The sequence below is a fragment of the Ursus americanus genome, chromosome 29 (assembly GCF_024610735.1).
Source record: "Ursus americanus isolate L20-20 chromosome 29, mUrsAme1.1.p, whole genome shotgun sequence".
Classification (NCBI taxonomy): domain Eukaryota; kingdom Metazoa; phylum Chordata; class Mammalia; order Carnivora; family Ursidae; genus Ursus; species Ursus americanus.
The window spans coordinates 22,007,642-22,261,836 of record NC_142155.1 but is presented as its reverse complement, the minus strand read 5'-3'; the positions used below and the strand labels follow the sequence as shown (position 1 = coordinate 22,261,836).

General features: G+C 37.3%; 1 protein-coding gene across 2 annotated transcripts; it reads right to left on the bottom strand.

Annotated features, from left to right (window-relative positions):
- Window positions 1-26,638: 26,638 nt before the first annotated feature.
- Window positions 26,639-215,737, bottom strand: HMGCLL1 (3-hydroxy-3-methylglutaryl-CoA lyase like 1). Of its 2 annotated transcripts, XM_045802732.2 has the most exons (9): window positions 215,278-215,737; window positions 167,133-167,213; window positions 166,797-166,904; window positions 138,667-138,762; window positions 136,338-136,486; window positions 125,662-125,725; window positions 121,992-122,180; window positions 32,808-32,933; window positions 26,641-29,154 (listed from the first exon to the last, which is right to left on the bottom strand). In XM_045802732.2, the coding sequence occupies exons 1-9, from the start codon at window positions 215,383-215,385 to the stop codon at window positions 29,053-29,055; spliced, it is 1,023 nt and encodes a 340-aa protein (XP_045658688.1). In that variant the 5' UTR covers window positions 215,386-215,737; the 3' UTR covers window positions 26,641-29,052. The 2 variants fall into 2 exon arrangements, with proteins under 2 accessions (XP_087713123.1, XP_045658688.1); XM_087856997.1 differs by lacking the exon at window positions 32,808-32,933 and having other exon boundaries at window positions 26,639-29,154.
- Window positions 215,738-254,195: the final 38,458 nt, after the last annotated feature.

The window sequence follows — 254,195 nt, the reverse complement described above, 5'->3', positions numbered from 1 at the left end:
TGATGATTCTAACATCCAGCTTATGAGTTAGAATCATTGAATGAGAGCAAGGAGAAAGTAACATCAAGAGGTTAAGGATACAAGATCAGTTGGTTGGTGACCAACTGTGAATTCCTGAAGCCCAGTGCAAGGGTATGGAAGGGCAGGAAGGAATGAAAGATGGGATTCTACTAGGAAATGAGCAGAGTGAAGGAATAAGCATCAAATGGATGGTCTGGGCAGCTGGGACTTAAATAGCATGTGAGATGGTCCTGGGTTTGTCCTGGAAATCACTGAGCACAAAGAGAATGAAGAGCATGTGGTGATGTCATGCAAGCTTGACATTTTGTGGCCATCAGCAAAACTCAGGGTGGCTACTCTTACCCCGAGTGGGAGAGACTGTTAGATATAAAATCTTTTTTCCCAGTGTTGGGAAAATTATCAAAGAAGAGGAACAGGCAGTGTCCCAGCCCCTGAAAACTGTGACCTTGTATGGTTTGAATTATTATTCCTAGCACTAAGAATCTAGAAAACAGAAAGGGATAAACAGTGATCTGATTCTCTGCTGCCCTATGGTTGGATAAAATGAATTTGTTCACTTGAAAACAGGCAATTAAAAAACTATATACTTCACTAAGTGTTTCTAAAATCTGTGACTACAAGGGAAAACGTGTTCTTCTGATCTGGTGATAAGTACTTCTATACACCAGAAATGTTAAAGTTTTAGTTCAAATAGAAACTTATGTCTCATTTCCACACTCTTGTTGACACTAATGAAGTAACCCCTTCTTTTCCCACATACATGCTTGCCGCCCCCCCCCCCCCGCCCCGTCCGTCCATGTAACTCCCTACTGCTCCATCTATTACTTAAAATGCTAAATGGCTTCTCATAGCTTTTAGACTACAGAGTAAATTCCTTAACCTAGCCCTAGAGCAATAATTTCTACAACTTCGCAATGGAAAGCATAGTCCCCAGAGGAAGACTTCCTGGTGTGAAAACTCCTCATTCCATACCAATTTAACTCAGTGAGTTTAAGAAAGTTACTTAAACTCCCTCCATTGCTTATTAATTATTTAAGGAATCATAAGTAACTCTTTCATAAAGTCAGGATTGAATTATTTGATACATATAACTTAGAACAGTGTTGGCAGGTAGCAGGAGCTTAATAACTGTTAGCTATTACGAGTACTGGCATTCCCTATGTGATGACCCCCTACCTACCTCCCCCAACCTAACCTCCTAAGGGGCTTCCAACTCGTTTATACTCTGTGTTCCAGCCACAATGGTTTTGTTTTCATCCCTCAACACCCAGAAGGTCTTTCTTCCACTAGACCTTCATATTAGCTCTACCTTTCATCTTCCTCCCCTCTTCACCAAGGTAACTCACATGCAGCATGTAGAGTTTGGATAGCTGCTTCCTTGGGGAGGTTATCACTGGCCTCCCTGGCTAGCTTGGCAGACCCTTTGATAGTACGGTGTGCCTCTCACCTGAAGCAATTACCATATGTGATCACATATTTGTGTGATAATTTGATCAGTTCTCTCCCTTTCTGTGGCTTCCAGCTGCTTGAGGCCAGAGGCCAGTTTCTTTGCTCACCAGTACATCAGCAATGTCTTGTGCAGTTCCTGCTACTTACGTAAATGCATGGTTTTCGAATGGATAAGAAAAGGGGACGTTTAGAAATGGACAATTCCTAAAATTGAGTAAAATTCTTATGTAATAAAGGCTTTTGCTAAGAATCTTGATATCCTAAAAAACAAAAATAAGTGAACTATATCAAAAAGCTTCTGAAAGCAAAATGAAAGCATAAACAAAATAGATAAAATGGGAGAAAACATTTGCAAATCCTATCTGATAAGGGTTAATACTCAATGTATAAGGAATTCAACTCAATAGCAAAAAATAGATGAGCAAAGTGAATAGACATTTTTTCAGCTTTATAAAAATCGCCAACAGACACATGAAAAGATGCTCAGCATTACTATTATCAGGGAAAGGCAAATCAAAACTGCAATGGGATATCCCCTCATACCTGTTAGAATGACCATTAGCAAAAATAAGTTGTGGCAAGAGAGTGAAGAAAAGGGAACGCTTGTGCACTGGCAATAGACTGCTGTAGTCACTATTGAAAACAGTGTGGAGTTTCCTCCAAAAATTAAACTACCCTGTGATGCAGAAATCCCACTTCTGGGGATATATCCAAAGGAAATGAAATCAGGGTCTCCAAGACCTGTCTGTACTCACATGTTCATTGCAGCACAACACTGAGTTAGGGAACCAGTCTATGTGGGTGATTGCATAGTACACACCCATACGTATATACACACACAATGGAGTATTCAGCCATGAAAAGGAAGGAAATCCTGCCATTTGCAACAACACGGGTGGAACATGAGGGTGTGATGCTAAGTGAAATAAAGAAAGACTAACTCTGCATAATATTACTTATATGTGGAATCTGAAAAAGCGGATTTCCTAGAAAGAGTAGAATGATGGTCGCCAAAGACCGGAGTCTAGGGGGAAAATGGAGAGAGTTTGGGCAAAGAATAAAAACTTCCTTTTATGGGCTCCTGGGTGGCTCAGTCAGTTAAGCATCTGTCTTCAGCTCAGGTCATGATCCAGGGCCCTGGGATCTAGTCCTCCATTGGGCTCCCTGCTCCACGGGGAGCCTGCTTCTCCCTCTGTCTCTGCCTGCCTGTCTCTCCCTCTCTAATGAATAAAGAAAATCTTTTTTAAAAAATGACAAAATGAATGAGTTCTGGAGATACAATGTACAACATGGTGACTGTAGTCAGCATTGTATTTTTATTTTTAATTGAAACATAATTGACCTATAATTTCAGATGTACAACATAGTGATTCAACAATTATATATTGTAAAATGTTCACCAGAGGGCAAGGCCTGGGTGGTTCAGTCGGTTAAGCATCTGACTTTGGCTTAGGTCATTATCTCAGGGTCCTGAGATCGAGCTCCACATCAGGCTTCACCTCTACTTCTCCCCTCTCTTTGCCCTTCCCCCCACACCCTGCTCGTGCGCACGTGAGCGTACACTTGGTCTCTTTCTAATAAATACTTTAAAATATGCAAGAAAGCATAGTTACATTCTGCCACCATACAAAGTTATTACAATATGATTGACTTTATTCCCTATGCTGTACTTTTCATTTCTGCGCTCACTTTATATTTGAACGTTTGTGCCTTTTAACCCCTTCATCTATTTTCTTACCCCTACCCCCTTCGGGACCACTAATATTTTTCTTTGTATTTATGAGTCTGTTTCTTGTTTGTTAAATTGTTTTTTAGATTACATATAGAAGTGAAATCATATGGTATTTGTCTTGTTCTGGCTTATTTCACTTATTGTATACCCTCTAGGTCCATCTATGTTTTTAGAAATGGCAAGATTTCATTTTTTTATGATTAACACTCCTGTGTGTGTGTGTGTGTGTGTGTGTATACACCACATCTTCTTTATTCATCTGGACATGTGTAATGTTTCCATGTCTGAGTTACTGTAAATTTATATAGGAATAAACCTAGGAACACATATATTTAATTAGTGTCTTCATTTTCTTTGGGTAAATATCCAGAAGTGGAATTACTTGGTCATACGGTAGCTTTAGTTTTAATTTTTTTATTTAAAGATTTATTTGACAGACACAGCGAGAGAGGGAACACAAGCAGGGGGTAGCTGGAGAGGGAGAAGTAGGGAGCCCGATGCGGGGCTCCATCCCAGGACTCTGGGATCATGACCTGAGCCGAAGGCAGACGCCTAACGACTGAGCCACCCAGGCGCCCATCTATTTTTAATTTTTTGAGGAACCTCCATACAGTTTTACACTGTGGCTGCACCGAATTACCTTCACAGTGCCTGAGCGTTTCCTCTGCTCCATCCTCACCAACCTTCGTTATTTCTTGTCTTTTTAATACTAGTCATTCTGACTGGTATGAAATGATCATGTAGGTTTGATTTCTGTTTGCCATTAGTGATATCATATGGTGCCATTAGCATCTTTTCATGTGTCTGTTGGCCATCTGTGTGTTCTCTCTGGAAAAATGTCTCGTAAGCTCCTCTGCCTATTTTTTGTTTTGGGGGAGCAGAGTTGTGTAAGTTCTTCACACGTTATAGATAACAACCCCTTAGTGGGGATATCATTTGCAAATACCTTCTTCCATTCAATAGGTTGCCTTAAGGTTTTGTGGATGTTTCCCTTCACTGTCTAGAAGCTTTATAGTTTGATGTACTCCCAGTTGTTTGTTTTTGCTTTCGTTACCCTTGTCTGGGAAGATCTATCCAGAAAAATAATGCTAAGGCTGATGTCTAAAACATTACTGCCAATGTTTTCTTCTGGGACTTTCATGGTTTCGGTTCTTAAATTTAGGTCTTTAATCCATTTTGAGTTTATGGATGATGTAAGAAAGGGGTCCATTTTCATTCTTTGTCATATAACTGTCCAGTTTTCACAACACCATTTATTGAAAAGTCTCCCTTTTCTCCATTGTATATGCTAGCCTCCTTTCTTGAGATTAATTGATCTTATAAGGATGGGCTCTCTATTTCTGGGCTCTCTATTCTGTTCCACTGAACTGTGTGTCTATTTTTGGGCTGGTACCATACTGTGTTGATTACCACAGATTTAGCCTGAAATCAAGAACTGTTGCTATCTCCAGGGTTGTTCTTAACATTGCTTTGACTCTTCAGGGTTTTTCGTGGTTCCATACAAATTTTAGAATTAATCATTTTAGTTATGTAAAAAAAAATACTGGTATTTTCCTAGGGATTATGTTGACTCTATAAATTGTTGTGGGTAGTATGGACATTTTAACAATTTTCTTCCAGTCCATGAGCATGTTATCTTTCCATTTATTGATGTCGTCTTCAGTTTCTTTTATCAGTGTCTTAGTTTTCAGATGACAGATCTTTCACCTTTTTGGTTAAGTTATTCCTTGATATTTTATTTTTCATGTTATTTTAAATGGGATTAATTTCTTTTTCCAATAGTTTGTGTTTAGAAATGCAACAGACTTCTGTATATTGGCTGCTGTATCCTGTAATTTTACTGAACTTTCATTAGTTTTAATAGCTTCTCATAGTCTTTAGGGTTTTCTCTATATACTGCCATCTGCAAATAGTGAGTCTTATTTACCAATGCGGATGCAGTGAATTTCTGTGTTCAATTGCTGAGGCAGGACTTCTAGTATGATGTTGAATAAGATCCGTAAGAGTGGGCTTCCTTGTATTGTTTCTGATCTTAAAGGGAAAAATTTCAACTTTTCACCATTGAGTATATACCATAGCTGTGGACTTGGCATATATGGCTTTTATTATGTTGAAGTACGCTCCTTTATACTCTCGGAGTTTTTATCATGAATAGATGTCAGATTTTGTCAAATCCTTTCTCCACATCTATTGACATCTATTGAGATGTGGTTTTTCACTCATTTTGTTAACGTGGTGTATCATGATGATTGCTGGCGCTGATCTATCTTGCATTCACAGCATAAATCCCACTTGATCGTGGTGAATAATCCTTTCAATGTGTTATTGAATGTGCTTTGCTAATACTTTGTTGAAGATTTTTGTATCTATGTTAATCAGTGATATTGTAATTATGTGTGTGTGTGTGTGTGTGTGTGTGTGTCTGTGTCTTTATCTGGTTTTGGTTTGGTATTTGGTTAATGCTGGCCTTGTAAAATAGGAAACTTTCCTTCCTCGATTTTTTTTTTTTGGAATAGTTGGAGAAGGATAGATACTAACTCTTCTTTAAATGCTGAAAAATTCACCGGTGAAGCTGCCTGGTCCTGGACTTTTATTTTTATGGGAGTTTGGTGATTACTGCATCAATTTTGTGACTACTAATAGATCTGATTTTCTTCTGATCCGGTCTTGGAAGATTGTATGTTTCTGGGCATTTATTTCTTCTAGGTTGTCCAATTTCTTGGCATATAATTTTTTTTTGTAGTTTTTTATAATCCTTTGTATTTCTTTGGTGTCCGTTGTGACTTCTCCTTTTTCCTAATTTTGAGTATTCTTTCCTCTTTAAGTCTGGCTAAAGGTGTATCAGTGTCCTTCATGCTTTCAAAGAACCAGATCTTAGTTTCATTGATCTTTTCTAATATTTTTTTCGTCTCTTTTTCATCTCTTCTCTAGTCTTTATTTCCTTCCTTCTGACTTTGTGCCGTTTGTGTTCTTCTAGCTCCATTGGGTATAATGTTAGGTTGAATTCTTTCTTTTCTTTTCCTTTTCTTTTCCTTTTCTTTTCCTTTTCTTTTTCTTTTCTTTTTCTTTTCTTTTTCTTTTCTTTTTCTTTTCTTTTTCTTTTCTTTTCTTTTTCTTTTCTTTTTCTTTCTTTTTTCTTTTCTTTTTTCTTTTTTCTTTTTTTTCTTTTTTTTCTTTTCTTTTCTCTTTTCTTTTCTTTTCTTTTCTCTTTTCTTTTCTTTTCTTTTCTCTTTTCTTTTCTCTTTTCTTTTCTCTTTTCTTTTCTCTTTTCTTTTCTCTTTTCTTTTCCTTTCCTTTTCCTTTCTTCCCTCCCCTCCTTTCTGTAGGCCTGTATCATTACAACCTTACTCTTAGCAGTGCTTTTGCTATAGTAAAGATTTCTTAACTGTTCCCATCTTTGTCTGCTGGTATTTTTTTATTTCCTCTATGGTTTCTTCATTGACCCATGGTTGGTTAGAAACATATTGTTTAGCTTCCACATGTTTGTGGAGTTTTTGTTTGTTTTTCAGTTTTCTTATAATTGATGGCTAGTTTCATGCCATTGTGGTCAGAAAAGATGCTTGATGTGATAAGTTTAATCTTCCTATTGAGACTTGTTTTGTGACTTAACATGTAATCTATCTTGGAGAATGTTCTGTGTATATTTGAAAAGTGTGCCTTTTGTTTTTGGATGGAATGTTCTGTATATGTCCCGTCCATCTGATGTGTCATTCAAAGCTGCTACACTTCCAGTTTCTGTCTGGATGATCTATCCATCGATGTAAATGGGGTGTTAAAGCCCCTATTGTATTAATATCTCCCTAATTGTCAATATTTTCTTTACGTATTTAGGTGCTCCTAAGATATTTAAAATTGTTCCACACTTGGTTTGGATGGATCCTTTCATCATTATGCAATGCTCTTCTTTGGCTCTTGTTACAGTCTTTGTTTTAAAGTCTATTTTGTGTAATACGGGTATTACAAACCTGGCTTTTTTTTTTTTTTTCCCCATTTCCATTTGCATAGAATATTTTGTTTCCATCCCTTCAATTTCAGCCTATGTATGTCTTTAGGTCTGAAGGGGTTCTCTTGTAGGCAGCATATAGATGGTTCTTCTCTTTTCTTTCTTTCTTTCTTTTTTTTTTTTTTCCTAATTCTGTTCCATTCTGGCACCCCATGTTTTGTAATTGAGCATTTAAACCATTTACAATTAGTTATTGATCAGCATGTACTTACTGCCATTTTGTTGTTGTCTGGCGGCTTTTGTAGTTCTCTGTCATTTTTCCTTCTCTTGCTCTCTTGTGGTTGGATGGATTTCTTTAATGTTATGCTTGGATTCCTCTCTCCAGTTTTTGTAGATATATTATAGGCTTTTGGTTTGTGGTCACCGTAAATTTCATATATAATATCCTATGTATAGCAGTCTATATTAAGTTGATGGTCACTTAAAATTGAACACATTCCAAAAGCTCTACATTTTTACTCTCCTCTGGATTTTATGCATATGATGTCATATCTTACATCTGCTTAGTGTCTACCAATTTTTGTACATATAATTGATTTTACTATTTGTCTTTAAACCTTCATACCCACTTAATAAATGATCTACTGCCTGTACAGTATGCTTGTTTTTACCAGTGAAATTTTTTCTTTTCATAATTTTCTTAATTCAAATTATGGCCTTTTCTTTTCACCTAAGTTGTTCTTAAAATTTTTTAAAAGACCAGTTTAGTGGTGATGAACTCCTTTAACTTTCATTCAGGAAATTCTTTATCCCTTCGTATATTTTGAAGGATAACCTTGCCAAGTACAGTACTCCTGATTGTTTCTTTGTTTTGTTTTGTTTTTGTCTTTTTCCTTTCTAGCATTTTGAATATATTGTGTCACTTTCCTCTGGCCTGCAAAGTTTCTGCTGCAAAGCTACCCGATAGCCTTACGGGGTTTCCTCGTATGTAACTTTTCTTCTGTTGTTTTTTGTGTGAACTTTCTGTACCTGTGTGCTTTCTGTTCCTGATGTCTGTTTCTTTACCCAGGGCAGGGAATTTTTTCAGCTATTTCTTAAATGAGTTTTCTGTCCCTTTTGGTCTCTGTTCTTCTTCTGGGACTTCTATAAAACAAATGTTTGCATGCTTGATGTTGTCACAGAGGTCCCTGAAACTGTCCTGTTTTGTTGTTTTTTTCCTTTTTGTTGTTGCACTTGGGTGCTTTCTACTATCCTGTCTCCCATATCACTAATCCACTCTTCAATTTCTAATCTGCTGTTGTTCCCTCCAGTGTATCTTTTATTTAAATAGTGTATTCTTCAGCTTTGGTTCTTTTTCATATTTTTTTATCTCTGGGTTAAAGTTCTCACTGAGTTCATCCCTCTCTTCCCCCAAGATCAGTGAGCATCTTTAGGAGTATTACTTTAAACTCTATCAAGTGGATTGCTGGTCTCCATTTCATTTAGCTTTTTTCCTGGTGTATTGCTTTGTTCTTTTGTTGGATCATAGTCCTTCTCTCCTAATGTTGTTTGACTCTGTGTTAGTATGTATTAGGTAGTTAGGCTACATCTCCTTGTCTTGAAAGTAGTGGTCTTACATAGAAGGCATCATGTGGGGCCCAGTAATGCAGTCCCCTTTGGTCACCAGAGCCAGGTGCTCCAGTGATAGCCCCTTCACGGGCTGCATGCACCCTCTTGTGGTGAGGCTGTGACTGCTGTGGATGCTCTAGTATGTGGGGCAGGCCCTCAGCCTGGATGTCTGCAAAGACCAGCTGTGACTGCCGGTGGTGCATTGCTGAGCAGGCTTGCCTGGCTGCAGCCTTCGTGGGTGTGCTTGTCAGTGGGGCTAGCTCCCTATCCCTCCCCCACTGGGCAGGAATGGCCATGGGCTCGGTGATGGTACTGGTCCTAGTGGTTGCTGCCTGCCAAGTGCGGTGGGGCAGTAGTATCTCTAGGGCATGCTGGCCTCAACTGAGGTTACCTGCGGGTGTGGCAGGGTGAGAGCTGCTTTAGAGGGTCACTTTCTGGCATGTGAGTTGGGTAGAACAGGTCCTCAGAGGAACACCTGGGCTAGGCAAGTAATAATACTACCAACATAGATGGTGGTTGGAACTGGGTGTCATAAGTGTCAGGTTAGCTAGGTTAAAAGAGAGCAAGAAAAATAGTAACTGATAGCGTCTCAATTCCCAGAGAAAGCTCCTGAAGATCCCTGACCCTTTGGTATGCATCTTACAATTGTCAATCTTCATAGATACCTCAAGCCCTTTTTATTTTTTTATTTTTATTTTTTTAAGATTTTATTTATTTATTTGACAGAGATAGAGACAGCCAGCGAGAGAGGGAACACAAGCAGGGGGAATGGGAGAAGAAGCAGGCTCATAGCAGAGGAGCCTGATGTGGGGCTCGATCCCAGAACGCCGGGATCACGCCCTGAGCTGAAGGCAGACGCTTAACCGCTGTGCCACCCAGGCGCCGCCTCAAGCCCTTTTTAAACTGCTGTTTCCATGCTGGGTCTCAGGCCAAGTGATCTATGACATTACCCTTCAAGAACTTATTTTCCTGCAGCCTTCTGGCTTTCCTACAGCTAAGTCCCACTGATCTTTTTCAGAGCCATAGGTTGATGGTTTATCTTCCCAATGAAGGTCCTCACAGCTGCTATTGCCTGATTTAGGGCTTCATTGACTTGATTCTCAGGGAGGGCCTCAATGCCTGTGATATCGTGGTGTGGCAGTAACCCACAAGTGGGAAAGGTTTAGTGCTCTATTGTACCTCTTCTCCTCACATTGCTTGATGTGGCTTTGTGGTCTTTTCTTGATGCCTTTTAGCCATAAAAAGTCTGCTCTGCCTATCTTAGGTCATTTTTACAGTGAGTTAGATTTCATGTAGTTGTTTCTTCATCGTGTCCGTGGAGGTGAGCTCAAGGTCCTCCTACTCCATCATCTTCCTCTATCTGAAAGTCTCAACAATACCGCATGTTATTAAGTTCCTAGGAGTTAAATGTTTGCACTACAAAAAGAAAAAAAAGATGGTAATTATGTAAGATGATGCATAGCATAACATAATTAATCCTACAATGGGGATTTCTCAATAAGGAAATGTATCAAATCATATTGTATACCTTAAATGTATACAATGTTACATCTTGATAAGCTGGGGGGAAAAAGAATCTCAATTTCCAATCATATCCAAAAATAGATTCTAGGTGCTCAAGTCTGAATTATTTAGTAGGAAAGAAGATATAACTATTAAATAATTTCTCTATTTGTGTATAAATACTCAGAAAATCGGTAAAGATAACCAGATTTTGGTTATGGCTCCTCCATACATAAGGACTAAGCATTAAGGTATGGGAACATTATTAATCTGACTGCTTAATGTGAGGCACGTTTGGATAGGCAGCCTTCTTATTTGAAGGTTGCATCAGTTCTGGCTCCCTAGAAAGGGTCTTATCCTCCTTGCATTCCTCTGAGGAACAAAATGGCCTTCTCTCTCTCTGCATGTTGTTGTATTACGCAGTGCGTTTTGTTGGAATTAACTTCAAATCCCTCCTTCAGTCATGGCTTCCTTCCTGCTAGAGTTCCAGTGACATGCCGATATGGCAATATAATTAATGCATGCCTTTGCTGAGAGAAAAGCAGTAGAACTCTTACACTGGCATTTCTCCCAAACTTACATTGACGTTAACACTGTCATTTCTGCCCTGTTACCAAGCCCGTGGTGTGTTCCATTATGGATGGGGTGGGATGGTGACTGGGCGTGGGGGAAAGTAGCGGTTAAGAAGGGGTTAGGACAGAATGCGAAAGTTGAACCTCCCGCTTCTGCCTTTCTCTTCCCTTCATCTCTCCAGGGTTGAAAGTTGCCTATCAAATGTGGACTTTTCTTTCAGCCTGTTCTCCAGATTTCTTATGCTATAACTTTTAGTGCAGCCCTACCACTCAAATCTACCAGAACTGGATCATGCTATATACAGGAAAGTTAATAAAATTTAGAAAACACTCTCAACAAAGCCTGGTTTTCCATGCTGTTGTTTCTTCATGTGTTTGAAAAGGCTAGATTTTGAGCTCAAATTGAACAGTAATTTCTTTTGGTCTAATGCTGTACCCAAACTTAGGAGCAAGGAATACTGCTGCTTCATTAGTCGTAGAGCTGTAGAGAATCACAAGTCAAGGAAAATGATAGAAAATGTTTTGATGACTTAAGATTTTTCATTATGTTCCTAATACATTCAGTGGGTCAACTAAAAGCTAGAGTTAATAGAGGAAAGAGGAAATGAGGACAAGGGGAACTAGAAGAAAAGAGTAGACGAGAACAAGTGAGAAGAGAGAAAAGGGGCGGTGGGGGGAACTATGCTACTATTTCTTTCCATTTCTTATACTATTGTATCTCTACTGCAAGTAGAAAACGAGTGTTAGAGCAGAGAGTACCCCAAATTTAAAACTGTAAATCTTTTGTAGATTCATTCAGACTAGATTCAGATTAGGACTTTGGCTGTTGTAATTGCCTGTTTTTCAAGTAACTATAATCTCCACAGGTCGGAGAAGACAACTGAAAATCCTACAGTTTCCCCACACTGGATTTAATTTGCTAGTCAAATATATATAAATATATATGTAATTTTGTGTGTGTGTGTGTGTGTGTGAAGATCCATGGAGCATAGTTATTATTTCTGATCTAGAAGTAGTTTTGATGTAGCTTTGGAACCTTGGTGAGGTCTGGAGCCAAGGGCCAAGAAAGAATTCTTGAGACCGCTTTGGTGCAAAAGGTGATTTTATTAAAGCACAGGGACAGGACGCTGGGGGCAGAAAGAGCGGCTGCACTGGGGTGATGAGGGATGGCTGATTATATACTTGGGAGTTAGGGGAGGTTAAAAAAGGGAGGTATCCAAAAGGACTTTCATATGCTAAAGAAAACCCTCAGGATACTGGAGGCTATTATCAAGCTAAGGTTGTTTTTCCCTCTAGCAAAGCATGAACTTTAAGACAGTTGGAGGTTTCCTGGCGGAATGTCATACATATCCCGCCCAGTTGGGGGGGGGGGATTTGCAGGGTGTCAGCTTGTGCTTTGTCCTCAGCTTACCTTCTGTCCCTTCATCAGGTGGATCGCCCTTAGTAACTGATTTCTTGTTGTATAATGGACACTGAATCTAGTATCTAGATGTTTGCCTTTATGAAGTAGCTAAGAGAAAGTTGAGTTTAATTTGCATCTAACATTGACAAAAATCCCTGACTATACAGACTATTATAATTTCCAATGTCTATTTGTAGTTGTCTTCATTATTTATCTTATGTATAAGAATAGTAAGTGCATCACACAGAGCAGGCTGGGTTACAGGAAAGAGCAGTCCCAAAATGTCAGTGGATCACAGTAACAAAGGTTATTTCTTGCTCACACTGCAAGTTGATTACAGCGAAGTTCTGACTGCCCTGTTGCTTTCACTGGGCGGTCTAGGCTGATAAAGCCACTTCTCCCTATAATACTACCAGAGGGAAATTACAAATCATGACACAGTACATTTGGGGTCTTAAAACTTTGATCTAGGAATAAAACATGTCCTTTCTGCTCATTTTTCATTGGCCAAAGCAAATCCTAAGGCTGTCTGAATCAGTGAGACAGGGAAGTAGATTGTTGCTGCAGAGAAGCCCAGGAGATATTTGGGGATAACAAGACAAGTCCATCAAAAATAGGTAGCATTTAAGTAATTATTCTGAACTCTGCATTCTTTTAAGACTGACACATCTAATACGGATCAGAGTTCTATTGGGTATATACTATGTTTTTCTTATCTTTGAGCAATAATGAGTTTAGAGAGTAAGAAATTAGTTCAGGTTTACGAAGTTGATAGTGGGCGAAGATGGGATTGGAACTGGATTTTGTCTCCAAATGCAGTCTCTACTTAGGTTTGTAGCGCATGTGTTTTCCTAAGCTCTCTGGGATAAGGAGAGGGTTGAATACTTAAGCATAAGCTGATGAGAAGCTGAGTTATCCACGTTAGCACTCCAGTGGTAGGAAAATCCAGTTTGATGGTGGTGAGTTTTCCTCTACTCTTGTTGAAGGAACCAACAGCCAATAGGCCAAAGTAGCTGCAAATGAGCCAATGATTTTCTCTCATTGGTAATTCATTAACCTGCAGCCTGGCGCCACTTGTGTGTAGGTGTTGAGAAAACCAGTAAGATGAGGGGTCAACTAGGGTAATTGAAAAGGTCAAACCAGATTTGTGAAATAGAAAAATTACGTATGTGATAATAAATTACATGTATATGTGAAAACCAAAGAGGTGTTACCGTCAAACCTGTATATTGCCTTTGGATTTCTTTCGGGTGTCATCTATTTTATGTATGAAAATAGAATTTCAGTAAGCCATGGGCTTCTTAATCTAACCAATCACTGACCACAGTGCTTAAAACCATTTTGGGTTGTTGGAAAGGCAGCTTTAGTTTTCTGGAAGCCATTTCCCTTTACATACAAAATCGCTCTTGCTGCCCACTGTTACTCCAGTGTCATTTCATAAGGTACCGCTGAGTGTGTACTAAGGCAACGCAGAGAAGAAATACTGAAACTCAGTTATATCCCTGTGCTTGTGGTGAACCTGGATGTAAAAACAACTGCCCTCTTGGAGCTGAAAGTCCACCAATTTGCAAGGTATTTCTGTAATTAATATCAATCATTGGCAGCATTAAAGCATTTTGACAACATATCCCATTTGTAATCTTTACATATTGGCCTGATTTTGACAGAAAACTAACATGCAGATTAATTCCCTCCAACTTCAGTGTTAAGTTGTGGACTGAATGGTTGTATTTCTCCTGAAATTCATACGTTGAGATCCTACCCCCCCCCCAGCCCCCAGATGATGGTATTGGGAGGTGGGCCTTGAGAAGGTGACTTATGAGGCTGGAGCCCCCATCAAAGGGATTCGTGTCCTCCTCAGAGAGACCCAGAGAGTTCTCCAGCTTCCTTTTTCCCATGTGAGAATAACACAAGCAGTCAGCAGTTGGAACCTGAAAGAGGGATCTCACCAAGACCTAACCATCCTGGAACTCTGATCTCACTTTCAGCCTCCAAAACTGAGAAATAAATTTGCTTATGTGACACTTTATCACCCCAAACTAAGACCTACTATGATTTAACTTACACTACATAGAAGGTAGATTATTTGTTTGTCTTGATAATTACTTATGCCTAGACACTTCTATACCAGGGATTTAGAAATATATGTATCAGAATTAAAAACTTATGTATTTAAGCTTATTATTTTTGAAAGCTTCAAATTTCCTCATGAAGTTAAAATTACTTTTAATTAATTTTTGAATATTGCCATAAAATTTAAAATGTAGTTATAAGTAAACATAAGTGTTGGAAAGTATCTTTTGTTAATTAAAACTTTGATCTGTCATGAGAACTGAAAATTGTTACTAATAGACTTTTTTTTAAAGTCCTTGAAAATGGTACTATATATTTAACTTTACTGTAATAAAAGACATTTTCTGGTTTCCAGAATACATGATCATATATTCTCATCCTTGAATATCTTGAAGCACACTGCAAAGCTTAGCATAGAAGTAACAGGCCCTCAAACAGGTGGATAACATAATTTTCATTTTCCTAATGCATAACAGAATCTAAATTGCATTTTGCCTTCATTTGAAACCCAACCATTTGGTTATGGTAAACTGTCTTGATGGGAAGTTTATCTTAAGACTTATGTAATCTTTGCCTCTTGTGTATCATGATATTTGGGGAATATATTTTCTGGGGATAACATATGGTGGAACAATCTTTCAGGTTACCTGTTGTGACCCTGAGTTTGCATTATGTGGGGAAATATGCTTCCAATTAAAATCGTCCTATGGGGATGCTATACTTTATGAATTCAGGGTGAAGAATAGCTAAGGAGTCTGGTCTGTGTCTGACAGCTGGTGCAAAGCACCTTGAATCAATAAAACTTATTAATTCCATGCTAAGTACTTGCTATTGGTTCACATGGACATGATTCTACAAAGAACTGTAGATTTGAAAACCTCTAATATAGGTTATCGTTCAGAACAATGCCAATATTCCTGAAAAGGGCCTACATACTGACACAAATGACATCAAGGAAATACCTACACACCAGCCGTTTGTGGTCCGTGTTTTCAGTGCTCTGAGAGTTACAAAGAAGTTTATAGACATAATTATTTCCTTAAATGGTATTTCTAGAAAAAAAGACCTAGAACTTTAAGGCTATATAGACTAAGGTTTATAGAAATTCCTCTTAAAACACGAATTCACTTGCTGTTGAAAATGAGCCAACCATCCACAAATGATGTCCTAGGTTGCACCCTGTATAATGCTAAAACTATTAAACGTTCTGCAGAGTCAAGTAAAATTTAATTATAGGAGGATTTATTTTCCCTTACTGTTCTCCAGGCTTTCAGGTTGTTCCATATTCAGTTTTTTATCCAGCACAAAATTGGACAACACTAAGTCATGTTTATTCACTGTTCAGCCTTCATTATGCATCTCTAGTTTGTTGCTATATCCCATTGGTTTTCTGGAACATATTCTATTTTATTGTCTAATTCAGATCTGAGTATCCAAACCCAAAGGAATAATTTTCTCTTGATATCATACTACAGCCCCTCACCTTCAGTAAAAAAATCAACTTTATGGCCAATAATGGGGAAGGAGTTGACCATTCATTCCTTTTTCCCCATTACAAGAATCTCAAGGTCTTCAATTTTTTAAAGATCTAGTTCTTGTTCCTAATATTCCCTGATAGCCAGTCAATGAGATGAAGGAGCTATATCTCTTTTTCATATTTGCTTAGTCATAAGGATTTGGGTGGTGGTTGAGAACCATTTCTTGAAATGACATTACATGACAAAATTCTTAAGTAATTTAGTCATTTTAAAATTTTGGTCTTTTACTGAACAAATACAGAGGTGCAGAGTGATTGCTGTGTCTTAAGCACTGAGCACAGGGCTGTAGAAGAGCTCCGAGACTACAAACGTAATTCCCCAGCATCTGCCCAACTGAAACCCTTGTGTATTATTTATGAGAGTTGTTTACCAACTCGTGTTTGTATAGCCGTATTCTTCCATTTTCCCCCGTGCTTCTTTGAGTTTCCCAGATGCCTCGTGCCCCTTCCTTGCAAAGGATCTTTACCCTGGATGTTCCTTTCACATGAAATGGTCTTTTCTCTTTTATTTAGCACCTTAATTTTCTTAGACTTCACCTCACCAATCATGTCCTATGGATGGACACACTTGGCAAGGTCATACCTTCTAGACACAGGAAAAAATACGTTTCTTCTTTATAGCACTTACTACAAGTTTAATTGTCACTTGATGATTTTGGTTAGGTAGTTTTACAAGGAATATGGGAGGTTTTACTCATAGTTACATCTCTAGCACATCCTCCAACCTGGCTCCTATTTGGGCTGTTTGACAGTTGCTTTCTCAAGATCCAGTCTCACTTCTATACATAGAATTACGATTTTGTTTAGGGTAGCAATATGCTCAAATGAAATGCTTGAATTCCCTGACTTTTTTAAAGATTTTATTTATTTATTTGACAGAGACAGCCAGTGAGAGAGGGAACACAAGCAGGGGGTGTGGGAGAGGAAGAAGCAGGCTCCCAGAGGAGGAGCCTGATGTGGGGCTCGATCCCAGGACTCTGGGATCATGCCCTGAGCTGAAGGCAGACACTTAACGACTGAGCCACCCAGGTGCCCTGAATTCCCTGACTCTTTAACAACTGAGTTTAGTGATGACACATTTCTGGCTAATGACAATGGGAAGACTATAATTTTCCTGATAAAGAGACAGATGTAGCAAGAAGGCTATTGCCCTCACTTCTGACCTTGAATGTGAAGGTAGAGACTGGATCTATAGAAGCTATTTTGAGACCAGAGGAAACCAGCAAAAAGTTGAAAAATAACCTACTTTCATCATGGTGAAGCAGAAATACAGCATCGCAGTGTTGTGACCACTTATAGGACGGGCCTCCACCCAAAACTGGTTCAACTAACGAAAGTGAGGATGGTTCGGTTCTACATATACCGAGATGTGAGGAAGATGTATTCCTCACATAGTGAGTCTTTTAGAGAAGAGCAGAGAAGATATCCAAGCAGATATAAAAATGGCTTGTGCAAAGGAAGGGGATGATGGGACATAGATTTTATTGTGGCTAGGAGGTAGAGCCAAGATGGCGGTTCCTGCGCAGTCTGAACTTACTTGCTGGTGATGGCATGGCTTGAACTTCCTCAGCAGCACCAATGGAAAGAGCAACTGGGCTTTCCTTTGCACGTGTCCAGATGTGGCACAGCAGGGTAGGGAAGGGTGGGGGAGATTTAAAAGCTGTCAGTGGTTATACACCAAAAGGGAGTCAGACATTTTATTACCTAGGGCATTAGAACAGTAACTGCAGCCTCGTATCCCTGTGTTCTCGTCACTAGCAGGCAGTCACAATCCTAACTATATAACAGGTGCTGAAAAAACACTACGCATTTGTCTTTGGGGTGTAATTGAGCTATGACATATGCCAAGTATATAACAATGATTCAATGTCTTATGTAATAGAGTTATCACAATAAATCTAGTTAACATCTCTTACCATACATAATTACAAAAAAATTTTCCTTGTGATGAGGACTTTTAAGACTTACTCTTTCAGCAACTTTGAAATCTGCAGTACAGGATTAACTATAGTCACAAAGCTGTACTGCATCTCTGACTTACAACTAAAAATTTGTACCTTTTTGGCCCCTTTTACCTGTTTTGCTGCCTACCGACCCCGTCTACCCTGGTTTCTGGCAACCACCCATGTGTTCTCTGTATCTAAAAGCTGGTCTTTGTTTTTTAATTTTTTCAAGATTCCACGTATGAGATCCTATGATATGTCTTTCTCTTAGTTCATTTATCATAATGACCTCAAGGGCCATCCTTGTCACAAATGGCAAGATTTCATTCTGTTTTATGGCTGAATGATATTTTATCATATATATGTATATATATACATACATACATATATATATATATAGATATATAGATAGATAGATAGATAGATGCACGCACGTATGTGCAAGTGTGTTTCCATATGATATCCACATAACCACATCATCTTTATCCACTCATGTGTCAATGGACACTTAGGTTGTTTTCCTTTCTGGACTATTGTAAAGAATGTGATAAACATGGGGGTGCATGTATCTTTTCAAGGTAGTTTTTATTTCCTTCAGATAAATACTCAGAATTGTTTAATCATATGGTAGTTCTCTTTTTAATCTGTTGAGGAATCTCCATACTATTTACCATAGTGGCTATACCAGTTTACATTCCCACTGGTGATGCATAATGGTTCCCTTTTCTCCACATGCTCACCACTCTTGTCTTTTTTGATGATTGCCATTTTAACAGGTGAGAGTTGATACCTCCTTGTAGTTTGGATTCATACGTCCCTTATGCTTAGTGATGTTGAGCTTCTTTTCATCTACCTGCTGGCTATTTGTACATCTTTAGAAGAATATTTCAGTTAGTCACTAACATAATATAATAATATTATTATAATAAAAAAATATTTCAGATCGTCCCCTCTTTTAAAATTGGATTGTGTGGTTTTTTGCTATTGAGTTGTAGGAATTCTTGATGTATTTTGGATATTAACCCTCGTCAGATACATGATTTGGGAATATTATCTCATTCATTAAGTTGCTCTTTCATTTTGTTGATGATTTTCTTAGCTGTGCAGAAGCTTTCTAGGTTGAGGTAGTCCCACTTGTTTTTTAGTTGTCGTTGTTTCTTTGCTTTTGCAATAAAATCTAAAAAATGATCACCAAGACCAATGTCAAAGAATTTACTGCCTAGGTTTTGTTTTGTTTTGTTTTTTGTTTTTTTTGGAATCTTATGGTTTGCTCTTATATTCGGGATTTTAACCTATTTTGATTCTATTTCTGTGTATGGTATGAGAAAGTGGTCCAGTTTCATGCTTTTGCATGTAATTATCCAGATTTCCCCAACACCATTTATTGAACAGACTGCGTTTTCCCCTACTATATATTTTGGCCTCCTTTGCTGTATATTAATTGACCATAAAAATATGGGTTTATTTGGGGGCTTTCTATTCTGTTATAATGATTTAGGTGTCTGCGCCAGTACTATCCTGTTTTGATTATTACAGTTTTGTAGTATAATTAGCAATCTGGGATTGTGATACTTCTAGTTTTGTTCTTTCAAGATTGCTTTGACTATTCAGGATCTTTCGTGGTTCCTCAAGACTATAAATTATTGTAGTTCTGTGAAAAATGCCATTGGAACTAATGGGAATTTCATTGAATCTGTACATTACTTTGAGTAGTATGGACACTTTAAGATTATTCTTTCAATCCATGGTCAGAAACATCTTTCCATTTATTGGTCTTTAATTTTTCATCAGTGTCTTAAAGTTATCGTGGTTTAAGCCTTTTACCTTCTTGGCTAAATTTATTTCTAAGTATATTTTTAACTTAAATTTTATTAACATGTGGTATAATATTAGTTTCAGGAGTAGAATTTAGTGATTCATCACTTCAACATAATACCCAGTGCTCATCACAAGTATTCTTTTTTGATGCAATTTTAAGTGGAATTATTCTCAATTTTCTTCATATACCTTGTTATTAGTGTAAAGAAATGCAAAAGATTTTTATATATTGATCTTATATCCTACAACTTTACTGTATTTTTTATCCATTCCAACAGGTTGGGGTTTTTTGTTTTTTGTTTTTTTGGTAGAGGCTGTAGAATTTTCTATCTATATCATGTCATATGCAAATAGTAATAGTTTTACTTCTTCCTTTACAACTTAGATGCTTTTTCTTTTCCATGCCTAACTGCTCTTGCTAGGACTTCTAATATTATGTTGGATAAAAAGTGAGAGTGAAAATCCTTGTCTTGTTCCTGATCTTAGAGGAAAAGCTTTCAGCTTTTTCACGGTTTGAGTATGTTAGTCATGAGCTTAAGATATATGGCCGTTGTTAAGTTGGAATATGTTCCTTCTATACCCACTTTGTTGAGAGTTTTTTATTGCAAATGTATATGGAATTTTGTCAAATGTTTTTCCTACATTTATTGAGATAAGATTTTTAACCTTCATTTTGTTAATGTATCATGTTGATTGACTTGCAGATGAACCACCATCTTTGCATCCCTAAAATCCCACCTGATCATGGTGTGATCCTTTTAATGTATTGTTAAATTTGGTTTGCAATATTTATTAAGGATATTTGCACCTATGCTTATTTGGGATCTCGACATGTAATTTTTTGTGGTGTTCTCGTCTGATTTTGTAAAATGAGTTTGAAATTACCCCCTTTTCTACTTTCTTGGGAGAGTTTGAGGAGCATTAGTATTAATTTTTCTTCGAATGTTTGGTAGAATTCACCAGTGAAGCTGTCTGGTCCTGGACTTCCATTTGTTGGGAAGATTTTAGTTATTGCACAATCTCCCTATCAGTAATTAATCTATTCAGATTTCCTATTTACTCATGATTCAGTCTTATAAGTTGTATGTCTAGGGATTTAACCATATCTTCTATATCCTTCAATTTGTTGGCGTATGTTTACTTACAGTAGTCTCTGTCAAGTATTAGGTATTCTGTAGAACGAGAAGAAAGCAAAGCCTGCCTAGCTAGATAGCCCACCAGATAAATACTGGCAACTCATGTAACATTGAACATCAAATCTACCTGCTCACTTGTCCAACTGCCGAAAGAATAGGATAAATTGCTGATTTTCATGAAATTCTTGCCTTTAGGTAATACCTGACATGGAGACTGAGCCTATAGTGATACTCTTTGAACAGATGTACTCAGTAAAACGGTTTACTCAGTAAAAAATCTCATAGTAATTTCTTACTGAAACTATAGTTACAGGAAATGCAGAAAGTAATGAGTTCAGAATGCATAACTCAATGATGAAGCATAATAAGTAAAGCTTAAGACTTTGTCAATTTAAGATTACATGGTTCTGGGGTTTGATGGTGAGCCGTCTCTTCTGGGATCATGCCAAGCTCTTCCAGACAGTGCACCTTTTACATGAAACAGGATGCAGGGTGGTCTTTATAAGAGCCTGAGAGCTAGACAACACCTAATGGAGTTCCACTCCAAGGCACTTCCATAGAAAAGGATAGTGACGATGAAAATAGTTAACATTCACTGACCACTTACTAAGTACCCAGCACTTTGGCAAACACCTGTAAGTATTGCATGAAATCGGAGAGCTCTATAAGCGAGGACTATTCAAGTTTTACAGGTGAAGGGAACTGAGGTTTGAAGCTTCAAGTTATTAGGTAAACTGACCAAGGCGGTATGGCCCTTGAGTAATAGCTAGACGCTGCCAAAAAGGACTCAAGACTGATGGATACACAGTAAGTACATTACACCTTCTCTCTCCTTGGGCAAAGGAGTTTGGTGACAGTGTCTTCTTCCCTCAAGTGAGGCATTATTTCTAGTCTGTCTTTATAAGTATCCCAGATACTCCCTAGTACTCACTCTAATTTACTTTTATACTTCTAATATGCTGGAAGAATACCACATACAGAAAACTGGTGGAATTTACCTCAGCTCCAAGTCTCCTGGAGAAATTCTGATGATGCCCCTGTTCGCATGGTGCTTGCCTCTTGCAGAGCTGGGAAGCAGTCAAGGGGGGGAATGTGACAGGGGACATTGATACTTGTTTTGCATATTCTGCTTATCCCTTATAAGACTTTTTCACACTGGAGATGAGAAGTGATATGGCTGTTTAGATTGTAGGAGTTAATTTGAAAGGATGCTTTGCTGTGTGGATGTGGAACTTGTAATAAACGGACTCTGGCCCATTCCCCTCAATTATAAGGGTGGTAAACCACTGTTGTGGAAAGAAATTCACTCTAGAGCAGTGTTCTCCAACGTTAGGGTACCTGAGAATCCCCTAGACGGTGTGTAAAAACACAGGTTGCTGGGCCTCAACCCAGAGCTTCTGATTCAGTAGATCTGGCTTGGGGCCCAAGAATTAGCATTTCTGTTAAATTCTAATCACCTGCTAATGTGTTGGTACTATATTCCTTTCCCTCATGGCAGCAGTATAAACACATTAATGATCCGGAGTTTGTGTGCTGACCCTAAATGACCCAGGTTTTTTCTGAATAAATCTTCTAAGAGAAAAAGTAAGTTTTGTTGCTGATGCTGCTTGTCCTAGAACCACATTTTATTTATTTCTAAGATATATATTTTTTAGAGAAAGAGAGTGAGTCAAGTTGGGGGAGGGGCAGAGGGAGAGGGAGAAAAATCCTTAAGCAGATTCCCCACTGAGCATGGAGCAGGGTTCAATCTCAGGACCCTGAGATCCTGACCTGAGCCGAAGCCAACAGTCAGACATTCAACCAACCGAGCCACCCCGGCGCCACATTTTGGAGACCGCCACCCTAGAGGAGAGATTGCAACTCTGGCTTCACATGCAACTGCCTTGTATACGTTAAAAACAAAACAAACAAAAAATCTAGTGCTTGAAATTCTACTCCACAGCAGCTCAATCACAATCTCTGGAGGCGAAGTCCGGGCAGCCACCCACTCCCGCCCTCCCTCCACTGATGGATCAAACGGGCAGCCTGAGTGGAGACCACAGAGAGTAAATTTGTGTCAGCCACAGAGAATTGAGGGTTGTATCCGTGCTGAGACGGGCCTGTGAAATACCTGTAAACGAGAACTACTGAAGGAATACTGAATTAATGAGGCCTTGGTACCAACTCATTATGACACTTTTGCATCTCTTAATCACACAGATGACAGTGGGCATAACAGGCTTTTTCTCTCCTTGATGACCTGTTACAGTGGTCTTGTAAATAGGAAATGCTGTCCTGGGTCCTTGGATAGGAGAATAGATAGGTTCTAGAAAAGGTAGATGATGAAACTGAGCTGACTGGCCCAAATGGAATGGTCATTTATGTACTCATGAGACTGTGTGTGTGTGTTTATGATAAAGATAGATACAGGGATACAGAGAGACACAGAGAAAGATAAAGAGCACAAGTACATGAGCGCAAGAGATACACAGACACACACATACACAGCGATGGACAGACACAGAGACACAAAGACAGAGACACACACAGCGATGGACAGACACAGACACAAAGACACAGCGAGAGACAGACATGAAGACAGAGACGGAGAAACACGAAACAGGCAGACACAGAGTGAGAGACAGAGGCAGACACAGAGACAGGGACACAGAGCGAGAGACAGCGAGAGACACACAGAGACACGGAGATGGAGACACAGACACACAGACAAACAGAGCGAGAGACAGAGACACACAGAGCCAGAGCCAGAGACACATAGAGCCAGAGCCAGAGACACATAGAGCCAGAGCCAGAGACACACAGAGCCAGAGACAGAGACACACAGAGCCAGAGACAGAGGCAGACACACACAGAGCGAGAGGGACACAGACACACACAGAGCTAGAGAGACACAGACACAGCGAGAGAGACACACACAGAGACACACACAGAATGAGACACACAGAGAAAGACACACAGACAACCACACAGACACACAAGACAGAGGGACACACAAGACGGACACACAAGACAGAGACACGCACAGAGGGACACACACACATGCACAGAGAGGAACACACACAGATGCATGGACACACAGGGACACACACACAGAGGGGGACACGCACAGAGACACAGAGACACACAGAGATATACACAGACCCACAGAGAGAGAGAGAGACCCACACACACAGACCCACACACACAGAGACCCACACAGAGAGACACACACACAAAGAGAGTGAGAGACTCAAAGGGAGATGGAGAGAGAGAGACACACACACACACACACACGGAGACAAGGAGACACGGAGAGATACAGAGATACACAGAGGGATAGAGAAAGAGAGGGATACGCACACAGAGGAATATACAGAGAGGAACTATAAGCACTTCTTAAGGTAGCTAATGCCTTTCTTCCATCTCAGGAAGGTTTTTTTATATTCTCACTTTTGTATCAACCTTAATGGTTTAATTCCTGCTTATAAAATATTTGTTTCTCTGACAAATGAGTTTCTCTAACATTTCTTAGCCTTTTTGGTGTATATATGTTTCCATTCTTGAGTTTAGTCATTCAACATAGATTTTAAGGATTTTCAATAAGCTTTGCTGTCAAACTGTTATGAGACAAATCCTAAAGAATGACTAAGGACTCAGGAAAAAATTAAGAAATATATTTAAAAGACAGAGTTCAGGTAGAATGGTTTCCTTCCTTAAATCCCCAAATGTCTGATTTAAACTCATTTCTATTTTTCTTTTTCTTTCTCAGTAACATTTCCTAGATAGCTGCAGCGCCAGGCCTGAGCAACATATTCTGAGACTAAGGAAGTAAAATTAAAGAAGGTGTAGCAAAGCCCTCGTTCTCCCGGAACATATATTTTGTTGGGGAAAGAAAGACCATAAACAACTAAATATACAAAGGGTTAAAAATTCTATAGGAAAAGTTAAACAAGTTAATATGAGAGAAAGTAATTGAGGCCTTTCTATAGACTGGATTGTCCACAAAGACTTACTAAGGAGGTGATACCTATGCTGAACCTGAGTGACAGCCAAGAAGGAGCCAGGCTAAGAGCCAGGGAAAGCATTCCAGGCAGATGGGATAACCAAGGGACAGGACCTGAGGTGGGTCTGAATCTGGCTTGTTCGAGGAGCAGAGACCTTGGGCTACGGCATAATGCATGAGGGGTTAACTGGTACAGGTATTTTGAATACACAAAGCTTCAGACACCCGTTAGACACCCAAGAGAAAGTATTAGACAGGCAAGTGCTTCTCAAACTTTAATGAGCATATGAGTCCTGGGATGGAGCCCGAGAGACTGTATTTCTCACAAGGTCTCAAGCACTGACAGTCCTGCTGGCTGCAAAATACATCTTGACTGGTGGGGATGTAGGCAGATTTGTACTTCTGAGTATATCGTTAAACACAAAGGAGAGAAGGAGGAGACCAAAACATCAGAGGTAAAGGACATGGGACCAGAGAGGAGGTGGGACGAGCATAGAGTGGTCCCTAGAAACCAACAAGTGCTTCCAGGAGGTGGAATGTCAAACGAAGTGGTAAGGATAGCACGAGGACAGATACTTACATGTGAACTTGGCACGCAACAGCCCCTGGAAAACTTGGAGGGGGTAGGATAAATTCTAATACAACTCTGGTGGGTTTCAAACTTTACCATTCTTCCCCAGCCATCACTCCACCCCCAACTAATGCCCGAAGATCTCACTTCCTATCTGCATGAAAAAAAATTAGCAGGATCACCTACTTTCCCCTTAAAATGCATACCCCTCAACATTAAAACTTCTCCTGTTTCCATCCTTTGCTCCTGTCTCAGAGAAGCTAAACATGGTCTTTCCTTAGGGTTAACTCATCTGCCTCAATTCCCCCACCATGTCATCATAAAATGTGTTCCCACCAGGTTTTTTTTCTCCACCACTTCACAGATCTGTTCAAGGTCACCAGGGACCTTAGTTGGTCTATCCTGATGGGTTATTCCCCTCTCAAATGACCGTTTAAGGAAGGGGCATGTAATGATTTTCTCAATGAAACATGAGAAGTTTGGGATGGGGGTGGGAAAATATTCTTCATTGCTCAAAAAAAAAAAAAAAAAAAAAAAAAAAACCATTTAGAATAAAACCCTCCACAGCTGCTGAGCACTGAGTAGAATGTGAGGCTGGGAAGTGTACCGACCATCTTGTGACCCTGGGGAGCAGGAGCCTGATGGTGAGCCAATACCCTGAGACAAAAAAGAGGACAACACAGAGAAACTTTCACCTGGAACATAATTGAGCTACTGAATCCAGTGATGGTGGAAAAGCAGTAATCCTGAAACACTGAAGAGAATTTTTCTTGCTGAAGCCTATCAAGTTAAGGCTTTTTATTTGCAATTTAGAGCGGCCTAACCGGACTCCACCATAGCATGTGCCTTCCCTTTTGAGCTGCTTAAGGCAGACAATAGCTTCTCACCCCTCTCTCCTGCCCTTTCCTCCCACCTTTCTTCCTACCCCTTCCATTCGTGAACCTTTCCTCCCTGTGTCCCTCCCTTGCCCAATATCTTCCTCCCTTTTTCCCTGTCTCCAAAACTATTCTTCTAACTTCTGGGTCTACCCCACATGGTACAAAACTTATATCTTCTAGCCCACAAAAACAATTTGCAGATGGTTATTGGTATTCACAGCAATTCCTCACTTGCCTGTTACTTCAATTCAGATCTCGGGCTGGTGCCCAGGCTTTCATTTTATCTCTTCTTGACAGTTCTGATAGGGATGATATTCGTGGCTAACTTATTCAATGTTGTATAACTTGTCACTCTCATATCTGGAGTTGATCAGTTTGGAGGTATGGGATGCACATAGATCGAAATGAATGGCCATATAAGTGCAGCTAAGAAGGAAGTAAATGTTATAGTAATCAGAAAAACATAAAAGGGCATCCTGCATTTTCTCAACAGTTACCATTTATTTGCTTTGTGAATTTCATGAATCCAGAACTTAGAAAATTTGTAGTTTTCAGAGGACTACATCTCAGTTTTCATCTCTAATAGGTCATCAACATAAACATGTGATAAAATATGTTACATATTCTAAAACACAGGAAATTTTCCTTAAGGGCAGATGTCATAAAAGATTGTTTTGATAAGTATTTGAGTAAAGGTCAAAATTGCTTTGCCATTCTTAAGCCTCTCCCCAAGGTTAACTCTGGTATGGGTTTATGTGTGGATTGTTGGGGTAGGTCCTACAGTGACTCGAAGGTTTCCTGGTTAGTTGATACGTGGCTTTGGGGGGGGATTCTGCCTATGGACTTCAGGTAGTTTTATGTGCTTAAATGATTTTTTCCCCCCAAACCAGAAATGAAACTTGAATCTAGCAGAAAGGATTAGATGGCTTGGGTGGGGAAAGGATGACAGATAACTAAACCATGAACTTTCTTGTGGTGAGTGTGAATAGGAAACATCGAGGTAGTCTTGGAAATGAATCTGTAGACTGAGATGTGGCTAAGTGTGTGCTAAGCTGCACCCGGGGTTTCGGATTACTTGCTCTGCCTTCTGGAGAGTCCATGGTTTGTATTTCAAAACAGCAAATCCTGGCTGTTTCTATAAGCATTTTGCATCGACAGATCCTTTTCCAGATAGCTCAAAACTAAGAACCTCACAGTTGAATAAGAGAGGAAAACCTAGAAGATGGGGTACATATCCTGCTGTGCACACTAGGGCAGGTACCCCATTACTGCCCCACTGCACAGGGTTGTGTTCTTGAAGAGAGACCCACAGAGATATAACAGGTAGATCCTTAAAGAGCTGTCATTTTGTTTGCTCCCTGCACTGCCCCCCTGCCAACACGAACCCAGATGCAAAGACTTACTCAGTACTCAGGATAACAAGCTCCTGCTCCAATACCCATCACAACCTGATGAGTTAGCCTCTTTTGTGGGAATTTAGTGTGGTTTTGTCAATTACCAATATGCTTCCCTTGTGAGTCTTGTTATGAATATCTTTTAAGTTAACTGAGTTATAATCAGTACATCTCATATTTTCTTGAATTTCTTTTTATTTCAGTAGTTGTGATGAATATTTAAGAGAAAGTCCACAATGCTCACTTTGATATTTCAAGTTTAATTCAAATTTATTCAAAGATAAGATCACTAAGTATTACTGGAGAAGTCTACATAAATAATAGAACTGATGGTTCAGACCTGCATTTAATAATTCTGTCCCCTTATGATTTGCATAGGTTACAGAATGGTTTTTTCTTAACATAGTCTTCCTGCTCCTCTTCTCAACTTTGATATATTAATTTTTGTTATTTCTGGCAATGATTTCTATTCCAAGAGATAAAATTTCAGTCATTTCAACATTAAAAATAACCATAAAGTCAACCAAAAAATGTGATTTAATCAAAGTACCCTGAATCAATGGAAAACAGTTTTTTGTTTCTTTCCATGAATTAAAAACTGCCTTAATATTCTTAGGATCACAGTTGACCTTTGGCAATTTGGATGTGATCTGAAAATTACCAAAGTGGATTATAATTGAGATATATATATCTACATATATCCATCAGTCTATTCTTAGCATTGCAACTGAGACATTGAGATGAAAGTCGGACCTTATATTTTTGAATAGTTGAGTAACACCATCCTGGGTTTTTACTAAAACTGATGAAAGAGAAAATATGGTAAACTGGATGCATATAACAAACATGGGAGGTTGTAATGTTTCCAGGATATGGCATCTTGCCATTGACCACAGCCTCTTGGAACAAGATAAAGTCACTGAAATAGTTAACAGATGTTAGCCATACTAGAAATATAAAAGTTCTATTGCTAAAAATTATGTACGGTCAGATGGAGATTTGGCGCTTGGTCCATAATTTAACTGACTTGGCAAATGGAAAGTTGAGATCCAGAGGCATAATGCATAATATCACGGCCACACACTTTGCACACTCTGCAGGAGCTCATAAACTACTGACAATATGTATACTGTGCTAAGCCAGCTTGATTAAGTATTAACACAGTATTTGATACTTAGGGAAATCTGAAGTCAATTTTCACATCTACTAAATTAAAAAGTTATTTCTATAAGAGCAAAAGAGTAGACTTTTCTCTAAGTTCAAAAGCATGTCTACAAATCGTAGTATTTAGCTTCAGCTTCATTTTACCAATGATGGGTACTGCTTTCCACTGATTTGGTAATATATCCAGTAATAGTCTTTAAAATTCTATTTTTCCCCACTCTCGTCTATTCCTTCACATTTCAGAACAAGTTGACAGTAATGATTTTCAGATGAGTATCTGTAGCTCTAATGGATCTTCTCAGCCTTGAGTCACAAGTTAATTCAAATCAAGCATTGAGGGAGGCTTGTGCTACTTTAGAGTTTGTGGTTTTATTCACAGCTTTGCAAATAAAGTCCCCAGCTTCCATCACTTTGTAAAGATTCACACCCTGTTAAGGGAAAGAAGAGATACCAGGTGGATTAGGAAGAAAGAAGACAAAACAGATTTCATTTTATTAGTAGTTAATTAACAGTTTGAAATTACTAAACAAAATGTTACCCATTATTGACTTGAGGGTAACATTCGTCTTCTTCATGAATCACATAATCAGCATTTTAGATTTTTTTTATTAAAGCATATCTTGAATCTGACTCTTAAATGATATCATAGGCTAGCCATACCTAGATCAAAAAACAAACAAAAAACACCTCAATGTAATTCAGGGTGATATCTAAATTCAAGGAAGGACAATAACAACTAGAAAGAATCTACAAGATACCAGTGGAGGGCAGTTAAACTTAGAATGGTTTAGAGGAGTTCATAGATAAAGACTTAAGAAAAAAACCTTTTTACTATTAAAAACAAAAACTTGATACACCTATGAGAAATACAGGAAAAGTAAATGTATAATTTTGTTGGCATTTAGAAACACTATTGGTATGATATTGAAGGAAGTAGTTGTAGGTCAAATAAAATGAAGTAGTATTTAATACACATCTGGAACTTGTTTGCCTGGAAACCTGTACTATTTGAAAGCATAAACAGGATCAACAAAAGCTTAGGTAAATCCATGAATGACAGATAGGCAGGTGGGTATGAAGGCCAAGTTCAGGGCATGCTCCTCATCTCTGGGCTTGGTGTAGCAAAAGATCCCCATCAAGGTCTCCACCCAGCACCTCGGCTGTCACTAGAGGGGATAGAGCATTAGGTGGGTTACCCAGAGATTTGCCCTCAGGTAGCATTTCATAAACTCCTATGTCTTGCCTCAACATGGACTAGAAACGATGTGAACTTAAAATTGAACAGACTCAGACTTCCTGGCTCTTAAGTAGTTCTTAATATTTATGTTAGTCTGTCATTTCCTTAAAAGAGAAAATATAAATACAGGACCGTTTCATAGCAATGATCATAAGGAGATGATCATTTTAATACAGTCAATTCTCTCTAGAAACTTTGAGAGCAATGTTTCCTTTGTAGTTTTTCTCTTTTTGAGAAGTACCAAGAAAATTATTTTGTGAAATGATACTTATAAATGATTCTCGTTGCCTTTTTGCTATAAAGTTGTTCTTTTGGGTGCCAACATTTGGTTTGAGATTATTTGTCTTGTCCTGGAAATGACTTTAGGTAGACCATGTTAGGCACATTTTAGTTGACATTGTAAATGGAGCGCTACTTAAGTTTTACAAATAATTAGCCACATGTGTCTATCATTTTTAAATTACACCCAGCAAGGGATTATAGAAAGATCTTAGTCACCAGTGTTCTTTGCTTTCCAAGAATTTCATTGATAATAAGTATGCACTGGAATTTGCATTCTACCCAAACATTTCATTTTGGCCTTTCTCTATCATTTTACCTAACAAATATCATTATAAAATAACATTGCATTTATTATTGAATCATTTGTCAGGTGTTTAGATATGTCTTGTATACTAGGATATTCTCAGGGTTTTCGAGAATCTCGTGTAAAATAAAGTTTCTGTCCTCAGGCTGTTTAGCATCAAGCAGGCAATAGGGACCCCTATTGTGTGTGTGTGGGGGGTGTCTTGTATTATAATTAAAGTCACTGATAGAGATATGCCCAGGTGATAATGAGGGCGGAGGTTGGGGCACTCAACTTACTGAGGAAAAGAAAGTAGAGAGGAGTGTGTCAGGAAAGGGAATGAGGAAGGGTAAATTCTGACCTGAGTCTTACTTGGGGAGTATGAGTCACTGAGAAAGGGGACAGAGGAGGCATTTCGGGCAGAACAACAGTACAAAACATCTAAAAAAATGCCATGTCGTATGTTTAGAATGATGGGCAGAGATGACCTAAGAAGGCACGAATAGGCCATATTAGGTGAGAGAACACAACTCTGCTTTTCAGGAAATGAGAATCCACTGATGAGCGCTCAAGCAAAAACAAGGCATATGCATATTTGTATTTTGGATGAAATCCTCTGATGGTAGCATGGGAGATGAATTTAAGGGCTAGTCAGAAGTCTGCACAGCAGTGAGGAGGATGAATACCCAGGAAAGAGCTAAGGAATCGTGCTGACACAGCTATAGCAAGGGTATTAAAGAACCAACAACCAAAATAGCTTATAAGTCAAATTAGTGGCTCTTGGTAAGTGATTGGCATGGGAGCCATAATAACACTGGATTCTGCAGAGAATCTTGGCTTAGCCTGGGTAGCTCGTTGAATTGTAGCTCCTACCCAATGGAACAATTCTCTCCTTAAATTTTGAATTCTTAGGAATGAAGCCATGGCTTATTTGCATTTCAGTCCTCAAGTTCTAGAACATGACCTGACACATAATATGCATCAAAGCATCTGCTATATTTAATTCAGTCATCTAAATCTCCAAGAAAGAATCTCATTTGCCTCCATTTTTGTCATGGCCATACATTTCTGTCAGAAATGAATAAGCTACTGTAAATGAAATAAGTTACTCCTAACCAGGAAAGACAGGCAACAGATTTTGGTGTTTACCCCAAGTGATACCCATCTCCCAGTGAACGTTACTGAGCGTCTCTATGGAATGGGCATAGCTGCAGTAACTCCTCGCTGGCTGCAGGGGAAGCTAGACGCAGAAATAAGATCCTGATATGATCTCAGGGTAGGTTCAGAGGTAGAAGCACACAGGTTGGTGTGGAAGTCTTAACGTAAGGAACCCAACAACATGAGCCTGGGGGTTAGGCAAGGAGATGCTAGAAGACTTTCGGGGATGGTGGAAACTCCCTCTCCAGGTGAAATCGAGTATGGAGAGGACGGCCATCCAAGTATGTTGGAAGCAAGAGCCAGGATAGAGGTGACAAATAAAATGGTGTGGGAATGGGACTAACAGGCAAGTGGTACTGTAGGAGCTTTTATGTAAGTAAAGTGAAGAGAGAGAGAGAGGGAAAATTCCATGCCGTAATCCAGATGATGCTTTTACATCTCAGAAAACATTCTGAACTTCTAATCATTTGTGAACTTTTTTCTTTTATATTTTTGCCTCCCCCATGCCCCCCCCCAAGCCAAAATCTGCCTTACAGACTAATAAGTAATGTTAACGAGCATGTGGCAAGACAAGGTGCTAATTAAGGTGGATGCTATAGAGAATACGACTTTTCAGGAACTTTTTTAAAGAGACAGTGCTGTCCAGTGTCTCACATGCTAAGTAGTATTAAGCTCTCCTCTTTCCTGACCATTCAAATAGTGCCCTGGGCTTTTTTCCAGAAGCTTTAGTTGTCAGCTCAAGAAGAATCAAGATCTCTGTTTCCTCCTAGGAAAACACCCATCCAAAACAAAAGTGCAAAAACAACAATCCTAACGGCAAAGACACAGGCTCTCACTTACTGTGCGTGTAATCAAATCAGATGATAATGAAAAAGTACTTCAGAGGTCAGGAAGCACTATAAAAATGTGAAATGGTAGCATTATTGGTGTTGGAGCTACAGCAATAAGTTACTTTATAAGGCCCCCTAAGGAGTTTTTATTGTATTTTCCCACTGTGCATTTTAGCAAACAGCAAAAGTGTAGTAAAACTTTGACCTCAAAATTGCTTCCCAAATCTGAGACAACTTCCCATTTGTATCTGAAAGGCACACATGAATATTAAAATATGTTAAATGACTTACTGTGTTGAGCCCCAAGCCATTAAGCATATATATCAAATCCTCAGTGGCTACATTCCCAGAAGCACCTTTTGCATAAGGGCAGCCACCTAATCCAGATACTGCAGAGTCCACCACATTAATCCCCATCTGGAAAACAAACCAGAGCACTCAGGGCTTGTCTATTTATGGCACATAAATTGTTGAATTTCTATTTAACCTGTTCCAAAAAGCAGATAAGCAAAATCTAAACCTGTTATCCAAACATACTCACTCACCTGCTGCTAGAACAGTCCCCGGGGGTGCTGATTTCTTTTCTACCTAATCTTGTCTTTTAGGCTAACAAACTCGAATGATCTCAGGAAGTAGAATAATCTTAGATCAAAATTAAAATGGTGTTATTCATTGATAACCGCACGACTGTAGGGGGTAAAGTTTCAAGCAAGATGAATTCACTCCCTGGCTGTATAGATTCTCCAGTTCTCTAGTTCGATCCTAATACTATTATGTAAACATGAAATACTTCTAACACCCCAACTGCAAGTCAAGGTGCCTTAGAAGACAGGTGGTGGTGGTAGGGTCACTGTGTTTGAAATAGGAGTTTTGTGGGCTCAATTCACCCATTCAACTCACTTGATCTTTACTAAGCCGTTATTTTGTGTACCCAACCCTGCTGCTTTGGGAGAAGTGAAGAGCTATTTGGCAGGCAAGTCATCCACCACTAACAATAGCACCCTCTCACATTTACTGAGTCCTCAGTAAGTGCTGGATACTATTCCCAACATCTTATGAGTAGTAACTCATAATCTTCACAAAAACCACAAACCATGAGGTAGATATCCTTCTATCATCCCCAAATCACAAACGAAGAAACTCAAGTACAGCAGGATCACAGAATTTGCCCAAGGTCACCTCTGTCTCCAGAAAATTCACACTGGGATTTATGGTTTCTGGAAACATGCAGATTGTTACAGGTCATGTGTGTGGGGATATCAGAGGTAGAGGATAAGTGTGTGCTGGAGATGTCCCTGAAGACATGATTACAGTGGGGTCTGAAAGGAGCCCTGGAGATCAGAGCATTGGAGAAGACTGGAAAAGAGAGGCAGGCATGTCATACCTCTGGAAAAGGTGACAGTTGGGTAATCAGAAGCTACCAAGAGGTATAATCTGATTATTCAAATCCTGGGCATTGAGGGGGAAAAAAGTAGTATGACCTCTGCTAAATGAGAAGCACCTGAAAGCAGAGATCTTGGGCAGCCAGTTAGGTCAGCCATTTGCATTCACAGGATCAGAACCTTACATTGTGGCTACATCTCCAGAGTCAGTCTCAGGAGATCTGGACTCGGACTTAAGAATCTGAGCTTTTCACAAGATCACAGATGCTGCCCTTGCTGCTAATCTGGGGATCACACTTCCTTTTGTTTTTCTTTTTTGATAAACTTTTTATTTTAGAAGAGCTTCAGATCTTCAGAAAACTGGTGAGGAACAGAGCATTCCCATGTATTACCACCTAGTTTCCCATATTGTTACATTATCTTATGTGATCACAGTAAATCTGTCACAACTGGTGGACAAATATTGGTATGTTATTATTAAAGTCCATACATGATTCTGATTTCCTTATTTTTTTAAAGATTTTATTTATTTATTTGACAGACAGCCAGTGAGAGAGGGAACACAGGCAGGGGGAGTGGGAGAGGAAGAAGCAGGCTCCCAGCGGAGGAGTCTGATGTGGGGCTTGATTCCAGGACTCTGGGATCACGCCCTGAGCCAAAGGCAGATGCTTAACGACTGAGCCACCCAGGCGCCCCTGATTTCCTTATTTTGAACTTAATGTTCTTGTCTGTCCTTCAGTTTGGGTTTGTCCAATAAAAACATTGGCAGACTAGAATTCTGAAATATTTTGAGGAAGACCACAGAGGTGAAATGCCATTCTCAAAACACTGTATTAATCATCGTACACACTGTCAACAGGATTAATGACTGATATGTACCTTGATCACCTGGCTGAGGTAGTGTTTGTCAGGGTTCTGTAGTAAGGAAGCCCCCACTCCCCACTTTCCAGGCTGTACTCTTGGGAGAAAAGTCACTATGTGCAGCTCACACTTTGAGGTACAGAGTATCTACAGAAATCACTTGGAATCCTCCCATTTGGGAGATTTGTATATTCTCCTCTATTTATTCAAACATTGTTTTTTTATCAGTAGGGACTCAAGGCATTTTTCAGTTTGGTTTAGAATCCAATATTACTTTATATATTTTGTGGACCAGGTTGTTTGAGATTCGGTTTTTAGCAGCTCTTTGAGTTGGTTCCTGTGTCTCATTCTCACATCAAAGGGACTGTGCTGTTTGAACCATTCTTCCAGATTTCCTCTTGAGACTTAAGATACTTACACCAAGGTCTACCAGGTTTTTAAAAAAATTGTTTTTGGATGGTAGACCAAAACAGTTAACAGCGGTGATCACTGGATGGTGTGATTATAGGTAATTTATTTTAACTCTGTTTGTCTTTATTTTTCAATTCCTTCACAATGGATGTTAATTATATATAAAGTATTAAAAAAAATAAGGTTTCTGTAAACTCTCACCTGTAGTAGAATAACAGTATGTAAATGAGAATGAACATAAATGAATCCAAGATTCATTTTCTTGATTAACATCATTATTTTGCCACTAAGTGATCTTCCTAGGGTGTGAGACTGCAGGGTTAATCTGCATACAAAATGTTTAAATAAGACATGATCTGAGTGAGAGGTTACCTGGAAAATGGCCTTTCCCACTTTCCTAGAATGAGAAGAGCTGTAGACCTGGGGATTTTCTATCAGCTCCATTCCCAAGTTAATTGAATCAATTGTGTGCACCATGTGGCTTTAAAGCAAATTTGAAGAGTTTATTAAAGTATACATTACATGTGAAGGAGAACATTAAGCTATTAATGCCTTTTAAATTCTCTTTTTAAAAAATCACGGTACTACTTTAAAATCACTTTTTATGCAGTATCTCCTAAATTCTGATCTCTATTAAATGTGCAATTCTATTCCTTAGAAATAAATATTAATAGGTAATGTTACCCATATACTAAGCTATGATTTAATCTTTAAATAAGCTGATTTAGGAGTGCCTGAGTGGCTCAGTCGGTCAGGCATCTGACTGCTGGTTTCATTAGGTCACGATCTCAGGATTGTAGGATCCAGCAGGGAGTAGGGCTCCATGATCAGCAGGGAGTCTTCTTGAGATATTCTCTCTCCCCCTCCCTCTTTGTCCTCCATCCATCCCCCCTCACATGAGCTTGCTTGCAGGTACTTTCTCTCACTCTAAAATAAATAAATCTTTAAAAAATATACAAGCTCCTTTGAAACTTTGCAACTACGAAAATTTGATTTTACTATGTATGTTTTCTTTACATCTACTTCCCTATTCCACTGGAAATGATAGATACTATGCTGTAAACAAGTTCTTGACAAAATGAAAAGCATTTATTCTCTTCATTGATTCTTGATGGTAAATAGAGGGACAACTGTACTTATAGAATGTAGTGACATGTACTATGTTATTTAATATCATGTGTTTGAAGATAATAGATGCGATCTTAGATGATTTTATCATATAAGAGATCGTCTTCATTAAAAGATGATTTGTAGATACCCCTTTCCCATGTCTCCAAACACAAACCACTATTTTCAGGCTTTCACGTTCCCAGGGGTATGGGTGTGTGTGCACGTATGTGTGTGTTTCCGGGGTGTGTGTGTGTGTGCGCACGCGCACACATGCGTTCACACTCAAGCACAAGCAGGTTTTTCGCACCACAGGTTGAAAAACAAAGCATTTGTTTGTTTTGAAGGAAAGTACATCTTTAGATGAGAAACCACAAGGTGGCAATGTAGCTTCAAAATCCACCAAGTTAAAGTCCGGCATTTACAACCCCACTGTGTTCCAGCCTCCCAAAATGACAAACATGTAAATAAATCACTTTATATTATACAAATAACTGTTTTCTTTTCAAATGACAAAACTTTTACTAATGGTACAGAACACGAACTGTGGTTCAGTATATTTCTTTTTAGTCTTCCTTTGACTTGAACATGTTTATGAAGTACACTCTTTGTGCCAGGGACTTGGAATCCATACAAAATCCTGTAGTTCATAGGGTTTAGCATTAGAAATTAAAATTATGTATTTTGTCACCGAGCAGTAGCATACTATTATCAAACTAGAAACCATTTTCTTCAGAGCTAAGGGAACTAGTAATCCTCCTTAAACTAAAACCCAGAACTCAAAGGGTTGAGTTGTCCTTGGCTCCCACCTTCCTCCAAGTTCATGATTAAAGCAATTAATCCAGTGATCAGGAAATGATAAACTTGTTGAGTTTAGTTACACGTGTTCTGTCTGCCTGAGCTCTCCACTTATGTATAAGCTTGGACTTAGGGGCTGAGAAAGATGAATAAAATATTAGTAGCTGCTTTTTCTGGAAAATGGTAAATTGTAGATAAACCATGAGCACATCATTCTGTGCTAAAATCTTAGGTGAGCTCTGTGGAGTATTAATCTTGCATAGTGCTTAGATGCCCTGACCATGCTGATATGCTAACGAAAAGTACATCTTGACTTTTTCTTACTGCTGTAAGAATTTATTTCCCAAACAAAATGAGAAATCCTTAAGAGGAGTCCAATCATTTTACAAACTTACAATGTCCTGTATTTTCATGATTTCAAAATACTTAATGAAATCTCAAATTTTAGGTATTGAGGATACTAAAATCTTAAGGAACATATAAAATTTTGGTAAGTTTTGAAATGACGTCAACTTTCTTTACCCTCTAAGTTCAACTTTTTAAAAAAATCTGTAATGTTAGATTTAATTTAATGTAATTTTATTTTTTTTATTTTAATGTTTATTTATTATATTATGTTAGTCACCATACAGTACATCCCTGGTTTCTGATGTAAAGTTCGATGATTCATTAGTTGCGTATAACACCCAGTGCACTATGCAATACGTGCCCTCTTTACTACCCATCACCAGTCTATCCTATTCCCCCATCCCCCTCCCCTCTGAAGCCCTCAGTTTGTTTCTCATAGTCCATAGTCTCTCATGCTTCATTCCCCCTTCTGATTACTCCCCCTTTCTTTATCCCTTTCTTCCCCTACCGATCTTCCTAGTTCTTATGTTCCATAGATGAGAGAAATCTATGATAATTGTCTTTCTCTGCTTGACTTATTTCACTTTAGATTTAATTTTAAATGAGATATTCCAAATTAAATCTAACATTACAGATTTTTTAAAATGAGATATTTCAACAAAAACCATAAGATACCTGGGAATAAGCCTAACCAAAGAGGTAAAGGATCTATACTCTAGAAACTACAGAACATTTATGAAAGAATGAAGACACAAAAAGTGGAAAAACATTCCATGCACATGGATTGGAAACAATAAACATTGTTAAAATATCTATCCAGCCCAGAGCAATTCACACTTTCAATGCCATCCCTATTAAAATACCACTGGCATTTTTCAAGGAGCTGGAACAAAAAATCCTAAAATTTGTATGGAACCAGAAAAGATGCTGAATTACCAAAGGAATGATGAAAAAGAAAAGCAAAGCTGGGGGCATCACGTTACCTGACTTCAAGCTATATTACAAAGCTGTGATCACCAAGACAGCATGGTATTGGCACAAAAACAGACACATAGACCAATGGAACAGAACCCAGAAACTCCAGAAAGGACCCTCAACTCTTTGAACAACTAATCTTTGACAAATCAGGAAGAAAAATCCAATGGAAAAAATACAGTCTCTTCAACAGTGGTACTGGGAAAATTGGACAGCTACATATTACACCATACACAAAGATAAACTCTAAATGGATGAAAGACCTCGATGTGAGACAGGAATCCATCAAACTCCTAGAGGAGAACATAGGCAGTAACCTCTTCAACATCAGCCACAGCAACTTCTTTTAAGACACGTCTCCAAATGCAAGGGGAACAAAAGCAAAAATGAACTTGTGGGACTTCGTCAAGATAAAAAGCTTCTGCACAGCAAAGGAAACAGTCAACAAAACTAAGAGGCAACCCATGGAATAGGAAAAAATATTTGCAAATGACATTACAGATAAAGGGCAGATACCCAAGATCTATAAAGAACTTCTCAAACTCAACATTCAAAAAACAAATAACCCAGTCAAAAAATGGGCAGAAGATATAAACAGACACTTCCCCAAAGACATACAAATAGCTAACAGACACATGAAAAAATGCTCAACATCACTAGCCATCAGGGAAATACAAATCAAAACCATAATGAGATATCACTTTACACCATCTAGAATGTCAAAAATTAACAAAACAAGAAACAACAAATGTTGGAGAGGATGTGGAGAAAGGGGAACCCTCTTACACTGTTGGTGGGAATGTGAGCTGGTACGATCACTCTGGAAACAGTATGGAGGTTCCTCAAGATGTTAAAAATAGAGCTACTCTACGATCCAGCAATTGCACTACTAGGTATTTACCCCAAAGGTACAGATTTAGTGAAAAGAAGGGCCACATGCACCCCAATGTTCATAGCAGCAATGTCCACAATAGCCAATCTGTGGAAGGAGCTGAGATGCCCTTCAACAGATGACTGGATAAAGAAGATGTGGTCCATATATACAATGGAATATTACTCAGCCATCAGAAAGGACGAATACCTACCATTTGCATCGATATGGATGGAACGGGAGGGGATTATGCTATGTGAAGTAAGTCAAGCAGAGAAAGACAATTATCATATGGTTTCATTCATATGTGGAACATAAGCAATAGCACGGAAGACCATAGGGGAAGGGAGGAAAATCTGAAGGGGGAGAAATCAGAGAGGGAGATGAACTATGAGAGACTATGGACCCTAGGAAGCAAACTGAGGGTTTTCAGAGGGGGTGGAGAAAGGGGGTAACAGGGTGATGGGTATTAAGGAGAGCATGTGTTGTGATGAGCACTGGGTGTTAAATGTAAGTAATGAATCACTGAACACTACATCAAAAACTAATGATGTACTATAGAGTGGCTAACTGAACATTAAAAAGTAATAAAATTAAAGACATATTGTAAAAATTTTAAAAATATTTCTGATGGTGTAAGTTACTCAATTTTGGATATAAGTTACTCAGGGGAAAAGGCAAATGTTCATGTTAATAGATATTAAAAATGTACTCATTTTTCTAATAGTTGTCTCCTCAGCCATTCCTAAACTAGTATGCCCTCCAACAGAGGATTGCAATTAACCAAGCATAAAGTGCTACTTGTCTTCCAGTGATCAGGCCACATAAAACTAATGGAGCAAGGTGCTCTTGCCAGTAAGCCCAGATCTTGCTTTGAGCTACTTCTCAACCAGCACTCTAAACAGTTACCATATATTGAGTTATGATACCACCTGAGAAATAACACTATTTGCATTCATGTGTACTGGAAACGTAACGTATCATGTAAATCACAGATAATGAACAGTTAGCACACATGAATTAAGCCCTGTATTTTAATTAAGTGAAGTATCTCTCAAAATTGGTATGTAAATGCTGATAAGCATATATAGTGCTATTGGGGGATTGACTATGCTAATGGTGATTTGTTACTAACACTTTGATGTAACCTCCCTTAGTACACGAGATACATTATACTCTTACCTTCATTTAGTATATTTCAAATGGAGATAGAAATGGGACTGTGTACATAGAAGGGGGAGGAAAGGAAATGGATAAACAGATAACAAGGGAATTCTCAATTTCAGAGAAAATAATAAATGGTAGTGAACAATTATAGAATGCTAATTTTGTCACAGATTCTGTGCCTTATGCCTTAAATATGGTAAAGCCACACAAAGTTAGGGTGAAATGTGTAGTAACCCATGCCCATTTTACTGACAAGGAGACTGAGGCTCTATGAAGATAAGCACTATTTCCTGCTTCAGTGTAAGACAGGAAAAATGCAAATAGCTGTGCACTACTGTCCAATGTCAATTGTTAACGTTTCATAACACTGTCTGCCAGGCAAGCAACTAAACACTTTCCATGCATTGTTTCATTTAATCCACATAATAACACCAGGAGGCAAATTATGAATTAGGAAGAGAACACTGACAAATCAAAAGACTTCCTTTTCTTAAGATACTTTTTTCAACTTTCTGAAAAGTCTCTATACAACATAGCAAGAGGCTTTTGAGAAAGTAAATGATCATTATCTGAAGGATTTTTTCCTAGGAAGCTAGCCCAAGAAAATAGTCAGATATGTTCATTATAGATTCATGTTCAAGGATAGATATTCTTTGTAGCATAGTTTGTAATAGGAAAAAGGCCATAAGTTAAATGTCCAATAATAGGGAAATAATTAACAAATTGTATAAGATAGACGATTATGAAACCATTAAATATTTTCAATGAATATGTAATGGTGTAGAAAAATGATAAGAAACTGGAAGATTGGGGCGCTTGGGTGGCTCAGCAGGTTAAGTGTCTGCCTTCACTCAGGTCATGATCCCAGGGTCCTGGGATGGAGCCCTGCATTCTCTCACTCTCCCTCTGTGCTTTCCTTTTGTCTCTCTCTCTCTCTCTCAAATAAATAAAATCTTTAAAAAAAAAAAAAAAAAAGAAAAGGCAAAAGAAAAGAAACTGGAAGATAGGAGAGGATACCAACCATGCTTGGCATTATTCATTTGTGTTTCTAAGAATTTTTTTTATTCTCCCTAATATATACATACCACACATGTAATGTGTACTCTTGTTTCATCGTCATCCCCTTCTTCTGCCAGAACAATACCCCAAAACCGTACTGGCCTTCTTCAGGGTCTATTTTCTCATTTCTTGGTTTCAGTCCGAATTCTACAGGAATCATCTACTTCCGCCTGTTCTTGAGTAGCTATGGCTCCTATACTGTACTTCATCAGTTACCATCTATTCCCTCTAACCTATTGGCACAAAATAATTAAGCCAGTCCCCCCTCAAACTTGAATGAGCATGAGATTCCACTTACAGTGTCTGACTAGAGGGTATTACACTAAGTGAAATAAATGGGACAGAGAGAGACAAAAACCATATGATTTCACTTATATATGAAACCTAAAAGAAACCCCAAACAAAAGAACAAGCATTTATGATGTCTGAGGTGGCTCCTGAGCTTCTGCATTTCTAACACCTCCCAAATTATGCAGAAGCTGCTACTCCCCAGAGCATACCTGAGTGGAAAGAAACTCTGGTTCTTCTAGAAAAGAACTGGTTCCCAGGTGTCGGTATGGACCTGGTCCAGTCACCACAGTGGTGACATCTTGCCTTTCACAGTGTTGCTAAAAATGGGACCACCTGCGTATCAGAATTACCTAAAATCCTAGTTAAAAAGGCAGATTTCTGTTGTCTGCCTCCAAAACTGAACACTTTTTTTTCTAGTAAAGTCAAAGTATTTGCATTGTTTCATACTCCAAGATGACTTTTATTCATAGTAAAGTTTGAAAATGACCTTCTGATTTACCTGTTTATCGGTGGCAGATAGTGCTGGCTCTTCAGCAAAAATTTGTTTCTGCTCCTTCTGGGATTCAGAGGTGACATAACCAATTGCCCTTTAATTTAGGTGTGGTTATGTGACTGCAGGTTAGCCAATGAGGGGCAAGCAAAGTGACGCAGGCCATTTCTAGAATATTTTCAGAAATTCTGTCAATAGTCAAATGCAGATGACAATGAGGCCTTAGGGAATGGTGAGCCAAAAAATGGGAGGAGCCTGGGTCCATGAATTACCACGTGGAGGAGAGATACCCACCAATAAAAACATGTTCAGTGAGGAACAAACATCCATGTGTTTGAGCCGTTATTCATTTTGGATTATGCAGTTATATCAGCCAATTAGAACTAATATACCAACTGATGGTAGATTAAAATCTACCATTTTCCAGCTATTTTCTATTGCATCTGTCTTGTTTTTCCTCTTTCCTGTTTTTTAGTATTTTTTTTAATGATTCCATTTTCTCTTTTATTGACTTAATATGTCTACCTCTTTAAATTGTTTAGTAGTTACCCTATGGTTTACAGTATAAACTTTAATAAGTCTACCTTCAACTATCCATGCCACATGTAGGGGAAGAAAGACCTTACAGAAGTATATTCTCAATTCCACCCAACCACCCTGTGTGCTGTAGTTTCCCTACCTTTACTTTTAGATACCCATAATACATTTACATACTCATGAAATGTTGCTCTTCTTTTTGCTTTAGGGAATTACCTTTTAGAACAATTAAAATTTAAAAAATTATCTTGATGTACTCCACTTTTTCTCTGAAGAAACTTGACAGGAATAAGAATACCAGAGATTCAAATCCTAGTATTTAGTTGACACTCATCTTTTGGAGGTAGAAGAAGGAAGATGAGTTAGTGAAAGAGACAAGGAGTTCAGGAGGAAGTCCAATGTCACAAGCCAGAGTAGGAAGTTTCTCTAAATACTTTTTTTTTTTTTTTTGAGGGAGAGTGCGGGGAGGGAGAGAGGGAAAGGGAGAAATCGCTCAGTGTGGAGTCTGACGTGGGGCTAGATCTTATGACCCTGAAATCATGACCTGAGCCAAGATCAAGAGTCAGACACTTAACTGACTGAGCCATCCAGGTGACCCAAAGTTTTTCTAAATACTTATACCACAGTGATGAATACTTCACCTACTTAAGGAAAGTAAGGGCTGAGAAAAATCTGTATTTATGAATTTGACAAATTTTGAGATGGATGGTTTCAGCAGAGACTGGACAGGGAGAGCTGGCAATTGAAAAACAAATGGAGGACATACAGCCTAGTGCATAAAAAAATCAGTTTAGGGAGACTTGTATTTGAACCTGTTCTGCCACTTGTTAACTGTGTGATGTTGACGTTACTTCTCTGTCCCGACTGTAAGATGAATATAATAGTACTGAATCATGGGCTTGTTGAGGACTTAGTGGGATCTTCCATGGGAAGTGCTTATCCCATAGGCTGGCACATAACACTCAGCAAATGTTGGCTTTAACAAGTATATGTCAAGGGTATAGAGACCGAAGACATGTGGTGATAAAGAAGAAAATCAGGGCATAATTGGGGGTATATGAATGGAGAGATATGGAGTATTTGAGACCTGTAACTTGGAAGCCTTCAGGGACACAGGTAAGTAAATGGAAGTAAAGAATGATACCACACAGAGGAAAAAAAACCTTAGACAGTGTGGATGAGTTTGGGATTAGGGCAGAAACAGGGAACTGAGCTAGAAAATAGTAGAGAAAACTATCCTTTGAAGTAGGATGGGAGGAGAGGATGGACAGAGGTACAGAGAAATGTTAAAGGAACACAGACCCTGAAGTCTTCAGGGAAATAAATGATCAATACTCTCAGAAACACAGTAATTGAGTTAATCTGAGAGTTCAGAAACAAGTTATGTCATTCTAGCTCCCACTAGCTGCTCTGGGACCAGCCCTACCCTCTACTAACCACACTCTTGAAGGAAAGGGGACGGATCAATAAATAACACCATATAAACAATTTAAAAAATCATACATATACACATGGAAATGACTTTTTAATAAGAATATATAAATCCCAGATTTTTACAGCTAGATAATTTAGTCAATTTTCTTTATGATTGATTAACTGATTTAAAGGGAACTAAGCCCCAGAGATCCTAGTGGGGCTACCAAAAGTCACAAAGGTCATTATTCTAGATATGGATTTAGAACTTAGACCTTCATGTTTTAGGAATTTCACTAGTAGGAGGTAAATAACTTCCAGTTCCAAATTAATGTTAGTGGGAGGCCTTTGTAATAGTGCAAATATGCAACTAAATATTAAGTAAAAAAAAAAAAAAGTTACTGAGAGCACAGTGATGCCTGATGAGAATTAGGTGTTACAGTGTTATCAATACTCAAACCAAGGAGGGCTTGGGATAGTGGGAGGACCAAATTTGGTAGGAGGAGGGGAGTCAAAATAGCAGGTAATATATACAAACAATATGAGGGCCAGGGCATTCCTCTATCTCACTCCATTATAGGCTCAGCATGTGGCACAGCACTCAGAACATGAGTTATTATGCAAATATTTCTGAAAGAATTGAACAAATAATGTACTTAAAAGAACAATGAATGCAATATCAAGACCTGAGGGCAAGAATAACTACACATGGTAATAAATGAACTTGATACAATTCAATTGGAAACACAGAACTGCATAAGGAGGATAATAAGTGAAACAGTTCAGTGGATCTCTACTTTGTTTGCTCCCTAAACCTTCTTCTCTTTGTATTTCCTTCTCATAAAGATGGGTTCCTGGAACCCATTTGTTCAGTGACTCCTTATTAATCCTCAATGCGGTTGATGGACCTAACTTGGGTCAGTCACAGTCTTCTCCCCCAGAATTTAGAACAGAAACAAAGATAGAATCTACCTTTCTAAAAGGTGAGATGTATAGCATATGAGGTATGGACAAGCAACTTTTTCCATGAGCAATGGGACATAGAGAAATTGAGTCTGAAGTAAGAAGGAAAAGGAAGCATCGTTGAATTAGAAATGTCACCTGAATTCCAGACAGCTTCTCAATCTTTCTGAGGTCCAGCTTCATTTCCTCCCTTTGTTTTGAAATAGTGTTAGAGCTATGCCAAGTGCCTTAAATCACACAATAATCCTAGGAAGTAGGTACTATTATCATTCTCATTTTATAAATGAGAAAACTGAGCCACAGAACATTTAATATGATCATGCATCGTGCTACATATTTGGTAAGTGAAGTAAGCGGAGATGTAGGATCAGGTGGAAAAGCCTCCAAATCTCTGCTCTTGACCTGTGTGTATACTTCTCTAAGAGGTTTCCATGGGGCATCCCTTTATCCTCATAACAAAGTCTCCTTTTTGCTTAAGGTAGCTTGAGTTGCCTACTGTTACTTGGAAACAAAGAGTAGTAACTAACACATCATTAAGTTAATGACCTGGCAGGGAAGATATTCCTAAGTACAGAGAATGATAATGCAAAGTAGAGTGTGGTAGCTATTACGAGAATTACAAACAGAGCTCTTCAGAAACGCCAGTGAGACAGTTTCTATATTTTGTAGTGGAGCAAGGAAGGAGGGGCAGGGTGAAAAGGTCGATGAATAGTTTGGCTCTGCTTTGGGCCTTGAAGGATGTTGACAAGTGGGGGATGGAGAGGGAAAAGATACTCTACAGAGAGGAAACAGCTTGGGAAAAGGCACAGATGATGAACAGGCCAAGGATGTACTGAGAATATTTTAATGAGACTGTACTATAGGGGCTGTTGAGGTGTGGAAGGAATATAGCTCCAGATCATGATAGGCCCTGAATGCCTTTCTCTGGGGGATGAGCTTTATTCCCTAAGAAATAAAGAGCTACTTAAGGTTCATGAATAATCATGACATCATCAGCATTTGTTTTACTTAAATTTTGTTATCAGGGGAGCAATAATTGAGATGGATAGAAGGTTGAGAAATATGTAAGTAGAAGTACTTGTTAGAAAATTAGTGTAATGCATGAAGTCACTGGTGATGAGTATTTAAAATGAGGCATAAGGGGGAAAGATTTTTGCTAAGGAAGAAATTTGACATTTGTGAGGTAAAATAGTGTCTAAATGAATGAATAATAATGGAAGAAAGAGGTGTCATTGATAAAAGCAGTAATTTCTAGCTTAATAACTAAGATGATCCATTAACTGGAATGGGATATAGAATCAATTCTAGTGAAAGGTAGAAGTTGGTTTCTTGGAAATCATTACAGATATAAAAAGCTGGATATTTAACATGTCGTTTCTTAAATGACATCCCTGCTTGTTCAAAACTAGCTTTAATTATTTTTTTCTTAATCTTACATTGCATACCTATTTCTTCTTGCTCATTTACATCTGGGGTGATCCATGGCTTTGGTAATGTTCAAATTCATGATTAAGCATTATTATAACCCAAAGAACTGGCCTCCACTGGGCAGTGAAATAATTTAAAAAGATACAATGATGTGCTTCCTGGATTCCTGAGTTGAAGGCTCTTCCTCTCTGCTGAGTACCAGGGATGTGGTTGGAGGAATGGGTGATAGAAATTCCAGATAGGTTTAGGGGAGCCCTAGAATACAGGGGACTGGTCCTGCTTCCAAATGTGTATGCTGGAGGGAGTACAAGACTCAAAAGTTCCCATCCAGTCGGCTGATATGCCAGGGCAGCAAAGGTGAAGTGAGGAGCCTGGCAAGTGGGACCCAGTGCAGCCTCAAAGGCAATAGGGACTCAAACCTGGCACGGAAAGCATACAACAGTTTTGCATTTCCTTCACTAGAGTGGAGAGAGCCCAGGTGGGCATGAGGGGACTAGGATCATGACCAGGAAGGAGCAGAGTATGGGCCAATATCCATACATCATGGTTAGGGTACTATCACCAAGGTGAAGGCTGAACAGGCTGGAGAGAAGCATCAAGGAAGAGAAGGGAGGATAAGAATGCAATCAGACCAGGTAACCCCTGGCTAATGGTGGATGGATACTCAAACTCCCTTCAAACTTGGCAAGAGCATAAGAACAAGAGACAAAGAGGGGCAGGGGAAACTTGAGACATTGAGTTTTAAATGGAAATGACTAAGCTGAATAACATATGCATTCAGCCATTAATTAGGAGATATTTGGGGCATTTAAACTGAGGGTTCATTAAGCTGAACATTGTCATTTACACAGAAAGTTTAAAGGATTTCACAATATTACATCACTATATGAATATTAGCACTCAATCCTTATTGTTCATTTCAAATAGTTCAAGTTCAGTTTGATTTTTTCTTTCCTTTCTCCCTTTCCTTCCTCCTTTCTTTTCTCTATCTTTCTTTCTTTTTTGTTTTGTTTTGTTTTTTTTTTGTTTTTTAAGAGAGGTCGGGGAGAGGGGGAGAGAGAGAGAGAATCTTAAACACTGGGTGTGGAGCCCAACACAGGGCTTGATCTCACAACCCTGAGATCATGACCTAAGCCGAAATCAAGAGTTGGATGCTTAACCAACTGAGCCATTGCATTGCCTCCAATCTGATTTATAAATGACTTACCAGAAACCTTGCTTACTCTAAAGACACAATCAGTCAGAATATCTCACAAGATATTTATGGTAATAATGGTGTTAATTTTTCTAAGCAGTGAGTATAACTTGAAAAGAGAGAAAGCTGAGTATACATGAAATCAAAATAGATTTTCCTCCAGTTGAAGCCAGTTAACTCAAAGAAGGTAGGAAAATGAAAGTAAGTATAATTACACTTAAATGTACAGGAGGTGAAGCAGGTTTGGAGCAAACCAACATATCTGGAAAATATGATATAATCAGTGGTTGAGGCAATTGTGGGTATTTATCTTGGATAAGACTCAGAGGTGATAATAGTTGTAGTTACAGAGTTCAAGGTCATTATGTGGTCAAGAAAGTAGACATATTCTGTATGATTCCAGAGGAAAATTGACAGAGGCAGATTTTGCTTGATTATGAGAGATAACTCTGTAGCCATTCAATGCTGCCTAAACTTAAGTGGCTAGCACTCAAAAGAATGATATCTCTGCCACTGAAACTATTAAAAAACAATCTAAAGGTTGTACAAAGAATCCCTTCTACAGTGAGTGAAGCTATTGGCTTTAGCCCCTAGGAATTTTATCCAATCCTAAGTCTGCCTATAAATGCGTGTTTCACTTAGCTTGCTCAGTAACATCTAATTTTGTCATAAAGTTATAAGCATAGACAACATTAAAATACTAAGTGCTCCTGCTATTGTGACTTGAGGTAACACATTCCTATGGTAGGTCCATTCCTTGGCGTCTGAACACAACAGGTAAATTCTAAGCAAAGACTTCTTGGGAAGACCACATCTCCTAGATGGCAAACAACTGTGGAGTCCAGTGCTAATAGCCAAGAAAAAGACCTATAAAACATAGTTTAAGGAAAACTTGAAGATTCTCCTGAAGGGTGTCAAACCCACACATATTTGGTATTTGCGGCAAGGGTGCCAAATACCACTAGAATTACAAAAGCTTCCATATGACTTGTAACATATTTTTTAGGATTTGTTTTAACTTTAATACGTCCAAGCACCAAAAATTCAATGCCACCCTTAGTTAAAAGTGAGAATAGAGAAACAGATAGGAATTTTTAGATCTGAGTCCAAGTACTATTCCCTCACTTGGCTAGATAACATTCAGAGAGAAAGAAATCACCTGTGAAATATGTAGGAGAATACAATATTAACCATGGAAAAAACAGATTGATACGGCCAAATATCCGGTTTGGGCAAGAATAAGACTCCTCAACTTTCACAACAACAAGCAAGCTGCCACCTGCATCTGACTGCCAACGTGCATAGCCCTGTGATGGCCAAGAGCCTTGCTTGCTCTGAGAGGTCATTCCTATCTGTCCCTTTCTTTTTTTTTTTTTTTAAAGATTTTATTTATTTATTTGACAGAGATAGAAACAGCCAGCGAGAGAGGGAACACAAGCAGGGGGAGTGGGAGAGGAAGAAGCAGGCTCATAGCAGAGGAGCCCGATGCGGGGCTCGATCCCATAACGCCAGGATCACGCCCTGAGCGGAAGGCAGACGCTTAACCGCTGTGCCACCCAGGCGCCCCTGTCCCTTTTCTGTTCCTTAACACAGGGGGCTGCCTGTGCAGCCTGCATTCCCCCAATTTCCACATGAGCTAGATTTCAATTGGCTCAGCCAACAGAAGTATCTGTTGGAGGGAGAAACCAGAATATCCCGCCCCCCCCCCCTTTCTGTTTCAGGTGATATTTCTTAGCAGAGCCTGTTTCCTCAGTGGCTCTAAATGTTGATCATGGACAGGCCCACCACAGTTCCAACTTCCTCTTGGTGACTCTGGATGGTGCGTTCCTGTAACAATGTCTACTTTCTTTGTCCAGCCAAGGGGCCTCACTGATGTTGCAGTGGTGGTTTCTTCTGCTCATTTCAGGAATGCCTCCTTAAAATGAGATCACCGAGGGGCAAGCTATAAGGAGATACTCACTCTCAGGCCAGAGCAAGTACAGTAGTACCAGAGAATGAGTGCTCCCTCGATGGTGTGCCCTAGGCACCTGCTTACCCTGCCCTAACCCAGACCCTGTTCATTTCTGGGTTGCTTTGCTGCCTAATGTTTAGTTTTATGGTTCTCCTGTCACCTGTGCACAATTTCCTGTATTCAGTTGCTTGCATGGCTCCTGTTTTCCGTCTGAACCCTGAAAGATCCAAGCACCCCTTTCATGGAGTTCAGTCTGAATTTGTTCCTATCTAGGTCCCACCAAAGGCAAATTGAGAAAATATTAAAGGAAGACCTTTTTAGGCGTATACAGTCCTTCCTTTTCTAAGTACTTGAATTCTAGCCTTAAATCAGTCTGGTTTATCAGAAAGACATGTACCAGGATCTCATCAGCTCAGATTCCTGCCCAGATAGCTTTCCCGAATCCCATTTTAAGGTTATTTTCTTGCACGTATTGATAGTCATTATAAAACACTAAAAAATAAGTTGTGATACAGGATTTTTTTCACCCACATGGATATTAAAACCTCCTGCTGGAGATATCATTTATTAATTTTACTATATTGTGTCCTGTGGATGATTAGGTTGAACTAAGGGGGGGGGGAAGAGGGGAAATCTATTGGTTCACTTAAGTGAATTGTGAAAAGAGTCTGGAGCTAATCTCAGGAAGGATGGGAAACTTTTTCTTTCTGTCTCTTCCCCTCTCTTCCCTCCCTCTCTCATCACCCTCCCATCTTCCCCTCTCTCCTTCCCTCTGTCTTCACCCCCCATGCCCCATCATTTCTTTTCTGTGTTGACTTTATTTTTTCATGTCTGCTATGTCAAAGGTCACAGGATTTTATATAAGAAAAGTGAGTACTTTTTCATGAGCTCCAGCCAGGAAACTATTGGGAAAGGGATCTCTATTGAGCCACCTTGAGTCACATGTCCCTCTCCGGACCGGATATTGAAGCCAAAGATTTCTCGTACTAGGGCCATGAGTCCACCATCTCATACACTTAAGAGGGGTGTTGTGTGTATGGTGTATGTGTGTGTGGAGGGAAAGCGCTGCAATTTCTATGCCCCCATAAGAAGTACATGGTTGGACTTGTGGGGAACAGTTTCTTAGAAAAAGGAAGGTGTTATTTTCACAGATCAAACAAGGTCTGTTCACCAAATTCCTTTGATAGAAACCACTCAATATAGCCCATTTAAATTTCGGTACTATAAAAAGATAAGTGCTTAGCACTCATGTAACTCTTCATGTCTTTGTTTTTAGAAAAGTTAAAATATCATGTAATGCTTGGTAGGAGCAACTATTCACCCCACCAGTGCATAGACATTTGTTGAGTTCTGCATTCTTCTGGGTGCCAGGTATACAGTCGTGGAAAATAACATGCACAGAATTTGTGCTCTTACGGAGCCAACTTTCTGGTGGAGGAGAAAAACACTTAATATGGTTAAACGACAAGGTAAGAATAATGCAGGAAACAAGTGACAGGGACGAGATGCCAATTGACACCATTCTTCCAAGGAGCATTGCTTGACGAAGAAGTATTTGAGCTGAGACCCAGATGAAGTAGGAAACTGAACTTAAGTACTTATGTGAAATAATCTCGTCTAAGGCAAAATTAACAAAGTCAGGACAGATGCCTTGAAAAGGAATGATGCTTGGTATGTTGAGAGCAATGAAGAGACCACAGTGACTGCAGTGGCAGGAACCAGGGAGACTATGTTAGACAATAACATCAGATGTGTGGCAGGGCCAGATCTGTGGACAAGTATATTTTAATAAGGTCAGTATCATTAGTGTGGCAAACAGGAGTCTCAATCAGCATTTTTCAATGGTAGGAAGAGAATGGAAAATATCTTGGGGCATTGTACTTTTTTCCGTATCACGAAACACTTTGCTGTTTGATAGGCCACAGAGTTTTGGGTCAGGAAACCACAGTAGACTAGGGAGGATGTTACAGGCCAAAGCTCATGAAGCTATTAACAAATTAACTGAAGTCATGTTTATGCATTCCTGTCAAATATAACATGTTTACTTGAACAGAAGTCTTCTGTAATTGACTACAGGAGATTTAGTTTCTTACTAGACAATATAATATGAATTTCATAAATGACTATTAGTTGAACAAGTTCTGATTTCACAGGGAGACCTCGTCTTTTGTCAAAATTACTATGAAATGATAGCTCTCATGAACATATTCAGCTTTATGTAAGCTAAAGAATCAATCAACATTTACCAAGTATACACTTAGAAAAGTCTTAGCATACCAGTATATTTAAGATATAGTCCTTGATAGAAAAAACTTATAATCTACTGGAAAAGCTATGATGTCTATGTGAATACATAGAAGGAAGACTGTAAGAAATACAAACTCAGGTCAATTAGGAAAACATTATAAGAGTTCAAGAGGAAGGAAGTTATTTCAGGCCAGGTTAATCAGGGCAGGTTGCATGGAGGAAATGACATCTGAATCTGGCCTTGAAAAGAAGATGCTTTTACAGAGTATGGCACATGGAAGGGGTCCTTTAAAAAGAACTAAAAACACCACCAATGACTGAACTTGTTAGTAACAGTTTCCTGCTTATTGACATTTAACATTAGCTCCATTCCTCCCCTATGTAGCAGAATTTTGTAGAAGTATCTAAAATATTATTAATTTACTATTTATTAAAACATTAAGTGGTTTCTATGTACAACTCACTATGGGGATAGAAAGGTTAGACGCAATATTATAAATCTAGATGCTTAGTAGAATGGGTTTTTAAAGATAGGATTATATGTACACACACATAAATACTTTTTAACTTTCAAATGCTACATTACTGAATATGTTTAAGATAGCTCTAAGTACAGAAGGAGATATGCATATAATTTGTTGATATTGGTGGGTACATGTGTATATATATATTTCAGTCATCTCACATAATTCATGTTTAATTTAGAACTCTCAGAATCTTCTTTACAGCTAGTGTCCACAAGACATCTGTAAGTACTATTGCATTTCTTAATAGAATTACGTCTGTTCTTGCTCAGTATTTCAGGCCAATGCCTAATCTTGTATCAATTACTCACATCATCTCACGTGTCCAGAAGGAATTTATATCAAAGTTTGTAAGCCATGTAACAAATGCACGCATGCTTCTCTAAAGTAGAGCTGCATTGGAAATTTTACAGAGGTGGAACTCTTCCAGGCATCATGTCTCACTAAGGATAAGAGAAATCCAAAACTTTATACAAAATGCAATACAGCACTATATAGTTATCTACGCAAAATGTGCTAGTTACTTATTGTAATATTTGTAAAACCAAACATATTACTGTCAAGTTGGTATCTAACTCAAACGTGAATGATTTATGTACACAGATAACTCATTTTCACTTTACCAGAGACAAATGACAATTGAGAGTCAGAGAAGGCACTCAAGTTTAATTTTACCCAAGTTTTTGTCCCTTTCACAAACCACATATTTATAAACATCATTTCACACCAGACAAAGTTTGGGGGAACAAAACAGACGTGGCCTTTGGTTTTGCTTCTAGTTCTTCAGTAACTGGTATCTGACTTGGGAAGGGTTACGTTACTTCTTTGGGTCTTATTTCCCATATTTGAAAAGTGAGTTGTGGAAATAGTCCCCTTTGAAGTCTTACTGGTAGAATTCAGACAAATATTCTTTAAAAAAAGAGGAAGGATAGCGTTCATGGTTACTCTCCTAACTATAAAGGAAATGAGAGATGCTTAGGACCTCCCTATAAAGTTTCAATAAAATGTCATGCAGGGTGCTCCTACCATTCCTGCCGAATGTCAGACATTCATAACACAGGTTTGTACATGGTAGGCAGGCAGTGTGCAAGTGTTAGGTAAGTCAGTGAACATATTTTGTGCTTCTAATATATTATTCTACTGATAAGATATATAACAGTTAAAACTGCATATTTAACATTAACGGAATAGCATGTTGATTGTACTATAAATCATGCTTCTCAACATATATGCAACTCTTTTTCTAAGTCACAGTTCCAAATGTTTTGTAAGTCATGGACTCCTCCAGGACCACTATATCCTTTTGCTAGAAAAAAAAAAAAAGCACAGAAAAGACACATTCAAAAGTGAATATATTGATCTGATCCGTGGGCAGAACACTTTTCTAAAAGAAACGTATTGAATTCACTTATAACTTTTATCCAAGGGAGGAAAAATGTTCCATTGTTACTAGTAAGCTGTGTAGCCCATGTTTCTGCACATTGTTGTGTCAGTTAGTGTTTTTTAACCTAGACGTTTCTGAAATTTAGTATGAAGATAAGTTTTAATGTCACCATTTCTTCTTAAAACACTAGCAACATTTAAACATTTATCTAACCAAGTAACATTAAATAGGAAATCTCTATGAGACATAAAATATCAGATGTAATATCTTTTCATGAGAAACAACTTAATGTGTTTTATTAAGACTTTTGCCCTTAGGGTGCTGCTACAGAACTTGGAACCCAAATCATTTAACTCTGTGCCCTGAATATGGAGAAAAAGAAAAAAAAAAAAACCCACAAATCTAATTTGTAAAATTATTCTGTGGTGCTTTGTTGGCAAGCAGTATAAACATCCTAAAGAATAATGACCCATTGTATTTTTCAGTCATCCAGACATTCTTTAAGGTAGTAAAGATTTTTTTTTTTGGAGAGTAAATTGTTTTTTGGAGAGTCAAAAAAGGAAACATGTGGAACGCATTCCTTGGCTTTCCAAAATCTCCAACTGTGAGTGACACATGTACAGTATTTTGAAAGTTAAAAAAAAAAAAAGCAAACTATACTGTTATTCTCCAAATAATACTGTATCTACCAAATAGTACCGCTTTTGAAAAGGTTAGCTAGAGTGTCAATGCCTGGTAATAAAGGGTGGGGGTGTAGGGTGGGAGAGGGACTAAAACCAAATAGGCAAAGATTTGATACTTTCGAAATACATCGTTGAGTAGAATCCTTGGCACATGGCAAGAACAAGAATATAATTTCTTCCTTCATGTTACTTTGACTAGTAAATTCCCTTAATGAAAACTGATTTATTTTGGTACTTCATTTAAAATCCATCCTTTGAGTAAGAGAAGGTAACCATCACTTTATCAGAACTTCAAAAAATATGGCCATAAAATTAGATCAACATTCTACAAATTAATATTTTATATTTAAATGTATTTGTACTTGATTGGACCCTGGACTTAAATAAATTGAAGAAGTACTCAAGATAGACAAGAATGCCATGCTGGCTGCTACAAAACACGTAGCTGTGCAAAACTACCCTAAAAAACGTGAATAAGGAAATCATCCTACTTATAACTTGACAGAGGAATGTTAAATAGCAAAATTAAAATTAAATAAGAATGTAAATAACTATTTACTAATAGGGCAGAAGGTTTGTGTGATTCATTGTAATCCATATGAATAACGAATACAGCAAATCAAGACAATCATTGGCCCCATCATATATGCAATAAATGCATGTGATTATGGGGCCTTTGGGGCATAACTAATGGAAAGGTCTGTTGACATTAGAGTCAACAAATAAGACTATCTGAAAACACCTTAGAAATTTTAAAAAAGATGTCATAAGAATGACTGTTTTGCTTCTCTATGCTTCCCTTGTCTTCCTCAAAATTTTCACTTTTATCTGTTGGAACCATACCCCAAATTTCCATTTTTCCTATACTAACCATGTGTGCTCACCTCTTAAATGTCTGGGTTTTGTGCTCTTCCTCAATTATACTGCCTAATAGCTTTCTCGCCCCTGACCACCCTTGCCCCATGATTACTAGAGTTCTCTCTTCCACACACATCTGCCTTCAACTTCTGTATCTGGAATACCAACTATATGATTTTAATTTCATCTACAGATTTATTTACATTTCAAAATGTAATCCATAATACTGTGCCAATAGTACCTTACAAATTCTTTAAAGCAATCTAAAGTAGAGCAAGGAAGTGATCACTGTAAAGGCCAGTCATCTTTAGCTGTACTTGGATAAGCTCCTATAAAATGGTCAAAGGATTATTCTGAATACCACCTAAGACCAAGCTGATTATACAAACTTTCTTTGCTGTAGGCATGCCTGAGATGCTCACATCTCATATTGCTCCTGTATATTTCAGCCAAGAGGCTTCTCAGAAGTAGTTAAATGCAAAATGTGTATACCTAACAATGACTCCATCATAATTAAAACACAGTATGAAGGAAAATTGTGCATGGAAGGTACAAAGAGTCTCTTCCCATGTAGAACAATATGTGTTGTCAATATTCACAAAGAATGTAAGGGTTGGGATGCTGAGTCCATCCTTTGCCTGAGAAGAGAGAGAAAGACAGTGGGGAAAAAATGGCCTTTGCAACGTAAAAAATTCTGCAACTATTTAAAAGCAAAAGCAAAAGAAATAATTCATAATTTATTTACTGCTATGCCTGTTTCCTTGCTTTAGAACTATTAGAAAATTCCAGAAAACTTATGCTAGAACATACAAGTTTTCAAAGTGTTCCTATAATAAAATATATTCAGATACCAGTATTTCAAAATATAACAATAGAAACATAAAAATTTTGGTTTGAAACTGTAGGTCAACTGCAGATTTTCTAATGTCTCAAATAAAAATATCTACTTCTGTTCCGTAAATATAGTAACCCCTTGGCATCTCTCCAGATGGAATCATCACTGAAAGAAAGTGAGCTCTGTCTTTTGTTCTGTTTCTGATTGTGCTGTTCATTTTTCTACTCCACATACTCCTGCTTTCCTGAGAGAACACATGGGACATGCTTTCAGTATAAAATATTCCCAAAGTCTTTTGATTGTTTTGAGTCTCACCTCCAGGGCCATACTCTGTATGTACAGGATCATTTTTAAAAAATGAGAATACAAAACAGGTGGAAATTGGGAACCAAATAAAACTTTTCAGACTAAAACACCTACTGTGTTTTTCTGAGTACAGCTTTTTTTTAATTAGATTTCACATATAAGTGATATCATACAGAATTTCTTTCTCTGACTGACTTATCTCACTTAGTATAATGCCCTTAAAGTGCATCTAAGTTGTCAAGTTGTCATAAATGACAAGATTTCCTTTCCCATGGCTGAATGTGTGTGTGTCCACAGCACATCTTCATCAGAGGGCACTCAGGTTGTTTGTTTCTCTATCTTGCCTATTGTACATAATGCTGCAATGAACCTGGGGTACAGATAGGTCTTTTTTTTTAACTTGTTTTATTAGAAAAGAAAATATTGTATAGGTCTTAATACCTGAGCACCAAGTATATTCACAGACAGAGTATCTTCATGTAAACAGTTCTAGGTGGAAGACCCAGTTGGCACTCCTCTGGGGCAAGGCTTCCAGCCCCCATCCCAATCAGCTCCATCTCCTCACAGCTCAACTCTTTGGTACACACTGGGGAAAGGCCAAAGGCAGCCCCCAGGTGTATTTTTCCTTCAGGTGTCAAAGATCCCTACGTGATCCCAACATCTATAACTTCCTCCTCTTAGATTCACGCCTCTGTAAGATAGCTGCCTAGGACAGGTCAGTAGTGAAGCTCTGATTAAAACAAAGCAAAACAAAACCCACAAAAGCTACAAAAACAAGAAACACATTGGGCCCCTTAAGACCATGAGATACACAAACCACCTCCATAACCTCCCCATCTCTCTGGGGCCACTACCAGGAGCGCAAAGCCCTTGCAGAGGCCAGTGCAGCCCAGGCGCTCTTGTGACTCTGTCACACCACTGTTGTCTTGACTGTCAGTAACAACAAAAATAATAAGGTACATGCTACATACACATCCAGACAGAAGCCCGGTTGTCCCCTAAGCCTTTGTTTCATGCTACAGTACTGGGGAGCATGTGCCCTCAACTGGGAGCCACCTACACCCCTCAGTGAGCTTCCTAGGAAAAACAGTATTCCCCCTACCTCAATCTTCTTCCTCTCAGGTGGCTGTTGTCCATTTCCTAACAATAGGCACCAGTCCCTCAGCTCCTGCCTGCCAGAGTCCACCCCCAAAATTCAGCGGTCTCTGCCATGGGGATAGGGTTGGTCCCCAAGTTCAACACGTCTCACTGAACAGCTGTTGGGAGCTATACAGATATTTCCTGATGATTTGGAAGCCCACACTCAGGACCAAGGACTGGCTGAAGCCAGAGATGAAAGGAGTGATGGTAGAGCTGAATAGCCCCCTGGATATTAGGCCAGAGGCATAAGTTCAGACACAGCATGGAAACCGGGCACCAGGCTGGGATCAAGGGCCAGCTGGCCAATGCTGTGGCAGCTCTTGCCCTGCTGTACACAGATATCCAGCAGTGCTCCTCACAGACCATGGGCCTTGCTGTAGCCCAGATGCAGTAGTTTCTTGCCCACCTGGCTCACCAGCCGGCTAGGCATTGATGACAGACATTCTAACATGTATGAGGTAATATCTTGTGGTTTTGATTTGCATTTCCCTGAGGATTAGTGATGTTGAGCACCTTTCTATGTATCTGTTGGCCATCTGTATGTCTTCTTTGGAAAAATATCTGCTCAGTTCTTTTGCCCATTTTTTAAAAGATTTTATTTGAAATAGAGCATGAGCAGGGGGAAGAGGGAGAGGAAGAAACAGGTTCCCTACTGAGCAAGGAGCCTGATGCAGGGCTCCATCCCAGGACCCTGGGATCATGAGCGGAGACAAAGTCAGATGCTTGACTGAGCCACGCAGGTGGCCCCTTTTTGCCCATTTTTTAATTGGGTTGTTTGTTTGCTATTGAGTTGTAGGAGTTCTTCATATATTTTAGATATCAATCCCTTATCAGATATGTGATTTGCAAATATTCTCCCCCATTCCATGGGTTGCCTTTTTATTTTCCTGATTGTTTCTTTTGATGTGCAGAAGCATTTTAGTTTGATGTAGTCCCAAAGAGCTTCTTGTAGTTTGCCTTTGTAGCTTGTGCTTTTGATGTCATATCCAGGAAATTGCTTCCAAGACCAATGTAAGGGAGGATTTTCCCTATGTTTTCCTCTTGCAGTTTTAAGGTTTCAGGTCTTCTAAGAGTTGCATCCATTTCAAGTTAATTTTTGTGAGTGGTGTAAGATAGGAGTCCAATTTCATTCCTCCGCATGTGGTTATCCAGTTCCCAACATCATTTATTGAAGAGACTATCATTTCCCCATTGAGGATTCTTGGCTCCCTTGCAAATATTAGTTGAACACATATGCGAGAACTTATTTCTGGGCTCTCAATTCTGTTCCACTGGTCTATATGTCTATTTTTATGCCAGAAACATTCTGTTTAGCTTTGTAGTATAGCTGTATATTCGAGTTTGAAATCAGAAATCATGATGCCTCAACCTTTGCTCTTGCTTCTCAAGACTGCTTTGGTTCTTTGGGTCCATGATAGCATTTTTTTTTTTAATTTCTGTGAATAATGCCACTGGAACTTTTATAGCGGTTGCACTGAAATTGTAGATGGATTTGGTCAATATGGACACTGTAACTATGAATTCTTTCAATCCAAGAACACAGGATATCTTTCCATTTGTTGTGTTCTGTTCAATTTTTTTCATCAAAGTCTTAGAGATATACTACCTCCTGGTTAAAATTTATTCCCAAGTATTTTAATGTTTTTGATGATACTATGGATTGTTTTATTTTTCGATGTTTTGTTGTTAATGCATAGAAACCCGATTGTTATCTGTTGGTTTTAGGATATGCAGCTTTACTGAATTCATTGATTAATTCTAGCAGTGTTTTGGTGGAGATTAGCAAATTCTATATAAGACAGAATCATCTATAAACAAAGAGAGTTTTGCTGCTTTCTTTGATGTCTTTTATTTCTTGTCTGATTGCTCTGGCTAGGACTTCTAGAACTATGTTGAATAGAACTGGTAAGAGGGGACACTCCTGCCTTGTTCCTAATCTTAGAGGAAAAACTTTCAACTTTTCACCATTGAGCATGATGTTGTTTGGGTATATCACACATAACATTTACAGTTTTTAAGTTTCATGAACAAAGCTGTTAGGATCATTTTAAAGAACATAAACTTTATAAATCAATAGTGGGAAATTTGCCATCTTTAAGATACTGAATTCTCTCCTCTGTGAATATTATATATCTAGCTGTTTGTCCTGATTTCTTTGTATTTCTTTGTTTTTAACTTAAATTCAGTTATCCAACATATAGTACATCATTAGTTTCATATGTAGTGTTCAATAATTCATCAGTTGCATATAACACTCAGTGCTCATCATATCATGTGTTGTCCTTAATGCCCATCACCCAATTCCCCCATTCCCTCACCCCTTTGTATTTCTTGAATATCATTTTTAATATGTATAGGTTTTTACATCAAAGGTTTAGTATGTATTTGGTTTTAACACATATTTGGTTTCTTCTAGTACTCTGTAGTTCTTTTGTTGCTAACTTGAATATTTTATTTAATCTGTTATATCTTGGTAACTATTCTGTGCAGGAGTACTGTTATTTTGGATATTTTTCAGCCTGAAACTTTGCTAAATACTCTTATTACTATATATATTCCCATTCTCACTACCACACAACAGTTCTTACAAATGATAGGACTGTCTACATGAAAATCCAAGAGAATATATATTTTATCATTATGATCAACCATTTGAAAATACAGATGATATTTTAAGTTTGTTTTTTTTTTTTTTTAAGATTCCATTTATTTATTTGGAAGGGGGGGAGAAAACATGAGCAGAAGGAGGAGCCGGGGAAGAAGGAGAAGCAAACGCACTGCTGAGCAGGGAGCTCAATGTGGGGCTCGATCCCAGGACCCTAGGATCATGACCTGAGCTGAAGGCAGATGCTGACTGAGCCACCCGGGTGCCCCTGAATTTTAAAGTTAAAAAGTTAAATTACTTTTTCTTTCTTTTTAAAAATTTTTTTATTATGTTAGTCACCATACAGTACATCCTTAGTTTTTGATGTAGTGTTCCATGATTCATTGTTTGCGTATAACACCCAGTGTTCCATGCAATATATGCCCTCCTTAATACCCACCACCGGCGTATCCCAATCCCCCCACCCTCCTCCCCTCTGATGCCCTCAGTTTGTTTCCCAAAGTCCATAATCTCTCGTGGTTCATTCTCCCTTCTGTTTACCCCCCCTTCATTCTTCCCTTCCTTCTCCTACCAATCTCCCTGCTATTTCTTATGTTCCATGAATGAGTGAAACCATATGATAATTGTCTTTCTCTGCTTGACTTATTTCACTTAGCATAATCTCCTCCAGTCCCGTCCATGTTGCTGCAAATGTTGGGTAATTGTTTTTTTCTGATGGCTGAGTAATATTCCATTGTATATATGGACCACATCTTTTTTTATCCGTTCGTCTGTTGAAGGGCATCTCGGCTCCTTCCACAATTTAGCTATTGTGGACAATGCTGCTATGAACATTGGGGTGCATATGGCCCTTCTCTTCACTACGTCTGTATCTTTGGAGTAAATACCCAGTAGTGCAATTGCTGAGTCACAGGGTAGCTCTATTTTTAACTTTTTGAGGGACCTCCACACTGTTTTCCAAAGTGGCTGTACCAACTTGCATTCCCACCAACAGTGTAAGAGGGATCCCCTTTCTCCACATCCTCTCCAACATCTGTTGTTTCTTGCCTTGTCCATTTTTGCCATTCTAACTGGCGTAAGGTGGTATCTCAAGGTGGTTTTGATTTGAATTTCCCTGATGGCTAATAATTTTGAACATTTTTTTCATGTGTCTGTTAGCCATTTGTATGTCTTCATTGGAAAAGTGTTCATATCTTCTGTCCATTTTTTTATTTGATTATTTGTTTCTGGTGTATTGAGTTTGAGAAGTTCTTATTTTACTACATTTATTACAGTGCTAAACATTGACAGATGTTTTAGAAAGAGGCTCAATTAACAAAATTATTTAGTATAATATTCACTGTAAGGTTTTGATAGATAATATTCATGAGCTCCAGGAAGGTTCCCAACTACTTTAAAGCGGTTTTATCAGGAACAAGTATTTATCAACTGTTGTCTGCATGCCTAAAGAGATGGTTTTCTCTTCTAATCTGTTAATATTATAATTATATCAGTGTCGTGATATTGAACTAATCTTTCATTCATTCCTGGTATAAACCTTGGTGTGTCAGTCAGTTTGGGCTACTATAACAGAATACTATAGACCGTGTGGCTCACGGAACAGCCATCTGTTTCTCACAGTTCTGGAGGCTGGGAAACCTAGCATCAAGGTGCCAACAGATCTGAGGTGAGGTCCCTCTTCCTGATTTGCAGATGGCTGTCTTCATGTTGTATTCTTACACGATCAAGAGAAAAACCATCTCCTTTCATCTCATAAGAACCTAGTGCTACTGATGAGGGTTCTATTCTTACGACCCAATTACCTCCCAAAAGTTCCCATCTCCTAAAAATGTAACATGGGCTTTAGGATTTCAACATATGACTTGGCTGGGGTGGGGCACAAACATTCAGTTCATAACAACTGGTCATGTTGTATTCATTCTTTTCAATTTTACAACAATTCTGTAACAGTTTTTCAATTTTATAACAGTTTACAATCCGTGTTGTTAAAACTTTTTAAGTTTTTTTTTTTTATATTTGCATTTATGCCATGCATGTTTTAAGGCTGGTATGGCTCTCAAACCACTGCACTTAATCTCTATGGTGTACTATCATTAGTAATGGAAGTTGTTAAATAACAAAAATTCAACAGTAATTTTTAAAGATCCAACTGGCTTTACTAACTAGATTAATGAATCAGGGAGCATCCCATGTAGCAAGTAGAGGGAAGCTCCAAAGGGCTACAGAAAAGAAGTTTTTAAAGGTAGAGAGGGAGCAGAAAAAAATGAAATTATTAGCAAAGAATCCATTGTTTTAAGCAAGGTCACCCTCCTAAGGAGAATAGAAGGGGTCTATTAGTAAATTTCCTAGTGCTGTCCAGGAAATTCCCATGTTGACTGGTTAAAGTTTACATTCCTCAGGGGTTGATACTGCAGTTAAGTTAGGTATTAAATCTTGATTTACTGACTTGGGGCCTTAACCTAAGTGATGCCATTTTGGGCCTGTGGTTTCTTTTTAACAAAGTTAATAATTTTCCTAAGATATATTAAGGTGAAAATAAAAGCTGGATGAAAGTATCCAAGACTCTAAGATTCTTGAGTGCAGACTCTATTTGTAGACCTTCTGAGGCTCAGTATTGAGGGCCCTAGATCCCTACTCCATAAACCTTTATGGTTACTGGAGCAGAAATTTGAGCAAAATTATGTCTGATGGACTAAACTATTTTGACTTATCAAGAGGCATTATCACTAGCCAAGCAGGAGGGAAACAGTTTTGTAGGAAGCTTATGAGGGATGTACCTTGAGAATAGCAGTAGCTCAAGGGAATGAGGTGCGAAATCAAGAACAAGAGCTTTGTCATTAAGTGCCATAAGAAATAAAGGATGAAGTTCCATTTCTTGAGCTAATCTGACAACCTTGTGCTTTATTTTATTTTTATTTTAAGATTTTATTTATTTATTTAACAGAGAGAGCACAAGTAGGGAGAGCAGCAGGCAGAGAGAGAAGCAAGCTCCCCGCTGAGCAGGGAGCCCAATGTGGGGCTAGATTCCAGGACCCTGGGATCATGACCTGAGCCAAAGGCAGATGCTTAAGGACTGAGCCACCCAGGTGTCCCTGAAAGGGCTCTTGTGCTTTAATTCTTCTGTTTCCACTGCCTCTTCCATAGTTCAGGCACAACTGTTCTCTGCTCTGGAGGACTGCAATAGCAATTTAAATATATCTACGGGACAGTGGTTTGATCATTGACCATCCAGTCACTCCCGCAAAAACCATGGGAATCAGCTATGCATCTCCCCCTCCCCTTTCTCTCTTTTCCCTGCCTTCCATTTTCAGCCAGTCACGAGGCCCTACTAATATTAGCTCCTACATAGATTTCCAATAGCCCTCTTCTCCTATTCTGTATAGTATATGCCCTATACACAAAGCTATCAGTAACTCTTTCTTGGTTCACTGAAAGAGACTATCACCTGACCTGCCTCGTCCTATGTTCCTTACATTGACCCACTAAAGATCTGCCAGAAAGATTTTTCTAAAATACAAACTTGAAGTTCTAATATCATTTCCCTGCTTGAAATCCTTTGTGGCTTTCCATCACCTACTGGATGAAATCCAAGATTCTTACCAATGCTAGTGAGGCCCTTCATGTTTTGGCATCAGGATATGTTGTGCAACCTCATTCTTTATCATTGTCTTACATTATATTTACATTACCATTTTCTTTATGTTGCCATTATCTTGAAGTTCATATTTCAACAACATAAAACTTGATGTAGATTCCGTCACACTATTCGTAACTTCCTTGTTCTTACCACAACATCTTTTCCACCTGAAAATTTGCCTATATATGAAGTAATTTTTCCTCATCTGAAAAATTGCTTCTTCTACAAAACTACATTTTTGGAATAAAATTATGGCTTCAACTAATAAAGATCTAATTTTAAGATAGTACTTACACACATGTAAAAAACATTATTTTATGGATTTCCATGCCCGTAGTTCAAATTTATTTTAGAATATATTTTTCTCTTTGTGAATTTTTTTTTTTTTGCAAATGTTTCAAGCAAGAGTCATTTCAGATTTCTTCTGTATAGACACCTATTATTAAGTTGTCATGCTACCTGAATGGATATTACCTAATTCCTGCACCATCTTACATCTAATACCAACTAAAACTGAAATAATTCAGCCTGAGCTCACTTAAAGAAAATCAGCAGACCCAAACAAATAAATAAAATTCAGCTTCTGAATTTTTAATCACTTCACAGACTTCCCAAGTATTCCCCCATTAAGTAGATGTGTTCTGCTCTTTTTGTATCCTTAGGTATTGTGGTATCAGGTAGTCCTACTTTTCCACAAAGAAATCAAGTAAAAAAATTCCTTATCATTGATGTAAGAAATAGAGTGTTTCTATCGGAACTGTATATTCTTAGTAATATTTAGTCATTTTTGAAGATAGGTATTGAACATTAAGCATATATTATGTGCTAGACCCTGTGCTAGAAATTGTGACTAACCATGATACACACAGTCTTTTTCCTCACTGGTAAGTGGAACACTGACCTGTAAGTAAGCAGTGCATTGTGCTGCAGTAAACATGGAGGTATAGGGGTGCCTGGGTGGCTCAGTCGGTTAAGCGTCTGCCTTCAGCTCAGGTCATGATCCCAGAGGCCTGGGACTGAGTCCTGCATCAGGCACCTTGCTCATCCGGGAACCTGCTTCTCCCTCTGCCTGCTGCTTCCCCTGCTTGTGCGTGCTCTCTCTCTCTGACAAATAAGTAAAATCTTAAAAACAAACAAAAAGAACATGGAGGTATAGATATCTCTTTAATACTGTTTTCATTTCCTTTAGATATATACCCAGAAGTAGGATTACTGGATCATATGGTTTTCAATTTTTGAGGTGCCTCCACCCTGTTTTCCACAGAGGCTAAACCAATTTATATTCTCACCAGCAGTGCCAGGCTTCCCTTTGTTCCACATCCTCACCAGTATTTATTACCTTTTGACTTTTCGATGGTAGCCATTCTAACAGGTATGAGGTTATAGCTCAGCATGGTTTTGATTTGCATTTTCCTGATGATTAATGATGTTGGAAACCCATTATTAACAGTAGTTAAGATACAGAAAAACCTAAATGAACCGATTAATGGATAAAGAAAATCTGGCACATATATGCAATGAAATATTCTTCAGCTATGAGAAAGAAGGAAACCCTCTCATTCCCAACAATATGGACGGACCTTGAGGTCATTATGCTAAGTGAAATAAATCAGAGAAAGCCAAATACTGTGTGATATCACTTATATGTAGAATCTTAACAACAACAAACCCAACAAACAAAACCTGATCAAGAGTAGAAAAGTGGTTACCAGAGGTGGGGGCGGGTAAGGGAAATAGAAGTTAGAAAAAGGGTACAAACTTTTAGCTATGAGTGAGTTCTGATAACACTGAATTGTACAAGTAAAATGTGCTAAGACAGTAGAACTTATGTTCTCACCAAAAAAAGAAGTTACGTGAGGTGGTGGATATGTGGGGGGAATCCTTTCACAATGTATACATTTTTTAAAGCACCATGATGTACACCTTCAGTGTGTGTGTGTGTCTGTGTGTGTGTGTGTGTGTGTGTGTGTATATGTATTTTGGTCAATTATACCTCAAGCTGAAATTAAAAAAGAAATCAGCAGTGGAAATACTGTGCGAACAGCAACAAAACCGGGGATATGCCATATGGTACAGGAGCACATTCCAGGAACGCCTGTTAAGGAATTCTTTGTAAAGTGTGACTTAAAAGACAAAGATTGTCCAGAGATAGAGGAAAAAGTGTACCATAAACAACAGCCTTTTGAAGGCCTCCAGTCCAGAGGATTTGAGTGAAGAGGAGCACGACAAGCGGTAAGGGTGTGGTGGCAGGCCTAGGGCAGCCTAACAAGGATTTGAGATCTATTTGGAGAACTTAAACATGTAGTGGAGTCACTAAAGACTTTAAGAATGTGAGTTCTTACTGTCTTTATAAGGTAACAATGGAGTTAAATATTTCGAAATTATTGGAAAATGAATGAGCCAATACCCTCTCACAGATAAACAAGTCAGATAACAACCAATTTTACCACCCAGTAAAGTACAATATATTATAATTACAATACATTGTAGTTAAAGTATAATTAACATACAATGTTATAGTAGTTTCAGGGGTATAACCTTATTAATAATTCTGTACATTACTCAGTGCTCATCACAGTAAGTATAATCACCCTCTGTCAGCATACAACATTATCACATTATTGACTACATTCCCTGCACTCTACTTTTCATTGCTATGAATTATTTTATGACTGGAAGTTTGTACCCCAATCTCCTTTATCTCTTTGATCCCCCCCACTCACCTCCCCTCTGGCAACCACCAGCTCTCTGTATCTAAGAGACTGTTTTTTGGTTTGTTAGTTTGTTTTTTAGGTTGCATATGCAAGTGAAATCAGACAGTATTTGTCTAACTTATGTTACTTAGCATTATACCCTACAAGTCCCATCCATGTTGTTGAAAATAGCAAGATACCATTCTTTCTGATGGCTGAGTTACATCCTATTGTGTGTGTGTGTGTGTATAGTGTATATGTATTGTGTATATATATATGCGTGTGAGTATATATATATATATGTATATATTGTCTGTATATATATGTATATACATATTGTGTGTGTATACGCACAATAGAATATATATATATATAAAACACATGACACATATATACATACACAGGACATCTTCTTTACCCATTTATTTTTTTAAAAGATTTTATTTATTTATTTGACAGAGAGAGAGACAGCCAGCGAGAGAGGGAACACAAGCTGGGGGAGTGGGAGAGGAAGAAGCAGGCTCGCAGCAGGGAGCCCAATGTGGGGCTCGATCCCAGGACCCCGGGATCACGCCCTGAGCCAAAGGCAGATGCTTAACTACTGAGCCACCCAGGCGCCCCTTTATCCATTTATCTATTGATGGACACTTGGGTTGCTTCCATATCTCAGCTTTTGAAAATAATGCTATAATAAACATGGGACTGCATATATCATTTCAAATCAGTGTTTTTGTTTTCTTTGGGTAAATACCCAGTAGTGGGATTACTGGATCATTTGGTATCTCTAATTTTTTGAGAAATCTCCATACTGTTTTCCATACTCTTGCACCAATTTAAATTCTCACCAACAACGTATGAGAGTTCTTTTTACTCTACAGCCTTGCCAACCCTTGCTATTTTTTTTTTATTTTAGCCATTCTAACAGATAGAAGGTGATGTGTTATCGTCATTTTGCTGTGCATTTACCTGATCATTAGTCACACTGAGCATCTTTTCGTATGTCTTTTCAGGTCCTTTGCCAATTTTTAATTGGATTATTTGTTTTTTTGGTGTCGAGTTGTATAAGTTCCTAAATATTTTGGATATTAACTCCTTATCAGCTATATCATTTGTGAATATTTTCTCCCACTCAATAGCTAGCCATATCATTTTGTTGATGGTTTCCTTCACCGTGCTAGAGCTTTTTATTTTGCCGTAGTCCCAGTATTTTATTTTTGCTTTTGTTTCCCTTGCCTGAGGAGACATATCTAGAAGAATGATGCAAAGGCTGATGTCAAAGAGATTACTGTCTGTTCTCTTTGAGGATTTTTATGGTTTCATGTCTTATAATTAGGTCTCTAATCCATTCTGAATTTATTTTTGTGTGTGGTGTGAGAAAGTCGTCCAGTTTCATCCTTTGCATGTAGCTGTCCAGTTTTCCCAGCACCATTTATTGCAGAGACTGTCTTTCCCCATCGCATGAATATTCTTGCCTTCTTTTTTATAGATTAATTGACCATGTAAGTGTGGATTTACTTCTGGGCTCTCTATTCTTTTCCATTAATCTATGCATCCATTTTTGTGCCAGTACCATACTATTTTGATTAGTTTCATAGTAAATCTTGGAATCTGGCATTGTGATAACTCTAGCTTTGTTCTTCCTTCTCAGGATTGTTTTGGCTATTTGTGTTCTTCTGTGGTTCCATACAAATTTTAGTATTATTTGCTCCAGCTCTGTGAAAGATTCTGTCGGTGTTTTGATGGGGATTGCATTGAACCTACAGACTGCTTTGAGTAGTAAGGACACTTTAATGATATTAATTCTCTTAATCCATGAACATAGACTAGCTTTCCATTTGTGTCTCTTCACTTTCTTTAATCAGTGTTTTATAGTTTTCAGAATATAGATTTTTCACCTCCATGACTAAGTTTATTCTTAGGTATTTTATTTTTTTCTGGTGATGTGTAAATGGAATTGTTTTCTTAATTTCTCTTAAAGGACAGTATCTTATAAAAGGTGCTCAACAGATGTTTGATGAATTCCTGAGGAACACAGAAAAGTTCTTTTATAATGCAATGTTACCACACCCAGTTAATTACCTACCTCAGACACAGACTTAGAGATAGGCTGCTGATGGGTGGTGGGGAGGGCACGTATTGCATGGTGCACTGGGTGTTATACGCAACTAATGAATCCTCGACTTTACATCAAAAACCAGGGATGTACTGTATGGTGACTAACATAATAAAAAAATATTTAAAAAAAAATAAAATTTCTAGTAGCACATTATAAAAAAGAAAAAAAAAAAAGCCAACCTTCCAGTGGAAAGGTGGAATGACTGAATGATATTCCTGATTCTGGTATGAAGGCTAGACTGCCTGTTAGGTGAGAAATGGAGCAAATATGAAGAGTGAGAAAAGATAACACTTCCAATGATTAATATGTAACCACATTCATTTAATCCTGCTCATGAGTATGTATTATTAATATTCCAAATTTACAGTCTGGAAACATGGGGTAGCTGCAGAGCTGTGGAGTCCATTGGAACCTAAACATTTAGATTCCAGAAGCCCTGCTTATGAGTACTCTTCTATATTCTCCCACTCAGGAGCTGAGATACTATAGATAAAATCAGAAAAAAATGGGTTGGCTTACCAGAAGTAATAGCTGTGCTTTATTTTTAAATGATGTGTTTATGTATTTGCATATTTATTTTGATTAGGGACCATGCAAGATGTTTGATAGAGAAAGCAAACCTCTTAAGTAGCATGTATTTATAGACGTATTTTGAATTGTGCATATTTCGTTTATTCTCTAAATGTTTGAGTTTCAATCCAGGGCTTTTAGGATAGTATTTTGAAATTGGGACAAATATATTCATGCTGAAAGGAGGAGCTTAGTGGAAATTAAAAAACCCAAAACTGGAGAAAAAAGTTTTCAACACACTTAAAATGACAGCGATTTGAAGCAAGGGAACATGCTACATGAAGTAGGGAGCGGTAGGCAGAATCCACGTGGAAACTGAAGTGAGGAATAACAAGTCCGAGTCTTGGCTGTGGTTTACTACTGTTCTGTATACCTTGTATAGACACTGCAAGACAGAGGCAGCTTCTACAGTCCACTGATCTTGAAGCCAGACATTTATGTAGTGACCCTTAGTTATCGATAACATGGAAATATACATACAAAAATCTTTGCATTGCTGTATTCCTTTGATTATTTGAAATATTCAGTGCAAGAGCAGGAGAAGTGCTTGACAGCTAGTTAGCAGGGAGAGAAGGACAGACAGAAAGGTAGGAAAAGCACTTGCTACTGTTGGCAATTTTCGCTGGCCCAGTGGAACCAGAGTAAAGGGGGCAAATTACTACACGAAGCATAAACAAATAATCCAGGGGGCTTCTTACATCGTGGGGGTCATGCAGGTGCACAGTCATCTTTTGGCACATTTGGGAAATGAAAGTTCTATTCTTTATTCAAGTGCCATTAAGTTATTTACAGCTAGATCTGGAGGTTTCATATTTATTATCATGAAGTATAAAGCCAAATGTCCCTTTTTCAGGAGCACCAAAGATTAACAGATTAGAATGTTTTCCACATGTCCATTTTTACTGTCAAGAGAATTTTAAAGAAGTTTTCCAGCTTCCGCAGCTGAACCAGATGTCAGTGGGTCCCATGGTGAAATGAAATTGGCAGACTAGCCTTCTCATGACCCCGGGGTTGTTTTATCAGGGATCAGTTTAATGTCTAAGAGCCATTCCTTGCTGAAGACTGTTGAGTTTTTGGGTCCAGTCTGCCACAATTACAGAAATCTGCTGACTTGGTTGAACCACTGAAACCAAGCAATATTTCTTATAACTTTTCTCATATGACGCTGTAATTGTTGTTTGTGTTGGCACAAGAAAAGTAAAGGGTCTCATTTCCACTGTGAACTTCTGGTCTCTGGTTTCAGGAACATCAGTAGAGAATATTTTACCAGCTACATTTTTTGTTGTGTAAATAGTCCTGGTGACTTACCCTATAGGTCCCTCCACTGTCTTCTCAAATGACCATGGGCTGTAAGACAGTGGATGGACACTTCGTAAAATAACTGTAGGAGTTAACACAATAATGTTTTATATTTTCATTGCTAGCTTTGGTTCAGGATTTCATGGCCAAAAGTCCAAATGTGGTTATACTGACATATTTCATTCTTTCTTTAACTTTTAATTTGTCACTGTTAATGTAAAAAGCATGTTTAAAGTGAGCAGTTTAAAACATAATAAAATGAACATACTTCTTACTGCACAGTTTAGTAGAGAATCACCAATATTTTTGAATCCCCCTGCAAGCAAGCTCTCCTTCATTACATGTCCCCTGTCCTACAGAAAATTCTGCAAATCATTCTTTTTTCTCTAGAGTGTTACAGTATAATATGATTGCTAATTTTGTCTCTTTTTGAACTTTACCTAACTGAAATATTGCGTTAGGTATTCTTTAATAATCTGCTTTTCTTCACCCATTATTAGCTTTTTGAGATGAATCCTGTGATTGCACACAGCTCTAGATATTCCTTATCAGAGCGTATTTCATTGTGTCAACATGCCCTACTTTACCCAATTCATTTGAGATGGAAGTTGGGGCCGAATCAGTTTTTATTATTAACAGTTTGCTACAACCTCTTTTGCTGTGTGTTCTGCTGTACATGCAAGAGATTTTCTAAGTTTCTATCTCAGAATGAGTTGCTGGATCATGGGGTATGGACATGGTCAAAATTACTATAAAGAGCCAACCTTATTCTAAAGTGGTTGTATCACCACATATTCTCATTAGCAGTATGGGAGATTTTCTGTCAACTGACATCGTTACCAGCACTGAGATTCCGGATATCCAACCCTGGATATGTCTGACTTTGAGATGTTTGGCAAGATACTAAGTATACAATGGGATTGCTTGTTTTCATTTGCTTTTTTCTGATTAATAATACGGTTGAATATGTATTTTATGTTTATGTGGCATTTGTGTTCCCTTTTGTGTATAATACCTAATGTAGTCCTTTGACCATTTTCCTACTTGTTTCTTTCATTTTGCTTTTTTTTTTAAAGAAAACTTTTTAAGTATAACATACATATAGAAAAGAGCAGAAATCGTTAAGTGTATGGATCAATGAGTGTTCATAAGCCCACCCATATCAGAAAATAAAATATTACCAGTCCAAGACACCCCTCTGACACGCCCCCTCCCACTTTATGCTATTCCCATCTTAACATCCATCACTGTGGATGAGTTTTCCATGTTTTTGAATGTTATGTAAATGTAATATAATATATACTTTATCATGTCTGTCTTCTCTTGCTCATCAAGTTCTCTTAAAATTCAAACACGCTGTATGTAGGGGCGTTTTGTTCATTCTCATAAATGATATCTGTAGATACCACCATCTATGTAAGTTCTATTGCTCACGTACATTTGAGTTACTTCCAACTTTGGGCTATTACAAACAGTATTAGTATGAAAATTCTTGAACATATTTTTTTGGTGAGTAAGCATATACATTTCTGTTGGTATGTATTTAAGAATGCAATTGCTGAGTTTTAAAGTAGGCACATGTTAAAAAGTGGTGGCATCGATTTAAACTTCCACCAGCACTGTGTGAGAGTGTCATCTGTTCAAAATTCTTGCCAATACTTACCAGACTTTATAATTTTAGCAATTCTTGTGCCTATCCAGTGGTATCTCACTGTTGCTTTAATTTACATTTCTCTGACGATTAATGGAGTTGAGTACCTCTTCATAAATAATGACCATTAGTAAACCTTCTATTGTAAAATGTCTCTTCAACTCATTTGTTCATTACTCTATTGGGTTTTTAATCTTTTTTTCTTTTTTTTTAAAGATTTTATTTGAGAGAGAGAGCGAGCAAGACAGCATGAGTGGGGAGGAGGGGCAAAGGGAAAGGGAGAAGCAGACCCCCTGCTGAGCAGGGAGCCTGATGCCAGGCTAGATCCTAGGCCCCTGGGATCATGACCTGAGATGAAGGCAGATGCTTAACTGACTGAGCCACCCAAGCATCCTAATATTTATTTTTTCATAAGTTAGTAAAAGTTCTACATGTGATCAGTATTACTATTCCTTCGTCAAATATATGAATTACAAATATCTTTCCCTACATTGTGGCTTTTTTTTTTCACTTTCCTAATGCAGTTTTTTGTTTTAATAAATTTAGTATTTTAGGGCAGCTTTAGATTTTGTGAAAAATGTGAATACAGTATCTAGAATTGTATTAACTGTACCCAATTACCACAACCAATTACTCCTTTTTTTTTTTTTTTTTTAAAGATTTTTTATTTATTTATTCGACAGAGATAGAGACAGCCAGCGAGAGAGGGAACACAAGCAGGGGGAGTGGGAGAGGAAGAAGCAGGCTCATAGAGGAGGAGCCTGACGTGGGGCTCGAACCCGGAACGCCGGGATCACGCCCTGAGCCGAAGGCAGACGCTTTAACCGCTGTGCCACCCAGGCGCCCCACAACCAATTACTCCTAATTATTAACATATTTTATTAGTATGTATCCTGTTCTTTTGGGGCGGAATGTTCTATAAATGTCAATTAGACTAAACTGGTTGATAGTGCTGTTCAGACCAACTCTATCCTTACCGATTGTCTGCGTGCTTGAGCTATAAATTACTGAAAGAGGTATCTTGTCAAAGTCTCCAAATATAATAGGGACCTTGTCTATTTCTTGTTTCACCTCTGTCAGTTTTGCCTCAAGTTTTGATGCCATGCTGTTAGATCCATATATATATTTGCAATTGTTATTTCTTCTTGGATACTTCCCCTTTTGTCATTATTAATATCCCTATTTATCCCTGGTAATTTTCCTTGTTGTGAAGTCTGCTTTGTCTGAAATTAATATTGCTACCCACCTCCCATTTGATTGCTTTTAGTATGGTATGTATATATGAGTCTTCATGTTTGAAGGGGATTTCTGGTTGACAACAAATAGTTGGGTCTTATTTTTAATCCACTCTGACAATCTCTGCCTTCAAATTGGTGCATTAATATTATACGTATTAATGTATATACAATATATATAAAATGTATATACAAATACATTTGAAATGATTAGAGAATATAGGTGGATTAATATCCACCATGTTTGAAAATGTGTTCTATTCATTGCATTTTTAAAAAAAATTTTCTCCATCTTTTTCAGCTCTCTCTGGTTTAACTGAGCATTTTATATGACTCTATTGTATCTCTTAGTATATCAATTATAATTCTTTCTTTTAAATCAGTGTAGGTTTGATATTTTTAAAAAATTGTTATGTTCAGTTAGCCAACATATAGTACATCATTAGTTTTTGATGTAGTGTTCCAACGATTCACTAGTTGCATATAATTCCTGATTTCCCTAGACTTTCCAATACATGTTTTTAACTGTCTAAATTCACCTTCGAGTAATTTGATAGCACTTATGTGTAGTGCTTGCCGGTACCTTAGAATATTCCCACGTTCTCCCTCCCATCCCTTATAACATTGCTGTCATTCATTTCATTTATCTTTAGGCTAAAATTACTCTATACTTTGTATCTATTATTACTTGGAACAAATAGTTGTCTATTAGCTGTATTAAGAGTATTTTGAATTAAAAAATTGTATTTTACTTTCATTTATCGCATCTCTGCTCTTCCTTTCTGATGTAGGTCTGATTTTTTGGACATACATAATTTTCCTTATCGATGAAGAATATCTTTCACATTTCTAGTAAGGCAATTTATTGATGATGAAATCCAACAGTTTTTGCCTGAGAAAGCATTTGTTTCTCTAACACCTCTGAAGAGTAATTCTTTTGAATACAGAGCACTAGAATTGTAGGGTTTTTCCTTCAACATTTTAAATATTTCACCCTACTTTCCTCTTGCTGGCATGGTTTCTAATGAGAAATCCAATGTAATTCTTACGTTTCTATACAAGTAAGATGTTTATTTTCCTCTGGCTTCTTTTAAGGTTTTCTCTGTCTTTAGTTTTCTGCAATTTGAATATGATATGGCTAGGCATAGATATACTTTTATATTTATCCAGCTTGGTGTTCTCTGCATTTCTTGGATCTGTGGTTTGGTGTCTGCCATTAATTTTGAAATATCCTCAGGTATTGCTTCAGATATTTCTTCTACTCTGTTCTCTTTTTATTCTCCTTCTGATATTCCAGTAACATATGTTACACCTTTAAAATTGTCTCATAGTTGTTGTATAATCACTTTTAATTTTTTTCCATTATTTTTCTCTTTGCATTTCAGTTTTATGAAGCTTCTTTTGACATATTTTTAAGCTCACCGATTCTCTCCTTGGCCATGTGCAGTCTACTGATGAATCTGTCAAAGGCATTCTTCATTTCTGTTACTTTCCTCCCCCCTTGAATTTCCTTTCAATTCCTTCTTAGGGTTTCCATCTCTCTGCTATATTCACAACTCTTTTTTGCATGTTTCTACTTTTGCCATTAAAGCTCTTAACATTGTAATTATAGTTACTTTAAATTCCCTGTCTGAATATTCTAACATCTTTATTGTATCTGAGTCTGGTTCTGATGTTTTGTGTCTTTAGGCTTTGTTTTCTGTATTCTTGGCTTTTGGTTTCTCTTGTGATTTTTTTTTGTTGTTGTTGCTGTTGTTGAAAGCCAGACATGTATCTGATGACAGAAACTAAGGTAAATAGGCTGAACACCGGAGAGAATTTGTTAGTCTAGCAAGGAGTTTGGCTGTTTCGAATGTTTACTGTTAATTGTAATAACCAGAGGCTTCAAATTTCTCTATTTTCCTTGATTTTGTCTTCCCTCTTTATGTGGGATTCCCTAAGTGTTCCTCTTTAAAGAGAGTTTATAACTTGTAGCCCTTTCAGCTTTAATTCAGTGCTAGTATGCTGAGGACTTGTTGGTGTGATGATCAGGTGTAGGGGAAGGAAAGCATTTTATAATCTTAAGAGTCTCAGACTTTTAGTGACCCTGTGTGGAGATGACCTTCGCAAGTGTTTCTCCAGCAGTATCTTTTTTTTTTTTTTTCCCTACTATGTTAGTAAGACATGAAGTCTGGCAGGGACTGGAGTGGGATGGATATCCTTCCCCAGCTGGGATGAGGCTCTGGTAAGGTCTTCTTCCCTGGAGAATAGGCCTTTGAAGGGAAAATGCTCTGGTCATATTACATAGTGAATATTCTTCTGCTCTCCTTGCCTAAACCACAGGAAGATCCTTCTCAGCTCCTTGCTATTAGAACTTGGTGGGGTTCCTTGGGGTAAAACTCAAGAAATTGTGATGACTCTAGGATAGACTGGCTCTAGGATTTTCTCCCCCTCCTGCTTATTCACGCTTAGCCTCCAGCAGTTTGTCAAAAGTATTGTTTAAGTGTTTCTAACAGGTAAGGAGGTCTCCCTCAGTTGTGCATCTCTGGATTTGTCTATCTCCAGATTTCAGGACAGAAGCTTGCCCTGCAATCTCAGTTCTCTGATGGGTCCAAGAAAAGTCATTTATTTTGTTAGATTTTTTTTCTTATTTTAAGGATGAGGGTGATGATTCCAAGCTCTTTACATGTGGAGCTGATATCAGGGTTTTATAATATATCTTTTTTATGGACAGAAAATTCTAATTTTAATGTCCGCTCATTGATCTTTTTCTATCTTAACTCTTTATTATGTAATAAATCTATGAAAATCATTTTCTCTCATGTTATTTACTTCCACACTTAGATTTAGAAGTTATCAGGACTTGATTTTGTGTATAGTGTGAGGTAAGGGTTAAGATTTTTTTTTTTTTCCTATGTGGATATCCAATTGAACAAGCACCATTTATTGAAAAGATCGTTTTTCTCACTAAATTGTATTGATGCTTTTATCACAAAGCAAGTAACTATTTGAGTCTCTTTTTCCAAAAGCTTTCTATTTTGTCATTTTGGTTCATGTATCTATCCTTGCATTATTACTTTGCTATCTTCTTGATTTTTATCCTTATAACAACATTAATCTGATATGTTCCCCAGATTTGAAATTCCTCTTTTAGATTACCTTGACTATAGATCATCTGAAGGCTAACATCAATTTTAGAAATATACTTGTCAATTTTCACCAACCTCCCCCCGCCCCAAACAAACAAACAAAATCTGCTGGAAATTGTATTGGGCTTGCATTGAATGTATAGATCAATTCGGTAAAAACCAGTATTTGTACAATACCAAATCTTTCATGCCAGAAGTTTCTCTCTCAATATTTAGAACTTCTTTCCATAAAACACTATGTTACCTTCTACAAAGCAATAGCACATGTCTGTGGTTAGATTTACGCTTTATGTGATAATTTAATACTACTACCATGGGAAATTTCATTTCGTAATGAAGTATTTATTGGTGTATATATAGGAATACTGTTGATTTTTGTGTATAGTCTTTGTATTCTGTCTTCTTAAACAGAATTACTGATTTTAATAATTTATCTAAAAATTCTTTTAAGATTTTGAATATGCGATAACATCTGAAATAATGAAAATTTTATGTCCTCCTTTCCAATCTGTATACCCTATAAGTTCTTTTCCTTTACTGAACTGGATAGAACCTCCTACTTTAAGTATGTTGAATAATTTTCTGTATCACTTGAGATGATCATAAGATTCCTCTTTTTTATTGTGATAATTCCACTGATTGATTTTAGAATGTTTTACTAAAATTTCTGGAATAAATCTAACTTGGTGGAAATAGATTAGTGTTTTCTTTTTAATGTCAGTGGAGTGCATTCAAAGGATTTTATTTAGGATATCATGAAATAGTTTTGACTGTGATTTTTTCCTTCTTGTAACATTCTTGAAGGATTTGTTGACAAGGTTACACTGGATTCATGAAATGATTTGGGAGGAGAACAGTGGAATTGAGCATCTAGTATCACACTGGGGCCTCAATAACTGCAGCTGCACCTGAAGCAACTTAAGAATTTGCTCCCCTAGTGCTTAAGACTTGTTTTTAAATTTTAGGCAAGCAAACAAAAATTGAATAGTGAGAAACACTGAGCACCAAATGTATGGTGTAGACATATTATAGACTGAGGTAACAATGTCTTCTTTTTTTAAACTTTTAAAGTAGTGATTCCTAATACATTTTCTAATGTTGAACCTAACTTGAATTCTTGGAATAAAACAAAGTTCTTTGTTGATGAGTTATCTTTTTATATATTACTGTATTTTGTTTATTATTTAGGATATGACATCAATGTTCATAAGTGAGAGTGGCCATAATTGTCCTTTTATATACTGTCCTTGACTAATTTGGGAACTAGAAGCATATTACTTATAAAATGAAATGGGGGGGTACCTGGGTGGCTCATTTGGTTAAGTGCTGCCTTTGGCTCAGGTCATGATCCCAGGGACCTGGGGTAGAGCCCCGCATCAGACTCTAAGCTCAGCAGGGAGGCTGCTTCTCTCTCTCCCACTCCCCCTGATTGCGCTCGCTTTCTCTCTCTCTCTGTCTCTGCCAAATAAATAAATAAAATCTTAAATAAAATGAAATTAGGTAGTACTGTATTTCAATATTGTCTGAAAACATCTGTGTAATACAGAAACTACTTTCTTACTTTATGTTCAATATAACTTACCCATAAAAGCATCTGGGTCTGATGTTTTTTTCATTGTGGAAAAAATTTAAACTACTATTTCAATGCAGATCTATTTATTTTTTTCCATTTCTGATAATTTATATCATTGTATGAAGTTTCTTTTCACCTAATTTTTCAAATATGTTGGCATACCTTTTTCTTACTGTTTTGTTTACTGTAACATTGTACATTCCTTCCACCTTCTCTCCTTATGACATAGAAAGTGAGATGTGAAGAAGCTCCTGAAGCTATTCAAATTGTCACAGAACAGTAACAAATTATTTATAGAAGTTATGAAGAAACCGCAAAATCTCCACATGAATTTAGAACAGAAAAAAATGAAAGAACAAATAAAAAGAGTAGATGTGAATGAACTTAGGGATTTATCTGTGAGACAGGGTAGAGTGACGTCTTAAAAATTTACAGAGCAGTAACACCTTTGGGTGAACGGATTATAAAAGAACAAATATGTGTTAAAAATGAGAGTTATTACCAAAACATTGCCTGTAACCAAAATAGTTCTTGAAGATGAAAATATTGTTTAAAGGAAATCTAAAAACAGACACGAATCTAGGTTAGTAATCACACAGATGTTTAAACATTTTACATATTTGTTTAGATTTTTGATGAGGTAGCAAAACTCTCAAATCGTTAGTGAGGCACCACTGCACTGCAGGTCATTCTCCTTGTTTTATGCGGAATGAAAATTTGCATTTGAAATGAATCTTGTTTAATTATCATTAAACTAATTTTTCCTAGTTTTATTGAGGTATAATTAACATACATGACTGCATTAGTTTAAGGTTACAGCATAATGGCTTGACTTACATATATTGGGAAATAATTACAATAATAAGTTTAATTAGCATCCATCATCTCATACAGATACATTAAAAAGGAAAAGCAAAAAAAGAATAAAACTTTTCTTGTGATAAGAACTCTTCTACTCTTAACACTGCTGTATGAGATATATAAATGTTAACTATAGTCCACATGCTATATACATCACCAGTACCTTTTTATCTTATAACTTGAAGCTTACACATTTTAAGGATAGCTCCCCAATTTCCCTTCTCCCCTTCCCTCACTTCTGATAACCACAAACTGATTTTTTTTTTATGAACTTGGTTTTTTTTTCTTGTAGGTTTTTGTTTGTTTTTGGATTCCTATATAAGTGAGGTTATATGGTATTCCCTTTCTCTTTGCCTTATTTCACTTAACATAAGGTCTTCAAAGTCCATGTATGTTGTCGCAAATGGAAGAATTTTGGTTTTTTATGGCTGAATATTTCACATTGTGTATTTTACAACTTCTTTATCCACTGATCTGTCAATGAACACTGAAGCTGTTTCCATATCGTGACTGTGGTGAATACTAGTGCTGTGCACATGGGGGTGCAGATGAAAAGGTTATACCAATATATCTGAATAGTTAGGTGAAATGAAAATTCATAAAACGGTATAAATTATCAGAAATGGAAAAAAGAAATAAAACCTCACTGAATGAGTAGTTCACATATTTCAGATTACTATTTTTATTTCTTTGAATGTATTCCCCAGAAGTAGCAGTGCTGGATAATAAAGTAATTCTAAGTTTTTGAGAATACCCTATTCTTTTTTCTATAGTGACTATACCAGTTTACGATCCCAGCAAAGGGCAAAATGGTTCCCTTTTCTCCACATCCTCACCAGCATTGGTTATCTCTTGTCTTTTTGATGATGGCCACTCTAACAAGCATAAAGTAATATCTCATTGTGGTTTAGTTTTGTATTTCCCTAGTGATTAGTGATGTTGAGTGAAATGCATCTGTTGGCATTTGCATTTGGTCTTTGGAAAAATGTCTGCTCAGGTATTTTGCCCATTTTTAAATGGGCAAATTGCTCTTTTCTATTGTAGGAGTTCCTTCTATCTTTTAGATATTAACTCCTTATCCACTATGTTTTGCAATTATTTGTTCCCATTCCATTGGTTGTCTTTTTACTTTGTTGGTAGTTTATTGTGCTGTGCAGACACTTTTTAGTTTGATATAGTCCCACTTGTTTATTTTTTATTTTGTTGCTTGTGCTTTAGGTATCCTATCCAAAATAACATTGTCAAGATCTGTGTTAAGGAGCTTTCTTTCCTGTTTTCTTTCAGAACTTTCATGGTTTCACATTTTACATTTCAGTCTTTAATCTATTTTGAGTTCCTTTTTGTGAGTGGTATAATACAAGTGTCTAGTTTCATTCTTTTTCATGTGAATATCCAATTATCCCAGCACCATTTATTTCAGAGTATCTTTTCTCCATTGAGTATTCTTGGAAACTGGACAAATAGTTGAACATATTTCTTGGGTTTATTTCTGCCTATCAATTTTGTTCCATTGATCTATATATATCATTTTAATGCCAGTACTATACTGTTCCTTTTACTTTTATTGTATTTATTTTTTTAGTTAAAGTATGGCTGACAATGTTACGTTAGTTTCAGGTGTACAAGAGTGATTTGACAACTTTATGCCCAGCACAAGTTGTAGCCACCATCTGTCACCATACAAGGCTACTGCAATCCCATTGACTATATTCCCTATGTTGTGCCTCTTATCCCCATCACTTACTCACTCCATGACCAGAAGCCTGTATCTCCCACTCCCCTTCTCATTTTGCCCATCTTTCACCTCTTTTTCCTCTCACAATCATGTTTGTTCTATTTAGGAATTTGTTTCTGCTTTTTAAATTCCACATATAAGTGAAATCATAGAGCATATGTCTTTGTCTGTCCGACTTAGTTCCCTTCACATAATGCCCTCTAGATCCTTCCATATTGTTGCGAATAGAAAGACCTCATTCTTTTTAATGGCTGAATAATATTCCACATTTTGTTTTATCCATTCATTTATGGAAGAGCACTTGGGTTACTTCCATATCTTGGTTACTGTAAATAATGATGCTGTAAACAGAGGGTGCATGTATCTTTTCAAATTAGTTTTCTCATTTTCTTTGCGTAAACACTCATTAGTGGAATTAATAGAAGAATATATGGCATTTCTACTCTGTACTCTGTGACCAACCTCTGTAATTGGTTGCACAAATTTGCATTCCCACCAACAGGACATGAGGGTTTCTGTTTCTCCACATTCCACCAACACATATTTCTTTCTGATCCTAGCCATTCTGACAGGTCTGGTATCTCATTGTGATTTTGACTTGTATTTCTCTGATGATTAGCCATGTTGAGCATCTTTTCATGTGTCTGTTGGTCATCTATAGGTCTTCTTTGAAAAAGGTCTATTCAGATCCTCTGCCCAATTCTCAATTGTATTATTACTTGGTTTTGAGTTGCATAGTTTCTTTATTTTAGATATTAACCCTTTATCAAATATAATTTATGAATGTCTTCTCCCATTCATAGATTGCCTTATCAATTTTTATGGTTTGTTTCACTGTGCAAAAGCTTTTTATGTTGGTGTAGTCCTAATAGTTTATTTTTGGTTTTGTTTCCCTTGCCTGAGGAGACATATCTAGAAAAATGTTGCTAAGGCTGATGTCAAAGAGATAACTGCCTTTGTTTTCTTCTAGGAGTTGTACCGCTTCAGATTTCACATTTAGGTCTTTAATCCATTCTGAGTTTATTTTTGTGTATGGTGTGAGAAAGTGGTCCAGTATCATTCTTTCTGTGTGTATTCAGTTTTTCCAGCACAATTTATTACAGAGAGCGTCTCTTCCCTATTGTATATTCTTGACATCTTTGTTGTAGATAAATTGATCATATAAGCGTGGGTTTATTTCTGGGCTCTCTATTTTCTTCCACTGATCTATTATGTCCATTTTTGTGCCAGTAGCATACTGTTGTGATTACTACAGCTTTGTCGTTTATTTTCAAATCTGGCATTGTGATGTCTTCAGCCTTGCTCTTTTTTTTTTCTTTTTTTTTAAATTAAGTCCAAGTAGCCAACGTATAGTACATCATTCGTTTTTGATGTAGTATTCAATGATTAATTAGTTGCATATAACACCAGCCTTGTTCTTTCTCAAGCTTTGGCTATTTGGGACCTTTTGTGGTTCCATACAAATTTTATAATTATTCTACCTCTACAGAAGACTGCTTTTGGAATTTTGAAAAGTATTGCACTGAACCCATAGATTGCTTTGGGTTGTATGGACACTTTAAGTATATTAATTCTTCCAGTCCAAGAACACAGAATATCTTGACATTTGTTTGGTTTTTTTCTTCAATTTCTTTCACCAGTGTTTGAGTTTTTAGAGTATAGATCTTTTACCTTCTTGGTTAAGTTTATTTCTAAGTATTTAGTATCATACTGTTTTGATTTCTACAGCTTTGTTGTACATTTTGAAAACAGTAAGTATGATGTCTCCTTTTCTAGGATTGCTTTGAAAAAATTCAGCATCTTTTGTGGTTCCAAATTTTAGGATAGGCTTTTCTATTTAAAAAAAAAAAAAGCCACTAAGATCTTGATAAGCATTGTATTGAATCTATAAATGGCTTTTGGTAATACTGACATTTTGATATTTTTCTAATCCATCAACACAGGATACACTCCTATTCATGTGTCTTCACTTTCATTCATCAATGTATTTTGGTTTTAAGAGTGGAGATCTTTTTACCTCCTCAGCCAATTTTTTTAGGATTTTAAAGAATTTTACACCACTTCTGCTAGATTGTCCAGGTTGTTGGCATATATTGATGAGAGTAGCCTCTTGTGATCCTTTATATTTTTATGTTAGCTGTTGTAATGTCTCCTTTCTCATTTATAATTTTGTTGATAAGGGTTCTTTTAAAAAAATTTTTTTTTATTATATTATGTTAGTCACCATACAGTACATCCCTGGTTTTTGATGTAAAGTCCCATGATTCATTAGTTGCGTATAACACCCAGTGCACCATGCAGTACGTGCCCTCCCCACCACCCATCACCAGCCTATCCCATTCCCCTCCCCCCTCCCCTCTGAAGCCCTCAGTTTGTTTCTCAGAGTCCACAGTCTCTCATGCTTCATTCCCCCTTCTGATTACCCCCCCTTTCTTATCCCTTTCTTCTCCTACTGACCTTCCTAGTTCTTATGTTCCATAGATGAGAGAAACCGTATGATAATTGTCTTTCTCTGCTTGACTTATTTCACTTAGCATTATCTCCTCCAGTGCTGTCCATGTTGCAGCAAATGTTGAGAACTCGTTCTTTCTGATAGCTGAGTAATATTCTGTTGTATATATGGACCACAACTTCTTAATCCAGTCATCTGCTGAAGGGCATCTCGGCTCCTTCCACGATTTAGCTATTGTGGACAATGCTGCTATGAACATTGGGGTGCATATGGCCCTTCTCTTCACTACGTCTGTATCTTTGGGGTAAATACCCAGTAGTGCAATGGCTGGGTCATAGGGTAGCTCCATTTTTAACTTTTTAAGGGAACTCCACACTGTTTTCCAGAGTGGCTGTACCAACTTGCATTCCCACCAACAATGTAGGAGGGATCCCCTTTCTCCACATCCTCTCCCAACTATTTTTGTTTCTTGCCTTGTCAATTTTTGCCATTCTAACTGGCGTAAGGTGGTATCTTAGTGTGGTTTTGATTTGAATTTCCCTGATGGCTAATGATTTTGAACATTTTGCAAGTGTGTCTGTTAGCCATTTGTATGTCTTCATTGGAAAAATGTCTGTTCATATCTTCTGCCCATTTTATGATTTGTTTCTTGTGTATTGAGTTTGAGAAGTTCTTTGTAGATCTTGGATACCAGTCTTTTATCTGCAGCATCATTTGCAAATACATTCTCCCATTCTGTGGGCTGCCTCTTAGTTTTTTTGACTGTTTCCTTGGCTGTGCAGAAGCTTTTTATCTTGATGAAGTCCCACAAGTTCATTTTATCTTTTGTTTTTCTTGCCTTTGGAGATGTGTCATGAAAAAGGTTGCTGCGGCCTTTGTGGCTCTGTCAAATAAATAATGTAGAGGTTGCTGCGTATGCTCTCTTCTAGGATTTTGATGGATTCCTGTCTCACATCTAGGTCTTTCATCCATTTGGAGTTTATCTTTGTGTATGGTGTGAGAGAGTGGTCAAGTTTCATTCTTTTGCATGTAGCTGTCCAATTTTCCCAGAACCATTTACTGAAGAGACTGTCTTTTTTCCACTGGATGTTTCTTCCTGCTTTGTCAAAGATTAGTTGCCCAAAGAGCCGAGGGTCCATTTCTGGGTTCCCTATTCTGTTCCATTGGTCTATGTGTCTGTTTTTGTGCCAGTACCATGCTGTCTTTGTGATCACAGCTTTGCAGTACAGCTTGAAATCCGGCATTGTGATGCCCCCAGCTTTGTTTTTCCTTTTCAACAATTCCTTGGCGATTCAGGGCCTTTTCTGTTTCCACACAAATTTAAGGACTATTTGTTCCAGTTCTTTGAAAAATGTCATCGGTATTTTGATCGGGATAGCATTGAAAGTATAGCTTGCTCTGGGTAGCATGGACATTTTATTTTATTTTATTTTTTTTTTAAAGATTTTATTTATTTATGTGACAGAGAGACAGCCAGCGAGAGAGGGAACACAGCAGGCGAGTGAGAGAGGAAGAAGCAGGCTCCCAGCAGAGGAGCCCGATGTGGGACTCGATCCCGGAACGCCGGGATCACGCCCTGAGCCGAAGGCAGACGCTTTAACGACTGCGCTACCCAGGCGCCCCAGCATGGACATTTTAACTATGTTAATTCTTCCGATCCATGAGCATGGAATATTTTTCCATCTTTTTGTGTCTTCTTCAATGTCTTTCAAGAGTGATTTGTAGTTTCTAGAATATAGGTCCTTTACGTCTCTGGTTAAGTTAATTCCAAGGTAGTCTGTGGTTTCTGGTGCTATTGTAAATGGGATGGATTCCCTAATTTCTCTTTCTTCAGTCTCATTATTCGTGTATAGAAATGCAACTGATTTCTGAGCATTGATTTTGTATCCTGCCACATTACTGAATTGCTCTATAACTTCTAATAGTTTGGGAGTGGATTCTTTTGGGTTTTCCATATAGAGTATCACGTCATCTGTGAAGAGAGACAGTTTGACTTCTTTGCCGATTTGGATACCTTTTATCCCTTTTTGTTGTCTGATTGCTGTTGCAAGGACTTCTAGTACTATGTTGAATAATAATGGCGAGAGTGGGCATCCTTGTCGTTATGTTCCTGAGGCATTTTCCCGAGTGACCCCTTTAGCATTGCATAATGGCCTTTATTGTAACTTTTTACTATTTTTAAAGCTTATTTTGTCTACTATAACTCCCTCTGCTTTTTTGATGTTAACAGTGAAATGAGATTTTCCATTACTTTTTCAGTCTCTTTGTTTTTAAGGCTAAAGGGAGTCTCTTACTGGCAGCATATTGTTGGATCTTGTTTTTGTTTTGTTTAGTTTTCCATTTAGTCTCTCTTTGCCTTTTGATTGAAAAATCTAATACATTTAGGTTTAAAGTAATTACTGAAACTAAGGATTTACTATTAACAATTTGTTTATTGTTTTCTGCTTTTTTGTGAATCCATTGTTCCTTTTTCTTATCCAATTGCCTTTTGTGTGTGTTGGTATCTTATGGTTCCAGTATACTTTGGCTTCTTTATCACGTTCTTTATTGTGACCACTACAGTTTTTCTGTGTAGTTATAATGAGGCTTATGTCAAATATCTTAAAACCATAACCCTCTATTTTAAAGTAATAATTTAATTACAATGGAATTCTTCCACTTTTCACTTTCATTTGTGATGTTTATAAAACTTCCTTTTTATTTCCACTTTATTTCCTTTGTCTGTGTCATTGTTCATGATCCTCGATTCCTTATGTTGTGTTTGAACATCTGAGTAAGTGGTCTCCTCTTCCAGACTTTGTAGGTTCTCTTTGTCAGAGACAGTTTTCCAACAGTTTGCTCAGTTTTGGTTCTGAATATGTCGGACTGTAATGTCCTTAGCCAGGTGGGACCTTAGTACTACCGTCTATTTTAGGGCAAGTCAAATGGTCATGTTTGAGGTTGGGGTTGAGTGTGCCACTGGCTGAAAACAGCTGGACAGGACTGCTGGCTTGATTCCATAACCAAATAAGGCTGTGGAATGGTTTCATCAGTTGCCTTAATTCTCTAGTCAAACCTATTAGATGTTCATGACTGGGTAGTGTAGTCAGTATTATGCAGGGCTATGAATTAGCTCCCCCGCATGGGCAGGGCAGCAAGAGAAGACCCAGAACCTGTATGGGTTGTTGTATGGGGGCTCTAATCAGGAGAATGTGTACACCAAATTTCCTGGTCAAGTGAGGCCACCAGTTTTGCTCTACAGTTAAAGAAATCCACAAGCTGTGTTCTCCATTTAAGTGCTACTGTAAGCAGGCTGTTGGATGGGTCCTGCAGCTTTCTATGTGTTCTGGTACAGTTCCCTGTCTGGGAGGGCTGGAAGGCTGTAGTCAGCAATAAGTGGGGCTAAAAATTCATTTTCCAGCCTGGGTTACATTGGAAGAAGTAGCTTCAAAGCTGCTAATGCTTTTTGTGGGTGAATTTTTTTTTTTATAAAAATGTTTTTGAAAAGGATTAAAGGTGCCATATTTTTTATTATAAAGTATTCTATTTAGGGGCACCTGGGTGGCTCAGTCGTTAAGCATCTGCCTTTGGCTCAGGGTGTGATCCCAGCATTCTGGGATCGAGCCCCACATCAGGCTCCTACGCTGGGAGCCTGCTTCTTCCTCTCCCACTCCCCCTGCTTGTGTTCCCTCTCTCGCTGGCTGTCTGTCAAATAAATAACAAAATAAATATTCTATTTACTTAAAATAGTTTAGTAACCCCCCCAACAACCACCAATATATTCTCTGTATCTATGAGCTTTTATTTTTATATTCTAGGTATAAGAAAGTCATACAGTATTTCTCTGACTTATTTCACTTGGCAAATACCCTTGAAACCCGCCCCTGTTGCAAATGGCACAATTAAATTTTTTATGGCTAAATAATATTCTATTATCAATTCATCAGTGGGCACTTAGGTTGCTTCCACATTTGGCTATTGTAAATGATTCAGTAAACATGGTGGTTCATATATTATTTCTTCAAGTTAGTATTTTTTTTTTCCTTTGGACAACTTCTACTTCTATTTTTAATTTTGTGGAGGTACCTCCATACCATTTTCTATATTGGATGCACCAAATTACTTTCCCACCAACAATGAATGAGAGTTCTCTTTTCTTCACATCCTCATCAACACTTCTTGTCTTTTTAATAATAGCCATGCTAATAGATCTGACTAGATATCCCATTCTGGTTTGATTAGTATTTCCCTAATTAGTGATGGTGAGCATCTCTTCATTTACCTAGTGATCATCTTTTGCCCATTGTTTAATCATTTTTTGTTGTTGTTGAGATATGTGTTTATTTTGTATATTAGCCCCTTGTCCAAAATATGACTTGTAAATATTTTCTCCTACGCAGTAGGCTGCCTTTTCATTTGGTTGATGAATTTCTTTGCTGTGCAGAAACTTTCAGTGTGATGCAGTCCCACTTGTTTAGTTGTGCTTTTGTTGTCAGATTCAAAAAATCATAGCCAAGAGTCCTGTCAGTAAGACAACTGCCTATGTTTTCTTCTAGCAGTTTCATCGTGCATGTCTTATATTAAGTCTTTAATCCACTTTGAAATACTTTTTGTGTTTGGTGTAAGATTGTAGTTTAGTTTCATGCTGTGGCATGTGGCAATCTAATTTTCCCAACACCATTTTATTGCAAAGATTGTCCTTTCCCTATTGTATATGTTTGGCTCCTCTGTCATGATTAATTGACTCTATATTTGTGGGTTTATTTCTGGGTGCTCTTCTGTTTCATTGACCTATGCATCTATTTTTATGCCGATACCACTGTTTTATAATACATCTGAAATAACAGAGCCTTATGCCTCTGTCTTTGTTCTTTCTCAAGATCACTTGGACTATTTGGGGTCTTTTTAAAGTTCTTATTTTGATCGCAAGTAACTGCATGTGTTTCAACAGTTCCATACATCCATATATTCAACTTTATCCCCATCACCTATTTAACCCATTCCCCCACTCACTTCCCCTCTGGTAACCATCGGTTCTCTATAATTAAGAATCTGTATTTTGGTTTGTTTCTCTCTCTCCCCTTTGCTCATTTGTTTCTTAAATTCCACATGTGAGTGAAATCATATGGTACTTTTCTTTCTCTGACTGACTTCACGTAGCATTATACTATCTAGTTCTGTCCATGTCATTGCAAATGGTAGGATTTCATTCTGTGTTAGGGCTGAATAGTATTCCTGTGTGTGTATATATATCTCCTTTATCCATTCATCAATCAGTGGACACTGGGCTGCTTCCCTATCTATCTTAACTACTGTAAATAATGCTGCTATAAACATAGAAATGCATGTATCCCTTTGAATTAGTGTTCTTGCATCCCTGGGGCAAATACACCATAGTGTGATTGCTGGATTATAATGTAGTTCCCTTTTTTTTTGAGGGATCTCCATATTTTTATCCAGTGACTGCCCCCGTTGTGGTTCCTACAAATTGTTCTATGAAAAATGTCACTGGAACTTTGATAGGGATTACAATGAGTCTGTAGATTGGAAAAATTAATATTTTTCCAATGTCCATATTACCCAATCCGTGAACATTGAATGTCTTTCCAATTATATGTATCTTCTTCAATTTCTTTTAATCAGTATCTTATAGTTAAATTATGCCTTTAACTTCCTTGGGTAAATTTATTGCTGCAACTTTATTGAATTTATTATTGCTAATAGTTTTTTGGGTTGAGTCTTTAGGGTTTTCAATATGTGGTATGTCATCCACAAATAGTGACACTTTACCTTCTTCCTTTCTACTTTGGATCCCTTGCCTTTCTGCACTGGCTAGGACATCCAGTTGTATGTTAAGTAAATCTGGAAATGAGTGAGCATCTGTGTCTTCTTCCTGATCTCAGAGAAAAAGCTTTCAACTTTTCACCACTGAGTATAATGTTAGCTGCAGGCTTGTCATGTCTGGCCTTTGTTGGGAATTATTAGTATAAATGGATGTTAAGTTCTGTCAAATGCTTTTTCTGCATCTATTGATATGATCATATACCATGTTAACAAAAAGAATGATAAACATCATATCAAAGTTGAACTACTCTTGCATCTCTGGAATAAATCCCACTTGAAGAGCTATATGATCCTTTAAATGTGGGCTAATATTTTGAGGATTTTTGCATCTAAGTTTATGGCCACCTAATCTGGTTTTTATATCAGAATACTGCTGGCCTCATACAATGAGTTTAGAAGCATTTTCTCTTGTTATAATGTAGAGAAGGGCTAGTATGAATTCTTATTTAAAGCAGTCTGTTTCTGGACTTCTGTTTGTTGAGAGGTTTCTAATTACCCATTCAGATTTTCTAGTTCATTGTGATGAGGTCGTGGTAGGTTGTATGTCTTGTCTTTGGGAATTTATCTAACTGTTGACAGTAGTCTCTAATCCTTCATATTTTTGTGATATTATTGGTTGTTGACATCTCATTTCTGAAGGTCTGCCAAATCATTGATCTTTTCAAAGAACCAGCTCTTAATAGAAAAGATGTATGGAATTGTCTCTTCATTCCCTATTTTACTTAGTAGAGCTGAACTTGTTCAGTTGCTTGAAGTGTAAAGCTAGGGTATTTACCGTTATGAACTTCCCTGTTAAAACTGCCTTTGCTGTGACCCACAAATTTTGGTATCTTACATGTGTACTTTTGTGGCCTTGACACAAGCAGCCGTAAACCCCAGAACAGAGCCACGGGCTTTGCTGGGTTTGCAAGCATCTCTGTCCATCTCCTGCATTAGCTTTCAGGTGTTCTCATTCTTCCCGTCAGATGGTACTTGTGCTACACTCTACGCTTGGTGGTCTGTGATGGCCCACTTCACTTCAGGTCCTCACAATTTCCTGAATATGCTTTCTGGTTCGGAGGGGTCAGAAATCCAGTAGGAGCTGGTGGGGTTTTGACTCAGCTCTTCTGCCTAGGCATGGACAGGCCAGGCTGCAGGACAAGCAAAAGTCTTCCATTTGGGGCTCAAATTAGGCAGACCTCCACCCCGCTGAGTTCTCTGGTAAGAGATCCGGATCTGCAGATGAACCAAACTGGTAGTTTGGATTAGTACTTGGACTATGGGGATAGAAATTTATCCTGCCAAGATTCGAGTACTGTTTTTTTGGAAGCCCTTTCTTCCTTCCCGGGCACAATTAATTAGGTTCCTAGTGGTTGAGCCCTGCAGCATCCCCCGTGAGCTCTGTGAGGTGAAATCAGAGTAGATGCAGCCACAGTGGGGGAGGCTCTCTCCCCCACCTGGAAGAATGAGAGGCTGAGGGGAGACCTACTGCATGGTGCTATGTAGCCCAGGAAAGGAGAAATGTGCTTATCATGTATCTGTTCATCTTACCCTTCTCATAGAGTCTGCCTTGGTCTCTCAGGTGCAACGTGGTACTTCAGTCTTACTGTGTTCTACAATTCTCTCAGTAGCGTCTTGTCCACAAGTAGAACTATGTCAACATCTCGGTGATGTCAACCCTGTAAACCAAGTCTCTTTCACGTTACTCTCACAAAGAAAGAATTATTTGATTGAAAGAGAATTGCGCTTCAATTTCTTTTCATGATATAGACATTCAACATTGAGGGAGAAATTTTCCTCTAGAAGCTTATTCTTCTTAATAAAGAGATCCAGTGTCGTATTTTTTCCTTATCTTCTAACAATGAATTGAATGTGTCTTTGACTTTAAGCCAAAGTGAAGCGAATTTCAAATTCACCCCATCCATTCTCCCCTCTTAAAGCTCAAGACAACTGACTTTATGGATGTAGGGGTCCTCCTCCCCAGGCTTGGGTTTAACAAAGCTCTTTACCAGCCTTTCTGCATGGGAGCGTCTACTGAGAACAATTTGCGACCCCTCTTGTTCGTAATCACCACATATGACAACACTTGAAACAGCACCCTTTTCCTTACATCACATTTGGGTGCTACATGTGTGTTGAGATATGGAGGCTTCATACACTTCCTGAACCATTTTCATTAAATATATAAATGAAAAGGTTAGGATGAGAGAGGCAGGAGATTTTATGACCACCCGTGATCCTCATACTTCGTTAGTTTCCCCTGCAGTTTACAATGTTGAAACTCACTTGAAGGTATTAATTAAAAAAAGGAAACCATTTGTGTAAGTCTGAAGGTTAAAACAATATACAGAGAGATAATTATAAATGTACATGTGTATAGATCTACTTTTATTCACTGTAGCTGACCACAGTTCAACAGGACTCATTGTAACCTCTACTTCCAATTAATCTAATCTAGAATTTCTGTCCTGACTCTATTTGAATCCTGGATTAGGAAGGGTTCCCAAAATGATAGTGATTGGCAGGCTCAAGAAATAAAGCTGTCTCTTCTTTAAAAAAAATTAGGTTTCTAAAACGCAAACTCTTGCAGGGGTAAAAACAAGGTAAGTGGGATACAAGATACAAACCAGATGTTAGGGCACCCCCCCTTTCCAGGGCTACCTGTAAGTTACGTTTGGTCCAGCCTATTTTTGAGAAAACAAGCTAGCACTTCATTAAAATTCACAGCAAGATTTTCAAGTGCCTTCTAAAAATTTAACTAGTCAGGCCCAGAGAGGCTACTCTTCATCTGCCTCTCCCCTAATGTTGCTTCTACTTTAACTTCTTCATCATTTAGTCACTCACCTGGGATTTCAGATAGGAACACACTATTATTTGTTTCTTTACCCTGCAGCAAATACCATGATTCTTAATATGCAAACACCATAACCACATTGGCATACATATTAATTAACATTTCTAAATCGCAATTAACAGTCTCACACACTCTTGTGATCCTTAATTCTTGGTAAGTTCTTTGCCTTTATGTTTAAGCAAATGAGTCACAACTTTCTGAATTTGATCCTAGTTCAAGAAAATGTGTCTCACTTATTTAAGTTGTAGTAGATAGATACACTCTGGACAACTGTTGGCCTTCTTAGAGCTCTATGAATACTAATACATTTCACTTGAAGGTCTGTTACCCATAAGGTCTTGTGTATTTTCAAGGGGAAGTGTTCCAAAATGTCTATGTAGAAAAATAAATAGGATTTTCTTTCCTTACAGAATAGAAACAGTATTCTTTTAATTTAGACTTTCAGTGAAAACAGTGGGTTTTGGTTATTGAAGCAAATGTTTCCTTTAAGATGTTTACTGAACTGAAAACATTTTACCAAGAAATATGAGCTTTATTTAGTTATCTATAGTTATTAGGAGATCAAAGTAAAAGGAATCTAATTCTCAAAGCATCCTTTACAAACCTCAACTTTTTACCTCAGGAAGTTGATGTCATAAACATTTTCCATATCCTGTAAGGAAAGTTTTTCCCCAAGAAATTAATGAGGAAATAAATGAGCCTTGGGGAAACTGAATGAAGGGAGAAAAAATATAAGGAAGAAAAACAGAAGCATATCTTAAAATCTCATCCAGGGCTAGAAATCTAAATTTCTAAGTCATCCACAGAAATAACCAAATGTCATTTTTATATATACTAAATGTATTGGAGAGAATATTTTTAAGTCAATCCTCTCTGGATTTTGAGGGTGAGATTGTAGGTATAGTTAAAGGAGACAAATATGGGCTTGATAAAAAGACTAGGGGTCATGCCATATTAGATTAAATCTCTAATAAAAGATCACATTAATTAAAAGTCTGACACTTGCATGAAATACAGAACAAAGTGACAGGAAGAGACAAGATAACCTAACTTGTTACTTTATTTCTACTACCTTTCAAGTAGGTGGCTTTGGGCAACTGATCTAACCTTGGTAAGCCACAGTTGCCCATGTGAGGGGGGGAAAAAAGGCATATAGCACAATTGGATTAAAGATTGGAATATAAGAAAAGAAGCCAAAGACAAGACAGCTAAGCAATTTGAATAATTTAAAGTTTGTTCTAGGTGCAATTCCAAAGGCAGAAGCTATTAAGGGAAGACGATATATGGTCTTCATCTTACTTTACCCAGCATTTAACTTCAGTGATCATTCTTCCTCCTCGAGTCTAGGACTCAAGACACGACTTCAAAGAGCATATGGAAGTAACTGAGAACGAGTTCGGTGTTCCAGCTTTTGTCCTCATTTATCTCATGCAGTCTCTTGGATTTAATTATTATCTGCAGCTAATTACTTGTCATGTGAGACCAATTCTTACCCATCCAATTGCCTATATGTAGGGGTGGTACAGGGTTTTTTAGCTTGATGCACTATAATTATATACACATTCTTATGATTGAGAATGATGTAGTTTAGCTATTGTGAAATTGTAAGTACACAATTTTTCTTTGTACTGAGAGTTTCCCACTAAAAGTGTTAAAACTCAAGCTATAGTAGGAATATCACCCAGAGGGCAATGAGATCATCAAGGCATACTGCCTTAGAAATGAGCTACAAGCTGATGGCATTGCCCCAGTTCTAGGTAAGTCCCACACCTTGCTGAGAGGTCTCCCCTGAGAAAAGAAATCCCTCCAGGGGGAAAACAAAAGCCTCATGGTGACATCCTACAGGGGTCTAATGCTGCTGACTAGTCCCAACCATCCATTAACCTGACTAGAGAACCCATCAAACCAGTGAGCCCATCCTTCAGCCTTACTGGGGAAGCGAAGCAAGCCAAATCGAACTGCACTGACCCAACTCCCAACTGCTGATTGCAAGCTTGAACAACTGACTTACCCAAACAGTAGACAGTGCAAGAGCTCAAACGGGTTGCAGGTTTGCTGTGTCATAAATAGTACAGCACCAAAGTTTACAAAAGCAGCCTTCTTAGTCAAATGCAAAGACATCACCATAAGGGATCAAGGACCACAAGAAATCAGGTACAGATGAAACTAAGAATTCAGAGTAATGCTTTTAAGTTTACTGAATTAGAACATGTAATCAAAATAAGGAGAAGTTGTTGAATTCTTCAGTTCTAAGACTTTGTTTCTAATAGCTTCAAAACCAACTTCATCTTTACCCATCAGTAATGACTTTGGGTTGCAGGATTTCATCCATTTAGCTGAATGGATTAAAATAAAAATATCAATATGCTACCTACATAAGACCCCCCCACTGGCCCTTAAAGACACATGAAAGAAGGTATTTGAAGCAAATACAATCAGGGACTTACTTACTTAGGCAAATGTCATTACACAATGATGAAGCAAAAAGTGGGATGCCTGGGTGGCTCAGTAGGTTGAGTGTCTGACTCTTTCTCAGGGTTGTGAAAGCAAACCCTGCCTTGGTTCCACGCTCAGCGGGGTCTCTGCTTGAGGTCCTCTCCCTTTACCCCTCCCCCCACTCGTTCTTTTTCTCTACCATAAATCAATCAATCCATCTTTTAAAAAACAGAAAAACAATGAAATAAATAGTAGTTAGGGACACATTAATATCCCTGCTTCAACAATGGACAGATATTCCAGAGAATCAACAGAGTATTTGAGCAACAGATCATATGGACCTAACAATATATAACAGAACCTTTTATCCAGCAAATGGAATACACATTCTTCTCAAGTGCATGTGGAACATTTTCTAGGGTAGACCATATGTTAGGCCACCAAACAGGGCTTAGTATGATTTTCAGTCTTCTAAGTATCACCTCTGACTATAAGCTAACACATTTCCAAAAAATCACTAATGGAAACACAACATAAAACAAAACTGTAAGAGGAAAGTTAGTTAACAGCAATAAATCCTTAAGAACAATCCCCAAATCACTCTACACCTTTAAGCCCAAAGTTAGAGGAAACTTTGACTAAGGAGAAAAAAACCTTAAAAATCAGAGAGGATGAAAGTCTACTATGATCAACTAGATGCCAACAAACTGTAGAAGCAATGGAAGAATTCTTAGAAACGTACAACCTACACCAATTAGTTAAAAAATCTCACAAGCCCAGGGCATGTCTTCGATAGTGAAATTTAACACCAGTCCTTCCCAAACATCAGGGAACAGTCCCAATATTACCTTGACACCACAGCCAGAAAAAGACACTACTAGAAAACTACGCACCAGTATTCTTAATGAACACAGATGCCAAAATTCTCAAACTACTAGATACTAAAACAGAATTAAGCAGCCCCTTAAAAGGATCATTCACCACGATAAGTGGGCATTATCCCTGGGATAAAAAGATGATTAGTTAAATCACATTAATATAATGAGAGAATCCCATCATCACCTCAGTACATGTAGGAAAAGTATCTGATGAACATTCACTTACAGTAAAAAAAAAAAAATAGGGGAGAAAGCTTTTCCTCTAAAATCAGGACAAAGGCAAGGGTGCCCACTCGCCTCACTCCTATTCAAGATAGTACTGAAAATCCTTAGAAATCAGGCAAGAAAAAGAAAGCCATCGGAATCGAAAGAAGCAAAATTGTCTGCAGATGACATGGTTTTCTGTACTAAAAATCCTAATCAATAACACCACATAAGGGATCTCTACTCTGAAGGAAACCCAAAGTATCCTGTGTTCACAGACTGGGAGAATACTGTTAAAATGCCAATAATACCAAAGCTATCTAGACATTTGATGCAGTCCTTATCAAGATTCCAATGGTACTTTTTACATAGGTAGAGGAAAAAACAATCCTTATAAATGTATGGAACCACAAAAGATTCAAAATTGCCAAAGTGATCCTGAGAAAGAACAAAGTGGGAGGCATCAAACTATTCTACAAAGCTACAGGAATCAACACAGTATGGTACTGGCATATATATAATCAATGCAGCAGAATCAAAAGCTCAGAAATAACCTCAAGTAATAGGTTTACTATTTGACAAGTTATTAAAAAATATGCAATGGAGAAAAGAGAGTCTTCAATAAAGAGTGGGGAGAAAACTGGATATATACATGTAAAAGAATGTAACTAGACCCCTATTTATTTTGCACCATGAAACTTCCAGAAGAAAACAGTAAAAACTTGACATGACTCTGGCATAAATAACAAACAAGAAATAGGACTACGTCAAACTAAAAAGCTTCTGTGTAGCAAAAAGAAACCATCAATAACATGAAAAAACAATCTACAGAATGCTGTAAAACATATCTGATAAGAGACTGATACCCTCATTATGTATATAACTCAAAAGCCAAAAAATAAAAATCCAATTAAACAATAAGCAAACTGGGGCACCTGGGTGGCTTAGTCAGTTGGGCAGCTGACTCGATCTCTGAGTTCAAACCTCATGTTGGGCATGGAGCCTACTGAAAAAAAAAAGATGGAAAAATGCCTACTCCGACCTTTTGCCCAAAGACACAATGCAAATGGCCAAGAAGCACACGAAAAGATTTTCACATCACTCATCAGTAGGGAAATGAAAATTAAAATCACAATGAAATCGTACCTATAACTGAAAGGACATGAAAAAAAAAATGCTGGTGAAAATGAAGAAAAAGGTGAAACCTGTCGGTGGGATTATAAACTGGTGAAGCCACAAAGGATAACAGTATGGGGGCTCATCAAACAAACAAAACTACAAATATAACTACCCTATGATCTAGCAATTCCACTCGGGGAATACATCCAAAGGAAATGGAAACACTATAACTCGAATAGGTATCTGTACTTCATGTTCAATGAAGCATTATTTATAATAGTCAAGACATGAAAACAACCTAAGTGTCCATTGATGGATGAATGGATAAAGAAGTTTTGGTATATATACATGCCATGGAATACTCTTCAGCAATAAAAAAGACAATCATGCCATGTGTAACAACATGGATGGACCTAGAAGAAATTATGCTAAGCAAAACAAGACAAATACTGAATTATGCCATTTAAATCTAGAATCCAAATTTAAAACACACACACAAAACCCTAGAGATATCAGAATTTTGGTTACCAGAAGTAAAGGGTGGACAGAGAGGGAACTGGAGCCCCACATCGGACTCCCTGCTCAGCAGGGAGCTTGTGCTCTCTTTCAAATAAATAACAATTTTTTCCATTTCTTATCATGTGTATATGAGATGTTAGATGTTAACTAAACTTACTGCTGTAACAATTTCACAAAATATGTAGTCAAACCTTTATGCTTTACATTTGAAACTCATAGAGTGAATTGTATCTCAACAAAACCAGAAAAAGCCCCAAATACTATGCCCCTTTAAAACCGCTTTAAACAATAAAATAATAAATGCAGAATTTAATTTTGACTGTACAGTCAAATTATTAGGCAGACAGACATTCCAAAAGTCTATCTGCCATGGCTGTGTCAAACATAAATTCATGAAATATGGATTACTACCATTAACAGAACACTGCATTTTTCTCAAAGTTTACAATTCTTGGAAAGATAAAATATTCTAGCCACCTGTTTTCTACTTGCAGTCTCAGAGTCATTACTCTGATTTCCTGAACTGCCCTCACCTATAAATAAATAAGCAATTCCTAGTCCCTCCGAGTCTGTATTGAAATAACATTTTCATATGTGTCCTTCATTGTTTTCCCTCTAATCATTTGTGTCTCTGGTCTCTGTAACTTTGCCTTTTCATCTCTGCATCACCCAAAATCATACCGGCTCGTCTTCCACATAGAATTTGGAGTGAGCTTCCTGAAACAAGGCGTTAATCAACTTGTCCTGACTTGCAAACATCAAACAGCTGTCCACTGCCAGTAAAAGTATAACAAGCTCATGTTTGTATGTACATGAAACATGTACATACATTGTCACCCTTGGGTTCCTGTGACACTGAAAATTCCCTCTGCTCATACAGGAAATTCTCCAAGGTCAAACAGTAACCAAGCTTACTCTTGTACGCATTCTTTCCACTACTTAGAGCTCTTCCCTGTTCAAATTACATATCTACATATAGGTCCGTATCTGTAGATATAGACAGACAGCCAATCACCCTCAAAGCAAAGCCATACCAAGCATGGAGGGTTCCAGTGCTACATCTAGATGGGGACTTAATCCGTAGCAACACCCATTGCTGGTGTAGCTCCTGATGTCACAGTCCTACCCACTAGAGAGCAGGGCTCCCCACTCCATCTGATCGGAAAAGCTGATAAGAATACCTGGATATTGTACCAATGCTTGAGCTGACAGCAGACAAAGCTGTTCATCCACAAAGTAAAGCCAATGACCCTACTGGGTCAGGCAACATGGAATATGGGTCATCTAAGAGCACAAAGAACCCTGTCAGGGTAGGGAAGCTAATCCATATCCCCAGCTACTGGTGAATACAGTAGTCAATCATGACTATTTAGTAAGCCTCAGCAGAGAATCCTGGTAACCACAGAGCCCTCCTACAGACTCATACAACATGGAACCATACATAGTTTCCAACTGTTCTCAATCAGTGGCATCCCCCCAACCCTGACCTCTGAGCTCAAATAGTTGCTTTTCCAAAAATAGACCCTAATGGTAGGCCCCACCTGCGCAAGGATGTTACCACCAGACATGTTCAGAAATTCAAACCAAACTGAATGGTGGTGAACTGTCTCCTACAAAGCAAATGTGAAAGCTGGGAAGAGAAGATTGCTTACTCAAATGTGCAGATAACAACATAAGGACTCAAAGATCATGAAAAATCAGGTAAATAGGACACTGCCAAAGGAAATTAATAAAGCTTCAATAACTATAAAGAAACAAATATATGCATTGTCTGATAATTCAGAATAGTCCTCTTGAAGTTTATAAGAACACAGAGACAACTAAACAAAATTAGGAAAATGGTACCTGAACAAAATGGGAAGTTAAATTTAAAACAGTATTTAAAACAATACTGGTTGAAAACTTCCCAAATATGGGGAGAAAAGTACATATCCAGATAAAAGAAGCCCATGAGACCCAAATACTTTGAGCCCAAATAATGCTACATGGAAGATACAGGATAAAGTGTCAAAAGTCAAAGACAGGGGAATCCCAGTCCAAGATGAAGACAGCAAATCGACACCTATTTATAATGTAATTCCTCCTGAAGAAGAAGGGAGTACTGACTGAATAGCCTCTAGATAGAGACCATATAGAGACTAGCAAGAGAGATGGAGACATGATGGAACGCTGATGCCCAACACTGCCAACTACTGGGGAGAGATGCTAATGAGACACTGAGCAGATCCGTCTGCTCTGGGGCACAGGAAAAAAAGTCATGGTTTAAAAGAGCAACTATAATATAAAGGAACCAGACCTAGAATCCTGCCAGATGGAAGGGGAACTGCTGGAACTCTCTCTAGGTCTAAAGGGCTGGCAAGCTCCACGGTTCAAGTTCCCTCTACAGCTTAATAGCACAGAAGGGAGCAAAGTTCCAGATGCCATAGCTGACCAGCCACCTCCAGGAGTCCTGGGCCCCTAGCCCATACCAACCCTGGACACACTGGAACACGGGGCGGGGAGGAGAAGAAGAAAAAGCTGTGGTTTAAAACAACAAGGAGAATATAAAGGTACTAGCAGTAGAATCCTTCTAAATAGCAAAGAGCCATTAGAACACTCTCCAGATTTAAGGGGCTAGTGAGCATCATGGTTTAAGGTCCCCCTCCCCAGTGATAGAGTGGATGGGAACAGGGTCTGGGCACCCTAGCTGGCCTACTGCCTTAGTGAGCCCTGAGTCCCTAGTCCACACCAGACCCAGCCATCCCACTGAGTTGGCCCCAGCATGGCACACACCAGGATGCTGGTGTGCATGCACTGCAGCTCCATCTATCCCACCAAGAGAATACTGGCACAAAGTACACTGGCACACTCCGGGCCCTCACCACTTTGGCTCCAGTTAGCTTGCTAGGGTACCTCTGGTGCACAGTGCTCCAAGACCTGCAGGGTCGCATCTCCTCACACCACCAATGTACCCCACGCATGGGGTGCCTGGGAAACCAGCTTGTGCCCACCTTGTTTTTAGGTCCCCACCAGGTCATCCCCTGTACTGAGAACTCAAGGACATCCCAGCTTGACCTACTTCAGCTTCAACAGTCCTGCCAAGAAGCCCTCCTTGCAGAGAACACAAGATACACCAGCTCACACCCACTCCAGCTTCAGCTATCTAGTCAGGGTTACATCTCATCTGCACAGAGAGTCTGCTGACTGCCCCCAAGCCATGCCCAATTCAGCTGTGACAATCACATAATGGTAGTCCCAGCACAGAGTGCCTTGGGAGCCTGAACTCATGCCAGATACAGCCCTAGCCAGCTAGTGTCACCAGACAAACTGTCTACACAGGGGATAAGCCTATATAAGACCATTCCTTCAAGTTTAGGTCAAGTACTTGCTGTAATTCACAGAAACACAGAAAGTCAAGCAAAATAAGGAAATATACAAACATGCTCCAAATGAAAGAATAGGTCAAAATCTGAGAAAAGGAACTAAATGAAATGGAGATAGGCAATATAAAGATTTTAAAATAACATAAAGAGGCTCAGCAGAATGGAGAGAAGAGTGAAAGATTTCACTGAGAACTCGACAGATATCAAATATAGAAAAGAACCAATAAGAGTTTAAAAATACAAAAATTAGTAGATACAGAAGAACAGATCAGCTGAGCTGGAAGACAGCACCCATGATAAACAGAAAAAAAAAATTAAAAAAAAAAGAGGACAGCTTAAGGGTTGATCTCTGTCAACATCAAGCAAAGAAACAGATAAGAGGGGTCTCAGAAGGAGATGAGAGGGAGAAAGGGGCATAAAAATAATAGCTGACCTGGGGGAAGGAAACAGACATCCATGTTCAAGAAGTACAGACAGTTCCAAACAAGATTAACTCAAGGAGGTCCACACGACAACACATAATGATCAAAATGTCAAAAGTTAAAGATAAAGATATTTTAAAAGCAAGAGAGAAGCAAAAAGTACAAAGGAAACCCCATAAGGTTATCAGCTGATTTTTTAATAGAAACTGCATGATATATTGAAAGAGCTAACAGGAAAAAACCTACAACCAAAAATATCTACCTGGCAAGGTTATCATTCAGAATTGAAGGGAGATATAGTTCCCAGACACACAACAGTTAAACAAATTTATCACTTTTAAACCAGCCTTCCAGGAATGCTAAAGAGACCTCTTTAAGTGGAAAAGACAAGAACATAATTGGAAGAAAATTATGAAAGATAGACATAATATATGACAACATATACATAAAACACAGGGGAGTAAAAACTGTTCTTTTAGAATATGTTTGAAATTAAGTCACCATCACTACTCGGTATTTACCCCAAAGATGCAGATATAGTGAAGAGAAGGGCCATATGCACCCCAATGTTCATAGCAGCATTGTCCACAATAGCTAAAGCGTGGAAGGAACTGAGATGCCCTTCAACAGATGACTGGATTAAGAAGTTGTGGTCTATATATACAATGGAATATTACTCAGCTATCAAAAAGAACGAGTTCTCAACATTTGCTGCAACATGGACGGTACTGGAGGAGATAATGCTGAGTGAAATAAGTCAAGCAGAGAAGGACAATTATCATATGATTTCTCTCATCTATGGAACATAAGAAGTAGGAAGATCGGTAGGGGAAGAAAGGGATAAAGAAAGAGGGGGTAATCAGAAGGGGGAATAAACCATGAGAGACTATGGACTCTGAGAAACAAACTGAGGGCTTCAGAGGGGAGGGGGGTGGGGGAATGGGATAGGCTGGTGATGGGTGGTGGGGAGGGCACATATTGCATGGTGCACTGGGTGTTATACGCAACTAATGAATCACGGACCTTTACATCAAAAACCAGGGATGTACTGTATGGTGACTAACATAATACAATAAAAAATATTACTATAAAAAAAGGAAATCAAGTCACCATCAACTTAATATATACTGTTATAAACTTAGGATGTAATATATGAACCTCATGATAACCACAAACCTAAAACCTATAGTAGATATGTAAAAAATAAGGAGAAAGCCAGGAATAACACTACAGGAAGTCATCAATCACAAGGAAAGAGATCAAGAGAACAACAGAAAAGAACTATAAAAACAACCAGTAAACAATTAACAAAATGGCAATAAGAACACACCTATAATTACTCTAAATGGAAACAATGTAAAAGCTCCAATTAAAAGATACAGGTGGCAGAATGGATTTCAAAAAACAAGATCATTTTTTGCTTCCTAGAAGAGATTCACTTCAGGCCTAAAGACACATACAGACTGAAAGTCAAGGGATTAAAAAAAAAGACATTCCATGCAAATGGAAGGGAAAAAAAAAAGCCAAAGTAGCAATACCTATATCACACAAAACAGACTTTAGAATAAAGACTGTAACAAGAGACAGAAGGGATCAATCCAAGGTGGTTACAGCAATGTAACCTATGCACCCAAGAGTGGAGCACCTAAATACATAAACAAATATTAACAGACATAGAGGGAGAAGTTGACAGTAATACAATAGTAGTAGGGGACTTTAACACCCCACTTCCACCACTGGATAGATCATCCAGACAGAATCAATAAAGAAACAGTGTCTTTGAATGACACATTAGCAGAGATGAACTTAACAGAGAACATTCCTTACAAAAACAGCAGAATACACATTCTTTCAAGTGCACATGGAACATTCTCCAATTTAGATCTCATGTTAGGTCACAAAAAAAATCTCAATAAATTTAAGATTTAAATCATATGCATCTTTTCTGACCACAATGGTATGAAACTGGAGATCAATAAGAAAAAAAAAAAAACTGGAAAAAACAAAACACATGGAGGCTGAACAACGTGCTACTAAACATCCAATTGGGTAAACGAAGAAATTAGAGAAAATGAAAAAATACATGGAGACAAAAGAAAAGACAATGGTCCAAAATCTTCGGAACGCAGCAAATGCAGTTTTAAGGAGAAAGCTTATAGCAATACAGGCCAACCTGAAGAAACAAGAGAAATTTCAAATAAACAATCTAATTTTATGCCTGAAGGAAATAAAGATCAGAGAAGAAACAAATGAAACAAAGACTAAACAAACAAAAAACAATGGAAAAGGCTGATGAAACCAAGAACCGATTCTCTGAAAAAAGAAACAAAATTGCTAAATCTTTAGCCAAACCCAACAAGAAAAAAGAATTCAAATGAATAAAATCAGAAATAAAGAAGTAACAACCGACACCACAGAAATACAAAAGATTATAAGAGAATACTACCAAAATTTATATGCCAACACACTGGATAACCTAGAAGAAATGGATGAATTTCTAGAAACAAGCAGTCTTCCAAAACTAAGTCAGAAAGAAAGAAAAAATCTGAAGTCAGTAGCAACAAAATGGAATCAGTAATCAAAAAACTCCAAACAAGCAGAAGTCCAGGACCAGATGGATTCATGAGAGAATTCTTATCAAACATTTAAAGAACAGTTAATACTTGTTCTCCTCAACTATTCCAAAACATAAAGCAGGAAGAAAAACTTCCAAATATATTCTGTAAAGCCATAATTACCCTGACACCAAAAACAGATAAAGACTACAAAAACAGAAAACTACTGGCCAATATTCCTGATGAACACAGATGCAAAATCCTCAACAAAATATTAGCAAATCACATTCAGCAATACATTAAAAGTATTATCCACCACAATCAAATGGAATTTATTGCGAGGATGGTTCAATATTTGCAAATCAATGTGATAAACAAGAAAAGGAAGGATAACAATGAGATGATCATCTCAATATATATAGAAAAAAAGCACCTGACAAAATTTAACATCGGGTCTTGATAAAACCTCTCAACAAATTGGGTTTAGAGGGGACATACCTCAACATAATAAAGGCCATACATCAAAAACCCACAGCTAACATTATACTCACTGGTTAAAAAATGAGAGCTTTTTCTCTAAGATCAGTAACAAGAGAGGGATATCCACTCTCTACTTTTCTCAACATAATACTGAGTTCTAGCCACAGCAATCAGACATGGAAAAAAAAGGCATCCAAATTGGCAAGGAAGTTCAACTATTACTATTTGCTGATGACATGATACTATACATAGAAAACCCTAACCCCTCACCAAAAAACTATTAGAATAAATGAATTCAGTAAAGTTGCAGGATACTAAATATGCAGAGTTTTGTGTTTGTATACACTAATAATGAAGTAGAAGAGAAATTAAGACAATTCCACCAAAAAGAATAAAAAACCTAGGAATAAACTTAACCAAGGACAGGTGAAAGACCTGAACTGTAAAAATTGTAAAATGTTGATAAAAGAAACTGCAGACTGTATAAACAAATGTCAAGATTTTCCATGCTCATGGATTGCAAGAATTAATACTGTTAAATGTTCATACTACCCAAAGCTATCTACAGATTCAATGCAGTCCCTATCAAAATACCAACAGCATTTTTTGTGGAACTAGAGTAATACTCAAATTTGTATGGAACTGCACAAGACCTCAAATAGCCAAAGTAATCTTGAGAGAGAAGAACAAAAAAACTGGAAGTATTACAAACTCATATTTCAAGATACACTACAAAACTACAGTAATCAAAACAGTATGGTACTGGCACAGAAATAGACCCATAGATCAGGAAAACCAAATAGAGAGCCCTGAAATAAACCAACTCTTATATGATCAATTACTCTATAACAAAGGAGACGAGAATGTACAATGGGAAAAGGATAGTCTTCTCGATATGTGGTACTGAGAAAACTAGATATGCACAAGCAAAAAAAATGAACTAGACCACTTCCTCATATCATGCCCCCAAATAAAATGGATTAAAGACCTAAATGTGAGACCTGAAACCATAAAAATCCTCAAGAAAACATAGGCAGTAATTTCCCTGATATTGGCCTTGTCACGTTTTTCTAGATATGTCTCCTCAAGCAAGAGAAACAAAAGACAAAATAAATTATTGTGACTATACAAAATTTAAAAAGCTTTTCCACAGCAAAGGAAACCATCAACAAAACAATAAGGAAACCTAATGAATGGGAGAAAATATCCACAAATGATATTTCTGATAAGGAGTTAGTATCTAAAATAAAGAATGTATACAACTCAAAAACAAATAGTAATAACCATCTCATTAAAAATGGACAGAGCAGTTGAATAGACATTTTTCCAAGGAAGACATAAACATAGCCAGCAGTCATATAAAGATGCTCAACATTACTAATCATCAGGGGAATGCAAATCAAAATCACAAGATACAATTTCACACCAGTCAGAATGGCTAGCATCAAAAAAACCAGTGTTTGGCCAGGATGTGAAGAAAAAGGAACACGTGTGCACTGTTACTGAGGATGTAAACTGGTGCAGTCACTATGGAAAACAGTATGGAGGTTCCTCAAAAAAACTGAACATAGTAATACTATATGATCCAGTAATTCCACTACTGTGCATCTACCAGCATATATGCACCCCTATGATCACTACATTGTTATTATAATAGCAAGATATGGAAGCAACCAAAGTGTCCATCCATAGATAAAGAGATAAAAAAGAACTGATATATATACACACACACACACACAATGTAATAATATTCAACCATAAAAAATAAGATCTTGCCATTTGCAACATGGATGTCCCTAGAGGGTATAATGCTAAATGTAATAAATCAAAGGTCAAATACAGTATTACTTCACTTCCACTTCATTTCCAGTATGTGGAAAATAAAACAAAACAAATGAAAAGCAGAAACAGACTCATAAATATAGAATAAGCTGATGGTTGCCAGAGGAGAGGGCGGTAGAGGGATGGGCAAAATTAGTGAAAGGGAGTGGGAGACACAGAGTTCCAGGTATGGGATAAATAAGTCACAAGGAAAAAGGTACAGCATAGGGAATATAGTCAATGGTATTATAGTAGTGTCTTATGTCTAATGTAACATTTTGTGTCAACTATATTTAAAAAAAAAAGACAAAAAAGAATGTTAAAATTAGCAAGAAAAAAAACAGAAAAGTACATGCAAGGGAACTCACATCAGTGGATTTCTCAACAAAAACCTTTCAGGCCAGCTGAGAATGAAAAGATATACTCAAAACCGAAAAAACAAACTATCCAGATGCCTGGGTGGTGCAGTGTGTTAAGCATCTGACTCTTGGTTCTGCTCATGGTCGTGAATTTGAGCCCCACGTCAAGCTCTGTGCTCAGCATGGAGTCAGCTTCATACTCTCTCTCTCTCTCTGCCCCTCCCACTCGTGCTCTAATTTTTTTAAAGAAAAACCTGTCAATCAATATTTCTATACCAGCCAAGCTGTCCTAAAGAAATGAAGGAAGGATGAGACAATAAGTTATCACCTCACACCTGTACAATGGCCATCATCAAAAAGTGATTACAAATGCTGCCAAGAATGAGGAGGAAAGGGAACCCTTGTGTACTGTTGGTGGGATTGTAAACAAGTATGGAAAACAAAATGGATAATCCTAAAAAAAATAAATAAAACTACTGTTAAGGCCCAGAAATTCCACTTCTAGGAATCTATCCAAAAGAAATCTACAACACTATCTTGAAAAGTTATATGCATCCCATGCTCACTGCAGCATTATTTACAATAGCCAAGATATGAAAATAATTTAAGTGTCCACTGACAGAAGAATGGAAGAAGACATTGTGAAATACTCGACCATAAAAAATGAGGAAATCCTGCCAAGTCTGCCAACATGGATGGACCTCGAGAGAACTATGCTAAGTGAAATAAGTCAGACAGAGAAAGACAAATGCTGTATGATCTCACTTCTATGGTGACTCTAAAGAACAAACGCTCCACCAAACTAAGGAAAAAAGATCCTATTTTTGGTTAACAGAGGCCATGGTAGAGGGAGGGGGACCGGGAGTACAGTGGTCAAAAGGTACCAGAAAGTACCAGTTTCCAGTTATAAGATACATAAACACTTGGGATGTAACATACAACATGATGAATGTAGTTGCCATCGTTATATGACACAAAGGAATGTTGTTAAGAGTAAATCCTGAGTTCTCATAACAAGGAACATTTTTATTTTCCTGTTTTGCTTTTTCTTTTTATCTGTATGAGATGATGGATGCTAACTAAGCCCATCATGGTAATAATTTCATGATAAATATAATTGAAATCACTGTAAGTTTCAGGTATACAACATAATGATCACACTTGTATCTCATAAAACCACAAAAAGACAATTATTACAAAATGTATTTTACTTGAGTCTTTAAAAATCTGTGTAAATTATAATAGCTAAAAATCAGGTTATGGTTACACATTTCTAAACATTTAAGACTGTAGAACTTAAATTTATAACCCAAGTGAAAATAATATTATCTAAACAATTTGACATATCAATATTTTGAGAGATGAAAATATTATTAAGTGATGCTATTTCATCTGCTTCTTTTTGTCTATCATACCTAAAAGCAGAGACACTGTCCCATGGAAGGTAAACAAATTTTTGGTTGAGTATTTTAAAATAAATTATAAAATAATTCTAAATGGGCACAATTGATTGGCATAATTTCCATTTTATGTTCTGCCCTATATTAAAGAAATTTATAAATAATGGGGAAAAACTTAGCTTCCAATTTGGGATTCCACATTTGACATGACTTATTAATCTTCTCTTCCTCACGTTTTTTTTTAATTTGAAAAATATTCCATGCTCATGGATTGAAAGAATTAACATAGTTAAAATGTCCATGCTACCCAGAGCAATCTGCACTTTCAATGCCATCCCGATCAAAATACCAATGACATTTTTCAAAGAACTGGAACACACAGCCCTTAAATTTGTGTGGAACCAGAAAAGGCCACGAATCCACTAACTATTCTTGAATTTAACTTTTACTGAGTGTACTAAAACCAAGTTTGGTATGCTATAGTAAGAAGTAGTTTTATAAAAATGAGCCAATGTGATGTAACAGCCATATTAGTAACCTGTATTACTCCCACCTAGTTTAAGTCCAGAGCTAGAAATATCTGGTAACATAAGAGAAAGTTGTTCAAATGATAAAGCTGAGGGATTCTTGACTTTGGCTTATTAGGGTTATCGGTGGTTCCAATTTCCTGTGTGTGTGCTTGTTTTTGTTTGTAGTGCTGGGCATACGACCATTAACTGGTTACATTCCACTAAGCCAAAATTAGTCACGAGAATAATACTTTACATTAATACCAAATTGATCCATTTCAAACCAATATTCTAAAGGAAAATGAGTGTTCACATTACATTCGGTGGCAAGATTACATGTGGTATATACAGTTTCCTTATAAATATGAATTCCAAAAGACAAAAAAATTGAGAAAAAAAGCTTGGAAAAAATTAGAAAATGAAAAGCTGAATGTGTTTTTATACAAATAGGGCAAAACAACAGATTTCCAAATTGAAACCATATGCGTTGAGAGAGATGTGATGAGTACTTGGTTGAAAACAAGATCTTGAACACAAGATTAAAACAAGAAGATGAGACATTTACAGAACGAATAAGAGAGGTGCCTGAAAAGATAGTGAGTTTTGAAATTTCCATCTTTTATGCCAAGGGAAGAATCATATCATATCCTGGCCCAAACAGCCACCAATAATATAAAAGCCAAAGTTAAGTACTAAAGAGAAAACAGACTAGAGTGGGAAGAAAATAATTATATGAATAGATGTTATTTTTTTTCCTGAAGGTGATAAAAACAACAAGGATTCATTTTAAATTAAGAATGGTTATTTTTTAAGAACTGGTAAAAACATTTACCAGGATGAGTCTGATTCAAAACTTGATTATGTGCAAAAAAAAAAAAAAATGAAATAACAGCTTCAGCTGAGGATTTCTTAGTACACTCACTCAGAGATAAAGAAAAAGAGAAGTCTATTAATCTAATTTTTGGAATAAAATGGTCATGCTAATGAAATAAAAATTTCTAAGAAGAACAAACAAGATATTTTGATTAACTATGTCAGCTATGAATTGATGAAAATTTCATGAAAGAGATATGAACATGTTCTTTGATTTATCTTCCAGGGTGATAGACGTTTTGCATATGAGGAAATGGGAATCTAGAAAAATATGAAACTTTCTCAGTATCATATTTTATAGATAATGGAAAACTCAGTGTCTTAGCATAATGTTACTTGCAAGTCGTAAGTGAAATAAAGGAGTACCCAATGGGAGAACACCAGGTAATTTCAAGAAAATGAAGCAAACAGCACCACATTCAGGCTCATGGGGAGTGAAAAGACATCAGGTAGGCCCACTCTTCACTTTCTACTCTAAGCTGCATGGTTCTTCATTCTACTTTTCTGTTCACACCTGCTCTCCAGGACTGCACTTCCAACCCACTCAGCCTCTGGGTCCCAAGAAAGATGGTCTAATATGTGTCAGGGATCTTCCTGGATCCTGAGAGCTGTGACTGGTGAGAATGGAGATCACAAGGTGTAAACAGTGTTCTCCACGCATACCCCTTTATCCCAGAGTGTCAATCAACTGTAAATTAAAAGTTCCGATATAGTTGAGAAAACAATGATTTTTTTTTTTTTTTGCAAAGTTAAACCACAATTAAAAACAAAATAAAAGGGGCGCCTGGGTGGCACAGCAGTTAAGCGTCTGCCTTAGGCTCAGAGCGTGATCCCAGCATTATGGGATTGAGCCCCACATCAGGCTCCTCCGCTATGAGCCTGCTTCTTCCTCTCCTACTCCCCCTGCTTGTGTTCCCTCTCTCGCTGGCTGTCTGTCGAATACATAAATAAAATCTTTAAAAAATAAAATAAAATTTTCTGATGAATTCAGTATTTTTCTTTACAGTCTCATAGTATCTTTTCTAAGTAGGAAAAAAAACCCTCAATCAGTTTTTATAACATTTGCCTATTTAATCATCAAGGATGCACTGCTGTCGGAGAGGCAAGGCATTTTTGGACATATTTTCTTTTGTGGTGAACTTCAAGCTTATGATCTAAGCATACTCCATTGTATAAAGATGAAATACTTTCATTTTTAGCATATTACAGAATTTCATGTATTTTTATATGCTGATTAATTGAATGCCAGTTTAAAATGCCATCTAGCTCAGAAGCTGCTTTTCTACCTCTTAAATGCTCGTGGAGGGGCGCCTGGATGCCTTAGTCAGTTAAGTGTCTGCCTGTGGCTTGGTCATGCATGATCCCAGGGTTCTGGGATCGAGTCCCACATCGGGCTCCTTGCTTCTCCTTCTGCCTGCTGCTCCCCCTGCTTGTACTCTCTCTCTCTCGCTCTGACAAATAAAGATATATTTTAAAAAAACCCGTGGAGTTGCAGAAATAGATAAAAATTGTTACCTCTGGAAAAAAAAAACTGATCACATATTGCTAAAACCAGAGAGAAGTTTATATTAATAAAAAGATATTGGAGATAAAGCAATATTATTCAAATATTTAATCATTTTTCATCACTGATATAAGCAATCCAAACACATTTAAAACAAATAGGAAGGTACTTTGTTCATCTTTTTCACACTGACTTTTATGGCTCAGGAGCCCTGCTTGTACACACTTGAATCTGGACAACACTAAACTTCTGCTGGACTTCTTGTCCTTTTACATCTGTTTTTTTTTTTTCTTTTTTAATAATTTATACATTATCCCACCTTCCAATGAGAATATCTTCCAACAGAATACTGTGCTGGAGAAAGTTATTTATGTAGAAAAAAATAATCAAAAAGTTTTGAAAATACAGAGTTAGACTAAAATAATTTTCTTTACAGCATCACTGCTCAGAGACTTTAGCCTCTGAATCTAACACCTACAAGAGTGTCTGATTAAATATTTATTGATTATATTAATGATATATTTAGTTAAACCTCTGTAGGGGTATCCAAATTTCACCATTTTATTTTCTTTCTTGCTCACTGATTTCTATTTAGCTCTTCACTGATGTTAAAAAAAAAATGAATAACATCTAATGCATGTATTTACACATTTGTAATGCAACTCTTTATGTCTCCTGGGTCTACTCATATACTGAGTAATAAGTTATCATTACTGTTGTTATTAGTAGCTTTAATTGCAATGACTGTGATGATAGTATTAAATGCAGCGTTACCTAGGCAATCACTCTAGAAACTCTACGTCTCATCTCAATTTTGTGGGATTTAAGGAAGGAGACATCATTGAATGCATTCTATCGATGAGAACTGAGAAGAGTGAGACTCCTCTGGCTAGTGATTGGAATTGTGAAAAATCCTCCTTGAGAACCTCAAAAATAAATTACATTAAAAAATATCTGCTGTTTGGTAGCATTTAAATATGGTTTAGTAAGAGTCAATATAAAAATGAATGCTTTGATATAAACATTCGGAAAATAATTTGGTTTTTCTAAAGGAGAATAAACATATGGAAAATGTTAGGAAGAAAGGCACATTAGTCTATTAAGTTTAAGAAAAAAAAGACACAAAGTATTTCTTTAGGAGAAAGCTTAATATCACCTATTCTGTTGTCTCCATGCTACCACTTAACACGTACTGTTATTTGTGGTACTGGACTTCATCTATTTTACTCTGTTTTTACCTGGTTATGAAGACAGATCATTTGAATGAGGGGAAAATAACAGATTGTGCAATTGTCTGGTATTAAGTAGATTAACTAATTTGTTCACTAGCGTTTTACGCGGGTACTTGGGAACACAAGAAGGGTGAAACTCAATTTTTACATAAAAAAATAAGCATATTGGTTTGTGTACATTTCTTCCATTTCTAAAATGTTGTATGTTTTGTCACCTAATTTTCTTGCTCTTTCAGTTTTGAGTGGTTATAAATATCCCACACTTAAAGCTACAGTCTCAGAATTCTTTCTCTATATTAAATATCTGATAATTATGAATTCTTGACTTCCACACAATTATGTACAGTTGAATAAGTCATATGTTCAAGTAATAAAAACATACAATAAAACCTGGGAACCCAAGAAAGATCTCTCTACTCCGCGATTAGTATGTGCTTTCCAGACTGAGGGGGGACGTTCCATTTATAACTCTCATTTGTTTCCTACCATTGTGGCCAAGTTTCCACTTATTATATGTCTCCTTGCCTTAATATTAACTTCCAGTTTAGAGCACTGTAAACTGTTTCTCAAGCCCTAAATTAAAGCAAATGATATCCACTCCACATCCACCACCAATTTAACAAGAAGCCACTTCAAAGGTTCCATTTTAAAAAATGAAGTATGGCCACTGCTTCCCGAAGCCAAGGTTAGCCCCATTCATAATGAAGCAGAACTTTCTCTGATTTCCCTGCTATTTAAACATCGTCAGTTTTTTCCAAGACATGTTTTCTTCTCCACTAAAGGTAAAGCTGGTCATTTTGTCGTGGTTGTTATTATTGGGGAGGGGTGGGGATGGGAGCCGAGCAAAGGACCTGGGAGAACTCAGCCTTACTCAGTGCTGCTGGGGACCAGCACACATGTGTTTACAGGGACAGTCCAGCACCACATCCAGCTTTGTTCATGAACATACAAGTTCCAAAACATTAAAGATGGTCCCAGCTACACTCGGTTTCAAAGACAGCAGCAGTGTATATTTCTTTCTTATGTTGTCACTGACGTATCAAACTATATACAAATGGATGGCAAAAGAGAGAAAAGAACTTTACAACATCAACTTTCTTGGCAGGTCTCTGCTTTTTGACCATCTCCTCACTCGTTTATATAAACTTGCCTCCCAGCTTTACATCATGTTGCTTCTTAGACAAGCCACTGTTACCCTCTTCTCTACCTACTTATACTGTGACTACAACTTAAGCTCTGGGGCAATGTAAGACCAGCTGCAAGTATATCCTTGCTTTCCTGGGCCCCCAGCCTCCATTCTGCTCTCCTACCTCCCATAGTTACCTGGTGCCTGTGTACACAAATCAAGAATAGAAAACACAGTTATAGATACCTGCAGATACATTTCCTACCAACTGCCACAGGAGCTGACGAGAATACCCACCCTCTTGGGGTAAGTGTCTGCCTTCTGCTCCGGTCATGATCCTGGGGTCCTGGGACCCAGTTCCATATCGGGCTCTCTGCTCAGCAGAGAGTCTGCTTGTTCCCCTCCTTCTGCCTGGTTGGGCTCACTCTCTCTAGGTCTCACTCTCTCTCTCAAATAAATAAAATTAATAAAAAATAAAAAAAAAAAAGAACACCCACCTTCCTAGCCCCTTCCCTCCCTTGACGCACACAACACATATACACACATACCCCAAGTAGTTCATCTTAAGTTGAAGATGTTTTCTTTCAGAAAAGATTTTTTATGATTCCTAGCACCTGAAGGTGCCGCTAACCTACAACCATTTAAAAGTAATTTATCTGCCTGATTCTTTCATTCTTCAGGAGATGTGAATTTGAACCCTGAATCCACATGGGGGTTGGCAAAAGGTTGGGAAGTATAAAGAGGGACTAGGTATTTCTCCTCTTTACACAGCCAAAGCCATAATGAATACTCTTGCCTTCTCCCTTGTGAGGTGGAATTTTTGCTGGTTCACCCTTTGAGAGTGTGGCATTTTGGAAGGGTCTCTCCATCTTATACAGGTTACCATCCATGCTCCCTATATTTTGCTTGGGCCCAGGGTTGTTTCCTGACCCTTTTATATGGCTGTTGTAAGATGAGAAAATGCCCCAGGATTTTGGTCCTCACTTCTTTCCAAGTAGATGCTCTGCAATTCAACCAATTCAGCATATGTCCTGAAGCTTAGCTTCTCTTCTGAATATATTTGTCTTCTCTCAGTTCCTAGGACATAATCCTCCCCTCTCCCAAGTCCTTCTGACCAAGTGGTGTTTCATCTGCTTGAAGTACTCTTTTCACACACTGCCAAGTACAGACACGCATGCGTGCATACATAGACACACCCCTTGCAGGGGTTAGTTCTCATGCTTTACATCTGATTTTAAACATTACTTCCTCAAATAGGCCTTGTTAACCATTAAAATCACAATAGGGAATCAGCAATATTTTGCATTTTGGCATTTTCAAGAGGCAGTTTCCAGAAGCAGAAATTTGGGTGCCCAGATTTTGCACTATAGCCCTGAATCCCAAATAATAAATTGTCATTCATTATATAGTAAATATGCTACACAAATAAATTACTACTCAGAGTGTTATCATATAGAAGATAAACCTATATAAAAGAACGAGAAGGGGAAGGGAAGGGAAAGAAGTGAAAGGAGGAGGAGAGAGAGGCATTGAAAAAACGAATATCCGAATCAGAGGGGTGGGAGTAGTGGGAGAGACAGATGTCTTTAGGAACGTGCTGGTCAGGAACACTTAATAAGTTACAGTTGTAGCTGAACACAGGATCCTGAAGTGATGCCTCGTTCTCTATTGTTTTAGAAACTAGAATACCTTGGAAGGGAACACTGTAAAAATTCCCACGCCCAAAAGTCCATGGGATATCAGTTTCTGTTCTAATTCAATACAATATTCCTTGCCTGCTTCCAGAGGATAAATATGGATTTGTGCACATATGCTACAAAGTCAAAATAAGCCTTTTCTAGGGCTTGATCTTCACATTGTTTTTTAACTTCTGCCAAACAACTGTACACTTTAGGTCTATGACATAAAGCTTTACACATCGATTTTCAGCCTCACAAGAAAGTTTTGATACAGTCTTATCTTTGTTGTCAAAATCTTAGGTTCTAAACACATTACGTGAACCTATTTTTACCCGAGTTTAACAAACTAACACTGATAGTAAGATATACCCTTAAAATACTTTTCATATGTATTAAATACACTAAAATAACTAAGTTATTAGAATTTAGTAAGTAATTTTTAATCATCCAACTTTCCAGATCTATTTACTTTGATTATCTAAAAGCATATACTTGACAAAAACCAGGGGTCCTTCCACAAGGATGCCTGCAAGATCAGAAAAATATGCTAAACAAAATATAGACTATTTCAGCACCATATCTTCTCATGACAGAGCACTGAATTAACGACAAGAGCATTAGTTACACGAACACAAGAGAACACTCTATCAGGGCGCCTGGGTGGCTCAGCCATTAAGCGTCTGCCTTCTGCTCAGGTCATGATCCCAGGGTCCTGGGATCGGGCTCCCTGCTTGGCGGGAAGTCTGCTTCTCCCTCTCACACTCCCCCTGCTTATGCTCACGCACACTCTCTCTCTCGCTGTCTCTGTCAAATAAATATATAAAATCTTAAAAAAAAAAAAAGAGAGAACACTCTTTGTATTTTGTACTCCTCAAAATGCCATTATACTTTAGTCTACTAAATTATATGACTGAAAGCATGTAAGAGTTGATAAAACCAGATATAGCTCTAAAAGGATTGATACTTTAAAAAGAATAAATTCAGGACTGAGGGGCTCAAGATGGTGGCATAAGACGACTCTGGGCTTGCCTCCTCCCACAGACACACCAAGTCTATACCTATATATGCAGGAATTCCTCCTGAAGAGGAACTGAGGGCTGAATAAACTGCTTCTACACCAAAAGGGATGGACGGACCATATGACAAATGGCAGGAGAGCAGCAGACATGGTAGCAATGGAAATCCTACCCCTATACTATGAACTGCAGAAGGAAGGACAGGGCAGGGGCTATGCACAGATTTATCTGACCTGCAGTACAGCCAAAAAGCAGTGCTTTGAAGGGCGCCTAGACTTTAAGTTAAGGAAGTCTATTTACTAACCCTAGAGTATTCGATCAAACGGTGGGGGGACTGCTAGAACCCTCTCTCTGGGATTGGAGGTATTGGGGAGCACCATTGTTTCCATTCCCTCTCCACACTGACAGCTTAGATAAGAGCAGAGTCCAGGCACTCTAGCCAGCCTGCTAACTCAGTGAGTCCCAAGCCCCTAGCTCACACCAGCTCTAGCAGTCCCCATAATATAGTTCTCCCAACAAAGCCTCCCAACCAATGCCACAGCCGACACAGCTGTCCCACCAAGGATGCTCCTGCATAGCATACAATAGGACACCCCCAGTGTGTACCCACCACAGCTCCAGCCATTTTGCCAAGCATCCCGGGCACAAAGCAACTTGGGGACATCTCCTGCCTGTGCCCATGCTGCCAGGGCACCTCCTGTATGAAGCATCCAACCCAATTCTACCCAGCTCCAGCCAGATAGCTAAAGCCCCCAGGCACATGCATTTACAAAGGGGATGTTCCTGTACAAGACCACTCTGCAAGACTGGGACAGGTAGCTGTTTCACCTAATTCATAGAAACACACACGGAAAGTCAAACAAAATTAGGAGTTGATGAATATGCTTCAAGCAAAAGAACAAGACAAAGCTTAAAAAAAAAAGAACTAAATAAAACAGAGATAAGCTATCTACCTAACAAAGAGTTCAAAATTATTAGTATAAAGAAGCCCACTGGACTTGAGAGGAGGGTAGATGAACTCAGTGAGAACTTCAACAACAACAACTGAAATTTAAAAAGGAACCAGTTAAAGCTGGTTTGAAATGAAATGAACTGAAATGAAAAATGCACTACCAACAGATTAGCCGATGCAAAAGAATGGATCAGCAATCTGGAAGGAAAGGTAATGGAAAGCACCCAAGATGAACGGCAAAAAAAATTTTTAAACAAGGACAGGTTAAGGAAACTGAAACAACATCAAGTGTACTAATGTTCACAATATGGGGATCCCAAAAGAAGAAGTGAGAGAAAGGCACAGAAAAATTACCTAAAGAAATAAGAGCTGAAAATTTCCCTAAGCTGGGGAATGAAAAAGACAGCTAGGTCCAGGAAGAACAAAGAGCCACTAATAGGATGAACCTAAGAAGGTCCACACCAAGACACAGAATAATTAAAATGTCAACAATTAAAGAGAAGAACTTAAAAGCACCAAGAGAAAAGCAACTAATTACATACAAGGGAAATTCCATATGGTTATCAGCTGATTTTTCAGCAGAAACTTTGCAGGCCAGAAGAGAGTAGCATGATACACTCAGAGTACTAAAAAGTAAAAACCTACAACTAAGAATAGTTTACATAGCAAGGTTATTTCAGAATTGAGGGAGAGAGAGTTTCCTATACAAACAAAACTTAAAGTTCATTACCATTAAACCAGCCTTATCAAAAGTCTTAAAGGGACTTCTTTAAATGGAAAAGGCAATAACTAGAAGAAAATCATTAATGGAAAAAATTGCACTAGTGAAAGCAAACATACAAACAAACAAAGGTAGTAAATCAATCGAGTATAAAGCTAGTATGAAGATAAAAAAAGGAAAATCAATTCCGTCTAAAATATTAGTTAAGGAATTCACAAAATCAAAAGATAGAAAATAGACATCATATACATAAAACACAGAGAGGGAGGAATAAAAACGTTCTTTTACACGTGTTCTAACTTAAGCAACCATCCACTTAATATTAACTTCTATACACTTAGGATGTTATATATGAACCTCATGGTAAACACAATCCAAAGACCTATAATGGATTCGCAAACACTAAAGGCAGAGATATTCAAGCATAACACTAAGGAAAGTCACTCATCAAAAGGGAAGAGAGCAAGAGAAGAAGAAAGAAACATAGAAGAACTACAAAAACAACCAGAGAACAATTAACAAAATGGCAATAGGTATAAACCTATCAAAAATTAAATGTAAATACCCTAAATGCTCCATCAAAAGACATAGGGTGACTGACTGAATAAAAAAAGCAAGTCCCATCTATAAGCTGCCTATGAGACTAACTTCAGACCTAAAGATGTATATAGACTAAAAGTGAAGGGATAGAAAAGACATACCATGCAAATAGAAACAAAAAAGCGAGGACAGCAATATTGTATAACACAAAATAGACTTTAGAACACAGATTTTAACAAGAGACAAAAAGGACATTACAAAATGATAAAGGAATCAATCCAAGAACAGGATATAGCAATTATAAATATCTGTGCATGCAACCACAGGAGCAACTAAATATATAATACAAATATTAACAGACATAAAGGGAGGAATTGACAGTAATACAATAATAGTAGGGAAATTGAACAGCCCATTTATATCAATGGGTGGATCATCCAGGCAGAATATCAATAAGGAAATGCTGGCTTTAAACAGCACATTAGACCAGATGGGCTTAACAGATATATACAGAAATTCCATCCAAAAACGGTAGAATATGCCATTCTTTCAAGCGTAGATGGAATATTCTCCAGAAGAGATCACACATTAGGACACAAAACATGTCTCAATAAATTTAAGAAGACTGACATCATGTTAAGGATCTTTTCCAAACATGACAGAATGAAACTAGAAATAAATTACAAGAAAAAAAAGAAAAGAGCAAAAAACCAAACAAGTGGACGCCAAACAACATGCTAGTAAACAGCCAGTGGGTCTCCAGAGAAATCAAAGAGCAAATCAAAAAATACACAGGGACAAATAAAAACAGAAAGACATTAGATCCAAATCTTCAGGACACAGCAAAAGTAGGTCTAAGATGGAAGTTTAGAAAGAAAAAGGCCTATCTCAAGAAACACAAAAATCTCAAAAAAACAATCTAATGTTATGCCTAAAGAAACTAGAAAAAGAACAAACAAAGCCCAAAGTTAGAAGGAAGTAATAAAGATCAGAGTGAAATAAATTAAATAGAGACTAAAACTACAGTAGAAAAGATCAATGAGATTAAGATTAGGGTCTTTGAAAAGGTAAACAAAATTGACAGCCAGATTCATCAAGAAAAAAAAGAGAGGGGACACAAATAAAATCAGAAATGAAAGAGGAGAAATGACAACCAACGCCATAGGAATACAAAGAATTATAAGAGACTACTATGAAAAATTATACACTCCTATTTGGACATCCTAAAAGAAATAGATAAATTCCTAGAAATATATACTCTTCCTACACTGAATAAGGAAAATGGGAAATCTGAAAAGACTGATTACTATCTCTGAAAAATTGAATCAGTGATCAAAAAATTCCCCACAAAGTCCAGAACCAGATGGTTTCACAGGTTAATTCTACCAAACATATAAAGAAGAGTTAATATCTATCCTTCTCAAACTATCCCAAAAATTTAAAGTGGAAGGAAACCTTCCTAATTCATTCTACAAAACCATCATCACCCTGATACAAAAACAACAACAATAAAAAACAGATAAAAAACACTATTAAAAAAGAAAATTACAGGCTAATGTCTCTGATGAACATAGGTGCAAAATCCTCAACAAAATATTATCAAGCCAAATCAATAATACATTAAGGATCATTCACCATAATCAAGTGGAATTTATTCAAGGGAAGCAAGGATGATTCAATATCCACAAATCAATATACATGATATAGCACATTAACATAATGAAGAATAAAAATCTTATCATCTCAATAGATGCAGATAAAGCACTTGATGAAATTCAACATCACTTAATAAAAATTCTCAAAAAAGTAGGTGTAATGGTAACATTCCTCTACATATTAAAGGCCACATATGACAAACCCACAGCTAATATCATACTCGATGGCAAAAAGCAGAAAGCTTTTCTGCTAACATCAGGAATGAGATAAGGATATCCAATCTTGCCAGTTTTATTGAACATAGTACTAAAAATCTTAGCTTCGGCAATCAGACAAACAAAAAATCCAAATTGTTATGGAAGAAGTAGAACTGTCACTACTTGCAAATGACATGATACTATATATATGACCCTAAAGATTACACCCAAAATGCTGTTGGTGTTACAAAATGATTTAAGTAATGTTGCAAGATAGAAAATAAAGAAAAATCTGTTGCATTTCTATACAGTAATAACAAAGTGGAAGAAAAATGAAGTAAACAATCCCATTTACAATTGCATCAATAAGAATAAAATGCCTAAGAATAAATTTAACCAAGCAGGAAAGACATGCAGTTTGCAATCTGTAAGATGTTAATTAAAGAAATTGAAGATGACAAAAAAAAGGGAAAGCTGTATCATGCTAATGGATTAGAAGAATTAATATCACTGAATGTTCATACAACCCATAATAATCTAAAGATTCAATGCAATCCTTATCAAAATACCAACAACATTTTTCACATAACTACAACAAACAATGCTAAAATTTGTAGGGAAGTACAAAACACCCTGAACAGTCAAAGCAATCTTGACAAAGAGGAACAAAGCTGGAGGTATCACAATCCTAGATTCCAAAATATACTACAAAGCTAGAGTAATTAAAACAGTATGGCTCTGGCACAAAAACTGACACAATAGAACAGGGTAGAGAGTCCAGAAATAAACCTGTCATTTTATGGTTAATTCATCTATGACAAAGGACATCAGAATATACAAAAGAAGTCAAGAATATACAATAGGGAAAAGACCATCTATTTAATAAATGGTGTTGGGAAAGCTGGACAGCCACATGCAAAAGGATGAAACTGAACCACTATCTTACACCACACACACAAATAAACTCAAAATGGATTAAAAACATAAATATGAGACCTGACACCATAAAACTCTTAATATAAAACACAGGCTGTAATCTCTTAGGCACTGGCCTTAGCAATATTTTTCTATACTTGTCTCCGCAGGCACAGGGAACAAAACCAAAATTAAACTACTTGGACTACACCAACATAGAAAGCTTTGGCGCAGTGAAGGAAACCAACAAAACAAAAAAGCATCTTACTGAATGGGAGAAGATATTTGCAAATGAGGCACCCAATAAGGGGACAACACCCAAAACATATAAAGAACTTACACACCTTAACACCAAAAAAATCCAATTACAAATAGGAAGAGAACCTGAATAGACATTTTTTTTTTTTAAAGAAGACATACAGATGGCCAACAGACACATGAAAAGATGTTCAGTATGAGTAATCATCAGGGAAATACAAATCACAACCACAATGAGATATTGGCTCACACCTGTCAGAATGGCTAGAATCAAAAAGACAAGAAATAACAAGCGCTAGTGAGGATGTGGAGGAAAAGCAACCCTCGTTCACTGTTGCTGGAAATGTAAATTGATGCAGCCACTGTGGAAAACGGTATGGAATTTCCTCAAAAAATTAATAAAAGAAATACCATACAACCCAGTATTTCAACTTCTGGGCATTTACCTAAAGAACACAAAAACACTAATTTAAAAAGATACGTGTATCTATCTGTTCTGTGGCAGCATTATTTACAATAACCAAGATATAAAAGCAATTTATGTGTCCATGAATAGATAAAAGGATAAAGAAGATGTGATACATACATATATATATATATATATATGTATATATACGCCTACTCTGCTAATACTGCATTTTGTGTACACACACACACACACACACACACACACACACACACACAAATATACTGCATTTATATTAGCCACAAAAAGGAATGAAATCTTCCATTTGCAACATGAGCGCTGCAAATAAGCCAGATATGTCGAATCTAAAAACCAAAACAAACGAGCAAAGAAAAAGCAGAAATAGACTCATAAATACAGAGAGCAAACCCTTGGTTGCCAGAAGGGAGGAGGGTAGGAGGAATGGGTAAAATAGGTGAATGGTATTAAAAAGTACAAACTTCCAGTTATAAAACAAAGTCATAAGCATGGAAAGCATGTGGAACATAGTCAATATTGTTTAAAATTTATATGGTGACAGAGAATAACTACATTTACTGTGGTGATCGTTTTATAATATATATAATTATTGAATTACTACGTTGCACCTAAAACTAATATTGTATGTCAACTACCCTTCAGCAAAAAAGAACAAATTTTATCAAATCAAATTAACAACAGGAGACATCATTGCCCTAAAATAAATGTGTAATTTACAGATATTTCCTGAGAGCTTGTCACGTGGTAGACACTGCTTAAACACCATATTCATGGCAATTTATAAATATTATCCCACTAATGCTCTTAACGTTTATAAGTAAGGACACCTATTTTACACATAAACACGAATAATACAAAATACCTGCAGGGCCGTAAGGATATTTGCTAAGGCTTGTCCATATGTGTCATGGCAGTGAACAGCAAGAGCACTAGGTGGGATTTCTTTCATTACACTTTCCAACATTCTCTTCATGCTTCCTGGAGTTCCCACTCCAATGGTGTCTCCCAGAGAGATCTCATAACAGCCCATGCCATACAATCTCTTAGATACCTGTTGGGAAAGGTGAGGAGCTAGTAAAACAATGGAAATGGACAGACTCAAACTCTGTTATTCCTTAGCAAATATCACCTAGAAATTAAAGTCACAGCTAAGATCAGTTACATATCCTTGGGAAACATTTCTTTTGGTTTTCTGGTCCTCTTCTTGTTTATTAAATCCTACACGTTATATAAAAGTTTTAAAGACATTACCATATTTTTCTAATATTCAAGTTTGCCATAGAATCATAACTACCTACCTACACAGTTCAGTTATGAAATTATAGGCTACAATTTCAATTATGGGAGGCTTACTTTCTCAACCCTTTAATCAAAACAGAAGCATTACAAATTTACTTTGGAAGTAGTATTTCTCAAGGCCTCAGATTAGAGGTCAAGAGCTATCAATACTAGTTCCAGCTCTGTCAGTAAGTAGTTTTGTGATTGGTAGAGTCAATATTTCTAATTTAATTTTTCTGGTTCATAAATGGATGCACTTGTCCAAAGGAAACTGCAAGTTCCCTTTATGCTGGATAACTAATGTCACTTTCGAAGAGCAATATGAATGGCAAGAAGGCAGAATTAGGTATGTTGACAAAGACATGAGTTCTGGAATCAGACAAGCCTGGATTTAAATTTCAGCTGCCACTCATGTTAGTCATGTGAGAGTGGGTAGAAGATTAAATTTTTTAAGCCTCAGCATCTCCTCTGTAAAAGAGAGACAATAAATACCCCTATTTAGCATATTTTCTAAGCCTTATTAATTTTTTTCCTTTTTTAAAATAATTTATTATGTTATGCTAGTCACCATGCAGTATATCCTTAGTTTTTGATGTAATGTAAATTACATTAATGATGATGTTAATAAGGACATGTTGGTTATGAAAATGAAGTGAGAATATATAAAAACGGCTTTGTACAATATCCGGCATATGTACAAGAATACTGTAACTCATTTATTATGTATTGCTTCAGTGTCCATTTTATGACAGGCACTATGCTAGGTTCTGGGATATAATAAGCATACATGTATTGAGATGGCTTATGCTGTTGTGGAGCCTGGAGTCAACTGAAGATAGAACTCAATCAATTCTACGCAAGAATGTGTAACTACAAGTAAAATGAGAATTTGGAACACAGAAACTGGATTCTAAGAGCATGCAGCAAAGGAAATTGATCTACATCTATCAAGTAGGAAGGGCCTAAGTGACAGCTTGAGATAAAGTACGCATTAACTTGTTGAAGACGGTGAGAAGGGGTAACAAGAATGTTTCAGGAGGAATATAACGTGTTCCAGACAGCTGAAATAGAAAATCCAAATGGAATTCCAGATAGGGAAAAAGTCAAATATAATGGGCAGGTGTGGCAAGAAAGCAAAAACCAAGCGGGAATGAAGATACTTAAATCTGGTGAGGTAGATCTAGGGCAAAGGATACAGAGTCTTGCAAACCAGCCAAGCTGAGAATTTTGGTTGAGGATTCTATCATAAGAGCAATAGAGAGCCATGATAGACTGTTGGGGTGGTGGGGGTAGTGGCAATATTAGATTTATGTTTCAGAAAGGTACTATCAACGATATCAAAAACAAGTTGGAGAGTACTCAGAAGGGCTCCATAGTCAAGGTAGGAGACTATCATTGGACGGAAACTTGAATTTTTAAAAAAAGCATAATGCTCATTCTTCTCTACTGCCTATTAAATGCAGGAATTTCTTAATGGCCAGGGAGAGGACAATGAAGTTTCAAAAGAGAAACCTAACCACAGTTGGAGGAAAACCCTGAGTGTGGTATCAAGGGAGCTTAAGGAATACAAGGGTGTCAACAAGGACAAATGGTCAGCAGTCCGAAATTCTACTAAGGTGTCAAGATGAGTACTGAATATGATCTTGCATTTTTTAACCCAAGTGCTAAGCGGTGGTCTTACAAAGATGGATTTCAGTGAAGCGAATGGTCTAGAAGTCACCTTGGAGGATGATGAAGAGCTGGTGACAGCTGAGGAAATAAACACTAGTAGTGTAGACAGCTCGTTGAAGAAGTTTAGATGTAGAGGAATAAAAATAGGTAGCCAATAACTAGATGTGGATGCTTAATTAAGAAAGGAAACTTCCAGATGGAAGAGACCTGACTGTTGTGGTCAACAGGAAGGATTCTAAGCAGTTGAATATACAGGGGAGTAAATGAGGAGAAGAACTAGAAGCTTGAACAGAGTGAACAGTCTGCAACGGCGACTGCAGAGAGTAAGAGAGTGAGTTGGCCACAAAACGTAGTAGAATAGCACAGAAGGCTCATTGAAGGTTGCTGATCATCAACTCCTAATGCTTCCAGTCTGCCAATTATGCGATTCTCCTGAGCAAATCCTCCAGCATCCTGGTGCAGGCACAGAGCCTGAGGGTATGTGCGCTCCATCCAGAGACTCTATGAGGCAAAAGGCAGAGAAGCAAGGGGTCTGGTGGACAGGTAGAGCTGGAGCCTGGTTTTTGTGGAGCCTGAAGTTGTATCAGTTTGGAAGTTTTAAGAAAAGAATATGTAACTGTGAATGCAAATTAATAACAAAGTCCTTCATGTCGGTGAAGGACTACAACATTGAAGCTTCTTTATTTTATAGTATATCTGCCTCTGTATGCAAAGGTCTTGCTTAAAAAATAGACTGTGGGGTAGAACTCATTTGAAAACAATCTGCAGTAAATTTCAAAAGTTCAAATGAAAGCACAAAAGAGGAATGGCTTTAGCCAAAATGAGGTTTATCCTGCCTAAATTCTGATTTTCTAACAATGCTATCTTCACTACTTTGGTACCGCATTACAAAATGTATGAAAATAACAGCCTTAACAACAGGTGCACATTAATATATTTCATATACAAATGTGTTTGAGAGGCTAATATAGTCTCAAAGACTATTTTGTATTCATTGGTATCAATAAATAGGAACAGGAAGTAGAAAATGAACTTCAATAAGCAGGTCTTTAACGCCTATAATCTATTGCCACAAAACTGCTCTCTAATAAAAGCAACGTGAATCTCAGCACTGAGAGCTATCGGATCTGAAAGGAACAGAAACAGTGTACAGCAAAAGCAGTGTATACTCTGATACAGGTGCCAAAGTATGCAGGACAGAAACAAAGGGACCTTCCCGGAGCAGCCAAAGCGAAGCTGAAGTGTGTGTGCACAAACTGACCTGATATTCTGATGGAATGTGGAAAGTCTACTCCCTGAGTTCTACCCATGTAAAAGTGAAATAGCTGTTTTTATTCCTTCACCTTTGCGCACCCAAATGATAAAACTCAAATGTTATTTCACTTTGAAGAGTTGTAGCCAGCCAATATATCCATCTTCAGTGTCAAAACCAAGCTATTAGTTAAGTAATCAAACTTGTCTTCCATTCCATGGTTCTCCTTAAACTTTGTTGTGCAGATACCAAACACAGTAGGGAAAATAGGCCACTTTTTAAAATAATATACATCATTTTACCAAGAACCAGAAAACCAGGGGTATCTTACTTCTGTCACTTTTTGTGGTGTGATGTTTCCTTCATATGGACAGCCCAGGGCACATGACACGTACCTAAATTTAAAATACAGAACCATATAAATACATAGATGATGGTAAATCATTTCCTAATTTTCATTTTATCAAAATTAAGAAATAGCTAAAAAGTCATCAAAAATGTATTTTACACAAGTTCATTATTATTCTCAGAACAAAAACAATTTTGGAACATTTTTAATTTCACTCACATTTTTATCTAGTAATTACAATTTGATATATGTTACTTGATGGCAGATGGGACTAATGTAACAGGTGTTTATCTTGTGGAGTTATACTATAGCAGTATATGAACATTCAAAGCAGAAAATACCACTGAACTACATAGTTTTATTTAAGTAAATACATACATTCAACTGTTAAATATCCCGGTCTTTGGAATCATAGAGAGAGAGCATGTAGATGACTAACTGAATTTCTCTTCACTCCCATCTGGATCTCTTGGCCTCGTGTAGATACAGTCATTAATCACCCCCAAACTCCTAAACCTGGCCACAACCTCAAAGTTCATCTTGTTTATCTCCCGTGGGTATACCTAAATCATCCCAAACAGAAGAGTTTCTAGTCTATGTTTAAAAGACTCCAAATAAAGATATTCCATAAGCTTCTTCAACAATATAACAAGTCAAGCATTTCCCGAAATGATAATGATACTTTTCCATCTTAAAGTATTAAGCTTTAGAAAAAGCCTGTTTTAGCTATTTTCAGCTCAACACCAATCCCATTTTATTAAACTTTCCTCAGAGATTTTACAATGGCTTCTATTAAAATAATGCATCATGTGTTTGATTGTCAGGGATGAAGCAATTCACATGAGTGAGAGAGGGGTGGTAGGAAATGAGGCTGGAGATCCAATTTTCTGAGCCAGAATATAACAGGCTTTAGATAATAAGGCCCTTGAATGCCACGCCAAGGAGTCTGAACTTTGAGATCACTCAAAATTATTAGGTAAGGTAGTGACAAGATCAGAGTAGTTTTCCAGAAATGTTAACTCTTCGAGAACTCTGGAAGCGGTTGGCAGAGGGAAGGTGCAGGCAAAAACAAGACAGACCATAAGACTGTTATTTCCATGATTCGAAGATGCTGTCCATTATAAGATACACTATAAATTTCATAACAGATTTTGGAGTAAAAAAGCAAAGTATTTATTCAATGATTCAGTCCATACCCATTGATTCCAAAGATGTAATCTAATTTCAAAAGGATTAAAATGTGAATAAAAGTTGTGTTTTGGAATTCAACTAAATAAGCAATTTACTAAATCAGGTAAGCAGTGATGAAGACAGAACGAGTAAAGAGGCTAATTCAATTAAGATTTGAAAGTTATGCTGGAGAGGAAATCCATTTCTCTGCTCTTAATAATTACTATAATTTAATTTTGTTTCAATAATCTGTATAAATTTAATCAAGACAATTGGAAAGAAAATGTTACATAAACCTAACACTTGGCAAAGGTGGCTAAGGTTGAAAAAGAACAAACATTTTCAATTCAGATACAATGATTACAGATAAATATGTATTTCCTACGTGTGTGTATACTCACCTTTCTTCTAAACGCAAAATATCTAAATGTGATTAAATAGAAAATCCAAGCCATGCATTTACATGCCATCCCTCTAAATACGAAAAAAAATAGAAAAGAAACAAGAAAAGCAAGTGCAAAACAATAAAAGCAAATTAACCTCTCCTGCATTCTCAACTTATCTAGCCATAGCCACCCCTTTGTGCTATAACTTTAAGTTGGCCACGTGCATTTTCATTCACTCAAGTTTTCCCTGATTCCTTCCCAGGTTTGCCTGGTGTTCATATTCCATTGATTCCAACTTTGTCCACGTGCATTTTCATTCATTCAAGTTTTCCCTCTGATTCCTTCCCAGGTTTGCCTGGGTCTTCATATTATACTGCATCTCATCTTCATATATTCTTCTCCATTCTTGTGAGGGGCCGCTCCTTTAACCTATTCATACATGGGGCTACCTTCTCCAAAACGAATGTGACGGTTCTCAACTATGTTAAGTTACTTTAATATTCTATAAGCAGAAGTTGGCAAACTAAGACCCACAGGCCAAATCCTGCTCATTAGTCTTTCGCAAGTAAAATTTTATTGGAATACCACCATGCCCATCTGTTTACCTATTATCTATGGCTATTTCTGCATACGAGCAGAGGTGAATAGTTGCACAGAGACCATCTGACCCACAAAACCTAAAATATTACTGTCTGGTCCTTTACAGAAAAAGCTTGCTGCTGGTAATAAGTGAAATACTTTCGTAAGTATGAGAAGGTCTCTACCATGATAAAAATAGTCTACATCATCTGCTTTGACTAGTGGCTAGAGTCAATTTCTAGATTTCTGCTCTTCTCTAACAATTTATTAGGGCAGCTCTCAAACTTGCCTGCACAGAACCACTTGGGGAGCTTAAAAAACAAAACCCTGATGTTTAGGACACACTCCAAACCAATTAAATCACAAACTTAGGAAATGAAATTCAACCACTAATATTTGAAAATAATTTCTAAAGCTCTATTACTTTGTCAAAATTGAAAACCACTAAACCATTAGCAATGCTACCTACCCCTGATTGCCAGATTGATTCCCGTATATAAAAAAAGGGATAATACACAGATTTGAGAGTAGCTAGTCTCAAGAATCTCACTACTATGCCATAGAACCTTTGCTCTATTTTTGATTGGCTGGTGGTTAAATTTCTCACAGACCCATCTCAAATCGTATCTAATCTGCTGAAGCCCCAAACAACAATCTCTCCATTTCTTTCTTCTTTTTTTTTAATGCATTTCTTACTGCTGGCTTAACATGCTTTAGTATTTTTTTTCACCAATGGTTGAGTTTTGCAGACCATTTTGTCAGCAAATGCTTTTGTTTTATCTTCATTAATGTATAATAGTTTGGCTAGGTATAAAATTCTAGATTAAGTTATTCTGTCATTTTGAACATATTTCACTATCTCTGGTCTCCATTTTGCTGATGAGAATTTTGCTATCTAATGGTAATGCCTTTATAGCAATTTTATAGTAATTTGTTCTCTATTATCTTTAGGATTCTCTGTTTATATCTAATAGTCTACATTTTACCATGAGAAGGTCAGGATTTGTTATACTTCTTTAATTTTACATTGATGTTTTTCTTTAGAGCTAGAAAATCCTCAAGGTACTAGTTCATCAAACCTATCTCTCACATCTAATTTCCCTTTTATCTCCTTCTGAAAGTTTTGTTAGGCATTCTCTCTTAACTTCATTTTTAAAAGTTCTATTAATTTTTTCTGTGTTTGATTATTGCAATTTCCTTAAATCCTACTTGCAATCACTAAAACCCCTTTCAACTGTATGTAAATCTGCTGTTCAATGCAATCATTGTTTTCATTTAATAAATGTATTTTTCATTTCAAGAAATGTTTCTTCTTGTAAAAGCTTCATTATTTTTTTTTTAAAGAGCTGTTCTTTTATGTTCTTCCTTTTCCTCTTTACATTGAGGAGTTAATTTATAATCTTCTATTCAGATTGTTCTCTTTCCTTCTTTTCTGTTAAAATTTTCCTGTTTTTTCTTTTTGCTTTTTTCTTATGGTACTTTGTATTATCATGTGGTTTATTATTTTTTTATTGTGTCTTTGGTGATTTTAGTTTCTGTAGGAGTTCCACAAGTGTCTTGACTTATTCAAATGTCCCTATAAATAAGATCTGGCTTCCTTTTGTCCTTGTCCTGTGGACTTTACCAGTTCTTGGACAAATTTCTACCTGTATTTCTTAATTTGAGTTTCCAGAATACACCACAAGTTCCCCTGACTTTGCATTCACAAGGAGGTGATTCCTGGCTCCAGGAATAATCACTTTCAAATCCATGCTTTAGTAGAATATCTGTCTTTTTCCCATGTAGACATTAAAATCCCATTTTCAAGCCACTAGGGATTATATCTGAAACAGAGACCCCATGTGCTAGTGGCATCAACCTGCATGCTTACCACACTTTCTTTGATGAAATCTGAGTACTTTCTGTTCTGAGTTTGGCTGTATGTTTTAAAAGTGGTTATATTTATGTGTTTGAACAAAAAAGGGAGTCTGCATCAACTCAGTGCCCCCCCCCCCAGTCTCTGTCCTTCATCATTACGCAGACAGAGCTGCAGGAACAACTCCAAATCTCAGGAACATTACAAATTGATTTCCTGATACATTCACATGGCATATTAAGCTCAGTATTTCCAAAATGGTGCTCATTCCTGTTTCCCCTGCATTTGCCATTAAAAAAAAATAATAGTCATTTTCACAATCTGTTATTCCAGATCACTTAAAGGTCATCTTTGAGAACATATTCAATAACCTGGGTTAGCTGGTTCTTCCTCTCTAGCCTCTGTAGCACATGACCTCTGCCAGTGCCAGCCCAGGTAGAAAGAACAGTCCCTGAATATCTTCTCCAGGACAGCGGCAAACATCTCCGAAGTGCTTTCCTTGCCTCTGGTCTCACATCACTCATTTGTAAACCAGCATCTATTGACAAAATAATATGACTGCAGCATAGACCTGTTTATGTAGTTTTACACTTTGAAAATCTTTAGTGGCTTGCCATTGTCTGCCAAAAAAACTTGGTATTCAAGTTCAGCAATTTGTGAAACTTCAACCTAACTTTCTCTCTCCCATTACACAGCTTTAAAAACTCCCATGCCAGTGAAAGTAAGCTTTTTCCTGCTACCTAAATATTGAGATTTCTCTTCACTATGCCTTTGTTCTTTGCAGATTTCCTGCCCCACCTGAAAAAGCCATTATTTCTGATTACGCTTCCATATATTCACCTATCTTTAGTGACTTCATTTACTGAGCCTTCTGCATTAAGTTTCTCCAAATCGCCTCAGAGAAATTTAATAAAGTATTACTTTAACCCTGAATAGTATTTGTATGTCTCTTAATGTATTTGCTTTGACAAATAATAATTATTTCTCCATATATTATTCTCCAGTATGCTTGAAACTCGTTGAAGGTTGGCTACTTTTTCATGGTCATATTCTACACAGTATCACTAGACAGTACATTATATAAAACACTCGATATTTCTTGAGTGAATTAATCCACAAATGTGTTAAGGTGACATTTTCATCATTTGAATAATTTTCTATGCAATTCCTAATCTTTACTCTAAATGTATAGCCTCTACTGGCTACTAAAGTTCTAAATCCTGTAGCCAGAGAAGATAGCATATATTTATGAGTTCAGAGTTAGAACAATATTTTAAACATTATATAGGATGATAGAGTAGTAAAGGATTTGCCAACCATATTGAAGCTCATTGTGCTAAAATTAAAAGCACAGGGTTACAATAAACTCTGCAGATACAAATGTGAGTTGTTTTATTTTTATTTGTGTTAAGGCCATTTGTCAGTATTTTGCAAAATCATGCTAAAAGAGAAACTGAGGCATTCAAGTCTTTAACAACTTTACCTGGTGAAACTGAGTCATGAAAAAGTACCTACAGTGAGGTCTTACCCAAGCCTACCTTCCCACAATTATCCTACATCCTTTAACCATTCTGGCAAAAAAGGATGAGGAAAAGCCTGGAATAAATGTTGCAAACACTTTGAATGGAAACAATCAACCACTGCTATCCTCAGAAGAGAAAAGCAATGCCAAGGAGATGACATGTGATGTCAACTAGACATAATTAAGACGTTTAAATGTAGGAGCTGTTTTGATGCAGTCATGAGGAGTACATTCACCTATGAACAATACAAAATAGCATTCCATTATTAATAAGCCAACCAAAGGTGGATTGTGAGAGCCTGTGAAACTTAACATTGTGGCTGAGATAAGAAATAAAGACGGTCCCTTGGTCTCAAGGAGCAATTCTGCTAAGATGCTCTTTTAGCTCCCAAATGCTAATTTCATGAGAAATGAAAACACACATTCTTTCCTCAAAGGCTCTCTATGAAGGCTGTTTAGACATGACCGTACCAACACAGCTTACACATTAACTACTGCCGGCTATGTGTTATTCTGATACGCAGCAGTGCCAGGATAGTATGTAAGGCTAAAAAATGTATAAACCCTCAAACCATATGTATGACAGAAAACAGCTTTAACAGATGTCTCATTTTTAGAGTTTTACGTACCATGTTTTGGTAAATGATGCTTTGAATTGCTCTTCTAATTTTTGTTCCAGGCCAACACAAAGGCCTCAGTTTAAGAGGGGCTAGAAAGGAACCTGACCAATAAACTGTCCACTTAGAAGACGGTGCCATACATGCAAGTGAATTCCCTTGGGGTAGATCATCCGATGGAAGCATTTACTATATTAGTCATGAGAAACACTAACTGCCAGTCACTGTGTATGTAAAAAAAAGAGACTTAAATAAGGACGCTCACTATCACGCTCAATAATATTGCTGTCACCTTCAGGGTCAGGATCCGAATCCGTAAGGACATGCTGTATCGGAGGAGGAATGAGAAATACAACATGGGCAAAACGACCTAAGTGGTTAGGCTAACAAACAAGCAGGCTGCAAGTTCTTGAATAAATGGGTGTTATAAATTATCTCTCAAAAGGAAAACCAGTGAAAACTGACCACTTAGAGGGAGAGGGCTGTGCCCTTACTTCACGACAGTTAGAAAGATTGCCATTTTAAAGGTTAGAAATTACACAGAGCTAGACAACTAGTCGAAAAATTAAGCACAAGAATTTTCTAACATCATGGGTGCTTCATCAAAGAAACTGGTCACTGATACACATAATACAATCTTATTAAGAGGCCTTTAAACCAGATTGGATTTTTAATGCTCTTGGCGAAGAAGAAAGTAGGTGGTGAGGGTGATAAGATTAAGAGATGCAAAAAATATGCACTCTAGAAAAACAAAAGCAAAGATGAACTATGCAGACTATATCAACATAAAAAGCTTTTGCACAGTGAAGGAAACCATCAACAAAATGAAAAGGCAACCTACCAAGGGGGGGGGGATATCTGCAAATGATATAACCAATAAGGAGCTAATATTCAAAATATATTAAGAACTTATACAACTCAACATCAAAAAAGTAATAATCCAATCAAAAAGTGGGCAAAGGACCTGAATGCATGTTTGCCAAAGAAGACATACAGATGGGCAAGGGACACATGGAAAGATGCTCAATATCATGAATCATCAGGGAAATGTAAATCCAACCACAAGGAGATACCACCTCACACCTCTCAAAATAGCTAATATCAGAAAGATAAAACAAAAAAACAGCAAGTGTCAGCACTGAGGTGGAAAAAAAAAGAACCTTCGTGCATTGTTGGTGGGAATGTAAACTGGCAGGCACTGTGGTAAACAAAGTGGAGATTCCTCAAAAAATTAAAAATAGTAATTCCATACCATCCAGTCATTCCAGCACTGGCTATTTACCCAAAGAAAACAAAAACCCCGATTTGAAAAGTAAAACATTAATCACATCCTAGAACTGCTTTTTGTTTTTCTGTATCTAAAAGTTATGTATGATTATCTGTATTACTTTAATGACTAATTAGTCTTTTACTCCTTATTCTCATTATTTTGTACCTTTCTTCTGGGAATTTAAGAAATTCAGCAGTTACAGTTCACAGTTAAATATTTTTTCATTGTGTAATTTATTTTTAACAATGGATGGATAATTTTGTTTGACTTCTAGGAAACTGTTACAAATATACTTCTTTTAACTTTCAGTAGGTTCAGACTTTCAGAGTAATCATGGATCAACTCATTTTAAGTGATTTTATAGGAGAGGCCTAAGACTTAATTATGTAAAAAAAAGTTTTGCTTTGTTATGTACGACTACTGACCTTGTGAATTTATACTATATATTTATAAGCATTTTAATAGTAAAATTAATAATGGCTCCTTAGTATAGTTTCCTTTTTTAAATTAGTATTCTCACAAAGAGAGAGCATGTGATTCTTGTGATTTAAGTCGATACTTCAACAAAAAGGAATAAAGCTAAATGTCTGATATATTAGAGCACTAACTTCATATCTTGAGGCATTTCAATTTTGAAAGGATTCTGACAAGCCAAGAGATAATTATTTCAACAAATGCATTGATAAAAATAGAGAAAATGATTACATTTATCACAGACTTATTTTTCGTTGCCTTTTTCACTTTTAAAAATTAAGACAGATAACAGAAAAATAACCCACATATTTTAAACATATGTCTTATGAATTACATATTAGAAAAATGAAGTCCAAAATGTAGACATTTCCTTGTTCATTCATCTCTAATGTATATTCAGCAGCAGTTAGCTGACTTTGCATTTTATGTCAATGATTTGGCATGGTATGTTTTCCCAATGTGTCCCAGATGTTATGTGAAGTCCTGAGCACATATAAAAAAATGTGTACACATGCATGTGTATGTGTGTTTCGGGGGGGGAATCCAACAATAGTCCTCATAACTTTAATAAAAGCTGCTACTTAAACCCTATGAAAGTTAACTATTTTTATAAAAATTTAAATGGTTTTAGTGAGCATTTATAAAATATGTACTGCCTTATGGCCTTTAAGCTGACAGCTGATGACATAAATTTTCTGGATGGTGATCAAGTGCGTGTTGATGCAGCTGCTGCCATGTTGCCACAGTAAGACAGGCTGCAGCGTCGACGTCAGTTTCAACTAGCTGAGCATGACTCTTTCTTAAATGATTACTAACGACCTATGACTTTTAATAATGAGTATCTAAAATCTCGACTGCCAGTAAAAATAAAATCTAATTTAAACTCTATAAAAGTTTGGGGGAAGGAGGAAGATAATTCTCAACTGCACAAAGATGGAGAACTCACATACTGAAAGGCGTCTTTCTAAAAATGAATAGTGTTTCAGAAAATCTACGAGCTGTGCTCCCAGGGCACAAAATCTGCATTGGAAAACAATGTACTCTGCTGATTGCACTGGACTGTGGGTCACTTCCTATCCATCTTGCACTCTGTACCCTTCTTATCGAGGCCTGGCAAGCTTTTTCAGTGGTAGCATGGCTACATGTTTCTTTGCTGATGGGACAATATTAGTTGCTCAACAATTGGTATTCAAAAGGATTTAGGGTTTCTATTATATAATACATTACCCTATTCTACCTTATAAAGAGAAAAACTAAGATAATAAAATATATTATACAATTTAGGTTTACATCCATCTTTTAACATTAAAAAAAAAAACTTGGCATTTCAAAAAAACAAACTTCCTATTTGAAGTGCAAGCTACATACGCACTTTACTTTGTATGGTTATGCGTTGTTTTCAACTTCCCAGTAAGCATGACTCTACTGTAAAACATACACTCCACATTTAAACACACATTAAAATAGAACAGCGTCTTCTTTTCCCCTTCTTTCAAAGGAAAGAGAGACAAAACAACTTCTCTATGTCTGAATTTAGAAAATGATAGTACATTTCTTCTATTTGATTGTGATTATTCACTTTTGCCTTAAATATACACATCCTTTATTTTCTATGGAAACACATTATCTTGGTTTTTAAATTTTTCTTGTATGTGCCTTCCATCATATGTATATATTTAAATTACAAAAACAATTCTGTATCTTTAAAAACTCATGCTGGAAACTATTACTATGGAGAGAGGAAAAAGAAGGTAACAGAAGTGAGCCAACCAACAAGATAGCTCCTTGTGATGTATTCTAACTCTATTTTCTCACCAAATGACCTTGAGTGACTTCTAACCCTCTTCTAACATGCTCAAAATTGGGTCCGCTTGCCTTTTCATAAACCACGGAACCTTCCCTTGCCACTCTGAGTTTTGCTCACCTCAACCAAAGGAAATACAACCTGCATCTAAATCCAATTACAGCTCCCAGGCTTCTCTTACGAATGCTATGCATTTTAATTTGTTAATAGGATAAGATTATCGTACCTCTATAATTATAAAAACCAACAGAAAACTGGCTAATGTCTTAGAAATAGTAACAAATAACGTATTACACATCTCCCAGAGCACAGGCCTGGGAGCAGAGCCTATCTGCAGTCCCTGCCGCCACTGCTGGATCCAGAAACAGGCAGGAACCAAAGCAGGTCTCTCTCTCCTCTTTCCCCATTTGCCTTTGCTTTCAGATCACCCAGTGGAAAAGGGAAGTTGGCTATTGAGGGGGAGGCTGAATGAGTGAAATGATGGGCTGAATTTCCCAGGGCAGCTCAAAGGCTCAATTTTATGTTTCACATACTCTATTGAAGTTCTACATAAAATAGTATTTGAAGAAAAAGTCATGGTTCTTAAAAAAAAAAGAAAATGTTAAAGATGTGGAAACCACATTAGATGATTCCTTCCCAAACACTACTATGAGTTTACACAAATTCATCAACCCACAGTAGGCTGAGATGAATAGATGGCTGCATGTGGGTAAGTATTAATAAAATCAGTAACAAGGTCAGGTTTGCAATGTCAAGTTTGCCTCTGATCTTAGCTGCGTTATATACTTCAAAGCTAGATACACTAATAATTATTAAGTGATATATGCAAGATGTAGCATTATATAGTGATGGCCCCGATCATACAAGGTACAAAAGATACCCTACATATATTATGAATGGTAAAATAATGTCTACATAGTTCATAAATGACCTTACACAACAGATATTAACTAAATAGCATTTGTGGGATTTCATAAATACCCTCGTGCTGGAATATTCATGTGCCTTGCAGACTTAACAACCTCCTCAAACTTCTCCATACTTTCTTCAATAGAACAGTTAATATTCTTCTTGCTAAAGGATTCAGATGCAGCACCAAAAACTGATATCTCAGTGGCTCCAGCAGCAACCTGAAAAAGAGAATTTCAAGGCAAAAACTAGTAATTTCAAAAATGTAAATGACAGCAATAGAAGAAATATTAACTACTCAATAAAAGCATACTTGTGTTAGCATTTGCCTTGGAATTTAAAATTAGAGTCTGCTCATCCTGCCACATTGCTATTTTCAAATTTAAAAATATTTGGTGATAATAACACAAGAACTCTCCAAACTGCCACACTCATAAATCTGAGGCACAGAAAACACGTGATGATGTTCCAATTTAATTTTACCTTTCCTAAATTATGTGTAGGCTTCAGAAATAACTGTAATTATGGAAAATACTAGCACCCAATAAAACCTTTTAATATCTATGGGAAACATTATTTTTAGACCAATTTTTAAAATAGAGGATAGTAAATGCTTTCTGTTCTCGCCTTCCTATAACCTGACAGAAAAATGTTCTTCCAATTCATCATTCAGACTGTGCCCCAAATTTTCTTCCCGTCTCTTAAGCTAGCTTCCGTCGTTTCAGACCTTGACTGCTACAACCATACTCTTGTGTGTCTAATGTCTTAATCCTCTTGCCAGTCTCTAAATCCAAATATTAACCTCATCATTCTTCCCCTTTGCCATCTTTTGTCCTTGCCCCAGGCTTCTCCAGTGACTTGTTTTCAAACACCAAGTTTCCTTACTTTCCAGCTGGATTTTTAGACTTTCTATTAATGTATCTCTAGCACTGTGCCAGATTCTCCTCTCTTTCTGATACTCTGTTAATATATTAAGAAAGAAAATCTGTCATTTTTTCTCCATTTAAAAAAATATTGGCTTCTAGTCCTCTACCCAAAATAAATTTTTAACTTCTGAAATTAAAATTCTATTTATTTGAACACTTAAATGTGCCGGTATTGTTGTTAGTACTTTGTGCGCCCTATTTCTTTTTTTTTTTTTTAAGATTTTTATTTATTTATTCAACAGAGATAGAGACAGCCAGCAAGAGAGGGAACACAAGCAGGGGGAGTGGGAAAGGAAGAAGCAGGCTCATAGCGGAAGAGCCTGATGTGGGGCTCGATCCCATAACGCTGGGATCACGCTCTGAACTGAAGGCAGACACTTAACCGCTGTGCCACCCAGGCGCCCCTGTGCGCCCTATTTCTAACCCATGATCTTATAAACTAAGTATCATTTTGCCCATTTTACAGATGACAAAACTGTGACCCAAAGAGGCGAAATCACTAAAGCTACTAAAAGTTCTGATGTCCTGCTTTGAGCACAGGTGTGCCTAACTCCCAAGCCACTGGTTTCACTCCATTATCTGCCCCTCCAAGCTATCACGAGGGCATATACTCAGTATTTTTTCAAGGTGAGAGACATTCCTTACTCTGTTAGGACCAGTGACAGCAATATTTATAATTTCTTAAAATGCCTCTTTATTTCTTTACAATGGGATAAAAAACATTATATCAACATAAACAAAAGAAGAGTGGTTTTAACAAGCTACACAAAAGGCGATATATCAACTAGCACCCACAACCTCAAATTTATGTGACACAGTCCCAAAGATAAAAGCGAAAAATATTAACACCAGAAATTGCTGCTGCCAAACTGTTACAGTAAAGCCATGTGAGCAGAACACCTCAAGCCTTTACTTAAAATTGCCCTGATTCTTCTTGTATATGTCATTATTAAAACTTTTTGCATATAAATTCTTAAGTCACATAGGACTGGAAAAAACCAACCAGAAGAGGAACAGGGAAGGTTGTTAGAGGCAGCTGCAAAGGACAGTGATTAGCTTCACCTAGAGGGAGGGAACAACAGCATCAGAAAGCTGATCCAAAGAAGTTGACAAAAACGATCCACTACATAATATTAATAATTATTATAGTGAGAAATGTTCAAATTAAATTCTGTATTCCTTATTTAAGAGGGAAGCACAAAATATACTTTCAAAAGGATGTCATCAAAATGGAGAACTGTATTTTTGTGTTTTGATTCCTGAATGGTTAAACTGGAAGGGCCATTACTGTGGAACCCTTCAGTCCCTAACAATACCCTGAGGTTACAGATTGCAGTGCATTCATGTGCCTACATTAGAATCGCATTTATACAGGGTAACAAGGAAGCAACACCTGATACCATTGTAACTACTGTTTAAAGACCTCAAAACAGTAAAACGTATATTGATTTAAAAATGATCAGTGACACACTTACAGCACGGTGAAAACCCTGAAGATTAGGAGTAAGGACAGGATATCGAACTCCTGGGTATTGATGAATGCCTTTCATCACTTCAGTGTGATCAGCCATCTAAAACACAAAATAGTTATATATATTCGACTTTATATTTTATCGAGCATGTGTTTGGTTTTATAGAAAAGTTATAATTATACATGCAACTGTAGTCTATACATTAATGTTAGAAATACTAGGCTATGCCAATGTAGCTAAAGATAAGTAGATCCTAAAATCATAAATACATAAAAACTAGATCTGGGCTTAACTTATTCACATCATAGGAACTGGCTAAATGACTGATTACAAATAGTCAGCAATTCTTTTTTTTTTAAGATTTTATTTATTTATGTGACAGAGAGACAGCCAGCGAGAGAGGGAGCACAGCAGGGGAGTGGGAGAGGAAGAAGCAGGCTCCCAGCGGAGGAGCCCGATGTGGGACTTGATCCTGGAACGCCGGGATCATGCCCTGAGCCAAAGGCAGACACTTAACGACTGCACTACCCAGGCACCCCAGCAATTCTTAACTTTACTATTTTCATTTGACTGATTTTTAGTCTCTTCCTTTCATTTCACAGCCCAAGTTTCAAATAAAATACCCTTGAGATTAGGGAGAGGGTGTTTTGTTTTGTTTTTAAGATTTTTATTTATTTATTTATTTGTTTCTTTCTTTCTTTGAAAGAGGGAGAGCAAGCCAGCGCAAGAGCAGGGGTAGGGACAGAGAGCGAGGGAGAGAGTCTTAGACTTTCTGCTAAGCACGGAGCCCAAATGTGGCCCAAATGTCCTGAGATCATGAACTGAGTAGAAATCAAGAGCCCAATGTTTAACTAACTGAGCTACCCAGGCACCCCTCCATTGGGGAGTGTTTTAAAGGAAATATGCTATGCATTTGCCTTCCATATGAAAATTTTATGTCTAAATAACTTCCAATGTATGAAATTTTAGATTATTTAGTAAAAAAAAATTACACGTTTGAATAATTTAACAAGGCTGATTTCCTATTACTTGGTTAGCATAAATATTTTAGTAATAGTGCCCTATGCATTACCACCATCAGATTACTGTTTATTCTCATAATGCAAACAAATGCATACAATGGAGTACACAGTAAGAAAATTTAACCCATCCAAGGCTTTGTTTTCCTATATTTTCTACGTATTTTTTAAAGAAAAATTTCTATGAGTTTAAAAAATCAACTTTAAATTAAAAAATCACAGGTTAAATGAGTTCAAAAAGAGGAAAGGTTGGTATGGTCTAGGAAAGTTACAAGAGGTATGAGATACAAACTGCAGAACATGACTATGGCATATTAAAATTTTAAAAGACAGGGAAACCTGGGTGTCTCAGTTGGTTAAGGGCCAGCTCTTGATTTTGGCTCAGGTCATGATCTCAGGGTCTTGAGATTAAGCCCTGGGTCAGGCTCCATGCTCAGCGGGGAGTCTGCTTGAGATTCTCTCTCCCTCTGCCCCTCTCCCCCTCTCACTCTCTAATAAATAAATAAATCTTTAAAAATAAAATAAATAAAATTTAAAAAGCAGCGACAGCAATATTTCCATCCCATAGGCTCTTCCAGAAGCACAACAGTCCCTATCAAGAGGAGAACTGTGTTTACCTCCCACTTAAACCTAGGCAGACTTGTGATTGCCCCAATCAACAGAGTAGAGCAGAAATAAGAACATGTGACTTGAGAGCCCAGGTTATAGAAAAGGATACAGCTTCCATATGGCTTTCTTTCTGTGGGGGAGACACTGCGGGGAAATCAGCGAACAGGTGAGAAAAATTAGCTTCTGCAGAGAGGCCATGTGCAGCAGCCCATGTGCAGAGACCCATGTGCAAACAAACTAAGGCCCCCAGACAACAGCCAGCATCACCCCCTAAATCTGTGACTAGAAGAGCATTCAGATGACTTTAGCCTCCAGCATTCAAGTCACCCAGATGAAGCCCCAGACACTATGGACCAGAGACAAGGTGTCCTCCTGTGTGTGCCCTGTTCAAATTCCAACCCTCAGATTTCATGAGCATAGCAAATGTTTATTTATACCACTAAGTTCTCAGGTAGTTCATTACACAGCCATAAAAACTGAAACAGAAAAATCAAGAGAGTTGGAAAAGAGGGAGGGATAGGTACAGCAGTAGGAAAGCATTATCTTGCTAGAGAAGAAATAATGCAGGAATAGATTATAAACGAAGACAGAGGACCACACACTGTGATGTGTCCTCAAGTTACGTTCACATTACTCTAAAAATACAGAATTTATCAGGAAGGCAATAGAAAGCCATGGGGAATGGGTGTTGAATTAGCTGAAGACTGGATAAATGCAGTATTTTGGAAAGATCAACCTGGGAGAGATGCAAAGGGCAGTCTAGAGACAAGTGAGGCAATTCTCAGGCAATTGTGAAAATTCTGCATGCAACAAGTTCCAGAGGAATGGTACTGGGAATAGAAGTTCCCAGGAAAAATTAATAGGACACACTGGCTAGTAGTGTAAGGAAGATGACTTTATTTGAAAATGTAATCTCTATTATTTTATAGTCTTTTAAAATTATTTAGCATTTCTGCATATTTCAACACAGTCTTTCATTACATATCTATGAATTTAGCCTTTCTGTCTGATGCTGGAGTGTGAGGTCTGCCTTTCTGTGTCTCTTTCTCATACACACACAAATGTACATGCAAACATGTACAAATTATAATTAAAAAAAATTAGAATACCACTCCTAATTTCAAGCAAAGTTACTACTAGTTTTAGGGCACTAATGAAATCTAAAACAACAGTCTTATTGGACAGTAATGTTAATCAATATTACTAATACTTATGTCTAACTACACACAGCATGTTTAAACATTTATTAAAAACATCAGAAATATTAGAAATAAGTATTTATTAGAAATATGAGAAACAAACTGAGGGCCTCAGAGGGGAGGGGGGTGGGGGAATGGGATAGGCCGGTGATGGGTAGTAAGGAGGGCATGTATGGCATGGTGCACTGGGTGTTATACACAACTAATGAATCATCGACCTTACATCGGAAACCGGGGATGTACTGTATGGTGACTAACATAATAAAATAAAAAATCATTATAAAAAAAAAACATTCTGATAACAAATTAATAAAGTGCTTCTCTAACCAGTTTATAGGTTTGGTTAAAATGTGCATCAAAAAACAGCATGAAGGGCACAAAACAAATTTTAATCTTTAAGAAATATAGGTCATATTGACCTGTGTGCTATTATTTCATTCCACATGTAAATTAACAAAAATGTGAATGAATGAAATAATGATTTAACAGATGTTTCAATCAGTAAAAATAAAAAATGAATAGAAATGATAATAACCAAATTCCCAGGTCATGAAAGCTAAACTTTGATAATCACTAAGATACGTTAGTAAAATTATGATAAATACATTAATTTAATTCCAACAAATCAGTACTTTTTCAAAACAGTCACAGTATAATGAAGTCATTTAATAAGTAGTAGCGTTCTGGCTAAATTTCGTCAATAAAGACAGTTATGTGAAGAGCTTTAGAAAATCCTGATAGGATATAATTTTATTACAATGAATAAAACAAGTTTCAATTAAAGGTATAAAGTTCTTGCCTTATTATTATTATTTTTACTCTTAGGAAGCTTATGCTATACTTCAATCTTGATGTTATTTTAATGTCTAAAGTTTAAACTATTATTCAAACAATAATGGAATGATGCCTTTACAGCAAGATTTTGACATTTTAATGAAACTTTTCTATATCTGGTTTGATTTAACATATTTTAAAGATTTTGCTGTGACTTTTCATTTAAGATCATAAAAATCCCCATAATTTGGTTGATAACATACTTTGCTATCATCTGGCTATAGTCTGGAAATGGCAATACCTATGTTTATCTGGCCAACAATACCGTCTATGCCATGGTTAATCAATTTCTTAGGAATCCACATTTATATATGGATTCAAATAACAATATTTATGTAACACTTTGCAAGGGTATTAAAGATGTACAAAAGGTCATAAAGATTAGAGCGTAACAGTCATGTAGTTTAGAGATTTTATTTGCTACTGTCATGGGGTAAATTTAGACACCCTGCATTATATATATTTAGACAGTTACTAATATTTTGTCATTATTTGAATACTATAATCTCTCCTAAATACATAGTGTCCTCATCCAAACTTCCTGTTTATTGGGATTTCAAGATAATGCACAAGTCATAAACAATGACAAAGGGTTTCTCATAAACTAAATGAGAGAAGGAACATTAGAAGTTTCAATTATATTTTGTACACAATTAAATTTACATTGATGGGATACCAAATTTAAAAATGTCCTAAGACCTTAAAAAATAATTTTTAAAATTCATTTCAATATTTGAATACTGATTCAATTTACATACTTACTACATATTTAACTTGGCATAGAAAAATGAAGCAACACAGTTCATACGCAAAGAATATGCAGACCAGCAGGGAAAGAGATGTGTGTATATGTGTATACATACCAAACCACAAAATACAAATGTCATGTGATCTGGAGTTTTATGGAGCACAGATAAAGAATTTTTCTTCATAAACTAAACTAGAATAATGAGACAAATATTTAAGCTACACTTTGTCTAGGCTAAATGTAAATAACTGAGGGGCCTGTTTTTTAACAGAGGATATTATTCATAAGGGTTTAATGAAGCAAAACTATTCATAGAACTTGGAACTATTCAAAAATATTCATAGAACAAGACTATTCACATATATGTACAGATATATTTTCTATGATAACGTGAACTTTCTATGCACTAAAAAGAAAAGGTTTAATAAGCCTAAACTTAAAACATACTTTTTTATTAAAATTCTTCAGATAATTATGGGGATAAATATTTAATTGAATCTTTTTTTAAAAAACCACACAATTCTTTCATTTTCAAGTCCAATGAAAGGAAAGTAAAAATATCTATTACTCTTGATCTCTTCCAAGTAATAGTTGATAGAGAAAACAGAATATTCACTAAGTAAATTCTGTTCTGTTCCCACAGAACATATGTTGTCTGAAATGTTCAATAAAGTGAAATATTTATAATTAATTTTAGATAAAAGTGCCCAAAAAGTAAGGTTCTATTCTATTTTTTTTTAGAAGAACTGACTCCTATTCACTTAACACTGATTAACATTTTTTCCTTTTCCCAGAACAAATGCAATCACAAAGATAACACATGGTATAGGCCTTTAAGTTCCAGGCTGCATTACAAAAGTTTTTATGGAAGTCTCGCATACACTGATGACATATAAAATTGCCACATTTATTATTTTAACACAGTAAGAGTTTCGTCACTAACAAGGCTGCGAAATACATAAGAGGAGTTTAATTGTTTTGTATCACCATGGAAATTGTTCAATGCATCTCTGTGGCTCTGTTGAAGGTGAGGAGATTGTACTGTGTTATGGGGTGGAAATATTAAGAATGCAACTTAGCATTGTGTTCTTAAATGGCAAAAGTGTTTAGAGTAGAATCTAAAATTAATGTGAGGGGAAAAAACAGTTAGAAACCCCATCTTTACAGTGCTATCTGCAAAGTGGTATCTGCCAAATTATACTTCTTGACCACCTCTTACAACTGGATCTTATAACCTAAATATGGAACTCTACTTTAACTCCTTTTCTCTCTGCCCTGGTACAGCCAATATGACCAAGTCAAGCACCATCAATGGATGAGGATTACCCATTGTCCCTTCCTTCACTCCAATCACCTACTAAAGAACTCAAATTGTTTCCTCCCTTTCACTCTGGCAAGACTGCTGCACCTGATTTCTTCTCATGGTATATTAAGAGGGAAACTGAGAAGTCCTAGGAAAAAGAAGACAAGATAGACAGAAAATGTAAATAATCAAAATAGCAATAAAGTTGGAGGAAAACAGGATGGGGTGTGAGAGAGATGTCTTGGTGGCAAGATGCTTTTACTGCTCTGGAGCAGTGAACAAACATAAGAAGAGAAGACAAAAGGGCAATTTTACAAAATGTTGCTTTCATCTATACAGTGGGTCTCCTGTAATGGTCTTCAAGTAATGCACATAAAGACTGGAACACCATTTGGTTCTTTTACATTGCTATATTATATTTCTTTATGTATGAATTCAGGCACAAACTTTGCCACTAGGGAGAGCTCATGATTGTTGTGCTCTTCAAGAATACTGGTATAAATATTCTCATATATTTAAAATACATAAAATACATTATAACACATATAGTATTCGGTTATACCTCCTATTAAAACTGTTACTCTAGAGTTAGGCAAAAAGTCCATATTCACCATGTCCTACAATACCTGGCACCAGAAATATGTAAATATTTGAGGAGAAACAGGTTTCAAAACGTATAGAACAAGAAGCTAGTCTATAGAAAATTCTGCTAAACATTTTATGTGTAGAATTACAAGTGAATGAATAAATTTTCATCAATGTCAAATTAAATGGAAGTTCTTTCTTATCAGAAATAAATGCAATAGGCAGTATATAAAATTACAAGTACATCATTTTTATCTTTTACAAAATCACAGTATAGTATATATATCAAAATTCTTCATTGTGAAGGGCACAAAACTATAGTAATTCTTCTGAAATAGTATATCCATTTATAAGGTTACACATCACAAAGTGTTAGATACAATGTAACAAAACATTACCAAAAATGTATTACTAAACTGAGATACATTCTGCTAACCTACCAAAAACAAAACAAAAAACAAAACCTAAACACCACAGGAGAAGACTGAATTATCTTTCTAGCTTCTCCACAGAAAATATTATATAAAGTGCTATTGCGAGAAAGAGCCAAACTAAACATGCAGTCAAAAAATATAGAAAAAAATGAAGAAATGGAAAATCACAACAGATCTACAACTAGCAATGAGACTGAATCAGTAAAACTGAACAAGGAAAGTATAGGACTAGATGAGTTCTATCAAACATTTAAAGAAATCTTAATGCCAATCCTTCTTCCAATTCTTCCAAAAAAATTCAAGAAGAAGGAATACTTCCAAACTCATTTTGTAAGATTATGCAGTAGGAGCTGGTCTTAAAAGACTTTGATACCAGACTGAGACAAGACACTACAAGAAAAGAAAACTACAGGGCAATATTCCTAATGAACACAGAGGAAACAATCCTTCACAAAATACTAGCAAACCGAAAAGGATGTGTAAAGGATCATACACGATGACCAAGTGGGATTTATCCCTGGGATGCAAGAAAGATTCAACATGCACAAAGAAATTAATGTGATACACTACAATGACAGAATCAAGGATAAAAGCCACATGATCATCTCAATATTTGTCAAAATTTGACCCCCAAAAATGCTTAATCAAAAAGCCTTTGACAAAATTCAACAGTTTCATAAAAACTCTCAAATAAAACTTTAGAAATAGAATAAAATTACCTTGTCATAAGAAGCCCACAGCTATCATTGTACTCAACAGTGAAGAACTTTTCTTCTGAGATCAAGAATAAAAGAGGATACCCACTCTTTCCATTTCTATTCAACACAGAATTAGAGGTCCCAGCCAAAGCCAATAAGGCAAGAAAGATAAAGGCATGCAAAGGAAAGGAAGAAGTAAAACTATCTCTGTTCACAGATGACATGATCTTTTTTTTAAGATGTTATTTCTTTATTTATATATTTGAGAGAGAGAGAGAGAGCATGTGAGAGAGCAGGGGGAGGGATAGAAAGAAAGAGAAAATCTCAAGCAGACTCTGAGCTGGGTGCAGAGCCAGACATGGGGCTTGATCTCATGACCCTGAGATCATGACCTAAGCCGAAATCAAGTCAGATGTTTAACTGAATGAACCACCTAGGTACTCCACAGATAACATGACCTTAAATGTAGAAAACTCTAAGACTCCACATAAACAAAACCAAAACAAACCTCTTAGAATTTAAAAATTCAGTAAAGCTACAGGATACAAAATCAGCATACAAAAATCAGTTGCACAAAAACAGACACGAACATCAGTGGAACAGAACAGACAACCCAGAAATGGACCCTTAACTCTATGGCCAATTAATCTTCAACAAAGCAGGAAAGAATATATAATGGAAAAATGACAGTCTCTTCAACAAATGGTGTTGGGAAAATTGGACAGCCACATGCAGAAGAATGAAATTGGACCACTTTCTCACACCATACACAAAAATGAACTCAAAATGGATGAAAGACCTCAATGTGAGGCAGGAATCCATCAAAATCCTAGAGGAGAGCACAGGCAGCAACCTCTGTGACCTTGGACACAGCAACTCCTTACTAGACACATCTCCAAAGGCAAGGGAAACACAAGCAAAAATGAACTGTTGGGACTTCATCAGGATAAAAAGTTTTTTCACAGCAAAGGAAAGAGTCAACAAAAATAAAAGACAACCTGCAGAATGGAAAAAGATATTTGCAAATGACTTATCAGATAAGGGGCTAGTATCCAAAATCTACAAAGAACTTATCAAACTCAACACCCACAAAAACAAATAATGAGGTCAAGAAATGGGGAGAAGACATGAACAGTCATTTCTCCACAAAAGACATACAAATAGCCAACAGACATATGAAAAACTCAACATCACTCAGCATCAGGGAAATAAAAATCAAAACCACAATGAGATCCACCTCACATCAGTCAGAATGGCTAAAATTAACAGGTCAGGAAACAGCAGATGTTGGTGAGGATGTGCAGAAAGGGGAACCCTCTTACACTGTTGGTGAGAATGCAAACTGGTGCAGCTACTCTTGAAAACAATACGGAGGTTCCTCAAGATGTTAAAAATAGAGCTACCCTATGATCCAGCAATTGAATTACTAGGTATTTACCCAAAGGACACAAACATAGTGATTTGAAGGGGCACATGACCCCCTATAGTTTGTAGCAGTAATGTCCAAAATAGCCAAACCACGGAAAGAGCCCACATGTCCACTGACAGATGAATTGATAAAGAAGATGTGGTGTACACACAAACACACACATGGAATATTACTCAGCCATCAAAAAGAATGAAACCTTGGCATTTGCCACAACATGGATGAAACCAGAGGGTATTATGCGAAGAAAAATAAGTCAGAGAAAGACAAATACCATATAATTTCACTCCCATGTCGAATTTAAGGGGAAAAAAAATCAACATAGAGGAAGGGAAGAAAAATTAAAATAAGATAAAACCAAAGAGGGAGGCAAACCATAAGAGACTCTTAACTACGGAAACAAACTGAGGTTTGCTGGAGGGGAGGTTGGTTGGGGGATGGGGTAATTGGATGATGGGCATTAAGGAGGGCACTTGATGTCATGAGCACTGGGTGTTATATGCAACTGATGAATCACTAAATTCTACCCCTGAAACTAATAATATACTTAAAATAAATAAATAATATACTTTAAATAAATAATATACTTAAACTAATTATACTTAATATAATATTTTAAGTAAATTGAACTTAAATAAAAATTGTTTAAAAATCAATTTCATTTCTATACACTAACAACAAACCATCCAAAGAGGAAATTAAGAAGACAATCTCATTTACAATAATATCAAAAATAATAAAATATGTAAGAACTAAGTTAACCAAGGAGGTGGAAGAACTATGCATGAAAACTATAAAACATTAATGAAAGAAATTAAAGAAGCTAGAAACAAACAGAAAGACATCCCGTGTTCATGGATTCCAAGACTTAGTGCTGTGAAAATGTCCACACTACACCAAGTGATCTATAAATTAAAGATGAAATCCCTAGCAAAATTTCAATGCCATTTTTTTACTGAAAAAAAAATTCTAACATTTATATGAAACCACAAAGAAGCCCAAATAGCCAAATTAATCTTGAGAAAGAAGAATAAAGCTGGATATATTATACTTCCTGATTTCAAAATATATTTCAAAGCTACAGTAACTAAAACAGCATGGAAGACAGACATATAAACTAATGGAACAGAATAGAGAGCCCAGAAATAAACTGATGCATATACGTTCAATTGATCTTTGACAAGAATGCCAAAAATTCACAACAGTGAAAAGACAATCGCTTCAATAAATGGTGCTGGAAAAACTAGATACCAACATGTAAAAGAATGAAATTGGATCATGATCTTATACCATACACAAAAATGAACCCAAAATGGACTAAAATCTAAGATTTGGAACCGTAAAACTCCTCAGGGAGGGGGGAGAAAAAAGCTTCATAGCACTAATCTTGGCAATGACTTATCGTAAATGACACCAAAAAAGACAGCCAACAAAAGCAAAAACAAACAAGTGGGATTACACAAAACCAAAAAGCTTTTGCACAGCAAAGAAAACAGGGGAGTGGAAAGGCAACTTACAAACTGAGAGAAAATATTTGCAAACCATGTATCAGAGAAAAGATTAATATCCAAAATATAGAAGGCATGCTGCTACCCTTATAGCAAAAATAACTCAATTAAAAAATGGGCAAAGCATTTGAATAGAACTATTTCCAAATAAGACATACAAATGGCCAACAGATATACGAAGACATGCTCAATATCAGGAAACCCAAATCAAAACTACAATAAGATAATTACTTTACACCTCTTAGCATGGCCAGTATGAAAAACACAGAAGATAACAAGTGTCAGCAAGGAAGGATGTGGAGTAAATGGAACTCTCGCACACTGTTGGTGAAAATGTAAAATGTCATAGCCACTATGGAAAACAGTGTGAAAGTGCCACAAAAAAATTAAAAACAGAAATAGTGTATGTTCTAGCAATCCTACCTCTAGATATTTATCCATAAGAATTAAAATCAGAATCTCAAACAAGTATCTTCGTTCCCAAATCAGAGCAGCATTATTCACAATATCCAAGATGTGGAAATAATCTAAATCTCCATGGATGAATGAATGGATAAAAAAATGTGGCATAAACCAACAACGAAATATATATAAAAAAAAAAAAAAGCAAATTCTGCCAAATGCAACAACACAGATGAACCTTGAGTACTTATGCTAAATGAAATAACCCAATTGTAGAATAAATACTGCATAATTCGACTTACATGAGATATCTATAATATAGTCAAATACATAGAAGCACAGAGTACAATGAGGGGCTGAGGGGAAAGAGAAAGGGGGAGTTGTTATTCAATGGATACAGTTTTAGTTATGCAAGATGGTTAAGTTCTGAATGTGATGTACAACATTCTGCCTATATTTAGCAATACTGTATGGTACCCTGAAAAATTTAAGGGGTAGATCTCATGTTAAGTTTCCTTTCCATTAAAAAAAAAAAAGTATTATGATGTAACCTCAGACACTTAATTTTTAAAATACTTTTCCTTAATTTTGAGGTAAATTTGATACTTGATAACTTCTAAAGCTTTACAATTTCATGAGGTTTTTTGCTCATTCAAAATTAATTGAGTTAATTTTACTACCTAATTTTACACTTGACATTACACACTCTTTTTTCTTAATGATGATCCTTCAACTGATACCTTCAAATTCAGAAGTTCCCTACAAGTGGTTAGCCTATGTCCCCTAGTGGTTCCCAGATCTCAGAATGAGAAAGATGGCCCTGAATGGTCCAAATATCATCAGTTAGCAATAGCACAATTACTTCATTTAGACTTATGAGCCCTACATGCTGGCCAACTACTCTCAATACTGAATGACCTCAGTCACCAGATCATACTTTGCACTTGACCAAAATCACAATCCTTGAAGAGGAAGGCAATTGAGCCATACACACCTAATATTTGTTCATTGGAAAACTGCATATTCCCTAGTTCAAATGTTTGTGATAAGGGACCTTGACAGAGGCAACAAGGATAAACTTGACAGCATTTCAGAAGGATCAAACAGGAAGTAAATTTACCAAGAGGAGAAGAAGGGGAATAGATTATAATAGGATGGGTTCTTTGGGTAGCATGATTTAACACTGATGTTTCATGGAAATGAAAAAGATCCTAAACAGAGTAAAAGTTGGGTCAGAACACTGACCCCACCATCATTCAAAGAAAGCTTTGTCATTGTCAGCATGGATGCCTCCTTTACCCTGACCCATATACTTTATCTTTGCCCACGCAAGCCAGGCACCCACTGTGATATGGAATTAGGAGACTAAACAGAGATATACAGAACCTAAGAAGCATAAAGAAAAAAACTCATTGAGAGCACAAGAGACTCAAACATATGTGGGGTATAGGACATCTGGAGAGATAAGGAAAGTGAATTTTCAAACTCCAATAGTAGGATACAAATTAGGTCCCTTTCAATTTTCTATGTGATGCACAAGTGAAGACTAGAAGGACAATTACTTTGACATTCTGAATGTATATATGCAAGTCATTGCCAACCCATGATCCTGTGGGGCCCTCAATTCTATTTTAATTACATCCAACTGAAAGAATTAAGACCCTTCCTCTTGTTAGCTATGCTCTATGTAGACACAGACTTACTGAGAAACAGGTTTGGAAATCACCTAGAAAACCCATTCTCACCAGCAGGAATATGCACATGGTCTGTAGCACTTACTGCAAGGTCCAGTGTACTTTAAGAAGTGCTTCTCAAACACCAACATCTGAAGACTGCCTGGGTCAGAATTATCTGGGATGGTTTATAAAATGCCAATTTCTGTATTTCATGGCAGCCCCAATGAATCAAAATTTCCGAGAGCATAAACTGTAAATGTACATGTTGGAGAGGTTCCTTGGTTGATTTATATGCACAGTCTAGAGGAGTCTGAAACTCCATCCTAGAGCGAAGAAGCAAAATTTTAAGAGTTTCTCCTTCAATTCACAAAGACCCAACGGAATAAGATTTTTCTTTTGCTTTCTACGAGCATCACCATTGTTCAGAATGCTGTGTTTAGGTCACACCACCCCAACTTATTCAACTCCAGAAAACTGGTGTCACCTTAGATCAGACACCCATGACCACTATACAGCTGAGGACAGCACTGTATCACAGATACTCATTCCTTGGCTAGAACCCTGTTCTCCTCGATTACCCAACATTTGCAGCAACATGGACGGTACTGGAGGAGATCATGTTAAGTGAAATAAGTCAAGCAGAGAAAGACAATTATCATATGGTTTCACTCATTTGTGGAACATACGCAATAGCAATGAGACCGGTAGGAGAAGGAAGGGAAGAATGAAGGGGGGTAAACAGAAGGGGAAATGAACCACGAGAGACTAGGGACTCTGGGAACAAACTGAGGGTATCAGAGAGGAGGGGGTGGGGGATTGGGCTGGGCCGGTGACGGGTGTTAAGGAAGGCACATACGGCATGGAGCGCTGGGTGTTATACGCAAACAATGAATCATGGGACACTACATCAAAAACTAAGGATGTACTGTATGGTGACTAACAATACAGAATAAAAAATTAAAAAAAAAAAAACCTTGTTCCCTCTCCCCATTGTTGAGATTTCAGAATAGTTTCCAGCTAAGCCCTTGAAGGTTTTGAGAACTCCAGGATCCTGTTTTTCCTTAATAGCTCATCTAGTTCTTGTTGAAGTGCTCCCAAATTTCCTCTAGCCATAGCAAAATGTTTGCAATACTATGTCAAGCTGCTTTGCCTCTCTGATCCTTTGCATGTACCATTACATCTGCCTGAAAATCATTTCTCCCTTTTTCATCGAGTTCATTTATTTCATCCAATATTCAGCTCAAAAACTCCTGACATTTTCAACAACCAGCTTGATTCATGGGTCTCTATTATCTCCATAGCTATGTGTGTATATAACATCACTCTCATCACATGTTGTATGATTTATTGTTTTATGTGCTTCTCTCCCCGACTAAATTATTAGCTCCTTGAAGACTTTGCATAAAAGGTATTTAATAAATCGTTGTTTAAATGAACTGAAATTTCTCTTTCTTGCCGTTTACTCTATTTTGAATTCAACCCATCTTGAACCATGATTCTTTTTATCTACTAATTCTTCTAAGATTTTACCATTAGCAATGACGGTGATAATGATAAAAACAAACATTTATTTTATGTCAGTCTATATGTTAGGGCTGTGTGTGTTGAATTCCTTATTTGCATTATCCATTTAAACGTTTTTAACAATCCAGTGAGAGGAATGATTTTTGTAGAAGATAACTAGAGATGTTAAGGATGAGGAGGATTACCCAGCTAGTGACAGAGAGCTGGGATGGGACCCAATCTACCTGACTGTAAAGCACATTCTCTAATACCTCTTTGATAAATATAACTCCTATATCTTCTATTGTCTTTATCTTTTATCTTAGTCATTGCTAAAGATTTCATATGTCACAACATCAAGGGAAAAGCTCCTAGAAAGATCCCACCCTCAAGCTAAACAATTTGGGTGGGAACGCATGGTTTAGTTATCTAAACCAGCGCCTCCCAAACTAGATTCACCATCAGATCTGAGGTACTGAAAAAATACAGATTTCTTGGACCGATCTGTACAGATTCTGATTCTCTTCTGTAAGACCCAGGAATCTGTAGTCCCAAAACTTCTCAGGAGCTGCTAGACATCAATAAGACAGAATCACAGCAGATTCATTCATGAAGGCTATTGCTGGCTTCTGCTCAAGGAAGGCAAATCAGTGCATTTGAGGCTCCCACTCCTGCTTCAATAAAGAAGATTCATTTTATTTTTATTTAGAAGCAAATGCAGGTTATGTGGATCTAAAATGACTGCAATATGAGAGGAAGCTTCTTTAAGAAAAACACAAAAATATCTAACTTTTGTAACTTTCACTGAAATACATGACCAGGTAAGTACGTTGCTAGGGCGCCTCCCAGGGCCTTGGGAGGGATCTATACAAACATTTTAAGGTAGTTTCCGGTCTGTAGCACACACCGAGGTTCTAAATAATGTTTTAACCAGGGTGAAAAAAATTCCATGGATAAAAAATAACTATGAGTCTGGAAATTACCAACCTTGGTGAAATTTCTTACTATGCTCTTAACAATATCCAGATAGTTAAGGATCTTCCTGAAATACATATTCACGGTTTCTTATAGTATTCCTTTTCCTTACCACTCAGGAAAAAACAAAATAAAACAAAACAAAACAGAAACTATTAAGAAAGTAATGAGATCAGTCTGGAAATGTCTTGTTCTTGGTATATCCATAATATATGAGTCTATCTGTGTTTATAAATTCTCTCATTAATAAACCATTGTAAATTCTCCCAGGAAATAGACTTAAACTCATGGACTTATAACCCTCATCTTTCCCTGCTTGCTAATGTAGTCCGCTGAATCATTTTTAAAAATATTTTTGGAGGATTTTTTGTTTTTGTTTGCCCCAATACCACCACCATCGCCCAAAACAACATTCACCTAAGTTCAAAATAAGCAAGCAGCGTCAGAAGGCATTTGCCTATCATCTCCACTAGCTAGATGAGACATAACTGATGGTATTACTTTCCATATGCAAGAGTGTAGCAGAAAAGACGGGTACAGAATGTACAATTTCTTCAACACATGCCATCGATTACTATAAAAATGTAAATAATGTGGTTTCAGACACTATAACTCAAAACTCAATTTGAGCAGTAACTCCCCTTAAACCTAATACATTTGTAATTTCAGTAATGAGAAAAAATGAGACTAGAGCTCTTCCTGACAATTCTGGGTGAAAATGCTCTATCCAGCTATGAATAGCATTGTAGCCTGGGTACTATAACCCTGTCTCATTCACAGACTCTTTGCACAAACCCCATATATCTTAGCCTCAGTAGCACACAGGAAATCTTGGTCTGCTTGAAGAAGTAAGACAGTTTTAATAAATCATAGTCTTATAATAATAAACACAGGAAATCTCTGGAAAATTGAACATCTAGTTTTTTTCCCCCTACCCAATACCCTGTTCTGACTACACTGCTAAAATGGTCTGACACCACACTTAAGAAACTTCTTAAGTCCAGAAGCCTTAAAACTAATTTGGTCTGGTGTATAATTTCCTGTACTTCTTTATTCAACATTACCTTTGTGTTCTAAGGACTTTTGTTCTGCCCTGTATTGGATGGAATGCACATGCTTTTCAAGAGTGACCAAATCGAGTAACATATGATCCCTCCTCTTATGCAAATGCAGGCAGGACATTTTAATCATAATCCATTAATGTCTACAAATATTCATTTTTAAATTATAAAATAAACCTAATCTACCCAGTGGATTTGTGGGTTATAGACCAGAAGACCAATGTTTCACACAGAGAAACCAGTCATTTTATTCAATAACATTTCCCAGTTTCCTAAGATAAACATAACAAATACACATTAGTTATTCTTTGTTCAGGTCAATGCCTTTGTGACCACCCTCCTGGTCTTCCCGTGTCAAAACAATCATGTTCCCAACATCACTCTGAAGTAGGGGCAAGAAGTCTCAAAGCTCCCAGTACATAATTTTCTTTCCATTCAACTGTGTTGCCTCTCCTACATCATGCCTTTGTGTTTGATAAGAACACTGTCAACATTGTTACTCTCCAAGCATGGAAGAAGTCATTTTTAAAATACTACAGCTAATTGTACTCATTCTATACTGACTAAGTGGAATTTCCCCTTCTCTACTTACACTTCCATGAGCCACCTCTGCCTACAGTGGATAGTTCTACTGAGAAGAAGAGGGTAAGCGTGGGCCGGGTGAGGGAGACTGTCTCACGGGCAGTAAGGTCTGTAGTAAAATGGTCTTATTACTGTGACAAGCAATGCCATCACTGTGAAAGTTGTATGATCAAATACAATGACTTGGCCATCACATGGTCTGGAGATCTCTTTTTCGTTTACAGTACAGAACACAGAACTTTAAAAGGTTGGACAGAGCGACCAACGGCAAGCTGCTTAATGTGTTCTGGCTCCCAGGTTCTATTTCACTATAACTAATTTACGGATATTCACTGGATTTTAAAACCTCTAAGTTTTCATTGTTTTTAGTGATTTCATCTCCATTTCCATTTTAATTTTACAATTGCCTTATTGTGTCAATATTATGGTTATTGTTAGTAAATACATATTATTCAATTTTCGAGCTCAGTGAAGAACTTGATGCAGTTTTTAATAGATACAATAAAAGCAATAAATGGGTGAATGAATAAATGGAAAGGATCCAAGCTACAGAGAGATTAAAAAAAATACTTTGCCAAATCACATCATAAATGAGGTAAGATTCAGGTCCCAGATTTTCTACCATTCCATTAGAAAATGTATAGGTTATTATATCTAAACAGTAATAATATCACTAAAAGCTCAGGAAACCTGCAACCTGAGGGCCTGGAGAAAAGTACAACTGTTTTGGGGTTACTGAGAAATTCATTTCTTACTACATATTCTAAGCTGAATTCAATACAAAATTCATCAGTCTTAACTAAGAGTAGTGTTACAATTTATTAATGTGTCTCATCACAACAGTACTCACGTGAAGGCTGGGAGTAAGTTGTATTAGCGTTCTAAAGTTACCGGCATGAACCAGCTTTGACATGTCGGTATTTCAAAAAGTAGTTAATTACGCAGTTTAAAAGACAAACATGAACATGAATACCTAGAACAATTAAAATTATAACCTATGAACCTTTGCAATTACAAACCAGAGGCTAAGACCTTTATAAAATGCACAGCATTCTTCAAAGAATGTTCTATATATTAACAATGAAAACATACTTAAAATTTATAGATGCTGTAAAACATTCTTTTCTAAATTATAATTACAATCAGACTTTAATTTTATAAATTAAATATTCAAGATAAGTGAATTTGGGTAAAAATGTTTAAAGTATAACAAAAAAAGGTTTTCAAATATAAAACTTATCTATTGTTTCATGTGATTTTTGGAACGTAATGTTAACTTTATCTAATACTCTGTTTACTACCTATTAGTCTTAGAAAATGGTCCAAAAATTTAACCAGGCATTTTAGACCAGAGTGTGTTCACGCATGTGCACCTAAAAATTAGACCAAAAAAAAAAAAAAAAAACCAAAAAACAACTTCACTTTTTAAAAATTAACTAGAAATCACAATTCTTTATAAACATATTAACAAAATAGGTCTTTTAAATCCATCTACTTAAAAATTATTGGTATAATATTTCCATTTTCAGTGCTCAGTGTATAAGGATCATCAATTTTTGATATGCAAACAATGAATCATGGAACACTACAACAAAAACTAATGATGTACTGTATGGTGACTCACATAATAAAATTAAATTAAAAAAAAAAACTTTAGTTCCTTGTCATACTCTGCTTCTTACAGTGGACAGCATTTAAGTGGGTTAGTCAGGAGGCATACCAATGGAATGAGTTTACACTAAAATAAGATTGACAATGTTTATCAACAAACTAAGCGTAGTACTGAAGAGAGCATTAAAAAGTTAGACTCAAGTCTTTCCTGTGCCAAAATGTACCTCTCTATTCAGCTTTTATGCAATTATATCATATGCAGACCTTTCAACCGTCAATGCATACTGACAGTTCTAAAAGACCAGATTTTAAGATTAGTTTAATCAGATACAGAAATTGGCTTTGAACAACTGCTTATTTCATGGGAAAACTTAGAGAAATATGATAAACACAGTAAATTAAATATAAATGAATAAAAGGTGAGATAAACAGTTTTAACATTTGGTTATGGTTCCTTTTATAAATCTAAGAACAAATCCCCATCCCCCAATTTCTTGGTCAAAATGCAATTAATCAAATTAAGTAATCATAAAAACAGTACACACTGAGCATAAATCTTTGAGTATAATTATAGTTTTTGGCTTCAAAAAGAAAAAAATCCCAAAATATTGAATTATACCTTCAGCATGAAAAAAAAAAAAGAAAGAAAATACAACCAGTAGAATTGTTGACATTATTGCTCTTAAATGTAAGTTGTGCTTTTGCTTTGGATACAGTAGTGAAACTCATCCTAGCTACAGAGTAAGTTGGTGCTGAATGCTAAGTAATATGTATAATGTTAGCAACTCATATTTTTTCCAATTTTATTGCGAAGTATAACCTTAAACCAGTTCAAAAGAAAAAAATAGTAAAGTCCACTATTATAACTAAAACACCCATTCTCATATTTCCATGTTCTTTTCTTTTTTTTCTATTATTTTTTTCTATTAATTTTCTATTATTTTCTATTATTATAACTAAAACACCCATTCTCATATTTCCATGTTTTTTTCTTTTTTTTCTATTATTTTTTCTATTATTTTCTATAACTAAAACACCCATTCTCATATTTCCATGTTTTCTTTTTTTTCTATTATTTTCTATTATTTTTTTCTATCTATTTATTTCTATTATTTTTCTATTATTTTCAATTATTTAAAAAATAATTGAACTATTATGTTCAATCAGCAAACATATAGTCCATGTTCTTTTCTGAGATAAAAGGTGTTTCAAAAATTTGTGAATATGCTTTAGGCAATTTGCTTGCCTCACGTGAGAACAGTAGTGATGAAGTAATTGTACAGCGTTTTAAAAAAATACTTTAAAACAACAGAAAATGATTAAGCAAAGCCACCCCACCCTTGATCAGAGAAATGCAAGAATTTACATCATCATTATTTGTAAAGCTATAGTAAGTAATACCCACTATTATATGAACAAAACTAGTATAGGATTAAAAATCAAATTCATCACCATACTGTAGAGAGAGCCTAGTATAGCATTCAGAATACATTTGATTACTCTTAAAAGCAGAAAACTTCGACTGCAAATCTAGAGAAACATTTTAATACAGTAACTTAAAATAATGCAGGATGTTTGCTTACAAAGAGCAACAAAAATCTAATTGCTACTTTTCATTTCTAGAGTACATTGACATTTGCTCTTAAAAAAATATATGACTTCCTACACTTTACTCTTTCAAAAGGAAGCAGGCATCGCCTTAATAATTCAGCACACTGAACTGAACCATGTGTACAGGTCGTGCAGGCCAAACAGGTTGCAAGAGATCATCTGAAAAGGTGTGAGTCCAGAAGTTAGGGCTCTACTGAGCAGGTCTAGACATGGAAGGCACACAGAAATACTACTCTACAGTGCAGGTAGTGATTCCTGTAGCTGTGTGTGCTCCCATCTTCAAATGGACGGTGGGGATTTGAGGGTATGGAGGCAAACTGCAAGCTCTAACTTTTATCTTTTGCTTTCTGGCTTTTTCTTTTTCCTTCTATCCCCATCTTCCAGCAGGACATGATTCTCCCCTCCCACAGCCTCTCTCTCACTTGGGTGCATGTTTAGAAATTGGGACACAGGGAAAAGCTGGCTTGACTCCAGGGTAGAAGTGGTTATGAAGACAAAGGCCTAGGACTCTGTTTCACCCACTTCTACCTCATTTCTGCCTTAGCCAGAGGTGAGGAGGGAAAAGATATGGAGGGGGCTGTGGAGGCAGCGTTCTCCCCTTCATCTCTTATGTTGTCTAGGCAACAATGTCTCCCTCAAACACCAACCTGACACCCATTGGAAGCACAACAATTTTATAAAGGCAGTGGGTAGGAGTGAGGTCAATATTAGCAGCCCTGACAGTGCTAAAATATTTATTTTTTTTGGAATTTAGGGGTTTCAGAATGCAGAACCTACTTTTCTATCAATTGTATTTATTCTTTAATTATTAGCAAGAAAAAATGTAGAACCAGATTACTATATCCTTTTTAAAAACATAAGTGTCACGGATTATATAAACAGCTCCAGTGATCTTTCCCATCCCATTTACTCTCGAAGGCCACTCTCCAATCAAAAGGTAATATCTACCCCCTCCTTTGGAGCCTGGATGGCTTTGTGGTTGCCTCGGCTAACAGATTATGGAAAAGTAATGCTATAAAATGTTAAGACTTGGTTATAAAAGGCACCACCTTTTTTGCCTGTCTTGGAGCACTCACCTTTGCAATTCTAAGCCACCATTTTAGATGTCTTAGGCTGCCATGATGTAAGGAAATCCAAACTAGCCTATACAGAGAGACCACATAGAGCGTTTCTAAAAAAAACATGGAGAAAGAGGTGTCCAGCCATCTCCTATCTGCCCCAGCCTCCCAGTCCCTGCTGTTGCAGCCCTGACCACCATCTGTGGAAAACCTCTAGCCAGAGGTACCCAACTGAGCCTGTCAAAATACTTGATAGAAACCATAAGCAAACCATAAACAACCATGGTTGTTACTGTCTCAGGAGACTGAATTTGGGGATTATTTGCTATGCAGATAATCAAAAAGACCAGCATTCATTTTACTAGCTTTCAGGGGCATGAGGCAATTGCATATATGCGAATACACGTGTGCACACACGTGTAGAATTTTTGCCACATGTTACACAATCAATGGAACAACACTGGAAATACTACAACAATCTGAAGAGGCTGTGCTTCAAGCCATTAAAGTCTGGGAAAAAATGAGGAAGAAAATATTAGATGCTTGTTTTTATCTTCTTGACTAGCTAATGTACTTAATCTATGTGGATATGGCTCTCATAGCACAATTTTATCCCCACCTAATTTGAATAACTTTCAGAGCTCATTTACTAAAGAACTATGTGTCTATTTCTTCTGAGATCAAATATTGAACAAATACTGAGCAATTATTATTTGACATGTAAAAAATTCAACATGCTCAAATAAATTGGAGGGGAAAAAAGCCTACTGGTTAGAAACTATTGCTAAAAAAAAAAAAAAAAAATAGACTCTTACACTTCTCTTGGGGCACCTGGGTGGCCCAGGCTAGGTTTGGGACTCCTGATTTCAGCTGGGGTTGGAGTCTCAGGGTCATGGGATCGAGCCCCGCAAGAGGCTCTGGGCTAAGGTTGGAGCCTGCTTAGGATTCTCTCTCCCTCTGCCCAACGCCCTCACCCTCATGTGTGCGTGCACGTGCACTCTCTCTCTCTCTCTCAAAAACAAAACAAAACAATCTTTAATATAAGCCTTTTTTATAAGGAAGCAGCATGGGTGTGTGCACCTGAACTGCCAATTCAAGAGATAAGAAAAGGAAATGGAAACATCACCAATTACTAGTCTACTGATCTAAACTGGCTGGTACCTAATGCGGACTATGGTAACTACACAGACACATCTCTGCTACAGAAATGGTATGTGCAAGGCCTAAAGCTATGGAGCAGGACCGCAATTAAGTGCAAGTCAATCTTAGCGTGTAGCAGAAAAGAGTGTCCTAAATAGAGAATTGAGCACACTAAGGCAATCTCCGTTGAAGAGAATCGGGGTTAAATTCTGTTCCTCCTTCAGCTCCTCCTCCCTCAACTAGCTGGGTAAAAGGACTCCTGTAGTCAAGAAATGGGAACTGCGATCTTGGTAAATTTCTCCTGCATCCTCTTTGGGGAGATGGCCATCTGCAGTATAATGAATGAGACTTGCACTGGAACACTTCCCAGATGATGATTACCCTGTCAGTTAACTGTGTCTCATAAGCAAAATAATTTGGGGGCTCTGTGTGTGTGCATACATGTTCTCTCAATCTCTCTCTCTCGCTCGCTCCCCCCCTACAAACACACACGCACACACTCAACATCTATGCTAAATTACCCTGTTCCTTGCTGCTTCTCCACAAATCCATCCTTTCAACAAGAGCAGAGCCAGGAAGAGAAGCAGGGGGACACTCAGAAGCAGAAGCTACCGCCTCCCGCATCTCATCAATGTAAATACGAATCTGAAACTTCAGTCCAGTAACTGTTTTCATTACTAATAAAGAATTCCAGCACACACTACAAGGACGGCAGGGGAAAGTTTACCCGTTCCTTGTTGCTCACATTGTACTTGGGCCATATTTTTAATTGTTCAACTGATTTGTAAGTAATTGTTAGTCTTTTAAGTGTATTTCTTTCTACTTTTACGAAGAAAATCTATTTCTACATCACGACGTGGGAACCACCCTTTTCAGTAGTTAAAAGTAATTTAAGAGGGAGCATTTGCTGAGATTTTGCATATGACCTATATAAACATATAGTGCTGTACACATTTAATGTAGTCTTTTCTTTTTTTTTTTTAAGATTTATTTGAGACAGAGAATCAGCAAGAAAGAGAGCATGAGCAGGGCAAGGGGCAGAGGGAGAGTAGACTCTGCTCTGAGTAGGCAGCCCGACTTGGGGCTCGATCCCAGGACCCTGGGATAATGACCCAAGCCGAAGGCAGACACTTAACCCATTGAGCCACCCAGGCACCCCTGTAGTCTTATTTTTCAGTAAATGATATTCACTTCAATCACTCATGTGAATGAAAGTATTTAAAACCAAATCGCTCAATACTATGAATGTAAAACGCTAGTTGTTTTGAAAATTACTGTATTTATAATTATTTAAATAGCTTACTAAGAGCCACATTCCAAAACTGCAGTAAGCCTATCTAGTTTTATAAACATGTTTTCTTTCTGCTGTTATTGTTCATTCCATAGAAAATGATGGGCTATCTGGACTCATTTCAAATGTTCTTACATGTCACTCTTAGGAAACCTTTTTTTCCAGATAAGATGTAAAGAACATGTTGTTGTTGTTGTTTTAATGGCAGGTATTTTACCATCTCTGGCCATTTAGATCACGGGTGTGGGATCCTGTTTTATATGGCACCCTGCTACCGTGGAACTTTTCTTCTGGCTGCTTTAGAAAGCTGCTGCCAAACAAAACAGTGGGAGGCAACTGTAAAAATGCTTTAAAATGCTAAAAAAAGAATAAGCGAACAAGCAGCAATCTAAACATAAACTAGAGGACTATTCCCATGACCTATGTTTAAGGGAAAGAAATAGAAGGAAATTCAGAGAATTAATGGAAGACTGTTTTAGAGCCATACTCGTTGTCTTTAGAAGAAGTAGAAATTGCTTCAGACAATTACACGTAAGCTGTTGGTTTAAAATTGTTCTGTCACATCTCAGACATTACTTTAAGCTAGAGGAGTCTGATGTCATGACATTTTCTTCAAAATGGGTGATTAGGATATAAAATTTCAAAAGAAAAATTAACATTATTAACATTATTCTGCTAATTTAATGCCTCTTTTTGTCAGCATAAAGACAACGAAATCAGCAGAATTACATGATGAGATAACCTCCAATCACAACAGTAAAAACTGCCCTGCTCAGGCAAGCTCAGTGAAATCTAAAACACAAACACAACTATGGAAAATCAGACTGCAAAAATGGGATATTCTCAATATTGCCCTTTGAAAAGCCCTTGATATGTTACATAGTAAACGACTTGGTATAACTTTGGAAGACTCAATCTGAGAATACCTTTGATTTAGGCACACTCCCCACCCGCCCCCCCCCTTTTTAAAAAATAGATTTACAGTTTATTTTTTTTCTAAGATTTTATTAAATTATTTGACAGAGAGAGTGAGTGCAAGCATAAGCAGGGGGAAAAGCAGGTTCCCCCCAAGCAGGGAGTCCAATGAGGGGCTTGATCCCAGAACGGTGGGATCATGACCTGAGCCGAAGGCAGACGTTTAACTGACTGAGCCACCCAGGTGCGCCTTGCTTTGTGATTTATTTCAAACACCTTTTTTTTTTTTTGGTTTGGAATGCATGTAACCACCTGAAAATTAAAAGTGAAGTATGTCACATATCTTTAGTATTTGAAGGATGAGAACCTTCAATTATTCAGATTGGGCCTACCTGATCCAATATTTAAACCAAACACACTTTAATTTTTAAGAAAAAGGCTTTTTATCAACAAGAAGGAAGTTAGGGGCACCTGGGTGGCACAGCGGTTAAGCGTCTGCCTTCGGCTCAGGGCGTGATCCCGGCGTTATGGGATCGAGCCCCAGATCAGGCTCCTCCGCTATGAGCCTGCTTCTTCCTCTCCCACTCCCCCTGCTTGTGTTCCCTCTCTCGCTGGCTGTCTCTGTCCTGTCAAATAAATAAAACCTTTAAAAAAAAAAAAAAGAAGGAAGTTAACTTGCATAGAGTCCAGGGTCAGTCGCCCGTCCATGTGCTAGTCAGGCATTCACTCAGATAACACTACCGAGCCCTGGTCAGCAGCCAGGTGCTCTGGATTCTGGGCATTCACATGTAGGATCCACTCACAGGCCTTAGTGCCCTAAATACTCCCATGGTTCTAGGCAGCACTGCTGGGATTTCCCAGGTTCAGAGGTTAAGTCACTGACTCAAGCTCAGGCAGAACGTAGACGGAAACACAGAAGTACTTCCACCTCACCTCAGCTGTCCCCAAGAGCTGCAAGGGGAACTCCATCATTTATTCAATAATACTTTGAGCCTAGGAAGTGTTCATTAAATATCAATAGGCTAAGTCCTAAATTCACCTCCAGCCTAAGCCCAGAATAAATCATCTTATTTTATGGTTTCATCACATATCTATCCACTTAATGTGAGACCAGAAAGCATTTCCCTATGACTGCATACAGAGGGACTGCCTCCCTTTTTGCTTTGACCATCTGATCTTTTCACCAGCTAAATAAGAAATATGGCCCTCCAGGAAGGGTTCTAGCCTCACCTCTCTAAATGTCACTGGATATATCCTAGATTAGTTTCAAGAATCACCTATCAGAGAATTTCCAGTGTTGTGTAATAATAGAATGTGACAATGGGCATCATTTTAGCAAAGAAGAATATTTTGTAGGCAGCTTTATAGAACCATTGGAAAATAACATCTTGAAGAGGACCTAGTAAAATATATCATCCGAAATACAAGTTTGATTGGTCAATTAATATGACCAAGACCTCCCCTTTTTCTTGACATTACCCGCAAGTTATACTTGCCTTTCCAGTTTCTCTCCAACAATAATCAGATTTGTGAAATGAGCACTAACTGAATCCAACAGAGGAAATTTCATGAAGACTTAAGTATGATAAAAAGGGTTTCACATTCCCTTAAAATTAAGGACAGCTCAGAAAATAACAACGGCCGGCCATTTTGCAAAATGGCAACGTCAAGGAAATATACCTAGTCTCATAAAGCTATCTGTGCCTTCCTAAAGAAAAGATTTGTGGTCTTCATTACACAGAACCAAATACATGAACAAAAGTAAGAGTCAGTAGTTCATACCAAAAAATTGAAAGTATGCATTATTATTGTTTCAGGCTGATTGCTTCATTAGTCATTTCACAATACTTATTAAGCACCAACTTACTAGGCACTAAGGAAGGGGGTACAGTGATAAACAAGACAGACACAGTACCTCCATACTCTTAGAGTCTAGGAAGCAGGTAATTTAAAAAATGTTTAATGAAAAATATAGGATTATAAACAGTGACAACTGAGATGAAGGAAAGCTACATTTTTGTTTCGGGAAAAATAACAGTAACCGTGATATTTGAAAACTGCCTCTGTGAAAAGTGATATATTACTGTTAATTCTACTGTGGCTTCTGTTGCTTCCCAGGGCTTGCAACTAAAAGGCTTTACTGCTTTAAGGTTTTTTACATCATCCTATTGTAACCGCAGAGCAATGTAGAAATTGAGGTATACAAAACCACGTACAGATAAAGTGCTATAACTTAGAAGGCAGTCATTTCTCGGAGATTTTAGAAGCAGTAGGCAAAATATAAAAGCAAAGGAGAAATAGTGCTTATGAACATCATTTAAGTGACTACCACAATAATTGGCTAGTAAGGGTGTGATTACGAATGTTACCAAGAGGACTGAAAAGAGGAGACAAATACAGGTTACACTGAGGAAAAATAATTTTTGTGTAACTGACTAGACATGGAAGAGAGACCTTTGACTACTGAAGTCCAGGACTCCAAAGAGAACTGATGAGCTATTTACATTAAGCAGGATGGTCAGAAAGGAGTTCGATTTTGACCCAACTGAGTTTGAGGTACTGGTGGCACATCTAGCTGAAGTTTATCAGAGAAGGCAGGACCAGAAGTACAGATCCGTCATCCCTTTAAAGTGACTGCTGATGCTGGAAGGATAGGCAAGGAAGAGAGTGCAGTCAGAGAAAATTACTGAAGGCAGAATGTTAGGGGAACCTTAAACTTGTAGTGAAATGATGATAGAAAAAGAGCAATTGGGAAAGTAAATGAAAGAGGATTACTGAGAATAATAGAACCGAGGGAATGGGATGAGAAAGTAATCAGTTAAATGCTAGGGAGAGATGGAAGGATCCAAGGAATGAGAACATGTATTAGACAGTGAAGGAAGAGGAAATTAATGGTTACTCATCACTAATCATGTTTCAAAGACCAGAGCCACGTCTCAGAAGTGATGATTTGTGCCACATGCCTGTCAACTCTGGGTAAGGCTCTATCCTCTTTTAAGAGAAAATTCTAGGGGTGCCTGGGTCGTGCAGTCAGTTAAGCGTCTGACTCTTGGTTTTGCCTCAGGTCGTGATCTCAGGGTCTTGAGATAAAGCCCTGCGTCTGGCTCCACACTCAGCGTGGAGGCTGCTTGGGAATCTCTCTCCTTCTGCCTCTGCCCCTCCCACTCATGCTCTTTCTTCTTCTTTAAAATAAATAAATAAATCTTAAAAAAAAAAAAAAAAAAAAAGAGACAAGATTCTAGACAACCCCCTTTGCCTTGTCTATGACAGGCAGATTTCTCTAGCAAATGTAAGTGCTTTAAAAAAAAAAAAAAAAAAAAGCCAAGAGTAGGGTGGCTCAGGTAACGAAGCAACTGACTCATGATTTTGGCTCAGGGCATGATCTCAGGGTCATGTGATTACGCCCTGCGTTGGTCCCCATGCTGAGCATGGAACCAGCTTAAGATTCTCCTTCAGCCCCTCTTCTGTTCCCTCTCCAACACAAAACAAAACAAAACAAAAAGGAAAGAGTACATATCTACATTTATGATTAATATGAGATTATATGGGGAAGGCATCACCAGGCCCCTCATTAATACTGCATTCTAACAGACAAAAAAAGCTAAAGCACCTGAAGATATTCAGATTATTCATGAGGTCAGTAAAATACTAAATGGATGGCAGTCTCCTAAATTGCTATTTGAGTGCCTTATCTACTCATTGTATTGGAAGGTATAATCAGTAGGCTTAGGATAGAGCTCCAAATAATGTTTTAGAACTTAACGGAGAGAAGATGTTTCATGACAGGGGATTTTAATCATGTCTCAGTGCATGGGCTAATATTTTGTAAAAACATAGTAAATTAGTAATTATATCAGATTAATATCACAATTTATATCACAGTATTTGCTAAATCTTAGAAAAGTTGAATTAAAGATTCACTTAAGGAAGTACGGATTGACATACCTGTGGTACCCATCTGGAGGACACAAAGCTGGTCACTTCTATTACAGACAAGCCAGTTTGGGAAAGTTGGTTGATAAATTCAATTTTTATATCTGTAGGAACTATAACCTATGAAAGTATTAAAAATTATTTTATAAGTAATTTGTATAGGGTCTACTGAAGCATAAATAGAAAATTACCTCCTAACAAAAGCAAATTGTATTTACGATGCATAAATTCAATAGCAATGGAGAACAAACATAATCATGTAATCTATGAAATCCAGGTAAGTTTTTAGAATCTTAATATTTTGATTTAACATTTGAAATCAACTGTGTAAAACTAATGTCAAACTACCTTTTCATTCTGCAATCCATCCCTAGGTCCAACTTCCACTATTTTAACACACTCAGGGAGTCCAGGTAACTGGGGTGTTTCCTGAAATGGAAAATACAAGGCAAGAAAAGTAAGTTAACTGTTAGAACATCAAACTTGCTTATTTGAAAAGGCAAACCATTACTCTTTGTTAAATAAAGTTCTCACCCCAGAAAGCTAAAATGGTAAGAAATCGAAATAATGTTCCAATCCAAATATCAAGTTTATATTTTGTTGGCAACATGAAGTCATTTTTTTCTTCTAGCTCAGTGATATTCAGTCTAATTATAATTAAAATTGAAAAGATTAATTTTTAAAGTGTAACTGTGGGAAAGTAATACACTCAGGATCTGAAGAGCAAACCTGTTGAGTAACTGCATAAGTGATGATAAATTTACCATTTTTAGAATTTAAAAATTCTATCTTTTGGGGCACCTGGGTGGCTCAGTTAAGTGTCCGACTCTTGGTTTCAGCTCAGGTCATGATCTGTGTCCTGTGATCAAGCCCCGTGTCCGGCTCCATGCTTGGCACAGAATCTGCTTTGGAATCTCTCTCCCCCTGCCCCTCCCCCTTGTGCTCACTTGTGGTCTTTCTCGCTCTTGCACTCTCTCTAAAATCAGTAAATAAATCTTAAAAAATAAAAATATAATTGTACCTTTGTATTAACAGACTTTTACTGAGCACATCAAGATGCCACACTCCATACCCTAAACTTGAGGAATGTGGCTTTGGTTTTCTGACCTGTGCCCAGAATGCTAAGGCAGGAGAAAACGGTATGCTGTTCATGTTCTGTGTCACACAGCACAACCAGCACCTAAACACAGCTTCCTAAAGGACAGAGCCCCTCCATTGGGACCTAAGCCCTCAGTATTCCACTGGGAACACCTAGCTGTAAGCCCAGTGTAATACGCTGTTCTACGTTTTGCCCAAATCTGGAATGGCAGAGGGTCTGGACTCTGGAACCTCTAGCCTTAAACCAAGTACTATGGACATATACTTAGAAAGACATTAATTTAAAGCACAAAAAAAATAGGAACAGCCTTTCTAAATATCATATTGCAGTTAAAATTAGAATGATCTCCTGGTATCTCTGAGCCATGTTAAGTGTGGGCAACTCTCACCAATTTCTTCAAGGAATCCCTGATACAATCAATCAAAATCAGCAGGACCTGTACTTCAGAGTGGTTTTCATCTTGCCTTTCAACAGAAATCATGAATACGGGCTAATCATTGTATATCGTCTCACTCTCTCCTTGTAGCAATCATCAACATACACTGGTGAAGTGGCCTCTTTGGATGCAGGACCCAGTCTGTTTCTATGACACAGAAAAATGCTCCCTGCCGCTCTCAGGGTCCATAGCCAATACGTTGTATTGTTGGCGTTCTGCGTTAACTCACTCAAGAAAAGAACCCAGATGATCCCTGCTACAAATGCTCTACATTTCCATGAAACTGGGCAATGCAACAAGCAAAAATTAACCATAAAGGAAAAGAACTCTGATTTCTACACCTTCTGAGCAGGCTGGAATTCATGTAGCTGGAAAGGTGTACGGTTGAGAGGGGAAGCATGGGGTTATGGGGTTCCTCAGCTTTAAACTCAGTTTGGGTTGGCAATCAAGACACTGTGTCTCATTTACAGTGGCCATAATTTCAACCAGACACTGAATGACAGATGGCAGATGAAGGTGGAGCAAATGAGAGAAGTTCACTCTTCTTCACTGTCACCTCTAGCCCTAGGACTACAGAAACGAAAAACAAAACTGGCCAGTCTTAAGCTATGTTTTTTCATTATCGCGGACTGTTTCCTGAAACTGGGCTTGCACCAGCAACTAGCCTGGAGTGCACACGGCTGAAGAGCACGTGTTTACTAATCAGCACTGTTTTAACAACCACAAGAACATAGTGTTTTTTAAGGTTTAACAATATGCTGAATGCAATTAAAGAACTTAAACCCTCTTTTGCAACATTGTTGTAGCTAGCAGAAGTAACACTCTAAAAAAAAAAACAGAAGTCTGAACCCCTCCCCAATACAGCCATTTCAGTCAATGTGTTAGGCAGAAGGTAGATATGAGCTCTGGAGGGAACTCAACAAGGCAGAGTCCCAAGTCCTTGAAGGGGAATGACAGAGACATGAACTGGAGGCTACACATTAAAAACCCGGAAGCACCACATCCTGACCTTGTGGTTTCAGAGACCTTGAGGCTGACAGACCAAAGAGGTGTGGACCATGCCCTCTCCTCTTCCACCTCCGCGCCAGAGTAACTTCTACACTCATTATATTGCATTTGCATTGGGGGTACAGCCCTGCAGGATGGAGAAAGGCTGGCACAATGGTTCATAGTACGAATCTTGTAGGATCCAAAATTCCCCCTCCCAACCTGTAGGAGTTCCCCAAATGACTGGAAGTAGCCTCCATTAGAGAGCACCCCAATGCACTTCACAGCTCCTCCCAGAGAGACCCGGTAATATCCAATCCATGAACAACTTAGGGGCTGCTTCCATCTCGTGGAACATGCCCACTCTCCCACCTTGAAAGTGTGCCTCCGCTTTAATCAACTGCTTTGTGCTTTCCTTCTGGTGGTCTTTATTCCAGCACGGATCCCCTCGTAAATCTTCCCATGGGGAATGCAAGGACCAAGACCTTCATCACACAATGCAGACTCTCACCCATAACAAAAGCAGTATATGTGCTCAGTTGATATTATTTAAGATTTCTTTGTGAATATAATGCAATTCCTTTGTCTTTCTAGGCATGAGTATGTATTCCCTCTACCAGTGTATCTGAGAAATCAGAAGTTAAAATGTGTTCAGTAAGCTCAAAGAGTTAGCAAGTTTCCCTTATTAATAGCAAATAAAACCAATCAGTTAACACGTACTTGAATATGCATGATGTTGAGAGCCCTCTCTTGATGATCTCCAGTCCTTTTCTAGGCATCACTATGTCTGTATTGATTTCTCTAAGGAGCTGCAGCTATCCATCAACAGCGCCTACTGAAAAAATTCACCTAAACGCTATACAAGTACATAGAAGTCAGCGATTGAAAACCGATCTCATTACTTTCCACACCTCATGTCTCTCCTCAGATATTTCTCCACCACATGGCTATGCTTTACCTTCTCTCATACCATTTATATGTAAGCGGTCCATTTCTTACTGGTTTGAATTTGGCATACACCCAGCACTGAGCACAACTCCTAACACTTGGACTGTGCTCAATAATTACCTGTCGATTGTATTAGTGAATCTCTCCTGTCACTGGCTTCATTAAAATTGTCATTTTTTCCCCTCATTCTCTTGCTATAGCTTCCCTAAGCAGTCTTGCTAATCTTGTTTTTCCAGCATTAACATCTTTCAGCATCCAGCAGTCACCTTCAGAGACGTCGAAGGTGAAATGATTCATGACAAATCTCTCACCTTCTACCACACTCTCCTTCACGCATCCTGATTTTAGCCATGCCAAAATCATGTCTTCCATGCTTTCATGTCTGTACACATGAAGTTTCTATTGGTTGGAAATACCTTCTGTCTGTGGGAAAGACTTTCCACCAAACCCATTTCTCTTCCCCATGGACAAAGGACTGGCCTGCGTTTCTCCCGTTAAAGAGTTATTTCTGAACAAATTCCGAACGGAATGTAAAGGTAAATGATATGTACTACTTTCAGGCTTGGCCCATGAAAATATCCCATGCACATCCCCCATGTGCTTTCCCCCTTCAGTCGGCTTGATGCAGATGAGTATGGCAAACTTGAAGCTGACAAAAACAAAAACAAACAAAAAATGAAGGAGCCTACATCTCTGAATCACTGCTTGAATAAGAATTCTGTGTAAGAAGCAATTTTATGCTTTATACAGACAAAAATAAATGTCAACTCTTACACCATTTAGATTAGAAGTGTATCTTTATAATTACTAATTGTGAAGAATGGGGAAGGGTCTGAAATTTTAGCCTACCTGTAAGCTAACTAGTGAACCTGCCAAGGATGCTGGTGGAGGGCACGAGACTCCTCGGTGAGAGAAACTAAGCTTATTACAGCAAGAGCAGTAGCTAGAGGATCAGGATTTGTGCTGGGTCCCCAAGGCCCAACTCCCACAGGGAGAAGCAAAGAAGACAAGGTGATACTTGAACAAGCAATGGGTTGCATTACAGGAAAGGAATCCCAAGGACAGTGAACCCGAACCTTTGGTAATGGGTGGTAAGCGTATCTTTTCATGGCTATAGAGGCAAACATCACATTTATTACACTTGACTAGGAGCATACCTACCTTTTGCTTTGGAGGAAGACGGTATTTCTATCTTCTAAGATTTTAAGCACACCTAGCCTTTGCTCCAGAAGGTGACACTCTATCATTTAAAGCTGTTCCCAATATAAAAGTTCTTGAAAAGATAGCTTGGAACCAAGGCACTTGTAACACTGTTTGTAGACAAATGGAAATTCAAGACATGCCTGGAGAATTATTTCCCAATACTATCCACTCTTCATTTTTACACCACCTTGATTTATTTCAAATTTTTGCAATTAGTAGGCTACTGTGTTGGCTCCTCCAATTATGAACAAAGGCTAGGGCCAAATCTGTTCAATTAAGCTCTGAGACATTTAATTAAGACTACTCTCAACAGAACTACAAGTAGTAGGATAAAGCCAACCAGCAGTGTTGACTTCAGCCCTCCTCTGAAGCATCTTGGACCCACTCAGCTGAATAAATCCTATGCAGTAGAGGCCTCTGCACCAGAAACTAAGAGTTGTTTACTTTGCACCCATCTTTTGATGGTGGACATGTTGCCATGCTCACTGCTGGGGCGGATCCAGATAGCAATGATGGCACTCCAGTGACAGAGGCTCGATCAGCAGCTTGATTCCAGGGGGCCTGGGCAAAATACAGGCCTCAGGTGATTCAATTCAGCACAATTCACAGTACCCAAGCATATGTCCTTGACTTGTCAGTCTGTCAATGTCCAAATGGCAGACAGGTAAGATAGGGCACTGACCACAAACCCAAAGTCAGCAAAAAAATGGCCATAGCCTCAAGTTCTCCAGAGTGGGTGGAGTGATCACGTGCATTTTCAGTTCTGTGCAGCTACAGCAGAGGTTTTACAACTGTGGCAGCCCTGAGGACATCATCAGCTTTCAGCTTAGCCATAACATCATCCAACCAGGCCAAGGCATCAAGAAAAGCACTGTGAATAGAAAGGCACCACTGTACTAGTATCTGCTTTGGGCGGTGGGGTGAGTAGCCAAGGGCAACTGTTCTTTTTGTGTAAAGCTGAGACTGCGCTGGAGACAGATGGACCACTTTCTCGAATATGCTATTTCGATTTGATTAGTGAGGCCTGTTGAGATTGTCCTATCTTGTTAGTCATGGGATCCAAGCTGATCTCCGAAAATGTAAACAGGCCAGGGAGTCAGAAGGCCTCCATCACTCAGGTGTCTAATTTCAACAAGAGCTCAACAGCAAGATAATACCTGATTTTTGAAAGAGAATTGGTAGCTGTCAGAGCAGTGAGGGATCAAAAACCCTAACCAGCACCTCCAGGTGGATGCTGCCTGACTTTGTCAGAAGTCCCAATTTGCAAAATCAACAGTCCTAGAGACACGCAGATCTTCCTAATCGAGATGATCCCCTCTGGCACTTATGGGACTGAGAATTAGCATCACATCACACATCCATTTTTACCAAATGTTCAGATGTGGAATCAACAACAGTACACTGTATTGGTCTCAACAGTCTCAACCAAAGGGTTACTTTGGTTCTCTTTTCCCACTGTGAACACTGCCCAAAGCCCATCAGTTGAAACAGGACTCCCCACCCTCATGGGACTGACCAGGATGGTGACTTTGATGCCTTTATATGACAGCCATACGTGTTTGAATGCTCCCTTTCCCCCAAAGTTCCCCAGCATACTCAGATAGATGATCTCTACGCACTAATAATCATCTTTTTCCTTAAAGCAGACAAAGGTGGAAGGTTGGGAATGATCTGGGGGCAGAGGGAGAGATGAGTTCCAAATCAGTAAGGCACACTTACTTTCAATTTTGGGTAGCACAGATGCCCCTCACCAGCTCAATCAAATGAACTCGCAATGTTCGGAAACCACACAAAGCCCTACACTGCATGTCAAATTCATCATTACTAACACCATTGATTTTAATGTGCGGAACCCCTGGACTCATCATCCATAACTGTGTTGGTTTCCAGCAGGATAATGGGGTTTGTTCCCTCTGTCTGATGTGGGCTTGACTTACACATGAGCCATCATCAAGATAACATCTCTTACGTCCTCATACAGTCACAATATATTAGCTAAGGGAGTTCTGCAAAGTGGCAAGGCCGACTATACAATTTATCTATAATTCTTTGGCTCCTTTCTCATTCTCCAATATGTTGCCTTTCAGCACTATAAACACAATCTGGGTGAGTAGGGTTCCCCATCCTAGTCAATGACTGACTCATCTATGGCTCCTCATAGGAGTTTGTCTATCCTAGCCAAGTCTCCCCAAGAGGGCCAAAGTTTCTGTATAGCAGCCAGGACTCACAGACTTGGAGACCTTGTGCAGGATACGCTAAGCCGTAAGAAGGTCCAGTTACTGCTATTCCTCTATCACAAGCATCATTTACCCCACCCCCTCAACTCCCAAATGAACCAAAGTTCTTATGATTCACCTGGTTTCTTTTCATAACGTCGGCCCAATTTATTCCTTCTATACTCCTAGTAACTGTTGATGGAAAGAGGGAAGAGAACCTTCAGCCCACATAGTGTTCATCTTAGTGCTAGTTGTTACAATGGATGGACCTGAGGCTGACCACCAGATGGCCAAGGAAGTTCTGCTATCCCTAAGAAAGTTAACATAACCAAGGTACCACTCAGCCCTCGAACCTGCTTCTAGACAGTCACCATCTTCCTAATTTCTCACCATTAACATGCAATAAAACAGAAAACCATATTTTGCTCAATTGACTATAAAACCTGGTCAATATGTTTATTACTAATTTCCATTGACTTCCCTCAAATTCCTTCAATCCATTCGAAAAGTCCTCATTCAGGAAGTCATGTCTCATCCTCATTAACAAACTATCACAACCTGTGAAGGACTAAGATTTTACCCTACATGCTAGCTCATAAGCAACCCTGCCGCAGTTTATGGGTGCTGGCAGAAGATCTGCAACTCTAAGGCTTTATTATTCACAATAGCAGTAATCAGAGCATCAGAGCATCAATGTTTCCTTGCACTGGTTCCCCAAGCATGACAGGAGCTGTGCTTGGGGAACCTCAGTATATCATAATGGGCAGTTAGCATGTCTGCCCTTTGCTCTATTTCCCAAGGTTGTTTACTAGACAGACACCTTGAAAAAATATTTCCAAAGAAAGTTAATCAGTGCCTTGCCAGTAAGTCATATAGAAATGCAAGCGATCCATAAAGATTGCTGCTCAACATTCTTATTACCTCAACTAATACTCAGTTATTGTTCTCAACAAAAACTCTTATTCATTATCTAAGGTTCAGTTTGTCCCCAAGACTCTTCTTACCTCCCCAAATAGAATTCAGTAATTTTATTTCTATGATCCTATAGAGACTGTCTTAAAATATGTCTGTAATTACCACTTTGCCTATTTCCCATTTTTTATTATAAACCTTCAGAGTCACCAGGGCTGCCTGGGTGGCTCAGTCAGTTAAGCATCCGACTCTTGATCTCAAAGTCATAAGTTCAAGTCCCACATTGGGCTCTACACTGAGTGTAGAGCCTACTTAAAACAAAAACAAAAACAGGGGCGCCTGGGTGGCTCAGTCGTTAAGCGTCTGCCTTCGGCTCAGGGCGTGATCCCAGAGTCCTGGGATCGAGCCCCACATCAGGCTCTTCCGCTGGGAGCCTGCTTCTTCCTCTCCCACTCCCCCTGCCTGTGTTCCCTCTCTCGCTGGCTGTCTCTCTCTCTGTTAAATATATAAATAAATTCTTAAAAAAAAAAAAAAAAAAGCTTTTCAGAGTCATCAGAATGGACACATATAAACACTTGAATGCTGTTTGTTAAATGAATGAATGGAGAATAAATGAGCTTACATCTAAAATTTATAAAAGTAAGGTTGACCCTTCATTTATCCAACACATATCGGCAACATTATAGTTATTGCATATATGGAAATGAACCAACCAAACAAAAACCCCTGCCCGTAACAAGCTTATACTTTAGTGGCACAGGGGTCTGCATGTGTGGGGGCACAGCAATTTTTTTTTTTTACAGTGAATATGAGAGTTAATGAACGACTTATATGTTCCAAGGAACTGAGTTTAAAAAAAAGTCTCCAGAAGTTAGCAACACAGTCTTTAAACAAGTCTGTAGTCTGAATTTATTTTTATAGCATTAAAAGCTCTAGGTTACTGAGCTCAGTGTATCCTGTTGAACGTGGAGTAGTGGACGACAGTAGTGAAAAACAAAAGCTGTATTATCCAGAACAAGGCTTTCAAAAAGCCGTGTTATATGGCTGACTGTACGCCCACATTTAGCATCAAATTTCTAATGGTTCACTTTCATAGAACAACAAAAGTAATACTATCTTGCATTTACATGTTGCTGTATTATTCCAAAGCACTTTTTTATCTACATTTCATCTGTGAAGCTACCTGTGAGGTAGGCAGAGCTGAAAGAGAGATTAAGTGACTTTCTAAGGTTACCCAACTAAGTTCCCTGGCTCCTTTTCTAGTTTTCTTTAGGATAAGATTAAATATACCACAAACTATTGAGCTTAAGGTTGAGAAATAATGAACCATTCTTTCATGCAGGACATAAATGGGCTGCTTTACTCACATTTTGAATCTTACATAAAATTAAATTGGAAGGCCTATCTTGATGGAGATTTCTCTGAAATCTTAATGGGGCGTGTGTGTGTTTATTTTTTATATTTATACATAAAATATATATATGGGTGGCATCTATATATACAATCAACCCTCCTGATGGTGACAGAGGATTCCTTACTATTCACTTTACAAATACTGCTTTTTTCTCCCCTCTAAGAAAACACCACCATCCACAGTAGAAATTTCCTGACAGATTTTTATATGTTCCACTCACTTCATTTCCTGAGGAGTAATTTTATGTGTAAATAAAGTCTTTATAATATCGACATATCCTGTTTCATAGCCAGTATTCTTCCCATGGAGCACTGCAGCACCAGCCAAATCAAATGCTCTCACTACACAGATGAGAAGTCTGAATCAGGAAGTTATAGGAGTTTCTTTTGAAATTAAATTGAACTCTTTAAGGAAGCATTAGATGTTCACCTTTCCAAAAGAATCCAGTTTTTTCATCTCACCTGAAATATGGACATGGTGCATTTTGTGGTAACATTAAACCCCCCACATCCTCCTATTTGTAGTTTCTTTTAACCTAACATAGTCAGAAACACGTTAAGCATTATCATTGATTGAATAGATAGCCAAAGAAACCTTCGTCCTTTGGAGCAATCTAAAGACATTTTTCTCTCCAGTGCCTTTCTGGGATGAAGGGCTGAATCAACAAAGCTGATATTTGAAACCCTTCTTTCAGAATATCCATGTCCCAAAGTTGACTCAAAAGCAATCTTTGGCAATTTAAGAAGACTTTACTTGTAATAAGGTAAAAATAAGTTCATAATGTACTATTAAGTCACCTCAAACTTTATGAACAATATATCTTAATTTACAAAATCAAAAGGTAAAAGAAGATATCCACTTACCATTTAATAATTTTGACAGCCAAAAGGAAAAATGGAACATGTGCAGTACTTTGTTCCCAACTGCAGTCAGTCAATGTTTAACAGAGATTAAAAACAAGCTCTAAAAATGTGAACACTCTTCTGTATGTATGCATATTAATATTTGTTCTAGGCACTAAATGGAAAATTAATGTTGGGTGTCAATGTAGATATAGAATGTAATTAAATAGGAATTCCTTCTGGGAATATATAAATTTTATGAAAACTTAAATAAGAGTAATTACAAAAAAGCAGAAGAGTATTAGATAACATTATCTGCCATATGCAACCAATTGAAATATAGTAAGATAAGATCTAAATTTATTAAAATTTTTAAAATGAGGTAGGGTGCCTGGGTGGCTCAATGAGTTAAGCATCTGCTTTCTGCTCAACCAGGAGCCTGCTTTTCCCTCTCCCTCTGCCCTCACATCCCACCACTTGTGCTCTCTCTCTCAAATAAATATTAATTTTTTAAAAAAATGAGATTCTTAACATCTGCATCACTTAAATTCATTTCCCAGTTAAGTAAATTCCATTTTTAAAGTTTCTTGACCCTATGACCCAGCAACTGCACTACTTGGTACTTACCGAAAGGATACAAATGTAGTGACCCAAAGGGGCACCTGTACCCCAATGTATACAGCACCAATGTTCACAATAGCCAAACTATGGAAAGAGCCCAAATGTCTATCCATCTGTGGCTAAAGAAAATGTGGCATATCTATACAAAGGAATATTAGCCAAAAAAGATGGTATCTTAACATTTACAATGACTCAGAGGGAACTAGAGGGTATTATGCCAAGCGAAATAGGTCAGTCAGAGCAACACAATTATTATGTGATTTCACTCATATGTGGAATTTAACAAAACAGATGAACATAGGGGAAGGGAAGGAAAAATGAAATAAGACGAAATCAGAGAGGGAGACAAGCCATAACAGACTCTTAACTATAGGAAACAAACTGAGGGTTGTTGAAGGGGAGGTGGGTGGGGGGATGCGGCAAATGGGTGATGGGCATTAAGGAGGGCATGTGATATAACGAGCACTGGGTGTTACATGCTACTGATGAAGAATTAAACTCCACCTCTGAAACGAATAATATACTATATGTTAATTGAATTTAAAATAAAAATTAAAAATAGTGTCTTGAGTGCAGCACCTGGGTGGCTCTGTCAGTTAAGTGGCCTACTCTTGGTTTTGGCTCAGGTCATAATCTCAGGGTCCTGGGACTGAGCCCCAAGTCAGGCTCTGCACTCAGCAGGGAGTCTGCTTATGGATTCACTCTCCTTCTCCCTCTGCCCCTCCCCCTGCTCATAACTTCTCTCTCTCAAATCTTTTAAAAATAAATAGTCTTGAGCAATAAATGTATACATGTATATTTAATAGTCATTCACTGTTTTAATATAAAAGCATAATTGTATTATAAATTAAATATTGTATGAGGGCTGAAAATACAAAATATTAACACAGAGAACCATTTATGAAACATGGATGGTAATCAATAGAAATAAAAATGAAATGAAACATAAGGAAAAAAAATTGAAATCAAGAAGATTGTTTTTTAATGCAAGAATTCTAAATTTATCTTAATGTTTTTACTGGACAGATTATAGAATCCAAAAAAGAAAAATGTCTATGCATGGATATAGCATGAGATCTTGCTTCTTTAAATGGTGGCTATTATTGACATTATCTAATTTCAAGAAATAAAATGAATTTATTCTCGCATTGATGGCAATTTAGCAATAAAATAAGCTTTATGAAAACTTAGCCAACATCATCTATAGCTTTTTCATTACTATCATTAATATGGTATTAAAGTTTAAGATAGTAATAAAAGTGTTAATTAGAAAGCCAAGAGAAAAAGTTTGACTTGAAATATTTTAAGTATGGAAAGTTACCTTTTCCTTGGTGTCTTTGCTAATATACACTTTTTTTAAACTACTAAGATTGCTTTTGGCTCCTGAAAATACAAAAGTAGCCAGACTGATTGAAAATGTATACACACACATGCGTGTGGGTGTACACACACACACACACACACACACACACACACACACACATAGAAAAACTCCAACTCCCAGAAAAAAATGTGATATATAACACCTCGCTGCGTCATGGAAATCTTTTTTAGGATGATAAATTTCTGAAAACAGTAACTTATAATACAACATGCAACTAACTATGTTAAGCTAGCTGTACAAACAGCATGTCCTTATAGCCACAATGTTTAAGAAAACTATTCGAATACATAATTTTGTCAGAGTTTTCAAGTTCATACACCCAAGCTGGCATGGCAGTGCTTTGGCTGGGGAAACGTGGCTAATTATTTGGGTAAGAAGCCACAATTCAACGTCCAAAATAGTTATTTAAATTTGGGTTGCCATTATCATTGACAAAAAGCAATTACATTGCCTCACATGACTGTGTTTTGCCATGTTGGTTGCATAACAATGGCAAACTATGAAATTACATCAGAGATGTGCTATGAGTCGTCAGCTTTATAATACTCTTTATTAAGCACAGTTAGACTAGAGAATCCATTCAAACTTTAAATTCTTCAGATTTTAATGAAGCCCCTTTATCAAAACACTATTTGGTAATAAATATTTTCTGATTGGCAAAAATCAAAATGCCTGAGAATGTGCATGGTTCTTGACATATACTGACAGTTCTTTGAAAATAATACACTAGCTAATAATTAGGATGTCTCTTATCTCATGATATGGCAACAGTTTTTAGTATTTGTGAGTGATGAATTGTTGAATGGTAAAGGTGGCAGAACAAGAGACTGATAGAGATAATACCACATGCTAGTGAAATTAGGTAGAATCTATGTCTTTGAAAATTTTGCCTTCTGTCATTAATGCATGTTTTGGTGTGTTGCTGAGCTATCCCTTTCAGGACTGAGACATTCCCAGAAGCTGGAGTTTTGGCAGCTAATGACATTTCACTTCGCCTTTTTTCAGGGACTGCCCTCAGCTAAAGAAAGCCACCTTACCCACACCTGGATCTCTTCTCTGGGATCATCCATGAGTGATTAAGGCAAGAACTGCCCAGTCCCTTTGCTGTAAGGCAGTGTACATAACTCCTAAGGACCGTACCAGCCCCAGAGACATCGGTGGGATGGAGACCTTTGGTGTGACACTGCAGTTCCACTTCTCCTTCTGCCTAGTCCTACTTGCTCCACTTCCTCACAGGTACTAAGTCAAAGGCACCAACTTTCTGCACACAAACCCTTCTCCCAGAACCTATTTTCCCTATCTTGGTCATTTTCCAGTGTCTGAATATATAAACTGGAATAGACATATTTGGTAGTTCTAATAGCTTCCACACTTTCGTTACTCGACCTGTAATGTAAGAAGTATCATAGCAGGGATGGACAACTGGAAGTTTCTGAGCTGTCTACTCCACCCATCTCCTACTTAGCCAAAGTAACAAAATAGGAAAGCTCAAAAAAATAGAAAAGAAAAAAAAAAGAAAAAAGAATGTAAAAAGAGAAGCACACTAGGTGAACTGGGAGAAATGGCAGAGGTTACTGCCGTCCCTATATATCTAAAGAACATAGGAAGAATATAGATGTATAGCCTCACCGTAACCCCTTAAGTCCCCAGTACCACCTCTACTAAAACCAGAAAGATACTAAGATTTTGAAGGATGACAATGGACTACCACAAATGTATCAACCCCAAATGTATCTTCCGTGCGTGTTGTAATGTATTTGCAAAAACAAATTAACACTGCCTCGGGTACACGTAGGTAGCCATTGCTTGGGCAAACGTGCTCTTCTGCATACCTGATGGAAAGAAGAGCATGAAAAATTCCCACTGGTTTGGGACAAAAGAGTAAACATTTGTAGAATTCTCCCAGGGCTATACTAACTCTCCCACCATCTGTCATAACATATTTCAAGGGACCTGAAATACCAGGACATTATGCAGAACATCACAATGATTCACTGTATCAATGATTAAAGTTCTAACAGTATGAAAGGGAACTCAAAGTGTACTAAAAAATTATAGAAGTAATTCATGGGACTTTAGTTGTTTTTCTTTTTTAATTCCGGCATCTAAACAAAATAAAAATGCTGAATATTCAGTATAGAATTCAAAGTGTCAAATAGTCTGGTCAACAAAACAGAAACCCTGTCTCGATACAGCATGTATTGGGCCAAAATGCCAACCACACTACCACTTCTCTATTTCAGACGGAGGGCAGAAAACAGTAATAAAACATGGCAGTATGTCACAGAGTCCAGGTATGGGCTTCTAGGCCTTGTCAATATAGCTATCTACTTCAGTATCTGTTATCTATGTAGATACTCGTTCCAGTCACCTATTACCAATGATTGAACCAGACAAGGCCAAAATCTATTTGTGATGTTCAATATAGTGGAAGTATTCTTACCACTATTCATCTTAACTAAAATAAAACTTAGTTATTTTACCAGCAAAAGAAAAAAAGGGGGGATTATTTAGGAATAGAGGAGAAAAGCAATTTGGGACAAGCAAGCTATGACAAAACCAGAGGCAAGTCTGGAGAACAAAAGGTGAGGAACACTTTTATAAAGGAACGCAGTGAGTTGGGAAGGCTGTTATAAACAAAAAGTCCACTGGTGTAAACTAGGAGTTCAAAGTACAGTGGTTTTTCCCTGGCTGAGCTGTAACAATCTCTCATTGGCTGGACTGTTTCAGGAGGGGCAGAGAAGAAGAAAACCTTTCTTTCTCCTGCTAGGCTGGTGAACTAGTATCAACCTGCAAGGAAAGTCTCATCCTAGTGGATCTGCAATTGACAAGGAGCGGCAGAACATGAGTGCTGCCCCTTCTGGCCTCCCAACTCCGTACTAGTGAAGTTTCCTTTCATTAATTTTCACATTATTATGTATCTTATTTACTCCTCTATAAGATGGAGATAAGGGGTTAATATCTAAAATATATAGAGAACATACACACCTCAACACCAAAAATAGTAATAATCCAATTAAAAATAGGCAGATGACCTGAATAGACATTTAAAAAAAAATGGAAATGGGGAATGCCTGGGTGGCTCAGTCGGTTAAGTGTCTGCCTTCTGCTCAGGTCATGATCTCAGGGTCCTGGGATCGAGCCCCGCATGGGGCTCCCTGCTCAGTGGGGAACCTGCTTCTCCCTCGCCTTCTGCCCCTCCCCCACCCAGCTAGTGAGCATGCACTCTCTCCCGCGTGCTCTCTCTCAAATAAACAAATCTTTAAAAAGAAAAAAGAACATATAAATGGCCAACAGATACATGAAACGATGCTCAATATCACTATCGTCAGAAAAACACAAATGAAAAGCACAGTGAAATATCACCTGTCAGAATGACTAGCATCAAAGAGTCAAGAAATAAGAAGTGATGGCAAGGATGTGGAGAAAAAGGAACCCTCATGCACTGCTGGCAGGAATGTTAACTGGTGCGGCCACTGTGGAGGACAGTATGAAGGTTCCTCAAAAAGTAAGAAATACCAAATGATCCAGTAGTTCCACTACTGGGTATTTACCCAAAGAAAACACTAACTCAAAAAGATACAAGCATCCCTATGTTTACTGCAGCATTACTTACAGTAGCCAAGATATGGAAGCAACGTTAAGTGTCCCTCCATGGACAAATAAAGAAGATGTGGTATACACATCCACACACAGAAATATTACTCAACCATAAAAAGGATGAGATCTTGCCATTTGCAACAACATGGATGGACCTAGAGGGTATTATGCTAAGTGAAATAAGTCAGACAGAGAAAGACAAATATCATATGATTTTACCTCTATGTGGAATCCAAAAACCAAACAAAAAGCAGGGATAGACTTCTAAATACAGAGAACAAACTCATGATTGCAGAGAAGATGGGAGGATGGGCAACATGGGTGAAGGTGAGTGGGAAGTTACAGGCTTCCGGTTATGGAATAAGTGATACGGGGAATATAATCAATGGTATTGTGATAGCGTTGTATGGTGACAGATGCTACACTTGCCGTGAGCACAGCATAATATATAGACTTGTGGAATCATTAGCTTGTACACCTGCATCTAACGTAACATGTGTCAACAATAGTTCATTAAAACATAATAAAATCAAACAAAACACTGGCAAAGCATGAGAAAACACACGAAATAAAATGGAGATCATAATAGCTCTGAAGAGCTGTGGCAAAGCCAACATAGTGCTGTATGTACAATGGCCATTTGACAAATAACAGGCACAGGCAGTCTTTTTTTGTTCATTCACTCATTCACTTCATTCTAACCGGGTAGGCACAACCCTATGCTAGAAATTGGTCAAAGAAAGCCCATTTGGATATGGAGATCAATTTTCATGGAGTTACCCTAGTTAAAACTTTCCTAAAATAAATCATTATACTAGTAGCTTTGTTTCTAATACAACTTACTGAAGCAAATCTTAGAAGTCTTTTAAAAACCATGGTGCAAGGGCCATCCTGTACAGCAGTAAAAAACTCTGGAGACAAAAGACCTGGCTCTACCAGGTACTAGATGCACAAACCCGGCTCTACCACACACTTCGGTGCACAAATTTGAGGAAATAATTTGATTACTATTCTTCATTATCCTCTTTTTAAAGTGGGAATGTGACTCTCCTCTGAGCCAAGTGGTCCCTGGCTTATAAGTGTATTGTAAAGACTGAATATGAATATAAAGCATTTAGCTTGGTGAAGACTTAATACTTGATCAATGTCTATCATGTGCCTTTTTTTAAGGTTAACATGAAGGCATGAATATTTTAAAACAAGAATAGCTTAAAATTATTCCATTATCACTTTAAAATATACTGGCTTAAAATTTACAATGAAAGGAATCATTGTTGATAGCAGAGCAGATTACCTGATGTAGTTCTACCCATAATCAAAATAATACATGGAAATTATTCAAGGTCTTTCAGCAAGAAGCTCAAAACACTTTGGAGACATTATCCTATTCTGGAGCCTGCCAACAATTTTATCCACCTCCAGTGCTGACACCACCAACTCCACCCATCCTGTTCCACTTGGCAATGTCAACTCAGTTTGAACTTTTGAGAGGTGACAGAGGGGCACTCACTTCACTAAGAGGGTAAATAAGAGCTCATATTCAAAACCTGGCTGAATAATGCCATAAGTGAACACAGGAGTCACAGTCATTTACTTGTTGGCAGTGTTCTCCTGGAAAAAAAAAATAAGAATTTAAAAAGCAAATTAAATATATTAATAATTCTTATTGGCTTCACATGCTCAAGGCAAGAGTACCAAACAAGGCCTCTATCCTCTCCACAAGCTAGATTTTAATTTCTTCTTTCATCCCAGGGAGCTTCCTTTCTATCTCAAAGAACAGTTTTTGGGTATGGAAGATCCAATTAAAAAAAGAAGGAGAAGAAGAGAAACAAGAACAATGTAGATCTTTTTGTGGAACACAGAGTCAGAGGAGGACACCACAGATCAGGTTTAAGTCGACCCACACCCTTGAGCATGAGAGACCCCACAATGCCTGAAAGCAACCCAATTACTCATTTTGTCATCATTCTTGGAATACACTGATTATTCTAATTGCCACGATAGGAAATGGAATACAAAAGCTTCCTGACCTCAAAATCCATCAGAGTTTTCAGCAATCTCATCATTTGGGACACTCAAAATATATGGGGAATAAAATAGACTGAAACCCTCAAAGTGGTGGTTTAATTTTGAAAAAGTTATGCCAAAGCACATGGCCCCTTGAGGCATTTGTCCAGGACAGGGCCCTAAGGGTGGTTATGTCTGAAACTGAGACTTCTTTGTCTCTCTACAATCTGTCCTCCTGAAGGCTTCCACATCTCAGTAAATGGCATATTTTCTTTTAAACTGCTTCTACAAACCGAACATAGGTGTCCCCCACAAATTCATATGTTGAAACCCAACCCCCAATGTTGTAATATTTGGAGGTAGCGCCTTTGGGAGATGATTAGGTCATAAGGCAGAGACCTCATGAATGGGATTAGTGCTCTTATAAAAGAGACTCTGGAGAGCTCCCACTATACTTCCACCATGTGAGGACACAGAGAAAAGACAGAAAGACAGGTGTAAACTAGGAAGTAAATTCTCACAACACTGAATCAGCCAACACCCTGATTTGACCTCCCCTTACCAAAAACTGAGAAATAAATTGTTTACAAGCCATCCAGCCTATAGTAGTCTATTAGAGTAACCCCAATAGACTAAGGTAACAGCTAAAGCCTACACGTGGACTCATCCTGGACTCCCCTCTTCTTCATGTGCCCTCTATCAGGTCAATCAGCAAACCAGGCTCCATCTTTGAAGTAATCATCTCTCACCTGGGTTACTGGAAGAGCACTGTAAGCGGCCTCTCTGCATCTACTCTTGCCACCCCCTCTCCAAGGCAGCAACCTTGCTTACTAACACTTTAAAAACATAAAACCAATCACATCATTCCTCTGGTTCAACCACCTCCATGACTTTCCATTTCCTTTAGAGAAAAATCCAAAGTTTTTACCATGGCTTCTGAGGCCTCCAAGATGTTGTACCTTATTACTTTTCTGAGCTCCTCTCCCACTCCTTCTTTACTCCTGCTCCAACCACACTGAATTCCCGTGCACCGGCACTTCCCCTGCTGGACTGGTCTTCCCTCATGTACCTCTGTGGCTCACTTCGTCCCTTTCTTCATGTCTCTGTTCTTTGTTAAACCAATATTAAAAAAAAAAAAATCAAAACAAAACAACAAAAATCCTCTTCACTGTCTTATCACCCTTAATCTTTATTATTCTTCTAGTATTCATCACCACCTAGCATGTTATGTCTATTTAATTATCTATTGTCCGTCTCTTCCCATTAGACTAGGAACCCCAGGAGCGTATGGACTTGTTTAAGTTCACTGCTGTATCCCAGCTCTCTGAACTGAGTCTGGCATATGGAACGTGCTCAGTAAACATTTATGGAATAAATAAATGGATATGATTTATTCAATCAGAATTCATAGAAGTATATAATAAAGGATGTCCACACTCATTACAGCTTAGAAAACTAACAAAAATTCACTACAGTGTTCCCTTATACTCTGAGGAAGACAACTGGAATCATTATTTGCACATGAACTGTCCAAGGGAAGCTTTCAAAAACCCAATAGGAGTTGCATGTGGTAAAGAAGCTTCAGCAGAAGGAAGTTAGGTCAAACATCTGGAGCACTGCTTTTCTAAAAAAAAAAAAAAATTATATATATATAACATAAATTTATATATATATAAATAATAATATATATACATATATATGTGTGTGTGTGTGTGTATATATATATATATATATATATGAATGAATGTCCTGTGGGCTAAGGGAATATACACATTTCTGTTGTACAGATTCTCCTGGGCAGGGTGGGACAGAGTTGAAATTTTCTACCGGTATTACTGGCTACGATGTATCAAAATATATCCAGAATCTTGACCTTGAGAGTCCAAACACCGACCAGCACACAGGTATGCAGAATCTTTGGTTGGGGGGGGGGGGGTCCCTGTATTAGAGAAGGAAGAGTTGTGATCATTGGTATCAGCATCAATTACCAAGGACTCCATGGCATACTGCAGGGAACAGAACAAAAGACCCCTTCTTTGTTAAGTTTACAGCAAAAAATAAAACTTTATTACTTTTCTGAGCTCGTCCCCCACTCCTCCTTTACTCCTGCTCCAACCACGCTGAATTCCTGTGCACCTGCACTTCCGCTGGACTGCTCTTCCCTCATGTACCTCTGTGGCTAAGTTCTAAGTGTCACAAAGAAGAAAAAAAAAAAAACAGTGAGGGAAAGGGAAGAAGAATTTGGGGGACAGGAGACATGTTGGCAAGTTTACATAAGAAGGTGTACTTTGAGAAAAGAATAGAAGGAGGTGATGGGACTGGGTGCCAAGTTATACAGAGGTCTTGGGAAAGGGCCTTCTAACAGCCAGTACCATGTTCTCCAAGTTGACTGGGGGAAATGCATCTGGTGTGTTAACTGTTGTCGGAAGAACCAGAAGGTCAGTGTTAAATGGAGAAGAGTGAGCAAGTAGTAAAAGAAAATAATAAAATAAAGTTTTGGTAGAATAGAGAGTGCCTAGGTAAAGACTTATTCCCAGGAAATGGAAAGCCACTAGAGCACTTTGGAACGGTGGAACGACAGGATCTGAGGTGTATCTCACTGGTCTCACTCTGGCTGCCGTATCAAGAAGAGACTGATAAAGGCCAGCGTGGAAACAGGAGACTAGGAGACCAACAGAAAGTTACAGCAATCATCCAGGTGAGGGATAACGGTGGCTTGGTTTAGGACAGTTTAGGAGTAGAAGAGGCAAAAGGAGAACGTGAAGGTACAACTTTTCACCCTAACAGAATGTCTCCTAACTCCCAGGCTAGGCAGGACAGATGAAAAACTTATACCCTGATTTTCCCTGTAAGTCTGACAACGTAAAAAGCAGAAAAAGTCAATACTTTTGAGAGGGCAAGTGTTTAAAAAAAAAAAAAAGAAAGAAAGAAAAGAAAAAGAAAAAGAAAAAGGAAAATAAATTGTTAAATTTATTCAAACTCTGCTTCCTCATTAAACTCCTTCCCAGCTTCACTGCGAACACCACTGCTGTCTCCCTGTCTTGAGCTTCCAACCTCAGGCTGGCCTGGAGCAAAGAACTGCAATAGGTTGCCTGGCCGCATCTCCTGCTTCCTGAGGCCACTTGCCTACAGCAACCCCAGCTCTGCATTCTGTAATTTCTAGACTGTTTCTCTGACTTCTCACCTGTCTCCGCTTTCTAACACACTGACCTCTCCTGGCCCTAATTCTAATTAAAACTTATGTTTTGTTTCCTTAGGGCCCTGAATCCAACTGATGAGGTTGCTACCGGCTTTATTACACTTTCCTTTCCAGGTGGCCGATTTCATTTTGGAGACACTGAATCTCAAACCCCAGAGGTGTCTCCAATGTTGGAAATGTGAGCAGGCTGGTGAGGGGTGGTCTGGGGCCGCTGAATTTCTGATCCTTCTTAAATCACATCATGTGTGTATTTGTTCATTCCATGTAAGCCGAAATCTAGCCCTGCTTAAATGTTCATACACCGGGAAGTAGGGGGATACTCGATAAATTATGTTGCCTAAATAGAGTACAGCTGGTACGCACGCTGTACTCAAAAGTGTTCCACATACTTGAGACTATGCCTAATTCATTCCACCACCTCCTATTCTCAAGCTGAACAAGTGAGCAACAGGATACTTAGATAAAAGTTTAACATTTGGGGGTTATTCTACAACACCCCTGCCTTTCCAGAATTCAGCAGGAACCTACCCAGAGAACGCAGTTCTGTTTCAGGCTCCATTTAAAGAGACAAAAAAAAAAAAAACTTAGAAAAGGTCTGCAAAAGAATTCAAGTAGCAGCCATAGCAATGGAAAGAGAGGGTAAAAAGGACCAGAAATATTTAGGCTGGAGTATAGAGAACTAATGGGCAACTTTAGAATTTAATAGATAAAGAACAACCCTACAAAGAATGGGGTCTCTGTCCATTTTTTTTTTTTAACACAGGAATAGAAATAGCAGGTAGAGTGTGAGGATGAAATTTTCTTCAAGTGAGGGCTGTTAAAAACTTTGAAGGGTTATTGAGGTATGACTGCAGTAACATGCTCTGAAAGATAAGGCAGCTATACATCCCTTTTTGTTTGAAGTGGTCCTGTTTACACCTGTTGTCCTAGGTAATTTATATTACCCCCTTTTACCCTCAACGTACCCAAGTTTGGACCATAAGTTATGATTTCACTTAAATATCCCATATAAACTTACTTTGAAGGAATACAGACTTAATTTCACTATACATTACTTCTACCCCTACCAGAATACAGAGTTTTCATAGTGACAGTAAGATTCCAGTCTCCGTCCCTGCCTATCATTTTTAGTCTATGCATTTGACTATAATGACCAAGAATAATCATAAATAAGCAAAGCCATCCCTCCAAGAATCCTTGAATCCCAATATGTGGACTGCCCTAGAAACCGAGGCTTTTCTAGTGCCTATGTTTCATATGCAGATTTGGGCAATGTGAAAAAGGAGACTTGTTTTCAACACTACTTCCTCCAGAGCTGCTTCTTGACTTCTTTTTTAATTTTCTATCTTGCAATGGATCCACCACTCTCAGAACTATCCAAATATTCAAATCTCACCGAAATTTTCCCAACCATGTCCATCATCTCTCAGGACTATGGTCTTGGTTATCAAAGGGCCATCTTCACCCTGAGGTAGCCCAGAATGAATTTTGGGGAGGCAGACACTCCCAGACCTTTCACCTAGCAACGAAACCAACCCTAAGGCACATTTTAGCAATGGCATCTCTTAGGTTGTGACTTCTCACTACCACTTGATGAAATGATCATCCTAAGGGAACACCAGTTGTGCAGGAGGAGAAAGAGAGGCCTGAGAGATATTTAAATAGAATTGAATGGGACCGTCTGTTATAAAGTTTTGTTGTGAGAGCCCTCTATTTGCCCAGTTCATTTGTTCCTGAATGTGCCCAGTTAGATTTACATTCTCTTATAATCCAGAAAAAAAAAAAAAAAAAAAAAAAAAAAAAAGCCTGCCTAGAGATTTGGCAGGAAGGTTAAGTCTGTATGGTAGAGACTGCTAGGCACACTCCACTGTCACCCTCACACCAGGGTATGACCATTCCAGTGAGTTCTGGACAATGGAGTGAAGCCAAAGTGTGTCCCTTTCAGAGTGAAGTGGGAAGAAATAGATGTGTCTTTCCCATGATCTTTCTTCCCGTCCACCAGCTAAATGGAAGAACCTAGTGTGGAGCAAGGCCACAAAGAGGAGTCTAGGTCCCTGAATAACCATGTCATCTAGAGTGGATTTGAGTAAGAAGTCACCTGCGATTATTTTAAACTACAGAATATGTGTACTTGTGCATTCCAGTATTTAGACATACTGGATAATAAAATCCAATTCTTAAGATTTTGAGTCTGGAGTCAAAATTGAGGCTTGTGTTGAGAGTCTCCATACATTAAGATTAAAGGACCTTTATACGACCACTGGGAAGGATGACTGGTGGGAGAGCAGGGCATTAACCTCCCTAAATCTAGCTTCTAGTTCCAATCTCTAACTTTTCCCAATGCTCAAATACCTGGCATCAAGAAGAAGAACTTCTATTCAGAAGTAAACTCGATTTTGTTTTCAATGATAAATAGAAGCCTTTTGTGGAAAAATAAACCATTCCCAATCATCAGAAGGGGTTCAGCACAAGCTTCCCCAAAACGCAGTGTGTGGATTTTGAGCTGAAGACAATCAAGGCCCTTAAAGACTCAGAAAGAGCTTTTTACCTTCCCATTAACTGCCTCGAAGAATTCAAATAGAAGGCCTGGTCCAGGAAGAGAGCTAGCACCAGAGGTAACTATGAAGAGAATAAGCTAGGTGTGATAAGCCGAGAGGAGCCTGGCAGGCTCCGTTTGTTCAAGTATCTATGTCCCACTGTCTCTGCATGTCATGACACACATTTGTTTATCAACCTTTGGTTTTCCCGTCCTCCTGTGAATTATTTTCCTTCCCTTTGAAACTTCAGACCCCTACCCTCTTCTGTTTGGCTCAGGATGACATATAAACCTAACTGGGTCTTTGAAATTAATTTTTCTCCTATTAATCTGTCTTAGGTCAATTTAATAAACAGACCAGCCCTCCCCACCAATGTCCCCCAAAAAAACCTAGGAAGAGAAGGAAAATTTTTCTGTGCTTACAATTAGTGACCATGAAGGGACCTTTAGCATCCGGACACTGTTCACTAAAGGACTTTTTTTTTTTTTTTTTAAGATTTTATTTATTTGACAGAGAGACAGCCAGCGAGAGAGGGAACACAAGCAGGGGGAGTGGGAGAGGAAGAAGCAGGCTCCAGCAGAGCAGGGAGCCCAATGTGGGGCTTGATCCCAGGACCCTGGGATCATGCCCTGAGCCAAAGGCAGTTGCTTAACGACTGAGCCACCCAGGTACCCTTCACTAAAGGACTTTTGCATCTGAGAGACCCTAGGGTCTCTAACAAACACCAGCAGAAGGTAAGAATTCTTACCATGTCAGTCTCCCAGATCTCTACCTGTAGTGAGAGTCTTTTTCCTTTCTTAAATTTGGATTACCAGGAAAAAAAAATCCTGTGTGAACTAGTTTCTTGGGTATAATAACTCTGGCAAATATTTGGTTTGAGTATTCTTATTTTCCTATTGATTCCTTACTCTCAGAAATAGTCATTTTATTTCTGTCATCTTGTTCTATGTCCTGAGATCCTGGCTTTAAAACCATAGAGAATATTCTCTCTAGTCTCCACTAACCAAAAGATACATGTATCAGTGTGAATCCAGAAGAGCCAAATAGGATGTGGATCTGATTTAAAACAAACAAACGACACACAAAAAAAACTAGACTTGGTCCATCTTGACCTGGACTGGGTGCAGGGTGCGGTGGCATTCCCTTTGTCTAACTGTGGCAGCTCTCACAGCAGTTTGTCATAAAAGGTCCCGGTCCATAAAGGATCTCGGTCATTTCAATCTCCATTGTGTTGTTAGTGCTGACAAAGCCCTACTCTAGGAGCACCTGCCCAGTGTCACAGATTAGCAGGTCTATGACTGGAGGCAACTCACATTCTCATGAGAAACTAGAGACAAGAGACACCATTTGCACTACACCATTCTTACCAACAGTAACAGTGAGGATCTTCTGCTTTCTTAGGCTAACCTTGGAAGTGAACTTTCTGGATCTTGTGAGGGCTGCATCTTTTGCACTCTCCTTTGGGATGTCTCTTGCAGAAAAAGGCTTATTGGTTAGAGTCCCTATTAAGAATGTAAGATCCTACTCATCAATGGCCTCATGATGGATTCTTTGCATTGGCCAGATCTGAAAGAAAAAAATTTATAGAGAGCTCATGCTAAGTAATTCTCTTATTGGTACCTACAGAAAGACCAAGTTAAAAAGAGGTCACGAAGGATTATAATGGCTAGCCTTAGGGATTCTCTTAAGACAGAAGAACAGAAATTAGACTTATAACAAAAATTAAGGTCCACACCCAATGTTAATTTCCCTTCTTAAAAACTAGCCCATCTCCTCAGCTAATTCCCAGACCCTCCTGCAAATAATCAGGAAATAGATCAGCTAGAGGCCAATGTTCAGGGGGCTAATGGGAGCAATAGTAGAGATTTTCACCCTACAGTGATTTCGTCTAAGGCTGAATTGTGCACTCAGAAACGAGAGTTGTTGAATGTTTTATACAGACTTTCCTAACCTCCCGGGGTTGACGAGACTCTGGGGAACTTTCTGGTAAATTGCTACATTATTCCCTTAAATAGCTAAGGGAAATTAAAATTAAAATTAATGAAAAATCTTGCCAAATTCTGGCAGATACTAAAGTCTGCCGAGGGGACCTTAGGAAAACTGGCAGAAGCCAGCTAAGAGCAAAGATTCTTGCCAGATTCAGCTCTTTTGCATCTCTGCCTATAAGGCCCAGTCAAGAGTGGAAAATAAAATTTGACATCCCTTCCTTTCCAAATCCACACCCATTGGTTATTGATCCATTCTCTCCCAGGGAAAGGAATTGCTTTCTTGCTTGTCTCATTTTGAGCCCTGAGAATCTGGCTTGGCTTTCCATCTGCCTGGACCATGCAGGTCATCAGTTCTTTCTTTTTGTTATCTTTACGAGTGACACCAGATCTTGTGAAGTTATCCTTTGCACCTTCCTTGAGGACACCTCTTGGGTACACAGAGTTGTTTAATACTGCCAGAAATATTTACTGTTTGTCCCAGCTGAAACATGACAAGAAATCAAAAAGGATTTAATAACTCTGTGATTAGAAATCTTGGCTACATTGGAAGCTGATATCCATAGCCTAATAGGATGTTTTTAGACCTCCTTCTCTAAGCTAAATGTGTCCAGAGGAAAAGGACAACATTCCAACGTGGGTGGATGGATAGGTCAGTCCTTTATCATTCAGAGTATATCCCAGTTCTTTGAGGAATTAAAGCAACTGTCCTTACCTTAACCATCTTTGCAAAACCAGAAATGCAACTCCAGGCACAACACAAAGGCCACTTACCCTTTTCACTACTCCCAAAATCACCCCTATTTATCTCAAAAGGCTTCTAAGTATTGTAAAAATTCTGGCCTTAAGGGAATAAGAGTCCTTCTAAGAGAAACTTGCATTCTTTCACCATGCCTTCGAAATGTAAATGTTTTACCCCACTTCCCCTGGGAATTCTTAATTAGGTCATCACTTTATTTTATTTTTTTTTTTAAAGATTTATTTATTTGACAGAGAGAGAGAGACAGACAGTGAGAGAGGGAACACAAGCAGGGGGACTGGGAGAGGACGAAGCAGGCTCCCAGCGGAGGAGCCTGATGCGGGGCTCGATCCTAGGACTCTGGGATCACGCCCTGAGCCAAAAGCAGATCCTTAACGACTGAGCCACCCAGGTGCCCCATTAGGTCATCACTTTAAAAAAAATATATGTTTCTGAAGTTTAATCAAAAGAAAAACAAAAAGGGGAAAGTTTATTTGAAACTTAGGAAAATTAAAAAAAAAAATCACCTCATGTGCCTTCTCCACAAATATCCATCTCATGGTTAAAATTTTAGAATGGAAACTATGAGGTCTGTGTTTGTCTGTATGTTCATGACTATCATATATATATATATATTATACCTTGTGTAATCAAGCAGCTAAAATTGAATTGTTACTGTAAGTACTTCAAAAATAAGCTCTATTATCAATAGTACACTTATGTAAAACTGGAACTTAATTTTCTTTCATCTACTAAAAGGACAAAGTTTTCTTGAATTACTGGTCTAAAATTGATAAGAGATTGTAAAAGGTATTTTTTTTTTTACATTTTAATATGCCTAGAGAACAAAAATTTTGACAATTTGTGTTGTAAAAATAACTGTTTATCAAGTCTGATTACTCAAAAAAATGGAGTTTTCTCTATTAGAGCTAACTTTTGTGGGTTTTGTTTTTTTTTTTACATTTTCTGTATTTTCCCTTGAATTCTTTGTTGCTATGGCTAAATAGATAACTAAGTATTGTTTCACAGTGACCTATGATCACCTTTGAGGACTGTAAAACCTTTTGATCTTTTTGACAAACTTCCCCAAAAATCAAATTCTAAATGAAATCTTTGACCTTGAACCAACTTTGGGATTTTTTTAGAGGGTCCCTGGAACATCTCAAAAGAGTTGTTCTCTCTCTTTAAAATTAAAAAAAAAAAAAAGAAAGAAAAGAAAAAAAGATGTTAAACTAATTAAACTTACTTGATACATTAAATTACATGGGAACCATTGTCAAAAAAGAATACTAAGCCTTCTTTATGTTGCCTTTGTAGGTATATAATAATTATTCCAGAAATTGTATGTAACATTCCTAGAAATCTGATATGTCCTAATATAGTGCTATCATTCGTAATTCCAATTATCTTAAAATATTGTGTATGTCACAGATATGGCCAAATTCCTTGTCAACTGCATTATGATGAACTCTCATATGGCATTTAGTCATCGTCATTTTTAAGCCTTTGTCACTTATAGACAGTTATTGTTTTACTTTGATGTTTTTGCAAAAGTATTCATCCACAAGTGTTTCAGCTTCAAAGAAATTTATGGAAAGGATTCTGGTAAGACTCTATAACACAGTTTTCTGTTAAGTTTCAGATCATACCACTGAAGTAAGCAATTACAGACCTCCAACGGGGGAAGACTGATGGCTTCATAACACTGTTAACAAAGATCAAAATCAAAAAGAACTGATTACATAAGCCTGATGAACTGAGGAAGAGGATTTTAATTTCTATGACTTTTTGTTTAAAATATTACTGGTTCTTTAATCAAATACAGGTAAACCTGTCCTCCTAAGCTGTGACTCACAGCAATTTAACAAAATATATCTTTATGAACAAAGATTAAACATTTATCTTTTTCTCCCTACCTGATCCTTCCAGAATTTGAAAACTCTCTGGGAGTATTCTTATTTTCATGGCAATATAGTTATTTGTCTAAGTTCAGTAAGAATCTGTTCACCTTGTAACAGGACACAATTGGAAACATTGGTTATGTTACCAAGGCTTTGACTAGAATATCATATATGGAGAATAATGTGCATAGACTCAGATACGACCAGACAGCTTTAAGGAACTAAGGTTGACTCTATGGAGCTAATAAAACCCCTTGGGGGGAGGGGGGGAAATCAGCCTGGCAACTTGCTTACAGGGTTCCTGGCTGCCTTACCAGGTGAATAAGGTCACTTTCTGGCACGTATAGAAACCTCAGTATATTTAGGAGACCTCAAGAAGAGAAGAATTAACCTGAATCTATACGTGTTGATGGTGAAATTTGATGGCAAGTCATTGGCTTGACATCCTTGCCTCAAGAAGCTTTTAAAAATTCAATCAGACTGTTTTTATAAAAAGTTCCAGCAAAAGTAGGGATGCCTAGGTGGCTTTATCAGTCGAGGGACCAACTCTGGATTTTGCCTCAGGTCACAATCTCAGGATCATGAGATCGAGCCCCGCCTTGGGAGTAGAGCTTGCTTAACATGCTCTCTCCCTATGCCCCTTCCTCATATTCTCTCTCTCTCAAGAAATAAAAACAAAAGTTCAAGCAAAGCCGATTTAAAAGAGCCTATATGATCACTATTTTTGCTATAATTATGTAAATAATCAGGCCAAATTTATTGAAACTAGAATTAATCTGTGAACAAATTAGTCTTTTACTTTAATAAAAATAGGGATGATTATAGAGAAAATTATGTCTTAGAAACATACACCATTGTGGATATCAAATTCTAGTGCTGTTAATTGTCTTTGAGATTTTGTTTTCTACTTATAAATTGGACTAGATTCTGAATTCTTTCAGTTTTCTTTCCAATATTTGGCTTCAATTCTCAAAACTTACACTTTTCTCCTATCTTTCTGACTTGGAATCACTGAGAACTAAAATTTCCCATTTCCCTAAGCCATGCAAGCTAGAGTTGGGCAATTTTCTATGAACTTCAGAGAAATCACAACAGTTCCCATATAAACAATCTTTATACTAGTTGCTGGGTGACAATCTAGAAAGATCACCAAAGACATTTAAACTACAAACCAGGATTATCTATCAGATTGCCTCTGCCTGCCCTCACTCCGCGGGAAGATGCTTCAAGCCAGACATCCAGGAATTTTCTCGACTAGCTGCCTTCAGGACTCAGAAATTGGGATTACAGTCTATCCAATCATTAACCATGTTTTTCCTTTATTTCCATAGAAACGTCTCTTATTAAAAACCTGATGGTACCACAAACTTAACTTTGGGAGTCCACCTGCACCACCATCTCCTGAAATGAGACAATTGTTTGATTGAACACACCTATTCTCAGGCCTAAGAGACTGGTTCAGTGAGATGGAGTAATCTAACAACTTCTGGACTGTCAAACTTCTTGGCAAAGTTTTATAAGTGGGACTGAAGGGGGTTCAGAATGAGTCTCCCCAGAATGTGTCACTTTGCCATATAGATTATTTTGTGCTGAAGCCAGTCAAGACCCAAAAGACTTGGAAAGAGCTTTTATACCTCCTCACTAACTGCCTCTAAGAATTTAGATTCAGAGCCTGGTCCAGGAAGAAAGCTAACTCCAGAGATAACTCTAAGAATTACAAGCCAGGTGTGGTAAACCAGAGGAAGCTCTCCAGAGCCTGTTTGTTCAAATTCCCTTCTGCATCCCGTGGTCTCTGTGTGGCATGACAAACATCCACCAAACTTTTGTTCTTCTTAGCTTCCTATCAATTGTCTTTCCCTTCTTTGAAGCTCCAGATGCTTATTCCCTTTCTCCTTCATTTGGGATGGCATATAAGCCTCAATTGTTTAACTATCCTTGAGCCTCTTGTGTTTTTGTGAGGCTCCTTTATGTATGAAGTTATTTATGTATGAAAATATTTTTTTTTCATTTAACTAACTGACCAGCCCATAATATTCCATATATTCAACATTTCATTCATTCATTCACAGATTGGAGTGGAAAATAATCACTAAGCAAGAGAAATAGGCAGGAAGATGCGATCATTTACAAGAAGAGTAAAAGTAAATTTCTGTGGAAAGCAATTTAAAGCAACACTGTCATTATGTATTATGAAAAAGGTGGTATCAAACTGCTAAATCACAACCACTCACTTGATCAAAGCCTTGGATTTCTATTTACAAACCCCAGAGCTTTCTTAGGACTTTAAAGTAGGGCCAATATAATCAGAGTAAGACTCTAAAGGTATAATGCAGGATGTCTTTCCAACTCTAAAAAATGATTTCCAGTGGCTCTGAATAACTAGACGTCATCACTGTCCTTTACTATTCCAAAAAAATATGTTCCAGTATGTTCTGTATTATGTGAATCTCTTGTTCTGTTTCACGCGATACCTATAAGCTATTCTGTCCAAATTCCAATTTCAGGTTTTTGTTTTTTTTTTTATAAGTTCAGCTGTGATCTACAGTTCATTCTGTTAAGTCTTCTCCATAATCCCTCCATTCCATATTGTATAGACACCTTCAGTGCTTCCTTCCCTCCCTCACATCCTAACACCTTCATTTAATCACTTCTTAATCATTTGCCTGAAAAGTAAACCCTCCAGTCACTTATTGTTTCCTTCCAGATGCTGCTGTGGAATGACTCCCCATCGGCTTCACCTAACATTCCACCCATGTTCATCTGGCTGTGCAGACTGTGATTCCAGCACTCTAAAGCTTTTAAGCTCTTTCTTTCCAAGAAAACTCATAGCTAACACCATTATTTCCTCACAAAAACAGCTAACATCTGCAGACTGAAACATCAAAACAAAAAAAATTTTGCACAGTTCTGCTAAAGTTGGATGCAAACTTTATCAGCCATTTTAGGCAATAAATCAATGTTCTTTTTTTTCAGTTTCCATTAAAAAATAAACCATAAAGGCTGATTTTCAATTTCCCCTCAGAGGAACAGTTAACAAACAGGTTACATGCAATGACTAATTGGTCTTTATGCCTTCCAGCTAAGCGAACTAAGCTTCTATTTGGAAACCTAATCTCTAACAAAATTTATCAGGTTGCTCAATAAAGTTTAATTTTATTCTGTACATAAATAGTTCGTTTCAGCAGCATTATTTATTCAACTTATTCGGGAAACAAGAATCTCAACAAACTGCTTATTCTAAACTATCAGTATTCAATGTTTATTAGAATTATTGATTAGAACTCTCATATTAATAACTTTGAATATAATTAAACAGTATTCTTATAAAATCATTTTTAAAACTCTCATCTTACGTGTTTTACAACCCCAGTTAATGGAGATTCTTTTTTGGAAATAAGGTCCCTACAAGACTGAGACAAACCTCAAGCCTCCTCATTCCAGCTGTTTCCTGTATAGATCATAATGGCCTTTAGTCATGGGCAATTCCTTTAGATCAGTATTTCTCAAATTTTAATGTGCATGTGAATCCCCTGTAGAGCTTATTAAAACACAGTTTCTTGGGCCCATCTCCAGAGATCATTATTCATTAGGTCAGGTCGGGTCCATGAATTTACATTTCTAACCAGCTCACAGATAATGGTGATGCTGTTGATGCAAGGACATAATCTGAGAACCACAGGTCTAGTTTAAGCCAACTTAAAAGAAAATCTATATGACTATGCTTAAGAGCCCATCACCATCAACTACAAAATCAATAAAATCCCTCTGCCAATATAATGTAAAAATAATAAAAATTAAAATCACAATCTTTCTATTAAAATCCATCATAATTTCACAGTGTGAATAGCACTTCCTAACTCCTTCCTTTCAAATACCATTATTTTATGTCCAAGTGAAAATGATTTACCTCTCTTAATCTGGACCATTCCAAATCAGTCTTCTTAGCATATGCTAGAGTAATTAATGGATGAAATTTTAAACCATAACACCAGAATCTCAAATAATTCTACAAACTCTCTTTATAGAGTTTGCAAGTCATTTAAACATTTTTCTACCTCTCATTAAATTTTCAGTAGTATTTGAAATACCAATATTGGTAACACCTATGTATATTAAAGCACACTAAAAGAAATATAAAGTTACTATGTTAATGCTGAATAGCTTGAGAGAATGGGAGATAGTTGTTCAGGAAAGGCCCACCACCAGGCCATCAGGCCATCTGGCCTCTTTTCAGTCCTTGTAGAGGGAAAAAGTTGTACCATCAATGGCTGACTTACACAGGTTTGGTGTGACAAGAGTAGGTCCTACTGTCCAAAGTGACACAGTACCAAATGTAATAACTAATCGTGGTTATTTGAAATTTCGAGATAATATACTGAGGTCTCAAGGACATTCAAAGATGTCAGCAGAATAAGCCAAGCAATCAACTACAAGGCAGGTGCGATAAATAAGAGGCACTGTGGAAGATTCTATACTAATCGATGCCTACTCCCGGATTCCCACTTTCCAGTGGTCTCTCCCAGTTTTTCTTCTATCAGTCCCATACACAATGCCCTCAATTGCTCCAGGTTCTAATCTCTTTGCCTAGCTCATCTTTTCTCCGAGTGTTCTGACTCCAAAAAACATGCTTTGATATACTACCATTTTCCCAACAGTAACAAATGTGAACATACATATATTCATAGACCTAAACCTCTATACACGGAGATGCACATTTATATACTCACAAACATGTTTGGACGTGGATGGGGTGATTTTCACTGAGTAGGTATATATGCCTGCACATGATGATAAACATATGCACAGGAACAAGCTCATGAGCTATAAATATTTGTCTTCATGAGAATTAGAGAACTTGGCAAGTATTCAAATGTTTAATTATAACTAATACATTGTCAACTAGGGTTCTACGAAAATATTAGTATGTTCGGATAGGGATGTTAAAGTCAAAATATGAAAAATAAAACACATACCCTACAGACCAAATATAGTTATATTCTGCCACAACAGTAATACAAGTAACAAAACTATGTAAGAATATGCTCCGTTTTTCTGGTTTTCAACTCTTGAGGGTTTTATCATCTATGATAATTTTATATTTTACTAATGATTAGGCACAAATTTAATATTTCACATGTAGGTTTCCATCCTGGGAATTAAGGATATACCTATTGTCTAGCGTGTCTCAGCCCATTTTAAATATTTCAAACTTTCTAGAAGAGTTCTTGACATTCATTTCCTCCTAGCCCTATTGGTTGATAAGGTCTCCAACTACATTAGGAATCAGAAAATGAAAGTTATCATATGTAGTTTGATTAATTAGTCTGATACCAAGTTTTGCCCGTGGTTTCATCAAAACCAGTTAAACAGGAGTTCATACAAAATTATTGACAAGAATCATTTTTATTTTCCTTTCCCAACAGTTTATAAAGAAGCCGTGGTCCTCTCTTGCTTTTGCCTTTATTAGTAAAAGGAAAGTGGCATCAAACATCGTGGCTTGTGGCTTCCTTAGAGGTAGATTCTGCAGCCTCAGAGCCTGATGCTTCCAAAGAACAAAGTCAGCCCCAATGGCATGAAGAAAGGAGGAATGACAGGAACAGGCCACCTCAACTTTCCTTACTTCGGCATTGTTTTTTAGAAATGCTGAACACAAATGGAGGGACAGCAAAGCCACATGAAAGTGCATCTGTGACGGTGTAAATTCAACTCAAATGTTGGGTCATAATGTGACCAGTTCCTGAGCTCCTCATTTCTCAAATGGACACATCTTGAAGTTTTTCTCTCAGGGACACATTGTAGCGCTAGAACAACTGCCTTGTGATTATGTGATTATTTTTTTCTTTCTCACCCAGGACCTTTTTTATTCGATGATCAGTTATATACAATTTCTTTCATCATCTTTACTTTTTGACTTTGTGTCAAGCAGAAAATTCTTGTTTTCTATGCTTCAAACAAGCCAGGTCTTCTTAATAAAGATTTTTATTAACCCCACAATAGCACTTCAACACATTTTATGTGACTGAGTTTTTTTTCTTTTTTCGTTCCATTTATTTTATCATAGTGTGATTTTACTCTACACACTATGGTTTTGGATGACCTCTTAGAGAACAGAATAAAGATGCAGTGGTTGAAGGAAATAGCTTTTTCCAGCAGAACTTAGCCAGGAACTTTCCATCGGTGTGTGAAGTCTACATACATAATATTTGGTAGGTATACAATGCATTTTATATAAATCTGACTTTTTTGGTAGGACTTTAAGTCAATGCTACTTGCCCCAAGTTTAAGCTACTTACTGAAAAACTAAGAAAGGCCATATTTCTCAGAAATATCCTATAAAACCATTTCCCTGTGTACAGGGGTAAAAGAAGGGCTGCTGTTAGGTACAGAGCGAAAGGGGATGGTAATGAAAGATTCGAGAACAATGGCAACATTTTAAAGAGTCTGAATAACTTCTCTCTGAAATAAGGATGATTCATTCAGGTTCATCCACCTCAGATTTTAAATACTGGGTCTCAAAATGAACTAATGAGGGAAGGTGAGCTATATCATCCCAAGTCATCTGTAACCAACTGCTGTTTCCCTCCTTAAAGTGATAGATTAATCTAGAACCACACTAATTATGTTAAATGAAGTTATCATAATGAGTACAAAACAATTTTCTTATAACTGAAGTTCATACTGGTCGATAGACTGATAGGATGTAGCATAAGAAATATTGGCTTTGGAGCCCGTTATAGGTTCAAGACCAGTGCTTCTACTAGTTATGTGGCCTGCAGAGATTTTTATTAATTCTCTGAGCCTCCCTTTCCTCTTATTAAAAGTGAGCGTAATGGAATCTTCTTTACGCAAATCTAAGAGTTCAGAAGTTAAATAAAGGCCTTAGCAAAGTCACTGGAATAAGTTCACTATCTGGTAAAGAGTGGTTGCTAATACTGATGCTGTGTGAGGGGCACCTGCGTGGCTCAGTTGGTTAAGCATCTGCCTTCGGCTGAGGTCATGATCCCAGGGTCCTGGGATCCAGCCCTGCATTGGGGAGTCTGCTTCTCCCTCTCCTGCTCCCCTTGCTTGTGCACTCGCTCTCTCTTGAGCTGTCGACTAAATAAATAAAATCTTTTAAAAAAAATACTGATGCTGTGTGATTTCCCGAACTCTTGTTAATAATACTCTATTAACAGTTTATGTAGCATTTTATATCTCCTGTATTCTTTCATTTGTCCCATTTGGTAAGTCAGTCGGAAATCTAGAGCACGCATGCTAAAATAATACTATTGCCCCCAAATAATAATTTTTTAAGACAAATGATTGACATTCTATTTAACAAGTTATCACTATTCCTTTCTCACCAAAAGGTCAATATCTGTATACATTCTTTAAAGGGCAAATATATACTTAAGAGATCTAGCTCTCTAGAGAGGAATACTTACAGAGGCTTATGTTCCATCTCCTTTAGCTCAAGTTTTTCTTTCAATATTTTCTAGAGCATACATTTAGCAGAATAATATTAAATATTAAAAACGTGTCATAAGGGAACGGGGACTAAGTGATAGCAGACATTCATGAGTGAAACTCTGAATAACTACATCTGTTTCTCCACAGGTCTTGCAAATGTCTTTTAAACACAGCCCTAAAACCTAGGCAAACAGAACTCCAAATTGCCCTCAGCTTTTATGCTTGACCAGGTCCACAGCGTTCTATAAAATGCAAGATTTGAACAGTGCTGTTGCATTTTTAAAAATCTGAGAATTCTCAGTCCTTAAATCAAAATTCTCAGAAAGTAGAAATTGTGTCTAAGTCAAATAAGATTCATTTTGGACTTCAACATTAACCTATGCAATCAGCTTCTATTTCACAGTGAAATAAATACAGACTGAGGAAAGAATTTAAAAAGTGAATGCCAGACTCCGTACACTCAGTGGGTTACAGATGTATGAAAGCGGTGGCAGAGAGCCACTCCACTTCCTTCAAGATCCAAAAACATTTGGAAGGAAGCCCCAGAAGGAAAGACGTCTGACAGACATGTTCTCTTTGGGGTTTCCTGCCTCCTTGTTTGCCAAGCTTCCTAGACCCCATTGCTTGTTAATAAAGTTCACCAAGAAGACTTTATGAAATGCTGATTTCATAGAGTGAAACTTATATTAAAGGCGTTTTTATGTAGTTGAAGTTTCCTGACATCTGCATTTCCCTACTTCACAAATCCAAGGAAGCGTGACTTGGAAAGTTAACGAGCGTAAGGTGACATTTGATGCGCTTACTATCAGTGGGATATTCAGCCCAAACACTGAATCCAAAACCAGGGACCATGGCTTAGTGCAATAGAGAAGCTGCTTCACCCTGAGGGTATCATTATACCCCTCAGTGTTTCTACTCTTTCTCCCATAAAACGGAGTCCTGAGAAGATACACATTGTACACCATGTGAATTAACTCAGTAAAAACAGAGATAGGGAAAGTAAATGAAAAGCTAGATTTTACCTTCGTAGCCAGAAAAGAAAAAAAAAATTAGCACCTGGATTTAAAAATCTACATCATCGTCCAGTGTGAAAAATAAAATAGTTTTAGCACAGCTAAAACTACTAACTCTAATCTACAAAAGTACTATCTTTGATATTACTTGTGCCAATCATAAAGTCTGGTAATTTGGCTGAAAGCACCAAAAGTTTGTCCTGTGGATGTCTGCTGTATTTAACACGTAGAAAGGATTTAGTTCCAGAAACATTTGAAGAAGATCTGAATATTTAGGTCTCCTGGATAACAGAAAGGTGAATAAAATATAGTTTCATCTCTTGAGAAGATCTCAGTCTAGCACGAAAAATATTATGTATTTAATACAGAGATACTTCCATCTATTCAAACATATTTGGTGGGGAACTCTCCTTCAAAGTGGAAGATGGGCCCGCTAAGCACCATACGGGAATTGGGGCTGGCAGAGGGAGAGGTGGGAGACATAGGCCAAACACTCGTAAGATTCATCACTTGCAAAACATAAGCATCCATTTTCAAATCAAACATGAAGAAAAACTATTAAGGCAATTTTTAAGATTGGGGCCTTTAAATTCTTTTTCCCTGTAAGAGACAATAGACCAGATAGAGGATACAGATGTAGGTTGATATGTATATACTCAGACACAGAAATATTCCTAACCACATGGTTAACTCTCCATAATTTTATTAATTCTGCCCATAAATCTTCAATCATCTTATTCTGACCTGGAATGTCTTCTGTCTACCCAAATCCCGTCTGACCTCCAATCCACCTCCAACACAAAGACTATTATCATCCTCATGGACTCGCCCTGGCACTGCATTAGGACATATTTACAGGCTTGTGTGTGTAACTGAATTACAATCAAGGAATGCAGGAAAAAGCAGGATTCAAATAAAAAGCAGGATGAAGAAATGAGCTTTCGGGAGACAGTAATGAAAAACGAAAATGTGGCCTGAATAGTGCCGTTGGGACAAAAGCTCTCGTGGTTCTATCTCCCCTTCTTGTCCACCATGGTCCTTAGCACCTTGCCAAGGTCAGACAGCCAGAACCCAGCCCTCCCGCTCTCTAAACCAGGGAAGGAAGTATCCGCTCCTCTTATCAAAATCATGTTTGTAACGCACAGCTCTGGTCCCTTCATCAGTATAAAGAAAGTAGTTTTTGTTTACATTTTGTATTTTTCAGAGAGCCTTTCCACTACTTGGCTTTCCATTACATTATTACTAGTCTTTCATGTAAATGCAGAAAGTCTAAAAATATAAACATCTATAAACTTGAATAATGCTCTAAATTATCTTCACATAAAAGTCTTTATATAAAGTCTGGTTTTAGAACGCATGTTTTGGGAACAAGATCTGCCAACCAGTATTATTTTCTGAAGAAAAGAACATAAAAATCGGCCCCAAATTTGACCAGATGTCGAAGAAACGCAACAACACTTCAGTGTTCACTTAGCAATGAATTCGGATCACTCAGAAAAGGAAGATCATCCAAAGGGGAAGATGGCAAATTTCTGATAATTTAAAGACAACTCCTGCCTGCTGAGTGATTATGATTAGGGTCTATATTGTTGAAAATATGCCAACATTCAGAAATGTCCTCGATGGTCTCATTAAAGCATCCCCATGTAACTGTCCATCAAGGCCAACAGAATCAAACATCCACTGGCACAGGAAGATAATCTGGATGCTGGAGGCAGTGAAGTATACAAATAAAGAGGGCAAGTCCTGCTTAAGGCATTTCTATGTACTTAAGTGTAATCTTGACCAAACAAAATATTTTCAGAGGTTAAAATCTGCTCACCTGTGCAACAGCCAATTTGCATGTCCCACTTAAACTAACAATAGAGCAACTGGCATGAGAAAACCGGGACTCTATATGTTGCTTTTATTATTAGGGCTTCACGCAGGCTGAACGAGCACTTTCAAATCAGAGTTTCTATCAAAAACAATATTCCCCAAATACATGATTCTGCTTTAGCTCTTTTACTATGATCTGTTCCATGAGAGTGACCCATTAAGTCACAGTTCTGCACAGTCTAGCCCCTTAGTTGAGGAGGAAAAATAAAAAACAAAAATAAAAGCTAAACTTGAAAAGGGAGAGTCAAGGAGAGAAGAAAGGGTCAGGGAAAGTTACAGCACAGAGTGAATAAGCATAAAGAAAGCCAAAAGACTTGGAGGAGCTCACAGCTAATGAAAAAAACAAGAACACAGAGTGGGGGGAGGGAAGGATGTGAAAGCCAGCTGGAATAAGAGAAAGCAAGAAATACAGGAGCCAACAGAAATCCAAGGACAGAAAGTATTGGAGATTGAAGGGAACAGGAAATTTATTGGAAACCAAGTTGTTTTTCCTTTTGTATCCAATGCAATTCTATTCCAGGCAGAACTCTAGTCTCAACCTCAAAGAGGACAGAAGGGAAGTTGAAACTCATAGGAGTCTTTCCTGGACAGCGGCCAAGGGCTCTGGAAAGATAGATTAGAGAAAACATGATATGACAGCAGACCCTCTGAAAGCAGATACAGGGAGAGAGGGGTGGCAGTCTCACCCAGCACAGGAGTTTCAAAAATAAAACAAAACAAAAAAAAATGTAAAAAAAACAGTGATAGTCTGGCTCCATCTCCGAGCTACTGAATCAAAATTTCTGGTACATTTAATAAACACCTCAAGTGATTCTTATCACCGGAAAAGTCGAGGAAACACCAATCTAGTAGTAAAAAATTGGGGGCTCTGAAACCAGAGCTGACTGAATTTTGTTCCGAGCTCTGCTATTCATTAGCTGTGGACCACGAACAAATTATTTCACCTTTCTGCATCCCAATAATTCAGTTTATAAAATGGATTGTTGGGGATATTAAATGAGATATTGTACACAAAGCAGTGAGGCAGGACCTAGTACATACTGAACACTCCGCAGCGGTAGCTCTAGAACTATAAAAGTACTCTGACTAGAGACGCTTGCAAAATAATGTGTTTTAAGTGATTAAAAAATAAAGTATGAGAAAGATATAAAAAGGCTGAATCTTGGATACAGTATGCATGGAATGAAGTATACATGGGAGCATTCTTCCCAACGGTACAGAGACCAAGCCACAACAATCAGGGTTTCTGCTCTTGGTCTCAGCATTAGTGAGTTGGGAATCACATGCAAACAACCTTGACAAAAAGCTTTCTTTTTCTTTTTTCAAAAGCATGTATCAGTCAATTCAAGTTAAAGGGGACTTCAAGATCTGGAGTCTCCATGCGCGCGAGAGGAGGACTCTCTCACAGTGCAATAAATCCAGGACTTGGCCGATGTGGAGATACCCAAAGAGAACCACATCCCATCACAAGACTATTGAGGATCAAACACAGGGTAACCCGCTTACTTCATAATCCTGTCTTCTTTAGTCATTTCCCCATATATTATTCCCAACAACCATCTATTTCCTCCATAGAATCCCATGTAGTTCTCTGCCTTCCTCGTTATGTGAAGACTCAAGTTCTTTCTTTTTCCATCTGGAAACTCAGCTCTGTAGTGACAAGCTCCACTACATTCATAACCTCTTTACTGAACATTCCCATCATCCTCTGGCCTTAAATAAAGCCTTGATCACCCTTGCAGAAAGCATCTGCCCAGTAATCCCCTCATGTAGAGACTGCTTAGCTTTCTAGACCTTGCTTAGTGACCAGAGGTATGGATGGCATCTGCAGTTTTTATTACTTCCTGAACAGTCACTCTTTATTTGTACAAAAACTCCTGTTCCTTTGAGATCCATGTGATTTGGCCATATGGTCCTTTAGCCCCTCTGAGGACTTGTATCCCTTATAAACCAAAACCATTAGAACTTAGTTTGCCATTGTTTTCTTGACCCCAAATTTTGATACTATTCTGTTTACTCAATGTCCTAGTGAACCTTCTATCCAATATCCGACTTCCACTGACATTTTACTTTAGCTGAGCCATTAACTCACATGCATACAGAGGGCTTATTATTGCTTGTGACTGCTGACTTATTAAGATTCTGACTATGAATATTTTCAACTTTCTAACTTTGTAGTGCCCATGACTAAAATCTTTGGCCTCTTCGGTACTACAAGTCTTTGGAACTCTACTTCCACCTACCTGTGCAGGATCTTAGATTAACAGTCTTGAGAACAGCAATATACCTGGTAACATGCTATCTGAGGACCCACGGTATAATAATAATGAAACAGACTTTTTCCTCAAGATAAATGAGTTCACTCTGTGAAATACATCTTCTGTTCCAAGCAAGTGTATTAATTTAAATATAAAATAAGACTACCAAAAAGTATAAATAGCCACAAAGATACATAAAGTAGTGAGTGAGGTGGAGAGATACGGCAGAAAATAGGATAAACATAAAGAGTCACACATAATCACATGTAATTAAAGGTTAATTAACCTAATTAAGGATAGAGACAATTAGATAAGCAGCTTAACTTGTGAGAGACACAATTTAAAGCAAAATGACAGAAATGGATATGAACTGTCTTAAGGCACTTATTTTTTAAGACGACTGAAATAACATGAACTAAACATTCAAAGAAAGAAAACTAAAATGTTAATTCAGAAAACAGAATTTTTTCAAAAAATAGAAATCAGCTGTTAGCACATCATACATATACTATACAAAGATACAAACATACACATATGAGAGGATCAACAAACCTAAAATCACTTTTCGAATCAACTGATAAAATACGTAGACTTTATACAAGGCTTAAGAATCAACAAAGAAAGAGAAAGGATTAACCAGGAATGAAATAAGGCAATGACAAAGATTAAAAAGAAAAGGTTAAGGACAATAAAATTTGTTTACCAACCTCATGTCCATTAAAAAAAAAAAAAAAAAAAGATGAGGTAAACTTGTATCAATACACATAAAATATCATGAAGGTACTGTCCATTTATTCATTCAACAAATTTTACTGAACTATGTCACACAGAAGGAGTAAATAGTATACTTTTTCTCTAAAGCCAAAGATTGAAGTTGAGCATAATTTTTTATTTTTAAAACATCTTTCTCTTCCGTTATTTTTATTTATAGTGAAAACCATTGTAATAGTCTGTTTTTCCATGAAGTATTACTTTCTCATGAAGCAGCCAATCTTTGAATTCCTTTTTTGAGCTTTAAATTGTTGCTTTATACAAACTTTCGGCTGTAAGATAAATAAGTTCCGGAAATCTAACATATAACATAGTGATTATAGTTAATAATACTGTATTATATACTTGAAAGTTGCTAAGGATGTAGATCTTATATATTCCCACAAAAAATATCTGAATTCTGTGATGGGACTCAGGTGTTATCTAATGCTAAGGTGGTAATCATTGTGAAATATATAAGTATCAAATCTGTACACCCTCAACTTATACAATGTTATATGTTAATAGTTACTCTACACAGTTTGTATATTACCTGGAATGTAACTACCTCAAAATTTTTGTAATATGTTCAATTAATATATTTTTATGACTCAAATTACATTGCAAAATTGTTTTTGTTTTGTTTTGTTTTTAATATTTTCCTTATTATATTGTATTTCAACTAGCTGGTTCAGAGTGAATTTCTCACGGAGAACAATCAGAAAATCTGGACAAAATATTAATGAAAACACTTGTTTGATAGCCATAGAGAGTTGCCAAGGCAGTGAATACTTAAGTGGCCAATATACCATGCAGAAGAAAAACAAAGCGGTAAGACCAACATTGACCAGGACTTCCTCTTAAAACATTTGCCAATTCAGTATCAGCAGTTGAGAAGATCTTCAGACCTTCTAGAAGTCTTAGAAGCTAAGGAGAAAATACTTTGATTTTAGATCCCAACTAGGAGGAGAACCCCTGGTAAACACCTTAGGCTTTTTAGTTAGAACCCCTGAACAGCGACAAAATAAAAGTAAGGGTGAAGAGAAAAAGACAAATCCTCGCAAATAAAGTAGGCCCAGACTCAAATCAGCTAAGCATTGGATTGGCTTAAGGTAAACTATCCTTATACTTACTATTTGCTAAAAGCTAAAGATAATCCTTTCTGTATTTCACACCTGTTAGAATGGCTACTTTCAAAAATCCAAGAAGTGTTGTGAAGGGGGGGGGGATCCCTCCTGTACTACTGCTCGGAACGTAAACTGGTGCAGCCCCTTGGAAAACATTACGGAGGGTCCTCCAAAAATTAAAGATAGAGCTGCCATATGGTCCAGCAATTCCACTTATAAGTATACAAAGGAAAGGAAATCACTAAATTGAAAAGGTACCTACACCCCCATGTTCACTGCAGCATCATTTACAATAGCCAATTTAAGTGTCCATCAACAGATGAATAAGATGTAGTACAGACACACAGGCATATTTTTTAGCTTTAAAAAAAAAAAAAAAGAACTCAATCCTGCCATTTGTGATAAGAGAGAATTGAGGGCATCATGCTAAACAAAATAAGTCAGACAGAGAAAGACAAATACAATATCGTTTATATGTAGAATCTAAAAAAAACCAACCAAACAAAAAAAACAATCCCACTCATAGATACAGAGAATAGATTGTTACCAGAGGTGGGGGGGGGCGGCAAATGAGGAAATAGGTAAATAAAGGGAAAAAAAGAATCCTTTCTGGAGAAGAGTAATTTGAGGAGCCTCAAATTATGTCTATAATTTTCATTTCAGGCATCTAACATACACTCAAAAATCAGTAAGCATTCCAAGAGGAAAGATATATAAATCAGACCCGCTAAAGATCCAAATATTGGAGTTATCAGACATGGAATTTGAAATAACTCTTAATACTCAAGTCTTCATGACAAGATGGAAAATGGTGGCAAAGAACAAAAAAAGTGGTTTTTAAAAATAACATAGAAATGCATTAACTCACAAATATAAAATTAAACTCAATAAATTAGATTAACAGCAAATTACAACTGAAGAGAATTCGTGAAATGGAAACCAAGTGAGAAGAAAATATTCAGAGTGAATATGGAGAAAAAAGATGAAAAATACAAAAATGAGTGTAAGAAATATATGGAGCACAGGAAAAGTTCTAAGATTTTTCAAATTATAAGCCCAAGTGGAGGGACTAAAAACGAAACAGAAGCAATACTTGAGAAATGGTCGAAAATTTTCTAAAACCTATGAAAGGCAATAAAGCATGGAGCCACAGATCCAAAAATGCTACAAACCATTAGCAAATGCAAAGAAAATTAAAATCTAGACACATCATAGTCATACTGCTGGAAACCAAAGACAATGGGAAAACTCATCATCAAAGAAGCAAAAATAAGACTAAGTTCATTTCATTGCCTCTGGCTTCCATTATATCTACTGAATCTACATTTTGTGCTGTTGTCATGAATTCTTTATATGGAATACATATTTATGGCCAATAACATATTTATGCACATCACATAACAAAATAAATGTAATTTCAAACAAAACTGAAAAAAATCAGATTTTTACTAAAGATTATAGAAAATAAAACTACTTCTAGCTGAAGGAAAATAATTTCAGATGGAAAAATGGAGATGAAGAAAGGAATGAAGACCAAAGAAATATATTCTAAATATAAAATGTCTATCAACTATATATAGATAAATATAAAATTAACATGTAGAACAACAATATAAAAAGCAGAAGTCAGTAATGGAGCTAAAATACTATATTTGCATGTTTAATAAGTTGCAAAGGTGCCAATTTATATAATATTTTAATAAGTCTAGGTCATGTGTTGACATCTTATAGATAGCAACTAAGAGTACAGTAAAAACAGTATATAATTAACAAGCTATGGCAGGGGGAAAATGAATAAAAATAGGTCACTCAAAAGAAGCTATAAAAGGAGAAAAAGGGGAAAAAGTATAATAGGAGAAAAAAAGAGGGGAAGAAAGAACACTTGCGACAAATTAAAAACAACAACAACAACAAAAAACAGTGGTATGGTACCTTGGTTCTTTTCTGGAAATTCCTCCCTAGTCATCCTAAAATATTTAGTAAATGTACTAACAACTGCATAGCAAACTAAAAACCATATAGTCACATTATTCTCTGATTAAGTTTATTTTATGAAATAAATATATTTCAGATATTCAGAAATATATTTAGGTTAGATTCCTGAGAACTTTTAACACCAAATACTTTCTCTGAATCATAATTTTTGCTGAGAGCAAATGTAACTTAAAGGATTCAGGATATAATGTACAATAAGTAAGTTTAATGTCACATAATCTACAATTTTGCTTTTATACATCTACTCCATGTAAAATATTGTTTGTATCAGAATTTAGGCCCTGGAGAATTTTATTGTCACAACAGGGTATTAATATATGAAAAAAATTTAGCTACTGCTTAGGCAGCACTTGCAAATCAATAAGGAATTGCTTTACCAGGTACTTTACGTTTAACCAAAACCTTGAAACACACCAATTAAGCCAGCTTCTTTATACCCATTTTAACAGAGACAAACAGAGAAAATAAAACAGGCCTGAAGAGATAGCTTCAACCATAGGGTGATCGATTTTAATGGTCTATGAAAGAAATCTTCTGCAAAATCAGTGTCGTTAGCAAAAAACTAGAGACTCAAAAATTCAATTAGTGGAGCTGTGGTACAATAAACCTTTTATTCACACTGACCCATTTTGTACTGGAAAATAAATTGTTAAACTTCAAATGTATGTGTGTGTCTTTACACATACACATGCCCAGTATTTATTTTTCATCCTAATAATTCAGCAGGGATACATTATTATCTCTCATGTGTAAACTGAAATTTTAAGATCTAACCAGGATATTGCCTGCACAAACTCACAGAATGAATTGGTAGCAGAACAAGATCTAGTTTTCCAATCTTCTATTGTCTAGCACAGGATGCTTTCAAAATATAGTATTCTATCTGTCCCAACGGTTACCAAATTGTTTCAAATCCCAGAGGTCCTGCTCATGATTCTGCCAGATTTTACAGTGATGCATTTAAGCACTGTGCTGTCTCATCACCACCCCCCAGAACCCATCTTGAGCTTTTCTCCCCATCAAAGCCTGACTAGCTCCTGTGAGATGAAAGGTGAGACACCAACAGTAATATTCATCTTCTATCACTAAGACCAAACTGTATTAACATTAAAGATTCATTCTCATCACATTAGCATTCACTTTATATTTATCATTGTACCAATCACAGATTTGGCAAGTGCTACAAAGAATTTCATAGTCCCCGTAGCATGAGACGAACATTCACTCATTTGTTCATTCAGTAAGTATTTACTGGCAATGAAAAACCAGACATTTTGTTAGTTGCTGAGAATGGTGGATTTTTCCCTTACTTTTATGATGCCTAGACTCTGGTAGGGAACTACATATCAAATAATCACAAATATGTAATTCATATTACATATGAACTGTGCACGGAGCCATATAGGATAACAAGAGCTGCTTGCCTTACGAGTCTGGGAAAGAGTTCATGAGATGGTAACATTTGAGTTAAGATCTCAAGGGTGAACAGAAGTTAATTCATTACAAAGAATCTTCCCAGAGAGGGGAAAACAAAGACCACGGCTCCAGAGGAAACATCATTAAGAATTCAAAGAGGGCCACCATGGCAAGAACAGAATACCTTAAGATGATGCTGCAGAGAGATGCAATGAAAATACCAGGAGAGCTTCAGAGACACATTGAAAGTTTGGGTATTCATTCCTAGAAGCAATGGAAATGCATACAAAGCTGTAAAATGGGGATCAGCAGGATACCATTTGAAATAGAGAACATCTCCCAACTAGCTACATAAACAGGGGGTTGAAGAAGGACTGCAATCGTCTACTAGTCCATGAGAGAGAATGCCATGTTAAAATTGGTAGTAGCAGTAAAGTTGGAAAAAGATGGATGTGAGAGAAATTCAAGAGGTAAAACTGCAGGACTAGTGATGCTCTGATGTGAGGAAATGAAGAGCTCTTGCCTTGCGGCGTACAGAACTGAACAGACGGTGACGGTGTTCCTGAGATAGCAAATACTGGAGAAGGTCGGGGTTGAAGGAAGAAGAACGTGAATCCAGTTTTGGAAATGTTGAGTTTGAATTGCTTTTGAAATATTCAAGTGATGATGTCCAGTAAGCAGCTGCACATCAGGACTGGAGCCTAAGAGGGAGATAGCAATATAAATCTAGAGAACACGAATATATAAGTAGTAACAAACCATGAGTGTGGATACAAAGTCATGAGGAACCTGGTCATTTACCAGACAGAGACAGGCCTCTGAGTCCATCTGGTGCCAGACCAAGGAACCAGAGACTCGGTAGGGCTTAAAGCAGCTACAGGTGTTTTTAAACAGATACCAAGGAAGATCAATTTCAATGAGTCAATGGTCAGATGCCAATGGTGCTGAGTTCAAATGAGACAAGATATAAAAAACTACAATTCAATGAGGTGGACTGAAACAGAATGATGCATAAAATGCCATGGAAGCACAGAAATAGGGCATTAACTCTGGGTGGGGCATAGAGTCAGTTAAAAGAAGTAACATTTAAGCTGTATTTGAAAAATGAGTAAGAGTTTTCCAGGCAAAGAAGTCAGGGGAAGAAGTCACTATCTAGTAACGGTGTAGCTGTTTCTCACACTCCTGGTCATTTTCGATTACCCTGCTTCCACACCTTAACAGGGCAAGTAGACATCCTCATGTAGTAGCCTAGCCTCCATCACTGCCCCCACAGCCCACAAAATCAGAGCATGAGGGAGAGAAATACAATGTTAACACAGCAACAAACACGTAAATTCTCAGAGGAAGTCAAAAGAGGATTCCTGATTCTAGAACAGACTGAATATGAAAGAAAAAAAAAGTTAACAAAGTTATAATAGCAAAAGAAAAAAAATCAAATTAGAATGTAGAAAAATTAAATAAACATGTGAATATATGAGAACAATAACTTTCCCTCTCGTGCATTTTCAGCCACAGGATGCAAGACAGATGACCACGGCCACCTTTTAAGGAACAAGGAGCAATGTATCTTTGATCGGTTTTAGAAGAATCCATAAATGCTGAATTCCTATTTGTAGAAAACTAAGATCATATTTCACATATTGATACACTAAACTGAGAATACACTAAATGTATAACTACAGGAAAAATGGATACCTAGTATTAGAATAGCTGATTTAAAGCCATAGTCAAATTATGTTTACCCACTGAAATATAATTAACCCAAGTTATTATTCTGTTCACAAGTTGAATCAGGGATAAACATTTCTGCACCCAGCAAAAATAAAAAAAGAGTGAAACCCTTACACTGCCCTTCCTTTTTCAATGCTTTAACATTCACATAACAATTATCACTGTTACTACTTGGTGAAATGTTAAATTCTGAGCTCTTTCAAAGGAAAAGCAAATTTCTCATTTACCTGCCATTTGTTTGAAAGTGCATTAAGCTGCAAACACCTGGATACAATTAAGTTACCTATTGTCTTAAAGTGGGCATTCAGGAATCACAGGTGAATCAATTCTGGTTTGAAACTAACGTTATTTACAATTTTTTCAAGCTTGTTCAAGAGTGTTGACGCATAAATACATTAGGGAAAATTAATGATATGCTAGATAATTACACCCTACGATGTTTTCCTAGCCATGTGTGTTGGCTTCATTCCTCTTTCAGCCACACATTGTCCTCTTTGTTACACAGTACAGGAAAGGAACTGAAAATAAAGGCACTATCCCTAGAGGAGTGCCTGCAGATTCGCATATTCCATAATGCAGCCCTTCCAAGGAAAACACAGAAAAGTAACAGTTCCCTTTAGGCGTCCTGCAAAAAGGCCACAGGTAGGAATTTTGCTGGGTCTGAGCTACAGAGGCGGGTCTACACGTTCACAGCACAGAGATGCTGGGGAACATTTTAAGAGGTGAGGCCTAACAAGACGGAACTGCTGCAGGGAGGGCCCTGGGGTGCGGTAGTGACATAACAGGGAGAGAGACCAGCCGGCTGTGTGCAAAAGGGTGGGGACATCCTGGGCCGCGAGGTGGTACCTGCGCAGGGTCGAGCGCCCCAGCCACTGAATCCCCGATCCAGAGATGCTCTCGGAGAAGCTGCTGGTAGCTGAGGCAGTGCTTCACCGCAGACGGCACATTTCCCATGGCGGGGCCTAGGACTGCGGACGGCGATAGGAGGGCTCCGGGAGCCGGGAGGAGAGGGATGCAGAGCGAGCTGCGCCAGCCCAGAGCTCGCCCCTCCGGGCGCGGGCGGCGAGCACCAGCCCTGCTCCGCTTACTGCGTCGGCGCCGAGAGGGTGGGGAGCGGGCCGCGCCGCGGCCAGGGAGTGCGGGAGGCACCTGCGGCGCACGGCCGCAGCACCCGGAACCGGAGAAGAAAAGGAATTGCGCCCAAGGATATTCAGGTGTGGCGCATTTTCCTTCCTGAGCTGAGCGTGCGGGGCTATCTGCACACGCCCCACTTACCCGCTTCTCACCTGGTTCGATCCTAAGAGAAAGAAAGGGTGTAAATACAAGGAAGGGCGCATGCGTTTTTGTGCCGGTGAGTTTGCTTGTTTCCAGCTGCAGACTTTCATGCTTAATGTGGATTTGCCCAGCGTTGAACTCACTTGCGTTTATGCTGGATGACAGTAAGCTCGATTTTAAAATATTTTGAACTCATTTGCAAGGTTAAAACACAGCCTAATAAAAAAGAAAATATATAAAGTACATTTGGGGAGATGTCACAGATAACTTGGTTAAGTCAGTAAATTGTCAAGTTGGTACTACAAGTTAAGCACTTAACTGGAATTGAATTGCTTAAAAGACGCATGGCTCAAAATTGTTGAAGCCCTAAAGGCTAAATTCATTGGAACTAAAAATGCTACGTAAATCCTTAGGATATTAGAATAGGAGTAATCTTTGGTGTAGTAATCTTGAACAGAACACCTTCCCAACCTCCTCTCCTTCACAAGCACATTTACATCACCTGGACCCACTCTAAAACTTTTCAAAGTGGGTTCTGCAGCTTGCAACTGAATAGACATTCATCAAGAACAGTCTTGTGCAGCCAAGCGTGCATGGCCAGGCATACCAGTCAGCTCTACCAGCTGCTGCAGCAAACAGAAATCAGAAGCTGTCTGATGTTGCACAACCAGATGAAAGGAGGCAAAGATTATCTTGTAAAACATAGTATAAACACACTCAGAAGGAATTTAACACCCAGAATAAGTTAACAATCCTTACTACCTGGGAGAGTGGTGAGACTTAGTATAAACACACTCAGAAGGAATTTAACACCCAGAATAAGTTAACAATCCTTACTACCTGGGAGAGTGGTGAGACTTCCACCAGCAATAGAAGTAAAGCAGTTAAGGACAGAAAAAGGCAAAGAATGAGAGAGGTATCATGTAGCTCTCTTAGCGGAACAGAACTGGAAAGGGCAAAGAGGATAAGGGATCTTAGACCTCACAGCTTTGACCAGGGACTATTAATTGGAGAACATGCCCTGAGCTGCCAAAGTGAAGTCATGTAATTATTGGATGCCTTTAAAACTCTTAAAGCACTATTAAAAAAAAAATCCAATTATTATTTACCTGAAAGTGACTATTTATAGGTGTGTATTGGTAGGGCTAAATCTATTCTATGTTGTTTTTAGCAGACCTCAACTGTTAATTATTTTTCCTCCACAACTGAAATGCATTCAGGTTGCACCAATGCCTATTAACCTTTTCTCCCCCTCCCTGTTGTAATACTATAACAGGGAACGTAGTTTCTGAAAGAATTTTAAAAGGACCAACTTGAACAACAGTAAACAAGGTAACCTTCAGAATGGAGTCAGTCCTTCAAAACTTGAAATAGTTTCGACAATTAATAGTGAAGTCTAAGCTTTTGGAGAATATCACTTCTGAGACAGGCCAATATTATATGTTCCTTTGCTATGAAGAACACCTAGAAGTAAACATTACTGCTTAATAGTTTTCTAAATAGGAAGGTCTTCAGAAAATGTCATATCCCAATTAATTCACCATACTAATACAGTGGGTTTTTTTTTTCAGAAAAGCCTTATAAATATGAAAATATTCATCGACACAGACTTAATCTTTCATATGGAAAATGCTATATCAAAAATTTAAAACTATAATTCCTGTAAATACCAAAATCATTAACAATAGCAAGGACCAATATCTTAAGAATGTTTAATCTCACAAATGAAAGGGTTTGTAAAAATAGATGGGCTTTTGCTGGAAGGTAGAGTTTGATGTTACAGTTAATTATGAATGCTGAAAATATATAAATTTGAACAATTACATTAGTGTATATCTTTCTTTTTATCATTAGAATGAAATGTCAATAGTACCCCTGTTAATGCAAATCGAGAAATCTCTAGATGAAATCAGAGTAGATATAGCAAATCCCTGTGGTGGGCAATGTAGCTCTTTGTCCCCATAAGCAGGTTAAGAAACTTGGGTTCCAACTATAGGAAATACTTGTTAAAAATCACAAAGTCTGTGGCATATGGTGATCTGCGCTCGTATACCACTCTCATTATGCATCAAGACTAAGCTATTTCTATTTCATTGCATTTCAATCATTCAAATATAAGAAGATATAAAAAATCATTGTGAATTAAAAGAAATTAAATTTCCTGTTTTCTCTAGGAATATAAGTAACTTTTCATTCAAAACATTCACATGTACCTGTCTCTCCTGCATTTTTCTTGACTCCCTTCCCTAAGTTCCTACCAAAAATCCAATCTCTCAAGATGTTAATTAACATCTTGGACTCATCCATTGTCTCTCTCTGTTCTCCTATTGACTTCTCTCTGCCACATTTCTCTTTGAAGGGCACCACAATAGCACAGTGAGGGAGAGCCCTCTCTGTGGTTTTAGATTACTTGAGATGGGAGCCTGGTTCCACTAGTTACAAACTGCATGACCAAGGCAAGTTCTTCAGCCTGTTTCCTTATTGTAGGAGGGTGATGATAAAGTTTTCTACCTGACAGAGCCATTGCAAAGATTAAATGAGCTAGAATAAATAAAGTGATCAACACACGGTCTCTGGCACATAGTAGGCACCCAATAAAATTTAGCTATTATTATTACAGTGGTCTGGCTTTCTGTTTTATTTTGCATTCAAAAATCACACTGTACAGCCTGAGCAATTTTTGAAAATATTTATCTGATCAGTATGTCGAAGCTTAAAATTCTTAGAGATTTCTCATAACCTTTGCAGAGAAGTTTATTAAAATGACACTCAAGTTTTCTTGAGGAGTCTCTTAGTTATCTTTATCAGTCTCATCCTGAGTTCAACCATTTTCCAAACTTGTTCTTAACTCCAGAAATATCAAAGTATTTGAAGTTCTCAAAATTTCAGAGCTCTCCCGTGCTGTACTATCATTCGAATCTTGCTCCATATTATACACATTTTGGAAACACAAAAGATGCATGAAGATATCAATGAAATGAGCCATCATTCTAATGCTAGAAATAGTTTAACATACTTTCTCTCAGAGAGAAAATAAATTAACATTTTCCTGTCTCTGCTTTTTATTCTGCCCATTTCATTTAACATTGAATTAAATTCGTTCAAACTATTATGCTAATGGCTATGCAATATTCATATATGCATATAATCAAAATGATTTTTAATAATCTTCTAAAGCATAGCCTTTTACTTATTTTTGAAAGGAAGATGGATAGCTAGACTATGATCATGTGAATGTTTGTATAAATAATTGTCTAATTAATCTTCCAAAAACAACCCAGTGGTGGAAATCTTCCACAATGGTTCTGTTTCTATCAATTTCTGTGTTTGTTTTTAACAATGTTTGATTTCATATATACAGCATTTCCTCACGTGGTTGTTAATTTACTAATATAAGTTTATCCTTGGTGAAGGTTTTTTTTAAAAGATTTTATTTATTTATTTGACAGAGAGAGAGCACAAGCAGAGGGAGCAGCAGATAGAGACAGAGGGAAAGGGAAAAGCAGGCTCCTCACTGGGCAAGGAGCCTGATGTGGGGCTCAATCCCAGGACCTTGGGATCATGACCTGAGCATTCAAAACATTCACATGTACCTGTCTCTCCTGCATTTTTCTTGACTCCCTTCCCTAAGTTCCTACCAATAAGATGCTTAACCGACTGAGCCACCCAAACACCCCAAGGCTTTCTTTTTTCCTATGGGAATCTTGTGTGGGTTATTTGTATACCCCTAAAGAATGGCTTCACTTTGGCTTGGCTGGGATTTCCAATGAGTTTGGTTTGACAGCTCTGGGATTTATTTTTTGTTAACATCTTAGCTTGGGGTACCATAAAGATATTATGAACCTGGAACTTAAAACCATGCACAATGGAATTTGGCTTCAGTTTTCTTGCAGGGATTTCATTTCCCACTCACACACTCAGGCAAACCTTTTCTATCTCGTATACATGGAACTGCCTTTGGAGACAATGGTTCATGATCTTGGCTCAATTATCTCCCTTTCTCAGATGGTCATTGGATATCTCATTCCCATGTAATAAAAGCCCCAGCCTCTGGCTATAAAGACCTGTACCCTCTTATGGGCTTCTTGGCAATATTTAGTCCCTGGGTACATCCTTGATATCTGTGTCTGAGGGGAGGGACAGGCATCTCTCACATCGGCTTAGTCCTCCACATTTATCAGAATTCTAACTGGAATTTTTCTTTTTATGATTACGTGTTTGCATATATTTTTCAGTTCCTGTAGTTCCTCTCACCTCTAGGAATGTAAAGATAGAATCCAGGAGATGGTGAACTGAATTGAGAACATTAAGTTTAACCTGGAGAACCTGAGAAACTTATGATACGGTTCTGATACTCCAACAAATCTACAAAAAAAGAAAACTAGACTGAAGCCGCATTTCTCCACTCCCATCCTTCTCCCTATCTCTTCTCCATATAAAATGACAACAATAAATTACATAGTTATGCATTGCCTATATCATAAACAAAGGATATATGCTCTCGAAAACAGAATGGGGATGAGTTTGTATTCCAGAGACCAGTCATCCCAAAACGAGGTAGATTGACCATTATCAATCCTCTCAAGTGGCAAGTTCTTGGGGAAGAAAGGTCCAGTTAAAACAGGTTATTTTGTGAGTCCTTTTGGTCCCAAAGATGGCTATTTAAGGGTTTGTATGATGACAGCGTGGATAAAATCAGAAGCAAGTGAAAAAATCAAAATAGTAATAGTAATAAGTGCCAAACTGGCATGTAGCCAAGGTACCTACTGGGCAGAGATCAAAGACACATATGGTGAGTCTCAAACAATGATGCCGTAGAACTTTGGCAAGTATCACAAGGCTAATGTGCTCCAGCCTTAAACAATAAAAAAGAAAGAATGAAAACAACTTGGTTACCAATACTGGATGATACCTAAGGGGAAGCAAAGCTTTCATCATCTCAGTTTTATTGCTGAAAAATTTAGATAACTTCTCACATATGTTATGTCTGGCTGATCTAAATTGATGGGAAGGATAACAGAGTGTTTAAAAACATTCTTGGCATTTGGTCCCTAAAATCAAAGTTCCATTAACAATAGCATTGTTCTGAAATAGAGCATTTTTTTGAGAGTAAGTAATGAGATCTATTTTACCAAAATAACACCCCACCCAGGTGATGGATACCTGGCACTAGATACAGAAATCAGAACAAAGCTGCAAACCACATTTCTCTAGATGTAGGAGTCTATTTCTTCTTGCACTAATTCAGAAGGATCCAAAAGCATTAGCTTTGCCAGCTATATTGTAAAATAAAAGATACAGTGACTATTCATTAACTATTATTAGTTCATTAGATGGCTGCAGTGCACATAATTTTTGCCAATAGATATAAAAGTGTCTTTCCATTCCATTACCTACAAACTCAGACTCTATTTGGAAAATGTTTTTATCAATCAGTTGATATATTTTGATGGTTCATAATAAATGTGACCTTAACAGGTAAATTATATTAAATCTTATTCATGGACACTGTTATTCTTTGAATCTGTATCAAGCACTATTGATGAGAGAAAACAAGTCAATATCAATTACAAATACAAAGCACTTGGTATTTTGCTTTACACATAGTAGGTGTTCAGTAATATATCTTCGCTTTCTATCTTTTCTCCTCTTTTCAAATCAAATCAGTTCACTGTTAAGAATATATGTATGTGGGGCACCTGTGTGGCTCAGTTAAGCGTCTGCCTTCGGTTAAGGTCATGATCTCAGGGTCCTGGGATTGGGTCCCGCATCAGGAGCCCTGCTCAGCAGGGAGTCTGTTCCTCCCTCTCCCTCTCCTTTCCACTCATGCTCTCTCTCTCTCTTAAATAAGTGTATATATGATATACATATGATATATATATATGTATATATGATATACATATTATATATATATATATATATATATATGATATTGCCCTAGTTGGAGGGAATCTATAAAGCCCAAATTTAATGACTTCTATAGAACATTAGTTTAATTCACTAAAGAGATCTTTTTGATGCTCACTAGTTAATGGGAAAATAAATATGAACAAACATGAAAGACACACCCTCTTGGCTTTAAGGGTCTCCCATTCTAATGGTGACATCCAAAAAAACAAAAATTAAAATGTGTACATATATAATATCTAATATATAGTAGCAGATGCATTTTAATTAGATGAATGTAAGACATTAAATGCCGCAGTTCTAGAATCTAGATTAAAAAAGCATTATAGCATAATTTGCATGTTCATTAAATGTGCATTGAGTATTTAATTGCATAAGTATAGGGCACTATACTACTGTATGGGGAGTAATGATGAACAAGCAATCTTTAACACAAAGAGACTTCTAATTTTCTAGTGAAATATGCAACTCAAATATCTACAAAGTCTGTTGATAAGGGCCAAGTAATATAATATAAGTTGAGAAGCATTGTAGAAGAGCGCATCCCATGTTCAATAAGGAACATAAGAGAAGGCACCAGGAAGGAGGGCACACTGATAGGACTGGACAGACCAAGCCCATCTTGATGAAGGCAGCAGGATGGGGCAAGAAAGATCAGTTGATAACGGGCTACTTTACTAGCAAGAACAATCAAGACATGGAAATAACTTCAAATAAAAATCTTCATAAAAGCACCTATCTAATGATATTTTTATGTTCATGATTATTTCATGGTAGAAATTATAGATACAATGATCCTCTTCAGTTTTGCCACAAATGAACATAAACACATAAATCCACGGGAGGTGCTAAAGAGACTAATTTTAAAGTATTTATTTTGCAAGTCAGACTGTTACATACAGCTTTAGATTTTTTAAAGTGTGTCATACCTGTTCTCATGAACAGGAGAGGAAAGGTTGTATTTATTAAGTGACAAGACCTATGAAGCACTCCACTGGGTATTTTAACTATGTGTATGAATTCTCATCTCCATTTAACTGCTGCAGAAACGGAGGCTCAGAGATCTTGAACAACTATAGCAAAATCAAAAGTATAAGAAGTGGGTTTAAATTTGTGTCTCTCAAACCCTTTGCTTTACCTTTTTCATGTCATGGTTTTCAAGAATAAATGATAAACAGATATTATTCATACACACAGTCATTTGTTCGTCATAACACTTTCTGGAAAAGGAAACCTTTGTTCAGAGAGGTTATAATGTTTCCTTTAGAGCTCAGTCTTCTAATTCTGAATTCTATGAGATTTCCACAATGTATGGAGGAACCAATCTTGTCTTAAGTATGAAATTCAAGGACCTTTTCAGGCTTGATGATATTAAGAGTACTTTCCATAGGGTTAACATAAAGTTAGAGAACTCTCTTCATAACTTCAGCATCTATACATTCTCCGTCTTAATTGAGGGTTTAAGACTAAGGTCTAGGTCCTCAAGAAATTGGCAGAGGGATACTTCATCTTGATAATCACATGTGGTGGTGGCTTGGGGGTATTTCTCTTTGTAGAAGGTATTTAAGCCATGAACTTATGTCCATGCTATAAATTTATCAAAACATCTATCCAAAGAAATTGTGATTTTTAAATTCCTGATGACTTTTTACTTTTCATTTTTTCCTTCTCTGTCACCTGGAATACTCATTAGTGTATTTCCCCACATATCATACGGTATTTTTTTTCCTGAACTAATGAAGTTCTACTCTTAACCACTTAAGGAAGTTTTTCCATCATGGAAAAAGTAGTTGCCATGCCAACAGTTTCCCAGGGTTCTCTTGGAAGTACAATTCTCTAGAGAATTCACGACTGATTGGAAAATGGAGTCCCTTTCTAACTAGAATGCCATCACTCCAAGAACATTTTAGTTAAAAATTATAAGGGCAGAAAGTCATAAGAATACATTAATAAGTGGCATTACTCAATGCCCTGCATTTTTCCAGCCTCAAATCTCCACTAACTTCACAAATGGAAATGCCTCAATATGAAATATGTGAATTTTTAAGGCAATAATCTATAGTTATTGTGTAATGCAGTATTAATTTTTACAGCTTTCAAAAACTCATACATGATGTTTGGATAACTTTTCACTCACTCGTTTAAAGTTTGAAATTAACTAAAAAGTTATAAACCCACCAGAGCCCAAGGCAGGAGTGGGAAGGGGAACAGGAGCCTTAACATCAGGTTCTTGACATTCCCTTCTTCCTGCTCAGTCCCCGCTCCCATTGGTTTTCCTCCAGCGTCCGTCTTCTGTTTTACCGTCTTACTCTATGTTGTAGGAACACACTTGTTGCCTTATATATTTTATTATTCTTTCAGAAACTTTTCCCACCCCATACTTACATATCAATAGAGATTTCTCATTCTTGGTAACTCACAGTTTGCTTAACAGAAGCTTAGAAAATACAGAGTTAATGTTGGGATTAATCAGCGTTATTTACAACATTTTGAAAATGTTTGTTGGCCTTTAAACTTCATCTCCAACAACAGAATAAGTTAAATCAGTGTTTCTCAACCTCAGCACTATTGTTATTTTGGGCCTGCTAATTCTGTGTGTGGAGGCTGTCCTGTGCATTGTAGGAATTTTAGTAGAATCCTGCACTCTAACCTGCTAGACGCTAGTAGCCTCTCCTAATTTATGACAACCAAAATTATCTCCAGGCACCACCAAATGTCCCCTGGAAGGCAAAACCACCACTGGTTGAGAATCACTGGTATAAATGATGATGGCAATGACTTAACCACGTGACAGGAACTATGCTAAGTACTTTAAGTACACATTATCTAATTGATGAGAAAGGTTCTATGATTCTTACTTTACAGATGAGACAATGTGAGCACAGAGAAATTAACTAAGTCATATAACATCACATGGCTAGTTAGTGAGACAGCTGGAATTCAAATCCAAGGGGTCTGACTTCGGAGCCTACATTTTTTATCAGCAGGCTAGAGCTGCTTTGCTGAAATCACACTAAGCAAGAATGGAATCCATCAAAAACATGGACAATTTTAGGTTTACATTTTTTTCCCACGATTTCAAACATTTAACCCATGGAAAACAGACTTCCTACAAATGTAAAACCTCTCCCGATAAGTAGGTTCCCTTATTCCCTTAGTCCTGTTCACTGAGTTGTTGAAATTCCATCAAAGACCAGATTTCCCAGGCAGAGATTTAAAGCTCAGTCCAAGGAATTAGATTCCTGGGATCACATCCTGACAGAACCATAGTTATGAGTATGAGACCCCTAAATATCATAAAGCTGCCTACATGTTATTTTACTTTATAATCACTCAAATATTAAGAGGATCTATATATTTCTAGTATTGTTAGTTCAAAACAAAATCATTAAAATTAGTTTATAAATCCTATATCTCTTAGCATTCAAATATTATCTTCTTATAAATAATAGCCAGCAATACTTAGATTTATTTTGCCACCTCTCTTAACTGTATGTGGCAGAAGTGATATTTTCACACAAAATAAAAACTATCATACAGTATAATTTATAAAGATTTTGCCTTTGTAAGTACCGTGTCTTTAAAAAATAGAATATCTCTTGATCTAAAACCTTGTTTTGTTTCATGCTGACTATAAAATGTTGTAAGGAGTATAGTCTAATAATCAAAGTTTTATATCAAATCAAGCATGGTTAATTTATATAATATTAAATCCATGATAAGTATTATCTCCTTCTAAGCTTCTAGGAAAGTTGATTGCAATAATAACAACCTTAACTTAACTTGCATTTATTGACTGATTTCTATGTACCACACACTATATTAACAGTTCTTCATATGTTAGCTCATTTAATCCTCATAACAACCCCTTTATGTAGGTATCTTTAATATTCCCATTATGGAAGCAAAGAATTAGAATCATAGAGACATTAAAGAACTTGACCAAAGTTGGCTTATAAAACCACACAGTTTGGCACCAAAGCTATAGTGGAACCACTTATGTATACTACCTTCCTAAAGTGAGGGGATTATCATCACATATTATATTAGTCATCATTTTAGTAGATAGAGTAATTAAATTAGAACATCTATCTTATACTGACATAGTAAGAAAAACAAACTTGGTCTCTTAAAAACTGTACCATCTATAAAAAATTCTTGGCAGCACAGGGTAAGAAATTCATCTTAGGAAGAAATGAATTCATAATTATAAAAATGCTTTTGAATTATTACATAGACAGTTAATTTCTTTTCTTTCTTCCCCTCTCATTACCTCAAATATCTGGGTCCTCTCTGTCTTTCACATCACCTGTCAGTGAGACAGACTTTCCAGGTTGCTTGGGTCAGTCCCCTATTATACTTGTCCTGGTATCCTATACTATTTCGAATATCCTGAATTTCTCATATTTAACACAGAATTTTATTGAATAATTGTATTAGAACAAGCCAGGATGGGTTATGTCGACCTCTAGCTTCTGCCATAATCTCATCTTGCAGAGTGTGAGACATTTGTTCTGAGAATGGGGTTCTCACCTTAACACGTGGTTAAATCTGTAAGAGGACCAGCAACAAGACTTATTTTATCTTTTCCAGATGCAACATAAAACTACTATCTCCTTTTCAAGGACAGCATGCAGGGTACCAGCTGATCAAATAAAATGTGCTTTGTGAGAAGCAGCTAGGGAGAGCCAGTTCCACGTGATCTTGGGTGGTGATGGTCAGAAAGGAAATCTACCCATCAGCCCCTGCTGGTCCCCTAGTCTTACCAGCTGGCTAGTTCTTCCGTGACCCCTTCCTAGTCTTGTGAGATATCTGAGGCTGACAGAATACCAATCCTGTGGGCCAGAGGGAAATACTGAAAATCATAAGCTAAATATACATGAATAGAGGCTAAGTAGTCCTGCTACAGAGTATAGATAGTAGCAAACGCTCTGGATACTCTGGGAGTTTTTAAAAATTGTACAACATAAGTCAACAAGTGTTCATTGGATTTTTACTTATACTAGTACTTTTTATTTTGTAATAAAATCTTTTGATAGCAATCTCATGAGAAAACAGAAATGTGTGTTTAGAGTAATAAGTTCTGAATTTCCATTTCTCAAGAAAGTTGATGATACGCTTGTAATTTGAACAAAATGTGTTTCGGTATTTACTATCTACCCTGGGAGTTGTACTGATCTCATTAAAATTAAAAGACAAATCTACAACAGAAGCATCAGCATTTTAAGAAGACTGCACCCAAAGACAGCATCTAAACACATGAACAGGCAGAGGTGGGGTATGTATTAATCTATAAAGCATGACTTTTCATTTAGTTAAGTAACTATTCTAAGTTAATCTTCCTATTTACTTTCTAAGACTTGGGGGGTTTTGTTTTTGTGTATTTGTGTGTGTGTGTGTGTGTGTGTGTACATGTGAATAGCAGAGATAGGGCTGATAATATATTCACCCCATGAAAAAGAGAACTTGTAAGTAATACCTGTTTATTATATTGTGTTCAGAAATTTCAATAGAAAAGTAGCTTAGCTAATTACCAAAAAGCTTGGTTTCCCATCTGATTCATGGTATCAAAATAAAGCTGTTGAGGGGCGCCTGGGTGGTGCAGTCCTTAAGCGTCTGCCTTTGGCTCAGGGCGTGATCCCAGCATTCTGGGATCGAGCCCCACATCAGGCTCCTCCGCTAGGAGCCTGCTTCTTCCTCTCCCACTCCTCCTGCTTATGTTCCCTCTCGCGCTGGATGTCTCTCTCTGTCAAATTAATAAATAAAATCTTAAAAAAAAAATAAAGCTGTTGAAATGTATTCCACCAAGGTAAAAGATCTGACTTCACTGTGAATGCTATTATAAGCTCAGTTAAAAGTTTAACATGGAAGATAATTTTTGTCATGATTGTGATAATACAAATGAAAACTCTGGTGTAACATACCAATATAATAAAAGCAACATTCCTACTAAAAAAAAAAACCTATAAAGAAAAAAAAAATGTACTTGGGATTGGCTGTGATGCAAAAATAATTCATGAATGTAGCCAAACTGGGGAAATATTCTACTAACCAAAATTGAAGATCTGGATGTGAAAATTTATACATATTAGGAAATATATTGTTGAACTACAGTCTTTTGTGAAGAATGGATGTTGACAAAAATACCATTGCTTAATGGTATAATATTCTATCTTCACTGATTATCTTTGATCCAATTTTAGAATATTAGGGCCTTTGTGAACAACTTGAGGAGACTCTTAGTTATCTTTCCAGTCTCATCTCCTGTCCATTTTCCAAACTTCTTCTTAACTCCAGAAATTTCAAAGTATTTGCAGAGCTATTTTATAGGTGTACCAATATATTGTTAATAAATAAATATTTCAGAATTTACATAATTTCATTTTACTTTAGAGCATTTTTAAAAGAGTCTCAGTTTGGACAATAAAATCATGTGGTCACTCTATATGATTAAAACCACAGCACATGTGGGAACCTACAATAAGAGTGTATTGGTGTTTTGTCACTGTGTAACAAATTACCACAAACTAAGCAGCTTAAAGCAATTAAGCTACTTAATTTTTTTTTTCTCTACTATTATCTCACAGCTCCATGCAAAAGAATCTGGGCATAATTTAACAGCGTCCTTTCCTCAGGATCTCACAAGCCTGCAATCAAGGTAGATGGACTATATTCTCAACAGAAAGCTGAGCTGGGGAAGAATTCACCCCCAAGTTCATCTGAGTTGTTGGCAGAATCCATTTCTCTGAGACCATATTATTGTAAGTCCTAACTTTTTGCTGGCTGCAAGCCGGAGACTGCTCTCAGGTTCTAGAGACCACTCATAGTTCCTTGCCATGTGGGCACTTCTCCAACATGGCTGCATCCTTCATTGAACCCACAGGAGAATATCTAGTTCCAGTCAGCTAAGACAGCACCTCATGTGATAATATAATTGCAAGAATGACATTCCATCACCTTATTTTATCAGTCAAAAGCAAGTTCACAGATTCTGCCCACATTCACAAAAAGAGTATTACATTTTAAAGATGTAAACCCCAGGAGGTGGGAATCATTGGGTGTCAACTTAGGAATTGTTTGTGACAAAGATAATATCGGATATTTCAAAATCTTAAAAAATCTTTAAAAAATGAACATGCTTAAAACAGTGGTTTTAAGTTTTAAGATCTGTCCAAAAGTTCTTTGATAACCCTACTCTGAGAGGTGGTGTCTATGTCCTCTCGACTCAGAGCCAACCTTACCTGACTATTTTTTTAACCGACAGAACCCAACGGAAGAGAAATATTGTGACTTCTGAGATTCGGTCAGAAAAGGCCATGTAGCTTTTACTCTATCACTCATTTGTTTCTATCACTCACTCTTTGGAGGCATCTCTTGGGACATATTCTTTCAGAACCCAGCCACCAGGCTCTGAGGAATCCATATCACATGAAGAGGTCATGTGTAGGTGATCCAATCAACAGATCCAGCCCAGATGCCAGAATGTGAGAAAAGAAGCCATCTTGGAAGTAAATTCTCCAGCTCCAGCTGTTCAAGGCCACAGCCACTGCTGAGTCTTCCCAGCTAAGGCTCCCGACATGGCAGAGCCAGGACTATTTGTCCTCTGTGCCTGATCCACAGAATCAGTGAGTGTAATAAAACGGTTGCTGCTTATAACTCTTAAGTTGGAGGTGGTTTGTTACACAGCAATAGTAACTAGAATATATATTGAGAACTTATGTGCAATTTTTATTTAAAAGCATGAGTTCAGAAAACTTAGATATAACTCAAAATATCTCTAGCAAAAGTATGAAAAAACAGGGAAAGTTCAGGAATTTCATAGATTTGCACTGTAAAATCTCAAGTACATTTCACTATGTATTTAAATCACATGCATATTAATTTTTTCTTTCAAATTTGTTATTAGGAATTAGTTCCTGAAGTTTATATCACCAGACGCTGATTTTTAAAGCTACTCTCTGCCAGGCTGAACATTTCACATTTAAAACAGCTACGACAATTCTATTTACTACATAGATATGGAAAATCAATGACAAATACTAAAATACACTTCGCTTGTAACTAAAGGCAGTTGTTGGCTTATCAACACGGAAAAATATTTAAATTATATACTATCAGCTAAATGAAAAATATATTAAAATAACATGTCATGTATAAAAAAGTAAAATGTTATGTGTGAAATGCAATGATTCTTGATCAACAACAAAATGTGGGTATCATTTGCTTTTCCACGTTTCATTTGGGTTTTATCTCAAGGTCAAGTTACAGCATTTAGATGTTATGAATAAGGTAAGATCTTCTTTGGAACCTAACATAAATATTTTTACTTTTGGCTTTCATTACAAACACCATGTCAATAAAGTTAATAATACTTTAATAAAGAAATTCTAAAAAAAATGTAATTATACATACTTTTATAAAGTTCAAAATATAATGCCTCTATAAGACTTTCCCTTTCATCACAAGAACACTAAAGGCATATTAAAATAAATGTTTAAATATGATTTACAGCCTCTTTCTATCTATGAAGACATAGTTTCTTCCATAACAAAACAGTACTTATGTAAGAATTAATCCCAGATTTTCAAAGCTGCCATTGAAAAGGATACAGAAGTTGTTAAGAGGGAACTGAAATACAAGATACATTAAGAAGTTGTTAAAGGAAGAAGTTGTAAGAGCTCAGGGCTCATGGCCCAGAAAATTACATGTCTGGAGTCTATGGAAATTAAAAAAAAAAAAATTTAAATATTAAAAAACCCCTGCACTTATTCCATTATCTTGAGAAATGGCATAAAGGAACTACCAATGACAATGGTAAAATGAAATAATTATTTTCAAAAGAAAGAGCTTAAAATATTAATTCTGGGTGAGATGCTAGCTGAAATTATAAAGAGGACAGTTTGTAAGTACAGAAAATAGAAATGTTAATCATTACGGCCAGCACAGCTTCACAAAAATAAATCATTTTAAACTAAGCTTTTCTTTTCTTTTCTTTTCTTTTCTTTTCTTTTCTTTTCTTTTCTTTTCTTTTCTTTTCTTTTCTTTTCTTTTTTTTACAGACTTAGCCTTGTAAGGCAAAGAAATGGAAGTTAGTATCTGGGTATTTCACCTTAATAAGACTAAACTCAGAAAGGGGTATGATGACTACAAGAAAATGTTTGAGGAAATCCATTGTGGAAAAAGGATTAGACTGGTTCTGCATGATTACAAAGACTAGGATTTGGATCAGTGGGTGAAGACAAAGGTGCAGTGTACTAAAGGGTCGGTTTCTGACAAGAAGAGCATGGTCAACTAAACTGCACACATTCGGGATATGTAAGGTCCTCATCACTGGATGTGTTCAAATTAAGAGCTAAAAACAAACACCACCCCAAAACAAAAACAAAACCCCGCTTTTGCAGGAGAAGGGTCTGTTACCTACTGTCATTATGGTTGCCAGGTGTCCCGTATGCACAGAATATGCCTTGTGTTTAATGATTTTGCTCTGTGTCCTGGAGTAACTTCGATAGGATACTTTAAATGTCCTTTAGCTTTGGTCAAAAAACTACGAAAATATGTCAGACCTATTTTTTCTGCCACAGTAACTGGTGCTTAAATAAATTAAGTGCCAACATTAGCTGAAGCCATACCTTCACTCACTAATAAAGATCTGAACGATCCCTTATGCTTTCTCCTGCAGTTTTAACTAAGGGAAAATGAACAGGGAGGGCTGAGAATTAAAAGTACTTACTTTTTTTCTATTCATAGAAGAGAAAGAAAAAGTCTGTTTTGGCCAGAGTTGTAAGTTGTGACAAGTAAGCACCATTATGTGGAGATAACTTCAAATCTGTTCACATGCTCTGAAAGCAGCCACTCAACAACAGTCTCACTCTGGAAAGTTAGCAGATGAATGACAGCCCCATGCATGTGGAAGTCAGCAGCTTCGTCAGTGACCAGTCTAGACAACAGCCAATCAGCCAGTGCCTCATTCCAGTCAACTTGGAAATCAGCCAGTCAACAGCAGCCTTACTTCTAAGACCACAGTGATACACCTGAAAATCATCGAAAACATATATGCTTCTGGAAGTCCACTAGTTCTTGAACTCCAGGCTTTCCTAAATTTTATGGAAGATTAACTCTAGGTTTGTATTCATATCTTAAAACACAGCTCTCCCTTGCAGGCAAACGGGAAGTTGACCATTTTTCCACCAGTTATCAAAGTCAATTATTGTTAGTTTGCAACTCTCTCAATGATTCGAACTCTGATTAGTTAGTTACAAGTTTGCACTTATGAACAAAGAGACCCACTGGTGTGGCTGTGAGATTATCAAATGGAAACTTTTCAATTCCTGCAGTGGTTTCTATTACCTATCTTTTCTTCAGCTAAGACTGCAGAAGCAATGATGTATTGTACACGTGTTAAGTTCAGCCACAAATGAAAACAGAATTAGTCCCGAAAGTCACACGTCCAGGGCAAAGGACCAAAAGGGATTGTTTTGGTGTGAGCCAAGTGGGTCTCTCAAAGGTGGTCCTTGCAATCCACTGAATCAGGTTCTAGAAAGTAGGCATGCGGTCCAATTTGTACTAGCGTCCCTGGCCTCCAGCTTTCCAGGGTTCTGCTCCTACGGCTTCCATGGGTGCACAAGCTAGCAGTTTCCTTGGACCTCTGCCTCATCCTTTCTCACTTCAGCCTGCTCATCCACTTCTTCCTCCACTTGGCTGCCACCGTGCCAAGGTTTCCAGGAAGATGTCGCTAAGGCTGAGAGCTCGGTTATCTATTTTTATTTGTATATATCTGTACCCCAAAATGAAAGAGTAAATTTTGTGATACATTTTCTGAATCATGGACACTTCTTAAACAAAGAAAAAGAACTCTCGAGGCTCTGTGAGCAATATGAATTTGTTAATTCAATATTGATAATGATGGAAAATCAGATACAAAGCAATATTTTCCAGCTAAGATCTTCAACTAGTGCCAGGAATGGCCAGCAATCCCTGCACCGACAACGTCAAAGAGAGGAGAAGGCAAAGGGGTCAACACTCAGAGACAAACACCCTTTGCTCTTCTTTGCTCCCGCCTTTATTGGTCCTTCAGGATAATCACAAACCTTTATCACTGTTTCTCAAGCATGTGATGTATGACAAGGGGTCTTACTGGAACTAGGAGGATCTGTTTATGGGAAAGATATGATATGCTAATCCGCGTGTTCTACGAGTTATGCTACACATAGCCTAAGGGCCAATGCATACCTGTCTTAGATCACAGGGCGCTGTTTGGGCTAAGAACACTTGGTGGGGGGGGGGGGGAAGGCAGGGAAGGCAATGCCCTGAGGCATTCCTATAGCGGAGTGGTCACGCAAGCCTCATAGGCCTCAGCATTCCAAAGGCTTACACCCTTCTCCAAAACTTCCCTGCCCTCAGCAGCCTCTGTGTTCCATTTTAGCAAGCCAGGCATTATGGATGATTTCATGCTCTACGTTAACCCCAACAAACCAGGACCAAAGAAAGAGATAAATAACAAACATTCATATGAAGAGAAATTCAGATAAAGAAAACAAGTTGAAATGGCCATCCACACTGAATATTTTCATTAGCCTTTTTCAGCTCAAAGGACTGAACATACTCCTATCAGAAGTATTTTCTGATTCCAAAATTGCAAGCAAATTTTCAAGTGCCAAAACAAAATCTATTGCAATAATTTTTAAAAGTACTAACTCCATTTACTACTACAGAGATAAAAATATAAATGTCTCACTTTTTAAACCATAACTTGCATAAACCACAGATAAGCAATCATAATGCCGGAAAAAAAATTTCCCTTTGCCCATGCAATATTCTTTTTTGTGTGTGTGTGAAAATGTTCTGCTTATAAAGTGAGATGAGAAACAATAAAAATTTTGCAGATTCACTTATTTAGTAGTTAAGGGAGAAAAAGTACTGCTTTAATGGAGGTCAAAATTTGGTAAATGCTAGTATAAACGTGAAGACAATGTTTACTTGAAGTTGAAGCAAAACATGAGTGGTCTTTGGAAGGTATTGGCTGTCTTGCCCATTTTCTAATAATGCTCCTCAAGCATCACTGGATATCCGTTCTGTTGAAGTGAATGTTATAAAATTATTCTTTTACTTCATTTGTTCTATTCAAACTGAAAGATTAAAGATTTTTTGTGATTATTTTGGCTTTCAATATTAACTTCCTTCACATTCAAAACCCTAGTGGCTCTCTTTAACAAATGCAGTTGAGAGAATACTATTTATTTAAAACTCCAAAATCTGTTTTAATTCTAAACAAAAGGCCACCCGAATTCTTTTATTTCTTTATTTGAGATAAAGAGGGAGAGAGGGCATGAGAGAGAGCACAAGTTGGGGGGGGGAGAACTGCAGAGGGAGAGGGAGAAGCAGACTCCCCACTGAGCAGGGAGCCTGACTTGGGGCTCAAGCCCAGGACCTCGGGATCATGACCTGAGCTAAAGGCAGATGCTTAACCTACTGAGCCACCCAGGTGCCCCAAGGCCCCCCAAATTCTTGTTGACAAAAATGCTGACATTAAGTGAAGCCTATACTTTCTCTTTAACATTAGGATTATGCACACTGAAATAAGAGTTAACAGTGTTATTGAACACTCCCTTGTTTCAAGGAACTTTTCAGATGTGTTAAAGAAAGAATCGATGAAAAATGTATCCTGTTAGGTATCAAGGCTCTTCTTAAAAGAGGGACATCACTTATAAATAGGAAAATAAATTCTTATTTGAAGTGTATAATTGTTAAGGTACTTGTCATGACTATTTTTTGAAATGGACCTCACCCCTGAAAGAATCTGACTCTTCTATATGGATGTTAGTAAATATTCTCCCAGCATGAGAATATGAAATCATTATGTGTAGCTGTGAAGAATGGAATAAAAGTTGATAACAATGGTCTTTTCTCGTTGGTGGACAACATTTTAAAAAGTTACTTTATCAGGATATGCAACACAATCCTGAAGAAGGCAAAAGCAAGTTGTGCCATTAAAACAGTGTTAGGTGCCATATAGTACCTACACTCGGGGTGAGCATAGCATTATGTATAAACTGGTTGAATCACTATGTATACTTGAAACTAATGTAACATTATGTGTCCACTGTACTTCCCTAAAAAAAATAGTATGTGCTTCAACAAATCAAATTGAAAATCAACTCTGAGTTGACTCTATGCTAGCAAGTGTTTGGTATACCAGTGTATAATGCTAATGCTCTGTGGGTTTTCCCGTTAATCAATGTTCAATGGACCAAAGAACAAAAGAAGTTGGCTGTGATGATTGTAGGAGCATGTTTCAATGGAATCTGATAAGCAAATTATGCAAAACAAGCAACTGTTAAATAAAGCCAAATCATCAGGGAAATATAGTTGAAGAAAGAAGTATGCAATTCAAATACTTTTAATTTATTGCAGATAAATCAGAAATAATTTTTAGTATAGATATGCCTCTCACAAATTTTCTTTTATCTCAATGCAATATTCTAAGCTAATTTAGAAATAATTCAATATTTAAGTGAGCATCTTTTTTTTTTTTTAAGATTTTACTCTTTGAGAGAGAGAGCACAAGTGGGGGAGGGAAGTGGGAGAGGGAGAAGCAGGCTCCCCACTGAACAGGGAGCCTGACGTGGGGCAGGATCCCAGGACCCTGGGATCATGACATGAACCGAAGGCAGACGCTTAACCCACTGAGCCACCCAGGCACCGCAGCATCTTGTATTTTTATTAACTAAGTCTGGCAACCCAAAGGGCCACAAATAACAAAACCTCAGTGCCATGCATTTGTGAATGTAAATTGTGTGGTGAATTGTGAGTTTGTAGGACAGCTGGACGGTGCCACTGATCTTGCCCAGACTTAGTTAATCTAAAGTGGGCTTTCTTCAGTATCTATACTCAGTTGATGGGAAGGCTAAGGCCTGGCTGTCAGAGGATGGCCTCACTCATTTGTCTAGTTAGTGGTTTGCTAACTGTTGATTTCAGCTCAAGTCATGACCTCAGTGTCCTGGGATTGAGCCCCTTGTTGGTCCTATGTCCAGGATCCCCCCTCAGGAACCTGCTTGTCTCCCTCTCCCTCTGCCCCTCCCCCAGCTTACCTGTTCTCACTTTCCCTCTCTCTCTCTAAAATAAATAAATAAATCTTAAACCATAAGTAATACGATTTAAGTTTAATATGTTTGTTATTCTTTTAGCCATTATTTTCCCACATACCTTTTTCAATCTAGATAAATCCAATCCTAATGTTTTCCCTTTATAGACCTTTTTTTATAGCTTCCGTGAAAGTTTCTCCATTTTAAGATAGGATAAATATAAATAATAATAAATTATTAATAAAATACATCATCTCTCTAGAAATGTTTCATTTGTCTCTAGATCTCTTGGCTTGCTAAATAAATACACAAAAATTACATGAAAAGAACATCCTTCGTCAAATAATGAAATCAGCAAAAAGTAAGTATGCAGAGCATAGAATAGCATAGAGCTGGCCTTTTAAATCTGACTCTCTGGTAGCAAAAGAAGTTTCATAGATCATTTAGTTTGAGAACAATTGATTGAATATGCTCACATGCATACAAAAAGAATTGATAACTAAAATAATAAGGAAAATAAGATTTTTCTGTCTACGTTGTGAGCATTTCCATTCCCAAGATGCCAAAAAAAAAAAAGTTACACAGCCTGTACCTGCATTTTCTTTTAAATCACAATCTTTGATGATACATTTATGGCATTTCATGCATTGTTCTTAATTTGTTTGTATTTTTTTCCACAATTAAACACAAAATGAGTAAGATTAGGCCCCATAATCATCCAAGAGACACTAAAAATCTGCAATTTCTGGTGCACTTAATTTCAGATTTTATTTCACTTACATAAAATTATGAGAATTCTGTTTCAATAAGTAGTATCAGTACTTTGGTGTTTATGTTTTGCACTCTTTCTATATAAAAGCAGGTAAAAAAAAAAGAAAGAAAGAAAGAATTCAACAACTGACCAAGCAAGCAAATACTTACATATAATTTAGGAAATGATCCTGAAGAAGATGAACTGTTGGCATCACCATATGATGAAATCAGTTGGTAAGGAGTCAGCTGTTATCTAAATTACATTTCATCTGAAATACAAACATTAAAATTAAGATATGCATACAATTTAGTAGAATGACATTTTTTTTAAAAGGCATATAATTTCCTATAGAACAATGGTTCCCAATCTTTAGCCTGAATCAGAAGCACGTGGAGGACCCGCTAAAACACAGATTGCTGGGCCTCATCCCAGGTTTTTAAGTCTAGGGTGTGCTTGAGAATTTTCATTTTTAACAAATTTCCAGGTAATGGTGATGCTGCTGGTCCAGAAACCAAACTCTGAAAATTACTGATTTCAGAGGGACTGAAGAAACAGTATAAACATTAATTACTCATTATTCTTGAGTCTCCAGTCTAGCACTTCTTTGGATAAATTGTCCTATTTTTTTAGCCACCTTAATAAAACTACTTATCAATCCATGCTTATCTGAAGACAAATGCTGCAATTAAGGAGTATATAACGAAGAAAAGTTTTACTCTTTCCCTACATAGAGTGTTGAAACCATGCCCCTAACTCATTCTTAGTTGACAGTTTCATATACTTGGACTGTCCTTTGAACTGCTTTATTTAAAGTTTATTTAAGTTATAATTTATTTTAGATTTTATTTTTAGTTAATAAACTATATTTTTAAATACAGTATAAAGAGGGATGCCTGGGAGGCTCAGTCAGTTGACCAGCCAATTCTGGCGGCTCAGGTTATGATCCCAGGGTCCTAGGATGGAGCCTAGAGTCAGTATCCTTGCTCAGAGGGGAGTCTGCTTCACCCTCTTCCTCTGCCCCTACCCCACCCCCCACCACTCTCTCTCTAAAATAAATAAGTAAATCTTAAAAAAAAAATAAAAAAAAGTAAATATAGTATAAAGAGTATATGTGCGTATTCTTGCTACCTGTGTATATCTATTCATATCAGGGGTTCTCATAGCTCAATTTGGGAGAAGTGTGAAAGTTTGCTGTTTTAACTGATATAATATCTTCTGGTTACTCAATATAAAAATGTAGTTTCTGAATATTAGACTCCTCCCAGTGGTCTCAGTATGTGACTCATTCACTTCATGATGTGGGGAACAGAAAATCCCCATGCCGCCAAGTTTAGTAAAATGTGTGTCACCATAAAACGTCTTCTTACAGAAAAATTGGTGGCATCCTTCCTACAGCCCATCATTAATGTCAGTCTTTTATTACATCTCACCAGTCTGAAAGTTATTAGGACATGAGCTTGCTTAGCTTCAAAAAACCCAGGAGTAATATAGTATGTTTATGTTTCTCTGAAATTTATTTTTAAAAAAACCAGTGATTTCTTTTGTAGTTTACGATTTCTCCAACAAGAATGTTCTACTTTCCCCTAATAAGGGGCCAAACTAAAGAGCTGAAGTATAAGAAGCCTCCTGACCCTCTCATGTATCGAAGCCCGATTGTTTTCCCCATGAAAATGTTCTATAAAGAAAGTAAGTTGATATGATTCTGTAAGTGCATACCAAAGTTATATTGATTCACTATCTATTCCCATAGAGAAGTAGTTTGTTGGGTGTCTAGAGAGTTTGGTGAGGAGAAAGGTCATTCATAAAATGGTCTCATCCAAAATTTTCCTTCTTCCCTTTTTTTTTAAAGGAGAAGTAGTCTAGGGCCGCAGGGAGCGGGCGCAGTGGCTGCAGGCTCCACAACCAGCGAATGTTTGATCAGCAGGGCTCTTTGCCAAATTTTCTACTGACAAAGAAGCCCTGAAATAGGAACCTTTAAGTCAATTCATCGGAAAACAAATATTACATATAAATTAGTTTGAGGAAAAGAAAATCATACACATTCTTTAACTTCTTTAGTTATTTTGAAACAAAACAAACCCCTCCTACCTCTGCCAAAGTATGTGGCAAACACATGTAACTAGGTACATTTTAAGCCTTAAGATTGAGTTTATATTTCTAGATTAGTTTCAATTCACTTTTGTGTTGCTCAAGTTTTCTAGGTTTATGTTTTGTAATTTTGAAATTACATTTTCAAAGATTGTGCATTTGGTTTCCTAAAGCTTTCGATTAAGACAAAGAGAATTTTAAAATATTAGTGCAGAAATAGTGATACTTATTCCGGAGGGACATCTTGAAAACAGAATGGAAAAACCAATAAAATTTTCAAGGGCTACTGGCATCTAAAGCTTGCAGTTTTAAGGGTTTTTCTTTTTTTCAGTTTTAAAATTAATAATAAATGAAACAATTTCCTTGAAAACATTCCAATTGGCAGAAAACCTAAATGTACAGAACAATTATTAGGATGATACAAGTTGTGAAGATTTTACCCTCTCCGAATGCAGGGATTTATAGTACTATTTTATAATCATGAATATTCATGCAGTGGGCACTACAATACACTGAGTATTCTAAGCACTTTTGCATGTGTTAATTTTCAACAGTCCCGTACAGATGTGACCATTCTAAAAAATGAAGAAACTAAACTGCATGGATATCGATTGGCCAAAGATCAGGTACTGTGGTTTATATTATTTAGTATGTTGCTATTTAAACTCATAAAATGCTATATACGTGGCAGACAAGGAGATCTGCCATCCAAATTCTCCCAATGAAGAGTTTATAGCCTCAGCTGCTAGAAATGCTGTTGGCAGAAAGCCTTCAGCTGACAGTGCTTGCAAAGACCACATCAGCTGCAGAGAGCTGACACCCCCACCCTCCCAGCCCAGAGTGGCCAGTGGAGGTGGGGTTGAAAGACTTGGCCATCCCACCCAAGATGGGTCATCTCTGGCTGGCCATATTAGCTCCAGAGGCTATTATCAGGCTTACATTGCACCTTGACCACCCCGTCTACCCAATCCTGCTTCTTTTCCTTTCCTTCCACAGATATTGGTTGCGAAGACATTTACTAATAAACATTGTATGCACTAAACTTCGTCTCAGGATCCACTTCTCAGAGAACCTAACACAGAACACCATATCTTCATAATAACAAAACGCATTTGTGTCTATGATATACATGTCTAATTCTTCAATATAATATTTCAGTAAACATCCTTGTACATTTTTGTAGGTATTGGCAAAAATCCACATTCAAACGGACAGGGTTTAATCATTGATTTTGCTTCAGTTTCATATTCTATCCTAAAGACTTATTATCCCATCTTGATTTAGAAAAGTCATAATCACTCTCTAATTGTAAATCTTTGCACCAACTGTAACAGTAAATCTTTTAAGACAAGATGATCACGTTATCAATTCTCTATGGTGCCAGCTTCTGCAGTAATGGTGATCCAGGTTCCCACTGCAGCAATCCTCTCAATCACTTTCCAAAGCCCCTGATTTAAAAATCCATTCCAAATGTTGTACTATTGGGGTTTTTTTTTTTCATAAATCATTCCTATTATATAAACCTTGGGGTTATGTTTTCATCAATATCATATGTACTTTGCAATTTTCCTCTAGCAAAATAACAATGCAGTACCACTTTTACTGTTTACTGTTTTTGAAACAGATGAAATAATATCAGGTCTTCATTTTATAATTTTCTTGTTGGGTAGATTGAAAAGGTACAGGTTATTGAAGGACCAGTCACCTAGCACAAAGGTCATCTTTCCATGTACTTCTGTTGCTGCTTTTTGAGTATTTCATTGCTCTGTGACGCCTACGTTTCATGGTAAGCTATGAGAAGAGGAAGGGAAATAAGAAACTAGAATTCAAGCTACTGAATGAAGTCTATCTCTCTGCTTAAAGCTTTGGTTGAAGGATATTACAATTAGAACAAAAATGACATATCTTGGTGATTTTTTTCATACATATATCTCCATAATTGGGACAAATAACCCATTAAAGTTATGTAGAAAAAAATTGTATACTTCATATCTCTAATAGACCACCTCGCATTTAGAAAAAGAAACTAAGAGCCATGAGCTTTCACAATCAGTCAGTGGTAGAGGCAAGATGCGAACCCAGATATCTTGGGCTTCTGGTCCAATACTTCTCCATTACCTAATCAGTGTTCCGTGGTCTTCCTAACCATAATCCTTCATTTAATCTTCTGTACACTACAACTAATTGCTACAGGAATTTTTCTAAGAATTTTCTAACAAGTGTCCTAAAAAAGGATGATCCATATTTCTATGTTGAAAGATGAGTATAAAGGCCTAGCATCTCAGCCCATTTGGGGACAATGTCAAAGGTCAATCTAGCACCAGAGCTCCCTGGGGGTCAGCTGTGACTGTCACTAAGCCTGACTTTTCCCTCTACTCACACTTGCTTTCTTCAGCTTTCTTTCTCAGGTGTTGATCCCAAGAACATTTCTTAACAAATATCCTGCATTCTAAACTTCACCTCAAAAATCAGCTTTTTTCAGTACCTAACCTGCAAAGATAAGATTCTTTGAAACCTAATTCTACCTCTGTCATTGAATATTTGGGAGGTGAAGACAAAGTAAACCTTTCTGCCCCTCTAATTCAGACTTCTACACTCATAGGAAAATAATATTTAAAAAAATACTTGCTTTTTTAAATACAACTAATACTAGTCCCTCTTCCTGCTAGATCAAGACCATTTTCTAGCTTCTTAGTCACATTCATTTACTTTTATTTTCGTAAACATCTGAGGATATAAATCTTGGCATTCTCCCCAGTTTTCTCAATTACTACGGAGTTCGTCCCACTTTACACCATTTCCTGGGTCAACTAGAATCTACTGCTACCACTTAACTTCTGATCTTCCTTCAAAAGACTTATAGCATATCTTGTAATGTTTCGTTCATGGGACACCATTACATGTACAGTTACATACATCATCTTAAAGAAAGTCAACACCCTGCACTTGTCAGAGATAAATTCTAAGTTTACTGACGAATAAGTCAGAGGTTCCAGGGAAGTTTGTGGATGTTTAATTTCTCCCTTGTCCCATTCCAGATTGAAAGGAAGCCCTACTGACACTTACACATTTCTGCTAGAGAATCAAACATTCTTTAGATAAAGGTACTGAAAATGAAAAAGAATTTAAAAGACAACACCAAGCTATCTCAGTCCCAAGAAAGTTTATTTTAGGACAGCCAAGGAAGACCAAAGTAATGCATTGAAATAAATAAGAAAAAGAAAAAGCCCAATTCATCACGGTAAGATAACTCCTCTTTTCCAATTTTTTTAAAAAATTCAATGCATATGTGTAAATTAAGGAAAAATAACTTCTTTCCAGTCTCACCTAAAATTACTTCTAAAACTTATACTGTGGAAACGCTAGAGTACTATAAATCTGCTTCTTAAAGTTGTATTTAAGCATGGCAAAAAGCACTAATGTTTCTGTTTTACTGAAAAATAATTATATTCTGACAAATAGGAAGTATCGATAAATTTTTATATGACTTTAATAAGTCAGTTTTTCAAATATCCACATTCCTCCATGTTATTTTTAAAATCATATATGTGCTGCTATTAGTGCCCTTTTAAGAGACAAGATATTTTCTCTCCTCTCCCTCTCTTTCTCTCCTTTCTGATACATGCCTGGGATCTGGCAAGAAGGCAGCTATCTGCAACCCAGGAAAATGACCTTCACCAGACACCAAATCTGCTGGCACCGTGATCCTGGAATTACCAGCCTCCAAAACTATGAAAAATAAATGTCTGTTGTTGTAACACCCAGTCTACGTTACTTTGTTATAGCAGCCCAAGTTGACTAAGACACCATAATTTAAAAATATTTTATTATATGAATTAATTCTAATCATAGGCAATCTAATAATCTTTCTAGTCTGTTAAAGTTCATTCTTCTGATTAATTTGAGATTTGGAGACATCTATGGGTTTTATATTTTTGTTGTTAAATTATTTGGGCCTAAAAAACATTTGGGGTTTTTTTTACTTTCCAGTTCTATAGATTACCAAGCATATAACTTTCTAGCATTTAATCCTAAAAGTATAACTATAAATCTTCAGGAATATTTACGATAAAAAAACCATATCCTTCAGTCTAAGAAACAGCAACCAATATCCCACATATGGTCAGTTTCTCTATTAAATGTTAGATGGAAAAATTTATGCTACGTTCTAATGAATAAACTTAATAGAAATAATAATCATGAACGAAATTTTCTTGCCATTTACCAAGACCACATTTCATCTTGGATTGGCTCTTGATGTAAACAGATGGTGGTTTTCTAACACCAGGTTATATGTAAATGTTTAGTTATTGCATGGTTGTAAAAGAGAGAAGAAAAAGAGAACCATGTTTACCTCCTCCACTCCCTCCCCAAAAAATTACAATACAGTTAAACCCACAAAAACACGAAAGAAGATGATAGCAAAAAATGTTGAAATATGAAAAGCATACAGATGAAGGATAACTGTCTCATCACAACAGTGAAAAGTAAATCCAAAGCTAGCATTTGGAGCAGATTGCAATAAATAGTAAGGTATCTGGTACCTCTAGAAAGTTTGCATACAGGTAGAGAGGAGGGGAGGTTTGGAGGAAATCTTAGAAAGATTTTAGGGGCACCTGGGTGGCTCAGTCAGTTAAGCATCTGACTGTTGATTTTGGCTCAGGTCATGCTCTCAGGGTTGTGAAAGGGAGCAACATCTCAGGCTCGGCGCCTACTTAAGATTCTCTCCCTCTTCCTCTAGAAAAGCCTGGGGGGCTCAGTTGGTTGAGCATCTGCCTTTGGCTCAGGTAGGCTCCTTGCTGAGCAGGGAGCCTGCTTCTCCCTCCGCCTGCAGCTCCCCCTGCTTGTGCATGCTCGCTTGCTCTCTCTCTCTCTCTCTCTGACAAATAAATAAATAAAATCTTTAGGGGCGCCTGGGTGGCACAGCGGTTAAGCGCCTGCCTTCGGCTCAGGGCGTGATCCTGGTGTTGTGGGATCGAGCCCCACATCAGGCTCCTCCGCTATGAGCCTGCTTCTTCCTCTCCCACTCCCCCTGCTTGTGTTCCCTTTCTCGCTGGCTGTCTATCTCTGTCGAATAAATAAATAAAATCTTAAAAAATAAAATAAAATAAAATAAAATAAATAAAATCTTTAAAAAAAAAAAGATTCTCTCCCTCCTCCTCTGCCCCTCCCCCACTTTCAAAAAAGAAAAAAAGAAAAAAGATCTCCCAACTCAATTACCAGATCTAGTATACTAATGATGGCAAGACTTTTGTGGAATGTCTTAGACTTAACATGTTTGGTAAATGGAATCTACAACATTTGAAATTTGTACATCAGGGAAAGATTTATCCATAGACTATTTCCAAATAATAGTACCAGGTAAGTCCTGCTTAAAAGCCACTTCATTGCTGACTATTAACTACTGCAACACAGGTATATTTTTTTCTCCATTTAAATATTTGCCTACAGACTATACCACCACACAACTCTTTTCCCACATTAAAGAAAGAGTGAAAGGTTACTCTCTGAGGAGGCTAAGCCAGAGAATGTCTTAATTCAGGGTCAATAGGCAAAATTGAGTGTAGGGTATTAAAATGACAGGAAATTTAGGAGAAAATTGGCATAGTGACTGCTAAGACCCTTTAAGCCCATCCCCTTATTTGAAACAGCATCAGTTAGACTTATACTCTCTTGAAAATTTATTTCTGGGTAAAGTTTTAAAAGAAAAGATTCACGGAACTTGAGATCTGAAAACACCCAACAAAACAGTTGAGAACCATTCTGTTGTAGATTATAAAAGTAGCCACTATTTTTTTTTTTTTAATTTTTGCGTTGAGCATGTTCTCTTGATGTACTAAGAATCCTGAGACCACCTGTGAACCAATTCATTCTAGTCTGCTGGAAGATGAGAGGAAGAGAACAGACACAACCCAGCCAACAGCCTACCAACCATCACACATGAGATCCTAGGTCATTCAGGTGCCAGTCAACATAGCGCTTAGTCAAAAAAGCATGAGCTTCTCCAGAGAAATCAGCTGGACCAGTCCAGATTCCACCCAAACCACAAAATCATGAGCTAAATAAATGGTTATTAGTTTAAGTTACTCATTTTGAGGTTGATTTGTTTCACAGCAAAAACTAACTGGTACACTAGCCAACCCAAGTTATTGTAATACCTCCTATGAAATAAGACTCATTTTGAACATGGAATTTCCTACCAGCTTTAAAAGACAAATTCTTAACTAAGAAAAAGAAAGTCAAGTACAGTCTTAACCCACACATGAAGAAAATACTTAATTAGAAAACTGAGGCCAAAACAGATACAATTTTTTTTTTTTTGAGAATGAAGAGAAAACAAAACCAGTCAAGATAAAAGAATAAAGCATCATTAAAGTTTATTTAATGTCTTTGGAGAGATGAAAGATGGTATTTCACCAAGTAAGAAGAAGGTAAGTTTATAAAAACAGAATGTTTAAGAACAAAAGGTGCTATTGGAAATGTAAAATATGAGAGCAGAAACAGAGAACGGAATAGAAACACTGGATGAAAAATTCAGAAAATCTCCCAGAGTAAAAAACAATGAGACAAATAAAGAAAATAGGAGGAAAAGGATAACAAAATATGAATCAGTTTAAGAATTTGAATATGAATAATACACACTTCAGAGAGTAGAGAAAATAGAGAATAAATTATAAAAGAAATGATTTAAGTTTTGTTTTTACAAGTTAAACACAGTAATATTACAGATTACTGTACAATAATTTTAAAAAGACAGACATAGGGCATACAATTTGAAATCTTACAAATCTAGAAAAAAAGACTGTGTAGAAATACAGAGGAGAGGAAAGGAGAAAAACAAGTTCATATGCAAAGAATCTGGAGTAAGAATGTTATAGAACTGCTAAATCAGTAACTTTTTAGTTACTTTTTTGGTAATTTCAGTGACTAAAGCAGTTTTTTAATTTACTGGAGATTAAAAAGCTGAAGATCACTGAAAGTTAAAAAGCACCGAAGGCTAAACCCCCTAAAAATGCTGAAGGGACATAATTCTTAACTAGAATGATACACCCAGTGAATTTATGTCAAGTTTGAGAAGAAGCTAATGACATTATCAGGCGTGCAATGTTTTAAAGTTTTTACTGCCCATGCAACTTCTCTCAGGAAATTACCAGACGAGGTGTTTCCTCCAAAGAGAAGATAAAGCAAAAAAAGGGGGAAATAGGGATTCCAGGAAATGGTAGAAAACAGCAGATTCCAGGATGAGGGAGACCATCAGCAGGTCCAGAGCAAGCTGACAAAAGTGTGGCAGGAGGATGGAGGATGTGAAGAGGGATATGGCAAGAAGATGAAATTGGAAGAGTACCCGGTGCACTTAGAACACGCGGAGGGGGCATGATGAAGAACTCTCATGCTTGCTTCTGTACTCACGTCATATGAGGTTGAGCATATATAGCATTCATAACAAAAATGCTCTAGTATCAAAGCACTGCACTCAAATGCATTAAATGCACACTTCCTATAAAAAGGTATCTCCGAAAAAGTGATTTTGTTTCTAATCCAAAATGTAAATTCTATCTTTGAGGAGTTAAGAAGTCTATGGATTCTAATACCTTTTCACATATAGCAAATTCAAAACAAAATGGAAAGAGTGGGGGTTTCTGTAAGCTATCTGTATTTAAATTTGGTCACTTACATGCATTTGATTCCTCCATGAATCATGGAGTTAACAGATAATTTATAATGAATTATTCATACCACTATAACCAAGAGCATTTTCCCCAGGAAAAAATGGTGTTGTAAGGACAGTAAGATCATAGTCGTCTGCCAAAAGCAAAGATACTGGAGGATGCCTGGGTGGCTCAGTCAGTTGAGCGCCTGACTCTTGGTTTTGGCTGGGATCATGATCTCAGAGTCCTGAGGTCGAGCCCTGCCTTGGGCCCAGTGCTGGGCATGGAGTCAGCTTGGGAATTCTCTCCCTCTCCCTCTCCCTCTGCCCCTTCCCCTGCCTGCACTCTCTCTCTCACTCTCAAATAAATAAATAAAATCTTAAAAAAAAAAAAAAAAGAGAGGCCAAGATGTTGGGACAGCCTTTCAGAAGCAGTGCTATTCCAGGGACCCGAGAATCCTGCTTTGGTGCCCACTCCTCCCAACTCCTCACCACAGTGCATTTCCCATTAAGTCCCTGATTCTAAACTAGGACTTGAGACTGTTGTTAGAACAATTGTTTTAGGGGCACCTGCATGGCTCAGTTGGTTCAGTGTCCAACTCTTGATTCGGGCTGAGGTCATGATCTCAGGGTCGTGGGACTGAGCCCCACACCCAGTTCCACACTGAGCGGGCAGTCTGTTTGAGATTCTCTCTCTCCCTCTCCTTCTGCCCCTCCCCCCTGTGCAGGCATGTTTCCTATCTTGCTCTCTAAAATAAATAAATTCTCTCCCCCCCCAAAAAAAGATTCTCAGATTCTCTCTCTGCCCCTCCCCACTTATGTGCACTTTCTCTCAAAAAAAAAAAAACAAAATGTTTTATAAATTTTAAAATGTAACAGTTTATTGATTTCCTTTGTACCATTACTGAGCACTACCTCACAATTCACTTTGGGATTGATTCATGTGTTCTAAGGATAATATGATAAATAACTGAACACATTTTAAAATAAATGTAAATTAAGTTCGGTATAGTAATATTTATAGGCCACACCCTCCTATGTCAGGTCTGATGCTGACTGTATAATTTAGAAGCTCTGAAGAGTCACAAAGGGAAAGGGCGGAACACTTTAAGGAAAGGTATTCTACTAGCCTTACCTAGTCTATCGTGCTTTTATCATACTTTTACCTATTTTATCATACACTGGTACAGGTACACTGAGATTAGCCTCTATGAACTCTTGTGTTTCCAAAGCATTGAGGTTTTGTTTGTTTTTAAAATTTTTAACTGAAGCCATGAGTAAAATAGATCAATACTTCCCAGAGGCCCCAGATAAAGAAGCAGTGTAAGCCTAGTAACCTTTGAGCCAAGATGAAGATTAAAGGATGCACTGAAAATAATATATATTTTTTAAAAAGCCTACAGGGCATTTCTACTGCCTCACATTTCACTTTAGTAAAAGCATACAATATATTGGCAATTCAAAACAGACTAAATAAACTTCTAGTAAGTTATTTTTAAGAATTCTGATAATGAGAGATTAATATATCTAATCTAAATAAGTTAAAATAATCTGTGCATGGTATAGCATTTTTATTAATTGAATGAACACATTTTAATAGGTTTTTAGTATAATAGTTGATTAATTACTAATAATTATCCTATTTAAATTTTATATAGTCATTTATTACATACAATTTATTTATAGTTCAAAATTTGTTATTCTTGTATATAAAAATATCAAAAATGAGCAAGCCTAGAATTTTGATTCGACCTACTAAATTTCTTGTTCTTTGGACTTTTATAATAAAATTCGTATCATTCAACTTTTTTGGAAGTACTCATCTTTTTAAGGAACCTATCCATCACATCAATTGAGAGACAGTGAATTTTGTACATATTTATATTACAGCAACTATCATAGCTGAATGGAGAGTGAGCTCCTATGAGGTAGTAAAAAATTCACAGTAACAGGATAACTGATAGGCAATCATATACTTTGATTCAGTAAAGGCATAAGCATACTCTTCTTTGGGCTCTGCTAGAAAAATTTTAGGATACAGAATCTCAGTAAATTCATAGTTCTCCTGTGAATTTTATTAACTAGCTGGAAAGGCCACATAGCTATACATGAAGCAATGAGGAAACATAACGCACACAGGCTTTTGGCATCTCTGAGAGTCATCTAGTATCCTGGTTGATTCACCTTATTGGCAAGGATTTGAATTTGTGGAGGATGTTATTTTTCACATGAAATAAAAATTGTAGTACCTTAAAAAAGACTGCAAATGCGAATGTAAAGCAGGAGACGACAGTGTTGGCCAGTTTGCTCACTAGAATGTGACTCACTAGCCCACACCAGCCTCAAGGCATGTGTGATTCAAATTTATGCCTCACCAAATTACATAGAGAAATTACATGGATTTTTTTGATCTTGCAAAGGTCAAAACCACAAATGTAAATAAGAAAATGCCTATGGTCTAATATATGGTCAACTGTGCCCTTGAGTTACAGGAATCAAAAAAAGGGGTAAGCCAATATTGGTTGGTCTAGTCATTAATTGCTCATGGAAGAGATATATGTTCAGTAGCCTCAGAAGAAGGGTGTGTTTGAATAGGCGAAGAGAGCATTTCAAGTAAATAAAGTAGCATAATTCAGGAATAAAGATTGATATGATAACGGTGTATTCATGGAACAGTGGAGAAACCAATTTAATGCAAGTAGAAAGTAGATGTACGAAAAAACTGAAAATAAGATCAGAAAACCTTAGTTCCTCAGGTATAGAGGAAGTACAGCATGCAAAAACAAAACAAACAAACAAAACTAAACAAAAGACCATTAAAGTTAATGTGAGAAATTCAACCTTGGGCTCCCTGCTCAGCACAGCGGGGACTCTGCTTTTACCTCTGCCTGCCACTCCTCCTGCTTGTGCTCTCTCTCCCTCTCTCTCTTTCTCTCTGACAAATAAATAAATAAAATCTTAAAAAAGATAAAACTTAAAAAAAATAAACAGTGGACAGTCAGAAGTGAAGAGGAATGTACAAATCTAAAAGACATTGAAATTGTACTAGTGCCAAAACTTGGTGACTGGATACTGAGAAGGAGAGGTGAAAGTGGGGAAAAAAAAAAAAAAAGTTTTGCGTTAAGCTAGTTTCCTCAGGTGTTGGCAGTATCTTCTGAATAAATTTGCACATATCAACATATCTCATTTTAAGAACTGCTTCAGCCTGTCTTTTAGCAAATACTCCACTCAAATCAATTCTATATTCTCATACCTTATTACTGTCAACCCTTTCACACTTATTAAAAAATTATATTTGAAAATTTTTGGTCATACTTTTACCATCTTAGTTTACTAGCTGAAAGGGGAAATTGTCGTTAAAAATAACACCAAAGCTCCTTCGAAAGGATAGAAAGCAAAGTAAATGTGTCAAGAATAGAAGGGATTCCAAATGGTGCACTTGATTCAAAGTGCCAACTAGCAGTTGAGGGTAGGGAGACAGATATTAATAATATTGATAGATTTAGACCTTTATTGAAAATGTGCATGTGTGTACAATGTCTGCTAAAACATCTGCTCCGCTACCTCTAGCAAGGGTAACAGAAATAATGAAAAGGAAAAGAACATAAAAGAGAAACTGTGTGTCTGCAACCTCAGAATGTTTGCGGAAGCTTTTGCTACTTGACTTTAGCACTCTGCCTTTAAGGTTACTACTGTGAACTCAGCAGGAATTTAAGACAAAGAGGAATTGGAGAAATGACTTGGAACATCTTAATCCATGTAGCCAGATGTAATAAATGACATTTCAAAAATGACCAAAATGCTGCTTCCCAACATTCCTGCAGTTGAATGCCCATGACGATGAATGTAAACACGTCACATCTCTTTTCCAAGCAGATCAATCTGTTGATACCTTTCCCAAATTCTAAAACCCTACTTGGTTGAAATAATGAGAACCCTCATGGCACACTGAGTAAATTACTCATCCATATGTGGTACATTATTCATATCCTGGAAAGGGAAGAGTCCTCAGAGGAGAATTTTAGTCCCTGGAACACGTTTTACTTCCCTTGCTCACCACCTAATTGGGCCTTTTGTGAATAAAATCAAACACTGCTTAATGTGAGGGTGGAAAAATGCATTCTACATAGGCAAATTGAAGATGAAGATTTCTAAATATTCTAAAAATAACTGAGACAGTTTATTATCTGTGAAGGCACACACATCCTGAGTCTCCAAGTAAACAAACCCCTGGATATAAAAACTCAAAACTTCCCCAAGGGAGAGTTGGATGTGCCTACAAACTGGAAATAAAGTGACCTAGACAAAACACTTAAAGCTATATTGTCTGGATAGACAAAATAAACTGATTCTAATAGATGTATCTCCATGTCATTCTCAAGACCTACAAGCAATTTACAGAAAAAAAAAAAACATATGCCCACGACAACAAAAACAGAAAAGTTGAAACATATACGGAATTTTTTTCTAGTAAAGTTTATCTCTCTGTCCATGTCTAATAGTAAAGTAAACAGACAACTGAGACCTAGAGTTGAATCATACATAATTATATAGCTAAGGGAAATGTTGACGAGGTAGAGCCAACCCATTAGTCTGAAACATCACAGAATGAGAGACTGTCAAGTTAGAGATGACGAAGACCTGACCGTTATGAGGCCCCAGCCAAGGGTCCTGGGTGAGAAAAAAAATCTCTTTGTTTTAGTGGAATCTACAGCTGAAAACAAAGAACTAAATTTCATATATTATATTATATTCAATTTTCTGTGGTTGAATTGATTACTGTATCAAGTTACTAAGACTATGTACTTCTTTCCCGAAATGCATGCTACTTGTCACTTAGGTGTCATCCCTGCAGAGAGTCAGTTTTCACTTTTACTTAAGTTTATGCAGAAGGTTCATCATTTTGACTTTTTTTTGCCAAGCATCTACAGCAGGATTTCTTCTTTACTATATCAACAGAGGAATGGGGCAGGGAGAGTGTTGAGGGAACACAAGAGTTAGGAAAGGAAAAAAAAAATTCTTTGTCCTAGCTTTACTGACCCTGGCCATTGCTGAACACAAAAAATGGTGATGTTTAATAAAAACCAGAGAAGTGGGGCCCCTGGGTGGCTCAGCCATTAACCATCTGCCTTCAGCTCAGGTCATGATCCCAGAATCCTGGGATCAAGCCCCGCATCAGGCTCCCTGCTTGGCGGGAAGCCTGCTTCTCCCTCTCCCACTCCCCTTGTTTGTGTTCCCTCTCTCGCTGTCTCTCTCTGTCAAATAAGTAAATAAAATCTTTAAAAATAAATAAATAAATAAATAAAATAAAAACCAGAGAAGTAGAGTTAAAGTCTGGGGAACTGCTAGCAGTCAAGAGAAGTGATCACAGAAGCTACTGTGGGAACCCAGCTTGTTTGCTAGCATTGTCTACAAGTGACCCAAACACAGGCCTGATAGGAAGCAACCAGAAGTCCTCCAACAGTGCACTGCACCCCTGGATAGAACAACGTTTCCACTCTGAAACACTGAGACTATAAATTTCACAGTCAAGTAGAGCCCTCGACTTTAGGATACTTGTTTCATTTTCACAACACAACACATCAGTAATATGACTCAGGACATTATACAGAGCCCACTCACACTTCGATAAGACCTAGACCATCTCAAAAGGGACTGTAAGTGAAGAGTGATCAAAAACATTTTAAATTAAAAATAAGCATTTTTAAACATTGATGTGTCAAAAATTTTTCTATAAATATCATACATAGGATATCCATAAACATCCAGATAGGAATCATGATAGAACTTATTGGAACTTTGAAGGATAATACAAATAGTGAGTAAAAGGTACAATAACATGTTCTCACTAAGAACAAAGGGTCTCAGTTTCCTGGCTGTGCCAGCAGTAGCTCATTCATATTTCCATATGTCCTTATTACTATAAATGCTTTGTTTCCAGTGTTACAGCTGTACTCACAACCTAAATCTTTTAAATTCAATTGCTGGTAAGCTAAATAGCTTATGGCTTAGCGTAAGGATTCATATTTCTTAACTTTAAGCAATGAGTTGTTGCCTGTGGGGATGTGTTAAACTAACATATGAGTAATATGCGTCTAGAGAGTTCAAACAAAGGAGGTGCCTTGCATTCACACCAGGTCCCCCATGTATTTTCTCATTACAATTACAGACAGAATAGTATCATTTTAAAATCTGGACAATAATAAGGAAAATAAAGTTTAAAGGCCAAAGTAATGAGATATTTCACAAATTTAATAAAAGGAAGCAAGCTCTGTAAAAGAAGTGGCTTGAAAAGGGTCACTCATATCATTATGTTCTCCTGACAGACCCATATTGGGTGAAGGATGATATAAGGAGTTTCCTGCAGGGATACAAACTTTAAAACCCTGATTCAATTGTTCCTCAAAAGTTGAAAGAAGTGTGACGATAAAATAATGTCTCCCACAAAAACACATTGAAAACTGACTTTAAAGAAGTCATTGAAAAATAAAAACAGATATTTCTCTTTTTAAAATATGCATATTTAAGAAATTTCTTCTGTTTTCTGAGCATCCTTGTTAATACTCATTTAGATGTTTCAGCCAAAGAACTAGTATTCACCCCTCTGAGTAGAGACCACATGTGATCATATAGCCGCCTGTATTCTTCCTAGAATAATGAATGCACAGGATGAGTATCAAAAGACACATATGTCCCCCTGTCTTTCTTCTGCAATTTGATGTGTGAGTATGTGTGTTACATATGGCATCATTGACATGATTGTCTAATAGAGAATTGGGACTAAATCATTTGTCATGACAGTGGCTTTGCGAATCCAAGGCAAAGGGCAGTGAAAAGGCATACAGGGAAGAGTATAAAGTGGCTTAAGTCTGCAAAGTATAATTTGTTTTATCCATACTACTGCCAAAAGCTGAAACTATAAAACTCACCTTAAACATGCTCTAAATAACTCTGACCCTAAAAATCAATGTTTAAAACTGATACAATTACGTCACTACTGCAATCTTGATACTTTTACTCCATTTTTGCTAGGGCTATAGACAAAAACACCAGAGTAGGGCAGAAGGATACTAGAGATTAGAAACAAAAAGTAATTTAGAAATAGGGATTTTTCCACACCAAAAAAGAGTTTATCAATATTTGGCTTCCCAAACTACCTTAAATGACAAAAAGCAGTTTGATACTAGAAAAGTAAACTCAAAAACAAAATAAGAAAGTAAAAAAAAAAAAAAATTCAATCTGAATTGAGTTCTGGGTTTTTCATTTTCACTCTTTACCATCTTGTGAAAGTCATATTAACTTCATGACAACAATTTCTTCATTTGTAAAATGTAGATGATAAGCCTATCTAATCTGCAGGGTTCTTGTACAAATAACAGGAAATAGTACAAGATAAAAATTTATTTTGATGTGTCCCTGACTTTGTTTTGTTTTAGGTAGCTTGGTAGCTTTCAAAAATATATACAATAAAAGAGATAAATTAAATAGCTTAGGGAATTAGGATAAATGGAAAGCAGGAACAGGGAAACAAAGCCAGGAGCAAAATAAACACTAAATTTATACCATATGGTCCCAAATATTGTTAAGGTAAGCTTCAATGTTAAATCTATGTTTTCTAGCAGCTCAAGGAAAGACTGTGGAGAATGACAGTATATGCAATACCTGAAAGATAGACCCTTTTTAAGTTAATATGTACTCACTCTGTAAATTCTAATTAGTAATAATTACTTAAGCTTTCTTTGCTTCAGTTTTCTTATTCCTGAAAAGGAAATTATATCTAGTGCAAAAATGTTCAGTGATCAAATTAAATAATTCATGTGTATGAATGTAGTACAATTTCAGTAAGTGTTAGCTTCTATTATTACTAATAGCGACATCACTATCATTAACATAAGCGCTACCACCACCGCTACTCTACTGATAATATTTTTACTGCTACTACCACCACCACCACCACCACCAGCAGGACAAAGACCTACCGGCAAACATTTAATAGGCATTTACTCTGTTC

Excerpts from the sequence above, each read along its gene's own strand:
- HMGCLL1 (XM_045802732.2), bottom strand. The coding sequence starts at position 215,385 with ATGGGAAATGTGCCGTCTGCGGTGAAGCACTGCCTCAGCTACCAGCAG. Across the intron at positions 138,763-166,796 it reads CCTCCAGATGGGTACCACAG|ATGGCTGATCACACTGAAGT; the intron begins GTATGTCAATCC and ends TTTGTGTTTTAG. Across the intron at positions 29,155-32,807 it reads ATGGCTTGGGGCTCAACACA|GGTGTGAATCTTTACAAAGT; the intron begins GTAAGTCATTTA and ends TTCCCTTAACAG.